The sequence below is a fragment of the Alligator mississippiensis genome, chromosome 4 (assembly GCF_030867095.1).
Source record: "Alligator mississippiensis isolate rAllMis1 chromosome 4, rAllMis1, whole genome shotgun sequence".
Classification (NCBI taxonomy): Eukaryota; Metazoa; Chordata; order Crocodylia; family Alligatoridae; genus Alligator; species Alligator mississippiensis.
Genome location: NC_081827.1, coordinates 124,224,017 through 124,472,292, shown reverse-complemented (window position 1 = coordinate 124,472,292; position 248,276 = coordinate 124,224,017). Strand labels below are relative to the sequence as shown.

Here is a 248,276-nt window from a genome sequence, read left to right as displayed (position 1 = left end):
CAGAAAATCAATCCTAGTCTTGGAAGCAGAGACTCCCTGATGATTGTTAGTAATAGATTTTTTTTTGTCTTATTTTGTCTTGTGTAAGAAGTAACTTTTCCCCCCAGCACTGAATGTAATTTCACAGTGCAGGCTATTGCTGAACATTTTGGTTATCAACTAAATGCTATTCTTCACACACAGCTTGTTCTACAGTAACTACCTGAGCGAATGACCTGACCTAAATAATGCAAGAAATTGGATAGACTTGCGTCATCAGATATAAATATATCTTCCAAGTTTTTATCAATGACATATGACAGCAAAATGAATCGAGACATTTTCTTTTCTCTTTTAGTTTGGTGCATTTGCTCATGCATATAAACTCTGTTCCATTACTGTCACCATTCATAAAACTATTTGGGCAAGGACTTTACTAAACATGTAGGGGCAAATTCAGACCTGATGAAAATAGATTCAACTCTATGGGATGGAGTTGCACATGCTTATACTACAGAAGGATCTGGCCCCTAATCAACCACTGACTTGAAAGATGAATGTATCTCTGTAAACATATTTCCATATTAATATCATTTTATTTAAATGTTTTATTCATAACTTTATTTAAGATATTTTATTGGTTCTGCCTGAGTATCAGTGACTGAATCAAAAGAAAATGAATTAATTCCTACTACCTGCTTCCTGCTTCCACCTAGGGGGTAGATGGAGCCTTATGACAGCAAATGACACCTTGCAAGAAGTTGTTGTAGAAGGGGAATTTTTCTGAGGATCATTGTGCCATTGGGCACTGAGTCTGTCAGTGTTCAAGTAAGGCTTTGGTTTATTGGCATGATCTGACTTTAGAAGTGTCAGGTAATCAGTAGCATAATAAGGAGTGGGTGACTGGGGCACCAGCCCCTGGTATCTACTTGGAGGGAATGCAAGAATAGCAGCTACTGCCTCAGCTGGGCCAGCCACTGCTGCTGCTGCACTTGACCCAGCCCCTGCCACCACTGCTTCCCAGAGTGCAGACCCTACTAGTTTTGCCTGTGCCTGTAATAGCCCTATTTGGTGAAGGGCATATCCTGGCTCGAACACATACATTATCCAGGTGGTGAACTGGGGAGATCCATAAAGACAAACAGTGATAAAATTCACTTCAACATAGCACAAAATGGCTGCAAAGCCCTGATGATTTTTGTTTCTCAGGAAAGAATTGTTGGCAGATAATTCCTTTAGCCCTCCTGAAATCCTGTATCATATGCTAAAATGGATTAAACTCAGAGACGCCCTTGAACCAAGCATAATACAATTCTTTAATGCTACAATCTTTAATGCTACAATGCTACAGGGACTGGGATATCCCACCTACCAGAGGCAGAGACAGTCTTGGGGATAACTCTGTCAGGCCTTCAGTCAGCGCGGATGTAGTTAGGGATCTTCTGGAAGGGCTACACATTTTTAAATCTGCAGATCCAGATGCCCTCCACCCAAAGCTGTTGAGGGAGCTGGCAAGGGTCATTGTGGAGCCCTTGGCCTGGCTGTATGAGCATTCACGGTCATCTGGCCAGGTGCCAGGGGATTGGAAAAGAGATAATGTGGTCCCAATTTTCAAGAAGGGGAGGAAGGAGGACCCAAGTAACTATAGGCCTGTAAGCCTCACTTCGGTGCTTGGGAAGATCTCGGAGAGAATCATCAAGGAGCATATCTGTGGGGGGCCTGCAGGGGAGATCATGCTCAGGGGCAATCATTATGGGTTCATCAAAAGCAGGTCCTGCCTGACCAACCTGATTGCCTTTTATGACCAAGTAACTAAATCCTTGGATGATGGTGTCGCCGTGGATGTAGTCTATCTAGACTTTAAGAAGGCCTTTGACACTGTCTCTCACCCCATCCTCATCAATAAATTAAGCGACTGTGGCATTGATGCCTGCACAGTTGGATGGGTAAAAAATTGTCTGTTGGGGCGCACCCAGAGAGTACTGGTGGATGGGTTGTACTCAACCTGGCGAGATGTGAGCAGTGGGGTACCCCAGGGCTTGGTCCTCGGGCTTGCACTGTTTAACATCTTCATCAGCGAGTTGGACGAGGGGGTGGAAAGCACGCTGTCCAAGTTTGCTGATGACAATAAGATGTGGGGCGAGGTGGACACACTTGAAGGGAGAGAGAGGCTGCAACTAGATTTAGACAGACTACAAAAGTGGGCAGATGAGAATAGGATGGGGTTCAATGTAGACAAATGCAGGTGCTGCACCTTGAGAGAAGGAATCCACAGCATACATACAGGCGGGGGAGTTTCCTTCTTGAAAGCACAGAGGTGGAAAGGGATCTCGGAGTCATTACTGACTCCAAGATGAACATGAGCTGCCAATGCCAGACTGCAGCCAGCAAGGCCAGCCATACCTTGTCATGCATCCAAAGGTGCATCTCAAGCCGGTTCAGAGAGGTGATACTCCCCCTCTATTCAACTTTGGTCAGGCCACAGTTGGAGTACTGCGTCCAGTACTGGGTGCTGCACTTCAAAAGGGATGTGGCCAGCCTGGAGAGGGTTCAGAGGAGGGCCACCCCCTTGGTGAGAGGGCAGCAGGACAGGCCTTATGAGAAGAGACTGACGGACCTGAATCTTCAGCCTCAGCAAGAGGAGGCTGAGGGGGGACCTGGTGGCTGCCTACAAGCTCATCAGGGGAGATCAACAGCACATAGGTAGAGCCCTTTTCTCCCCAGCACCACCTGGGGTGACAAGGAACAATGGTCATAAGCTGATGGAGAATAGGTTTAGATTAGAGATCAGAAGGCAATATTTTACAGTTAGGGTGGCCAAAATCTGGAACCAACTTCCCAGGGAAGTGGTCCTCACCCCTACCTTGGGCAAATTCAAGAGGAGGTTGGATGATCACCTGTCTGGGGTCTTGTGAACCCAGCATTCATTCCTGCCTGTGGCAGGGGGTCAGTCTAGATGATCTGTTCATGTCCCTCCTGGCCCTAGCTACTATGAAACTATGAATCCCTGAATACAGTTGTGAAATCTTTTTATTGCAGGATCAAAACATTTCAATTGGTTTAGATTCTCTATGGTTGTGAAGGAGTTCGCAAGATTCGTCCCTCCAAAAAGAAGCAATATGCCACTCATAAATAACAAATAGCAATAACATAAATAACAAATCCACATCCTGCTTACAATAATAAAATCATAACACCATATAATCATAGCATCATGTACTTTCTCTCTTGCTCACTCCACCTTTCTTTCTTTAGGCAAATAGGGAACCTATTCAGCTACTGAAAGCAATAGGAAAAGCAAGATCTGCTCTCCATTTTGGAGTGCTAAGAAAAGGACCTGAAACGTAGCTAATATTTGAGTAGCTTATGTAAAGTAACCCAACAAGTAATAAAGACATACAAACAATATACAGTTTCCCATAAACTGAGTAACATTAAAGCTTCCAAGAAGAAATTCCTTGTCAGGTAGTCCTTGGATCACATAAAAGATAGTGGATGTAATTTTATCAGGATGGCTAATGTGGGCAAAATATATGAAGTTGTTCTTGGCTATTTATTAGTCTGCCTAGAGTTGCTCTTATTAGCCTTCCTGGAATTGCTGATTTTCTGTACTGCATTTTCAATGCTCTATTAAACATTTATATGTTTGAGTTTGTTTTGATGTGTTTTGCAACAAGATAACTGCTGGCCAGTGTGTTTTTCTTTTTACTTCTGGAAGAATTACTGTTATGGTTTCTGTTCAGGAAATATCTATGTGATGGATATCGTAATTTTGCTCAACACATTTTGTCTTGAAATTAACAGATAAATAATTAAATACCAATCAAATGAAGGTTGTCTGTTGTCATAATAATTACATTAGTCGAAAATATGGCAGTTAACAAACAAGATGCAAGGGTCCATGGGTGAAAATAGCCAGTCAGATTCTGATGTCATTTATGTAGGTGTAAATACAGATTAGTGTTAGTGGAGTTAGCAGAATTCCTCTGGATTTATGCAAGTGAAGTGGTAATTGGTCTGTTTACCTCTATTTTTTCCTTTAAGGGAGAGCATGGAATCATGTAGGCCTTATCCACACTGAACAGTACTTTATTTCATGATTATGGGTGCTAACATGTCTTTCACGCAGGCAGGAATTAATTGTGCCATTTAAACTCAACTCTGTCTTGGGGGTGATAGTAGCCTGCACTACCCCAGTGGGTGCCATTTGCTTCAGGGAGGTGTTATTCTTATTGAAGCTTTCCTGTTGGACATGATCATCACAGCCCAAACACCAAAGACTGAAACAGTACTCTCCAGAGTGAAAAGCATGAGCTGCTTCAATTTGAACTAAATCAAAATCACTCTTTGAACTGAAGGAAAGTTCTATTGGTGTGGCTGTAATAGACTCATATCCTCTGCAGACTGGGTGTAGAAAGGAACCTGTATGACACAGTAACCTGCCTTACTGGGGTGCAGCATTCTCCCCTGAACAGCTGGCTTCCTCTATTGACTTGCATCTAAAGGTGAAGACATGACTTTCTACTCAGTTTCCCATTCCATCTCTGAAGAAACGTAAGGGAATAGTCCCCTTCCAGAGACAGAGGAACCAGGCTGTTACACTTACAGTTGCAGAATGGTGGTAGAGTACATGTTTGCATGACTGAAGGCAAGATGGAGCTGTTTCCAAACCTGTTTGGATGCAAACACTGCAAACACCACATGTGTGATCATTGCCTGCTGTGTCCTGCACAACATCTGTGAAGCTGAAGCTGAGGAGTTTCATACAGAGTGGACCCTGAACATTTGGAAATGTCAGCCAATTCACGCAAGCAGAAAAAGCCCCCATAAGCAACACTAACCTAGGGTCAAGGCAGACAAGAGAAATCAGGGTTGCTATATGTGCTCACACCCATTTTGATGAGTAATTGATTACTAATGCACGTGCTATTCTACAGAGTGATATATCAGGAGAGATGTTGTACTGTTATGTTATAGTTTTCAAACGTGTGGCATGTTTATTTTTTTTAACTCCTAGGATGAGAGGACTGATCATCTGTAGGGGGTATATTGTGCCTCATTCATTTTGTATATTGTGTTGGGCAAGGTTTGATTTATTTGCCAAATAAAATATCAATTTCAATGTAACTCTCTGTGCTTGTTAGTTTGGGGACATGGGGTGCCATTTTATTGGCTTGTGTAAATTACTTTTATATTTTAATAAAACTTTTTGGCATAGTTGTGGCTTCCCATTTAATTTCAGTTAAGCGGACTACAAGTGCTTAGCCAAACACAAGAATGTATATGCAAGGAAAAGCATAAGAATGACGCTGTCAGAGCAGTGGACTGCTGCGAAGAAATAAATATGTTTTCTCAGCTATAAAACAAGGTACAATCTAGAATACCAAAGCACAAACTAAAACTAAAATTCAACCTGTTAAAGGGGGAAAAACCTGCAAGCAACTTCAATGGTAATGATATCTAGGGGCAGTTCAATGATATCAGTAGTGCCCCTAGCCCCTGCTATTTTGTATGTGTGGTAAGGTGCTGTAGAGGTCTGAGAGAAGATTGTTCATCACCCACAGTTCCTTAAGGTGTCCAAGTCCCAGGGAACCACTAACCATCCCACATCCCAAAAGGTCTACAAGTTATGTTAGGGCACTAGAGTGTAGGAGCAGGGCTTTCTGGTGTTTCCTGTGCTTGATTAAGCACTTGCAGGACATGTGTTGCAAAAGGCATGTGCACTTTTGCCTGTGTTGCTAACTGCACATCCCTAGACAGTACAGGGATCCCCAACAGTGCTAGCCCTGGACCAGACACTGCAGTGCACATGGGCCTGCATGGGCACTTTTGGATGCTTGGACCTGTTGAGTACCAGGTCCTGTTCCTAAAAAAGCAGTCTCCAAGATTTTTGCTCTCATTCCCCTTCTGCCTGCTTTAGTCCCTAAGATTAGCATCTTGCATCTCTTAAGATGTCAGCCACAGATAGCTTTCTTTTCACCTTCTGGAGCAGCATTGCTCTTGAAGTACCTGCAAGGGAAGAAAAAGAGCCTTCCTTACTTTCTTTAGAACAATAAGAAATCAATTCACCCCACAAAATTGCTTCATAACAAGGCCACATTTTAATATTTTGGCATGTCATACTTCCTTGTTCATAAATTTGGGTCTCAGGCTGATGCAGATGAAAAAAATATAGCAGATAGCAGGTAGTAACTGATCCTATCACGTCAAGTTCTTGTTCTGCCTTCTCACTTAGATGTACATTTTAAATATTCAGTCATATAACGTGGACAACAAATCACCAGTCCATGGCTCAAGTGCTGGGTGTAATTTATAAAAGAGCTTCTTTTACCAAGCCCAGGTTCCTAGATATTTTTTCAGAGAGGTAGCATTCCACAGGCCAGGGAAAGGGGTCACTCACTGTATGTAAAGGAGTTTTTAAAGAGATTTTTGTGACAGCACATCGTATCCACAAATAAGGGTATCTAACCAGTTACAGAGGCAGACAAACAAAGTTTGAACCATCCACTGACCAAACTGATTGACTAGAATTAGAATTCCTGTTGCATGAAAATTAGCAGGCATCGCTTCTGAGGAATGAAGAAAGTTCTGGAAGGACACTCACAAGCTGCTGAATTAAGCACCGTTTGATATAAGCACCGATTGCTTTAGCCCACCCTTGTGCACCATACCCTGTCTTCTAGAAATCACAGGAGCAGGAATAAAAACATGAAAGTGAACAGGGTGTACTTTGCCGCTGAGGGATCTAGCGATTTACCTCTGCAAAACTATGAGCTATTATAACAAAACTATTTTGTGATCATAATTTCATGCTGGGATTCCTCTGTGAGAGCTTCCTTTCCCTCGTCCTCTCTGTAGAAAGGTCCCCATAGAATAATGGGGATTTATGCAGTTATGCTAGAATAATGGCATTTATGCAAGCCTATGTGTTCAATGCTCAGAGCACCAGCAAGTAACTCATTTAAGCCTCATATATCAGGGGTACAAAGAATGGGCATTCCCAGAGCCTGGTTTGCATCCTTTGCCTTTCAGTCAAGCTGCCTGAGGTGAAGTCTTGGTGCTATGACCTGGTCCTGTGAACGCCCAGCTGACAAAGATGCTCCAGGCAGCATGATGGTGACTGATCTTGTATCTGCAGCCAGATTTTCTTGGAGATTGACTGTAGCATGTTCTACTCTGGCCCACTTGCTGAACGCTGGGAGTCCAGCAGGGCACAGTGGCATGAGAGTTAGTTCACAGTGGACGTGTCTACACAAGACATTTACTGTGGAGTAGATTAATTAGCTGTGCAGTAACCATCTCACTGGCTATACGTGTGGAGCTATTAGGTTGGAGTAAACTAATAAAATGCAGCAGGGTAGTACTTGTAAATACAAGTACTATTCTGCTGCAGAGTTTTTTATTCTGCAGCACAGCATGTGTAGACACTGACGCATCTGGTTGGGGCATGTGGGTGCTTCAGTGCAGGGGCTGCCTACTGGCTAGCTCTGCACTGAAGCACGCTTGTACCCCTGCCAGCTCCTCCAGACCATGTTGAGCCTGGCAGGAGCAGCCCTGAGCTGGCAGGCTGACCCCTGGGGCTCCTTGCCAGCCACAGCTGCTCTGACCCAGCTCAATGTGCTGCAGTCCTGGGTGCACATTCAAACAGCATACCTGGGAGCAATAAACTCCATAGCAATACACTCCAGAGCTTATTGCTTTGTATTAATTGCATGTGTAGACGTGCCTGGTGTGGAGCTGATATGGTTTGTACTCACAGGCTGGATAATTATGTGAGGAAAATGAGGAGTTAAATGTCAGCCAAGGTAATATAACACGCCATCCAGATTCTGGATGTGCAGAAATGGCGAGTGGAGACTGCCTGCAGATGCCTTTGGTGATATTGGCAGTGACAGGGTGAGGGTGGCAAGCAGCGACTGCCCGCAGAAGCCAGCGGTGGCTTTGACTGCAGTCAGTCTCAGAGGGGGCACGTGCCCCCCTGTGCCCTTTCTATGCGTTGTCTATGGCTAGAAGTCAGAGCAACAAAGAATTGTGGGAATGTCAACCAACTATCAAATATGTTTGAGCCCTTTCTCAAATATAGTAGCATAGTTCTTGAGCTATGCTGCAATCATACTACAAACTGGATACATAAACAAGCAAATAGAAGCTGAAGTGATACCTAGAAACAGGGCCAGAGCACATAGACTGAGGCAGCATTCACCCTCCAAAAAGCATTGAGGATGATAGGGTGGTGTTGGTAAGAACTTGACTTCAAATGCAAGGATATCTTGTAGTATGGGCCACCTAGGCTATTTTCCACTTTTGGACACAATACTTTCCTGTCATTCTCACTCCGTGATTTGTGTGGTTAAGCTTTCCTTTCATCTATACCATCGTGAAGTAGAGATGACATCATTTATCACTGCATGGGGAAGCGCTCTGACAGTTCTATTTTGTTATCTCATTATCAGACCACAGTTGTGTCACTTCACATTAATTGTACCTGTCCACGGCAGTCTAAATTAGTTCTGCTGAGGAAATTTACAGTGTGGGGGTTCTGGCATTGTTCTGTTTGCCATCCATTGACTTCTATTTGTCACCCTTGCTATCCATAGATAGAATGTGATTGCTGAGTTGCAGCTGGGCCTCAGCTATGTCAAGCAAGGGGCCATTTGAGGAAATTGTCTTGGCTTGTAATTCAGCCTTGGGAAGTGATTTGCTTTCAGGAAACAGCATTTTTATTTCTTTTCATTTTATAGCCTTAGTGTACTCCCCCTCTGTTGTCATTTAAATGGTAAGCAGTATCCCTCCTGATGACTTCCTATCAAACTTAGCCCTTAGAAGTCTCACTCTCAGAACAAATATTTTTTCTGAACAAGTTTCCTACAATGCTGTTTTCCTTAAAGCATATACAAATACTTTATTTTGAACATAGGTTAAATGTGAACTACTGACAAACCCTTACAGTGGATCCATTCTTGCTTGGTGGAAGCAGAGAGCAAGAGGAACTTGAGAGCCTTACGCCCTTTCAGAAGAATTGGTTTGCAAAGGCAACACTACTAAATTATAGAAGAAAGTTAGTATTAATTTATTGCTAGATTGACTGTCACAGACACTAAATATAGTCATTCAAAAAGCAGATATGGCAGGGGAAGCAGTAGCACAGGCTTCATGACACTAAACAGACAGTATGCTTAGACCTGCCCTGAGCTGACCACTTCTTCAGTCTAGATGGCCACTTAATGAGCAAAACAAAAATTATAATTTCTTCCCATGGGATCGGAAGTTTATTATTTCAGCATATTATTTTGTCCAAAATTGGATTGAAAAGTTGAAATATTTCCTTTTCTCATTGAATGAAAAACTCCAAGAAGTCCTGATTTGAAATGTATAGACATTTTATTTCAATGTTTTTAGGAAAATGAAACATTTCAATATTTTTTAAATCACAATTATTTAATTTCAGTGTGTTAAACCAGACCGAAAGCTTTAATTTCTAGCTTGTTTGATGTTAAGTCTTATCTTTCTATGTGGCACTGGTATTCTTATTCTTCTCTACCGCCAGGCTCCCTGATTAAGCAATGTGTCTAATATAGCATCACACACATTAGTACTCTCTCTCTCGTGCCCCTTCACCTCCTGCCCCCTATTTGCCACATGGTTTGGTAAGAAAGGGAGAACATAGTGGGCATGTCCACACATGTCTGGATGTTTGGTTTCCTGGGGACAACTAACAGTGGTGCACCTTGCGCCACTGCTAGTTGTTCCTGGGGAATGCTCGTACCATGCATGCTCTGGCAAGTTACCCCGGGGGTGATAGGGGAGGTTAGGGCCAGCACTAGGTTGGCCCCAGGAGCCTTATCTGGGGTTCTGGGGGCCTCCCAGGGCTGTAGCAATAGTGATTCTGCCACGGGGAGCCTGGCTGGCAGCTGCCGAACAGCTCTGGGTGGCCCGGCTTCACTTTTGAGCGGCATGCACTGCCCATGTGTGTGCTGCTCTACTTTTTTTCTCCTTGGGTTTTTTTGACCTCTGGAAATCCAGGAGTCAAAAAACCCCTCTGCACTGCTCCTTTGCAGTGCAGAGAACAACTGAATGTGCAGTATGAGGTGCTGCAGACATGTCTGCTGTGCCACATGCCACATGGCCCGCTTGTCTGCATGTGGCCAATGATGCATCATAAAAGATGCAATCTACTAAGGTGCTTGTAGCCCCACAAACTAGCTACAATACATGTGTGGCATTGTGAAAACTTAGTAAGATGCATTTCAATGTCAAACTGATTCAAAATCAAAAGTTTTGTTCAGTTAAATATGTTTGACTTTAAGTTAAACATATCCCAAATGAAATATTTTGTTCACTTTTCTAGATAGAGCATTAAAACATTTCAGAAAAACATTTTTTTTTAAATAATAAAAAGTCAGTTTGATGGAAACTGCATTTTCTACAGAAAAATCATGTCATTGGAAAATTCCCAGCTTGCTCCCTCATTTAATTCTTAGCTTCTCTGCTGAGATCCCCAACAAAGATGCCAATTCCTTGCTTATTGCCGTAGAAGATCCTTAATTAATTTTATATTGACTGTTTTCCCTGTGATGTGGAGGGACAAATAAATAACATGTTAATTAATTTTATGGATTATGCTAAATTTGGAGAATTTGAAATACCAGAACTGCAGACACCAGCATGATCTAACTTGGTTAATGACACTCCATGGTCCCAAGTGGATATACCCAACTTGTTTAGGCCATACCCATAACTGGGTGAGAGCTAAGGTATTCAAAAGAGATTTGAATCTACATTGATGATTGTTTCCAGAACACCAGATAGAAAAAAAGGAGCAATCATATAGATCTGTATCTGTGAATGAAGGTACAATGCATCTATCTGTTTTTCTAGAAGTAGCTTGTTAAGACTGAAAATGCTTCCTTTTACTTGCGTACCTAACAGCATTTTTAAAAACTAGCTATAGTTAAAATAGTAACCAAACTTTCGATTCTCTTTCCAAGCCTACGGCTGCACTAGTGACTCTTAACAATAACAAGTTTTGATAGCTTAAACAAATAACATTTGGTCACATCTATGGCTTAATAGTTTTCTTAACGTTACCTTGTCATGGAGCTAAACTTGCCTGTTGACAAATGAAACCATCAGAACAGAAACAACATTTGCTTCTATGAAGTTTTTCATTTTACTCTCATTTTCCTCAATGGCTCATGATGAACAATCGTAGTGAACATTACAGGTAGTAATGTCTGTCAGTGTGATTTTTTTTTCCTTTTTGTTTTGTTTTGCTTTTACAGATTGCTTGCTATTGCCATTTTCATTTCATACATACTTAAATCAGTTGTTAACAAATTTGTAAAAATTTATATTTTTAAATGTGTTATAGAATCATTACATACACTAGTGCTATGTAATGTATCTATATATAATTAGATATAGATATATAGATATTCAATTGTTTTTTTTATACAGCTTAACTAGGGTTTTTTATTCAATGTAATAGAAAGATATTCAATGATTAGATAAAAATAATCTCTCTTACATTTGTATACTACATCCACTTCCACTTGTATATTACAACCTCAACCACTTGTTTATTGCAACCACTTCTGAAGATCTCAAAATGTTTTGCAAATGTTTGAGGGTTTAGCTGCACAGTATCCTGTGGGGAAGAGAAGTGCTTTGGTGCTGGGACAGAGGTGGACACTGGAGGGTGTGGTTGGTCTTCCTGATTGGAGGCGGAAGTGTCTTGCTATTGATTAGCATGCTACTGGGGGGACAGCATAAGGGACCAGGGTGTAGGTGGTCTGGCCTAATTGTTAGGCTGTCGAGGGTGTGGTGGGAGAAACCTCCCTAAGGTCCGTTGTCTAGCTGTAATTTCATTGACAAACAACGCGGGTAAAGAAAGACAGCTGTTTATTTGCTCGAGCAAAGACCATAAAGCCAGCAAAAGGCAAAATGGCCCCCCCTCAAGGGTGAGGCGATCTTTTATACTTCTTACAACAAAGCAAGACTATATGGTTAACAAAAAGCAACACTTGGGGCGGTGCTTTATAAATCTTCGTAACAGCATATTTCTATTAAGCTGAACTAGCACTTCTAAAAGCTAAAAGTTAAGTAACAGTAACATTATAATATGTTAGCAAAACCTTACACAGTAGAAGATACTTCTCAAGGACGCAACCAGTATGACCAGAACAATGGTTTCTCTGTCTTATCTTACTTCTTACTGTAGCTGATTTTTTTTAGCACACAGACACAGATTCACTTTTTAACTCAGAAAATGCTTGGTACAGTTAAAATAATTACATGATACAAGCAAAGGCCTAGCTATCATCCTGCCTTGTGGTCAGCTGCATTGCTAGGCCACAGGTCATGCCTTATATTCAGCTGTAAAGCTAATACTTCTTAATAATCCAAATTATTGTAAACCTAACAGTATGTTATCAGAAAACTATTCTATTTCAGGATAATAACAAACCTGCGCACTACAAGGGGAAGCAGGGCCTGGGGGTGAGGTAAAGGGCACAAACCATATACCAAAGGCAAAGGAAGATCCAGAATAAGCCAGAAGGATATCCAGTCCAGGGTCAGGGGGTCAGATACCAAGTACCAATCCAGAGGGTAAGCCACAGGGTGAAGCCTAAAACCAGAGCCAAACAGGAGCAAGGAAACAGAACTGCAGGGAAATCTATAGCCAAAGTCCAGAAATAAACTGAAAACTAGGGTCAGGAACCAGGCTTGCTACAGCAGAACTGTTGACTGAACTGCAGATCCAGGGCCCCAGCTGGTGCTAAATGGATAGGGGATACTCCCAGCAGTGAATCAGAATGCTTGCTGCCCCTAAATCAGGGCAGAGTTCTTTAGCTGGGGCTTGCTGCAGGTGTGGCTGCTGCAGTACGGGGCCCAGGCTGGTCTGCCTGATCAGCATCCCTGGCAGATAGGGGAACTGGTCCCTACCAAATTTTTTCCTCTAAATTCATTGTGGGCATCATTCCAGAATCCTAGATTGGGGGGGTAGGGGGGGCAGGGATAGTGCTCCATTTTAACTGGCCTTGGATGCTACCAGTCTGGCTCTTGGCTGTGTGGTGATGAGGCAGGACCATTTCAGATGGGAGGGGGTGGAGATTTGTTCTCAGCAACCCTGTAAGATGAGGTGCTTCCCTCAAAGCTACCCTCATGATTGCCTTGGAAATTCTAGGGGAGCACCCAGCATTTATTGCCAATGTCAGTGCTCCCAGACCACTCGGGCTCTGGGGTGTGGTCAGACCCTGGAGCATGGAGGGACACTGCCCTGACTAGGGCTGAAGTGGGACTGCTAGGCAGTACTTTGGTTCCAGAGGACGGTTCTGCACTCCTGCTGAGCTTGGGTTGATACGGGGAGAAAACTAGCATCCAGGACCCCAAAGCAAACCTTGGTCAAACCCTGCATCTTGAAAGGGCTGCCCTTGGCTAGGGCTACAGTGGGACCACTAAAGTGGCCTCCTATAAGGGCATGACTGGGTGAAGGGTGATCAATCTGAGCAGTGCATGCTAGATCAGGGGGTTACCAAAATGTAAACCAGGTATCAGTCTAAGTCCAGAAAGTTGAGACAAGACAGTGGTCAAGACAAGCAGTTGATCCAGGCTGGGAGAACCAAGACAGGCAGAATCAATCAGAAATAAGCAGGAAGGCCCAAACCAGTGGTTCAGAGCACAGAAGCAGGTTTAGGAGTTCCAAGGCAGCTAGAGGTATGGCAGGGTGATCTACTGCCCAGACAGCTCTCTGCTGTCTGTTCTCTGTTCATACAGTCAGTGTGGACAGGGTCCTGATGGGGTAGCTCAGCCTGATGGTCGACCTGGGGCCTGGGATCAGATCAACCCCAGATGGACTTTCCCTCCAGCCCTGGGAAAGGGTGAGGAATTGTTGGGGAAGGGGAATGGCTGGCTTGGGCTTGTGGGTGGCCCCACGAGCCTTGAACAACATGATCCCATCTGTTCTTCTGTCTCCCGTCATGAGAAGAGGGTATGGCCACATGTTCCCAGTACATTTCACATTTCTGCCTTCATTCAATCTGCTCCAGGATCCTCTGGCCCCACTCCTGATACTACCCCATCTGCCCAGAATATGTCTTTTCCCTCCTTATGCCCCCAGTAATGGCCCTGCAGGTATTATTCTTTCTGCTTCTGCCTTCAGTAGCACTGATAGGGCAACCCTGGTCTTCTCTGTGAGTTTACACCCCCACTCCATTTCTTGTTTTGGTTTATCGCCAGGTGCATACCCCGATTTGGGATGACCCCCTGGGAGAAGGGGACAAGGGGTACCCAGGGAAGGCATGGAGGGGGACCACGTGGCCATGGCATTGTGGGAATCATTACCCCTACTGTTGCCTCCAGTGGTATTGATTAGAGTAGCCCTAGTCCTCTCTGGGGGAGGCTAAGTATTTGGGTGGGTAACTATCCTGGTGCTCAGGGTGGGACTGATGCCCCTAATGCCTCAAGCTCCATTTCTGTGTTTAGGTCATTGCAAGGGTGTGCATGCCCCATCTGGCAGACAAGGATAGGGAAACCCATGGAAGAAGGTGCTGATGATGCTTTAGAAGGATTGTGGGTTAGGCTACATGGGGGGCAAGGAGAAAGGGATTTGGTGGTAGGGGTCTGCTACAGACCCCCACATCAAGGGGAAAAAATAGATGCGGGGCTCCTGAGGCAACTCTCGGAGACCATAAAAGCTAAAGAGGCGGTAGTCATGGGGGACCTAAACTACCCGGACATCTGCTGGGAGACGCAGACAGCAAGGTCCCATCGCTCACGCAGGTTTCTAACCTGTGTACAGGACCTCCACCTGACACAGGAGGTGCATGGACCCACTAGGGGGAATGCCATACTGGATCTGGTATTGGCAACAGGGGATGACATGATAGGTGATCACTGTCTCCCAAATGGCTACCGATCTGGAGGTCCCCTAATAATAGAATTCAACATAAGACGTCGAGTGGGTAAGGTAACTAGTAGGGTGAAAGTGCTAGACTTTAGGAAAGCTGATCTCAATGCACTCAGGCGATTAGTCAAGGACACACTGCAGAGTAGGAGTTTTGAAGGGATGGGAGCCCAAGAAGGGTGGCTGTGCCTTAAGGAAACGATCCTTCGGGCACAAAGCAAGACGATCCCCAAGTGAGGCAAAAGAGGGAAAGGGGCCAGGAGGCTTCCCTGGCTGACCAGAGAAATCCAGAGCAGCCTGAGGGCCAAAAGGGGAGCACATAAAAAGTGGAAACAGGGAGAGATCACTAAAGATGAATATACCTCCTCTGCTCGTGCTTGTAGGGAGGCAGTTAGGTGGGCCAAAGCTACCATGGAGCTGAGGATGGCAACCCAAGTAAAAGACAACAAGAAATTGTTTTTTAGATATATTGGGAGTAAAAGGAAGGCCCAGGGAGGAATAGGACCCCTGCTAAATGGGCAGAAACAATTGGTGACGGACAGGGGGGACAAGGCTGAACTCCTCAACGAGTTCTTTGCCTCAGTGTTCCTAAGTGAGGGACACGACAAGTCTCTCACTGGGGTTGTAGAGAGGCAGCAGCAAGGCGCCAGACTTCCATACGTAAATCCTGAGGTGGTGCAGAGTCACTTGGAAGAACTGGATGCCTTTAAGTCGGCAGGCCCGGATGAGCTCCATCCGAGGGTGCTGAAGGCACTGGCCGACATCATTGCAGAGCCACTGGCGGGAATATTTGAATGCTCGTGGCGCACGGGCCAAGTCCCGGAGGACTGAAAAAGGGCTAACGTGGTCCCCATTTTCAAGAAGGGGAGGAAGGAGGACCCGGGCAACTATAGGCCAGTCAGTCTCACCTCCATCCTTGGTAAAGTCTTTGAAAAAATTATCAAGGCTCACATTTGTGAGAGCCCGGCAGGACAAATTATGCTGAGGGGAAACCAGCACGGGTTTGTGGCGGGCAGATCGTGCCTGACCAATCTAGTCTCTTTCTATGACCAGGTTACGAAACGCCTGGACATAGGAGGAGGGGTGGATGTCGTATACTTAGACTTCAGGAAGGCCTTCGATACGGTATCCCACCCCATACTGGTGAACAAGTTAAGAGGCTGTGATGTGGATGACTACACAGTCCGGTGGGTGGCGAATTGGCTAGAGGGTCACACCCAAAGAGTCGTGGTAGATGGGTCGGTCTCGACCTGGAAGGGTGTGGGCAGTGGGGTCCTGCAGGGCTCGGTCCTTGGACCGATACTCTTTAATGTCTTCATCAGTGACTTGGACAAGGGAGTGAAATGTACTCTGTCCAAGTTTGCAGATGACACAAAGCTATGGGGAGAAGTGGACACGCCGGAGGGCAGGGAACAGCTGCAGGCAGACCTGGACAGGTTGGACAAGTGGGCAGAAAACAACAGAATGCAGTTCAACAAGGAGAAATGCAAAGTGCTGCACCTAGGGAGGAAAAATGTCCAGCACACCTACAGCCTAGGGAATGACCTGCTGGGTGGCACAGAGGTGGAAAGGGATCTTGGAGTCCTAGTGGACTCCAAGATGAACATGAGCCGGCAGTGTGATGAAGCCATCAGAAAAGCCAATGGCACTTTATCGTGCATCAGCAGATGCATGACGAATAGGTCCAGGGAGGTGATACTTCCTCTCTATCGGGCACTGGTCAGACCGCAGTTGGAGTACTGCGTGCAATTCTGGGCGCCACACTTCAAGAAGGATGCGGATAACCTTGAGAGGGTCCAGAGAAGGGCAACTCGTATGGTCAAGGGCCTGCAGACCAAGCCTTATGAGGAGAGACTAGAGAAACTGGACCTTTTCAGCCTCCACAAGAGAAGGTTGAGAGGTGACCTTGTGGCTGCCTTTAAGTTCATCACGGGGGCACAGAAGGGAATTGGCGAGTATTTATTCACCAAGGCGCCCCTGGGGGTTACAAGAAACAATGGCCACAAGCTAGCAGAGAGCAGATTTAGATTGGACATTAGGAAGAACTTCTTCACAGTTCGAGTGGCCAAGGTCTGGAACGGGCTCCCAAGGGAGGTGGTGCTCTCCCCTACCCTGGGGGTCTTCAAGAGGAGGTTAGATGAGTATCTAGCTGGGGTCATCTAGACCCAGCACTCTTTCCTGCTTATGCAGGGGGTCGGACTCGATGATCTATTGAGGTCCCTTCCGACCCTAACATCTATGAAACTATGCTCACAGCCCTCAGTCTGGCCCCAGAAGAGCTCCAGGGCATCTTCCTGGAGCTCCATCTCTTGCCTCAGAATCTGGTCTTGTCCTTGGTGTGAGTGGATTAAGGCAGAGGCAGTCCTGAGGATCACAGGGTTAAACAAGTACCTGAGCTTGCAAGAAATCTAGATTGAGGGCTGATCTGCACCAAAGCTGTAGATCACAAAGGAGTCGTCATAACCAAGATGCCCAAGTCACATCCTAGGTGGTAGAGATACTGTATCCATGTCCATAATCTAGGCCAGGCTGGAGGTCTAGAGCTGGGAGTTCACAACACAGAGTTAGGGAGTTCAGAACAGCAGAGTTAGCAGGAATGAGATAGTGAAGTCCAAGGCAAAGACAAGGCAGGAGGGCTCAAGATTGGAGTAAGGCTGGGAGCTGCTTCAGTTTGTGAAGCATGAAGCTGTCAGAACCCAAATAAAGGTCCTGGGTTTATATATTCAGCCCAGTCAGCCCTGCAGCCAGTCAGTTCAATGCTTACACCTGGTGCCACTCTGAAGCCAGGTGTTCTGCTGAGAGGGCAGATTGACTTCTAACAGGTGGTCCATAACCTGAATTTCTCTACATTTGAGTCCCTCACAGTCAGGCTGGGGCTTGGAGCTCCCAGGTAGGAACTTAGACTGGTTACAAGAAACAGGAGAAACCCCTCAACTTATGCCCTCACATTTTAGGACTGCTACTTTCATCCTGATGTCCCCCTGGCCAGAGTCACTGCACTCTAAACCTGGATGAGGAGCAGTACCTCCCTCTATGTTCTTCCGCTGCTGCAGAACATAATCCTGCTAGACAAGTTTAACCCTTGGAAAGGAATTGCTACCTATGAAGCGTCTGAGGAGAGACCTGACAGCCTTTCATATGCTATGTGCAAACTTGGAAGCTACCTCAGTATAGGGTTGGACTACCTCACTCCCCAAACCCACAGCCGATCAAAGTGATCATCAACGTGCCTCTGTATAGCAGGGCACTGGACAGTTCTTGAGGCTGGCTGTGTTGCCCTCCTAGTGGCCATCTTGATCCTACCCTACTCTGGCCTCTCAGGGCTGCACCCTGCTGTTTCACCTGCCACACCTTGATGTACTAACACAGTAGGGAGGCTGCCCTCAGAGGCTAGCAAGTTTGGGGCGTGCTTCCTACCCTGGCCACACAGTCTCGCTGTCACTGGGGCTGCAGCCTCACTGCCCTAGATGCCTCAAGGGCTAGAATTGTGGCCTCCATTCTCCCCTATAGCCACAGCCATGCCTGGCAGGTGTCAGTATAGATTGGAGGGGGCCCCCTGGCCCCCAATGCAGGACTTGGCCCCGCAGACCTTAAACCTTTGTCTGAGGTTTGGTCCTTCAGTCAAGGTCCTCCAACTCTGGTGGGACCCCTTAGCCCAGGTCCACTGTCCTTCATCTCGGCTCCTGGGCCCCTGCCCTGGTCTTGCCTTCTCAGGCTCCAGGCTCTTCAGCCCTCTGATATCCCCCGCTTGGGCTCCAGGCCTGCTTACTCAGTCATTTTTGGTGTAGGCTCTGATCCCAAGTTTAAAGTCTTTTTCTTGCTAGAAACAGTGGCAGCACCACTCCAGGCACTCCCTGTGGCTCCCAAGCCTTCCCTCACAGCCCTTTCAGTCCTTCAGTTTAAGCTTTAAACATAAGTATAAACATAGCAAAAGGAACATCAATTCAATGTCTGGTGCTGTTGAACTTCTTTTGGCCCCCTGTGATCTGGATCTCCTTTGCCATGGACCCCAGCACTGTTTCCTGCCCAGGCAGGGGGTCGGACTTGATGATCTGTTGCCCTTCCAACCCTAGCATCTTTGAATCTATGGCAGGTCAGAGATGGTCTGATCCTCCACTTCCCCACCAGACCTGTCAGTCACCACTCTCATTATGCTTTCTGCACCTGGGGCAAGCAGCCATTTTTCTTAAAGGTCTCTCCACTCCTAACAGTCCCTTCAGGGACTTCAAGCCAGTCGGTTGCTCTCTGGCTCTCATCTTCAGTACTGGGGTGTGGGCCCACATTACAATCTTGCCTTAGGATCAGGATGTCTGACTGCCCCTAACCAGGGCACAGATCTTCTGCAACCCTTCACCACCACACGTGCTTTGCTATGTTTGCTAGGGAACCAGTGACTGCTGCAACTGGCCCATCCTGCATGTACTGCGATCTTCTGTCCAGCTGGGGGGAGCAGAACAATGCTTTGCACCCCTGCCATGCTCAGTGTGGATGTTCCTATGGTATCTGTGATGTTTCCTGCAGAGGAAAGCTGTGATCACAGAATGGGTGGAGGTGCAGGACCAGAGAGTGAGGGGAGGGTGATGTGTGTTTGCCAAGAGCTCTGAGATGCCCAGACTGTGGGAAGCTTGAGAAATGCCAGTTTTTGGCATTTACAACCTAAACTACTTGCCAGCCACAGACTTGCCATTACAATTATGTGCCTGGAGTACAGAGCACAACTGAAAACCCTGAGTGGGCTCCCATGAACAGCCCTGGAAGCCCCTGCCACCAGACCTGTCCATTAGGGCTGTGCGAAATAGCACTGTTTTGTTTCAACTTCCGTTTTGATTTTTCAACAGAACAGCGTTTCGTTTTGAAACCGCTGTTCCATTTTGTTTCATTGAAACTGTTTTGCCGTCTCGACATTTTCACATTTTGCCCATTGTCTATGTAATGGGGGCTTTCTTGGGGCCGGTCTGTCATTGGCCCACCTACCTGTTTCTGGGCCAACTGCCCGCCTCCTCATCTGCCAGGTCTTGATGATACATAATTATGGTGTTGAGGTAGGAGGCTGCCCATTCATGCCCTGATGCCAGGGGCGCTCTCTCTGGTTCCATTCCTCTACACTGCAGCCCAAGCCTTGCAGATGGCATCCAGGTTAATATTACTTCTGGCCTAAGACCAGAACAAACTGAATCCAAAGTTGGGCTCCACGCGCACACACATTCAAACCACCTCCCCTCACAGGAGGCCTCTTCCACTCCACCCCTCTCTCACTGGGGCCTCTGGCATACTGCCCATTACTGGGTCACACTCCACTGCCCTGCTCCTCCTTGAGTGACCCCTCTCGGCCATCAGGCTTCGCTATTCACATACTGGCCTCACCATGCAATCCCTTCAGTTCCCGCGAGTTCCCTTACTCTGTGTGGTCCGGGCTTGTGCTGAACCCTGGGCTAATTCCACCTCACGCACCTTACTGGGCAACTCTGTACACTCACACACACATATATACTGGGGTCCCAGCCCTCTGCTTTCCCCCTCACTGGGGCTCCACACCCACCTCCTCACTGGGACTCATCTCTGCCCCCTTAATGGGGCCACGGGGCTTCCCTCCCTGGTGGGGGATCAGGTGGCCATAGCCATGCATGGCCCCCTTGTACCCACAGTGTTGTGGGGACTTGGGGTTAAGGCACCCTGACCCACCTTTCACCTGGGTGGTAACTGGCCTGGCATATCCTCAGGGCTCTCACACCACTAGGAGCCCCACCAGGCCACCCATCCCTGGCAGGCTGCAGTTTTAGGTCATGCCCAGGACCAGGAGCCTCCAAACCATCCCCTTAAGTTCCTGCCCTTACCTCCAGGATGTAGCATTCAGCCTACAATCAAGTGATGTTTCTGTCTGACCTGCCAGTAGCAAACTGCTCTATTTATGTAAGCAGCCAGAGATCTAAAATGGCCACTGCAATCAAGCACCTGCTGGCTGCTTGTCTTAGCCCTCAAAGTGGCAGGCACCAACAGTACCCTGCCACAGTCTATAATGGAGGAGCACAAAACTGCCTATAACGTTGTGATATGAGGCCAATGAGGCCTCCTCTTCCCCTTAACCTCAGCTGCCAGAGAACTCTCCCTGCCAGCCCCAGCCCTGGGGCTTAGATGTGCCCAGGGCCATGTGTTCTTCTGGTCAGGTGCTAGGGGTGTTGGTCTAAGGACATGGCTCTGGAAGACAACGTCTTTTCCTTTGGCTCAATCTAATCCCCGTATGTTTTAGTATACTAACTGAATAGTTAGTTACAGAAATATATCTTAGCAAGCTTTCAGGTTGAAAAACCCTTTGTCAGGCTGAGGAAGCACCTGCAGCTGGTCTCTCTGTGTGCTGTTCCTGGATGGAAGGAATAGTAAAGAAGCCAGAGGCTTGCATGCAATACAGGCAAGAAAGTCAGTCAGTGACAATGGAAATGGAGGCACCAGGGGGTGAGGGACAGGCTGGGGTGGGGTGGGGAAAGGGGATGCAGCAGTGCAGGTAAAAGTGGAGAGGTACCTGGGGAATCAGATGTCTGGCAGGTTGTAGTGTGTCAGAATTCCAATGTCTATATTGAGTCCATGACTTTCTGTACATAAGAGGCTGATGAAGTGAAGTTCATAAGCCTGGCTCTGAAAAGTGGTATCCCACTGAGCTCTTTTAAGGGGGCCACTGATCCCAATCTCCCTGAGCAAGGCCATCTCACGGATGGCCTTCTGTTGCTCCACCAGCCTCTCAAGCATCAGTCTCCACATCCTGCATGACTTTGTGCTGTGGGATGTTCAACTCTGCCTGTTTGTCCCACAGCATCTTGCCCCCCTTGATACTCTGGTGGAAGTAGCCTGACACCTTCCTGCATTTGGAAATGAGTTTGCTGTTGGTGCTGGCACCCTTACGGGCAGCCCTGTCCCCCTCCAAGGCATCCCTGACAATGAGGTAGAACTTGTGTGCCATGAAGCGGATGCCAACAAAGTTGGCATCACGGACTGCCTTTACCATATTGGCCCTATTGTTGGTGACCATGAACCTGTGGGTGAGCTCACCCTGCCCAATCAGCCACCCCTGCACCAACCGGTTCATGGCCCCCATGATCTTGGTTGCTGTGTGGGACTCATTCATCACCTCGGCTTAAAGGAGAGCCCACCGATGGCCTGACTGGGCACACCAGTGCACTATGAGGGAGAGGTAGGTGTGATCTCCACCCTGGCTGCTCCAGATGTCTGAGGTGAAGTGTAAGGCCACCTGCGGACCTGTCTTGTGCAGCTCCTCCCTCAAGTACTCCCTGCATGCCTCACATAGGGAGGGCACCACCATCCTGCTGAAGGTGGTGTGTGTGGGCACTTCATAGGATGAGGCCACGAGTGCCATGAGCTGCTCAACTAAGGAGAAGGGCTGGCCATCGACAGCAAGCATCTCCCCAATGCTCACGTGCACTTGCAACATGCCCCCCCTTTCTGTCTGCCTTTCCCCCACTGTTCCAGGGTGACCTGCCTCTACTTTGGGAGGATGGGGTCTTTGGAGTAAGAGGGGGACTTCCCTTTGGGCATGCTCCTGCTGGTGCCAGGCTGAGGAGGAGAAAGGGCAAGGGGATGGTGCCTGCGGAGATTCATCAGCATCCCCGTGGTGCTCATGTGTTTTGTTCTCTTGCCCCGCTGGTTTTGGCTTGGCAGTGCAGGCAAATATTGTACATTGGATCATCTGCCAGCTCAAAACAATCCCAGACCTCACTACCTGCTTGCTTCTGGGTTGCGGGTGCATGTGTAGATGCTGCACTTTCCTCCTCCTCAGCAGGCAGAGGCACAGCAACAGGAGGAGTGGATTCAGCTGAGCTGCTTGCCTCCACAACCTCAGCCTCCTCTGAAGTGCCTTCTCAGGAAGGAGACCAGGCTCTAGGGGAAACTTGAGGGGCATGGAGCACAAACTCAGATGATTCTCCCTCCTTCCCCAGAATTTTCCTTGCTTTGGAACTCAGATCCAGCTCCAGCTCTTCCTCTGGCACTGGAAGGCTCAGCATGGGAAGTGAAATGGGGGTGGAGGAGAGTGACATGCTGGTGCTGCTGCTTGTTGTCATGGTGGTGATGGGGGGGGGGGGTTATGGCTGGTGCTCTTGGAGGGGATGCACTCTCAGCCACAGGCAGTGGCACTGGCACTGCTGCCTTCTCCTTGCTGCTTGTGGAAGTCTCATCCCTGCTATTTGGAGGAATGAGGCTGCATCTCACTTGAGGGGAGGCACTTACACAGGTCCCTTTGCCCCATCTTCCACCCCTTCCTGAAGGCTTGCCACCTGCCTTTCCAACATGCTTCATGGTGTGTTTCATAGTGTCTTGCTTTTATACAAATATGTAAATGTATCCATGTTCCTATATAGATTCTCTAAGGTGTGTGGTGTATGCCACAAGGTAAATGTATCTGTGTTCCTATATAAATTCTCTAAGGTGTGTAGTCTTCTATGTCACAACATAGATAGATGGCTATACCCTGTACAGGAGGGATCGTGTAGAGAAAAGGGGCGGGGGTGTAGCTCTCTATGTTAAGGAAAGCTACGCGTCCCTGCAAGCCGATATTGGCGACCAGGGTGGACGGCTGGAGACCCTCTGGGTTAAAATCCGTGGGGAACACGGCACAGGGGACACAATGGTGGGAGTCTATTACAGACCTCCCACCCAAAGTCCTGAGCTAGACCAGGAGTTTGCCCAGGAACTGGCTGAGGCAGCTTGCTCCAGGACCATGGTTGTCATGGGTGACTTCAATTACCCAGACATCTCGTGGGAGGATCGCTCAGCAAAATCTGAGTGATCGCAGAGCTTCCTCTCATGTGTGGATGACCTCTACCTGACTCAAGAAGTCTATGGGCCAATGAGAGGCAAAGTGCTGCTCGACCTGGTGCTGGCTACTGGGGAGGACCTAGTCAGCGACCTAGTGATCGATGGGAAGCTGGGTGACAGCGACCACGAGCTGATCACCTTCACCATCCGCCGAAAAGCTGGCAAGTCAGTCAGCAACACGCAAGTCCTTGACTTCAGGAAAGCCGACTTTGACAAGCTCAGGAGGCTTGTCAGTGAGGCCCTAAGGGACTGTGACCACAGGGAGAGGGGAGTTCAAGAAGAGTGGTTGCTCCTCAAGGGAGCGATCCTCAATGCACAAACTAAGTCTATTCCATCTCGGAGGAAAGGCAGCAAGAGGGCACAGCAGCCCCCCTGGCTCTCCAGGGACCTAGCAGACCTCCTGAGGCTAAAAAGAAAGGCCTACAAAGGATGGAGGATGGGAGTCACCTCCAAGGAGGATTATTCTGCACTGGTCCAGTCCTGTAGGGAGCAGACCAGGAAAGCCAAGGCTGCAACTGAACTCCAGCTAGCTTTGAGCATCAAGGACAATAAAAAGTCCTTTTTCAGATATGTGGGGAGCCGGAGGAAAAGCAGGGGCAACGTTGGGCCCCTGCTGAACCAGATGGGGCAACTGACAACTGACGCCCAGGAAAAAGCCAACCTATTAAATAGGTACTTTGCGTCGGTCTTTCATCAGCCCCATGGGACGCCCGTGCCCGCTACAGGGCCGGGAAGTCTGGGTGAGGGTGATCCCCTGCCCTCCATTAATGCTGACTTTGTGAAGGAACATCTTGAGAAGCTGGATACCTTCAAGTCAGCCGGCCCTGACAATCTTCACCCCAGGGTACTCAAGGAGCTGGCGAGCATCATAGCCCAGCCTCTAGCGCGGATCTTTGAAAACTCTTGGCGCTCTGGTGTAGTGCCCGAAGACTGGAAGAAGGCCAACGTGGTGCCTATCTTCAAGAAAGGGAGGAAAGTGGATCCGGCTAACTATAGGCCCATCAGCCTGACTTCTATCCCTGGGAAGATCTTAGAAAAGTTTATTAAGGAGGCCATCCTTAATGGACTGGCCGACGCCAACATCTTAAGGGATAGCCAGCACGGGTTTGTTGCGGGTAGGTCTTGCTTGACCAATCTCATTTCCTTCTATGACCAGGTGACCTATCACCTGGACAAGGGAGATGAGATTGATGTCATATATCTTGACTTCAAAAAAGCCTTCGATCTGGTGTCTCATGATCGTCTCTTGGAGAAACTGGCCAATTGTCGCCTTGGGTCCCCCTCGATCCACTGGCTGGAAAATTGGCTCCGGGGTCGGACCCAGAGGGTAGTAATTGATGGAAGTCACTCATCGTGGTGTCCTGTGACCAGTGGGGTCCCCCAGGGCTCTGTCCTTGGACCCATACTGTTCAACATCTTCATTAACGATGTGGACACTGGAGTCAGAAGCGGACTGGCCAAGTTCGCTGATGACACCAAACTTTGGGGCAAAGCATCCACACCAGAAGACAGGCGGATGATCCAGGCTGACCTGGACAGGCTCAGCAAGTGGGCGGATGAGAATCTGATGGTGTTCAACACCGATAAATGCAAGGTTCTCCACCTTGGGGAAAAAAACCCCGCAGCATCCTTATAGGCTCGGCAGTGCTATGTTGGTTAGCACTATGGAAGAAAGAGACTTGGGGGTCATCATTGACCACAAGATGAACATGAGCCTGCAATGCGATGCTGTGGCTAGTAAAGCGACCAAAACGCTGGCTTGCATCCATAGATGCTTCTCAAGCAAATCCCGGGACGTCATTCTCCCCCTGTACTCGGCCTTAGTGAGGCCGCAGCTGGAGTACTGCGTCCAGTTTTGGGCTCCACAATTCAAAAAGGATGTGGAGAAGCTTGAGAGAGTCCAGAGAAGAGCCACGCGCATGATCAGAGGTCAGGGAAGCAGACCCTACGATGACAGGCTGAGAGCCCTGGGGCTCTTTAGCCTGGAAAAGCGCAGGCTCAGGGGTGATCTGATGGCCACCTACAAGTTTATCAGGGATGACCACCAGTATCTAGGGGAACGTTTGTTCACCAGGGCGCCCCAAGGGATGACGAGGACGAATGGTCACAAACTACTACAAGATCGTTTCAGGCTGGACATAAGGAAGAATTTCTTTACTGTCCGAGCCCCCAAGGTCTGGAACAGCCTGCCACCGGAGGTTGTTCAAGCGCCTTCATTGAACACCTTCAAGATGAAACTGGATGCTTATCTTGCTGGGATCCTATGACCCCAGCTGACGTCCTGCCCTTTGGGCGGGGGGCTGGACTCGATGATCTTCCGAGGTCCCTTCCAGCCCTAATGCCTATGAAACCTATGAAACCTATATAAATGTATAGAAATAAAATATAAATGCATCTCCCTTCCTATATAAATTAAATTCTGTAGTCTAATATCCTATCCAATATAATTATAAAATTGAAAAGAATAAATCAATTAATATAATAATAAAAGTGTCTAGAAGAAAGAAAAAGGTATTCTGGAATACCGCTTGCTAGGCTAGGCTAGCAAGTAGGAAATCATTCAGATCAATTCTAGTAGAAGGCTTCATTGCCTAATGCTCCTGAGCTGCTGGAAGACACAGTTTAGTAACTGTCAGACCCCAAGGCAGAAAGCAGGGCAGTTCAAACAGTGCTGCCTTTTATGTTGTTTTTCCATCCCTTCCCCAGAGCACTGGAACTGGAAGGGACCTCATGGAAGGATCACAGTCACTGGCCAGCTAAACAGTCAATATGAAAGCAGTTCTTCCATCCCCTTCCCCACTCTTCTCCCTTTCTCTCCTTATTTTCTGTTTCCTTGCAGGCAAGCCCAGCTTGAGCTTTGAAACTTGAAAAATTTCAAAACTTTTGAAATGTTTTGACTGCCCTCATTTTGTTTTGAGACTGTTTCGAAGCCCTCTGTTTCATTTCGATTTTTCTGTTTTGAGCTTGAAATAAGTTGAAACAGTGTCGAAACAAAACAGCTGGTGAAATTTTGCACAGCCCTACTGTTCAGACTGTTTTTCTGACCTTAACTGTCCTTTACGGTGTTGAGGAGAGGGGATGGGTCTCTCTGCAGGGGTAGGAGAGTGTGTCCTCCTGGAAAGTTACCATGTCACAGTTGACTGTGCTGGAGCTTTAACCCTCCCAACCCTAACCCAGCCTCTCATGTCTCTGCCCTCTCTTCCCACCCTCTCCACATGAGTCACTACATGCTTTCTGCTACCTTGCTAATACACTGCAATATAAGCCTTTTCTTGTTGATAACTATTTGTTAGGTGTGCAAAGACAGATATATTGGGGGCTGCCTAGTGGGTCTTTGGCACAGAGAAAACTTCTTAAAAGCAGCTGCTCTGAGCCTCTGTGAGAGAGGTGGGGGTTGGGTGTGCTTCAGTGCCAGGAGAGGCAGGTTAGGCAGTAAGGTTCTTTGGGTAGATGTGATATGTTTTATTAGACCAACTAAATAATTGGAAAAATCATTCTTTGCAAGCTTTTGGGCACAAACACCCTTCTTCAGGCATAGAGAGACTCTGTTGGTGTTTTATGTGCTTTCCTGTGTAGAATAGAAGCCAATATGCAAAATGCAGGTCTGTGAAATTCAAATGCATGGCAATGAGGAGAGGGAAGTTGGCACTGGAGAGTGTGGCTGGCCTTCATAGCATGGGTGGGCAGTGTATTGGTATTGACCAGGGTGCCTGTGATGGAACAGGATAATCAGCCCCTGCTAATTTTTCCTCTGAATTAATCATGTTTTCCAGGTATCTGGCCAAGACCTAGGTGGGGAGAGGCAAAGCTTGGTTTCACTTGGCTTTGGATGCTACCACCCTGGCTCCTGGCAGTGTGGTGAGGAGGGAGGAGTGTTGCAGATGGTTGGGGATGGAAGTTTGTTCTCAGAAACCCTGTAAGATGAAATGCTTCCCTCAAATCTACCCTGCCACACATTAACCCATCAGCATCCCCTGGTGAGGAGCACTGAAGTGTCTATTCAGAAGGTACCTCTCGATTGTCTTTTGATCCTCTCAGAACACCTCATTCTGGTGGATTTGGCAGAATGACACCAGGTTCAGCTCCTTACCTCAGATGGCAAGAAGGTCCTTCATCTCCGTCTCCATCCAGTTTGTGGGTTTGGTCAACCCAGAACTAACTGTACAAGTGTTCATGGTGGTACTAGTAATCTTTGTGTTGGTAAGATTTTTCTTGTTGGAAACTCTACCAGTTTCTCATGGATTTGCCAGGTTTTCTCTATGATTGGTTCTAGCTACTGAAGGATCACTTCTGCAATGGTGACTTCCCCTGAACAACTGATGAAACATCTGAACTGTGACTTATCATGTTGAGCTTGGATTCACATGAATCTCTGATTTAGTTAGTCTATAAGGTGCACCTCTACCCTTCCTTCTCCCTAGAACAGACACTGGAAACATGATTGGGAGGTTATAAGCGTGGAAGGTTTGACTCTACAATGGGACTGCAATGGTCCCCCCCAGTAAACAACATTTCAGTTGAGAGAACAGGATGTGGTTGTTTTCTTTGCAGCCTTATTCAGTGCTATTCCCTGAAAAGTCAAAAGAGGTACTCAAAGAACAAGGCTTCTCTGCTCCCCGATCCCCAGCCATTAAATTGTACCATTCTTAACCACACAGTTGGGAGGGTGATATATTTTATTAAACCAAAATATCCATCTCTCTCACATATTTTTGGGACAATCACAGGTATAGCATCATTCCAACAACTGCCACAACTGATATATATTATTAGTCCCTTTTGATGACTAGAAAATAATATTTAGAAGTTTGCTTTTAGAAATTGGTTAGTAGGTAAAATAGATATGCATTAAAATAATGGTGCAGGGGAATGGCAAGGGTTAATTGGTTTCTAAAAGCCTGTTTGTGACTTTAAACAGGGCGACATCGTCCCTGTTACGGGAACGTCTAGGCAAAGCACCCTTTTTATTGAGAACTTGCTGTTCGACCCGTGGAACTGGGAGACATATTGTGTTCAATCGGATTGAGATAACCAAAGGCTTAATTGCCAATTAAGCCTTCCCTGCTGGGGGTGGACAACTAGAGATTGATAGCAGCCAGATAAACATCTTGTATAAAGAACTGTCAGTGCAATCAGAGCTTCCCCGGAAGGGAAAGAGGAGCCCAGGCTTTAGACGCCAGAGATGGCAAGCAGCTCTCTGTAGAGGCACAGAAGATGAGAGAGAGATTCACCAAGAATTTCTTGTTAAAGTGGTGAGTGTCGGGGTGTTGTTCGAAGACAGATTGCTGATTCAGCTGGATGATTGCAGCTCCATCCAGATCTGTGGCAAGGACTTTGTTGCTGTGAGCTGATAAATGGGATGGGCTTGCAAACGCCCACCTGGTGAGTATTCATTGCGGGACTGATAAGTGAACTGGGAACTTGTAGGGAGAGCCGGCTGAGGGACTGACAGCTGGCAGCTAGCCGAGTTACACTTATTGTTAGCGGGCATTGCTGATGCTCATTATTAAAACTAAGTGAGCACTCCTCTTGTGTGGCGTCTCCTTTTAATTACTCCCATCAAAGTCGTGGCAGGCGAGATTGACACCAAAATGAGGGAAGACAAAGCTATAACATTTTATTTTGTGCCCTAGAAGAAGAACACGCTCACAGTGACAAAGGTTCCTTCAAGGTCCACTGTGTCTGAAGCCAGCAGACACACAAGCTGGGTTAAATAATAATATGTACCACACTATTCCATAACATGAGATAAGCTTGCTGCATTGGAGCCAAGTCTCAGTGACCAGCAGCAGAGCCCCTGACATTTTCAGTTTTGGTGGATGGACCAAATTAGTAGGCCAGGGCATGACCAGTTTAAGATGTGTGCATATGATGGGTTTGTAAAAACAAAGAAATATGCTGACAGGACAGAATGTAGACAGTATGATGAGCACAGGGAATCTGATCAATGACACCGAAGAAAAAAGTCATCAGAGAAGAGAAAGAATACAAAAGATGGGATTTCAGAGCAGTAAAGGATCCCTGAAAGGGAAACCTGAGGTCACCATGAACAGAGGGCATACCACCAGCCCGTCTCACCCTCTCACCCACCCCATGGGGCAGAGGTGGGCCTCGGCCCTTGACCTCCAGGCTGCTGACATCTGACATTCAAGAAAGAACCACAGGGTGAAGCTCACATACTGGCCAGATGTACCTTCCTTCTGTGACAGCCCTAGGACTGGTAGATATAGAATCCTACAGGGTTAATTTTTTTGCGTTGCTTGCATTATGGAAGTAATTGTTTTACCTGTTATTCAGCAAGGGATTAATCTGCTGCTTTCCCTGACCCAAGGAAGCTTATTTCTGAAAGCTTATTTAACATCTCTCCCAACTTTGTAGTTGGTCCAATAAAAGTTGTTACCAAAGAAACATAAACATTGTCATTTAAATCTACTATTGAACCATGGTCTGTATTTGATCTCAAGCTTTTGAGGCATTTATGGAGGCCTTTTCAATAGCAGCAAACTATCAGAAGTGCTTTTTCCCCAGTTGTGTAATTTCTCTGAAAAGGTCAGTAATCTCTTACCTTCTGGGCAGAATTTATGAAATTCTACCAGTATGTTGATCAAAGTTTAAAATCCAGACTTGCTTTAGCAGGATGACAAGAACCTTAAAAATACCCTCTTTTTACAGTCTGAAAATGCAACTTTATGAAGAGCAGCAAGGTCATCATCTTTCAAATTCCATGGTCTACAAATACCTTGCAAATAGCAACAGTTCTGCTTTGTTGTTTTTTTGGTTTTGTTTTTTTGGAGAACATTTCAAAATATATCAAATCAATCTGACTTGACTGTGGGGAATGGAGGGATTTACACTGTAAATGTAATCACTTTATTACATTTCACAGTTATATTAATGCTACAAGCTTCTGAAAGGGAGTCCATAGCAGGGCCCAAGTGCAGGTGGACCTGCAGAAGTAAATATGGCTAGTGAACAAGAGAGGTTGTGCTGTAAGCAATTGATCTAATTTAAAAGCTGGGATAATTATGGGATTTCAGTCTGAGAAAAGCAGAAGTGTAGGTTTGGCACTGGGAAAGGGGTCCCATAGGGAAAAGGAGAGAGAAGTCAAACTGATGAGGACAGGAGGCAGAAGAAACTCCTATCCAACAAAGTATTTACACATATGCTTAATTTTAAGTGGGTAAATGATCCTATTCTAACTCAGCAAATAATTTGAGCATGCCTCTGACTTCAGTGAGATTTAAGACCATGCAACAAAGATAAACTAGTGCTTAAATACTTTGCTGAAGGCATTGGATTTGTTTATGTACTCAAATAATCTCTGGGCCATCAGGACCCACTAAGTGGCTAGATTGTGAGAGGGCATACACAACTAGTGATGATTTCAGTCCCTGTAGGAACCCACATCTTCAGAGGTACCCAAACTTTTCCAGATCAGTTTGTCTTTCTCGTCGGAAATAATATCAGTTAGGATTTGTCACTGTTCTTTACCTCTCATTGTATGCCCTAGTAAAATGCTGTGAAGACTAAATTTTTAAGGTCATGTAATTAATACTAGTGGCGGGTAATTTAAAGTACAGTCTATATTTCAAGGGGAAAGGGAGGGGGGAGAAATTGTATGTCTGATTATCGGTCACAGTGACCGTGGTCCATTATTTTGTTTTGGGACAAGACTTAGTACACTGTCCATTTAAAAGGAATCAGCCCCTATGGCTGAATGGAATGAAAGACCAACATGTACTAGGGATGTGTGAAGTATATACACAACTGAGGAATCTAAGATGCATTAAGCCTTGAAATAGCTTTGAAAAGGTTTGTTACTAAGTAGTGGTTTAAATTATTTCAAAAGTTGACGTACAAAATATGTCAGTGGTACAATTAGTTGCATGTTGCAAGAGTCCTTTGCTTTTTTAAAGGGCTAGATGTCAACATTTTATGAAATGCTAATTGTTCAAAGTAAAAGGAAAACAATGTACCTTGAAGGTTTATGTAGCCTGTTGCTTTAACACACTTCTGTATTTGTTTTTACAATTTATTTCAACTTATGGTTGATAATGGCCAGTTACTAATTATGGATGCCTTATATTGACCATTAGAGTATAGGATGAATAAAATATGATAGCTGCCTTTGTAATGATGGAAAATTAAAGAGATCCAAGCCCCTTCTTCTATATTCTAGATTCATATTTAAATTAAGATGATCTTTTATTTTGGAAGAAATTTGACTTTTTATCAGATGTTACAGAAATAGTTAAAAGTTGTGTGTCAAATTCATCACTGATGTATGTTTTCTCTACTAAAATCAATATAACTTGTCGTGCAAGATCTTTCTTAGCCTACTGAAGACCTCAGGAGAATTAATTTTATTCAAACCAAATTATATGAGTGCACAGTCAGGAAAAGCTTCCAAACTTCAAGTCATTTGGAAAAAGGTTTTTGGTGGGTTTTTTTTTTTTTTTAATGCCAGCATTCTTACTGGTAAACAATAACAACAAGAAAACAATTGGAACAGAGGGACATGGTACTGACTTTGCACTTCCTTCTAAAGGAAAACATGGCTTGACAATTCATTTAACTGAAATGCCTCAATCTGGAAAAAACAAAACAAAATACCCCCACAAATAGTAATGGGAGCATCTTCTATCAAACTGAACTATATATATTAAGAAAGCGTGACCTTTTACAAATATCATTCCACTAGGAAAAAAGAAGTGGAATCATACAAGCTTGAGGCCATTTGCATTCAATAATAACAAAGTAGACTGACTCCTTTGTACATGGAAAAATAGGGAGACTGGCAAAAGAACAATAATTTTTTAATAATCCTTCAAGAAGGATGTTTTCTTCTCCTTTTTTTGGCAACCACCCTATTGTGATTTTTTTTTTTCTTATTTCTAGTTTATTTATTCATTGAGACCTCAATTCAAGAAAGCTTCTGTATTCAGGAAAACATCTATTTGTTTGAATTAAACATTGTTTAATTAAAAGCGTATATTTACACCCCAGATGTAAATATTACTTTTAGTTTCATTAAACTCCTTGGCTAGGTACAAACAACCAAAAAGCCTAAGGCTAAATCAATTCAGTCTTTGGAGATTAGTCTAAAATGCACAGATTTAATTGAAACAGAAGTGAACAGACATTTACCTTTGATTTAGGAAATGCAGCCACATACATGCCTGCAATGGCTCAGGCCAGAAGCCAAGGGGGGCACTAGAGCACGCCTCTCAGGCTGTGTGTTCACTTCCTCTTCCTGCTGCCCCCAAAGTCTCTGGGATTTGCAGTTCACAATTACAGCAGCAGGACTCTGCAAGGTTGCTCATCACTTCCTCTTCCTGCTTCTGGGATTTGTAGCCCACAGTTGCAGCCAGCAGTACATTTGAGCAGGGGAAGGAGTGTTTAACCCACTTCCGTGGCCCCACATCCCAGCCGTGGTTTGCCTGGAGGGACAGATCCCCGCTATAGACTGGGTTGCATCCCAAGCTAGGCTTACCTTCCCCCCCCCCCGCTTCCCTTTTCAGCCAGCCCTCACTGCTCTAGCCAGGGAGCAGAGGGATGGGGCCAGCCATACTCTCTGGAGCAGACAGCCCAGGGCTGGAAAGCCTGCTGGGATGTTGGGGGACGGTGATTGAACTTGAACCAGGAAGGGGTCTGGGACAGAAATTTCATAATGATTTGACCCAAATCAGTTAAATCTGATACTGCATTCAACCAGGTTTATCTTAAACTAGTTTCAGCCATTTTGAAACTGGTTTATATGCGCTAAGCTTCTGTTCTATTACTGGTGCAAACCAGTTTCTGATCACTTTAACTGATTTATGTGTAACTTCTGTCCCTAGCCCTTGGGATTCAGGGGAAGGTTTAAGCATGTGCTATGTGATTGCTTCAGTAAGAATGCTATTAGACATGTAACTTAAGTGCAAACTGGGGCTTTGCAGGCTTATGTATGCTATGTTCTGTAGCAGGCCTGAAAGGGCTGCTAGATCATTTACTTTCCCCACTATGACTTACAGGTCAGTTAGTGACAGCTAGCTTAACACGGTGTCATCAAAACAGATCTGGGCAGCTGCAGAGTTTGGGAGTTGCCCTGAAGAAGGTCCATAGCTACAAGCTGGAGGATGCTGCCTGAGGAGACAAAGCTCAGAGGGGAAAAGTGGAGGAACATTTCTGTGAAAAATACAGATAAAGAAAGTATTTTGGGCACCTCAGGAAAGCAGTAAGGGACCATGAGGAACAAACCTTAGGTGTCTGATACAGGGTCCCTTGGCTGCATGCAGAGGGAAGAACATGCCTACATTTCCCTTTGCCTTTCATTCCTAAGGGAAGGGTTTGCAGCCTGCAACTAAAAAAACAAGGACTTGTGAGCCCTTGTCATTAGGATAGGGTGGGAGGTGAGGTTATAAGGCCTGGGATTTTGTTGGATCTTTCATTATTCTGATAAGGCTGAGACCTGAGCAGCTTAGTATCAGGAGGTGTGTGTGCATGACATTTTAAAGTGAGCTAAATGCTTTTGTACCACTTTAATGGTGTCAGTGTTTGCATGCTTTGGCAGGGTATTGTGCATTAATTCCAGCTGCTGTAGGAAATTCAGTGGCGTAATGTGCCTTAAATGACTTGGGGTGCAGCAAACTAAAAGTCCTTTGAGAAGTTTTACTTTGTTGCCCCTATAGCTGCGGAGCAAAGCACCGGGCTCCATGCAGCTCCACGGCTCTGTAGGAAGCCCTGCAGGCAGCCTGGCAGCAACCTGGGAAAGCAGGCTCTGCCCAAGTAAAGCAGCGAGCCTGATTTTTTTTTTTTTTCTTCACCCTGGAGCCTGCCTGCCTGAGCTGCGCGGGGGCCTGGTGCTTCTCTCCACAGCTGTGGTGCCCACTGGGACCACCCTGGCCGGGTGCCAGTGGGCAGGTGCCACCTGGGGCTGGGCCGCCACTGCTGCGGAGGAAAGCACCAGTCCACCCTGCAGCCCAGGGACTGCTCTGCTTGCTGGTAGCTTGCCCTCCCCTCCCTGCCGGAGAGGCAGGTAAGTCAGTGGGGTGTCTGCATGACACGGGGGTTTAATCAGCCCTAAATTGAAGTGGTGTTTTTTAAAACACACTACTTCAATTTAGGGCCCCCGTTTCGTTTACACATGCCAAGGAATACTGCTCTATGCCAGGCCAGGCCACAAGGAGGCACTTCGACAACTGACTGAGCCATCCATAGGGTGTCACTAATTTTTATGAGCCAGTTCATGTGGGTTTTTTTAAGACCCTAGAGAAACTGAATGTGTCATTTTACTATATGATAAACCAATTTTTCTTCACAGAAAAGCAAAACTGAAACTCATTTTCCCCTGCTTATCCCAGGCTTCAGCAAAACACTTAGGCATGTGAGCCCAGATTTTAAAACAATATTGAGAGGCCTAAACAGACTGTTAAAGCCACTTCGACTGCCACTCCCACTTCGACAGAATCTCTACTGCGGCATACTCTCCAGAGACCTGCTTTCTTGTTCCTCCGTGCCTAGGCAGCTGCATCCTTAATAAGTGCACCCCAATGGCAAATAATTATTGGTCTTGAATGAAAAAGCAGAGTCATCTAGCAGTATATCTGCATAGCTCTATCTGGCCTCTACCTGACATGGACTTTCTTGAGTGTCTTGGTTGTAATTTGGAACTAGGATATGCCAATCTCACTGGTCTGCCAATCTACAAGCAGCTTGTAGGTGTACTTGGGTCAAACTTAGTACCTGGCACCTGTCATGGATTGAATCTAATAGGTTGAATGGCAGCACTGGCCAGGGGCAGAATGTGGTAGTTTGGAAGGGAAGTAAAAGCAATTGTAAGACAGCTCTTTCTGAGTCAGACACTGGGAGACAGTTTTATTGTATGAGTATACAATACAACACTATATAATACAATGAGATTATACAGTTTTATTGCATAAGATTATAGAATACCTGCTTAGTGCTAGGGACTGGGTTAGAGAAGCAGTTAGGTATTTATAAGGAGTATAAGGAAAGTTTATGTAGTTAGATAGGGTGGGGAAATGGGATGAAAGTAAATGGAGTGGGAAAGGAGAAAAAAGCTTGTGTCATGGCTACAGAGTGGGGAGAGTCATTGGTAGGTAGAAGGAAACGAGCTGGGCTTCTGGGTGGAGAGAACAGAACATCATGTCGCCTCTGGAGTCGGAGGCAGAGCCTAAGGTGTGAAATGGCCCCCAGCTTTGGACTGATTCTGATGCCCGAGCCTATACACATACTGTAGTCATGGCAGTTTGGTGCCAAGTGCTTGTTTATGGTTACAGTAGCTGAAGAGTTAATGTTACACATGTGCAAAAGTCACCCAGAAAAATCTGAACAGCTTGAACTTCTGACCTGCTGCCATAGGTAAGAGTTATATAGTCATGCATGGCTGTGGACATGTACGATTGTGTCAGAGTATTTGGCAGGAACGTGTGACTGCAATTCTGAGATAAAGGTGAGGCAGGTAAATGTACCAAGTGAGATTGAAGGTGATTGGTGAGCAGGTGATTGACAGTGAATGATAGCCCTTTACCCAAGATTGATTGGCTGAGCAGAGTGGTATGATTTGAGAATATAAAACCTGTTGCCTGACACGTGTGTTTTTTAGTGCAGGGCGTAGAGTGAGTTGTGTACGAGTGTTTGGTGTCTGTGCTGTTTGGTCCTGTTTAGTCTGTTAGAGCATCACCTGGTTGTGCTTGGAGCTGTGCTCTGTGGCATGAGTGCCAGTGCTGTTACTCCCTGTGGACAGAGGGTGAGAGGAGTACTGCCACTGAGAAGCCCAGTTCCCTTGGATTCATTGGATTGTCCTTCTGAGATTCACCAATTCTGCTTGATTGACCGGGTCTGACCCTTTGCCACTCTTTTCAATGGGTTTCTGATTGCTGTTTACCACTGCTGTTGTTCACCATTGTTATTCTTCAGATTTCTGCGGTAGTTAATTGGTAACGTATTAATAAATGTTGTTCTGTTCTGCATCTTGTTTGTGTGTGTATTCCAAATTACCTCCCATACCTTGCTATTTTTATTACCATTTTATTTTTCTTTATTCCTTGTTGCTCTTAATAAATCCCTTTATATATTTGCACCATTAACCTTGTCCTGGTATATCAGTATATCAACGGAAGTCAGGCTGGGCATCCCAACTGGCAGTGTATGAGGGACGCCAACACTGCTGGTCAACCTGATTTAACCAGAGACAAATTTATCCTTAGCAGGTTAAAGTCTCAGAATTTGTCCCGCTATAGTACCGTTACACAAAATGGCTTCACAGGAGACATCTAGGGAGTATCCTAGTGGATCTGCATACAGTGTCATCAGGACTATCCAAAGCCTCTACAATCTGCTTGATAAAGTCTATCAAACAATGGAGCTGTATTCTCTGGGTCTTGTCAAGAAAACCACTGACCTGAATATTTGACTATAAAATCATTTCCAAGCATCATGGACCAGACCACAAAAGTAACTCAGGCCACTGAAAGGGTCATACTTTGTATATTCTACATTGACTACCAAACGGGAAGCACACATGGCAGAGGAACATGCAGGAGTTGTACAGGTTAGTGTGAAGTGTCAGTAGGAGTATGTTATATATCGCTCATTACTCTTTTTTTTTTGTTGTTGGCTGGCTGCTCTGTGGCCTGCAGTACCCATCCCACTACATTCTGGGCTCTCCATTGTATTCTGGACCTGCTGATCAAATGTGGTAGCAGTCCTGTAGCAAGGTCAGTGACAGTGGAGCACTTCAGGAGTACCTATAAAAAGCAGCTGCTGTGAGCAGCTCCACAACTGGAATTGCAATTGTAGCGGGAACCAGAAGTCATCACTGTTCCTGTGTACCAAACACCTGGCCATGTCCCTAGGCTGCTGTATAGTGGAATTGGCGTTATCCCTCACTACCTTCACCTTTGCTTTACATGTGGAGTATCCTTGGGGAAGAGGGACTTGAATGGTGGGGCATTGTATGTAGCCCAGGCAAACTGTTGTCATCTGTTTGTAAATTGACCTGGCTATTGCCTCTTCAGAGGTGGCTTAAGTTGGTCCTAGTTGCTGAATTCCACTATTGGCAGTTCTGATGGATGCTTCCAGAGTTGGATGCTCGTCAGAAAGGGTATCCAGGTCAGACAGGAAGGAGTATATACAGAAAAGGATAGACTCACAGAGGTAGTGGGATGAGTGGACATGATAGAGGTGAATGGGTGGTGGGGAAGGAATTGATATGTCTCGGTAAAATGGCATTTAGGAAAAACATGAGTAGCAGCAGCAGGGTGGGTTTATTGGAGTCATTGAGAGATGAGTCACGCTTCCCCAGGAGAAGGGGGAACATTGAGTGGAGAGACACAAATCACATTGGCTACTGATATGCATATTGTTTCACAGATGGCAGTGGAGGCAGGATCACACTCTTGGGTCTGAATTTATGACAGGTGGGTGGTGAGCCCTGGCAAAGAATGCTAGATGAGTGGTCCAGGGTAGCCATGAGCATGATTGTTTCTACCATCTTATTCAGAGCTGCAGTGTGGCTGGTCCTGCCTATGAGACAGTGCAGAAGTGACCTCTTTTGCTTCATGCAGCTTATCAAAACTTTTACAGCTTGCATCATAGAATTTGTCTGGATAACCCAGCATGAGCCGAGTACTTCTGTCGTCTTAATACCAAAATTGTCTGCACCAGTTCTTAGTTGACTCTTACACATCTGTTGCCTGTGACAGAGTAAATTAGGGTTGATATGATGGGGACTTTTGAAAGTTTGTCCCCATTATGACCACAGGAGTGAGGCAGCTACTCACAGGAGGAAACCCTGCAAGCCATCAGGTGCTGGTGCAGTTCAAGTGGTGCTTGTTGTACCTGTGGTTTAAGTGGTTCTGGCTGTGGGCATGGTGCAGGATCAGGTAACTCATGTTGAATGCATACTACAGTTTAACAGTTGGGTATAGTTATATATTGTTTATGCAGTTGTACTAGCCATTTGGTGGTTAGTATTTGAAGTACTCAGAACTCCAGACAGTCAGGCTCAATAAATTAGTTTATTAGTAAAGGACAGAAGTGCTTATACAGAGAAGGCATTCTTACCCCTTAGAAGAGCAATGTCACAGCTGTTACTTCATGTAAAAAATCTACCCACAAATGGCAATGCAAGGGTACATATCACACCTGCTCACAACAGACTGGTGAAAGTTTCACTTCTAAATTGGTTTGGATTCTGGAGAACCAAACTTAGTGAACAAATAGTTTACTCGTTCTAATTACTCCTGGATAAAAAATCTGCCTTGCCCATGGGCAAAGTTACCTCTTGAGTATTACACTGAAGCCTAGGACATATTGCAATCTAAAATTAATCTTAATGTAAGTAAATGTATTATGAGATTATGTTTACATTTATACACTTAGGTTAAATGCAAACATTCAAAGCATAGAAGGCACCAACACCATAGTAGAGACTTACGTGGTTGTGGAATGTCCCTTGGTCCTGCTGTGAGTGTTTTATGCTCTCAAAGGGGAGCCCATATGGTGGTGGGTTATGGCAGGTGATTTTACTGACTTCATTAGGAGTCCCCAGTAGTGGTGTCTGGCCTTCTGAGGGGTGCGTTTCATAATGGTGTTAGCAGCTTCCCTTCTGGGTGATCTGATTCCCTTAGAGGTTTTCTTGCTTACCAGATTTGTTGGGGCTAGAGTGTCAAGCTTGGACAAGTTACTCCTGTGGAGAAGGAAGAAGTTAACGAGTATGTCTCTATGGCAAAATGACAGTGTAACTGGAGCAAAAGCTGCCATATTTACAGTAGTCTGGGTAACAATAGCAGTGTTACTCTGGGCAGGCCCCTGCTACCTGCCATGAGCCTGGGCTGTCACAGCAGGCAGCTGGGAGGCTGCAAACAGCTGCACCAGGGTTTGCAGAGCCCAGGCCTGGCTCGTTGCCAGCGGTGGGTGCACATGTGCCTCAGGGTAGATGGCAGGGAAGGGGCCGGGGCTGTACTGCCATAAAAAGAATCGGGCCCCTCATGGGTCCCCCATCATCTGCCCCAAGGGCTGACATACCAAGAAAAATGTCTTCATGCGCCACGCTGTCACATAGGATAGAGGCAACCAAGCATACCGCTTCCATTTTAAAGAATGCTGTGACAGGAAGTAAGCTGACCAGGCATTCACCCACCTCCCCCCATCTCCATATAGTCCCTCTTCCCTGCAGTAATAGTGTCATTGCCTGCTCCTGCAAGCAGCCATCCTCAATTGCTCTAGAGTTCTCTTCAACAGATTCCCACAAGACTTAGTCTATCCCTTGCCACTTTCTGTGGCTTTCCTCAGTCAGCCAGATTGTTTCTGTAAAACTTGCATGCTTCCATCTCCTTCTGACACCCGGTGGCTGGCCTGCTGCTATCAGACTGTGCCTATGCCTAACAAACTCCACACTCTTTGGGACTTTTACACTATATGCTAGTGAGTTTATGACACCAGGTTGCACATATCTGTCATCTGCCTGGGCACAGGTTATGGAAGTCTGTGTTAAAATATTTGGCAGTTCAGGTCCTATAGGCTCAACAAAATTGCTCAACCCCTCCTCAACAGCCATGTGCTATCCCTTCTCTTCAAGGATAAATAAACTTGACTGTGTGCCCAGACTTGCAGCTGCTTCTCTCTATTTTTCAAAGAAAACTTGCAGGAGGGAAAAGCAGCTTGAACACTGAACTTCAACACTACTCTATTGGAGGGTGCAGACATGGGCGGGGGAAGGGGAAGTTCTCGCTACCCTGTTTGGGGGTGCCTCTTGGTAATCAGTGAGCTGGGAGAACAATGCAGGTGTTCAACTCTTGGATGGGCAGCTCTAGCTTGTAAAACGGGAGCAGTGGTCTGGAGCCAGGGTGAGTTTGGAGGACAATGAGTTCTATGTTGCTTGCCATTGCAGAACTGTCTGCCCTGGATGTGTGAAGAAGGGGAGAGGGAGGACAACTGTTTAAAAAAATGGTAATACGGGAGGGTGGGATCTCTCTGGCTCACTGGTTATGGTGAAGGGTTTCTCCTGTACTTTTGGGTGGGTTTCTCCTGTACATTTCCTTCCAGTGGCTGAAGGGCTTCTCCTGTATTTTTGCATCAGAAGATCTTATAATTCTAAAAGCAAACCAGTTAGAGAGTGCTCCTATTTCATCCATCACCATAAGGAGACTGATACTTTCTGTACTTTTTAGTACTTCTGGTTCCAACAGGTGTCTGCGTAGATTCAGGACATAAGACCTCTTTCTCCCGCTAGATGGTGCAAGCTCTCTCTTGTGTATTCAGGGAGATCTTTTGAAGTGGATTTCATGCTTGTGCAAAAAGACGTGTGGGAGATCTGTCAGTTTCTAAAAGACGCAGCATCTCAAGGCTCAATGGCAACCTATCTTAGAGTGGAGATGAGACAAAAAGTACAGCAAGCCATAAGTATATGGCTGCATCAGGAGCTCTTGAATGACTTGAAATTTAAAGGGAGAATGAAAAAAGGAGGAAATAATGACATAGGTTAAGGATGAGTATAAAGAAGGGGCACAAGCAGGCAGAGCCCATTATTCAGACTTAAGGTACATATGGAGTTAAAATTAGTGAGCAATATACAGGACCCTAAAAAAAGGATCTATAAATACATTAGAAATATGATGTTCAGTTTATTAGACTCTGTTGGTCTAATAAAAGATATTACATCTACTCAAAGAAGTTTGCCTTAGAAATATTAGGAAGCTGAAGGAAATTATGGGCATGTAATATAACAGGGAAGGTTTTCTAGGCAGCAAAAAAGGGTCAGAGGATTATAGTGGACCATAAACTGAATATGGAGCTGTTGCAAAAGTAAGATCTCCTTCTTGGTTATATTAACAAAAAACAATGAGTGGAATACATGGGACGTATTCTGCTTAACTTAGCTCTGGTGAGGCCCCAACTAATGTATTGTGTTCTGTTTTGGACACCACATTTTAAGACAGAGGAAGTACACGCTAAAGAGAGTCCAGAAGAAAGCAACCAGAAAAAGGAGTTTAGAAAATATGACTCATAAAAAAAGGTTGAAAGAATTAGGTGCTAAGTGTAGCACAGAAGAGGACTGAAGGGAGGTTTAAGTCCCACAAACTGTACAAAGTTGTTATAAATTACAACAGTGATCAATTGGGAAAACAGTGTTTTTTGGGGAGTGTGGGTAAGACAAGAATGAATTGTCTTAATTTGCAGCAAGGGAGCTTTAAGTTAGTCATTAGGAAATGCTAACTCTACAGGTGGTGCTACCTAGAGACAGGATGTAGAATGGTTGTTGTTGGAATTTATTGAGAACAGGTTAGACAAATATCTAGTTTGAAGATATTTAATCACGCAGTGTACTAGATAACATCTTGTGGTCCCTTTCAACAATGCATTTCTGTGAATTATTGCTCTTGGGGAAGTCTCTGAGCCTAACAATGGAGGAACTGGAATTAGTATGTGCTTGTCCTGAATGGAGAGCCCCCCCTTCCCTCCATTTGCTCCTCCTGGACTGATGATAGGCAGGCACCATGAGATGGTTTGGAATTTTGGCTTACCTGCATAGTGACTATATTATTGGTTGTGTTCATGAGCAGGAGAGTAAAATGTGTTGAATCCAATAGTTCCCTCTCCTTAACCCATGCTGAAAATCTCCTTATGAAAAGTAGATGCAACAGTCAGAGATTGTTCTACACAAACACCCCTATATATGAATCTCATCACTTCTCCAGTGATTCAACGTTGCCTTGCTTGGTTAGGTGGAGCAGCACCTAAATGCAGCTTTCTGGAAATCTCATATACCTCCGTACAGTGCACGGGGAAATAACTGGCAAGCAGGGATCTGTTCCAGTTCTGAAAATCCTCCTAGATGGCAAGCCACTTTGGGATTTTAGCCATGGAGGTATGAATAGAAAAGGACCTGAATCTATCTTTAAAAATCTGGTTCACACTTCACTTTAAGCAGATGCTTAAATCTAGTAATTGTTTTTAACCTGTCCTTAAAATTCAGCTGTTATGTAAGGGGCCCTAAACCATGACTCTTAAATATACTTTGAAAAGAGGCTCTGGACAAATGGGACAACAAGATGTCTTTTTTATCAGCTCTGAGTGACTTTTTACCCTGTTTTCAAAGTTAGAAGCTTTCTCATTTAGACTATTAACCCTATGGACTCCTCAGGGGACATGACAAAACAAACTTTTTTGTGGCTCATAGCATCAGTAGTTAACTTGAGCAAATGAGGTATATTATGGGTAACAGCCACATCAGGATTAAAAATATGTGGTAATAGTCATAGAGTTATAGAAGAGTGGGAATGGAAGGAACCTCAGGAGATTCTCTAATCAAATCCCCTGCTCAAACCAGGTTTATCCCTAAATTGGGCAATCTTCCATATTCTACTGGCAATCAAAACTTCTTTCACTTGTGATAGCCAACTGTGATGCGAAATCAAATGCCATTTTACAGCAGATTGTGCATCTCTTAGTATGTTATGCCTTATTCTTTATTACTTGCTTTTATCAACAGTTAAATAGTTAACATTGTTCACTTTTGGGCTGCACTCATAAAGTTTCAGAATCAATACATCATACTTTTTTTACACCCATGCCTTCAGAAAAGCTGTAGATGTTCCTCCTTCAGTTTACCTTAGGGTTTTTCACAATCTTATAGGTTAGCGACTTATTAAAAAAAAAAAAGATTCTGAATTATAAGATAACACATACTCTTTAAAAATAACCTGGTCTGAGTTGTTTGATTTCAGGTGTGGCAACTGTGCAAACCTCAAGATAAAGATCCCCCCCACCCCCAATGGTTTGTAAACCAGAATTAATGTCAGATTGCTTTCTTTGACCTGTGTTAACTTTGAAGGGTCAACAACAGTATGGGTGCATGTGGATTTTTTTTTTAATTTATTTTTGTTGATGAATGTCTACAGGATGTGGGCCTGTACAGTGAGAAGGATGCAGGTCATTTGTTTGATTAGAAGTGCACTTCAGAGAATGATGGATGTGTTGGGTTGAGAAAGGGGAAGTTCACAGTCAAGTTTTAATTTCTACTGAGAGCATTATTACAATCTTAGCATTAGATATACCCAATTTCCTGTCCTTCTGGTGCTATATAAATTAATGTAATGTAATATGAAAGAAATAAAATTTATGTTCATTCTTTGAACTCACTGGGGTCTCCTGCTTACATTTATGAATGTGCGGCACAGAAAATGTTTCCTTTCAAAATATGTAATTCTCATTCTTCCCTCTAAATATACTGTATAAGTGGACCAAATCCTGCTGTCTTGGTTTTTGCAGCCTTGTATAATTTGGTTCCCTGTATAGAAGATCCACGCAAGCTCTATTTACGACTGGTGATGAATAGGGCTTAATAGCCCAAGGGTGGCATATGAATTCATAGTGGTGAATTTCAACCTGAGATATGAACAAGTTTCTCTGTCAGTAATGCTGCTCTCTCTGTTTCCTTCTGTTGGTCTAGATCAGGGCTAACTGGTGACTCGTGGGCCACATCTACCCTATGAGGATTTAACTCAAAGGCTCTAGGCTTCTGGTCTAGGCACCACACTCCTGCATTGCTCCTGCTGCCGCCGCTGGGATCTGCAGGATTCCCCTTCTTTCTCCAGCTTCTGCTGCCTCCCCTGCCCCTGAAGGCAGGATGAGGTAGCACAGTTCACAGGGTCCAGGCATCCCCCTGATTTGGGGGGGGGTGGAGGCTTGGAAGTGCTTATGCAGCACAATGTGAGGAGGCCTCCAAGGCACCGTGGATTGGGGAGAGGGAAGAGGGCGGCACATGGCAGCCCCTCAGTTGTTCAGAAGTTAGACAGCCCTAGACTAAATGATCCTTGTGGTCTTTTATAATCCTTGTGGTCCTATGATTCTCCCACTCTTGTCTGTGTGTCTTCTTCTATGCTGCCCTTAATGCATTAATACAATCTCACCACATTATCCTCCTTTTCATTTTAATCCCTCTCACTTTATGCACAGGGCCCACGAAAAGAGATATTATTAACTCCTTCCTTCTAGTCCCCCAATACTTTTATTTTGCATGTATGTCTCTGATTCCACTCTCTCTGATAGTCATGCTTCTTTATCACTTATCAAATAAACTCTTAATAAATTACTTGGATTGAAATACAGTGGAAGCTGGTAATTCAAAGGCTGTTAATACATATCACTCAAGATTTGGAGAGACAAGGTCTTCCTAACATGAGCTGCCGAATTTTTCTAGCTGCATTAAAAAGATTGAAGGAGTGATTCAGCCATCAAGGAAAATAGGGGAAAAAGTGAAAATTCACTGAGAAGAAGTTGGTGGAAGTCAAGTTAGTCCAGCATCACAGGGGGACTGTCCCCTTGAGCCATGACAACTGCAAGCTCCTGTTGGCAGACCATCACCTCAGTTTAAAGCTGTTTTACTCTTCAGCTCTGCAAAACATTTGGTTATTAGTTACAGGTTGTTGGGGAAAACAGGTCACTGTCTTCATCTTTACTGGGCATTGAGTGGGAAAAGTAAGAATGGACTAGGCTGGGTTTCTACTTTCTATTTTATCTCTAGAGCAATTATCACCAATTTGAAATATTCAAACTAAACTCATGCTTCTGAGCATGGGGCATTTCACACCTGATGTTGACCCCAGTACCACTGTCATTTTACCAGGTATATAATCAGTATGGGAGTAGGATGGACCATGATCCCAGGCAGATGAAATACGTGGAACATCATTTCAGGGCAAACAAACTAAAAAAGGAGAAAAAGTAAATAGGCACTGTGTCTATAAGGTCACTGAACTTGATACTGCCAGTGCTTTCCACAGTTTCAGTCTAGCAACATCTCAGTCTAGCACTGCTCAGTCTAGCAACATAACTTAACTGACCTTAGCATAGTCTTTTCAGAATAGATGAAAAATGTGATTGCAAACACTCTAAGATCTTGAAACTAGGCAGAGAATATGGGAAGAAGCTATCCCTGAATGTGTTTCCTTTTCTCCGTGTGGAGGGCAAGTGCTTCAGATGCTTTGTCATTTCAGCTTCCAGGGGACAGATTCCTAGCCATTACAAAAGGCAATGCCAGACATTTGTGTTGCTATAAAAGTGCAGTTTGCATTGCTTCAAAGGTGATCACTGGCATACAGACGAGTGAGGAGAGAACTGACTGCATGTATGTTATGGCCCACTGGGTCAGCAGCAGAAAGACTCCCAGCAGACCAGTGAGCTTTTATGAGGGGATTTGAAATAAGTTTACCCTCTGTAACTTGTTGGACAAACTGTGTGATATCCTGTGTGGGAGCTCAGCTCTTTACTGTGTTTGTGGCAACAAACCATGGAGCAAATATTACAAATGCTGTGCATAAAGGTCACTTCAAGCACATGGTTTGCCTCATTCCAGTGCCTCAGTCTGGTTGCTAGGGAATCTCTGTTTTGTGACACTTAGGTGTGGGCACCTCTGATGATGACTAGAAAGATCTGCAACCACTTCAGCATATTGCACATATGAAGAGCTGTGGGGCTTCAGTATCCTGCCATGCAACCAGATGGAGCAGGAGATTGTGACCAGATGGTATCTTTTATGTGCTGAGAGCTGTAGAAGAGATGCAGTTTCATCCCCTTTATGTCCAGGACCATCCTCCATGTTGTATCTACCTAATGGTTGCTCATGAAGCAGCTAGTCAACATCCTTCAGTACTGTAAAGGCAAATATCTGATCTGGAGGGTTGATACAACTATCTGCTAAATAATTCCCTGGCTGTGTCTGATGGAGAGAAAACTGAGGTGGAGTTAGATCCTCTTGCAGGAGCTGGGTGACATCTTTGTGGAAGTCCTTGATGCAAGTCATGCTACTTGGTTTTATTTTTTCATTTTTTTCCTGAGAAGCCACCATCTCCACAGGGAGCTATGGGGTGGCAACGTACAAAGAACTATGATTCAAATGTACCAGGGGTACCTTCCTTTTGGCAGAGAACAGCAAGGCAAGAATAATTCAGCTGAAAGGGACTGACAGGCACATAGGGACTGAAAGCATTGTCCGTGCAAAATGACATCACTGGAAAGCAGCACTGCAGCAGGAAGTTAGGACCCCTCTGGGAGCTATTAAGGGAGAGACCAGTTGTTCTTCCTTTGGCACAGGATGGAGGACTGTGTATTGGTTTGCATTATCTTTTGTCATCTTATCAGACCTCATACAGCTGGTGTGCAGGAGGGAAAGATATACTTTGGAGGAGGCCCACCTCTTCCTCTTTTTAAGTTCAATACTGTGGAATATGGAGCGGCTTAACTCTCAGTAAAACAGTGTACTGTACAAATTCACAGAACTCCTGCTGTCTGTTCTGAGTCTCATTTGCTGGGATTTGGTAGTGTTGTATCTTGTATGTGTGTTTGATTGGTGTTCACTTGTCTCTGACTCCAATGTATGAAAGATCACACCATACACAAAGAAAGACTGCAGGTGTGCTCAGCAGTGAAGTCTCAGAGAGGTTTATTGTCTGCAGGATATGATGCTTTCCCTCCCACTAGCCCATGCTTGCCTGCAACAAGATATTACTTCCTCCATGCCAATAGAAAGTCCCAAGCTTCCCACTGCCTCTTTTATACAGATCAACCCAGATTACTAAGTAAAACATGTTGGGTACTAGGGTTCTGATGCAAGCAAGTGTATACTACGTATATTTGGGAGCCAGAAGTATGCTCTAGCGAGGGCAGTAGTGAGCTTCCAAGCAGTGGTGGTCTGCCAAGCAGTGGGAAATATTTGAAATGAAATTCTTTTTATTAAGTGGTTTGTTAAAACAGCTACTTTGCTTTTCTGTATTTCTTTCTTTGAGGAGAGGTGGTTGATTTTTATTGCTCAATTCCCACCTGGAAGGCTAGCACATTTTGTCCAGTACCTATCCTTTGACCTACCTTACTTAGTTGGCTATACAGGCAGTCCTCAATTTACAACGTCTCGAGTTACAATGTTTCGTACTTACAACATTTATCAATTATCACCCTGTTTCAATTTTATGATGCCAGTTTCAATTTTACGACGTTTGATCCCATGTGACGCCTTGCCAGTGAACAAGTTCGCTGCGTCACTCATCTCCCTGGAGAACATCTGTCCAAGCTTCCTTGGACACTTTCTTTAAGAAAGCAGACAAGCCTCCAGAAAAACCTGCAGCCAAGACTCTTGAGAAGACTCCAGCTAAGAACCCTTCAAAAAGTCCAACCAAGAGCCTTTCAAAAAGTCCAGCAAAATCACCTCAAAGAAGTCCTTCCAAATCAATATGATTGCTATTTAAAATATAAATATATTAATGTAGCTATATTACTCATCTATAATTGATCGAGTACAAAATTCTGGGTTATTTTGGGTGAAAATGGGGTATCGGGCCTTGGTTCAGGAACCAATCCCCCATTTATAACATTGTTTCTTATGAGAAAATTGGTTCCGAGTTACAACGTTTCAACTTAAGATGTGACGTTCAGGAACCGATTGTGTCGTAAGTCCGAGGACTGCCTGTACATGGGAATTACATTCCTTTCTGGCATAGCTTTCAGGCTCCCTGGAAAAGGTAAGTGGCAAGAGGCAAGGACCAGTTCCCAGGAAAGGAACACAGAAACAGGACAGGCTTAACTAACCAACAAGACAGTAATGAATGGACAGGCAGAATAAAAAGAAAACAGGATATGTTTCCAAATCATATCATTATATTAATTCTCCTGTCCTTCCTCCTCCATGTGAGAGACCAGGAACAGCTTTGTCCCTGGGAGTATAGGCTGTCACAGAACAGAGCTGTAGTCTTGGACTGCCATTGGAAGTCTACCCCTTTGTACTCCTTAGTGGGCCTAGAGGTTTTTTTGAACCTCTTCAGCCCTTTCCAGGACCACAAAAGACAAGGCAGAAAACTCCTTTGTGGAGAATCCTGAGGCATGAATGCACAAGGCATGGATACACCCATGGATATACAAGATCGGGGGCTCCTCTGTTTCCTCTCCTGCACATGAGAGCAACCTGGTTGCCTGCTCTGTTGCAGTTTGTAGGTACCACCAAGCCTGAAGAATGGGATCTGGGGAGGCATTGGGAAGGGTTGCTGCTGGGCACGTAAAGGAGCAGATGCTGGGGAGGCATTCTGATGTTGGGGTGGGTGATGGGGCTGGTTGGTCCAGGAGATAGCAGTACTTGCAGACCCCCTCCCCTTCTAGTACCATATTAATGGTCTCTCTTCTACCCCTGCCACCCGAGCCATCTTGTTACAATTCACAGTAGTGACAGGTAGCTCCATATAGCTCAACTGCCACCAGTGTAAAGTATTCCCAGATTGTGAGGTGGGTCCTGCAGTGGTGAGGAGGCTCATTTTCTTCCTCACTGTTCTTTCCCGCTTAAACCTCTTTCATTCTCATGGTATTTTGACTTTGCATTTTACATTTATGGAAAAGAGTGTACTCTCTTTCATAGTTCCAAGTTCCCTTCCTTGAAATGATGCAGGGAAATTGGAGTCAAAATGGCCACCGGTTGATTTCCTATTCTGAGGTTGGAAAAGGTTGCGACATATTATGCTTTGATAAGGTCACAACATTGGGTTATTTCAGAATGAATATTTGTTGCCAGTTTTTGCAGTTTGTCAAAACATTTTAGAACTTGGATTTTTCAATGATCATAAACCATCTTTCCCCAGGTTTTTCAGTATGGTAATGAAATAATAAAACTGTTGTTGCCTAACTCTGTACACAATACAAATAAATAATAGTGATATTTAAAGAAAATAGTTTGTGAATAACTCATAATCTGAAAATTATTTGGTTTAGTTGTTCAAGGCCAAATTTGCTATTCTTTTATTCTAACTGAATAATTTTTTTTATGTCAGTTTGGCCCTCAGTGAATCATTTTGAGACAATGAGTGGATTCTGATACCCTTAGTTATTTGAGTATTTATTGCTTAGGCTAAGAATTACCATATTCCAGAATGTTCCAGTTGATTTTACAGTATTCATGTATTAAGGTACTATTCAGTATGATTTCAGGCATTTGCGGACAAGAGAAAAGTAATGATTCACTAGGCAAAAAATGGAGCTATGTGCCTAGATTTTGATACGCTTACACTGAAGAGTCTATCAGGCTGCTGGAGTCTATCAGGTTTCACTGGAGTCAATGGGACTGAGTGCAGGATAATGGCCTAATTGTTAAGAAAGAATGTTAAAATATTGTCTATAAAAATAATCCCACCACTTCTGTAATGTAAAAAGGCCATAGGAGCAAAAATGTAAAAAGAACAGATACAGAATTGAGATCCTGAATTTGAATAATTAATCTGAATCTGCATTTTCTAGGAAGTAAATGTGACTTTATAACATGATTATTACACAAATCAGTCCCATTGTTAGGATCAAAATGCATTTAAATATATTCTTTTTATAAAAAATCTTTAGTGAAGAGAAGTATTGTTGCACAATGAATAGATTTTATAACCATTGTCTCAGCCTCACCATTGTCTCAGCCTTTTTTGGTTTTCCAAGGTAACTTGATGTAATGGCTTTCAGGAAGAAGATAACTATTGTCAGGTTTTAAGAACATAAGAAGTGCCATACTGGATCAGAACAATTAGGCACGTCTACACGTGCGCCTTAATGTGCATTAGCCTATTTAAAGCATCGCTTAAAAATTGTGCTTTTTAATGAGCATTAAAATAAGCTAATGTGCTTTAAGCCTCACTTTAAAAGATGCTTTTTAGTTAATGAACATTAAGACAGGCTAATGCTAATTTTCCTAGTACCCTACAATGGAGGTACTAGATTAAATGCACAATAACTAAAGTGAGTTAATGCACATGTAGCTGTGCCCAATGGTACATCTCTCTCAATAGCCTGTGTCCAACAGTGGCAAGTAGATGTTTTAGAGGGAAGTATATGAATGTCTCTAGTGATTTATCTTATGTCATACCCTCCCTGCTAAAAACCATCGTTGGTTTAGGAGTGTCAAAAGATACATCCCTGATTGTTCAATAGCCCATAATTAACCTGCCCTCCAGGAAATTGTCTAAACCCTTTTTTAAATCCAGTTATACTACCTGCCTCTACAACCTCCTGTGATGATGAGTTCCACCAGTTAACTATGAATTGTGTTTTGATAGCATGTTCAGTATCATGTGCATTCCCAATCTTATGAGACTAGAACATTTATCATTTTGATTAAAAAAAATACTTTAAGAAGCATATTCTGCTTGGGGGATTCTAGCTCAGGATGTACCTTTAATAGCAGCTATGGAAGTAGGGATCAAGCTACGTAAGATCTTCAGACTGGCTGTACAGAGTCAAAAAGGCTCCTAAACCTTTGGTTTCCTTTAACAGTTTCCTTTAAACCAGAGGTTGACCTAATCTTGGGGGTTCAGGCATCATAATGTGTCTTGATCAAAATTAATACACATATGTTTTAACTTATTTATTGGCAAGCTTCATTTTTTAAGCATGCAAGAAAGTTAAGAACATATAATAAGATGACAGAAACAGAAGTTGTCATTACCCCCCAGAAAGATTCTATTTTATGGTACTTCAACCATTATTTTTAGCTTCTGTACACAGCAATGAGATGTCGTATCTAACCATTGCTTTCTGCTAGTAGCATTCAACAAAAGCAATATCAAGCAGTCCTTTTTGACATGATAACGAAGTTAGACAACAAAATTACTTAACCCTGTTACTGTGAACAAAAGGAGTCTACCATAAATGTCAAGTTGCATTTATGTATGAATAGGCTCAAAACCAGCATCACTCCAAAAAATGAAGACTGCAGCTGCACAAGACACAATTTTTTTTTAAATTGTTTTTACTTGCAGGTTCATTATGTTAAATGTCAAATGCTTTTACAAAGCCATTCAAAAAAATTCAGGCTCCTTACTAAACTCTGTCCTGCTAGAAGTCAGGGGAAGTCTTGGCAAACAATGTAAGTGGTTAAGGTACTAACACAGACTCTTATTTGGCAGGAGAAATACTTGAATTTTCTTGATGGAAACTGAAAATTCACTTAAACTTTTAAAATATATTATATGTTTCATGAATATGAAATGTACTTTTTAAGTTTAGATTACATTATTTTAAAATGAAATCAATTTTTTAACTCTCTCCATTATGAGAAAATGTAGGTTCTACCTTTTATGAAAATGTTGCAGTCTCTGGGAAATATTGGACCCTTGGGCCTACAACTGTGTTAAAGTGTTCATATTCTTTCCTTCCTTTTTGCTTCTTTGACTTTGTTAGAGTTGTATTTTTTTCATTAGGAGTTCCTCTCCAGTTTTTATTAACCTTTTAGTTATTTACTACCTGTACATTTTAGTCTGTATTTTACCCCATGCAGTTTGCAAAATCTGGTTGTGTCCATACTGTGCCCTGTTTTAATATCAGTTCATAACAGAACAGAGTATAGGTGATGCGTAGTGGGTGCATGGGGGTGTATGTACACCCCCTGAGAGCGCTGGTGCCCTGCTCTGAGAGTGAGCACTCTCAGCTTAGGCGACGGGCAGGGGGGCAGGTAGAGTGCTGGTGCCTCCCCCCCGAGAAGTCCTGCTGGCACTTCTAAGCACACCGTTGGCACTTGCAGGCTCAGTGTCTGGCACGGGGTGGGGGGGAAACTCCACCCCCCCTCGGCCACTGACACCACTGCAGCTACCTGCAGACAGTTCCTGCTCAGCCTGCCTTCACCGCTGATGCCTGCGGTACCACCTGCAGGCGGTCGCCATGCCCCCCCAGCCTCAGGAGGCATGCATTGGCTATGGAACAGAGACATCTCATTTTTGTTTTATAAAGAAAAAACATTTTCTCTTTTTATTACATTTTTATTATTTGAAGTATTTCCTATCTCTTCTCTTTCTTCTTCCTTAAATATTTCTCCTGGGAAGTATGAAACATTTTAACTCCACCCAAATCCCAAGGGAATTGTGAGCATTTAGGGGCTAACTTTTAAAGGTATTTAAACATCTAAGGGCATGCAGATGCTAGCTCCACACCTGCTGTTTATACCAGTTGCTCATTTTGAAAGGTCAATTTTTAACTGTTTTCTCTCTCAACAAAAAATGAGAGGTTGCTGGCATGTGATCCTACTTCCTGCCTTTTCTAACTTTAAGGGCCCTGCTGATACTGGCATGTGATCCTACTTCCTGCCCTTTCTAACTTTAAGGGCCCTGCTGATACCCTTCACAAGGGTAAGTAGTACCTCATCCTGCTGCAAATAAACTCTTTTGAGTCAGTGAAACAACTCACAAAGTAAGGAACTCAGTATGAATATAGGGACTAGAATTAGTCTCTAAATAGGGTGTGTGTATACTAGCACAACTCTTGGCTTAGACAGTTTTGCCAAGATAAATATGTTTGAGCTGACGGATTTACCTACTCATTTTGAAGCACTTTACGGATCTTTACTTAACTGCAAGATTGTGGACTAATCATTTTGATGCTTCAATAGCCTGGCCAGGTACTGTTTTCAGGCTGACAATTCACACCTGTAACAGAGCCTAGAAGCTACAGATGGAATTCTAATACCTTGTCCAATCTAGTTTCAAGTGCCTCAGGTGATGGGAAGGCAATCTTTTTCCTGGGAGCTGATGTGGACAGGCAGCATTTGCATTGCTAACACAAAGCCAAAACACTTTTACTGAAGATTCTAATCTGAACTCCTTGCTTTAGGAATTTAGCCTGAGTAGAGGAATACTGGCTAACCAGCCTAGAAATATTTTCTTGGTTTCTGGTATTCTATGTATATTATAGGAAATATCAATATACTGAGATGTTTACTTGCCTGCAAGCAGTTGCAGTTAATGGAAATGGAGGATGCTCAGCACCTTAAAGAAACAAGCCTAAAGTGGCAAAACTTTAGTAAAAGGCATCAACGTTCCTTTGAGTTATATGCTTAGTACTCACTTAGCTGTTTGCTGAATGGAAAGCCAAATGTGTAATGCTAAAATTCTTTTGGGTTGATGTGGCTGATGGGTGATTTTTCTCAGAATCTTCCCAATAAAATAAATGACAGCGAGTCTGTTGTTACTGTGAGTGTGCAAAGGACAATAGAAAAAAAAAACTTGTACTGAGTACCACTGAAGATCTCTTCCTAGGCTAATTCTCCCCATTGAACAGAATAACAGACACCTCTAATATAGAAAACAGTTTTACTTATATTATATAAGCATAGAACCTCCCTTAGCCATTTGGCATGATGATAAACCTTGAAGCAACCACTGACTTGCAACTATCACCAAGGTGCTTTGTAAATTAGTGTTCCACACCAGTACACTGTGCTCCTGACAGCTCACAGAAATGCTAACATTACTTTACTATTTTCTTTTTGGAGGGTGGTTATTTCACTTGAGTAAAAAAAAAAAAAAAAAAAAGTTGAATCCAACATGGATACATAAGAGCTGTGAAATAACTAAAGCAAGAATGAAGAGAAATAAAATGTTTTTCAGCTGCTTGACATAGTCATTCAGAAGATTTTAAACTTGAGTTTCTCAAATATTTTGTGAATAAATATCTGTTGGCGTACCTTTTCTGAACAAGTGAGAATGATTGGAAATAGGTTAACAGCGCAAACATTTTCACACTGCTTTAGTTTTTATTTAATGCACTTCAATATAGTTCATAAAAAGAAGGCAATACACAATTTAAAAGTAAAAGTTAAAACTGAAAAAGAGTTTGTGATCTAAGGCACACTTTTTAAAGGAAATTTAAGGACTCAAATCAGCCAAATGCAAATGTAAAGGTTTAATTCCATTTTTCAGTAATGGCTCTTTTCAGTGAAAGAGATGAATGTTCAACACAAGTTCCGCTAAACAGTTTTCATAATCAGAAAGAATTAAAAAGATAGTAATGATTTTAGTTGAGCTTTCATCTGATGTTATTGAGGTTTTAACTGAGAATATGATGGAAAGTTCAAACTGGCTTGCATTCTGGTTGAGGTGATCTTCTGCAGTAGTTAAGTTACGATGGCATGGAGCTCAATATGGGAGAACTGACCCTACAGGTTTTCCAGCCCAGACTGAACTGAACCCTGAAGTTGTGACTAGATTGCAACTGGTTCTTAAGCTAGCCAGTTGAGCCACCTGTGAATACAGTTTTGACATATTGTTAGATTTTAAAGATTTGTTTTATGCTCATGTATATTAAGAAAAAAAATTAACTGCATCATAAACAGGTTTCAAAGGTATCAGACTTTTAATCATCTTATTCTTCCACTTCAGAGAAGGGAGCAGGCAAGGACCTTTGCAGGACCTGTTTTCGAGAAAAGGAAGAAGTTACTGTCATTTGATTAGCTGTATTTGCTTCTGTTGAGATTTATTATTTATAGAATTTATCTTGGTGTTTAGTCACATGCGTTAAACTTTTAAAATAAGAATGCTGAAGTCTTAAAAATAACATGCTGCAACATTTAGCAAAACCTGAAAGAGAGACCATCCTTAGATTAATTCTTAAGGTAAGAAGCGGCTATTAAAATCAAGTAGTTTAATTTCCTCCATAATGTAGGCCATAGGCCTACATTAGCTGACATTAGCTACATTGCTGACATTTAGGTCAGCAATTCCTGCATTGAGCCAAAGTGATTATAAACTCATCTAGAGTACAATTCTGTTTCACTTACAATGGCCTTCCATTTGATAGCTGATATTTCTCAGTTTCTTGAGTGGACTAACGTGGCTGCTTTACACAGATTTCATTTTCCCCCTTGCCCACTTGGGACTATAGATATATACACATAATAGTTGTCTTTTAAATCTTTTTTTAATTAAATAAACCTGTAGCAATTACAGTTCAGTTTATTTTTTTGATTTATTTTCTTTTTACAAAGGAACTTCACAAGCAGATTTCACAAATTCTTTGTGAAATCAAAACCATAGATTATGCATGTCAGCATACATGCATAGTAAAATGATAAACGTGAGTCATGTACATACAAACACACACACACACAAAGAAAACAAGGCACTGTTAAGAATGTACAGGTAGTAAATGACTAAAAGGTTACATAAAAACTGGGGAGGAATTCCTAATGAAATTTACAGCAGTAGTTCATATTAAGTGCACTAAAGCTGTAGATAGCTTAGGGGTTCTCTGTTTAAAAGCCCAACTCTATCCCTCTTGCCATATGTATTGGATCCCACGTTGGTAGGTGAATAAATTGCTCCGATGTGGTTGCTAGAACGAACTAAAAAGTCAGCCAAGCGTTGCGTCACACATGTAGCAGTGTTGCATTTCCGTTTCTCTAAGCGGTGACTGTAACATAAAACAAAACGAGTCAGGGTGAAGTCTAAGGATGAGCAATCAAATGTGCCACTTCTGAAAGGCATTTGAACAGTGATAATGTAGGAGTTTTTAATGTGAGCACAAATACGTTAACATTACAATCTTCCTGCCACCTACTTTGTGCTTGAAAAAAATATTGCACCGTATGCTATTATCAGTTTTAATAATAGGAGTAAGTTAAATGCAAGACCTCAAGACTCATGTGTCATTTGCATTGATATTCAGCACAGTAGTTTATGGCATCTACAGAACCTGTAATGCTAGTATAGTTAAGACAGTCAGTGAAAACAATGACTAAATGTTTCTCTTTAAGCTGAACTTTTGAGGCTATTTACAGAACTTGCTGATACCATGAGAGCGATTGACACTATTGTAATCACTTACATTTATTTAGGTCTCTTAGTCTTTCAGGGGTAACATCATGCTCCCATTGGAGTCAATGATAAACCTCTAATTAAGTACAAAGGAAGTGGGGCTCAAGACACTTTCTTCAAAATACTGGCTAAAACCAAATAGCAACTGAGCATCTTTCTTTTCTTTTATGTTCTGCACCTCTGAAGATTTTGCTCTGTGCAAACAAAATCTTTACTATTAGAAGCAGTCACTTCTTGACCAGAGCACAGCAGTGTGGCATTACAGGCCTTGTAGGAGGGAAACATTTTTTAAAAGAACCTTATTTTCTTACAGAGTTCCACTTAAATATCATATCCCAAAAGAAGCTTAGCTTTGAAGTTTTATGCAACACAACTTACTCTGCTGAGTTTATAGAATATACTTCAGATGGAATCTAGCATTTAAATGAGTTATCATAATAAAATTTTGGCTCTAGAGAAATCAGAAATTTCAATCTTTCTGTTCAGACTTCTAAGCCAACCTTAAAAATGGACACTCTCTACTCTATTTTTGACAGTGTTTCCTGAGCTAAGGACAATTTGTTTGGAAGCTTTTGCTGTTATTATTTCAAAATAGTCCATATGTTGACATGACATGGCAAAAGTAAATAATAATTTGAGATAAGAATCGTTGGCCTGTTCTTGTATATAGTAAGAAACTCAGCAATGTTGCTTATTAACTAATTCCTCATAAATGTACAATTCTATTAATTAACTATCCATGCCATCTAAAATATCACATTATCATTTTGCAACGTGATGAAATTAGACACTGTAGTAAATGTCTGAGTAATAACAGCTGGCTGGAAAATGGGTGCTAGTTTATAAGATTTAAAAAAATATGCCATTATATTCCAGTTATAGTGATTTTTTGGGGAGTGGGAATGTGGGCGTTCTCCTAGTATGTCTTTCTGTTGACTTCAAGTGGAGCTGGAGCTGGTCCCTAAAGCTGGAGGAGAGATAAAGTACTTGTTCTAGACATCCAGGCAATAATATATTGTGTTTAATGAATGGGAAACTTGCTACCCTGTTTTACTTTTAAAAAATTAACTAATATCCGATTTTAAAGAAATATTTAAGCTGTTCATTATGACAAAGCTCTCATTGTTTTTAAATGGAGCAGAATCAGGCTTCAAACTATAAACTGGAATTTTTTTACACTAGTAGGCCCTGTAAAACTGATGCAACAAACCATGTCTTGGTTGTAACAGAACACAGTTGAACCAAATGACCTCAGGGTTGTTGGGTCACTAGGCACCTGATCCATCAATTGTTATTCAACTGTGTAGTGTCACTGGGGCTATCACCTGGGAGAAGACAACCAGACTGGGTCACTGATGAGCAGGATATCAAGTGCCAGAGTCATAAAGACACTGTTTTGCAAAAAAATATATTTTAAATTATGAGAACTCTTTTAATGCATGTATCTAGGGCTCTGTGTTTATTACCCACATTTATTTTGGAAGGTAATCAGTTTGGCATGTAACAATGATTCTTCAGTGTGGGATACACAAATCTGATCAGAAGCTACCATACAAAAGATCTGCTTAATGAAACTATTCACCCAAAGACCCAATAAGACAGACTAAATGACATAACTATTTTTTCTTAGGATTAATCAAGGTCATTTATCATTTAGCATAAACTCCAAATTCTTTTAAAAGCACATTAAAAAGTTCATGGACAATACATTTATAAACCTATAGAGGTAAATGTAGTCCAAACTAAATTGTAGCAAGGTAAATTGTTTGTGATTCACTCGATCATGAAATTAGTGTTCAGTTCAGAAATTAGTGTTGAATTCTCTCTACAAGTTAGTTCCCTCTCCCCTACTCCTCTCTTAATTCAGGCTTCAAAAATTAATATTGACATAAAAAAACCTTAAAATAAACATTGTTTTTGCAATGTAACCTAAAAATGTTGTGCTTTTATTACCTGAAAGTTCAGGAACATAAATTATAGCTTTTTTAAAAAAGCTTATAAAATGTCTGGTTTACCTATTTGCTTTTCTAACTTTATTATTTTGGTCATAGTTCATTTTTTCTTAAGTTGAGATAGTTTGCAGTAATTCAAAAAACACTTGCAGAATGGCAAGAAGGATATTTTAAGGTCTGCCTAAGAATCGAATCCCTAAAATTGAGTAAATACGAGAACAGAAAACTCTCTAGCACAAACTGCACTACTAAATGTAATTACAGCTGAATTGTCTAAAAGAATGTAGAAGAGATGGATACCTTTTTAGCTTTCCTGCCTGTTTTGGCATTCCCTCACTAAATCCCAAGAGTGCGTTCCTTGACATGACCGGCAATATCCATCCTTGTCTGTTGGAAGTCCCATCAGATAGGTCATCAGCCACAGACAATAGTCTTTACAAACAACAAAATACAAAGTTAAGCTGAATAGCCCTATTTTTCTCAAAGTATCTGAAACACAATGGCAAGAAGTTTAGTATATTAGTTTGAAATATTGCATTTTTCATTAAAAATAAATAACCATGTTCACTACTAACCTTTCTATAGGTGTAGCTTCCAGGTAACTTAAAGTAACTGAGAGTATAATGAAGACAACTGGCAGTTTTAGGTTGCACATCTTTCCTTCCTAAGGTTTCTGGAAAAAATAATTGTTCAAAACTAAAAGAAATCCCAAGTACAATTAGGCATATACTAGTTCTCATCCTTGGGCTGTTCTAAACAAGTAAGAACAAGGCTCTTTCACAAACTAGAGTAAAAGCTTCTTCAAACTTGAGTGACAACAAAGCAGGGAAATTTAGATGGCTTTCTATAATAAATGTCTTTTCCCATCTGAGATTAAATCCTCCAAATATCCCTGCTTTTCATTCTCCTACATTTTCTAAACTTGAATATAAACTGTAGCTGAAATCAGAATTTGAACCCTTTCTTTGAATAATACTGTTAATTGATAATGAAGCAGATTGTGCTCTTTCTAAAGCATTTGTGTAGCACTGTACTTTAAATAGCAGAAAAAGGGAAATCACTTACCTTTAGTGGTCAAAGAATGAACTGATGAAGTTCAGTACACGTCTGTATTAGCAGCAACAATTCCACGCTTGCATCTGGCTCTGGAGTATCCCTTTCCCCCCCCCCTCCTGCCTGGCAAGTAATACAGCTCTTATATACCCTTCACACCTTTCTCAGCTCTGACATCAGGCAGCACAGAGAGACTGTCATTAATTTCCATCCCTATAGATAGAAAGTGCCCCAGAGAGGAGCAGAGGCAGATGGGTCATTATTACATTAACACATCAGTAAATATTAACCTAGCATATGCAGGATGCCCTTATGAAGGAAGTGTAATAGCCTATTGCACATCAGGACAGAAGCCACAATTTTACAGTTCTAATAAGATGCTGAGGTAATATTTCCTGTGGGTGTTTTCAAGGGCTAAATAGGGTAACAAACATTATAAAGAAACCAAGAATAAATGAAACACCAGATCACAAGTAACTGAAACAAATAAACAGAGGTAGTGGAAATAATGAAAAAGAGAAAATAAAATTAGAGGTTCGTAATAGGCATTCATATAGAAAACTGAATGGCAGAAAAAAATGACATGGAGGGATGTAACCATGTAACCAATAGGAATGGGGGGAAAGCAGGGTGGTGGGGGAGGAAGGATATAATTTAAGATGACCAGCAGGAAAACATTCAAATAAATAAAATAGAAATTGTATGATGATTTCAGTAGAGTAAAAGTAAGTATAAGGTTTTCACTACTAGGTTCTTACTTTAGTACAGAAAAACAACATTAAATGAAGGTTATTAAGGTTGCAAAGCTAATCAGTTAAAAATTAGGATGTGACAGAATTAAAGCTGCTTGTGCCAATGTATTTGCCCCCGCCCCCGTGCATATGCAGTAACATACAGGCTAACTGTTTAAGACCCACTCATGTGACATCAGAGACAAAATCCCATTTTTCCAAAATGACACCAAGCCAGATTTTCAAACACATTCTGATTCACAAAGATGCAGATAGGTACTTCCCATATTATCAAAATTGCCTAAACAGGTTTGTCTCTTGCTCTGTTGATTGCAGTGGGAACAAGACCATTCATTTGCATAGCCACTTCTATAGGGCCAACTAGGTGCTTCTCTGTCTCTTAAGGTACTTAAATCACTTCATAAAACTGGCCCCTTAGGCATTTACAAACTTATGTCTTTGTTCAAAGTCAATGGGAGTTTAACTCCTAAGTGCCTATATCTGTTTTGAAATTGGGAATTGCTTCTGACCATTTTAATTACTGTCTTAATTATGCTAGCACACTATACTTTTTATTTTTCCCTGGATGTGTCTACATGAGATGCTTTATTGCACAGTGGAATAAATTACTGCACAGTAAGCGTCACCATCTACACATGCAGACCCTTGCTATGCAGTAAATTGCTCCTCTTGGTAGTTAATTTACTACCTGTAAATGCAAGTAGCAAATTAGCTGCCGAGTAATTACTGTGCAGTAAGGCATGTGTAGATGGCTGGCACCCAGGCAGCTACAGTTGGATCCTGGAGCTCCCCCTGGCTGCTTCAGGGTGGGCAGAGCAGGGCAGGAGCAGCCCTGGACTCAACTGCCTCTGTCAGGATTAACTTGCTCCCAACCTGGGTTCACTTGTAGCACCTGAGAGCAGTTTAATGCTCCTGAATTTACTGTGCAGTAAATTCAAGCACATTAATTGCACATGTAGATACTCCCACTTACTACATACTTCTTGGCTTCTAGAGCACTCATTCTCAATGAGAGTGCTGGGGAGATCTTTTAAAGGGTGCCACAAGAAATGTGAAGAAATAAGGGAGGTGTGAGGAAATAAGCAGATGGGGGCAGGCTCAGGTTCTCCTTGTTTAGCTGCTCCTCTGCCCCCACTGCCTAGCCCAGTGTTTCCCAGACTTTTGATACCCAGGGCACACTTTTTTTTTTCTGGATTAAAATTGGTGGCACACTTGAGTCTTGCATGTGAAAAAGGGAGTCGGGGAAAGCAGTGGTGGCGGCACAAATTCAGTTAGCAGATGTCTGGTTCTAGTGCAGCAACTCACCAGCCAGAAGCTGCATGCACACCATAGCTGGAGAGTGGGACAGTGAGAGAAATGCATATGGTTTGGGTGTAAGAAAAGTTCTTCTCAGGGGAGGTAGTGTCAGGCTACAGTGGGGCAGCAGCCTTTCCGACAGGGTACACAGAACTGCTCCACTGTGCACCATGGAACCAAGGGGGGTGGTCAAAAACAAACTCTTCCACTGTCCATCACTGTGTGATGCAAGATACTGGGCAAGACGGACTGGTGGTCTGACCCAGTAAATAACAGTTCTTATGTCATTATGTCTGCCTTGAGTACATGGAAGAAGCAAAACTGAAACTCATGATGTCCTAGGACTACTATATTTTCTCTTAGGCCAAGAACACTTTGATGGAGATAGGGGAAAAACCTGTCTGGTTAGGGTAGCTTCCTGAGGATTACAGAATATTTGTAATACAGATGAAATTTTCAGAAAATTAAAGAATGCAGGGGCAACATGTAGGGGGTGCACGCGGGTGCACATGCAATCCCTGAGCGTGGCTGTGCACCCCCTAGAAAAAGGCACTGCTGACACTGTAGGTGGTACCTGTGGGTGGCCGCCTGTCGCCCCCTGCCCCCAGTGCCGATACCGCCAGCGGCGTCTGCGGGTGGTCACCAACCCCTGCCTCCTCCCCTGCCGCTGACAGCACCAGTGGTGTCTGCAGGAGTTCCCGCTTACCACCGCTGCACTTCTGGCACTGCCGTGCCTCGCCAGGGGCACACATCATTCATGAAAGAATGAGTGATTATAAAACAAATTCTAGTGAGAAAACTTCTGCCACTGGTGATTTTTCTTTAGTAAACAAAGGTAAATTTACTACTCCTCTGTAAAGAAACACCAAAACTATTGCTATTGCAAGTTTCAAGATTTTGCAGGAAACCCAAGCAGTGCTAACATTGTTCAAATAAATTGCAGACAAATATTTTTATTGTTGACAAAACAGCCACTTTAGCCTAATGCCAGTCTCAGAAATTGATGAACTGTCCATTGAAATGTTCTATAAAGGAAACTCCATCAGAGATCACGTATGGAAAATTTCATCCCAAATTGTTATAATGTGATAAATTTACAGTCAATCAAAGTGTGAAACTTGTTGGTACTTAACCAATATTTTTTTAACTTGATTGTCTACAATAATATACCTAAATTCACACTGGGAGATGGCTGAGCTGGAGTCTTCAGAGTCATAAGATTGCTAGGTGCCTTTCTCCCATTGAATTTTTTTGAAAAACCCCAGCCTTAAATATATGTCTTGATTTACAGAGGTAATAAACAAGCATCATCTGCTGGCAACAGAGTTAAAGAGAGTCAGTTTGGCCTCAGATACATTGCTACCCTTAGACTGCAGGTGCTTACAGAAGTTACATTTTTTATGTGATGAGTGCTCTACAGCCGTAATATAACAGACGTCAAATGTTCATGGTTGCAGAGCACTTTTCAAATTGTCAGTTGCACAAAAATGTAACCCTTATCTGATGAAGTATCATTCAGGGGCATTCTAGGGCAAAGTGCCTTAGGGAACCTGCACACAGGTTTCCTGCAAGTGTTAATTTTGGGTGATTCTGCCCACATCCCATATGGTTTTACAGAACTGGGCTGGTATTCATGCAGGCAAGCACAAGCCCAGCCCTGCCCCTGGGGCTGTCATAGACAGGAAACAGAGTCTCTTTCCTGCACAGCGGGGAAGGGAGTCTTGCTTGCTGCACTTCCCCCCACCCCCCAGCTACCCCTGCTGGGGTTTTGGGGGGAGCCAGGCTAGGCCTGCAAGGCAGGGGGTGAGGGGGGGGCTCCCTTCCCTCTCCCCCATGCAAGTGTCTTGACAGTAGTAGAAGTTGCCCCAACCAGAGTTGGGGTGGGGGAAGGATACAGAGCTCCCTTACCTCATAGGCCTGGCCTGGTTCCCCTAGGACGCCAGCAGGGATAGCCAGATCTAGCCTGTACGGTGGGGGCAGCTTCTGCCACTGTCAAGACACTTGTGTGGGGTGTGGGGCGGGGGGAGTCCTCCTCCACGTGTGGCTCCCCAGCTACCCCGGCTGGCATCTTGGGGGTTGCTGGGCTGGGCCTACGCAGTGGGGGCTCTCTTCCCTTGCATGAGTGACCCTTGCATGAGTGTTTTGACAGCGGCAGAAGCTGCTGTGCCTGGAGCTGGGGGGCAATAGAGCCCCCCCTACTGTGTGACCCCTGTTGGGGTCCTGGGGGAAGCTAGACCAGGCCCGTAAAGCAGGGAGCCTCCATTCTGCCCTGCCCAACCCCAGCTCTGGGCACAGCACCTTCTACCACTGTCAAGATACTTGTGCGGAGGGGTGGGGAAAGGGAGCTGCCCCCAGCATGTGGGCCCAATCCAGATTCCCACAAGACCCCAGCAGGGATATGTGGGGGGAAGGGGGATGGCACACACACTCTTTGTGTAAAGCTCCATGAGTTACAGTGCCTCCCTGACAGGCTGCCTGCACTTGTGTACATGCCCAGAGACTTGATTTTCCTCTTCCAGAAGCTTATAGTTTAAGATTGGTTTCCTCCCTTTGTCAGAGCAGGAGTTTTCTTTTCCCATTTTCAACATGTGACTGGCAGCTTTTCCCCATTCTTAATAATGAGTGAGAAATTGACATGTTTGTGATTCCAAGAGCTTTTGGAAATGGACATCTGTCTTCCATTGGCAGGGAACACACAAACTAGCTGTACTACCTTTTGCTGTTCTTAAGCATAATGCATCTACTTCCAGCAAATTACACATTAGCCCCTTTACTAAGTACCTGAGTGGTATGAATAAGTGATTCTTTGGCTTGGTTGTAATATTTTAAAAACAAAATGTTGTTTCAGTTCAATGTGAAATTAAAGGTATTAACTTTTGAACTAAAGGAACCAAAGTGTAAGAACAAAAATTCTTGTTCAGATAAAACATTTCATTCAACCTAAAATGCAATGTTTCCCTTTGTTTTTGGAAATTTTATTAGGTTTTTAGTTTAAAAAAAAATTAAAACTGGTAAATTTTTTAACAAAATGTCATTTGAATCAAAATATAAAAAAATTGATTTTAAATAACATTCCAAATGAACCAGTTTTGGAATAAAAAAATCAAAACATTTAATTTTGAAAATTGATTAAATGTGTCACTTGCTTTTCCTTACCAAAACAATTTGGCAAATTTGACACAAATTCTTAAAGTATTTCACACAAGCCCTAACAACATTTTGCTGACATAAGGTTTGGGCCAAAAAACTTCACCTAGCTTTACTAAGGACAGTCTTTTGTGGCATTGTCACTTGCAAAAAGATTTATCAGACCTTTTAACACAAACCCTGTATCTGTTACTGCAACCTGTTTTCTGCATCATCAACTGATTCTCACAATTTATGCATTCACTGTCTTAAAAGGGCATCTTCATTTGTGCACTCATTACTTGTGGCACTGCCTGTGTCTGTATTTTCTTTGCTCCTGTCAGACAAATGATGCATGTACTGGGCCACCTGTTCTAGTCTCTTCATTTTCACTGTAGAGGGATATACACTTACTGCCAAGTTATAGAGAGGTTAATTTATAAAAGACACCTACTGCATATATAACGTCAATGATTTTATGAGTAACTTCCTTAGATATGCTTTTTCTAGCAGAACCTTGTCTGCCGTCTTCACTCAGAGCATAGTGGTTCAACAGTGATAAAAACTCAACTATTCCTTCTATTGAATCCCAAACTAAAACCAATTAATTAAAGAAACCCACTGTAGAAGTAGGAGAGAGAACAGGGAAGGAAGGCAGTAATTTCTCCTTTATGAAAAAGGAAAAATCTATGGAAGTGACTGAGAAATGTAAAGAAAAAAGCAATTGGTGTAGTTAGGAAAACTTTAGTCCCATTTGCTATTCCATGTTAAGCTATTCTGTTTTTGTTGGAAAAGGAGAAATGTTGATGTCACTAATGGATAGTCTAGGAATGAGGAATTTGATGATCATAGAATAAGAGGTGATAATGTGGATGAGTCTTCTGAGGATGATATCAGCGGCATTGGAGCTGACTCAGTTTCTGAATCTGGGAAAGCCCAAAAAAGAGAAATAAAACTTTGAGTTGCACCTATAATTGATGAGTTCACTTGTGATTGATGAGTTCTAGCTCCTCCTCCTCCTCCTCCTTTCAGTTAATGGAGTTGTAATTTCCTGGCTTCGTCTTCAAAACATTAGCACCCAACAAAACAGTCTCCTTTCAATATTATAGAACATTTGGATTTAGGGGCTGCAAGTGAAATAAGTTGTGCCTGAATGATCTTTTTGCCTCTAATACCTTTTATTGTATAGACCTGTTCCTAATGGGGGTCTCAGTAGCATATGTTGTTCCTACCTGTCTAATGTTTTTCATCAGTTGACATTTCCTATTCGTTCTGCCACACATCTCAGAGAAGAATAGAGGTAGAAATGACTTGTGACCATAATACCTTCAATGACATTTAAGTGTTCATTTACAATATCATATTTTAAGTGAGAAAAGTTCTCATGATGCTGAAGATGAAGATTGTTACATCTGAAATATTATGATGCCAGTTACTAGGGCTGTGTGAAGCTTCAGTCCCTGATTTGATTTGGTGGAGATACGGCTTGATTTGGTGACCAAATCTCCGAATCCAAATCAAATCAGGAGACCCTTCAATCTCTCTGAATCAGGAGCAACGCATAGGAGGTGCATGTGCACCCCCTGAGCGTGGTGGTGCACTCCCTACAAAAAGGCGCCACCGACACTGTCTGATAAATCTTTAAATGTAGAAAAAACATTTAAAGCTGTGTCCATGGCCAAATCGCTGATTCTCCAACTCAGCATCAAATCTTCAGATTCAGATTCGGCTGAATTGAATTGGGGACAGTGATCCGAATCAACAAATCAAATCACTGTCCCCAATTCAGGCGGAATCCAAATCCAAATTGAATACGGCCCATTTCGCATACCCCTACCAGTTGCTAGCTGTGCTTACATAAATGATGCTGTGTTTACTAGTATGCTTGCCACCAGCACTACCTATAGGAGTTCACCTATGAAAATATAAAAATACAAAGCAAATGGAGTTCCCCAGCATCCCCAACAACAAAAAGGGGATGATTTATTAAAAACATGAATCTCCATAGATGCATATCGACTCTTCTTACTTCATACAACACCTTAGTTTTAACTAAGTTTTCTTTTAACTTGTCTCACTTTAAATAATTAGACTTTTTTCCCCCTCTGCAAGTTGCAGAGAGAATGACAATCTGGCTTTGTCTTAAAACACTCTTAGTCTTTCAAATGATACTGTCTTGACAGTTCTGCTATTAATAATGGCATTTTCCCTGCATTTTAAAAAGGAGAGTTGTGCTGAACTGAGAATCAGTCATGTTAGTAATAGTTTTCCACTAGGAGCAAATGCAGTAGCTTACGTAGGTGGATTTACGTTGGCAAATTGCCATGAAACATAAATGAACTTATTTATGGTGTGTCGGCATGTGCATGGCATGCTAACATGCTGTGTTTCAAGTGGAAGTGAAACAGGATTACGTTAAAAGTGGGTCTACTTAAATTATTGCGTGTGAAAATGAAGAACCTGACCTTTTCATTTTACCTAAGGAAGAGAAAGCAGTTTAATAAGTACTAGTTACATGAATTAATACATGACATGGTTACCTCTGGTCTAACAATCCATTAAAAAATCATTAGAAGATCTGCATATATGACTGGAAATTTTCAGCAGGTCTCTTCTCTCAGCTGGCAATGCAATGTATACCAAATAGCTCAATTTCCCATCTGATAACCTGCCCTGCTACCTCAGGCTGTGTTCCTGAACGGTGTGGAGTAGTCAGTTGTCAAAGATGTTCATTGAAGCTGAACTCTTCATTGAAACCAGGTGCTGGAGGAAACGATGGTGTTGATTCACTAGATGCTGTTTTTCCCAGGGAACTGGGGTTGAATCAAAGGCCTCAGCATGGTGGTTTTTTGACACTGCACTATTGAGTGAGATGTAAAACTGATGTCCTAGTACTCAAATCTCATATCATTTCACAAGAACATTGTTATGGCCAAATTTCAATCTGGGAGGTTATATTCTGCTAATAAACATTCCCCAGCAATTTTATTTAGACACAGTTCAGTGTTCTTCCTATCTCAGCCTCTGATTTAGTAAGTGCGTCCCTGTTCAGGGCAACATTGAAACATGTTCTTAACTTAAAGAACATGTTTATGTCCCACTAAAGTCAATGGGTTTTAAGTACATGCTTAAAATTAAACATGTGCTTGCATGCCATCTTCAGTATGGATAAATTAAAAAGCGCTTTCCTGAATCAAGGCTTTAAAGTGTTGTCTAGAACTGCTGAGAAATGTTTTATGACCACCATACTCAGAGTTCTTGGTAAGTCACATTTCAATGGGACTTATTGGAAAAAGTGCACAAATAGATCACATTTATATTAATTTTCCATTTGTAAAAAGTTTTATGAAGGTTAATAAATTATTAATACATGTTTATAAGCCTTTTTATAGGTACACTATTTTTATAGATGGCCATAAACATTTCAGTAGGTCACTGGTACAAGCAATTTATTGTCCTATTGATTTTATAGCAATCTATAAAAGTCACTTAAATAGTTACTCAAACATCTAAAAATATTTCCCAGTGGAATTTTGATGTGAAATATGACCAGTAAAGGCAAGATATTATTATGATTCCTTTTAAATACAAATTTAAACTTTAGATCAGTCAGTCTTACCTCTATTTCTGGGAAAATGCTAGAGAAAATAATCAAAGAACACATTTGTGCAGGCCCAGCAGGGGAAACAATGCTGAGGGGAAACCAGCATGGGTTTGTCACAGGTAGATTCTGCCTGACAAACCTTGTAGCCTTCTATGAACAGGTCACACACTGCCTGGACGTGGGAGCCAAGGCTGATGTCATCTTTCTTGGACTTTAGGAAGGCCTTTCACAATTTCGCACCCTATTCTCATTGGGAAGCTAGCAGACTCTGGAGTGGATGCCTACACGGTCAGGTGGGTGGCCAACTGACTTAGGGACTGCACCCAGAGAGTGGTGGTGGATGGTTCCTTCTCGGCCTGGAATGGGAGGTGGGCAGTGGGGTCCTGCAGGGTTCGGTCCTCAGACCAATATTATTTAATATCTTCATCAGTGATTTGGACGAGGGTGTGGAGAGCACCCTCTCCAAGTTTGCTGATGATACCAAGTTATGGGGCAAAGTTAGTACACCAGAGGGCAGGGAGCAGATTCAGGCTGACCTGGACAGGTTGGATCAATGGGCAGAGAGAAATAGGATGCAATTTAATAAAGATAAATGTAAGGTACTCCACCTGGGAAGGAGGAATCCCCAGCACACCTATAGGTTAGGGAGTGTCCTTCTCAGCAGCTCGGAGGCAGAGAGGGATCTTGGAGTCATAATTGACTCCAAGATGAACATGAGCCAGCAATGTAACGAGTCCATCAACAAGGCCAATCGCCAATCAACAAGGCCAACCTTGTCATGCATTAGCAGGTGATGCCAAGATCAAAGGAGGTGATGCTCCCCCTCTATGTAGCACTGGTGAGGCCACAGTTGGAGTACTGTGTCCAGTTTTGGGTGCCACACTTCAAGAGGGATGCAGGGAATCTTGAGAGGGTCCAGAGGAGGGCCACTTGCATGATTAGAGGCCTTTGTGATAGACCCTATGAGGGGAGGTTGAGAGCTGAATCTCTTCAGCTTTCACAAGAGACGGCTGAGGGGAGATCTTGTGGCCACCTATAAATTTATTAGGGGGACGCACTGTTTACTAAGGTGCCCCAGGGAGTGACTAGGAATAACAGGTGTAAACTAGTTGAGAGTGGATTTAGGTTAGATATTAGGAAGAAATTTTTCACAGTAAGGGTGGCCAGGATCTGGAATGGGCTTCCAAGAGAGGTGGTGCTATCACCTAGCTTGGAGGTCTTCAAGAGGAGGCTAGATAGTCACCTGGCTGGGGTCATCTGACCTCAGTCCTCTTTCCTGCCAGGGGCAGGGGGTTGGATACGATCATCCATTGTAGTCCCTTCCAACTCTATAATCTATGAATCTATGAAATGCTGTCTGAATTGCATTTTTACATTTCTATTTTTTAAAAGAGAAAATGTGAGACAGGAAGTTGAATTTTTTATGGGCAAAAATTGCCTGTTTTGGGAGATTATATGAATGTTGCCTCAGATTTTCAAAACCAGGGGCCCAAACTTCAAATTTTCATATTAAATAAGTTATTGGATTTTCAAAAGTGCCATTTGCAGCCATTTTCAAAGGGAAAAAAAGCTGTTTCCCACCTTTCAGGAGACAACCCTAGGGGAAACAATGGAAATGCTTAGAAATTTTGGAAATAGTGCCCTTAAGCAATTTCTATTAGCCAGGAAACTAACCAGCTATGTAATGATATCTGCACATGCAAGGTATGTTCTAGCAAACCCCCAAAATAAGGACTGACAGATAACGAAAGTGAAATGTCATCAGGTTATATAAACCATTGATTGATGAATCATAGTTAATGGCATTTTTTAGAGAAAGAGACTCTGGAGAGACTTGGAAGCCTTTGAACTGCCAGTCAACCGACAGCACATTTGTTCCTCTAACTTTTCTTAAAGTATGTTCACTGTACAATATGCCTCGTTAGCAGAAAACTGACAACCTGAACATGCAACAGATTTCTTTGAACCTTAAACACAATGTCTTACTGCCCAAAACCGCATCCTTGGGATTCAACATTTTTTTCTATAGGTCAATTAATTTGAAAAGCTGCTTTGACAGCCAGAACATTTAATGTTTCCTAACATTTAAAAATAGAAGTTTGTGTAATAGAATGTCTTAGTAAATTTACCACAAGCCTGGAAGACATCAACCTATTTTATTAAAAAAAAAAAATCTGTACATGTTGGAAATTAATATGCCAAACCTTTCTTTAAAGAGAAAAATAGGGTGTTATGACAGCCCTTGGCTTCAGTCTAAGTAAACTGGGATAACAACAATAAAAAATGACTAATAATATTTTGTCCGTACCTAATAGTATTTTTTGTGAAGGTTTAAATGTGGTGGGTGAATTGCTATTCCTACTTTTGAGAGGGAGAAACTGAGGTTCAAGTCAAGGGTAGAGTGCAAACCCAGGGGTGCCTTTACATGAGCAAGGCGGCTGCTCCAATGTGCTAATATTGCAACATGTTGGAGCACTCAGTTAACTGAGTCTGTCAGAGCATGGCAATTACCGTGCTCCAGCAGCCTCCTGCGTTTCATGTATCAGTATCCCTGCACTTGAAAATGGTAGCAGGGGCACTTTATCTAAAGCTCACTTGATGAGTTTTAGATAAAGTGTCCCAGCCACCATTTTGAGGTGTGGGGATGCTGATTCACGAGACACTCCTGGCCCTTTAATCAGAGCAGCTCTGAGCTGCTCTAATTAAAGTGTCCCCCACTCCTGGAGCATGTGTATAAATGCCCCAGGTCTCTTGACTGCTGATCTACCTGCCAGGCAATGCATTCATTCTGATAAAATAAGAGCTTCCCCTCCATCAAGATAAATCTATTTTTGAGGGATTAAAGTCTGAGGGGGGTTCTGTGTGTGTTGGGACCACTTATTATCCCCTAAATACAGAGCAGATCCCTTACTTCTCCATGGCTGAGGTAAACAGAATGATTGTATTTTTTCTATTCTGCCAGTAGTGTAGTGAAATTCCCCCTACACTTGCTTCACTTCCTGAACCAGTAAAACATTTTCATAACTTTCTACCCTCCCATTATGTTTCATCCTTTGTATTTTCAGGCTCTAACAGATTTGAAGGGGAAGTCCCAAAATACCTTAAGACACCCTGTTTGCTCTGGGTGTATTGTGTAATAGCTCACTTAGCGATGGGAGGTAAAGAAAATCTTATGGGAGAGACTATTCCTATGAAATTCCCAGCCTGGTTTTGCAGAGTCCTCAGAGATCCAGATGTGCATCCAGAGTGCTGGGTACTGAAGCAGAAGTTGTTGGTGATCGTTCAGATTCTGTATTGTCCCTTAATGGAAGCCCAGGGCCAGGAGAGGAAAGCAGCAAGTAGAAAAGGCAGCTTTTAATTTACTTGCTCATTACTTGGATTCTGTATTGGCAGAGGACTAACATACACATGTTATGGAAGCTATTGTAACTTAACAGTAGCCTTAGTCAGGCTGCCTGTGTTCTGTGCCACAGACTGGGACAGCCTATAGTCTCTGTAATGCACATGGAGAAATCCCATAGTCCCACTGGCCCCACCCTTGTAAATTTTGTTGGTGTGTGATGGCTCTATGTCCCTTCCAGCCTTGAAGAAAGGCTTTTGATCCTCTGGGCTTCCAGAATTGTATGTGATATGGGGTAGGTTGTGCAAAGCTTCGGCAGCTGATTCAATTTGGAGAAGGTTCAGCCCATTTCAACGGCTGAACCTCTGAATCTGAATTGAATCAGGAGACCCATTAATCTCTCCAAGTCAAATTGGAAGCCTCCAAATTGATTCAGAAAGATTTGGAAAGATTCAGAGATTTGGCCATAGACCATACAGGCAGGCACTAGGCAGTGCTGGCGGCAGCAGCCGGAGGAGCAGCTGGATGAGTCCCAGCTTGAGCTGGTAGCCTTGAGAGAAGCCATGGCTCATCTGGCTGCTCCCCTGGCTGCCCCCCCCCCACACCAGGGCAAGGCAGGCAGTGCTGGTAGCCCTGGGAGAAGCTATAGGGGATGGGGGTAATGATCAGGAAGCTGGGGGAATGATTGGGAGCTGGGGGATTGAACCAGGAGCTGGGGAATCAAGCCAAAAGCTGGGGGAGTGATTGAGGGCTGGGGCAATGAACAGGGGCTTCCTACCCAGCTCCTGGTTTGAGTTCCCAGTTCAATCCCCCAGCTCCCTAATCATTCCCCCAGCTCCCTAATCATCCCTGTTCACAGCCCCCATGGCTTCTCTCGGGGCTACCAGCACTTCCTGCCTCACTTTGGGGGAGGGGAGCAGCTGGGGGAGCAGCCAGCCAAGCCGCAGCTTGAGCCGGCAACCCTGGGAGAAGCCACGGGGGCTGGGAGGAATGAGTGGGGTGCTGGGGGGAATGATCAAGGGTTGGAGGAATGAACAGGGGCTTCTCCCCAGTACCCAGTTTGATTCCCCTAGCTCCCCGATCCTTCCTCACAGGAAGGCTGCTTTGTGCGGTGCATAGTGGGAGTGGCACACACCAAAATATAGTCTCTTATGTGGATCTGTGCTCCTCACTTGTTGTCTGTGACACGTGTTTCTTTAGTTGCCATTTGCATTGTGATAATGCCCTGTGCTTGTGTGTACTGTTGGTGAGCACCAAAATTGTCTTGTAAAATGGGTCTGGGGGTCAGTGCGGTTGAGATCTTGGAACATATCCCTAATTGTTACATTGTAAAGTGGGTTCCCTTTAGGCAAATTTGAGTTATGCGCCATTTTCCAGGAACACATGTACAGCATAAAGCAAGGGAAACCTGTAGTACATAAACACACTTTTAAACAATGCTTTTGAACCTAGCACAAACTAAAGGCTCATGATTTACCATACAGTTCACTAAGCTAGGCCCCAGAAGAGTCCACAGCATTTCAAGCCATGGTGACCCCATAACTCAGCATGGCTTAGTGTGTATGTGAACTGTAGATATGCCCCCACAAAGGATCCATGTGCTAATAAGCCCTTCACTCATGACTGGAACCAGGTGTTCTTGTCATGAGACCTGAGATCCTCCAAAAATTTATATGCAGTTGAGATGTAGGGCAACCTGGTCCTGCTCCACCTCATGGAGAGCAGGGCCACTCAATCATATGTAATAGGCTGAGAGAAGATGTGAAAGAGGGATTGTGGGTAAATTGTTTGAGGCCCCATTTGGTCATGTTTGCCAAACATTTAAGGCTGGTAAAGAAACATAAATAATTGGAAATAGGAAAGAAAGGCAAGGTCAGCTGAGGGAGTGAAGAGAAAGTCAAAATGGCTCAGGTCGTGTTCTTCTCAATCTTTCTGGTCAAGAGGAAGGGCCCAGGACGCACCCTGCAGATCAATGTATGGCTGTGAAGATGGTGCCGCCAGTAGGACTTCGGCTTTTTTGACCACGGGATGTTGTTCCAAGAAGAAAGATTGCTATGTAGAGATGGGATTCATCTAATGAAGAGAGGGAAGGGCATCTAGCTTGCCAGTAGGCTCGCTATGCTAGTAAGGAGGGCTTTAAACTAGGTTCATTGGGGGATGGAGACCAAAGCCCTGAGGTAAATGGGGAAGTGGGTGACCTGGAGGAAGCACAAGCAGGAGGGCACAACAGGGAGCAACAGGGGTGGCCTTCTCATTCTTTCTGAGAAAGTAGGTCAATCAACTAGTTACCTCAGGTATCTGTACATGAATGCATGGAGCCTGGGAAACAAGCAAGAAAAACTGGAAGTCCTTTCACAGTCACAGAACTATGATGTGATGGGAATAATAGAGATTTGGTGGGATAGTTCGCATGACTGGAGCTCTGTCATGGATGGGTATAAACTGTTCAGGAAAGGACAGGCAGGGGAGAAGAGGAGGAGGAGGAGTTGTGGTTTATGCAGGAGAGCTGTACGATTGCTCTGAGCTCCAGTATGAAACTGGAGACAGAACTGTTGAAAGTTTCTGAGTTAGGGGGAGAGCAATGAGAGTGATGTTGTAGTGGTTGTATGCTAGAGACTACCTGACTAGGACAATAAGATGGATGAGGCTTTCTTCAAGCAACTAGCAGAAGGTTCCCAATTACAGTCCCTGGTTCTCATGGGGGACTTCAATCACCCTGACATCTGCTGGGAGGGCAATACAGCAGTGTGCAGGCAATCAATTAAGTTTTTGGGGAGTGTTAGGAACAACTTCCTAGTGCAAGTGTTGGAGAGCTGAAATAGAAGCTGCACTCTTCTTAATGTGCTGCTCACAAACAGGGAAGAATTGGTGTGGAATGTAGTAATGGGTGGCAAATTGGGTAGCAGTGACCACAAGATAACTGAGTTCAGGATCCTGAGGAAAGAAAGTAAGGATAGCAGCAGAGTAAGGACCCTGGACTACAGCAAAAACTTTGATTCACTCAGGGAACTGATGGGCAGGATCCCACAGGAGGCCAATCTGAGGGGGAAAGGAGTTCAAGAGAGCTGGCAGTACTTTAAATAAATCTTACTGAAGTTGTAGGAATGAACTATCCCAAAGCACAGGAAGACTAGCACGTATGGCAGGAAACTCTTCAGTGAGCTGAAACACAAAAAGGAAGCTTACAAGAAGTGGAAACTTGCACAAACAACAAGGGAGGAGTATAAAAGTATTGCTCAAGCATGCAGGGATGAAATTAGGAAGGCCAAAGTGCAATTGGAGTTGCAGCTAACAAGGGATATGAAGGGTAGCAAGAAGGGTTTCTTCCAATATGTCAGCAACAAAAGGAAAGTCAGGGAATGTGTGGGTCCCTTACTAAATGGAGGAAGCAACCTAGTGATAGACGATGAAGAAAAGGCTAAAGTACTCAATGCTTTTTTCACCTGTTTTCACAGGCAAGGTCAGCTCCTAGACTACAGCACCTGACAGCACAGTTTGGGGAGGAGGTGAGCAGCTGATAGTGGCAAAAGAACAGGTTAGGGCAGGGGTGGGCAAAATATGGCCCCCAGGCCACATCCAGCCTGCCAGGCAATTTCATCTGGCCCACAGGTGCCCATCAGTTAATCATACTGTGCCCAGCCTGTGTGCTTCACTACCATCATCATGCTTAGGAGGGCCCTGGCCAGCATGCACAATTTCCAGGCAGGGCTACTGCTGCTACAACTGCAGCTGCTGGAGGAACTGCTCCAGTTCCCTGGCCTCCAGTGGCTCCTCCTCATGTCCCTGCTGCAGCGCTCACTCCAGGCAACAGGTAGGGAAGCAGTGGCGGGCATGGGGAAAGCTGCAGCTGGGTAGGAGCATTGACCATGGGGCAGGGGCTGGCTGGGGCCTGGGGCCTATGCCCAGCGGGATGGGGGGAGCATGGAGCCCAGGTCAATCCAGTGTGGGACAGCTCCTGGGACTGATGCATCACCGGGAGGAAACTCCACATGATAGAGTTGGCTGCCTTCCCCGCTCCCTGCCACCACATGCAGCTCCCAGGACTCTGTCAGAAGTGGTGGGGAGAGCTGCTTCCCAGTGGAGTCCTAGGAACTGTATGTGGCGAAAGGGAGTGGGGCCAGGCCACTGGCTCCATCATGTGGGGCTTCCCCAATGGTGGCATGTGAGTCCTGGGAGCGCTATGTGAGCTGTGGGGAGCTTCACATGATAGAGGCGGGCTGGCTTGGCTCTGCTCCTTGCCACCATGTGCAGCTCCCAGAACTGGTTGGTGCCATGCATCGTCAGGTGGCTGTGCCTGTGCAGGCCATAAGCACCCTGAGGACCCGCCACCCGCTGCTGGTGCTAATGGTGGGGGCTATGCACAATGCGGGGAGGTTTGAGGGGGTCCCCATAGCCATGCATCCTCCCCCATACCCCACAAACCCCACACACCCACAGCCACAACCACACCCAAACCCTGCCCATAGATCCCCCCACAACTCCCCCACACATATACACATGAATACACTGATACTCCCCAACATACCCTACACCCCCACTCACAGTCACATCCCTTCACAAATCACATACACACACGAACCCCCACACACACATCTTCACCCCCTCAACCCCCAGCCTACACACACCCTCCACACAATATACAAGAGGAAGACTTTATTTTGAGCTATTATGTAATCATCTCTATATACACTGTGCAAACACACATAAATCAGGACAAAAATATTTTTGGAACAAAATTAAAATATGTTATTGTAGATGTTTGACTTTTAGTATGTGATTTGGTTTTCTTCTGGTTCCAAGATGGCAATCCCCACCCCTCCCAAAAGAAGCACTTCTGGGGGCAAGGGGAGAGATGTCTGGTGGCAAAGGTCAGGGGTTAGGGGCAGGATTCCCAGTCCAAAGATAGCACCCAGGGGATGGGGCACCTGTCAAGGAGAAGGGCTACCCTTGCAGCCCTTGACAGTTCACCAAAACTCATTAATTTGCCCAGCAAAATAATTGCCCACCCCTGGGCTAGGGACTATATAGAAAAGTTGGATGTGGATAAATCCATGGGGCTGGACGTGATGCACCCAAGGGTGCTGAGGGAGTTGGCTGATGTGATTGCCATTATCTTTGAAAACTCATGGTGATCAGGAGAGGTCCCATATGATTGGAAAAGGGCAAATATAGTGCCAGTCTTAAAGAAAGTAGGAACATTGCCAGCAGATTGAGGGAAGTGATTATTTTCCTCTATTCAGTACTGGTGAGGCCACATCTGGAGTACTGTGTCCAGTTCTGGGCCACCACTACAGAAAGGCTGTGGATAAATTGGGGAAAGACCAGTGGAGGGCAACAAAAATGATTAGAGGACTGGGGCACATGACTTCTGAGAAGAGGCTGAGGGAACTGGGCTTATTTAATCTAAAGAAGAGAAGACTGAGAGGGGATTTTATAGCATCTTCAATTACCTGAAGGGAGGTTCCAAAGAGGATGGAGCTAGACTGTTCTCAGTGGTTGCAGGTGACAGAAGAAGGAGCAATGGTCTCAAGTTACAGGAAGATAAATTTAGGTTAGATATTAGGAAAAACGTTCTCACACAGAGGGTAGTAAAACACTGGAACAGGTTATCCAGAGTGGAAACTCCATCCATAGAGGCTTTTAAGACCTGGGTAGACAAAGTCTTGGCTATGTTGATATAGTTGGGGTTGGTCCTGTTTTGAACAGGGGATTGGTCTAGATGACCTCCTGAGGTCTCTTCCAACCCTAATTTTCTATGATTCTATGTATTCGATATAGTGACCCACCATGACTTGAAAAAGGGTCGGTGCTGAGAGGTACTGCATACAATGTGTCCTAAGATATAGCTTATTCAGGTAGGTTCCTATCACTATGTTTGCACATTATGGGTCTTGTGCTTTATAGTTATGCTCATTGTTGGCTGCATTTAGTCAATTTCAGAGCTGCTTTCCAGTACTGTGCATATGCTGCTGTTGGCAGTAGTTTAATGATAGTGTATTTAATGAGGTTTCCTTGTATGCAGGTGTAAGATTTGAGGTTTTTTTTCCCACATGCTGACTGGGGAATAAAACCCTGTCTTGTATTTCAGTAAATGCTGTAGTAGTAGTAGTAGGCATCTGTTTGTCTTGCAAGACAATATAATTGTGCTGAGTGAGGCATCAGCTTGCTGAACATTTTTGATTGTGGTTGGACAGTTTCTTCCTCATTTATCCCTTTTGAAGTAATAATAACCCTGAATGTGATGGGATTCTTCCTGAGGTTTCTTCTTTCCTTTTCATGTTCATTTATTTGAAAGTCTGCTCTTGTCTTATGATCCAGAAGAGTTCAGACCAGTGGCCAGCAACCTTGTCAAGCTGTTGTTCGGAACTACCTGGCTTCAGTCCAGCACAAAACAGAGTGGCACATCAGCAGTATGGAGGGTTTGCCTGCTCCCATGCTGGGGCCAAGCAGCTGGGAGCTGCACTGGCATTGCTGCTACTTTTTGCAGCTCCCTGCTCCCTAGCTGTGGTATGAGTGCAGCTTCCAGGGAGAGGAGAGCTGCACTGTGGTTGGGCAGCTGGGAACCTCACCCAGGTTGTTGCTCTGTTGGTGCTGCCACCTTTGCTGCTTCTCCCTACTGTTTGACTCCCACCCCCCACCCACCAGCTGCCCAACCCCAGCTCAGTTTCTCACCAGCTGGAGGGCACATCTGTACTGTGGCCAGGGAACAGCAGTTGAGAAGATGCAGACATAGCTTGCAGCTGCCCAGCTCCAGTGCAGTTCTTATTATCCAGCTTCAGCATGGGCACAGGATAGAGGCAACATTTTCCAGCTCCATGGGACAGATCCAGTGGCTCTGCAGGTCAGATCCAGCCTGAAAGCTATATGTTTCCAATCTCTGGTAGAGACAAACCAGTTTCTAAGGCCAAAGCATGCAAAGGAGAGAATTTGAAAACGGGGAGCTTTCACACTCAGGAAGAAAACTGAGACCAGAATCTAGCTTAGCAATGGATGATTTCAAAGGGTGGTTATCCAGCAGTGATTCGTCTTCAAAGACTGCCACCTTGACAGGGTGGATAGTCTTGTGTATACTGATAACCCTAAGAGCAACACCATTGTGTATCTTGTATTCCTGGTAGTCATCCACGGTGGTCACCATGGTAAGGTCAAAGGTGAGGTATCAGATGAAGAGCAGTCCAGCACAATATAACAAAGTTCTCAACAGTGGAGCAGGCAAATGAAGAAGGCATACTTTTCAACAGCTGCAAAGGCAGATGAAGGCCCTGTTGTTTTGGATCTCCTTGCCACTGGACACAGGTTTGTGCAATGTCCTTCTAAAACAAGTCACATGCAGGCTTCTCCCACTAGATCCAACATCTACCACAGTAACCAATCACCAATACGCATAAGGTCTATGAAGCTCTGTGGTGATGGATGGGTGTCAACAGGGACAGACAAAGTAATTGCTGGGAGTTCCTAGTCACAGATCTATTATCAAGCTCCAGTTACATGTTGGTCACTTCACCCTTGGAATGGGACGGAAGGATGATTTGGTAGCTGTGATCATGATTGAGCAGTCCTTTTTAGGATCATCTCTGCTCACCCCACATGGGGAGGAGGCTAGAAAAAAATGCCCCAAACAGGCTGTCCCACCTTATCTTGACTGACTGAATAGCTGCTTCTAAGGGGATCACTCAAATTGCTGTTGAAACACAAAAATGTCCTTTGTTTCCTGGAATGTATGAACCCTACTAGGCAATCCAAGTAGTGACAGACCTGAACATAGAACATCTATTGTTGCCTGAGAACTCTTGCAAAACAATATCGATATAGCTGCTTTCAGCAAGACCAGGCGTGCAGATGCAAGCCATCTGAGGGAGGAATGTTGTGCCTATACGTTCTCCTGAAAAAATTATCAAGGCTCACATATGCGAGAGCCTGGCAGGACAAATTATGCTGAGGGGAAACCAGCACGGGTTCATGGCAGGCAGATCGTGCCTGACCAATCTAGTCTCTTTTTATGACCAAGTTACGAAACGCCTGGACACAGGAGGAGGGTTGGATGTTGTATACTTAGACTTCAGGAAGGCCTTCGATACGGTATCCCACCCCATACTGGTGAACAAGTTAAGAGGCTGTGACTTGGATGACTGCACAGTCCGGTGGGTGGTGAATTGGCTGGAGGGTCGCACCCAGAGAGTCGTGGTGGATGGGTCAGCTTCGACCTGGAAGGGTGTGGGCAGTGGGGTCCCACAGGGCTCGGTCCTTGGACCAATACTCTTTAATGTCTTCATCAGTGACTTGGACGAGGGAGTGAAGAGTACTCTGTCCAAGTTTGCAGATGACACAAAGCTATGGGGAGAAGTGGACACGCCGGAGGGCAGGGAACAGCTGCAAGCAGACCTGGACAGGTTGGACAAGTGGGTAGAAAACAACAGGATGCAGTTCAACAAGGAGAAATGCAAAGTGCTGCACCTAGGGAGGAAAAATGTCCAGCACACCTACAGCCTAGGGAATGACCTGCTGGGTGGCACAGAAGTGGAAAGGGATCTTGGAGTCCTAGTGGACTCTAAGATGAACATGAGTCGGCAGTGTGACGAAGCCATCAGAAAAGCCAATGGCACTTTATCGTGCATCAGCAGATGCATGACGAATAGGTCCAAGGAGGTGATACTTCCCCTCTATCGGGCGCTAGTCAGACTGCAGTTGGAGTACTGCGTGCAATTCTGGGCGCCGCAATTCAAGAGGGATGCGGATAACCTGGAGAGGGTCCAGAGAAGGGCCACTCGTATGGTTAAGGGCCTGCAGACCAAGCCCTACGAGGAGAGACTAGAGAAACTGGACCTTTTCAGCCTCTGCAAGAGAAGGTTGAGAGGTGACCTTGTGGCTGCCTATAAGTTCATCACGGGGGCACAGAAGGGAATTGGTGAGTATTTATTCACCAAGGTGCCCCCGGGGGTTACAAGAAATAATGGCCACAAGCTAGCAGAGAGCAGATTTAGATTGGACATTAGGAAGAACTTCTTCACAGTTCGAGTGGTCAAGGTCTGGAACGGGCTCCCAAGGGAGGTGGTGCTCTCCCCTACCCTGGGGGTCTTCAAGAGGAGGTTAGATGAGTATCTAGCTGGGGTCATCTAGACCCAGCACTCTTTCCTGCTTATGCAGGGGGTCGGACTCGATGATCTATTGAGGTCCCTTCCGACCCTAACATCTATGAATCTATGAATTTGTGAAAAGTAAAACCTGCAAAAGACAGGTGAGTACATGGCATTGGTTTTGCGATTAAGAAACATATTGTAGGCCAAATGACCAAATTTCCTGTTGGCATTAATGAGCACCTCATGACTCTCCACCTCCAACTGACGAACAATTTGTTTGCTACTGTCATCAGTGCATATGCCCCAACACTTGGTGCTAAGGAAGAACAGAAAGAACAGTTTTATGCTAGCCTTAATGAACTCCTGACTTTTGATTACCCCAAAAGAGAATAAGATCATCCTCCTTGGAGACTTCATTGTGAGAGTTGGCCAGGACTTTAACATGTGGAGGGGCACTATTGGGAAGAAAGGAGTGGGCAAAGCCAATTTCAATGCTTAGTGAGCTCAATCATGTCCATTAGGGTCCATTAGGGTGCATTAAAATATTGAAAGCAACCCAAATCAGTTCAAAGACAGTACAACATCAAATGCCTTCAGACCTCTAGACACTGTGAAACTCTCCAAACATATCTCTAGTGGCAAAACATAGGCGGTGCACAGGGGTGCATGTGCACAGGGTTGCATGTGCACCCCCTGAGAGCACTGCTGCACCCCCTCACAGCAGTGTTCCCAGGCGGGGAGGGGGGGGCAGGCGAGAGCACTGGTGCCTCCTCTGAGAGCACCAGCTGGGAAATGCACCAGGAGAAGCGGTCCCCCACGGCCAATCCCGCTGACCTGGAAGTGCCAGCAGTGCCCAAGGATCAGCCATGGAGGACTCCCCTCCAGTCAGCAGGATCAGCTGCAGGTTGACCCCCCCCAGCCTGCGGGATCGGCTGTGGCCCCCACGGTTGCTGACTGTCCCCCCCGACTCAGGAGGCACCAGTCGCCCACGCATATCTCAGCAAGGAACCCTCCAATCTTAGAATTAAAAATAATAACACATGTTGAGGAAGATTGGCGAAATCTAAAGGAGACCATCCACAAGGCTTGCATGGAATCAACTGGCTTTATCACCCAACACCATCAGGACTAGTTTGACAAAAACAACACTGAGAACAAAGCCCTTCTCACTCAGAAGAGAAAAGATTTCTGTGGCTGGCAATATCATCCTACATCCAGTCAGGAGGGAACTTGTCAGCAGCTTAAAGCTGAAGCCCAGAGGAAGAGAAATCAAAAACAAATGGCGGGAAGAGAAGGTGAAAGAAATCCAACAGTACATTGACAATCGTGACATGCAGAGCTTCTTCAGTGCAATCAAGGCTGGATATGAATCAAGCTCTTGTGGACTCACCCCGTTTAGAACTCTCCCTAAAGACAATGAAGCCATCAAAAACTACTGGAAGGAACACTACCAAAAGCTCCTGAACCAAGAATTGACAGTGCATGATGAAACTATCAAATTCACCCTGTAGCATCCGTTAAGGGAAGCACTTGCCAGTCCACCAACACCAGGTGATAAGACAGATGAAGAACAACAAACCATCTGGCCATGAGGACATACCAGCAGAGGTCTTCAAAGTTAGTGGAGAAATTATGACCAAAAAGCTCCACATACTATTTCTCAAAATCTGGAACACTGAGTAAATTCAGTTAATCTTTAAAATTGAAAATATGTTCTTTTTTTAGAAAAGTGGAAAATTGTTTGTCTAAATCTTCTGAAATGCTGCTTATTTATGATGTACTCCATGTAAGAGTTTAAAAGCAGAGTTCTTTACACTGAAATCATAACTATTGTGGGCACATGCCATCAACTCCTTAAATTGCTGCCGAAATTGTTTTTCTTTTATATGGAGATAAGTATTTAAAAGGAATTGTCAAGTATATTTATCAATTGTTATATAGTGTTTTTCCCTCTTTTTGCTGCTTATAATTCCCTTTTAGAATCTGAGTTTATAGTCCTTCCTTACCCTGACCAGAAAGTAATCATTTAAATAATATTTCTTTGTATGTCATATTTTCTAGGCCTCTAATAATTTTTATTGTTCTCTGTATTCTTAACAATTTGTCTGAATTTTTCTTGAAGTGCAGTGGCCCAAACTAGACTCAGCAAATCCAGGTAAAGGTTCACAAGGACTGAGCAGAGTGGAGGAATCTCTTCTGATAATTTGCATGTAACATTCCTGTTAATACATCCAGTAGTTTACTGGCTTGTTTTGCAACAATGGCACATAACTGTTTTGTCATAGTCAGCTTGTAGTCCACAATAACTACCACATTTTTTTTCTGGAATACTGCAGCCATTCCCCAGTTTGTATTGGTGCTTTTGATTTTTTTAAGTACCTTAAGCGCAGTATTTTGTACTAGTCCTCACTGAATTAATTTGACTAATTTCAGACCATTTCTCTAATTTATCACAGACATTTTGAATCCTAATCCCATCCTTCAAAGTGTCTGCTAATTTATCCAGCTTGGTGTCTTGATACATCCTCCCAGTTAAATGTTGAGCCATTGCTTACTTTTTTAGTACAATTATTCAACCAGTTAGGTATTCATTTTACAGTATTTCATATAGACTGCATTTCCTTAGCTTACTTATGTGAATGTCTTGAAAGATAATGTTGAAATACATGCTGAAGTCCAGGTATAGCACATCCGCTGCTCTCAGCCACCATTCTACAAAGCCTTGTCATTGAAGGAAATCAAATTAGTTAACTATGACTTGCTCATAACAAATCCATACTGGGAATTCCTTATCACCTTATTATTCTCTAGGTACTTAGAAATAGATCCTTTGATGATATGCTCCAGTGTTTTTCCATGTGTACAGGCTAGGCTAACTGGTCTGTAATTCCCTGGTTCTTCATTTTTCTTCATGTCCCCTTTTTTAAAAAAAGAAAAAAAAATGGGCACCATATTTGCTCTTTTCCACTTATGTGGGACCTTGCCAAACCTCTTATGAATTCTCAAAGTTAATAAGCAATAGTTCTACAATTATCTCAGCCAATTCCTTGAGTACTTCGGATGAAGCTCATCAGCCCCACTGATTTGAAAATATCCTGTTGTTTAAGTAATGTCTAACTCGGGGCGGACAAAATACAGCCCGTGAGCTGGATCTGGCCTGCCAGGCCATTCTATCCAGCCCTTGGGGCACCTAAAAAGTTTAGAAAATTAATATTTATCTGCTCCTGGCTGCCTGTCAAAGATTACAGAAACCAGGGGCAGTAGGACCCAGGGGAATCCAGTATGGCCCTGTCCCCACTTTCACTGCTTCCCTGCATGCCTGCTCCAGCACAACGTGGCCCCAGGCTGCATCACCAGACTGTGGGAGCACGGGGCTGTGCCGGTACCCCAGGGCCAGGAGAAGGAGGGTGTTTGTGTGTGTGTGTGTGTGTGTGTGTGTGTGTGTGTGTGTACAATGAGGGAGGGGGAGAGAAAGCAATGAGGGAAGGAGAGAGAGAGAGTGTGTGTGTGTGTAGTGAGGGAGACACAGATTGTTGTGTGTGTATGTGTGTGTGTGTGTAGTGAGGGAGGGAGGCACAGACTGTGTGTGTGTGTGTGTGTGTGTGTGTGTGTGTGTGTGTGTGTTCATAGGGTGAGTCCCACAAGCACACCCCACTCTACACATGTACCTGCACCCCTCTTGCACTGCCATACACACAGATCCCCACCCCCACATCCCCTCACACACCCTGGCCATCCTCCCCCCCACACATACCCCCCACAATACCCATACCCACCCACACCCCACATAAACACACACACACACACACACACACACATGCTCCCTTACCCCCCCACCTATCCATTCCCCCACAATCCCCCCGACACACCCACACCTTCCCCACACCCCACATACTCACCCACCTACAGCCCTCCACAAACCTATACCCACCCCTCCATGGCCCCCCACTCCCCATAGTGTACAAGAGTAAGATTTCATTTTAAGCTATTGTGTGATCACCTCTGTGTACACTACACAAACACATGTAAATCAGGACAAAATATTTTAAAAAATAAAATTAATGTATGTTGTAGATGTTTGATTTTTAAAATATAATTTGGAATTTTTCTGGTTCTGAGATGGCAACACCCTTTGCTGAAAGGAGTATTTCCAGGAGCAAGGGGAGGGACTTCTGGTGGCAAAGGTTGGGGGTTAGGGCGTGGGACTTCTGGTACCTAGATGGCAACCAGGGGGCAGGACACATGTCAAGGGGCAGAGCTACCCATGCCGCCCTTGGCAGATTGCCAAAACTCGGTAAACGGCCCTCTGCACGAAATAATTGCCTGCCCCTGCTCTAATGTGTTCTTACCCTACTCTAGGCTGATTATTTTCTCCCTTTTCCTTGCTGCTAACTCTATCATTTGAGACCTGAATTTTTTTTTGAAACCTGAAGTGAAAAAAAATGCAATAAACACTTCAGCCTTCTGGCCATCATTCTTTATTAGTTTCCCTTCCCCAATCAGTAAGGCTAGGAGCAGACATTACACACAAACCAGTTTAGGTGATCAGAAACTGGTTTAAACCTGTAACAGAACAGATGTTCAGTGCATATAAACCAGTTTGAAAATGGCTGAAACTGGTTTGAGATAAACCCAGTTGAATGTAGTATCAGACTTAACTGATTTGTGTCAAACCTGTTTATGCAGTGTCTGTCCCAGACCCCTTTCTGGTTTAAGTTAAATCAGAATCTCCCAGCATCCCAGCATGCTCTCTGGGCTGGGCAGGGCTCTCTGTTCCACAGCAGAGCTAGCCCCTCCCCTCTGCTCCCTGGCTGCAGCTTGGCAGAGACTGCAGGCATCTGCCTGCTCCCTGCCTCCCCTCCCTGTCCCTTCTGCCTTACAGGCACCTCTCAGCATTAGCTAGCAGACCTCATCTGGCTATGGTCTGCTCTGTGGCAGATGGGGCAAAGGCCGAATGAACAGGTAGCTGGTAATGTCCCTCTGTTGTTTTCTTGATGGGGTGATAAACACTGAGTTAGGGGTGATCAATTCCCTGCTGGGCTGGTCAGAAGTGGGGGAGCCCCTCCCTAGTCAGAACGTCCTGCCAGGGCTTGGCAATGTCCCCCTCAGCTCAGCACTATGCAAGGGTAGGCAGGGCTGCTTTAGTGCCCCCCAGCTTCTAGTCTGAGCCACTGCAGACATGTGCCTGCATATCTGGGATGTCTTTTTGGTTACAAAATGATTTAGCCTAGCCAGGTTTGACTAACCTGCAAAGATTGAATCAATTCAGGCTCAGGCTTTTTGAATGTCTATCACTAGCCCAAGGGACCCATATTATCCTTCATCTTTCTCTTACTTCTCCTGTATTTATAGGATGATTTTTGCTGCCTTTGATGTCCCTTGCTAGGCTAGCAATGCTAGCTATATCTCAATTTGTCCCTTGGCTTTCCTGATTTTTTTCCCGCTACTATACATTTAAATTCATCCTTAGTAAGTTGGCCAAATTTCCTCTTTTTGTGAGATTCCTTTTGAAGTTTCAGTTCATTGAAGGATTCACTGTTTCACCAAGTGGGCCTTTTGATTCATTTATGATCCTTTCTTTACATCAGGATTGCCTCCATTTGCATCCTTAATATTGTCTTTTGATGGTATAACCTGCTCTCCAGGATAGCTTTTTCCCTTAGGCTTGCCTCCTACAATGAAACACAGCCTTTCCCCCCCACCAGGATCCTGCCCATCAGTTTTTGGAGTTTGAACATTTGAAAACTGCTTTTCTGAATTCCAGTGGGGTTTTTTGTTTTGTTTTGTTTTTTGAAAATTCTGATCGTTTTCCCAAGGCGTCATTCTGGGTTTTACAAGCAGTCTCTCTTTCAGTTATTCTTTTATTCCAGTCACAATCTGGTCCCTTCACAAGAACTCACTTAGCCCTTCATCCCAAAATGTACTCTTTAGCCTTAGGCTGGTCATAAGCTCATCTACATTTTCACCTTCATGTGATACCCTCTGATAAAAATATCTGATAAAAACATGTAGTTTTCGTCATTAAAACTAGCATCTGAACTAAGGCTGTCTTCTGAGTATTGTCTTTTCTTTTGTCCCCCTTTGCTTGAAGACACAGACTGAAGCACTTTTTAAACCTTCTCTGTTTGACCCCTCCCTATTGCCAGAGAGTTTTGAGGTTGGTGGAGCTTCTACATTCATCCTCTGCAGATATTTCCTTAGTCCTTTTTCAAGTTCCTTAGTTCTGGTACCATGTCTGCCAAGTAGTCACTCATAGGCATAGCCCAGGAGTCTGAGCTCTAATTTATCTAGACTGCATAATATTACTTCCTGCATAACAACTACTTTCAACTGGCTAGAACATCTTAAGGGTATAGTTCCACATACGTTAGATGCCCATAGGACTAGATGGCAGCTGAATATGAGCTTTGAGGATTGCAATTTTGGACTTAGACATCCAAATCCATTTAAGACACACTTTAGGTGAGAAGCTGGGTAAATTGCTCTGCATGCACATCCATGCCATAGCTAGACTGAGGCAATTTGTTTAAAAGTAGCTTAGGTATCTCTATACTACACAGCAGTCTGCAATGTAGATGTAGTCTTAGACTGTCAGTTTTGGGGGGAAATCCTGTGTTTCATTATGTGTTTATATAGTACTTAGTGCAAAAGGATTCTGATTTTTATTGTGGCCTCCTGACATTACTGTAATGCAAGTAATAGAATAATAAAAGAATAAGAGGAAGTCTGCATTTCACAGAACTGTAACTTTTATTTAAAATGTATGACTGGGTACATCTTCCCAGCACATCAGTTAGTTCACTATCCAATTTTTGCTGAGGCTCAGAGAACAAATGAGAGGCACAATGTCTTTTTGAAATCAAAACTCAGTAGAATCTGAAACTGCAAATGTCTGGCAAAAAAAACCCTCTATAACAAATATACGTGGGTTAATTTTCAACATAAGAGATTCCATGTTAAGATAAAGCTCAAAGTCTGTTTTTAAAGTGAAATTATGGAACACATTTTCAGACTACTCGGCAAATCCAGTAAGTATATAATTTTTTCCATTATAATGGGCCTAATATTAATTCCCTCCCCATATAATTACGTATGATTAGCAATGCTTAAATTGCCTTTAGTAAAACAGAAAATTATTTTTTCTTTCACTTAAATGAAAAAATTAACTCTAAGTTTTCACCAACGGTACAACTGCCTACATATATGATTGACAGATTTTTTTAAAACCAGGAAATAACTTTTGGAAACAAAAATGTGGATTAAGTCTTCAAATTGTTCATACAAACTGGGTGAGCGGATAGGTAGAGAATAGTATTCTTGCTGGCCTATGGAGAAGCAACAAAAATATCTTTTAGTCCTCACTTTAATGTTGTTTCTGAAGTAGAAATATATGTTGCCAAATGAACTGGATCAGCTAGCTGTGCTAGGATATGTCCTAGCACAGCTGATTCACTTCATTGAGCAAAATACCCATCTCCTGTTGTCCTGCCCCGTGATACTGCAGGACAATGGGTGGCATGTTCTTCTAGCCCTTGAGGAGCCCAGTTCTGAACACCCTGGGAATTCCTTCTCAGTGTTGGGCCTATCAAGCCCTGGGAATGCCTGCCCAGCTTCCCTGCTTACTGAGATGTGTCCCTGGGATTTCTGTGTACACATGTGTTTCAGTGAAGTTAATTACTCTGCCATAAGATAGTAATTAATTTACTGCACCTTAATACTGGCACATGTGGATATGATGATGCTTTTATGTAGAGCTAATTAGTCTACTCCATAGTAAATCACATGTGTAGATGTGTCCTTTGTAGTACAAAAAGGGGTATGAATGTCTGTGTGCTTGGCTTTTGTGCTACCATAAAAATGTGTATGGCAGCACAAACATGACAAAAAAAATGTCTATTTTCATCCTGAGAGTTGTAACTCTAGGTCTTTTTAATGCTAGGTCCTGTCTGATTGGAGACATCTCAGTGAAACAACAGTCTGTTGGAATATGCAGGTCTGTTGAAATTAAAGCATCTCACAAAAATAGGTTGATTATACCAGGTTTGATTTTGAAGGAAAACTGAAAAGTCTGGCAATTTTGAAACATGAATTTAAAAAAAAAAGTACTTCCTAAAAAACTTTGAATTGTATTTTATTTCTGATTTGGGGAATTATATCACTTTTCGTCAGCTCAAAATTAGGGCTGTGCGAAACAGCACTGTTCTGTTTCAACTTGGGTTTTGAGGTTTGGATGGAACAACGTTTTGTTTCGAATTTCATTTCGAGTCAAAACAGCTGTTCCATTTAATCAAAACGTCTATTTTGTTTAGCTTCATTGAAACAGAGAGACTGTTTTGATGCTGTTTCGACATCATGCTGGGGAAAGGAACTCAGGCCAGCTGGGCTGACTTCCCATCCCCTGTGCCGGCTAGGGATAGGAAGTCAGCCCAGCTGGCCTGAGTTCCCATCCCCCACATTAGATCGGGCTGATCCTCGCACTGGGGATGGGCTGACTTCCCATCCCCTGCTCGATCTAGTGCCCGATTGTAGGGCTGGGGAGGGAAACTGAAAGCCTGATCACAGTGCTTGGGAGGGGAACTGAGCCCAGGCTCAGTTCCCTTCCCCTGAACTATGATCGGCTTCCCACACCCCGGCAGCAGGAGATGGGGAGATCCAGGGCGGTGTTCCTGGCTACTGCTGGGTGCATAGCCCTGGTTCTCCCCTGTCTCCCACCACCTTGCTGCTGGCTGCTTCAAAACTTGAAATGTTTTGAAACTTTTGAAACATTTTGACTAGCCTCGCTTTGTTTTGAGGCTGTTTTGAAGCCCTTCGTTTTGATTCGATTTCACTGTTTCAAGCTCGAAATGAGTCAAAGCAGTGTTGAATTGAAACAGCCAGCAAAATTTTGCATAGCCCTGCTCAAAATACTTCTAAAAGGAAAATTCCATCCTCCAGGCAGCACTACCTTAGCAGCATCCTGGAAACAAAGCAACCTGCCCCAACAAAAACAAACAAAGAAACAAAAAACAAACAAACACGGAGCTAGTTTTGACAAGAAGACCTTAACAGTTCTTCTATTCTGCTATTATTATTTTTATAAATTAAAATTCAAAAACACTTTAGGATGATTTGACAACCAGTGGAATGTTGTGATCCTAAAAGTCAGGGGAACAATAATCAAGTACTCAAAACAAAAAAGGATTTCTAGGCATGCTACCTAAAACATATATGTTTATTTGTCATTGTGGTGCCCGACTGGCTGCCGGGCTCTGGCCAGTAGCCCAGAACGTCAGGTGGGTACTTTTGACTGATGGAGCGGAATTAGGCACGGATGCGTATTGGTAACAAATAGATTGTTTACTTACGCCACTGATGTATGGGCGCAGACAGAGTTGACTGGCAGTTACAAACGAGTTACAAAGACTCTCTTAAAAGCGCAAGAGAAATGACGAAGTTTTCGTAATTGGCTTACTGCGGTACCGGGGTCGGGGTACGTCGGGAGGTCGGTGACGGGGAGTCACTAGTGGGTGATCAGTCTGCCAGGTTTACTCCGAGAAATGCACGGAGTTCTCTAACGTGGGCTCTGAGGTGTATACGAAGTTCTCCAACGTGGGCAGAAACTGCTTTAACTTTTATATGACTAACAAGCAAATCGCTAGTCGCCAAATATGAATAATTTGGAACCGGCCAACGGTGGTGTGCATGATTGCATAAAGTTGGCGGGAACTTTTTCTAAGCTGTAATTTCCCATTACTGTGGCATATAGTTATTGGGTTCTGACATAGTGGAATTTTCCACCGTGACCTAGTTACTGCCACCAGCGGAATTTTCCACTGTGCCATAACATTCAGAATGATTGACAGCAGAATGATTGACAGTGGGATGTTCCACTGTGGCGGGAGATTCCACTGTGGCGGGAGATTCCGCTGTGCCATAGGCATCCAGCTACTAATGGGTTCTGACATGCCCCCTTGCCAATGGCACAGTTGGAATCATAACGCTTACAAGCCGGTTACGTCGTCATCATCTTGTTCAGGAACTCGTTACCATTACAGGTTTAGCATAACACGTGGATATACATATATATATATATATATATATATATATACAAAAGTGGACAGTTTAACAAGTTACTTTTTTAACAAACTATAAAATACAACAATTTATATACACAACAATGATTACCGCGATTAACGGTAAACACAAGGTAACTAAAGACGTTGACAATTGAATTAACCTAGACGCAGCAAATTGTTACCCTTAATTTTAAATAATTTTCCTCTAATTCGATTTTCCAAGGTAACTGAGATTTTCCATGCCGTCATTACCAATTTAACCATAATTATTATTAAGCGGCCTTTCCTCATTTCTTTGCTTAAGACTATTGAAACGCATCAACCTTGTCATGCATCACTACCTGCTTCTCCTCTCAACGATTTGACACCAAACACTTCCTGCCCTCCATCCACCTATGACATACAATAATAAGCCTTCACATTTGCCTCTTGTGCTCTCTCGTGTTCCAGTTAAGAACGAGACTTAATTCTGAAACCAGGATAAAAAAAAGGCAAAATTCCCCTCTTCTCTCTCTCTCATTTACCCTAAATCAATGCTTCTGTCTACACCCGACCTTTCTGCGACATCCCCCAAACCTTCAGATCATCTGTTCTCTTTCAGTAATTCAGAGCTTGCACAAGCTGGTTACAGTCAGCATGTCAAACAACTTGGACTGTTCCGTTAAGTGAGTTATCCTTCCCACTCAAAACATTATGGCTTGGCTTCACTGAGTAAAGTTTTAAACAGGCTTTAAAACAAAACAAAACAAAACAAAAACAAGTATGTACAAGATAGGTCTCGAAGTCAGCTCCTGTTTGCCGAGGAACCTGTCGGTAACAGCAGGAATAGAGTGATGACCCTGCTCGCAACATATAAGTAGGCGGCCATTGCTGTGCTGACTTGGATGTGCCGTGGTCTAGTGCTCGGTGGTTCTCGTGATCGGGCAGTCACAGATTACCGCTTTGTCACCATCGAGCCTGCAAGGGAACAAACAAACAAACAAACAAAAGGAAAGAGGAAACTGGGAGAACAATAAGGTGGCGAGCTAGCCGGTTGCGATGAGCCAGGTTTGGTAATCGGTCATCGTTTCTTCTTGTAGGGGTCGGAATAGTTTATAGATGCCCCCTTCGAGTAGTTGCTCATTGGGGCAGTTTACGGTGTTATCTGGAGTGCGTCGTTAGGCGTAGGTGCCTCTGGGGCCCGGACTGGTTGGCAAGATCGGTCAAGGTTTCTTATTATATTGGAAGCCTAGTTTATGTGCCAGTTGCCGTTGTCCTACATCTCCTAGGACGCGTAGCTGTTGCTTGGTAAGTGTATAGTGGTTTAGGCGGAAACCGAACATAGCTCTATCCTCCGGCGTCCTCTGGGGTGGCAGTCTCGATTCCTTCCATAGGTCGAATTGGGGATGTCTTGGCCCTTGGTGCTCGACCGGGTATGCAGTAAGGTGGCTTGATATGCTGGCTGGGTTTGCAGCTACTGACTTCATTAGGGCTTGCAGCCGTGGAAGTTGACTTAAGATATTCCCTGCTGGCTGAGTAGCGAGCGGGTTGAGGAGGAGGCGAAGGGTGATGGCGTTTTCTCCTCCGTAAACCTCCACGCATGCTTCAATGGCGTCAAGGGTGGCTGGGACTGTCCCGGGTTTTCATAGGAACCGGTGAGGCCAGTTGCTTCTTTGCTGGGCTTGTGTCAACCCCAACTGATGTAACTCCGGGTCCCAAGAACAATAGGATACCCCTATTATGGCTAGTAGGAGTTGTTCTGCTGTGGCTTTTCCTGACCTGCTGCCGTACCACGCGTGAGATTTATTCTTGATCTGTCCCACAACCAAGACGGGAGTGGAATGTTCCATTTGTTGTTGTTCACTACCAGTTCTAAGTCAGTAGCATGTCCTCCACTCCACGAGGCTTGACGAGTTAGGAAGCTGGCCTCCTCCAAATCCAATAGTTCTGATCCATACTCCACTATGAGATGACCCAGCCAAATGACTGGTGTCTCAGTGGGTTTTACTTCTGATTCTTTACATAATTCTTGTAGCTCAGCCCTGTTGTGAGTGCGATAGGTGATGGTGGTGGTGGTTGCACCCTGCAGGTTGGTTACTTGCTTGGTTATTGCTACAGGGTGAGCGGCTGCCGAAATAGTTACTATATCTGGTGGGAGGGTTGGATACAATCTCCCGCTCATTGCCCCCTCCCCGTGGTACGGAGGTGGGGCCGTTGGGAGCGACGTCACCTCAGGGGGTGGGCTTGCTGGGTGGAGTCCCGCCTGTTCTTCTGTGGCTCCGCCCTTCTTTTCTGGGTCCTCTGGGCGGCTCATTTTTTTCTCGGCGCCATTTTCTGGTGGCGACTCGGGGCTGTGCCGCACCGCCATTTCCACGGCAGCTTTGCTGACCTTGGCCAGCTGGGGTTTTAAGTTTGCCTTTTCGCGTAGTAGGAGCGAAACTGTGCGGAATAGTACACCGATCATTTTCCCTTCATTCCATTCAGAGCCTATCCTCTCAGTTATGGTGTGGCCCTCTGCTTCTAAGCTTTTACAAAGCTTCGCGAGCAGTTCTTGGCTGCGTGACTGGGGTGTCAGGGCCGGACAGTTGAACTTGTCGGGGGGTATCCCTTCCCCGCCCTCTCGTACGTGTCGAATGCAGCGGGCAAACTCTTGGGCAGGGGTCGGGTTCTCCATGCCCTCCACTTTTACCTGCGCCAGGGACAGTGTTTCTAGCTCGTCCTGTGGTCTGTACACGACCCCTTTTCTGCTCATAACACACCCAAAAGAGCTTGGGCCCAGTTGGGCGGCCCACTCCTTTCCGACTCTCTCTTCTCCTCTGAGGGAGAAGTAACCGGCGACCACATTTGAACTGCTCCCGCCTGCCTGATGATAGGCAATGTGAGCCCATAGCTCATCCGAGTCGGACGTCAGGCGCTCCCCACTGTGCCATGGGCAGTGTTTAACTAGTTCCATCTCCATCGTGTCTTCCCCGAATCCTGTTCATGACGTCATGTGGTGGCCGACTGGCTGCTGGGCCCTGGCCAGTAGCCCGGAACGTCAGGTGGGTACTTTTGACCGATGGAGCGGAATTAGGCATGGATGCATATTGGTAACAAATAGATTGTTTACTTACGCCACTGATGTATGGGCACAGGCAGAGTTGACTGGCTTAGTTGCAGTTACAAACGAGTTACAAAGACTCTCTTAAAAGCGCAAGAGAAACAACGAAGTTTTCGTAATCGGCTTACTGCGGTACCAGAGTCGGGGTACGTTGGGAGGTCGGTGATGGGGAGTCACTGGTGGGTGATCAGTCCGCCAGGTTTACTCCGAGAAATGCACAGAGTTCTCTAACGTGGGCTCCGAGGTGTATGCGGAGTTCTCCAATGTGGGTGGAAACTGCTTTAACTTTTATATGACTAACAAGCCAATCGCTAGTCGCCAAATATGAATAATTTGGAACCGGCCAACGGTGGTGTGCATGTTTGTATAAAGTTGGCGGAAACTTTTTCTAAGCTGTAATTTCCCATTACTGTGGCATATAGTTATTGGGTTCTGACATAGCGGAATTTTTCACCGTGACCTAGTTACTGCCACCAGCGGAATTTTCCACTGTGCCATAACATTCAGAATGAGTGACAGCAGAATGATTGACAGCAGGATGTTCCACTATGGTGGGAGATTCCACTGTGGCGGGAGATTCCGCTGTGCCATAGGCATCCAGCTACTAATGGGTTCTGACAGTCATCACCTATTTAATTGGGGTCCTTGTGATAACCCAGACTGTAGCTGTGGCAAAACACACACCATGTCACATATGGTCGATGACTGCCCACTGGCTAAGTTCAGTGGTGGACTACAGGAACCGCACAGGGCCACTGAGGATGCTATCACATGGCTTGGCGATTACAGCTGATGGTCTGACTGACTGAGCTATTTAATTTAAATGACCAATACTTATTTCTTATAAAGACATCTTCCTTATAAATACAACAACCTCAGGCCTTCAAGTTCAGGCTTTGATCATTTAACAAACATGTTTTGATGTATCAAGGAGTAAAATCAGAAAGAATCATAGCTGACACAGCTGCTATTTCTAAAGTAACCAAATGGACTACCTTCCCAATCACTGCCCACCCTTCTTGAAGATTAAAACATCCCATTTTATTACTTGCTGGGGACAGAGTGTAGTTGTGATGCTCCAAGACTAACAAGTTAATAGCAAGTTAATAATTTGTCTTCTGATTTCCTCCAGTTCCAGAGGCAACAACTTAATAGTTATGCCAGTGCAACCGTCCCTTTGCGCTTACTCTCCACCATGCATTTGGGGAAGAGGGACATAGCAGCTGAATGGAAGCTGTTTTCCTCTGCCCACTGCTATTGATGCTTTTGTATGTTAGGAGTGCCAGAGTCTGCATAAATTGGAGAATTAAGATGCACAAAGATCTGAGATTTACATTTTTAGTCAAACTAGAAATAATATTTGGCAGAATAAACACAGTTTTCCTTTGGTAGTGAAATCGTTTTTTAAGTAGATAGGTCTTCCTTACCAAACAAAGAACAGTACTGATACCACAAAAATGTTGGGTATATTTTAAGCCAAAATGGTCGATCACCTACATTTCATTGGTGTAAGGGCCTTGTTTGAGCTGCTCAAATGCTGATCTGTGTTAATGCTAAAAACCTTCTCTGTCTTCTACCTGCACAGCTGTGGCTTGTCACTAGAGGGTTGGTGAGCAAGGACCTGATATCTGTGAGTTGCCACTACAGGGCTGGTGAGTTAAGACAGGCTTCTATCCCTGCTCTAGCTGAAAGATGGATTGCGGGGAGGAGAGGGATAGGAACATGAAGCTGGGACTCAAAGGGTTAATGGGATGGGGATGCGTAATGAGGTGGGAGGTAAAAAGGAAATGGTGGTGGGGAAAGGGTAGTGAAATGAAGAAAGTCAGCCACTGAAGGATAAAATAAAAAGAAGTTAAAGAGTTTAAAAGAAATAAAGAGGACATAAATTAAAGAAGGTCTCATGTTTTAATAAACTGGGATTTGGGATTGGGGTGTGTGGACTGCTGGTCATGCTTCCCGGGGTGACTTGGAGGTGGGAATGGTGAGGGAAGGCACTTTTGAGGGAGATACTGCCCCTTCCTCTGGGAAGGAAGCCTCAGGTCATGGGGACGTGATCCAGCCTCCTTCCTTGTCCCCCACCCTCCCCACCACTCCCCCTAGACTCTAACTCCTGGATCTGTCCCTGCCCTTCAGCCTGGCTAGTTAGCATGTGTTCTGCAGCCTGTTTGCATGCAGTTGCAGTCCTGGGGGTGGGAAGGTCACATCCCTGGAGGCAGGAAGGGGATTTGGCCTGGTCCCAGAACAGCCCCCTGGGCAGTAGAGGTCAGAGGATATAAAGTGTGTCCACATAGAACAAGAAGGTGGGGAAGGGGACATTGCATGCTGGGATGTTGGAGGACTGAAAGTTGGACAACTCATTGATGGGGAGTGGCCATGAATTAATGGAACATGAACTGGGTAATACAGAGATCACAGACAAACATTCCCTGGAGTGATGTAACTTCAAGCTGTCTAAAGTGTACTTAATCCAGGGGTTAAAAGCTCCAGGAGCCACCTAAAATTAATGTGTAACAAGGACCTAAGTATTTTAATTTTATAATGGTAAACTGAATTTTTAAAGATTGAAAGTGAAGGGATGAAAGTTGGACTGTAGAAGGGGTTAATACTTTTGAATTTGCTAGGATTCAAGTTAATGAAGAAATGCACTTAAAAGGATTAACATTGCTTTGGAAATTACACTCCTAAGAGATCAGCCCCTGTGGGGTTAGGAAGGAAGAATGTGAAAGAGCAATTCTGAGCCACTTGAGGGGCTATTGAGGTTCAGTTTTTATTTGTGAACCTGTAAAGGGTGATAAGCTGAGAGAAGCAGGTATTTGCAGGGCAGGTTATCCACAATTCAGCATGAAACACCAGATCGGAGGCCAAAAAGAGGACAATTAAGCATTACTGCTGTAAGGTAGGGCCTGGCTGCACTTTGGTTTGCCCTTGTTTTCTCCATATTCCTTCCCCTTCAAAGAACAGGTAACTGTATTGTATATCTTGATTTACTGAAGCCTTTTCAACATTTTTATAGCAATCCTTAATGAATAAATCCCTTTGGGTCCAGAATTCTGTTTGGCAGGTTACTCTACTTGACTCAAAAATCTGAAGGGCTTGGGGGTTTTCCCCAGGTTATTGGTGTCCCAGAATGAATGACCCCTTTTCTGATTACACATTGGGAGCATTTGTCTTAACAAAACCAGATTTTTTAACTTTCCAAACTTTCCAAACAAGCAAGGTCAGGAAGGACACACATGTGCTTCTGTAGAAATTGGGCAAATCTTGCAGCATCTCCCCTCTTAGTTCCCCAGTGTCCCTGAGACCCTGGCTGGGGGAAATCCTAGTAACAAGACATGCCTTGCCGGGGGCATTCAGTGTCAGGTGCCTGGATGCCAGTGAAAGTGAGAGTTTTGGCAAGAAGAGTTGAGCAAATTTGTTTGAACCTTGGAGGGAAAAATTCTGGTTTCAGTTTTTTAGCATTTTAGGTAGGCCCTTTGTTTTTTGTTTTAAGCAACTTGAAACCTTGAAATCAAAAGATCAGGCCCTGTTTCAGTTTGACTAGAATTAATGGAAAGCCTTTCATTTACTTCAGTGGAAGCTGAAATACTCTTTGCAGAATTCAAAACATTAGATAACAGTTATATGACTACAAGGAACACAGAGAGTTACACTGGACAGGACAAAAAAAGTCATCAGGAATAAAAAGCTTTTATGCTGTACTGAATAATCTAAACAATACATGAATACACAAACAACTTACCATGGGGTAAAAAGAAGCAGGGCTTTACTACATGTCAGCTGCTGTGTGATAGCTGCCTGTGTGTGCACACTTATCCCACAATAGCTGAAAGCTAAATGGCAGTTATTTATCCCTCTTCCTTTCTATTCCTTTTTAGTATCAACAGTTTTTTTTTTTCTTTCCTTGCATAGGGTAGTGGAATCATTAGAAATATTCAAAAGGAAATACTGGGCTACTTCAAAAAGCAACATGAAAGACTCTAAGAAGCCATCTGCAAGTGAGAAATGCTTCTGTATATCCAAGCTTAAGGTACTGATGAATTTTAATTACTTTTGTTACAGCTTTACTTAAAATTATTTAGAAGAAGTTGCAGTTTCTCCCCCAAGCATTGATTTCTTTTGTATTTAAACTAATGTCTACCTTAACCATGGGATGCAAAGAAAGTTTATAAGAAAATATTTTTTTAATGTCTGTGGGTACGTCTACATGTTCCTTAATGTGCAGTAGTTACTGTGCATTTAGTTTAGTACTTGCTTAATGAAGTACTAACTAAATGCAAAGTAACTACTGGGTCCATCTACATGATACATTATGTCACCATAGTGATGAGCTATGGTGATGTAGCTTGTCACTATGGTGACATAGTTTCGGCAGGCACTAACTGCGCTGTTACTGTGCAATAGAGTTGAAAATAATTGGTGTACCACCAGGACTGTGCAATACCGGGGGGTATTGCACAGCCATTTAGTACTCGCTAAAGCAATTCTTTTTTCAGGGAACATATTTTTCAGAAAATGTTTAGTGCTCTTTGTAAAGGTGACAAGCTCATAAAAATACAATGAGAACTGCTTTTGGAATATGTCTGATTGTGCCAGGTGTACAGCATTTAAAATTACTTTTGTTTGATAATTAATATTAACTAAGAACAGGTACAGACATTACACATGAGCCCACGTAACTGACTGAAAATCATTCTACACCCATAACTGTACAGAAGTTTGGTGCACATAGACCAATTTAAAAATGGCAGAACCCGGTGTAAGATAGACGTGATTCAATGTGCACTCAAATTTAATCAATTTAGGTTAGAACAGTGAATCAAATTTCTGTACTAGATCCCCTATTTAAGTTAGATAACTGTCCTCTGGCATCTCAGGCTCCTTTGCAACTCCTCCTCACAGGGAGGCAGGCTAGCACTTGGCCAAAGCAACTGAGTGCTGGCCAAGAGTCCCACGGGCCTCGTCCTTGAGCTCCAGAGCCGAGCCAGTGCAGACCTGCTCCCTAGCCCAGCTTTCTGCTACAGGCAGGTAGTGGGAGGGGAGGAGACTCTGTGTCCCCTGCATGAGCCCCAGGACCTGGGCACCCATGTCCCTGGGCCATGCCCCTATACCCTGTCATGAAGCACCCCATGATATCCACGTGCACCTGACACTGAGCCCAGGAGAACCCCTTCACTTGGGCACAGCCCCTGCACACCCAGCCAGGGAACCCCATGCTACTGTGCTTGGTCACAGCCCCACAGAGCCCGACCCTGGCTCCCACACAACACACATCTCAGTGGGCAGAGCCAGGCACCCTGCCACCTGGGCTCCAGCATAGACCCATTCCTTCCCCCCCAGACAGCTCACCTCTGGTAGGTTGGGATGGCAGGGGACAGAATATTGGGACTGTACCTGCACAAAGGCAACCCTGGGACTTCTGTGGCTTGGCCACTGCCCACAGATACCCGGGCCATTGGCACCTGGGATGCAGCAAGACTTTTTTGCTTCACAGCTACCGGGTTCCAGAGTACTGGGAAGTGGGGTGTGGGTAAGGTCAGGGAGTTGGGGGTGTGCTTGCCTGTGCCCAGCAGTCAATCAGGGGTGGCAGTGGCATCATATAGGGAGTGCACGGTGTTCATGTGCACCCCCTGAGAGTGCTGGTGCACCCCCTGACAGCCAGTGTTCCCCACTTAGGTGATGGGCAGGGGGGGCAGACAAGAGCACTGGTGTCCCCCTCAGAGCACTGGCCAGCAAGTGGGGATACCAGGAGAAGCGATCCCCGCTGTTCTCCCATGGCTGATTGTGCTGACCAGGGGAGTGGCACACTGCTGGCACTCTCCAGGTTGGCACAATCAGCCGCAGGGGACCACTGCCCCCCGGTTACTGACTCAGGAGGCAGCAGCCATCCATGAGGGATGGCCTAGGTGCTTCCAGCAGCCTGAGGAGCCCATGGGGCCCACTGGGAGGTGTGCAAGAGTGCCCCCAACCTGGCCCTGGCCAGTGCAGGCAGCCTGCATGCTGTCCCCAACCAAAGGGTGAACGTGAATTCTGTTCACTACTAATCTAACCTAGGCCAATTACAGAAACCTGCATATGTTAGATCTATTCCTCCTCGGGCTTTTTGAATGTCTGTACCTGGCCTAAATATCACCCACCCATGCATCACTCAGCAAATAAACGCATCAGTATTGAATTTATTACTATCAATTACTACACATGATTTACTATCTACACCTATTTTAAAAGATGAATTTTGGGCCATAATAGGCATATCTATACATACATTAATGTGCTTTTCCTAATGCATTAAATTTAGTGTCTCCAAAGTGAGGTACTAAATTAATGCACATTTATAGTTTCATAGTTGGTAGGGTTGGAGGGGACCTGAGCAGATCATCAAGTCCAACCCCCTGCCATGGGCAGGAAAGAATGCTGGGGTCAAATGACCCCGGGTAGGTGGTCATCTAGCCTCCTTTTGAAGACCCCCAGGGTAGAAGTGAGCACCACTTCCCTTGGAAGTTGGTTCCAGATCCTAGCTGCCCTGACTGTGAAGTAGTGCCTCCTGATGTCTAGCCTGAATCTGCTCTCAGTCAACTTGTGGCCATTATTCCTTGTTACTCCTGGTAGTGCTTGGGGAAACAGAGACTCTGCCATTGCCTGCTGGTCCCCCTTGGCAAGTTTATAGATGGCCACCAGGTCCCCTCTCAGCCATCTCTTGTGGAGGCTGAACAGGTTCAGGTCCCATAGCCTCTCCTCATAGGGCCTGCCCTGCTGCCCCCTGATCATGTGAGTGGCCCTCCTTTGGACCCTCTCAATGCTGTCCACATCCCTCCTGAAGTGCGGCGCCCAGAACTGGACACAATACTCCAACTGTGGCCTGACCAATATTGCATACAGGGGGAGGATCACCTCCTTGGATCTACTTGTGATGCGTCTGTGGATGCATGACAAGGTGTGGTTTGCCTTCCTGACCGTGTCCTCACATTGGCAGCCCACGTTCGTCTTGGAGTCAATAGTGACTCCAAGATCCTTTTCTGCCTCTGTGCTGATGAGAAGGGAGTTCCCCAGCTTGTAGGTATGCTGCTGGTTCTTCCTCCCCAGGTGCAATACCTTGCACTTTTCAATATTGAAACCAATCCTATTCTCATCCACCCACCCCTGTAACCTGTCCAGATTAAGTTGTAGCTTGTCTCTTTCTTCTAGCGTGCCCACATTTCCCCACATCTTAGTGTCATCCACGAATTTGAACAAGGTGTTTTTCACCCCCTCATCCAAGTCACTGATGAAGATGTTGAACAGTGTGGGCCCGAGGACTGAGCCCTGGGGAACCCCACTGCCCATATCCCTCTAGGTCGAAAATGACCCAACCACCACCACTCTCTGGATGCGGCCCTCCAGCCAATTTGCAACCCATCTGACTGTGTAGGCATCAACACTACAGTCGCCTAATTTTTTAATGAGAATGGGGTGAGAGACAGCATTGAAGACCTTCCTAAAGTCCAGAAAGACTATGTCCACCATGACACCTGTATCCAAGGATTTTGTGACCTGGTTGTAGAAGGCAACCAGGTCGGTCTGACAGGACCTGCCTCTAGTGAACCCATGTTGATTGCCCCTAAGCATAATCTCCCCTGCTGGTCCCTTGCAGATGTACTCCTGGATAATTTTCTCAAAGAGCTTCCCCAGGACTGAGGTAAGCCTTACAGGCCTATAGTTTCCTGGGTCCTCTTTCCTCCCTTTTTTGAAAATGGGGACCACATTGGCCCTTTTCCAGTCATCAGGCACCTCACCAGAGCACCACAAGTGCTCATAAAACTGTGCCAGGGGTCCAGCAATGACCTCTGCCAATTCCCTCAGAACTCTGGGGTGGAGATTGTCAGGACCTGCTGATTTGAACACGTCTAGCCCCACCAGAAGTTCCCTGACTAGGTCCTTACTGACCCTGGGCCTTGCTGTGCCTCCCCTGGGTCCATCTGGGATCCCGGGGGTGGGGATGTCCCAGTCCCTGCTCAGAAAAATGAAGGCAAAGAAATTGTTAAAGATGTTAGCTTTGTCTTCTGGTGCAACCACCAGATTTCTTAGCATGTCCTGCAGAGGCCACATGTTACCCGGTACCTTCTTTTTGCCCACTATGCATTTAAAAAAGGACTTCTTGTTATCTTTGATCTGGGTCGCTAGTCCCAGTTCTGTTTCCGCTTTAGCCTTCCTAACAGCTCCCCTACAACCTTGAGCAATGGAGGTATAATCCTCCTTGGTGATGGCCCCTCTCTTCCATTAGGTGAACACCTCCTTTTTAGCTTTGAGACATTCCTGGATGCTTTTGGTGAGCCATGGGGGCTTTTGAGCACTCTTTCCTCCTTTGATCTGCATTGGGATTGTCACCCTTTGGGCTTGGAGGATCGTCTTCTTAAGGAACAACCACTCTTCTTGGACTCCCAACTCCCCCACATTAGGCTGCGCTAATGCACAGTGGCGCAAGGGCATATGTTTTAGGTGATGCTTAATGCACAGTAGCCTATTTTACTGTGCATTGAAGTTCATGTGTAGACATACTCACTGTGACCTCTCCTGATAGGGATGAACAGTTACTTACACAAGTAGTCCAAAATTAATGAGGCTACTTGCTTACCTTACTTACTTAACTATGAATACCTGCAAATCCATATGAGTAAAGGGCACACCATCTGGTCTTTATGCATTTAATTTATTTGAGTTTTCTCCTTTGGATGCACCTGTTATTCAGTCCTGCAGATGGCAGTTTTGCAGTAGACATCCACTCAGTGGAAAAATTCCTGAGCACCTAGATTTTAAATCTGAAACACATCCTGATTGTGAGTTCTCAATCTAAGGAGTTCTAGAAAATGGGGGCCTGAAAATGCCAAGGGTAGCATAAATGAAAACTGAAAGGAAAAAGACAAAATCTTGTTCCTCTTACTCTTGTAAAGAGAAGTCAGAACACTGTGTACAAATTAAACTGATAGGATTTGGACTCAATATTGTCTTTAGTTCATTATGCTAGGACTGTGTATGTAGTTTTACTGGCAGAACAGCTTTGGTAGAAAAAATAGGTAAGAGATATTGCTAAATATTGATGTGCCTGTTAATTTTGTATGAATTCCTGTCTTCCTTTCCCAGGTATTTCTGTTGGCATTATCATTTGCCTACGTTGCCAAAACCATGTCTGGTGCCTATATGAACAGCATGAATACGCAGATAGAGAAACAATTTAATATTCCAGCCTCTCTGGTGGGGATCATTAGTGGCAGCTTTGAAGTTGGTAATCTTTCCTTTTAATGGTTTTTTTTGGTGTTTTTTTGACAAAACAGTGTGTTTCCAGAGCATGTCCGAGTGGCTGTTTCGCCCTTTTCCTGTTCAAAATATTTTGAATGCAGCAATTATTATGTGTGAGAGAGTAGTGGCCTAGAATGAGCCTTTGTCCAATGCTGAAAATTATATTAATGTATTTAGGTATCATTGGGTCTGTCTACATGAGATGCTAACTGTGCAGTAGCCAAATAATACTGTGCAGTAGCGTGTCACAACACCAACAGTACTGATACGCTGCATAGTTTTATTAGGTTACTGCTCAGTAGCATCACTTAAAAGGTCTTCACTGGCACTACTGCACAATAACTCTGGTTACTGGGCATTTATTTAAGTACTTGAATAATCAAGTACTAAATAAGTGTGCAAAAAACACTGTTCAGTAGCATCTCATGTAGACATGCCCATTGGGACCTCCTGTATGAGTAGCAGAATATAGGATCAGATCCTGGTTTGGCTAGTTCCTGGTTCTGCTTAGGATGAACAAAAAAACATGTGACACTTAAATTAGAAGTGTAAGCTGTAGGGTATCTGTGCATAAGACAATACTAAATATTTATACATGGGGCTTTAATCAGCAAGTTTTGTATGTGAGGGAGCAATATCCTTATCCAAAATATGGACACATCTTAAAGGAGTAAATAGAAGTAAAACACACACTTCTGTAATTAGAGTTAGAAGATGAGGCTCTGGATAGGTGAGGTGTATTTATTAAGAAAGAAGATGCAATTTTGAAGTCACGTTTTTGAGCAGAAGAACAATGCCCATATCTGAATCATTGAAGGCAAGATTGTCACTTGCGATTATAGCACCCACTTTCCTCCCGTTTCTGATTAACTTTGTCAGTGATCATAGTGCCAGTAGGAGAGCAGCTCCTGTGAAAGCCACTGCTCTACCTACTGCACAAGATAGAAGGGAGTGGGCAGCCAATGGCAAGGCATGGGTGAAGTCAGACTATAAGGAAGGGTATCAAGAGTATCAAAAAATTATCCCCTATCTGGATCAAGTGGGACCTACCTTGATTTTTGATGGTGTCCCTTTAACAAAGTGAAATTGGTGGAGGGCGGGGGTGAGGAAATGGAAAGTAACTGTGCACATGTTGAAAGGACACCCTTCACATCTTTCACACATGCATGCTGCAGACATGGCTGCTAAGCGAAGAACTGTCTACAGCCAGCCAGCAGGTAGGGTGTTAATAGAGCAGTTACAGGTTGTTGCTCCCTCCTATGGCATGCAGCTTGCCCATGTTTATGCTGCTGGCAAGAAAAATATTTTTTCGTTTACTCGTCCCTCTGAAAACAGGTTGTGTGTTTATCTGAGGTGTGTGGTGTACAAGTCAATATATTAATATGCAGCACAGGGATCTGCCTTTCCCCTCCCATTAAACTACTTAAAGATTATCAATGCCATTTCTTCTCTTTGCATGTCACATGTTATCTTGTGTTTACTTATTGTCAGTGGAGAAATGTGAATCTAATATTTATATTTGTAATATAAATACTTAGATATCTTTCTTCAATTTCCACATCACTGGCATAAACTGTGCAAAATGTTTGTTTCAATAAAAAAAAAATCCAGAGAGAATAATGGCTTGCTAATACATCTATTGTTCTGCAGCCACAAGGCCTTGTTTTGAAGTACATTTACACTTCTTATGATATATTGTAAAGCTTTTTCTTTCCTGAAGAGGGAAATGGTTTAATGAATGACTTTATCTATGTGTTTCTCAGAAAGCATGAAAGAAAAAAAAAGGGGGGGGGGAAGGTCTTAAGCTTCCTGCTTTCAGCATTATCCCATAACACTCTGGATTCTCTTTATCACAGTGTTCTCTTTCAACTTGTAATTCACATTTCTATTAAACGACATTGACAGCACTAGTTTGGTACACTGGTGTTGGCTTCTTTCTCATGATAGCCTCAGTTCAACCTCTGTTCTTTAGTCATGATTTCTGTTCTATTAAACATTCTATTATCAGAGTATTTCATAGCCAGTCCCCTTTTTGCATAATGCTTGTAGAGGTAGAGAAGGTAAGTGATTATTAAATGGATAAGAAGTCATGCTTAGGCTTGGTCAGGTTTGCAATATCTTTAAAAATACATACAGTGACTTAGCATTTAAAAACAAAAATGAGCCATGCTCTTTTTTCCTGCAGGAAACTTGTTGCTGATAGCTTTTGTGAGTTATTTCGGAGCAAAACTTCACAGACCGAGAATAATTGCTTTGGGATGCACAGTCATGGCCTTTGGATGCCTTTTGATATCACTGCCTCATTTCCTAATGGGACGGTGAGTATTTAGCTAATGATGGGCCAGATTCTTGTAACCCTAATCACATCACTGGGCCCACTGAAATTGAATCACTTATGAGCAAAATCTGAGTTCTAAGAACCTGGTTCTGGGGCAGTGTGGGTCTTCTAAGGGGGCTTCAAAAGTTAATTACGGCTTTCTAAACAAAAATGTGTACAGGATTTGCCTCTCTATGGGACAACATATGTCCTTCTGTTTTGTTTCCTCTTGTTCTGTGGTATGTTACCTTTCATCTCCATGATGTTTATACATATGTACCACATTTTATTACAAGTTCAGATATGCTTTGTAGTGCAGTATTATCTTCCTGATTATTCAGATATATTTTGCTTGCAGGTTGTGCAGGAAAATCATTCTTTGGATAATAATACATTTGGATCCCATAATGATTCCCCTACCCTGTCCACTGGTTTTGAACAGAAATCATAGAAACTAAGGGCTGGAAGGGATCTTGAAAGATCATCAAGTCCAACCCTCCTGCTCTGGGCAGGAATACCACTGAGATTAAATGATCCCAGCAAGGTGTCTGTCAGTCTCTTTTTGAAGACTTCCAAGGTTGGAGACTACACCACCTCCTTGGGAAGTCTATTCCAGATTCTGGTCACCCTTACTGTAAAGAAGTTCTTCCTTACATCCAACTTGAAACCATCCTCTAACAGTTTACAGCTGTAGCTCATTGTCCTTCTGGGATGCCCTAGTGAACAGTTTTTCTCTCAGCTTCCAATATTCACCCCTTATATACTTATAGATGATCACCAAATCCCCCCTCTGTCTTCTCTTCCCCATGCTGAACAGTCCCAGATCCCTTAGTCTTTCCTCATAAGCAGGGATCCTGGTTTTCTCTGACAAAAAAACCCAAACAAACCCAATTTTCGGATATAAAAAAGTAACCCAAAATCCATATTTTTCTGTGATTGAAATGAAACACCACTAGTTTTCATTTCACAACATTAGTGTTTCATTTTAATCACAGAAAAATGTGGATTTTGGGTTATTTTTTTAAATCTGAAAATTAGGGATTTTTATCAGAGAAAACGGTCAGTCTTTTGCAAGAGAAGCATCCACAGGACTAAGTCTTTCTTTACCTAGCTTCTCACTTATGTGCCTCCACAACCTATTATCTTCATAAAACCTTGACACATTCCACCCATCCTTCACTTTAAAGTCTTTTCCTCCTGTTTCCCCTCCCTAAGTCTACTCAGAACCACGTGCAATATTGCACATGCACATATATATATGACTTCCTTATATTCAGAGCTACAAAAGTCCTTTTCCATGTCTTTATTTCTACATGCACTGATTATTTCAATTCTTTCAAAGTTTCAGCTCCCCAGACTACAGGCTGTATAGAATACTGTTGCCCCCCAGTCCTATATTAACCAAGAAGCACTGGCACATTAATTTAATCCCCAGACACCTTCCTATATTTTTTCAGGCTCCAGTTAAATATTTCCTGCCCTGCTTCTTCATACCATTGTGCCAGTTTTACATTGGTATAACTCTGCTTTTCCACAAAGGAGTACTGTACTTCTTTTCTTATGGATTCAAACTCCATCCACTGCCATTTGCCACAAATTTAAACCTGTTTCTTAATGCCATGAAAGAGAGAGAGAGAGAGAACAATTTTAAGTAGTGTATTAGATGAGGATATACTAGACTGATGAGTATTATATAGGTACATGGATGGGCAGGGTTCTAAATTAAATTAACAACCCCCCCAACAAAAATTTAGGATTGTGGACAGTTCAGTGAGATTGCTTAATGTGCAACTGCAATACGTATGTTATGATGTATGAAGAATGGGAAGGAAGATATGACAAGGGTTTTTTTAGGTTGCTTCTTTTATCTTGTGCAGCATCTCCTACTAGAGTCTGTCAGAGACAGGATACTAGACCACATAAACTATGTGTCTGATTCAGCCTGATAAATCCTTGATTCCTAAATTAAATTGTGATTAATAAAAGACTCCATTCACTTTTGTACCAGGTTTGGTTCTCCTGTCTGCTCACCCCTTTTCTGAGAAGCTTCAGTTCAGGAAAACAGCTTTTATGAAGTGGCTTAATATATTCTTTCTGTATTTGTAAGCTTTTTACTTTGGCTCTAACAGTTATCAGGTTGAAACCAGCATTTCATCAGCTGAGAATTCTTCTTCACCCATGCCTCTCTGCCTTGCAAGTAATGGCCAGTCTTCTATGCCTATGGAGAAAGCATCAGCAGGTGCAGGTCTTTCTGTTTTGTTTTGTTTGTGGCTTTTATTTCTTTTGTCAAATATTTTTGAAATTTTTAAATAAACTGTATGTTAATGCTTTATTCAGGGTCATATGTTAGGGATAAAAATGATACAGGATAGGTAGTTCCAAGGCCTTGGGATATTCTCCAATTGGAGATTCTAGAGATAAAGTTGGCCTGTATGCAGTTTTTACAGTATTTGCTAGCATGGTTAAACATCTCTTCACTCTACCAGCTTATGGACATATCTAATAGAGCTCTGATTTTGGAAATATTCTCCTTGCTACCGTACATACACAAGGTAGTTTGAGGAGTTGAGAAAATGAAGAAAAGATGGCAAAATCCCACTTTGCTCATTCAGTTTGTCAAAAAAGGTAGTCTCTCAATTCAAGAGAACAAGGGAAACTATGTGGTAATAATTAGAAACCGTGGCTTATTCAATATCTCAAAACATGTATGCACATTGTCGGTGGGTGCATCAATGTGAGATACTATGGCACAGTAGCAACAAGTGGCAATAGTACTGCATAGTAATAATGATCTTTTGTACAGTAGCATTGGGCAAAAACCATGCATCGACAGTACTGTGCAGTCATTTGGTATTAACGTAAGCAACTACTCAAAGATTGCAGTAATGACTGCACAGTGGGTGGCTTACGTAGATGTGCCCAGTGATATATAAATTAATTATAATGGTATTAAATGGAGTAGCATAAACAACTAAATAAGTACTGTACAACACCCTGACACTGATTTGTTATATTTTTGCCATAATATTTCAGCGACACATGATAAGGTTGAGTCACTGATGCAATATCGTTATGCAAACTTTGCAACCTGAAGGCAGTTTTCTTTATGGTTCCATTTCATTATGAACATTGCCTTCAAGATATTTAAGTGTCCAAGTAAAAAATTGAAACCAGGAATTCTGACTCCCAATCATTTGCTTTGGGCAAGTTACTTTGGCTTTGCTATGAAACCAGGTAAAAGTTCTCAGGATTGCATTGCTCTGATGTACTTCATTTTCAGTCTAAAATACAGTATAAATAATGGGATTTGTGTACATTTAAACTAAATATTCTGATCTGGTAGTGGTTGAATCTTGGATAGAAAAGTTTCAAATGAAGCATTTTCTTACTGGAAAATTAAACTTTATTAAAATCAACATTTTCTACTGAGAAAAGCTCAGCCAGGGCAAAATACCCACAGAGTAATGATATAAGGACAAATTACTGTGAGGTAAGTCGAGCTGTAAACTTATAGTGTATCAGCTACTACATATAACTGCATATACGCATGCTCTTACCCTGTTGTAAATTGAAGGTATCTGTATTGATGGGAAGCTGCTTCACATATATCACAAGGGTAGGTGTGTCTGCACACACACACTGCAAGTTCACAGCTTACCTTAGTTTCTGTTAATTTGCTCATGTGCCTGTATCTGTAGGGGTGCATTGTTCCAGGAAAACTTTGAATACTTCTTCTGATCAGAGATGAAATCACATGGTATAGCATATTGGAATGGGGTGGCACATTTTTGATCAGTTCCTTATGTTAGTTGTACAGATGGTTTTTAAGGATGCATATGTGTTCTATTAATTATGTAGGGGTTAGATTCTGCCTTGGAGCCAAGCAGAACTTCTTCCTTTGTGCCCACAGGAGTTCAGGAACTGCTGTAGACCTGTTGCTTTGAAGAGTACTGTAGTGGAGAAGAAATGGGGGAAAGGCTAAGGCCTAGTCTATGGAATACCCAACACTGCTGGCTGGTTGTGTGGTTGGAGTGTGGGGACTCTAATCCATAAAGTGATGTAGCAGTAGGCTTGATGCCTTTTGAGCAGTCTTCTTCCCAGGCTTCCGATGGATTACTGTGATTCTCTTATTTTGTTTGCTGGAGCTAAAAGGCACATCAAGTCTTAAGCAATTATTTGTTTTTTCCAGGAAAACATTTTATTTCCAGTCAATGTCAAAATCTCTTATTTTATTTGCAGAGTGTGAAAAGGAGCCTGGGTCCTTGATGTGGGTGTTTGTGCTGGTAGGAAACATTATACGAGGAATGGGTGAAACTCCCATCATGCCATTGGGCATTTCATATGTGGAAGATTTCGCCAAAGCTGAAAATTCACCTTTATACATTGGTAAATCTGCAAGCATTTGGTCTTATGTTAAACATAAGAAGTGTTCTTAACTCATTTAGACTTTGCAAGGTAATTAAGGACTTTGCCAACCTATCTGAACACAGGTGGGTGGATAGGGCAATAAATGTCAGATTGGTTTAAATGTGCCTTGATTGTATCCTCATAGCTATGATACTTCCCTGAAGATCAGGTGGGGGGATCACTGATCATGTATCTATCAAGCACCACTTAAATAAGCAGAGCTCTGCCCGGGGTCAGAGGTCAATATACATGGCTTCCAGTGCAGGATTATGACCTTTAGCCTTCACTTTCTTTAAATATGCTAGTGACTGAGTTTTCTGGATAAAATGTTTGACAAATAAAAAAATAGAGTTCTTTGATGCAAAGCCTACGAAATCAGTGGGAAGAATTGTACACATGAAGGGCTATGAACATACTGGAGAACAAGGACAGAAAGTGATTTGTAATCATGGAAACCATATTCTCAGAACTTTATGGGGTCAATCTATCCAGTCACTATAGATAGTTGGGAAATGTTCATAGAATCATACAAAAGTAGGGCAGTCAATTTTTAAAGAAAATAACTGTAGAGGGTCTGATTCTGTATGTTTTTCACTTTTCTTTGCTTCAGGCTGCCTGCATACAGCCACAGTGATAGGCCCTCTGCTTGGTTTCATGTTGGGATCATTCTGTGCACAGCTGTACGTTGATCTGGGATTAACAGATCTAGGTAATGAACTAGTATGTTTATAATCTAGTATGAGTAGTGTATCTCACGGCATTGGCTGCGCTTGTTTTATGCCAGCTTGCTGGTAATACTTTTATGAAGCAAAATCAGCATATGATGTTCAGTTTGATAAAATCCCCTGCATTCAAACAAGATTAAAATAATCTGCAAATAAATTATTTGTTAAATAATATCATATGAGTTCATTCAATGATGAAAAATATAAGTAATTAATGAATTAATGTCCATATTTGGCAGATAAATCTAGTTGCTTAAGAAAAGGCCACCTCCACTTTTGAAGAGGTACCTTGAATCTTCCCAAGAGTTTTCTTCTGTCTCAGATTTTAGAAGTGCCTACTACAAGTGAGTGTGGGGGAAGATATCTAAGAGCTAATATGATGTATGTTTCTTTACTTTTAGAGGAGGTGACTTTAACCCTAACTGACGCACGTTGGGTTGGGGCATGGTGGCTGGGCGTTTTGATTTGTGGATCAGTGAATCTCCTGGCTGGCATGCCTTTTTGGTTTCTGCCTAAGACTCTTTTTAAGGAAGGAGAAGAAAGTGATACTGAGGTACCACATAGAATAAACGAAACACTGGTGCAGGGAAATGGTAAAAACCAAGTCAAACAGAACATGTATGAAATCGCTAAAGGCAAGTTAAATAATTTTATTTTATTACTCCTAAATTTATCTTTGTCACTATATGGTAGAACAGGTTTAAATACAGCAGGACTATAGGAAAGGCTTTCTTTTTTCCTTTATGACATGGACTGTGTGTGCTTATCACTAGAGATGGGCCTGAGCTGCAAAGTTCATACCTCAAGGAACAAGAGTATTGGTTTCGTCCCTTATAGAGTCACAAACCTACCGTGAAATGTATCTGAAACCTCTTTCTTCCCACACTTTGGTGTATTTGGATGTGGAAATTTGCTTCTAGTGAGTCACTAGTTATAACTAAAGTTGAATGAGACTACAGTAGGCTGAGCCGCATGGAGCCTGGTGCTTCCCTCCATGGCTGTAGGGTAGGAAACTAAAATCTCCTCAGAGGTGTTTAACTTTGTAGCGCCCCAAAAGTCACTTAATGCTGTAATGTGCTACAGTGGCTGGAATGAATGTGCTATACACCACCAAATGTGCAAACTGCAGTGCCATTAAAGTGGTGCAAAAGGCATTTAATCCACTTTAAACCCGCTTTAAAGTGTTGTCTACAAATGCCCTTTTTTTACTTGAATCCAAGATGAGATTTCCCCCACATTTAACACAGGTAAAAATCCCCTTATCTTGGATTTGAGTACAAGCAGGGAGGCAGGCAGTTGTTCTGACTCCAACTCTGGACCTTACCCAGGGTTGAGTCAGAGATGGAGACACACCTGGTCTTCCCACCTGCACTGCCCTTGTCCCCAGCTGTCTCTCTTCTGCCCTCCCTATCTGCTCCCCTACCACATCTGTCCCATTGCTGTCTGCTCCCCACAGCCTGTGCCTCCTGCTGCTGCTTACCCTCCAGATTTGGCTCTGGCCCTGCTCCACCCCAGGGCAGAGAACACATAGTTGTTATGGCCCCAGCCTGGCCATGTAGTGATAGCAGCAGCCCCAGCCCAGTCAGAGCTGGAACCAGAGCTGCTACCACTGCTGCTGCTGTTGTGTGGCCAGGCTGGGTTGGCTAGAACAACAATGTGCTCTGTTCCCTAAGCTGGAGTGGGGCCAGAGCAAGAGCTGGAGGGTAAGTGGTGGTAGGGACAGCAGCTGTGGGGAGCAGATGTGTTTGGGCTGGGACTGGAGAGTAAGCAGTGTGTGTGGGGTGGGAGGGGGGAGGTCAGGCAAGAGACACAGAGGCAGTGGCAGGGGGAGAGACATGGGAGCAGAGGCAGTGGGGGCCATGTAGCATGGGAATGGGAGGGAAGGGCAGGCATCAAGGTGGGCAAGTAGCAGGGGAGGCAAGTGCTAGTGTGGGCAGGCACTGTGTAGGACAGGTGGTAGAGGCTGAGGTGCGTGTGTGGGGTGGGGGGGAGATTCTTCATCTGCTTGGCCCACTACTAACTGCCACTGCTTGCTCTGCTGTAGCAGTGGGGGGCCAACTTTAAGACAACCCTGCAATAATTAGATTCTGTACATGGAAAATGATAACTATTTTTCCACATATAAAATCTAATTGTTCAGGCTTATTTTAAATTTAGATTTGGGTAAATATGGCAGTTCTGAGGTCCTAATATTCAGAATGAGGGTGCATTTGCCAGTGCGCATTCTCTGCCCTTACTTAGTGCAGCCTCTTTTAGGTGGCTCAAACTGGGTATTCCACATTCAGTGCACCCCAAGTCACTAATTACTGCTGAAAGTCCTTGCTTATATTACAACCTTTGGTAAGAAACAGATGGCTCTCCAAGAGCTCAGCTTGTGGCATTCCTAATTCTCCAGTGTGACTTCAGAATGCATCTTTCTTTGGGTGCCTGTAGACAAACTGGGAGGCTGCTCCGATGCATTGTGATAACAACGCTTCAGAGTAGAGTCGATTAATTGAGTCTGTTGGAGCGTGGTAATTACTGTGCTCCAGCAGATCTCCTGTGTCTCGTATCAGCATCTCTGCACTTGGAAATGGTGATGGGGGTGCTTGAACTGAAGCTTGTCAAACAAGCTTTAGTTCAAGCATCCCTGCCAAGCGCAGGGATGCTAATACATGAGACTCTGTGGTGCTTTCGTTAGAGTGGCTCTCGGAGCCACTCTAATTAAAGTGCACTGCTCATTCCTGGAGCACATGTAAAAGTGCCCTTTGTTTATCACTCACAGGAACAACACATTGTATTGTGTTCAGGTGGAAATCCATTGTCCCTGAATATCCCAAATAAAAAGTGTCTTGGTTTCAAGTTAAAACTTCAGTTGTCCTATTTTATCTTAATACTCCTTTGCATTTTCTAGAAAATCTGGATGCTAGACTACATAGCATATGGTTTTATTATAAATTAGACTACATTGTGAGACTGATATACTAACCTTCCTCTACTGAGATACTAACCAGACTCTGAAGGGTATACCAGCTTCTGAAGGGTATACTAGTGCCTGTTTTTAATAAATCAAGGACATTGTTATATAAGCCTTTTTTGTTTGCTTTGTAAAATTTCTTAAAAACTGATCAGCACATATGCTGGCACAGAAAGTAGAACAGAAAGAAATTTATTTTTTGTGTTTTGTGTCCTGATTCTATAGCTTTTCTCAGACAATACTGAAAAAAAAATGCACCTCATTTGGAAATTTGCCTGTGATTGTTTGGTAGGGGAGCCCATAGTTGGATCCTAGGCACCCAATAGAAACACAAAATCAGATAGAATAAGGAAGTCTAATAGTTAGGGGAAGAGGAAAGAAGCATTGAAATCCTTGTCTATATTTAATACCTGGGCAGTATAAGTGAAAAAGCCATAATTAAAATGCAGCATATTAGAAATTAATTGAAAAATAAGCAGGGCGGCATGGAAGGCCTGGGGACAACAGAAAGCATCTGTGTTGGATATGGAAGAGACGGGAAAAGATTCAGACAAGAAAAAAGTCAGTTAAATTTTTCATTAAAAAGAAATAAGAGCTGGAAAACAAATCCAGAATGAGTTAATACTATCCAAGGAGCTTATTAGGAATCAGAAAAGCTTGTAGGGTCTTTAATAAATGAGACATAAGATTAATGAGCGTATACAGTGTCTGGGCCACTGAACTCCTTTTTCAAATCAGAAATTCCAACTGATGAGCAATCCCTCTTTAAAGAAAACCTTCTACCTCATAAGCTTCAGTAAAAATGTAATCAAAAGCAACATAGAATTGAAGAGAAGAGAAATGATAAGACATAGGAATTATTGGAGCATGAAAAAAAAAGCTAGGCATTCATTGTGTACAATGCCATATGTTGCAGATGGAGTTACTGCATTGTGGAAGAGACATTTTGGAGCACACAAGGAATATTTTGGGTTCAAATATAAAGTCTTTAGGGGATCATGATAGCTGATTTTAGTTAAAGCAGATCCAGTTCAGTCCAAGATCTAATTTAGGGCCTCTTCTGCTTCCTTTCCTGCTTCTTTAGTCGCACTCAATAGAGACTTAATCATTTTGTGGACCTTCACGATAACTCCGTTTTTTCTATCATTCCAGATTTCCTGCCATTCCTTCGGGCTTTGTTTCACAACCCTGTGTATATGCTGTTTGTATGCATTACTGTTTTACAGTTCAATGCCTTTGATGGCATGATATCCTTTATGCCAAAATATTTGGAACAGCAGTTTGGGAAATCTGCATCAGATGCCATCTTTTTAATAGGTACACTTGCATTATGTTTGTTTTTTCCCTTGATCAGCTAATGATTATACTGAGGGCTTTATACAGCAAATATGTCTATATACTGAGAAAGGTGCTTATACAAGAGCTAGATTCAACACAAGACTGTCATCTGATGTTATGAATTTATGAATTTACTCCAAATGAATCTCTTAACTCAGTTTAGTTATTTTTTTCTAACCATAACCTCACACACATTTTAAAAATTAATCTTGATGTAATATCATGTTTATGTTTTCATGTTTATGAACATGACACCTTGATAGCACTCCCTCCAGAGAAAGCAGTTGTTTGAATGTGTGCTCAGCCAACGTTGTCTGTGCACATCAGTGTTTTCCATCACACCCTTCTCTGAACTGTTGCAGATTTGGGCTTTTCCTAAAGCCATATTCTCTCATTTATCTATAACACTACATGGCAAAGGAGCAATGCTCCCAATATTTGCCTACCTTTTTTGAGTCTGTCTTGTGTTGTTTTGTCTTCTCTGAGGATTAGTATTAGAGGACACCATAGTGATGGCCCACACAAGCGGGAACCAGAGCAACCCAGGAACAAAAGGGAAGGCTTCTATGGATCTTTTCCTCTTCAATGACCTCTACTTCCAGTGTCCATTCATGCACTTTAATTCACCTGAAGTGACTTTGTTTGATCAAAGTAACAACATACATAACCAAAAATGTATGGGAGTGGTGGTGGATGGTTCCTTCTCGGCCTGGAAGGAGGTGGGCAGTGGGGTCCCACAGGGTTCGGTCCTCGGACCGATATTATTCAATATCCTCATCAGCGATTTGGACAAGGGCATGGAGAGCACCCTCTCCAAGTTCGCTGATTATACCAAGTTATGGGGCAAAGTTAGTACACTGGAGGGCAGGGAGCAGATTCAGGCTGACCTGGGCAGGTTGGATCAATGGGCAGAGAGAAATAGGATACAATTTAATAAAGATAAACGTAAGGTACTCCACCTAGGAAGGAGAAACTTCCAGCACACCTATAGGTTGGGGAGTGTCCTTCTCAGCAGCTCGGAGGCAGAGAGGGATCTTGGAGTCCCTATTGACTTCAAGATGAACATGAGCCGGCAGTGTAACGAGTCCATCAACAAGGCCAATTGCACCTTGTCGTGCATTAGCAGGTGCATGATTAATAGATCAAAGGAGGTGATGCTCCCCCTCTATGTGGCACTGGTGAGGCCACAGTTGGAGTACTGTGTCCAGTTTTGGGCGCCGCATTTCAAGAGGGACGCAGAGAATCTGGAGAGGGTCCAGAGGAGGGCCACTCGCATGATTAGAGGCCTTCATGATAGACCCTACGGGGGGAGGTTGAGAGAGCTGAATCTCTTCAGCCTTCACAAGAGACAGCTGAGGGGAGATCTTGTGGCTGCCTATAAATTTATTAGGGGAGGTCAACAGGGAATAGGGGAAGCGCTGTTTACTACGGCACCCCAGGGAGTGACTAGGAATAATGGGTATAAACTAGTTGAGAGTGGATTTAGGTTAGATATTAGGAAGAAATTTTTCACAGTAAGGGTGGCCAGGATCTGGAATGGGCTTCCAAGAGAGGTGGTGCTATCACCTAGCTTGGAGGTCTTCAAGAGGAGGCTAGATAGTCACCTGGCTGGGGTCATCTGACCTCGGTCCTCTTTCCTGCCAGGGGCAGGGGTTTGGACATGATGATCCATTGTGGTCCCTTCCGACTCTACAATCTATGAATCTATTAAAAACAGGAAAAGAACTCTTTAAGGGGCTTGTTGCATAGGATACTTAGCAAATGTTTTATCTGAGACATAGTAAGTGTTACCATCCCATATTAAAAGTTAGAATGTGTTCTAAGTAGTTGCATGAGAATGCTTACTAATACTAGGGCTGGAACTGGCTGTTTCCTCCCTTTTCCCCCTCACTCCAGACATTGAATTGACCCTGGCACAGCTTGCATGTCTGCCTGTGAGGACATGCAACTCCCACCCTCAGATCCTGTGGCCTCCCTGCTGTGTGCTTAGCACTGTCCAGCCGGGGAGTGCCTGCTGCTGGCATGCAAGGGTGAGCCAAGTCTCTTCTGTTAGAAGTGGGTGGAGGGAGGTACTAGGATGCACAGGGAGCCAAATCTCATGAACATTGCATGCCCCCGGAAGCTGGGGGGACACGGCAACCTTCCACAGATGGCAGCGGTGGTGTCGGCAGCGTGGCGGCAGTGAGCAGGGAGCTCCTGCAGGCAGCCACAGCAGTGTCAGTGGCTGGGGGGTAGCGAGCACTGACCAGTGGTCAGTGACCACCTGCAGACGCTGCCACAGCAGCAGTGGCAGCTAGGAACTGCCCACCAATGCCGCCAGCAGTGTCAGCAGTGTGGGGGGGGAACTAGTGGCAAGTGGTGACTGCTCGCAGGCACTGCCAGCAGTATTGGTGGTGCTTTTTGCAGGGTGGGCACTGCCAATCTCAGGGGGTGCATGTGCACCTGCGTGCACCCCCTACATGTCGCTAATGCTGCCACTGGATCTTGAGGTTGAGCCATGTCTGTGCCACTGGCAGAGAGATGCTGTGGCCACTTCAAAGCTCTGATTTGACATGGAGGTTGGGACCAACAATTGGCTGATTGTCAGTTCTAGTTTCAGCATCACACTGGAGGCAGTTTCAAACTCGGGTGCATTGTTAGGGATGGGGCCAACAGCCAGTTAGCTGTGTTTGTATTATCTCCATAGACCAGCCTGTATTATTACTTAATACAATCTGGAGAAAATCCTGCAAAAAGTCATAACTTTGCTATAAAACAATTGCACTTAACATGTGTTTTTCTGTTTAAGTGCACAGATGCTCATGCTTTAAGTGCAGTTAACATGTCCTAAATATAACATGCAATATGGCTATAAGTTAAATCCAGTCATGGCTCATACCTAAATTTAGTGTCTAACTAACTCCACCTGCATCAGTCTCTTTAAACTGCCATGGTCTTTAAGGTATAATAAAGGATCTTTAAGGTATAATAAACACATCTGATAACCACAGTTTTTGAAGTTGCCTACATCACACCTCACAGCTCTCATGTCTCATGCCACTTTGCTGTTCTGCTGTTGACTGAAATACTGCCAAAAGATCAGTCTTACTAGCTTTGTAGATGAGGAATTATTTTTTGCATTTTCATAGATTCATAGATTCATAGACACTAGGGCTGGAAGGGACCTCGGAAGATCATCGAGTCCAGCCCCCCAACCCCAGGGGCAGGAAGTCAGCAGGGATCATAGGATCCCAGCAAGATAAACATCCAAATGTCTCTTGCAGGCGTTCAAAGTAGGTGCTTGAACCACCTCTGGCGGCAGTCTATTCCAAACCTTGGGGGCTCAGACAGTAAAGAAGTTCTTCCTTATGTTTCCAGCCTGAAAAGTTAACGGAGGAGTTTGTGGCCATTTGACCTTGTCATCCCTTGGGGCGCTCTGGTGAACAGACGTTCCCCCAGATCTTGGTAAGCACCCCTGATAAACTTATAGGCTGCTACCAGATCACCCCTGAGCCTGCGCTTTTCCAGGCTGAAGAGTCCCATGGCTCTCAGCCTCTCATCATAAGGTCTGCTTTCCTGACCTCTGATCATGTATGTGGCTGTTCTCTGCATCGCCACATCCTTTTTGAACTGTGGAGCCAAAAACTGGATGCAGTACTCCAGCTGCAGCTTCACCAAGGCCGAGTACAATGGGAGAATGATGTCCTGGGATTCACTTGAGAAGCATCTACGGATGCAAGCCAGCATTTTGCTCGCTTTACTAGCAGTAGCATCACATTGAAGGCTCATGTTCATCTTGTGATCAATCATGACCCCCAAGTCCCTTTTGTCCGTAGTGCTAGGTAGCGTAGGACTGTCGTGCCTATAAGGATCCTGCAGGTTTTTCCTCCCAAGGTGGATAACCTTGCATTTTTCAGTGTTAAACACCATCAGGTTCTCATCTGCCCATTTCCTGAGCCTGTCAAGGTCTGCCTGGATCACCCTCCTGTCCTCAGGTGTGGATGCTTTACCCCAGAGTTTGGTGTCATCGGTGAACTTGACCAGTCCACTTCTGACACCAATGTCTACATCATTAATGAAGACGTTAAATAGTATAGGCCCTAGGACAGAGCCTTGAGGGACCCCACTGGTCACAGCGCACCACGATGACTGACTTCCATCAACCACCACCTTCTGGGTCCTACCACAGAACCAATTCCCCAGCCAGTGGATCGTGGTGAGGCTGAGGCCACAGCCAGTTTTGCCAAGAGAGGATCATGGGATACCAGATAAAAGACTTTTTTAAAGTCAAGATATATGACATCAATCTCTTCTCCCTTGTCCAGGTGATAGGTCACCTGGTCATAAAAGGAAATGAGATTGGTCAAGGAAGACCTACCCGCAACAAACCTGTGCTGGCTATCCCTCAGGATGTTACCATCGGCCAATCTGTTAAGAATGGCCTCTTTGATAATCTTTTCCAAGACCTTCCCCAGGATAGAGGTCAGGCTGATGGGCCTGTAGTTTGCCAGATCTACTTTCCTCCCTTTCTTGAAGATAGGCACCACATTGGCCTTCTTCCAATCTTCAGGCACTTTACCAGAGCACCAGGAGTTCTCGAAGATCCGTGCCAGGGGCTAGGCTATGATGCTTGCCAGCTCCTTGAGTACCCAAGGGTGTAAACTGTCAGGGCTGGCTGACTTGAAGGCATTTAGCCTCTCAAGGTGTTCCTTCATGAGGTCAGCATTGATGGAGGGTAAGGAATCTCCCTTACCCGGGTCTCCGTGTCCCCTACTGGGCAGGGGGTTGTCCCATGGGACTGGTGAAAAACTGACACAAAGTACCTATTTAGCAAGTTGGCTTTTTCCTGGGCATCATTTTATCTTCTGCCTGGAGAGTGGCACAGGTTGTATTTACTTCATCTCTATTTCTTCTATTTATTCCATGGCTCAGTAGAAGTAAGCCTATGCTCCTGGGCAGAGACAGTCAAAACTATGTGGTACTTGTATGATTCAGGAAAATGTTCATCGAATAAATGAAACAACAAGATTTAATCATCATCTAGGGTTGTTCTTCCCTTGTGTTCCTGAATATGCTGAGAGACATCCATCCCACCTGCTCCCACACCACATGTGCCCAACCCACAGATGAGACACTGAAGTTTCCTTGATAGTACTGATCACTTTGAAACACTCTAGTGAAAGAGAGCTTGACAGCGGGGCAGGGAAGGGGAGGGAGGAAAGAGAACAGCTCTTCATGGCAACTTTGCCACCTCATTTCTAGGTTTGGTGCGTGCAATGGGAGTGGTGGATGGGGATGTGCTTCTTGGTGGTGCTTTCAGGAGCACTGCAGAAACAGTATATTTCAGGAGTGTACAGCTAGTTCTCTAGCTCTTTGTGGATGTGTCTACATGTGAAATTAATTAGATGCAACAAACTATGGCACAGTTTGGGCTGGAGTTTATTGCGCCCAGGTGCAGCATTTACACGTGCGCCCAGGACCACAGCACATTGAACCAGGGCAGAGTAGCCCTGGCTGGCAGGGGGCTCTAGGGGTCAGCCTGCTAGCCCTGTGCTGCTCTGACCTGGCTCAATGTGCTGCAGCGGGGCTGGCTGGGGCATGAAGCTGCTCCAGTGCAGGGCTCTCCAGTAGACAGCCTGGCACTGGAGTACTCTCCTGCCCCAGCTGGCCCCAGTCAGTGTCTACACATGCATTGTGGGGAGTAAATAACTCCCCTGTAGGATAGTATTTGTGTCAGGTAGTACTATCCTATGGCAGAGTTAATTAATTTACTCTGGCCTAATAGCACTGCACATATAGATGCTGATGCTTCACTGAAGAACTAATTAGTCAGCTCCACAGTAGACATGCCCAGTGACTATCTGCTTTGCTCATCTAAAAAAACAAAAAAAGAACAGGCTAGTGATTAGCACCATCAGTAAATATATGGAACATCTATTGAGCTAGCACATTGTGCTCCCTATTGTTCTATGTGTTTGGTCATGCTCGTGCACTGGCTGATGGACAAAAATCACAAGAGGGCCATTCTTAGTGAGGGGATTACAGCAGGTAGCACCACCAACAGGAGTTGCTGTGCCCTTATCTCAGTGTTATATTATTGTCTTTTCTCTGAATATTTCTACACTTTTCTTTGTGAGTAGCTAGATCTCCTCCTGACTCTGGTTGGTTTGGGCATGCAAATAACTGGAACAAGTACCATATTTGACAGTGTACAGATCAACACGGTGTATAAGTCAACCCCATTTTTCTGCTCCCAAAAGTTAGGAGTTTCATAGATCCGATGTACAAGTTGACCTAACTTTTGGGATCAGAAGTATGAGGTCAACGTATACTGGCCCCTGCTCATCCTCACTGTGGGCTGGGCATGGTGAGTGGTGCAAAAACATACCGCAGTACCACTCACAGGGGCTGGGGCTGGGCTTGGCACTCAGCTGGTGTGGCCCCATCCCCTGTGAGTGGTGCTGCCTGGGCCACTCCATGTGGGCGCCAAGCGTGGTGCCACTCACAGTGGACAGGGCCAGGCTCAGGACCCAGTTGGCATGGCCCAGGCAGCGCTGCTTGCAGGCGACAGGCCAGGCTCAGTGCCTGGCTGAGGGGTATCTCCATAGTGACGGCAAGGCCCACAGGCCATGCTAAAGCTGGGCCCAGCCTCCAGTGACAGGGATGCTGTCGGTAGGTGAAGAAGATTGGGCCAGGCTGGGGCCGGACTGGGGTGGCACTGGGGTGAGGGTCAAAAGTATTGATACAGTGTATAAGTTGAGGTGGAAATTTAAAGGTACCATATTTCATGGTGTATAAGTAAACATGGTGTATATGTCACCCCCATTTTTCTGATCCAAAAAGTTAGGAATTTGTTGATCTAACTTTTTGGATCAGAAATATAGGGTAGACCTATACTGGCCCCTGTGCACCCTCACTGCGGGCCAGGCATCTCAGGGTGGACATGTGCTGCAGTGCTGCTTGCAGGGGACAGGGCTAGGCTCAGCCTTGGCTGGCGCACCCTCATCCCCTGTGAGAAGTGCTCCTTGGGCCATGCCAGCACAGCACCAAGCCCGGCTGTGCCAGCCAAGCACTGAGTCTGGCACCAGTTGCAGGGGACAGGGCTGGGCTCGGCACTCAGCAGTGCCATTTGCAGCAGACAGGGCCAGACTTGGCGCTTGGCTGGCATGCCCCCATCCCCTGTGAGCCTGGTGGTGCCTGGGCTGTATCAGCTGAACACCAAGCCTGGCACCGCTCGCAGGGGACAGTGTTACAGTGTATAAACCGAGGTTGAATTTTAAGAGTTAAAAATTGGGCTTCAAACCTCAACTTATACACCATGAAATGTGGTATCTTATTATTGCTAAATTAAAGCATTTGTGAACATAACATGAATATTATGCATAGTCACAGGAATGATGGAATGATTAATACAGGCCATATTGTTTTATGAGCAGTTTTTTGCTTTCCTTTGTTATTTTAATGTTGAAATTCTACTTATTTGTACAGGTATTTACAATTTACCAATTATATGCATTGGATATTTTCTTGGAGGCTTGCTGATGAAGAAATTTAAGACAAATACTATTCAAGCTGCCAAAATAGCCTTTTGGATCTCTTTACTTGAATACCTTATCTACTTTGCTGCTTACTTCATGGTCTGTGAAACTTCTCCAGTTGCTGGTCTAACAGTCTCCTATGAAGGGTATATTCTTTATGTCACAGTGCTGAAATGACCTGTTGTTCCCTTGTACTAAAATATATTCTAATAAGAACCTTGCCAAGGAGGTTGGTTTTGGAAGAACAAAATGTTCTTCCAGAAAAAGAACAAAAAAACAGGTTCTAAATTCATAGGTTACAGGGGTTGTCAACCTATGGCATAAGAGCCATTTCTGGCCTGAAGATGTGGGTCTTTGGCAACATTTGGCAGTGTGTGGCTTTGGCAGTAGTTGCTTTTCCATCCTGCCTTATGGAGATGTGCTGTAGGGAAAGTGGTGGTGGTAGCTTGGTTCTACCACCTGCATTTCTCTGATCTGAACTAGATCACTCCAGCCTGCAGCCTGAAAAGGTTGCTAACCCCTGTATAATTCACCAAGGTAGAAAGTCTAGACTTTGTTTCCTGCCCTCCTACCTCAACCCATTAAAAGAAGTAGTACTGAGGAGGTGGTCAGCATAGCCCTGCATGCCTTCTTTGGGAGATGATGTACCCTGGGTCTCAGCAAAGGAAGTGTTTTAAACTATGTCCTTTAATGTTCTAAGGACTTAAAATAGACCACTGGCTCCATTTTTCTAAAAGGTGCATGCAAAAATGAACACAAAAAGTAGAGGTACCATTTCCATGTCAGACTAATGCAGTTACATGTTTAAGTTATGTAGCTGCCAGTGTTAGTAAACAGTTATTCATCTAATTGATCATTCATAGAGGAAAATAAAAACAATGGAGAGAATGTCACTTTCACATATAGTAGTCTATTATCCTAAAATCATAGAAAATTAGGGTTGGAAGGGATCTCAGGAAGTCATCTAGTCCAACCTCCTGCTCAAAGCAGGACCATCCCCAACTGGATCATTCAAGCCAAAGCTTTGTCTAGCCAGGTATTAAAAACCTCCAAGGATGGAGATTCCAAAACCTCTCTGGGTAACCTGTTCCAATGCTTTACTACCCTCCTTGGGAGAAAATTCTTCCTAATATCTAACCTAAGCTTCCCTTGCTGCAACTTGAGACCATTTCTCCTTGTTCTGTCATCTGCCACCACTGAGAACTGTCTAACTTCATCCTTTTTAGAACCCCCCTTCAGGTAGCTGAAGGCTGCTATTAAATCCCGCTTCAGTCTTCTCTTCTCCAGATTAAATAAGCCCAGTTCCCTTAGCTTCTTCTCAGAAGTCATGTGCCTCAGCTTCCTAACTATTTTCAATGCCCTCCACTGGATTCTTTCCAATTTATCCATATCTTTTCTGTAGTGAGGGGCCCAGAATTGGACACAGTACTCCAGATGTGACTTCACCTGTGCTGCATAAAGGGGAATAATCACTTCCCTCAATCTTCTGGCAACTCTCCTACTAATGCAAGCTAGTATGCTTTTAGCCTTCTTTATAACAAGGGCACACAGTTGGATCATATTCAGCTTATTGTCCACTGCAACCCCAAGGTCCTTTTCTGCAAAGCTGCTGCTCATTTTTTAAGTTCTTGATAAAGTGTTTTAATTTTCAGCATTAAAAATGATGTAAAGAGATTAGTTTTGAGGTATTTTAATCTTCAGTTGTTTGTTTATCTTTTGAATGTCTTTCAGACTAGAACAAGTTTCATATGTGGAAACAACTCTACTTGCTGACTGCAATAGTGATTGTGATTGTACACTAAAAGTGTGGGATCCTGTTTGTGGGGACAATGGAATAACTTATGTTTCGCCTTGTCTTGCTGGATGTAAAGGATCAAATGGAACTGGAAAACACATGGTAGGGCACACATTTTGTCATGTTATGCCTTGAAATATAGCAAACGTGATGCAATGGCAGAAATACACACACCTATGGACTTGACTAGAATTCATAAAGTGTCAGTAAGATGTGGGCAAAGTGGTCTAGATAAAATAAAAACTAGCCTGATGCTTTGCCCAGAAATTAATATCAACATAGATTTAATTAAACTTTTTCAAACTAAATAGAAGTCCAAATAAGGGCCTTGTTATATGCTAATTTTGAGTGGCTCCTGGAACTCTTAACACCTGTAGCCTGTATATTAGCACCTAAAATGTCTTTTAAGCAATCGTTAGGCATCTCCAAGTTATGCCACACAAGCACAGGATTAGCTCTGAACCATGTTACCCAGTTTGTGTTGCACTAAGGTGTAGCCACTCCTTAGGGTAAACACTCCCCTATTGGCTTGGATTGGGCCCACCCAGATCCCTGCTTACTGTTCGTCCCCTGTTTTCCCCTCTCCAGTTTATGTGTGGCTGCCCACACTGTCTGTCCCAGGGGAGCAGGCATGGAAGGGTTAATCTGCTTGTCTGGCCACTGCTGCTCTCTGGGTGGGTTCGGTCTAGAGAAGAGCAGCAGCCCAACAGGGGCCAGGAATAGTAGGCATGCAGAGGCAGTGGGGGCGGGGGGCAGGTGGCAGCTGCAACTCCAGCTATAGCTCCAGCCCCAACTCTGGGTTGGGATTGGAGCGGTAGCAATTGCCTGACCCCTTCCTTCCCCACCTTAAACTGCATCTTCTAATTTAGAAAATATAGTAATACTTTGACCTCAATATGTCACATGGAATAATATACTGTTTTGTGGGTGTGACGGTAATCACAGTTTGAGCCTCAGTGATGAAATCTGTCTTTTGACAGGTATTTGAAAACTGTGCCTGTGTTGCAGCATCAGCATTTTCATCTAGAAATATCTCTGCAGTTCTGGGCCAATGTGATAGAGAAGAAAACTGTGACAAGATGCTTCAGTATTTTTTAATATTATCATTAGTCTGCTGTTTCATTTATTCCTTAGGAGCCACACCAGGATACATGGTCTTAATAAGGTAGAATAAAATAGTATTATTGTAAGAACTTAAGAGCTCAGCTGAAAAATTCATATCAAGACATGAATCCCTTAGTCATTAGGGAAGTTCTAGATGCCTTCTACACCGAGCATTAGGATTTATGATAAATGTTGTCAGCTTTATAACCTGATGTGGCTTCTGCCCATCTGCTGTGTCCCAGATTAATACAAAGTCAATGTACTAAGACAGCTCAGTACAGTGCATAATTGTTAGTCTGTTAGATCTGTTGGCCTCCATGCAAATCTGGATGATATTGTGAGAGGATCCTTCTCTTTTGTGCCTTGAAAGTCCTAGACAAGTACCTCCACTTTAATGAGAGCCATTTAATCAGAATAACAGTCTCATTAAAAGGATTTTTGTTGAAAAACTAGCAGTAAGTTTATCTATAATGTTTATGTATTTTGCCATTTTTTCAATATCCAATGCAATTGTTGCTTAGGTCTCTAAAGCCTGAAGAAAAGTCATTTGGTGTGGGCATCCATGCATTAGCTGCAAGAGTATTAGGTAAGACATACTTTAAGTACATCATGAGTACTTCTATGGTCAGGATCAGAGATGATATTCACAATATGAACCCTCTCTTATGTGACAAAAACCTTCTTAGTTGCTGTGGGATAGATTAAAACAAATAGATTTGTTTTTTGGAGGCCTGGGGATCTGAGTAGAAAATAGAGCAATTTTTACATTGTTCTTATTTATGCCAGGGACTAGACAAGATCCAGATCTAAAACCACTTTATGCCCCTTCCTTCTTGCAGAATATACACCAGGAAAAATTTAGCTGAAAGATAATTTTTTTCCTTAGATCTCTCTAGTGAGAATGTGCAAATGCTGAGTTTTGAGTAGCAACCACAACATGCATATTTTAAACTGCTGTGTGTATTAAATGTTAAAGAGGGATCAAGAAAGAAAGTACCTACTCAGGCAGAGAACACTAATGAAGGACTGAGGATTATATGAAACAGAGGTAATGTGGATGGTATAAGAAAAGAGAAGGATAAATACGAACAGGCGTGGCTCTATAATTCTAGTAATTACCATAACAGGTGAGGTATTTATGTAGCATCATAGATGTCTTATAGGTCTTTACCATCATACCTTTTTCTTTTTAGCTGGGATACCATCTCCTGTTTATTTTGGAGCTTTGATAGATACTACATGTTTGAAATGGGGAACCAAAACATGTGGTGGAGAAGGAGCTTGTAGGATGTATGACATTGTCACATACAGGTACAATTTTTTTGGAATATTTATCTATCCTTTTTTACTGTATTTATCACTGTATCATTTATGTTCTTGGTCTTTCTGTAGTTGAGAAACAACACATTGAGACTGGAGATTCCAAATTTCTTTCAGTACTTATTTCCTCTTAAGGCATACTTTGCCCAGTATTGTCTTCCACAATAGATTGTGACTAGAAGTTTCCTTTTTGGAACTTGCATGCATCTAGTCCCTTCATCACAAAGGATCTTAAAATACTTTATTATAGTAAAGGCATTGTTTCATTCACCTCAGACATGCAGCTCTTTGGTGGGAGGTGGCTACTGTTTAATAGCTGACAGCACTAAACAACAACGTTAAAGAAGAAGTGAATGACACTGTATCCAAATGAAATTACTGAAGGAATTTAGCTAGACAGAGTGTAGTTACCCAAGTTGGAACGAATCCAACATACCATTGTGAAAGCCTTTGTTCCTACAAGGAATACTGCAGATCTTGAAAAATATTAGGTATTTAGGCCCCCATCAGCCTTACGTAGGCATGTTGGTTCCATGTGGGATCACAAGGAACAATATCAGTTCCTGAATAATCAGTGTTCCCTCATCCATGCATTTATCCAACCTAGACTGATAACAAAAGGATTATGGCACAACCTATGAACAAGAACATATTCTAGACTAGCTGGGTGTTGTCCTGAAGGGAATTGCATTGCAACAAAATAAAAAGCCCTGTTGTACTTCATGTGTACGCACGTTTAATAAAGCATACTTTTATTCCAGATGGTTCTACCTGGGTCTGCCAGCAATATTGCGTGGAGTGTCCTATATCCCATGTGTGTTAATTCTCCTTATTTTAAAGAAGCAACTTAAATCTTCTGAAAACATCCTTTTATCGGACACACCAATGGAAATGCAGGTCAAAGAAGAGGAAATGAGTGAACAGAGGCATTCTTAAGCCTAAATATTTGCAGGACACATCATGGGACAACTTTGTAGCGTAAACTTGGACATATCTTTATTAATGATAGGTTGCTGAAAGTAGCCAATGCTTAGCCTGAGACTAATATAATTCTAGATAGCTAGTTCCCCATTCTTTTATTAACAACATAAGATACAACTCCAGAACAGACAGTAAAAAAGGAGCATGAATAGTACAAAGCAATCAAGTCTCCAGTATAATAATTTAGGGAATATCAGAGGCTAGTAATCTGAGTAAAAAACTACGAACCCCAAAATACCTGCGGTGAAATTCTGGACTTCCTTCAAAGAGGTCCAAGTTTCATCCCTGAAGTCTATATCAGGTTCTGCCACAGGTTCACTCTTTGTAAACTAGTCACATAACCACTTTGTGCCTCAGTTTCCTACAGTGGAGGAGGAAACTTTTCTATCTACGTAGATTGTAAGCTCTTTATGGCAGGGACCATATTTTGGTTCTGTGTTTGTACAATACGAGTAGAGCTTTTGGTGCTGTGGTAATACAAGTAATAAAAAGAATACTACCTTGATATGAAGGGTATTTAATGTTTGTACCCAGCATTTAAGATAGAAATCTCTCAGTATTTGTGATATGATATGACAGAAAATAGTTCACTAAAGAAGGAAATAAATCATGATGCATGTGAGTTGTAAGTGACAGAATAATAAATGAGGGCTATTTTGCACATTGTATTGATGGCTACTGAAGATTGTATTTTCCCAGCTTGTTCCTTGAAGGGTAAATGATAGTCACTAATTTAGCACTAATTTGTTTAGCATCAGCTTTACTCATCTCCCTTAGTCCTTTAATCTCTTCTTCATGGAAAAATCATTTGGGATGCTATAATGAAGGCCTGAACTAAGAATTGCAGCTAATGATCCATCTCAGGTTGATGGTGAGTAAGCTCGCCTAAGTAACCTTAAACATTGTGGGAAAAGAAAGACGGAGACAGTGACTTATTCTGCATCTCCCTTTAGCAAATCTGTTGGAAAAATGGATTGTTGTCCTCTGCTGTATGTGGGGTCTGGAAAAGATCTCTGGGACTATGCTCTCCAGCATACAGCAACACTACATCCTGTACAATTATTTCTAACATATTCAATTGTGTACAACAAAAAGCTGTTCTCCACCTAGAACTGGAACCCTCAAGAGCTAGAGAAAAGTTGTATATTTACCCGTAAAGGTAAATATACATCCATTTAAATTTTGTTTTGCTTTGGGAGTGGCATGCATGATGAAGAGCACTATAAAGGGTTTCACAGCTCATTATTTTGAAGAACTAGGTCATGGTCATTGCTTCCTCCTATAGCAGCCAACACTGCTGGACTGCTGCACTGTAGGGAGGGGGAAATATATCACATAATGCATTCCATAACAGGCTGTAGCAACAAGTACTGCTTTGTAGCCTCCCTTAGGTCACCTAAAGGCATTGTGTGCTTACTTGATGCCCAATTTTTGGTAGTTTCTTTACTGGTCTTGCAACAGTATATTGCAAGATATTTTTTTAAAAATGACAATCCTGCCCCATGGAAATTACGTTCTTCCAAAGCTAGAGTTAATATCTCACAAACATTTCTCGCTAGTCACAGTTTGCCAAGGTAACCTGGGAAACATGGAAAAGATACACTGCACTGAAGTCTCACAGTGGTGACAAACAAAGAAGCTTTGTTAGTTAAGCAATTCTGTGGAGTTAATGGCAAATACTGCCAAGGATTTCAGGACTATATATAACTCACGATAGAATGAGTTGCAGTTCATATAGGAACAGTCTCCAGGTTTTAAAAGTAGCACTCTAGCACTTAAGTTCACTTTCTTTCTAATTTGCAAAACATGCTTCTCTCTCCATATGGTTCAGACAGCATTACAGAGAATATCAAATTTTTAGGATTGGTTTTGGAGGTTATAAAAATTCATGGAACTATATCCTGTATCTCTCCAGGTGGCTTTGGACTTGATCTTGCCAAGTGTTGAAAGTACTTTGATTCGATTTAGCAAGGCACTTCAGCTTCTGCTTAACTTTAAACACATTAATAGTCCCACTGACTGCTTCTCTTTAAACATGTGTGTAGTGCTTCTGATTTAGCACCTTTCCAAGTTGCAGGCTGGATAAGTGGTATGGTGTCACTTACTCTGCAGGATGGATCCAATGCATGGGATCAGTGGGCCCAGTTCATCATGGGATTGGCGCACAGGCAGAATTCGGCATGTGGCCCCAGGCCTGTGTATGCTGGATCAGGCCTGCTGCCCCAGCCCTGGCTCCATGTGTACCAGATTGGGCCCACCACTCCAGCGCTGATCCTTCATAGGGCAGTTTGGGTCTGTTACCCCAGCCCCAGCCCCAACCCCATATGTTCCGCACATGATGGATTGAGCCAGATCCACCCCAGGCCTGGTCCCGCACACCTTGAATTGGGCCACTGCACTGCCCCTAGCCCTTCATGTGTCAGACTAGGCCCTGGTCCTGGTCCCACAGGCTGATCTGATCCAGCACACAGGGCTTGGAAATTAGTCAGTGGAAGAATGGTGATAGTGTTAAGTGGTGGCTTCCCTGCTGTAGGGAGCCCCCATAGGCTGGATGAAAGCCATTTTGGTCCAGGGTCCAGATGTGGCAGCTTCCCTGCTGTAGGGAGCCCCATAGGTTAGCTAAGCCGTTTTGGTCTGTAGTCCAGAAGTTGAGCACTGCTAATTTTGCACATCACAGGTTTCTACCAACAGCTGCCATGCACCTGATTTAACCATTTGACTTCATTTTGACAAAATAAAGAAGCAAATAAAAATTATACTGGTTTTAAAGCCACATTAAACCATCAGAATGACGAGAAGGGGTTTAAGTGTAAGTGAACATCAGGTGTCTCCAGTCCAGCTGTGCAAGGCGCTGAGAGCTATAAAATGACCTGAAATATCTTCTGTGTACTTTAATGGTCATGTTTTTAAGTAGTGATATTTCTGGGACTTCCTGGGTTTAAAGCTCGTGCTTGCACTCTGCCAGTGGAAAGAAAAGTCCATTTCTAACTCTTCAAGTCTATGAGATGGTGGGTTTTGAAACCTGAATCTGGTACAGTACTGAATATTTACCGCCATGCACTTTGGGCAAGATGCAGTCCTGTGAAGTGGAATTCTTTACTTGGAAGTATTAATTTAAAACAATTGTCTGGCAAGTTGATACTTTATTAGTAGGCAGCAGATAGGTTACTTGATCAAAAATGCATGATGATATTTTTTTTTTTATCATGGCATGACTGCATGGTTATCACTTCCTAATTTTGTGGTGGATATATACTGCACCAGTCTATAAAATTTTTGAATGTCTAAATGTTGAATCTTGGGGGGAAAACTTATTGGCATCCTCTTCTGCCTTAGTCTCTCTCTCTGTCTCTCACTACTCATATCATTTGTGGGTGGTAGACATTTCCATCTCTTAGCAAACAAAATGTGGTGGTGGTAGCCTTACAAGCCTTGAGACTAGAACACTCAGCTGGGTTGTGGAAGGCTCAGGTACAAAGCCCTCCTCTGCCTGTATGGAGCAGAGCTTACTTGGATTTGAATTTAAATCCCTGATGAGAATTCCCTGACCAGTAGACTAATGAATAATCACAAGTGGATGTTTCTCTGTCTCACCCACTGAAGCTGTTCCACTTGTATGCATAATTACATATTTTTGAAACCTGTGAGTCTTCCACTTGACTCTCCTAGACATCAGGCTGTAGGCATGCTCTCTCTCTCTCTCTCTGGCCTGAAGAGTGTTTAGTTATTTATACAAGATAGAGCACCTTCAACAGGAGAAATGGAGAGACCTCCCTCAGCTCATAGTTTAATACCTGTAGCCTAGGAGTTACGTCATTCACCTTTTGTGCATCTAGTCACACTGCTGATTCATGTCGACTCTGTGACCCACCAAGATTTCTAGATCATTCTCCATACTACTGCCATCCACCCAGTTGTCACCCATTTTGTACGTGTTTTGATTATTCTTCCTGAGGTGCAGCATCCTCCATCTGTCAGCAGTGAATGTCATCCTGTTAGCTTCAGCCCAGCTTTCCAAACTGTCAAGATCCTTCTGAATGTGCTCTTATTCACCAATATGTTTGCAGTCTTTCCCAGTTTTGTCATCTGCAGATTTTCTCCAAAAGCTCTCTATACTGGTTTCCAAATAATTAATAAACACATCGAACAGCACTGGGCTGAGGACAGACCCCTATGGGACTCTACTCAAAACCTCCTGCCATTCCAACATGGATCTATTTATAATTACACTTTGCTTGCAGGTATTGAGCCAGTTGTTCATCCACCTTATATGAGTTTGTCTAGCCCTAGTCCAAACTAGAAGTCAGCTAGAGATATCCTAGTCAGTGCTCCCAAAAAGAAGCTTTGGGAAATGCAAAGGATCCATGTCAGCCATATTCAGCAGAAGTTCATGCATTTATTGTGAATACCAGGTTATATAATTCTTTTTTGCCTGGCCAGTGTGATAGAAAAGTCCTTATATGGAGAACTGTGGGTAAAAGCCCAGCAGGGGTGGGAATTAATGGGTAAACAAGGGAAGTAGGAACAGGTTGAGTACAAAGGCTGTGTTTTCTTTCAGATGCCTTGACCCCAACTGCATGTTTGTTTACTGGCTGTACTGTTTAACTGGTTCCATGCAGACTTTGAAAACTGGACAAATTGAGGTAAACGAGGAAACAAAGTAGCACTGCTCACACTGTGACTTTTGTTGTTACTATTGCTTCAGCACAGTTCAAGGAAGCCTTCTCGATGGCTGGACAAGCAGGCATGTGAGTGCTGTTTGCTAAATGATGATTCCTATTTTTTTTTTTTGGATGGCAGATCAGCCCAGGGAATCTTATGTAATAAGTTCAATAAAAATCTCAGTCTTTACAAGAAAACTTGAAAACTGCAAAGAGCTCTTAATAAATCATGACCTGTGTTTTATTATTTTCCTTTGCTATTGTTGTCCTGTGTCATCTTGTATCGTAACTTTCAAAATGCTTTCTAAATAATCTGACTAGAAGGAAAATCAGCAATGAAGAACAATCTTGTTTCTATTTTGAGGCCTACTCCCATTCAAGAGCAGTTACTTTCATGAATAGTCCTGTCTGTAAAATGATACACAGATTTTTATTATATATGCATTCATTTGTTGTTGCTATCGATTGATTACAGGGCCTACAAAGAGTTAGTTACAGTTAAGGACAAAATCACATTGATTTTAATGAGAACTTTAGCCTGAAATGACTCTCTCTCTCATGCTCTCTCTCCTGTTGGAGAGAGAGATTTTATAACACCAAAAGTATTATTTATTTAAAGTAGGCAAATAATATATGAGAGAAATGTCTCAGAGCTAGACTCAAAGCCATCCACCTTTTTTTTTAATCTCATTGTGTGTGATGCTCAGAGATGGTCTGAACAGTGATGTTTAGATGATATGAAATTTTTTTCACATTAAGAGATATTTGGGTCTATCCTGGGTTCTGCACTGCTAATTAGCACATATTTAGAGAAAGATTTACACATTCCAGATCATCTTCTCTTCTTATTTCATAGTTTCCAGGGTCAGAAGAGACCTGAACAGATCATCAAGTCCGGCCCCAATTCTGTCATGAAGTTACATCATATTGCTGAATTTATGACATATCAGACATATCTACAGCAATCTTTGAAATCTTTTAAAAAGAATTATGACTGTGCTAAAAGATTAGAGACGGATAATTTAGTAAATGAGAGAGAATTTTTAGATTTAGATATGGAAAATTGAAGTTATCAATAACTATCAGTAGCAACATGAAGAGCACAGCACATTTGGTATTCTGTCGGCCTGTGAGTTGTAGGTGTATTCCAATAATGCGGCTGTATTATCCAAAGTCATTCAGAATCACATAGAGCCTCCTCCATATTTCAGGCATGTCTCATGTCTTTCAATCTTTAACTATTCTATCTTTTTATATTTCCTTCTTTCACTTTGTGCTCTGACTTTTCTCTATTTTTGATTTACACATCCAAAGTACTGAGAACATTTTGATTTTTAACCCAACACTCAAAGATATTCTAATAAATAAGTACCAGTGCTGTAAAATACTGAAAGGAACTTTATTTGCTTTATTTGCATTGCTTTTAAAAGAAGATCTCTCTGGTCTATTCCATTTGGATTTCTGTTTTCCTTCCCACTACACAGAAGGAATAAACCAGAGGGAAAGCTGCAGTTAATTTACAAGGAGTGAAAAGGCACCTACCTGAGCTGATGATTGTTGCCGTATAGCTTAATGTTTCTTTTCTGGCATGAACTCTGTTTCAAGAATTACCTCTTTATATGTTTTCACAGAGCAGGGTAATCTGTGTGATTCGATTCATCTTGATTGTTTTACTTCTTACTATTCTGCTACTAGATAGAGAAAGGGGTTTCAAGATGTTGCGCTCTACAAACTTATGGAGGACTAATTAGCACTGCTGAGTGACAGAACTAATGAACTTTTGCCCAAGTAAATAACCCCATCTGAAATGCCACAGGTACATTACTATGCTGCTTCCAGTTTAGGAGGCACCCTGCAAATAATGGCATGCTTGAAGCTACTGCTTCATAGGATGGTAAACTAACTGTGTAGACATGTAAGGATGAGTCTTTCTCTTGGCATAATGTCCCTCTAAGGACAGCTTTTAACAGAATTTATGTTTCCGAGAGCAAGCCAGTTTCTGATGGGAGTACTGTTTCAAACAATTTGAAATCACTTCATCTACAGTTTAAAAACTATGTATATTGTGTATTTTAGGTAATTAAGGCAGTTTGTAAGTGTGCAATTGTATTTCCTTTTAAGATTAGGTGAGTCCTGTTTGATATAGTATGAGTGATTTCAACAGTTTATAAATGAATGATCTTAATTATGGCTTATAAATGCCTCCCCCCCCCCCCCCCCCGGTCAAAAATGAGATTTTAATTCATTTATTTATGAACAGCTATTCCATGATCTCTGTTCCAAGTAAAGAATCTTAAAATATTCCATACAAGAATAATCTGCTCTTTCTCTTAGTTTACCAAGGGTAGTTTGTCTCCTCTCTAAGAAAGTTCACCATGCTGGTCTTTTAGAAGAAGGTCTTTTTATCTTACATTAGAATAATAAGTCAGTAGCCCATTAAAATCATTACCAGACAGATTTTAATCTAACTCCATGGCAGTGCTTTGAGCAAACTTCCTCTTACCTAGAAGGTTAGGAAATGCTGGTGGTATTATGCTGCTGAAGGAGTGGTATGCTGGATGGTTGCTTCTACTTTATGTTATATAGTGGTTTCCTCCTCCATTGTTTACTTGCTAATGTTTGTTTGCTTGAAAGAGAAGAGATGAGAAGAGAGTTTGGGGACTAGGGTGCAGCATGTCTGCTGCTTGCTTAATTCCCATAAATTTATGTTCTTCTCCTTCCATGTTTATACAAGATCTGCACATCATACTATTTTCAGTGCTTCTCTAGCTGCTACTTCTTTTTCCTTGGCTTAGTGTTTTCATGTTGTCACTTGCAAATGCATATCCAGCAATGATTGAATTGTCCTGGTCTTTCTTGAGGGAACTCTAAAATCCAGTGTTGAGCTAGAGATACTCCTCACCCAAAGTATGGTCTCAGGGTAATGTGTAACAACACACTTGGTCTGTTTTCTGAGAGACTCCTTCAGCTTCATTAGGATTTAATAAGAGTTGAAATTCTGTTTCAAATAAGTCCAACTGGCATTAAGTATAATATAACAGTCTTTTAGTTCTTAAAATAGCCATTTGAAAAGTGAAAAATTGTGTAAGTGAGCTTTTAAAACCTTAATAATCTATCTGATTAACAATCTTTGAAGAGGGAAATTCATATTTTTCTGATTCTGGTAGCTAAGTTGCTAAACTATTGCTAGAAAATAATTAAGAATAATTTTATACTCAAATAACTTTTTATACTAACAAGTGGTGATAATACCAAATAACATTTCAATGGTCTACAACCATTGAAAAATGATAAATGATTGATAAAATATCTCTGTACATGTGCATAAGAAGTCTCACTATCAGTGGGTATCAAGACATTATTTGGTGCTTGCATTTCCATACAAAACACTTGCAAATAAATATCTCAGAGTGCCATTCAAACAACTTAAAAATAAACAAGGGAATAGAAACTGTTTCTGAATTGTGCACATTTTCCTGAAAGGTACACGAAGACTTCAAGATGTTTGTTAAAGCAGTCATTTTAAAGAAGAATATTTATGTGAGCTTAAAACTGAATTTCTTCATGTTTCTCCATGATGAAAGTGAAGTGAGTGAAAAGAGGCTCTCAGCTCAGATTTTTGTGGTTTTGAAAATTCTCTTTTGGATCCTACAGAAAGAATATACTCACATTCCTTCACAAGGGGAGGTGTCTGTTTTGAAAAGATGCTTACCTTTACCCAGGAAGTTCCCAAGAGTATAATTTACAAAACTATAATATGGTTTTACGTGCAATTCATGATTTAAAATGTCTTCTAAGCACTCCACATATAGAAAAAAAATACAGTAAATACTAGTTGAATGATCTCTTTCTACCAGTAGATGACATAGCTCAAATAAAGTATTATGACATAAAAAGAAGTTATAGAGCTGCAATCAGACCTGAAAGAGAAAAGTACATATTTTATTGGGAAAGGAGGAGATATTTTCTTAGAAGGCCTTCATGCCTATCAGCTATTAGGGGAAAGCAAAAATCTCTTACGAATTTCTGTAAGTGGCCTTGTTTATTTAAAACATGCTGAAAATGAATATATAACTTATTATTCTCTAAGCCTTCCAAAATCTACCCCAACTTTCTGGGTAACAGTTGAGTAGTAGATCAAACGTTGAGGTGTTGCATATTAATATTCTTGGAGCAACTGCATCACAATAACAGAGAAACCCAACAGAGACCCTGAATAAACCAGCTGATGGGACTCTGGTGAACCTCCAAGAGGCCTAGATAGCTAGCAGGGGTTTGGAATCACTCATAGGAAACCTGGAGTGGACGTTTGATTAACTAAAGGACATATGTTCTGGGATTCTAAATGTATTGTCTTTGATTGGAAAATGTGAGGAACTGGTTGATAGAAAAAAATCTAAACATGTCTGCGTTGAGTAAAGCCAAAATGGAAATGTTCTTGAGTGGTGAAGGTAAATTATGTTGGTTAGGTGATAGAAATACTGAAAGAAATTGCCTGGCTGTGATGGCAAATACAACAGTGAAGGTGTGGGTGACAGAAAGGAAGTGTAGTTAGGAAAGGATGAAGACAATCATGTCAAAGGCTAGGAAATTAATGCTTAAGATGATACAAATATATGGCATGCAAACAGACCATAGCATGGAAGAGAAAATAGTTGGAAAAATACTTGCAGAATAAGGATATCAGAGTGGGAGTTGTTATAGGACAGTTGGTTGTGTAAGATAGCATAGAGAGATTGGGATAGTAAGAAGGAGAACTGCACAGAGATGGAAGTTGAAATGAAGAATGAGTGATTATTGGACTACTGGCAAAGGAACATATTTAGAATTAGAAATGGCTGGCTTCTAGACAGAAAGAGACATTTAATAACACAGAACGTTTGGGATGGGAAAAGTGTGTCCATAACAGATAATAATATAATGACAGAAACTTTTTGAGAAGTAGTAAATCCATCCCCAGCATTGGATTGAATAGAGATCACAGATTGGTAGTAGGTGACTGTCCCAGGGGAGCGGGGGCACCGGGAGACCCCCGCGGCGGCCAAGGGGTCTGCTTACCTCCTGCAGGGCCGGAAGACCCGAAGAGACTCCACGCGCCGGCACTGCCGGCGCGGGCCATCAGCCGGGCATTTATCCGGCTGCGGCTGAGCAGCGGGGGCGGGGCACGCCGGCCGGGAGGAACAAAAGGCGGCCCTGCCGACGCAGCGGGGCGGCTGGAGGGAGAGAGCAGGAGCGCGGATCTCCAGCGAGCAGGGGATCAGCCGCCACCTGCGGAGTGCGGGACGCCGCCGGATAGAGGCGGAGCAGGCTGCGAGCAGCGCAGCGGAGAGCCCAGAGGGGCAGAGACAGGGGGAGAAGTCAGCCCCAGAGGCGGGGCAGCAGCCGGCGGGGAACTCGCCACCCGAGGCAGCGGGAGGCGTAGCAGCTACCCCGGGAGCGGGGCCAGCTGTAGCTGGTGTGGCGGAGCAGGCTGCGAGCAGCGCAGCGGAGAACCCAGAAGGGAAGAGACAGAGGGAGAAGTCACCCCCAGAGGCGGGGCAGCAGCCAGCGGGGAACCCAACACCTAAGGCAGCGTGAGGCGTAGCAGCTACCCTGAGAGCGGGGCCAGCTGTAGCCGGTATTGCGGAGCCGCCGGAGTGGGTAACGGCGGCCGAGACTATTGGGGGAGGCAGAGAGGACGGCTGCCTCCCAAGGAAGGAGGGATCAGGGCAGCACCCTCCAACTGGGTGAGGCATACCCGGCCCGAAGACAGCCTGTAGGGGCTAGGGTGCCTGAGCCGAGAGAAAGGACGAGACGAGGATGGGTGAGAGGCCAGGACAGGAAGACCTGAGGTGGCGTATGGCCGGGGTGTAGGGGAGGACGGAGCCCCGAGAGTACCTGCGAAGAGGCGTGCCGGCACCAGGGGATACCCCGAGGGAAGACCCCCCACTGAGAGAGTCATCAAAGTCGTGGCAGGCGAGTTCTGGGGTCCCCCTTAATACCAGCCGGGGTAAACCCCGGGGCGTACCAACGAAGCTCAGGGGCACAAGATCCCGAGCCCGGGCTAAGGCGGCGCGCGAGCTCCTAATCGAACGGAGGCGGGTACAGTGACTTTAAACTCAGCAATAAGATTTAACTGCATAGGAAATGGGAAATGTGGAAATGACTGAGTATAATATTATGGAACAACTTCCAAAAATTAGTATCAAGTAAGTTTCTCAAGGACAGTAGATGTAAAATAGAATGAGCTCAAAGAGGTATTTGTGAAGCAGACAGAAGAGTTGTGTAAGTAAAGAGAAGAAGCAGACAGAAGTACATATAAAAGGAAGTATTTGTGAAGCAGACAGAACAACATGTAAGGGGAAGAAAAAGAAGTCACCACATCACCATTCCAAGATTGAGCAAACAGCATAGATTCCAAAGGAAAAGGACAATGGCAGTGCAGTAACGAAAAAATATGGGAAGAATTGGAAAGACTTACGGTGATGATGATGAAACGAGTGTCGCTACACTCATATGTTGGAAGCATTAGGGCCAAAAAGCCAAAAACAGGTAGAATGGTCAATGTCAATAAGACCTTGGGTGCCTGAAGGAGGGGCATTTGTAGGTGCTGGGTTTGGCAGTCTGAGTTTGAGCACCACAGCTTCAGGCAGCGTTGTTGGAGAGACCGCAAGAGTACATGCTTGCCTTAAACCATCCAATGCCCATTCTGAGACAGTTATGAGCAATCCAGGCCCTGTAAGGCAGCTGCCATCCTGAGATGTGGAAGCTGGTGTTGGGGATGAAATTCTTTAGCCTCAGTTCTTGTGCAGCATCTCTCTTGCTCCACTGATGGAAGGTCCATGCTGTAGGTGACATGCCATCTGCAGATTTGATGAGTTTATTGGCCTTAGTGGAGAACGGGTTCCGAGACTTCAGGTGGTAGTTGGTTTTCTGACTTGTGGCTACTAGGCTGGAGGGCAAAGAATGGTCTGAATCTTGGGATTTGAGGCCTAGGGCCAAGGTAGCAGCTTGTCTCCAGATGTTGGGCAGGGGGAATGCCTGAGAGGACTGGTAAGCAGTCAACTGGGATTGGCATAAAGCATCCACTAATGGTCCTCATGACACTGTTAGGGCTGGAATCCATTAACTAACAAAGCTTATGTGAATTGGGTTAAAAGAATGTACAGTCAGTGATGCGGAACATGGAATAGTTTCATGTAACACATGATTTGAGGCAGGGTAACATGAAGCAGGGACCCATACTTTCTAATTCAGTTAAAATAATTCTTGATTCTTTACTTGAAGGCAGGAATCCTTTAAATGGAAGGAAGAGAAGTGAGGATAGTACAGAAATGCGACATCTTGATTTTTGGGGCCTAAGTACACATGATTTTGGGACAGATGAATTAGAAAAAATAAAGACTAAACAGTGATTATACCAAGTAAAAACTATCCCATAGGTTGGAAGAGTTATATTAAGAGAAGTGTTAAAAGTAGTCAGTGGATTTAAATATCTTGGCTCAGTGATCACAAGTGGCATAAGGTTTGGAGAAGAACTGATGGGAAGGTTGCAGTTTGCTTGCAACTTCTAAAGAGATGTTAAAGTATTGGTGTGGGACAGCAGTGTCTCAAGGGAAGACAAATATGATATAAAGGGCTTAATGCATGTTGTTTGCTCTGTGAGACTCAGAGATTTGGGCTCTGACAATGAGAAATTTCAGCCACTTGCAGGCTGAAGAAATGAATTTTATAACAGATACTGGGAACTTGAAAAGAGACCGAGGTGAGAAAGGCTTGCCTAAAAAACACAATAAATAGGTTGAGTAACACAAATCAATAGGCACAGGTTTACCTCATTAGGGCATATCAGAGCACCATGTGGAAGGAAGAATTATGTATTCAGGGCAAGAAGCCAAGGGGAAAATCACAAAGAAACCATGAGGTTGCAAAATGATGTGATTACAAAAGCTGGTTTCGGACAGGGAAACACAGCAAAAAGTAAGAATAGACAGGTAGAATCAATATATTGTAAGACCCGACTTGATGATTATGATAATAATATTCTCTGAGCAACTTGTATATAGCAAAACTCAATCAAAGGTGTGAATACCTTATGAACATTTATTCAAATTTAACTCAGGTGAGTGTATAACAATTTAATAAAACAGGGGCAGCAAACATACGGCCTATAGGCCAGATCCAGTTTGTGGAGCCAGATTATCTGGCCCATGAGTTTCTGTACCCTGGCTTCGCACTGCACATTGCATGAGGTGCCCTGCACACATAGCATAGGGTATCGGTCTGAGGCATGTCCTGCATGGACTGGCTGTGTATACTGGCTCTGGGGTCAGTCCAGATTGGGCTGTGCCAGAGCTAGCATGAAGAACCAATCTAGTGGGGTGCTGGATGCAGTGTGTAGTTCATGCTGGCTGCCTCTGCAATGTACAACATGCAGGGCCAGTCTAGACTGCCATACTGTATGCAGGGCCAGCATGGGACATATACTGCGTATGGTGGGAGGGCTGGACCCGGCACTGCATGTGGCACAGGGACCCAGGGCATGGGCTGCACATGGGTCCAGCCCCTATGCCATGGGCAGTGTGTACCCTGTGCTGGGTGCTGTCTGCACATTGAGCCCTGGGGCTGGTACATGTTGTGTGCCAGGGTGGCAGTTGAATTCAACACCCCTGTTGCACCCATGGACAATAGCAGAGAATTTATTCCTGTGATTTTAAGATACCACTTGCATTAATATGAGATTATGAATATGACCCTCTCTCATTCTTGTATGTTCTCTCTGAAGCAAGCACAAGCCTCCAGAAGTGCAGAGGAAGTGTAAAACTGATTATATCCAAGTATAGCCTTTTCACCTGGTGATACCTTTACTTTTTCTGTGCCAGTTCATCACTGTCAAAGAGTAGGTCTCATCCCCAGATCATCAGTAGGTTTTTGTAGTAATGGAGAAATGCATTTCAGAATGGAATGCATATTTAAAATTGGCAGTTCTAAAGCGATTAAAAAGCTATTTATTTGATAACAGGCTTGCCCTTACTACAACTGCTAAGCAAGCTTCTAGAACTGGAGTTAACTATTAAGGGTGCATGTAGCTGCCAGCTGTCCCTGGTCTATGTTAAGTTTTAAGCAAGCCACATGAATGTAGAGTGGGAATGTAGGGTTCCCAACTCTTTTTATTCTGGGAGGTTTCATCACATGATGTAATGACATTTATGATTGATCTACTGTACTGTACTCAGGAAGGCAAATGTACATTACTATTGCATTTAAAACCCCACAGGACTATTGTATATATTGGATTCAACATTTAATATTTATTTTAATGAATGCTCTATCATTTATCTCCCAGGTAACTCTCAGCAGTCTCCTGGAGATTATATCTAATTCCTGGAGACTCCAGGGCAATCCTAGAGGGTTGGCAACCCTAAGTGAATGGCGTGTACAAGTGTTCACCATGCCTAGGACCTGCATGGGGAAATCTATGAAAGTAACTTAGAGTTGGGGGATGGGCAAGTAGGATCAGGAGTGGGTGCCAGTGGGTCTTCAGAAGGGGTTGGCGGGTCTGGGCATGATCTGGGGGGGGGGGGTGTTTGTCTCAGGGGGTGGTCAGGGGACTAAAAATAGGCCAGTCAGGGTAGCAGAGGGGAATAGGAAGAGCACAGCCCTGGGGCTGGGGTGGGGCGAGCAGCTGGGCTTTCCTAAACCAAATGCCTACAGGCATTCAATAGATTGGACTAACCCATTCCTAATCTAAGTTAGTTTACCTCTTTGGTAGGCCCAACATTTTGGGACATTTTAGACCCCCCTGATGCCTGTATGGATGGGCATTTAGCTTGACATAACCCTAGTTAGTAGGGCTGTGAGAAATTTTGGTAGTTGTTTCACTTTGGAGGTGTTTCAGCCTGTTTTGGTGCCTGATACACTGAATCCAAAATGAAATGGAAGGCTTTGAAACATCTCCAAAATGAAACAAAACCATCTGAAACATTTCAGAAATGTTTCAGATGTTTCAGAGGTGCCCCCTGGGAATAGTCTTACGCAGCCCCTCAGCCCTCCTTTTAAAGTGCCAGGAGGCTGAGGCTGGGCGGGGGCTGGGGCTGGGCAGGGCAGCCATGGGAGCTTCTCCCATGGCTCCCCCAACTGGAGCAGAGGCAGGCACAGCCAAAGGAGCTACGGGAGAAGCCCCCCATGGCTGCCCTGCCCAGCCCTATCCCTCACCCGGCCTCAGCCTTGCAGCACTTTAAAAAAAACAAACAAAAACCCCACACTCTCTGACTGTAGCAGTGGTGATTGGGGCCTTGGGGGGATCATGGCAGAGGCCCCTGGGCAGTGGGGGGCAGCGGGGATCACCTTCCCACCTGGCACCCACATGGCAGCTGCCCCATGGCATGGGTGCAATGCAGTTTGGCAGGGCATTGCACGCTGTTTGGGAGCTGGGGAAGCTGGGGCTGAGTGGTGCCAGTCTCTGGGTGACTGCTGGAGCCACTCCAGCTTCCAGACAGTGCGCAGTGCCCTACCAAGCCACACTGGACCTGCACGATGCCAAGCTGCAGTGCGGGTGCCAAGCGGGGGGGGGGGGGGGGCAGGCTGTGACACAAGTCCACAGAGGCCCCAATTGCCATTGCTGCAGCCGGTGAGTGTGGGGCGCTTTTTTTTTTATTTATTTTTTTTTAAGTGCTGGGAGGCTGGGGCCAGGTGGGGGATGGGGTCAGGCAGGGCAGCCATGGGGGCTTTTCCCCCGGCTCCCCCCACCAGGGCAGAGACAGCTACAGCCGGAGGAGCCATGGGAGAACCTGCAGCTGCCTGGCAGTGCTTGCTTCTCCCCGGCTGATCTGAATCAGTGCTGAAACTGTGAAATAGGTTCAGCTGAAATGAAACAAGACAGTGATCCGAAACATCTAAATGAATCACTGTCCTCCAAAACGGCCAAATCAGAAACGGAAACAAAACATGGTAGTTTCGCAGGGCCCTGCTAGTTAGGTCAATTTAAATGTTATGGCTGTACATATTCTACAATGCAGTGAGTGCATTTACTTTATTATTATTGTGAAACCTTCTAACACTGTATTCATGCAGAAAAACCCAAAACAACTATTTCGGATCGCTTACTAACCCTACAATCTGATCCATGCTACCCAGCCTTTTCCTTGGAACACTGCTGTGAATTTAGCTGTAGGATGAGGATTATGACTAAAACAGGCCTACTGCATATGCTCATTTCATTTTTCCCCAAGTACTTTGTAATATCCTTATACTTAAAATAAGTCTTAAACACAAGTGAAGGTCACACCATGTGTAACTTTGTTCGGAAGGACAGCATATAAATCTAATAAATAAAAATGTAGTGAATTAAAGCACGATCTGATTTAATTTATTTAATCTTTTTCTCTGGAGAGATTCCTAATATTTTAAATAATATTTTAGTGGGGTTTTGCTTTGCATGTTTTAGTCAGAACATTAAGAACCAGGAAAAGCTAGCTTTACTTTAGCTAAACAAGTTTATGAGCTGAACAGACAATAGATGAATTTATTTGGAAGCCACACTCAATTTTATAACCCTTAATCTGAACTTTTGGGAGTGAAAAATTTCGATGTTCACATTCTTGACTCAGTTAAAAATAAATTTATCAGAAAGATATGAAAGATAATGTTAAAAGAATGCCAGTTAGAGAAACTCAATGAACAATTGCAAATACAATTTACAGTTGCCGTATATATGGTTATGCATAGAAGAAATAAGTTGCAGTTTGATGTGCTTACACAAAACAAATACTGGATCACAGAACACACAAACTAAATCACCCCCATGAAGATAAATTCAAGAAAAAATATCAAGCAAAGCAAATAATCAAATATTATAAATAAATAGAACTATAATCATCATACTATAATCTGTAATGTATTTTAAAAACAAAACTCAATCAAAGCTGTGAACATAATAAATAAATAGATTATTTGCAGTTAACTATTAAGCTTCTGATAAAAGCTCCCACTCAAATCTTATAAACTCTTATAGGTTACAACTTAATTTAGTTTTCAGGATTAGATAGTAAACTGTCTAGTACTCCTCTGAGTCAAATGAACCACTAGCATGCCTCTCATCTGATGATATAAAATCTGTAGTTTTGATTATACTTATAAGCAAGAGCATTTTAGAGTTTTCCTAGTTTCAGAAATCCAGCTCCTGTTGCAAAGAACTGATAGCTGATATGAAGATATTCAACAGGTGGAACAGTATTTTTTTCTTTACTAGATATAGAAGTTATGGGAAAGGGAAACAGTTTTTACTATCTTTAAAACTAATTTAAGAATAATGGTTTCTTAATTAGAAATGAAATCATTTTTTTCTCCAGACTCGGGCAACAGTTAGCAGACTATTTTTCTTCTTTTAGTTGCATTTTTTTGATTGCCTTTCCATAAGGGCTGGACTGACTTTCAGATCACAATGCTTTATTGCACAGGCTGCTTCTTCAAAGACAGCGGTGACAGGTGGATAAAACAATGTATGAGCTCTCCTAGATTGGGCAGCTGACATTTTAAACTGGTTAGATTTGCAGGGTATTCATGCATACGAGAGCCATGCAACCGGCATTCCTTTTGCTTGGCCACACTGCTACCAGTGCGCTGTCTCCACGGAGATGAATGGAGCTGTATACCATTTTTATGCTTCCTACATCTCTAGTTTGGCTCCTGGCTTCTCTTAACTGCTCTAATTTACATGCACTTGTAACAACCTCCCAACACCTAGTGCATTTTTCCTAAATGTATTAGCATTCCTGTGTATTCCATTCTAACTAAGGCAGCTTTACTGGGTCTTTGCATCATGGTTGTGACTCAGAGGATCTGTATACCGAGCTCTCTAGATACAACTCCTTATAGTGAATTCAGCCCTCAGCTTCTCTGCCGAGATGTCCCTCCAGAATATCCATTAACACAAGCTGCAATGTTTGTGATACAGACACTGGGAAACTGAGACAATGTCATCAAACTACTTTCACGCAGGCCACCAAACAGCTATCGCATAGTAGAACTTTCACTTTGAAAGGGCCCTTAATCCAGCTTTAGCTTTTAATCTAAAAAGAGAATGAAGAAAACAGGTTTGTTTGTTTGTTTTTTCCGGGGAGAGGCTGGTACCACTTGTGTTCTTGCGGGCACAACGCCAGATTTATGACACACAGATATCTCCTTTCTTCTGAAAAGCTTTTGCTTCACTGGCTTGAGGAAAGTCCTGTAAAAAGGTTTGACAATGTTGTAGTGTATTTGCTAATTTTTTTTAGAAGTCAGCCTCCTGGCTGTAACATTACTTTGGCTCCTTGCCGGAAGCCTTTGGTCACTGAAAAGAACAGACCGATGCAGAAGTAGCAGAGGTAAGTTCTCTTTCTTCTTCCTCTGTTTCACCTCATTTGCATTTATTATATTTCACACCCCTCTTTTTATGTGCTTTTCACCTGCTCCAGGAGAAAAAATGATTTAACACTGCAGGTCATGGTCCTGTGTATTAGTTGTTACTTGACCTTATGAAAGAGCATTTAAATTCACAAAAAGTACAATAGAACTGTGATAAATTAGATTTTTTTTTTAAAAGGACAAATATTGTTTGCAGTGGGGTATTTTACCTCACTGTACCATAATAAGTTATTGCTAGTGACTGATTTGAGCATGAGCTAGTGGCATTTTCATTGTTTTATTCTTAAAACAGGGGTTTATTATTTTGTCAGTAGTAATATTACACACCAGTCACTAAATATTTTACTGATTTCCAGGAAAAGCAGGAAAATGCCTACATAGTGTTTAATATTAGAATTTAAAGGTGAATTCTTAAGCATAGGGAGAAGAAAAATCACATAATAAGTTAAACATTATGTGCCTAACAAGGTCCTGGTATTTTGCAAGCCTAAGTTAATAATCAGCAGAAGATAAGTAAATATGGAACGTATTTACTTTGGAAGACTATTTCAGCCATTGTCTTATCAATTCTGGGCCATGTTTGACCACACAATATGTTAACGATCAAGTGAATACCTATTAGATTTGAGATACAATTCTAACTTGTTTGATATACTCAGTAGCGCTTAAGACAACATTTTCAGAAGGTTGGACATCTAAACTTGGGAGTCTGTATAGCTAAAATGTGACTCTGGGCTTTTCTGAGTATTTATGGAACATTCAGAAAAGGAATGGAAGTCACCTTAGACAGCTATCAGACTCTGGTTGGAAAAGCAGACCAAGAGGGTGAAACAGGAATAGGTTAAAGAGTTGGGTAGTCATCCTCAATTTTCAGGACCTCTAAAACACTAGCCACTAAAGCATGTGCCTATCTTTTCATCTCTTGTACAACTCATCCTAAAGCCCAGGTCTGAAATGCCCACCTGGCTAAAACTAAATATCTCATTTCTCTGCTCTTCATGCAAGGAAAGTCATGCCCTCATACAGAATTTGGCCTTCATACTTTCTTATTTGCTAAGGTTTCAGTGTTTTCTTTTGGATCCATTGGTTTCTCTAGAGTTGGTTTGTCCACATAAGCCTGTTTAGATAGGGTCACCTCTTCTTTCTGAGGCCCTGTGTAAGCGTTACATTTCTATTGGGAGAATTATCATTCTCCTGGTACAAATGAGAAGTCTACAAGCATTCACTGAATTTCTCCTGAGGAAAAAACACCTCCAGGTCTCAACCAAGAAGATGTCTCCTGGTCTGGTCTGAAAGGGAAGGGGATCAGCAACAGCTACTCCCTGACTCTTCCCTAAATTGGGGATTGCCTGGTTTAGGGAAGGACTGGGGACTTTGCCCCACTGCTCCGTCCCCCTGCCCTCCCAGACCTGTCACTACTCCTTGCCTCTTCCCCAGGACATTCTCTGGTTTGGGGAAGAGATTGCGGGGGGGGGGGGGGGGGGGGGGGGCTGTTGCCAGGCCTCGCATTGCCACTCCTGGACCCAGATGAGCAGTGGGGGTAGGATAGGGGATTGCAAACCCTCCAGGGGCCAAGAATTGGGCTCAGGGAGACTGTCCCCAAGCCCAGTTCCCTGGCCACAGGCTTAAATGCTGCCCCTGCTACCCACCTGGGTGGTGGAGGCAGGGATAACAGAGCTCCAGGAGCCAGGACTGGGGAAGCTGTCTGTGCCTCAGTTTGAGGCCCCACAGGCTTTAAATGTCACATGTACCATTCAGTTGGGTGACACAAAAGGCAGTTTATTAAAAGCTGGGGAACCAGGACTCAAGGTCAGGGAAACTCCATTTCTGGCTTTAAATTGTGCCATGTGCAGCTCATCTGGGCTACATACAAGAGGATTTAAAACCCTGGTGCTGCCTATTGACAGCCTTTCCCCTTCCCCAGCAGGAGAGAGGGCAGGCTGTCAATTAATGAGCTTCCCTAAAGGCTGGGGTGGCCCAGGGCACAGCCCTGTAGTACACCCTGACTAGAGAGCTCACCTGTGTAGCTCTCCAGGCAGGGTACTGGAACGAATGTACAGCTTCCAGGCTATTTTTCTATAAGAAATTCTTACTGGTAGAAATGAATGTCTTTATGCAGCCTAGAGCATTCTAGTTAAGAAAGTCTTTTGCACCATCATTAAAACAGTGCTACAAATATTACCCTCACATGATGTAGTTTCATGAGAAGTACTTATTGAAGAGAAGCATTCTCCTTCTAGCTTATATTTTTTCCTAAGGCACCTTTCTTTGTGCTGTCATATTCCTTCTATTGTGTTGTCTCCCTCCTCTTTTGTCAGTAATAATTATCTGTCTTTATTAGGCTCTGATCTTGCAGACATTTAGCCCACAAGTCACTTATCTCATTTTGTTCCCCATACAGATATTTACTGACTGGTTGCAAGTTATCTTGTGTTTGATAAGCTATATAGATTAAAATGTGAGATTCTGCATCTATTAGGCATGTTTTTCCATCTTTAAATTAATTTGGTGACTCTCCTCTGAACTTTCTCCAGTTCATCAATAACATCCTTGAATTGTGAATAAGAATAGGGCCTCTCATTTGTAAATCTCAAGGCAGGGTCTTTCCATTTCACCAGTTTGTAAAATACCATGCATACCTTTAGGGCTACATACAGAATAACAACTCACATTGATGTTTTTTCCAAACAGGGAGGCATATATGTTTCCACTCTAGAAGAGCAACACCATGGAAAAAAGAATCATTCCTGACCAAATCAAAGACAAATCACTTTCCCAAGACAAAAGTGTTGGGCCACTTCCTGCCAAAAGAATACATCCTACTTTTTCAAAGTTAAAGGTATAAAAGATATCGCTCATCACATACTAACTTTAAAATATTGAAAATGATGATTTGATGTTTTATAAAGATCCAGTGAATTTATATGATAGTACTTTACACTATACATGAGAGATAAGAAAACATTACTGCTTTGGGTTTTGAGCCCAAGCCTTATGAAATCAATGAGAATATTCAATGTGTTTCAGATCAGGATGTACTGTGGTAATGGTGTAGCAGCAACAATGATGAAAAAAACAGCTACATCATTGTTGTCATTGTCATCATCATAAGTTTTATGCATGAAAGTTCTCAGGGAAGAAAATACCTGAAACTCAAATAAAGCTGGTAGACAGTGCCCTGTCCAACAGCCCTTCTCAGATTGGACATGAAAATATAGAACATACTCAAAATTAAATTCAAATATTTTTATTGCAAAGCAGGAGTCTTTGTAAGTCAACTGAATAATAAAATACAATCTCTGCTTTAATGGAAACTATTGAAAAAGGCTTTTTACACAACAACTATAGAAGAACAAAGTATCCAATCTGTGAATTGCCTCTCCAGATTGGATGAATAAACCATTCAGGTGTTGAGAAAAAAAAAAGTTGTTCTTCATAAACTCTTTTCCCCCTTTTTCTTCAGCTATTTCTTGGGGCACTAGCATTTTCCTTTTTTGCAAAAGGACTTTCTGGAAGCTATGTAAAAAGCATATCAACTCAAATTGAAAGGAGATTTGAAATCCCATCATCACTTCTTGGTATTATTGATGGTAGCTTTGAGATAGGTATGTACATTTCTCTTTCTCAAAGTAAAAGTATGTGCCTTGGTAATGGAGGCATTAGAAATATATGGACTACTAGCAATGATTATGTTTTGAATCTGTTATTCCTTTAGTAGTTTTGCTTACATATCTTCTAATGGTACAGGTAACTTAATGGTGATGATACTGGTGAGTTATCTTGGACCAAAAGTTCACCGACCAAAAGTAATTGCTGTTGGATGTCTCATCATGTCACTTGGAACATTTTTATCAGTGATGCCTCATTTCCTAATGGGACGGTAAATATGGCTGATTGGTACACTATGCACCATTTGGACGTGAACGTTTAAAGTGGATTCCTTTTAATATATTTGCAGTAAGCTGAACTGCAAATTTCAGTTTCCTCTGAATACTGGATCAGTAGCATTATAGGGCAGATATTTTGCTATTCATTGACTCTGATTTATTCACTGAGAGCCTGTCCTGAGCTTCTCAGCACTCTAGCTGTTGTAGTATCCAATTCAGTTCAGGCCAACTGCTTTTCAGACAGATTTCTCAATCTATGCTGAGCTCTTGAGCGGCTGTGGCTAGCCTATGATTCATACCAAAGTTAGTCATGGCTGTCACTACTATGTAGGTATACCTACAGATGCTGTAAAGGACAACCATGCTTTTCATGTGTGAACCATTGACCCTCTTGCACACCACCATGAACAGCAGAGCATTTCTTCCTTACTCTTCTGAACAAAGACTAGTTCAAATCATCCAGCTATTTGAATGTGCATCTAGTAAAATACTGGAATTTTGTAGTCAGAATTACCTTTAAAAATTAATGTGGCCAGGGCTGGCTTAAGGAGTAGGCAGCCCCTAGCTGTGAAGGCAGCACTATAGTCCCCTTTGGAGGTCTTTCAAAAGCTATCAGTTAGTCTTCTTGGGGTGAACTCTAAATTGTGGTTCAAGTACCTATAGGACGGGAGAGTTGATGTACAGAGACATTTCCTGAATGCTAAGGTCATATACAGTATTTGTAGAGGACAAGTCTTTTATATTTCAACTACAATCTACACAGTTGTTTTCCAGTTATAATTATGAAAGAATATCAGTTTCTATCAACAACTCCTCAACAAGTTTATCAGCATGCTCCCCAACATTATCTTTGCATCCTTCAGCTTCAGATGATATGGAAGCAGCTGAAGAGCTGAAAGATTCTGGTAAGCAAAGGCTCTATAATTCAAATTTCTCTTAGTTATCTTCATTTTCTTTTTTTATTGATCACTAAAAGGAGACTCAATACATGCACACATGGAGATAATGGAAACACTAATATGTATGTGTATGTTGCTTGAAGAGACAATATGGAGTTAGAGGCCAAATCCAAAAAAAAGATTTAGGTGTCTAAACTGGGCTATAGATGGACTTTAGGTGTGTGCATGCATTAAAAATCCAAATCCCCAAAGCCTCTGCTTAGTGGCCACCTAACTCTGGGGGCAACTAAATGCACTAGGCACTTCCCTTGTGGATCCAAAGTTCCATACGTACCTGTAATGCCTTCTGCAAATGCCTAGAAGTGCCTCAATCTGAGTACCTAGCAGGTGCTTACCTACTGTCTAATTCCATTTCCATTCAGAAACAATGTGAGAAGATGCCCAAGATCCTTGAAAGGCCCAATCATGGTTCATGCTTCACAGTTATGGAATTCAACTGGGAGAGTGGTGTTTTAGGGCATTTATATGGAGCGGGGGGGGACACCTTAACTAGCAATGCTCTGAGAACCGTGATAATGAAAAGCTCCAAGAGCATCACGTGTATCAGCATCCCTGCACTGAAAAATGACGGCAGGGTGCTTTGAACTAAAGTTCATCAAATAAGCTTTAGTTTAAACTGCCCCACTGCCATTTTTCAGCACAGGGATGCTGATACATGTGATGCTGGAGGATGCTGGAGCACGTTAAATTTCCATGCTCCAGCAGACTCAATTAATCAAGTGCTCTGATGTGCTGGAATTACAGTGCATCAGAGAAGGCTCCCTGCATGTGTATAGGAGCCCTTAGGTTCTAATTCCTCTTCCTAAGGTTGACTATTTTACATTAGGTTATAAACAGACATTGTCTTTGGAGCAGGATCAGCTGTGCTGGGGTGTGTGTCACTGATGCCATTGTCCCACAAGCTCAGGCCTAAGTACCATGACCATAGGAGTTCCCTCACTTGCACATGTGCACCCCAAGTTGTTGTGTGGCAGCCTGCAGGCACATATCCTGAGTTGGGGTGCAGCAGTGAGATATACCCCATGAGGGGCAGGGGGCATGGTTCCTGCACTTGCAGACATGTGCCCTGAATTGGGGCATGGCAGCCTGATATGTGCTGCAGGAAAACTCTGCAAGGGGATTCCCCAAGTGTGCCTCTGCAAACATACCCTAGAAATGCCCATGCAGGAGAATTCCTATCATACACAATAAGCAGATGTGCTCCCATTTAGGCTAGGGACAGACATTCAAAAAGCCCAAGCCTGAATTGATTCAATCTTTGCAGTTTAGTTTAACCTGCAGACATTGAACTGATTTGCAAATGGATAGAAGTTCACTTCTGATTCGGGAAATGCAGGCACATGTCTGCAGTGGCTCAGGCTAGAAGCTGGGGGACACTACTGTGAACTCTCCCTTCCCTTCTACAGTGCTGAGCTGGGGAGGGGGGCATGGCCCCACCCTGCCTGCAAAGTCCCCAGATGGGGTGTGCCTGGAGGGGGAAAGGGAAGCAGCCTTCACCAGGATTTCTCCCCCCACCCCCAATGCGTTGCTCAAGGGGCAGGAGTGTTGCCAGACCCCAGCCCCTGGCTAGCACTCTGAGGCAAAGGTGGCAGGGGGAGGGGAGTGGAGGGAGGACTGCTTGTGTGGAGTGCATGCATTTGTTGATGATACTGAGCTTTTCAATATCTGTCTCCCTGCTTCTTCATACTGTCTGCAGCAAACTGAGGGCACTCACAGGTCCCATGCATTGCAAACCAGGTCATTTCTCACATCTCTCTCTGTCCCTTCTTGAACATTGACAAAGTGCAGCCTTTGAAGCAAGCCAGCATCTAGCAGGGAGCTTATCAGAACACAAAGCTTATCAGATAATCAAGAAAACCAACTTCTCTCTCATTAGTTCAAGCTCTTCTTAATCATCTTTTTCTAAGGCATTTGTAAGGAAGAACGGAGGGACATTACTAGCTGGCCTGCTGATTAATTCCAAAAAGCCCTAAGTGGACACTGTTCTGTCTGCCTTTGTTCCAGTGAAATTGGAGACACACACACATAGATACCTCTCAGCATTAGCTAGCATGGGGATAGCATGACCATGACCAGATGCCATCTGGGGTCCATGCTGCTGAGGTCCATGCTGTGGGAGAGGGGAAGGAGGGAGGGAGGGATCCCCCTGCTCCTGCTTGAGAAATGAGCAGCAAGGACGGGGTGGGGCAGGGGAAAACCAAGCAGATACTGCTGTGCCTGCTGTCTCCACCTCCTTCTAAGTCAGCTGGAGCTCTGGTCAGGGAGGAGAGTGGCGGGGCCAGCCCTGCTCTCTGGAGCAGACAGCCCAGCCCAGCCCAGGGCTGAAAAGCATGCTGTGATGCTGGGGGACTCTGATTTAACATAAACCAGGGGTCTGGGACACAAGGTCCATAAACTGGTTTGACCCAAATTAGTTAAGTCTGATACTACATTCAACCAGGTTTATCTTAAATCAGTTTTGGCCATTTTGAAACTGGTTTATGTGCACTGAATTTATGTTCTGTTACAGGTTTAAACTGGTTTCTGATCGCTTTAAAGGGTTTGTGTATAATTTCTGTCCCTAGCCTTAAGGAATCACAAATTGTGACTACTTTTGGTTACAGCAACATTTTTGGGCACTAGGATGTCTGTTTGCATGCATTTGTGCCATTGTAAATATTTTTATGGCAGCACTAGGGCAGTAACATAACTACAGGTGGGCAAGAGTGCACCTATTGAGTCTGCACCCATGCCATGCCAGGGACTTTGAAGCAGTTCTCAGCTACTGTTGTTTTAAGATGGTGGGCAGAGCACATGACAGCAATTCGGTTGGGACTGTTTACAAGTTACCAGCTGGGTAAGGCTGGTGCCCCTGCCCCTGCTCTCAGACCTGTGCCTCCTTCACCCCTGCTTTCTGCAGCCTGATCCCTGCTTCCTCTCAGAACCCATGCCTCCATAATCCTCAGAATCTGTGTGATCCCCCCTACCTTGCTCTCTCACATGTTTTGCCCTGGGCACCAGCTCAGCTTGTTACACTACTGCACAAGCATGACATCTGTTTTGTGCCCTTAGACTGTCAGTCATACAATCAGACTGGGCCCTGGCTGGGAAGGGGTGGATGCACTAGGCCTGTGCGAAGTGGCAAGTATTCAATTCAGATTCAGCCAATTTGGAGGAACAGTGATTCGATTCAGTGATCTGAATCACTGTCCCGATTCGATTTGGCCTAATCAGATTTGGCCATAGACTAAACAGGCAGCAGTCCTTGAGGATGCTGGACACAGCTACCTTCAGCTGGTACATCTGTTGTAGTGGATGGAGGGGGGAGGGAAGGTGTGTGGGTGGGGGCAGATCAATGCCCCCACAGTGAAGGAGGGATTGGAGCTGGGACAAGCTGCCCAGCCAGGGCTTGGTAGTGCAGGACTTGGGGAGGGGGGCTCCCGCCACTGCGTGCCGCCATGTGCTGCTGGTCCAGGAGGTCATAGGAGCAGGTATGTGCCCCCAGATCTGCGCAGGGTGGGCTGGGCTGCTCTCTGGATAAGCAGTGAAAGGTACTGGGAGTGGGGGCTCTGCCCTGCCACCACCTGTCCAGCTGGGCCGGCGGGTGGGGGTGTGTGATGCAGGCACAGTTCACTCTGGGTGGAAGGCACTGGGAGTGGGGGCTATGCCCTCCCGCCACTCACCCATCCGGGGTGGGGAGGTGCGGTACAATGCCACCGCGCTGCCTCAGACAAGTGGCGCGCAGCGGTGGAAGCTGCTTCAGCCTCCCCGCACCTCCTGGACAAACCACGGCTTTGCCCTGGTTGGGTGAGAAGCAGCAGGGCAGGGCTGGCAGCAGGGGCTATGGGTAATTTTAGGGTGGCTGCAGCCCCCCCATAGACCCTGCTCCACTGTGCTGTGCAGGGCAGGCAGAGCCAGTGCTGCGCTCTGGGCTGCGGCTGGGGCTAGCTGCTTAGAGCACAGTCTTGGCTCCACCTGCTCTGTGGAGTGCAGCCTGGTGGTGGGCAGCTGGGCTAGCCTCCCAGAGTGCAGCCCAGCTAACGCAAATCTGGGGGCACATGCCCGCTCCCATGCCCTCCTGATCTGGCAGCACACAGCAGCACACAGTAGCGGGAGCCCCCCTCCCTGAGTTCTGTGTTGCCATGGCTGGGCAGCTTGTCCCAGTCCTAGCCCCAATCCCACCCTTGCTGTGGGGGCATTGATCTGCCCCCAGCATGCCCCTTCCTTCCCCGCTCTGCCTACTACAACAGACTTACCAGCTAGAGGCAGCTGTGTCCAGTGTCCTTGAGGACTGCTGCCTGTTTAGTCTATGGCTGAATCTCTGAATCAGCGCCCAATCTTTTCTGAATTGATTTGGAGTCTTCCAACTCAATTTAGACTTTTTAATGGGTCTCCCGATTTGATTCAGATTTGGAGATTCAGCCGCCAAACTGGGCTGAATCTCCTCCAAATTGAATTGGCTACTGAAGCTTCACACAGCCCTAGGATGCACCTCCCTTGCAACCCTGACACAGACCTCTGTGCTCTGCATCTCCTATTGATTAATTCTAGGCACTTCTCTCTTTTAGGTGACTAACTATACCCATATACTGCACTAGGAGCATAAGTGTCTGACTCTGCATTTGGGATTCTATTCTTGGGTCCAGATGCCCACAGCTAGCTATTGCAGCACTGAATTTGTAGGTGTCTAAGTTCTTTATTAGATCTGGCTGTATGTGTAAAAGTTAGCCAGATTAGTGTTTCCCATTATTTACCTGCATGTGCAACTTTCTGTGTTTCTACTACTGACTTGGGAAGAACATGTATCAATGGCCGCAATTAAGTAAAGAATTGAAGTCCATGCTTAACATTAATTACATGTTCAAGTCCCCTTGATTCCTGTGTGGCTACTTTCATGAATAATCACAATCAGGCCCCTTACTAGGTCATCCTGCTTGCAAGATTGCTCCCCTTTCCCAAAAATTATTGTGGGAATTTCACTGAGGCATAAAGACACTTGTCATGGTATTACAATGGGTGATATTGCAGCAGAACACTAATGATTTTTGTCCAGAAAAACAATCTTCAGGAGATAGTTTTTTACATTCAATCTAAGGTGATACTTCCAGAAGGAGTAGAAGAGGCAGAAGGAAAAAAAAAAATGGGAATAAAATCCATAATGGGTGTTCAAAGGGCACTATTTCAATTTGCATTGCAAAGTGGTGTTTCTGAAAGCTCTGTTTTAAAAAATGTATGTTGATTTCTTGTAGAATGTGAGAAAACAGCAAATTCCTATCTGTGGATGTTTGTACTCATGGGAAATCTATTACGTGGAATTGGGGAAGCACCAGTTATACCACTAGGGATTTCATATATTGATGATTTTGCCAAAGAAGAAAACTCAGCATTTTACATAGGTAATCACTCAAATTCTTTTCATTAGCACTTCTGTACCAAAATTTAAGCATAAAACATATTCCACCAGCTGTAATCTGTATTCTTCTTGACACTATGAAGATAAGCAAGGAATGCTAAAGGTGTTCCATGCATTCCTTATTCCCAATGGCTCTTTCAGCATAGATAAGTTTGCTGCTTGTAAGGACAGAAACTGTAAGTGGTCCAAGTGGGCCATGAAAAGCTACAGGTGGCTTTAGAACTACAAGATGAGTATCCCACTCTACAAAATGAATGGTGAGAGATCATAGGTGTATACAACAGAAACAGGAAGCACACACATCCTTTTTTTCCCCCCATCCCACTCTTTTCCTTCAAGATAGTGAAGGAATTATTATAAATTGTAACAAAAAGCAGTCAGAGGCACAGACACATTGTTTGGTTTTTGTAGGCATCATGGAATAGATACATTTGCCTGTTAGATAAATGTTATGTTTTATTACAGTCTTTCTTCTATGCAGTAACAGATTGGCCTGGTGCTGATACCCTCATTTTTTATGAGCAGTACCTTATTCCATAAAAGTCACATTACCATCAATGGGTACTCTTGAGGAACAAGACACTGTTCAATGCAACTCAGGGTATATGGATCAGTGTGGCAGGGTGCCATTTTGGCTTTTTTTTTTTTTTTTTTATGCATAGGTCAGTGTGTGCGCCCCCATCAAGTCTTGCTGAATTTTCCTTCTCTGGGGATTAGCTCCACCCCACTCCCCTCCTTTTACTTTCCTGCCATGACTTGATGTTACTTGGTTCTAAAAAAAAAGAGGGAGGCTGACATACAGGTTCCCAGACAGGCTCCAGGCTTACCACCTGTAGGATAATGAGCTGTTGCCTTAACAGCAAAATGCACGCCCCTACCTCCCCTTGACTTGCCCCGTGCCTCACAGATGTTTTATAAAGTTCTCTTTATGTTGGGGTCTCAGCTGCTGTGGTCTTACCCCCTCTCTCTCTAGCTAGGCCTGTCAGTCAAAACCCACTAAGCAGGGCTTGACTCCGAGGCTCTAGCTGTCTAACTCGCTCAGGCTCAAGGCCCTCCATTCCATGCTGTCCACAACTCCAGGTCTACCGGTCCTTCTGCACTGTGCCCCTGTGGTGCCAGGCTGTTTGGGCTTCAGCCCCCTTTGGCTTTGCCCCTTTCACCTAAGTCCACCCACTAGGACCTGGCTTCAAGGCTCCTTTTTTCCCTTCAAGTGCCTTTGGGCTCGTGACCCTAGTGTAGCAGGGCTTCTTGAGCCCTCTACCATGACGCCCCTTGGCACTAATGAGGCCTCCTCTTCCCCTACAGCCTTAGCCACAAACCACCAGCGTTTCAACATTAAACGTAAACCATAGGCCCCTATGCCCATATAATGAAAAAAAAAAAGAGAGAGACAAAGTGCCCACTTACATGTGATTGTGCTTTGGTCTCACAGCATGGCATATTCTTCCCAAGGAGGCTGCTGCAGCTGCTCCATAATCATCAGAAGTCTCTCTTTCTGCTGCCTCCCTGTTACAAGACCACTCTGCTTCCTGGCGACAGGGATAGGGTTCCCTGTTACAATTAGGTTTATTATTTTCCAGTTGTTTTACCATACTTACTCAAATCCAAGACAAGGTTTTTATCCCCATTCAACATGGGGAGAAAAATGCCCCTTACCTTGGATTTGTGTACAAGGTGGAAGGGCAGGAGACCAGGGGGAGCAGCTGCTCTGGCTCTGATTCCAGCCTCATGCCTGGGTTAGGGCCTGAGTCAAAGCTGTAGCAGCTGCCTGTCCCCCCACATCGCCTGCCCCCAACAGCTTCTGCCCCCTCCCCCCCAGGTACTTACTGTCAGGCATGGCTCCAGTTCCATTCCCTCCCAGGCATGGAGCACATGGAAGCTCCAGCCATGCCGCAGCGGTGGCGGTAGCTCTGGCCCTGGGACACTGCTGTGTAAATGGGAAGGGACTGGAGCTTCCATGTGAACCATTCCCCAAAGAAAGTGGAGCCAAAGCCATGTCTGACTGTAAGCAGCTGGGGGGTAGGGGGGAAAAGGAGAGGGGGCAGAGGCAGGGGGGCAATGGCTGCAGGGGGCAGAGAGTCCAGAGGCAGGTGGTAGGCAGAGGCTGCAGGGGGGGACACATGGCAGGGGGGCAGTCACCACAGGGGGACTAGCTGCAGGGAGGACAAGTGGGGGGCAGGGGGAAAGGAGGATGCTTGCCTCCCCACCACATGCCCTCTTGATGCTGCTTTCCCTGAAAGCTGTCTCATATTTGAGTAAATATGGTACATACAATGAGGTAGAGGCATTGACATGTGAATGCTCTGTTTTATTTAGTGAGTTGCATTTACTTACTCGATTGGACTGAACATTTAATGGTCTGGTTGTTGTAGTTTACTGTTAACTTTACAGCAACACAGAGGACCAAGCCTGCAATGGAATCTCAGTAAACATCATGCTTATGAATAGCCAAATTGAATTATAGTTGGGTGCATCTACGTGTTCAATTAGTGCAGCACATTAAACTCTGGCGCAGTTTACAGCGGAGTTAATGATTTCCAGGCACAGCATCTACATGTGTGCCTGGGACCGCAGCAGTTTGAATCACTGAAAGGCAGACCTAGGCTGGCAGCAGGTTTGGTATGTCAGCCCTGGGCTCCGGGTCACAGCATCAAGTGTTGGAGGGGCTGGCTGGGGCATGAGAATGCCCAAAGAGTGGAGCTGTGTGGCTAAGTGGCAGGCAGGGGTCTGGCCCCCTGGTGACTGAGCTGACCAGGTGCAATTTACACCTGAGTCAGCATTTACACACGTATTTAGGTGCAGCTGTTTTCATTGCTGTAAGATAAGACTGCCCCTGACAGCACTATCTTACAATGGCAAAAATTAATTTGCTGTAGTCTAATAGTGTTGCACAAGGAGACTGTGATGCTTTACACTACAGCAAATTAGTCTACTGTGCAGTTAAGCACACATATAGATGTAATCACTGATTACACAGGTTTTCCACACTTTAGTAGTGTTGCTAGCCATTAAGTTTATCACTCTACAAAAAGAATAATTGGCAATGAAAATGATTTAATTAGTGCACTCCACTTCCATGTGTTTCCTTCAGAGAGGTTGAGTTCTGCATGAATGAAAATTTAGCAGCAAGCATGACACTTAAAGGTCTAATCATGTTTCTGTTCAGTCTGATGGTTTCAATACGGACAGGACTGAGGCCAAGATTTGCCATCATTTTTAAAACTGATTACATGTGGTAACAACTCAGCAGGATATAAGCCAGATGAAATAATGTTGATTTACAACAGCTGAGAAACTGCTACTTTACCTGTATGTTTTCACTCTTTATTGTTAATGGTCAGAGCTATTCAATAATGACAAAGACTGTGATTTAAACATTAGGGCTGTCAAAGCTTTGATTACTGATTCAATTTGGCAGAGATTCGTCCCAATCAGTGGCTGAATCTGAATTGAATCAGGAGACCCTTTAATCTTTCCGAATCGAATCGGAACCCTCTGAATTGATTCAGAGAGATTCGGAAAGTGTTTGGAGGACTGTAAAAAAGTCACCAGAGGCTCTTGTGGTGTAGTCTGTTTGCATTGGTGGGTTGCTGGGAGGAGGGAGTGGAGAGCAAGGGTGCAGCCACTTCTGAAGCACAGGTGGCTGCTCCTGCACCTTCCCTTTGCCAAATATTGGATCCACCCCTGTGAGAGCATATTGTTTCATGATGGAAACTTTTGATCATTAGCTGAACAATCACTGTATTAAAATGCATAAAACAGTACACTTGTCAATTTAAACAGACACCTTGAAACAATATCTCCACATTTTCTGATGTAAAGCAAAGGGATGATAATGCCAAGTGTGCCTGGTCAGACAGGCTCTTATATTCATTTGGTCAGGGATTCTTTGTCCCATTGAAAACAATAAAATAAAGAAATTACTTCAGGGTATAAGTTTTAGTGCAGCTGAACGTGAACAGCGTGTGCCCCCAGCAGCTGGGGGGGGGGGGGGGGCACAGTGGCGGTGGGAGTGGCAGGAGCATGGTGGCAGTAAGCAAGGGAGCTCGTGTAGCCACCGCTGGTGCTGTCGGCGGTGGGGAGGGGCGTGGTGGCAAGTGCCAACCAAGGGTTGCTGACTACCTGCAGACGCTGCCGGCAGCATTGGTGGCGGCCTGTGTTAACCGCGGACCACCCACAGATGCCACTGGTGATGTCAACAGCACCTTTTTACAGGGGGTGAACCACCACACTTGGGGGTGCACGTGCACCCGTGTGCACCCCCTACGTATTGCCCCTGCAGCTGAATGATCTGGGCTGGTAGTCTCACAATGGGTTTTTGAAACCCAAATCACTCAGAAACTTTAGAGTGTTATCCCATTTGATTCCTTGCAACTAAAGATCAGCGTAAAGTGAAGGGGAAACCTTACAGTCTCTGTAGGAATTGCCTTTGAAATATTTTTAACTAATCAGTAAAACCAAATTGCATCATATTTCACTTAAAAATATTTCAGCAAGATGCTGTGTGGGCCTTTCAGGCTTGTACTAAACCTTGCTGCTCAGCCATCTGCTGCTTCTTGCATCTCATCCTCCTTTGTCCCTCTTCCACCCATGGACTAATGTTAGGGTTACTGTATTTCCAATTTCAAAAAAGGAGACACCTGTGGGAGGAAGGGGGTATATGATTGTGGGGGGTGGGTGGCAGTGATATGCCTGTGCCCTGCCCCTGCCCCTCACTCCCAAGCCATAGTACCCCACCCCCCAGACCATGCTGGTGCTCTTCACTCCCAACCCGCAGCTCCCTGCTGATACCCCGACCCACAACCCCATGCCCTTCCCCCCACTAACCCTGCTGATGCATCTCATTCCTGACCTGCAGCTCTCTGCCCCCTCCAGCCTTGCAGCCTATGCAGCTCCCTGCTGCCCCCAAAGAACCTCCCCAGCCTGCTGCAGCCCCAGTGCTGGCAGGCGCGCACACACACACACACACACACACACACACAGTTCTTTGCTAGGGCAAGCCAGGAACTGCTCAGAAAGCAGAGGCAGAGCAAAATCCCAGATATTTGCTGATATTTTAAAAAAAACGCCCGGACATAGATGGGAGGACCCAAAAAGAGGACATGTCTGGGAAAACCTGGATGCATGGTAATCCTAACTAATATTATTTTTATAGCCCTGCAAGTGCTGCAGCACTTTGAAGAACTAAAAAATGTAGCACTACATGCAGAGTCCCTCAGTTGGAGCATTAAGAAATCACTATGAAGGCATACAGCATCAATTCATCAGCCAGGAGCCATAGGTAGGGGCAGATCTAGGAGGGTGGGGTGGTGTGGACACATCCCTTTTTGACTGTGCACCATATTTGCAGTGAGCTCTTGGAGCTCATCAACATATCAGGGAGAAAAAGAGCATCCAGGATGACAACAAGCAACCACAACCTTTTCAGCACTCTAGCAAATGCTCACTGAGCTCTCTTCAGCACCACATTGCAGAAAAGGCTGTCATTACACCCTTGTCACTCCGATCATAGGCATGGTATGGGACTGTTCAGTTCTGTGGCTCTGCCTTCCCATTATCTCTCCTGAGTTGGTTACAGGGAGTGTATGTCAGGTCCCAGGGCTGCCCCAATCACTGACAGCTTGCCTATCCACTTTCTTTTCTCACAGGGGCGGGGAATCAGGCAGTAAATTGGTGGCAGCATCACCTCCAACACTCTATCCTTCTTCCTTTGGAGGGTGGAGTGAGGAGAGCATTGGGGGACTGAAAGACACCCTGTGGTGAGCAGTGCATTGCATAAATATTGCATATAGTGTTATAAAATGTAGCCCTACAGAGAAGTTCCTGTTTCATTCAGGTACTTTTTTGTGGTGCTTCTGCTATTTTTGTATCAATACAGGGGCAAACACATCTGTCTGCTTGAACTGTATAGCACTTTGAAGGCATTTGGAGAACTACAAATGTAACATTTGTCCATGGCCTCTGTTGGCTGTTTAGTTTGTGAGCAGAGACCTGGGGTGAAATTTGACTTCAGTGAAGTCAATAGCACAATTCCTACTGACTTCAGAGTCATAACTTAATCCCTTGCCTTCCTGTTTCTCTACTAGCTGACTTTTGCAACAGCTGCATTAGCTGCTGGTTTTTCTTTTTCTCATATTCCCTTACATTTATGATGGCCTACACTCAAATACAGGTATCTTAATTCTGCCTATTATAGGTAGTCACTGAGACGTATTCTCCTTTACCTAAATCTGTATCTCTTTACTTATATAACACCTATATCCATGGTGTGCTCTGAACTGTGAAAGGACATAAGCACAAACAAGGTACTCTTATTTAAATTTATGGCATGAATATATAGTATAGGGAAAGTTATGTATCCAATGGTTACATTAACTTCATGCTACCTCTTGTAAATGTAATCATGATCCCTACAATGTGTAGAAAACTATACACTTATTAGTTATATTGTTAGCTCAACAATATAACTGTGTACAGCTGAAAGAAGCAAACATGTTTTATTTTAAAATCACTGTCACACACACTTCTCTTTTCCTGTATTATATCATAGCCCCTGATCCTGCCAGGTATAATATGTGTACGTTCATACGAAGCCATATCAACTTCAGTGGGGCTCCACATGAGTGGAAAAGTCTGCTATTACATTGCAGAAAGCAGGATCTGGCTTTAAATTTTTAAGCAGAATTTCTAAAACTTATACTTCTGATATGGATATGAGCATGTTATAGGCACACGTGTTATTTGCAGAGTAATTGTTATGCTTTTCCACATGCAGTGTAAAAGTTACTACATTGTCATATTTTTCTCCTGTTACAGGCATGGTAAGAACAACTGGAATGGTTGGACCTACCCTTGGCTATCTGCTTGGAGCTTTCTGTGCCAGCCTGTGGGTTGACATTGGAAGTGTGGATCTGGGTAAGAAACAGGAATGAGTCACTAATTGATACCACTGGAATATAAGTGACTCAGCTATTCAATATATATTCAGAAACTGTTTTCACACAGCCATTTCAAAATGGGTGCTTTTCAAAAGCCGTTGCTGTTTCAGTAACAAATATTATTATAGGTGGGAGCAGGGAGGGGTGCATTCCCCCCTTCTCTAGGAGGCTGAGGGGAGGGTGGGCCTGAGTCGATCCCAGCTCAGCTCACTGGTCTGCAATGGGGGGAGCAAAAAGCTCCCACCAGAAGGGTTTTCCTTCCTTTCCTGTACAGAGCGGGGCTAGGGTTGCTGGGGGTCCCTTCCTCTGCCCCGCCCCTACCTCCCGCTGGGCTGACAAGCTCAGGCACAAAGCAGGCTAGGAAGCAGAGGCTTTAGTGCCTCAGCTCTGTGACAGTTTGAGGTGGGAGCATCCCTGTTCCATGGGAGCGGACAGCACAGCCCAGGGCTGCAAAGCATTCTGGCATTCAGGGGGATGATGAGTTAACTTAAGTCAAGAGGGGATCTGGAACAAAAGTCCCTTCAACTGGTTTAACCTAAATCAGTTAGGTCTGATACTACATCCAATCAGGTTTATGTTAAACTGGTTTCAGCCATTTTGAAAGCAGGTCATGTGCACTGAACTTCTGTTGTGTTCTGTTACAGGTTTAAACTAGTTTCCAGTCACTTAAACCAGTTTATGTGTAACTTTTGTCCCTAGCCTTAAGAGAAATTGGTTTTTTTTCCCCTTTTTTCCTTTTTGCTGTGCCCCCATAGGAAAATGTTGCAATGGCAGACAACAGAAAGGAAAGGATGTAAAAAATGCAGAGGGGTATATTGGTCCTTGAACAGAAAGACAGGTATTTCCAATTCTTGGATGCACAGTGTAATCCTCCAGTGACTTAAGTCTCCCATGGAATATGGTTCTATTCATTGTAAATGTTTAAATGTTGGCTATAAAATGAATTTTAATTGTTTTGTTTACTAAAGTATATAATATGTTTCAGTGAATTAAGAAAATGAAACCCATTGTGTGATCTTTCTCTCTTTCTACCTCTCTCTCTCTTTTTTTAAAAGATAACATAACCATAAATCCTAAGGATACTCGTTGGGTTGGTGCCTGGTGGATTGGATTCTTAATATGTGGAATAGTCAACTTTCTATCTTCATTGCCTATCTGGTTCTTTCCTCATTCCTTACCAAAAGAAGAAGAAAAAAGAAATACAGAAGAGCTGAATATATCATCTGTAACTGCTCAAGTCGATCACTCTGCAGTAGAGCCCCAAAGTCAACCAAAGTTAAAGTTCTCAAAGGCAGTAAAAGGTGACAGTATATTTCTTGTGGTATACATTCAAGTATTGATTCTGTTTCTACAGCCCCTGCAATTTCCACTGGGCTGCAGTGGAAACGGTAAATAATAGTCTTCCTATGAAGGACAGTGATATCCACTAGAGAAATTGTACTTCATGTTCTCTTTCCTGGTGATCCACAAAGAAGTTATGACTTCTAATACCTGGTTGCATATGTATGAGATGTTGACTGTTCAGTCACTATTGTGCGGTCATTTAGGACTTGTATAAACAAGTATTAAATGACTGCTCTGTAACCTGTTATTGCACAGTAGTGCCAACGAATCGCTTTTTTGTGCTGCTGATTGCACAGTAGCCTGAGATTACTGCCCAGTAGCATGGTTTCTGCCATGCAATGCTACTGCGCAGTAGTCTTGGATTACTGTGCAATCAGCATCTCATGTAAATGTGGCCCCTGAGGATTATTAGCTCAGGGTGTTACTTTTAGCTCTGAAAGTGTCCATCCTAGTTCTCAGTTGATAGCACCTTATTATGTCAAGTTGCATTGACTTTGGTGGAGTTACTGATGATTTAAACAAAGTCAGAATCAGTCCCATGACATGCTTCCTCAAAAATGTTTTTCCTTTGCTCAAACTCTACCTTTTTTTAATCTGGTCACCTGTAAGAGGGTGACCAGACACTAGAGGTCTTAGATTTACAGGTTTTACAGTCCCTAATGCTTTACCTTACTTGTGCCCATACCTTGTTTCCATTTGCAATGGGGATGATGGACTTGTTCACCATGCAAGCACCTGCAGATTAAACAACATAGTTAAAAAGCTGTTGAGTTCATTATGGCCACCTTGTCTTCAAGGCAGCCAACAGGAATAGAACAAATGGATATGTTTTATTGACAGACCCTTTATAAAATTAGCTAAAAAGGAAAATTCTTCTGCTACAATAGTAATAAAGTCTGTATTGTTAGAGACACAATAAGTTAACTCTTCCTTGCACAAGCCTGGCATTCCAACCAGCTGGAAATAGTAGAACTCACACAATCTAGGCAGGGAATTCTGCCAGTTATAGTTAAGAATACAATTTTTTTTAACTCCTGGGATTCACAGGCATTTGAAATAAGGAATTAGCTATCATCTGTAACTGATTTGTGTTTGAATAGTTGTTGTGTTGATACCAACTGTAGCAATTCACAGCTGACTAGACAGGAACATCATTTTGCCAGGCGTACTATCTGCATTCAGCCTGAAGAATGTATAAGCCAAAATCTTTGGCTCATGAAAGCTAGCCTCTACCACATGAGGACAAAGAAACTCTCCATTAGCTGAGGGAGTATTAGTGTTTGTATTCTCTCTATTCAGCTCCTATATATAAAAGCAATTAAAAAAACTTTTCCAAATTAGCTTTTTCCAATGGAAATGTATTCATTTATTGGTGGGAAATTTTCTATTTTATTTTAAATTGGGGGGGAATAATAATTTTAAAAATTGTTTTCAGTAAAGTTGAAATGTTTATTTCCAACCCTTTAATCTCAGGTTTTATGTTATGTTTTGTTGTCATGTATAATAGTCAAAATGATAAATAACCAGGATTTTCAATAGCAGGATTTTCCTGTTTTAATAATGAAACCCTTCAGAATTTTCCACTTATGATAAACTTCACAATTTAATTTTCATTCTGAAGAAAATAAATTTTGGAATGTTTTAATTTCCCCAGAAGTAGACATTTTATTTCCTGAGCACCTCTAATTACAGTGATATAGTTTCACACAGATTTGAGCAGATTTAACAATTTACCCCTGTCTGAAGGCAAAAATTTGCAAATATGTGCATGCGCGTGCACATACACACACAGAGTATGTCACAGTTAAAATGCTTGGATTTGCATTCTAGCCTTGCCTGCTTTTAAGCTAGCAGTTAAACTGTAAATCTGATTTAGGCCTTTTATAGAATTCACAGAATCAAACTTTTAAAAGGAGGGCAGAAAGTTTGGAGTTATAAAGGTTTCATAGCTCTGATTCACCGGATAGTACCTTCAATACATGTCTGGGGTAAGCATGTTTCAGACTGGTGATACTTAATTCCTTTGCTGATTAGGTGGTTAGTAGCCATTTACAGGTGGTGATTTGGTGACTTCAGGGTCCGTTTACAATAGATTCACAGATTGGAATAAGTAGAAATGTGAGAGGAACATGGCAACACTTGTAAAAATCTAATAAAGAAAGGCAAAATATTACAGCATGTGCCCATTCTCCATACTATCTGTATGCAGTTTCTTACTTCTTCAAAATGGTTCTTGTCTCTTGAGGATGATATTGTAAATATTAGGGCTGTGCAAAATTTCACCAGGTGTTTCGTTTTGAAGCTGTTTTGATGTGGTTTGAGCTCAAAACAGCAGAATCTAAATGAAACAAAACGCTTTGAAACAGCTTCAAAATGAAACAAGGGCACCCAAACCATTTAGAAAATTTTGAAATGTTTTGCGTTTTGAAGCCAGGCTTACTTGGGTTCAGTGCCAGTCCCAGGTGGCAGAGACAGCCTCCTCTCATCCAACATGCAGATCCGGGGGCTCGCACCCTCAGGAAGGCTGCTGGGCTGTGCTGGACTCCTCCTGGGGGTGCAAGCCCCTGGATCTGTGTACCAGATGACAGGAGTCTGCCGCTGCCACCTGGGATTGGCGGTAGCATCAGTCTTCCTGCCAGTGCTGGTCCCAGGCAGCAGTGGCAACCTCCTGAAATCTGGCATGCAGATCAGGGGGCCCAGACCCCCCAGGAGGAGTCTGGCATGACCCTGCCGCCCTCCCAGGGGTTCAGGCCCCCAGATCTGTGCACCAGATGAGAGGAGGCTGACACTGCCAGCAAGTGTCAGGAGTTTTGCTTTGAACAAGTTTGAGGTGCAGTTTCCCAGAAACCTCTGCACCTATCTCCTTGAAACTTCGTGGTGAAATGGAAGTCGAAATGAAACGGTGCTGGTTTGCACAGCCCTAGTAAATATATTTGATATCTGTCTTTCTTATGTTTTGTGGGTGAGGGGAACTTGGGAAGGGGTAGGTCAGAACACTTGGTATTTTTATCCCAAGGTGAAAAAAACCAATAAAACAAAGGTCAACTTTTCTGTTGCCTGAATTCAACTGAAGTCAATAAAATTATGCTCCACTAATTTAACGGGAATCACAAACATTAAGGAGGAAATTTTCAAGAGCACAAAAGTATCATTAAGTATACAGGTTGAAACTGTTCGGGTCCCAGTACTTTCAATTGTGTTTTTAAATCATTCAGATATTTTTTAAATGTCCACATGATAGCAATAACCTACATCAAGGTGCATACTCCCTAAATAGTAATGAGGCTAACTGAGGTTAGATATACAAATAAAGAAATGGAAAAAGTAGAATAAAACATTTCCTTTCCAATTTCTTTCAGTTATAATAGTTTTAATGCTCTTATCCTTTTATCAATGGGATATAGTATTGGCACATTGATATATAATTTTTAAACACTTACCCTAAATCAAGCACGGAAAAGTAAAAGTGGGAAGTTCTTTATTAAAGATGCCTTCTGATAGTCTTCAGTGTAAAGGTGAGAAAAAAGTGACCTTGCAATATGATCATTAGTTTAATCTGGTTCATATATTCGATATAGACACAGTGGGAACATCTATACGAGACACTTACTGTGCAGTAGCCTAATACCACTGTGAATTAGTGTACCATTCAAAAACCATGCTAATATGTTACTGCTTAGTGTTATTAGGCTACTGCACAGTAAGCATCAACATCCCCCCCCCCCCCCCCACCGGCAATACTACACAGTAGTGCAAGTTACTGCACATTGAATTAGTACTTGGTTAACCAAGTACTAAATTTAATGCGCAATAACTAGGGCACATTAATGAACATGTAGACATACCCAGTTTTCCTTATGTGCTCATCATGTTTAGCAAGAGATATGACATAAACCTTTTTTCCCCTCCAGATTTCCTACCAACTTTAAAGAAACTGCTGGGAAACCCAACCTTCCTGGTGTTCTTGCTCCTCACTATTTTTCAGTACAATTCTCTAGTTGCTTTGGGAACTTATGAGCCAAAGTTTATGGAACAGCAATTCAATGTATCCTTGTCAAATGCCATCTTTCTAATTGGTATGTTTTACTTCTTTTCAGTCTAAAAGTAAAAATGAAAACATTTTTTGTTACTTTCCCTTCTGGTTCTGAATTTAAAGAAGGTTTTTTATAAAGGATTTCTTAATTTATTTTAACCTTAAGTAGAGAATAATTATTTGCCCACAATACTATCAAAACTTCTCTAGAGTCCTTCATTTAGTAAATTAGCTGATAATTGGTATGGGGGGAAATTTTCAGCTAATTTTTTCAATGAAAAATGCAGTTTGGGTTTGATCAAATAATTTTGGTAAATTCTATAAATCTTACTGTTACAATAAGAAATGAAAAACAAAAAGAAAGTTTTTCACGGAGACATTGTCTTAATCAAATGCTTCAATTTGTCAATTTGACATGCCATTTTTATTTAAAAATTTACTTGAATTTTGAGTGATTACATTTAATCCAGAATTTTAAAGAATTTTTTCTTAACTGTTAATGTTCTAAAAACTTAGTTTCTTGGGTGTGTCTGCATGTGCAATTAATGCTTATTGCACCAGAGTTTATTGCTTCTGTGCATGCATCTGAACATGTGCCCAGGACCCCAGAACATTGAGCCGGGTTGGAGCAGTCCCAGATGGCAGGAGGTCTGGGGGGGTCAACCTGCCAGACCAGGGTTGCTCCAGCCCAGCTCAGCATGCTGCAGAGGGGCCAGCTGGGGCATGAGAGTGCTCCAGTGAGGGACTAGCCAGCAGGTAGCCACTGCACTGAAGCACCCTTGTGCCTTAGGCAGCCATGTCAGCATCTACACATGTAGTGTTGCAGAGTAAAAAACACTGCAGCAGGGTAGTGCTTGTATTTATATGGGCTAGCCTGGTAGTAGGGGAGTAGTAGATATGCAGGAGGGTAGGGCTAGGATTCAGAGTGACTTAGACAAATTGGAGGATTGGGTCAAAAGAAATGTCATGAGATTCAGAAAGGATAAGTGCAAAGTCCTGCACTTAGGATGGAAGAATCCTATGCACTGCTACAGCCTGGGGACTAGCTGCCTAAGTCACAGCTCTGCAGAAAAGGACTTGGGGGTTACAGTGGACAATAAGCTGGATACAAGTCTGCAGTGTGCCCTTGTTGCTAAGAAGACTAAGAACATACTGGGCTGCAATAGTAGGATCATTGCCAGGAGATCAAGGGAAGTAATTATTCCCCACTATTTTGCACTGGTGAGGTCACATCTGGAGTACCATGTCCACTACAGAAAGGATGTGGACAAGTTGGAGAGAATCCAGTGGTGGGCAATGAAAATGGTGAGGGGGCTTGGGCACATGACTCCTGAGGAGCGGCTGAGGAAACTGGGTTTATTTGGTATAAAGAAGAGAAGACTGAGGGGGATTTAATAGCAGCTTTTAACTACCTGAAGGCTGGTTTCAAAGAGGTCAGGCTCACTGTTTCTGAATATGGGTTTTCCCTGGGCTCTACAAATGTTGGAAGCAGGTGCAGACCTATCAGTAGGAATAGCTCCCTCCCTCTGCCCCTCCTCACCTCAAATGCTATCAGAAAACTGGAAAAAACTGGAAGATCGTGGGCTCAACTGCTTGACAGTTCAGTGGGTGGGAAACTGGCTACAGTGTAGGACCCAGAGAGTTCTCATGAACGGATCCATGTTGTCCTGGAGTGAAGTGGCCAGTGGTGTCCCTCAGGGGTCCATGCTTGGACTGGTGCTTTTCAACATCTTTATCAATGGTTTGGATAGGGGAGTGAAAAGCTCACTGGCCAAGTTCATGGGCGACACCAAATTATGGGGTAGGGTGGCCATGCCAGAAGATAGGCTGCTGATACAGGCAGACGTGGACAGGCTAGAGAGTTGGCCAGAATGGAACCAGATGAAGTTTAACACTTCCAAATGTAAGGTGCTGCATTTGGGGGCAAATAACCCTCAACATGAGTGACTAGTGCCTCCTGAATCTGGAGGGGCATCTGCAGAAGCCACCAGCGGCAGCGGCCCTGTCAGGCGGGGCACCAGCCCTGCTGACAGCATCAGTGTCGGCCATCGGGGGGACACCAGCCCTGTCAGGGGGGCACGTGCACTCCCTACCAGTTGCCTATGACCCTCAACATACATACAGGCTTGGAGGTGACAGCCTGACCTGCACCATGGCTGAAAGGGACCTAGGGGTAATGATTGACCACCGCATGAACATGAGCCGTCAGTGCAAGGTGGTGGTCAGCAGGACAAACAACATGCTGCCATGCATCAACCGATGCATCTCATGTAAAATTAATGAAGTGCTACTCCTGCTGTACCCAGCACTGGTGAGACTGCAGTTGGAGTACTGCGTCCAGTTCAGGGTGCCACACTTCAATAAGGATGTGGAAAAACTTGAGAAGGTCCAGAGAAGAGCCACCTGTATGTTCAGGGACTTGCAAGGCAAGCCATATGAGGAAAGTCTGAGGGACCTGGGCCTCTTTAGCCTAAAGAAGAGAAGGTTGAGATGGGACTTGATAGTGGTTTACCGCTATATCAGAAGAGTGCATCAGGAGCTCTGGGCACCCTTGGGGAAGACCAGGACCAATGGATACAAGCTCCTGGAAGGCTGCTTCAGCCTTTCTACCAGGAAAAACTCCTTCACAGTCAGGGTGTCCAGACTGTGGAATAAACTCCTTCCAGAGGTGGTGCAGTCACCTACCCTGGAGGTTTTCAAGAGGAGACTGGACAGTCACCTCGCTGGTGTCCCTTGACCCCAGTTGTCTTTCTCCTAGAGCAGGGGGGCTGTAAGTTCCCTTCCACCCCCTTACAATCTATGAGTCTATGAATCTATGAGGATTCATAGGGACTGTTCTCAATCATGGCAGATGACAGAACAAGGAACAATGATCTTAAGTTGCAGCAAGGGAAGTTTAGGATGGATATTGGGAAAAACTCTCTCTCTAGGAGGGTGGTGAAGCACTGACATGGGTTACCCAGAGAGGTGGTGGAATCTCCATCCTTGGAGGTTTTTAAGGCCCAGCTTGACAAAGCCCTGGATGGAGTGTTCTAGTGGGGGACAATCCTGCTTTAAGCAGGGGATGGACTAGATGACCTCCTGAGGTCCCTGCCAACCCTAATTTTCTATGATTCTATGACTACCCTGCTGTGGAGTTTATTAGTTTACTGCAGCATAATAGCCCTGTACGTGTAGATGCTGATCCATTTACTGTGGATCTAATTAGTCAACTCCATAGTAAACGTTTCATGTAGCTGTGCCCCATGTCAGTTGAATGTCCTTCTAAAGTCAGATGTTTATCTGAATTGCCCAAGCTTCCAACATTGACTCACGTTAGATGAAATATAGATATTAAACAACAAGGAATTTTATGAAAACAGTATTTTAAAGGAATGTGAGGCACTATGATAAAATGAAAAGCTAAGCACAACTGAAATACATGGAACAAAAATTTACTGAACTTGAAAAGCTCAGCCTGCAGAGCAGATCAGTGTCTACTTTTGTTAAGAAGAAATGGCAGACTAGCATTGGATGTTTATTGTGGAAATGTTGCTGTTCAAGTAAGTGGCAGTGATAAGAAGTAAACAACTGTTCCCTTCTGTTTGCAGGTGTGATACTTTTCCCCACTGCAATTCTGGGGATGTTTCTGGGAGGCTTTATCACTAAGAAGTTCAAGTTGCTCGTAACAGGAATGGCAAAGTTTTCATGCATCACTTTTATAATATCATATCTATTAAGCCTCCTGTACTTTATGAGTGATTGTGAGGTACTCCAGGTGGCTGGTTTAACAGTTTCCTACTCTGGGTTTGTATGCTTTTTGAGTCAGTTCTGTCAGATATTGGTCATTTGTCTTCATAGCTCAAAAACACTCTCATGATGGTTACATTTCAAGATAGCCCCAGCCTAGAACACCGGGGTTCAAGCTTGTTAAAAATAGGAAGCATTTCAAATTAGAATTTCGATCTAAATTCTGTGACTTGAGTCCTTCTTTATATGCTGCAAAATTTACTGGTAACATTTTTTGTCTGCAAATACACTGTTGATGTTTTGTAAATTGAAAAAAAATGGGCCGTATCTGGCTGGTGGACCTAATCTGGCTGGATCTGGCTAGTTGTCCCAATCTGGCACTGGGTGTGGCATGGCAGGGTCCCATCTGGCAGCATGGAGTGGGGCAGAGGGCAGCCCAGCCCCAATCTGACCTCATGGGGGAAGGAGACTTGATTCAGCCCCACAGAGAGGAGTGGAGGGGGGGAGTTCATGTGACTGCAACACAGCCCCCTGGCAGAGGGGGCATGGCCCAGCACCACTCTACCTGTGGGGGAGGGGTTATGGCTTGGCCCTGACTCAGCCACAGCCCTGCCCCAATCCAGCTGTTCAGAGGGAAGGGGGCATGGCTTAGTCCCAACTCAGCCACAGGGAGGGAAGGGAGCATGCTTTGGCTCCAGTTCAGTCACAGGGAAGGAAGGGGACATAGCCGGGCCTGGATCCAGTCCTGTGGTGTGGCAGGGGGGACAGAGCCATGTGTAGGGAAGCCTCAACCCCGCCATGTGGAGGGAAGGGGGACAGTCTCAGCCCCAACCTATGACACAGGGCTTGGGATTTGCAGTTGGGGAATTTGACAGTGGGGAACAGTGTCTATATTAATCGCCACTGCTGCCCCGCTGCCAAATTTCCTGACCTATGCGGAGCCCCATGGGCTGGATACCATGGCTCCATGGGACACATTTGGCAGATGGGCCAGAGGTTGAGCACCCCTGCATCAGAGGGCACTAATGGTTAGAGGAGACATTTCAGGATAAGATGATGCTCTATGCTCTATGTCAATGAGCAATATATGTCAACCCTCATCAAGACGGAATCCAAGGATGAGGAAGTAGAAGGATTGTGGGTTAGGCTACATGGGGGGCAAGGAGAAAAGGATTTGGTCATAGGGGTCTGCTACAGACCCCCACATCAAGGGGAAGAAATAGATGCGGGGCTCCTGAGGCAGCTCTCAGAGGCCATAAAGGCTAAAGAGGCAGAAGTCATGGGGGACCTAAACTACCCAGACATCTGCTGGGAGACAGAGACGGCAAAGTCCCACCGCTCACGCAGGTTTCTAACCTGTGTACAGGACCTCCACCTGACACAGGAGGTACATGGTCCCACTAGGGGGAATGCCATACTGGATCTGGTATTGGCAACAGGGGATGACATGTTAGGGGACCTACAGATTGGTAGCCATCTGGGGGACAGTGATCACCTAATAATAGAATACACCATAAGACGTCGAGGGGGTAAGGTAACTAGTAGGGTGAAAGTACTAGACTTTAGGAAAACTGATTTAAATGAACTCACGCGATTAGTCAAGGACGCACTGCAGAGTAGGAGTTTTGAAATGATGGGAGCCCAAGAAGGGTGGCTGTGCCTTAAGGAAACGATCCTTCGGGCACAAAGTGAGACAATCCCCGTGCGGGGTAAAAGAGGGAAAGGGTCCAGGAGGCTTCCCTGGCTGACCGCAGAAATCCAGGGCAGCCTAAGGGCCAAAAGGGGAGCACACAAAAAGTGGAAACAAGGAGAGATCACCAAAGACGAATATACCTCCTCTGCTCGTGCTTGTAGGGAGGCAGTTAGACAGGCCAAAGCTACCATGGAGCTGAGGATGGCATCCCAAGTAAAGGACAACAAGAAATTGTTTTTTAGATATCTAGGGAGTAAAAGGAAGGCCCAGGGAGGAATAGGACCCCTGCTAAATGGGCAGAAACAATTGGTGACAGACAGGGGGGACAAGGCTGAACTCCTCAACAAGTTCTTTGCCTCAGTGTTCCTAAGAGAGGGGCAAGACAAGTCTCTCACTGGGATTGTAGAGAGGCAGCAGCAAGGCACCAGACTTCCATGGTGCAGAATCACTTGGAAGAACTGGATGCCTTTAAGTCGGCAGGCCCGGATGAGCTCCATCCGAGGGTGCTGAAGGCACTGGCCGACATCATTGCAGAGCCACTGGCGGGAATATTTGAACGCTCGTGGTGCATGGGCCAAGTCCCGGAGGACTGGAAAAGGGCCAATGTGGTCCCCATTTTCAAAAAGGGGAGGAAGGAGGACCCGGGCAACTATAGGCCAGTCAGTCTCACCTCCATCCTTGGCAGTCTTTGAAAAAATTATCAAGGCTCACATATGCGAGAGCCCGGCAGGACAAATTATGCTGAGGGGAAACCAGCATGGGTTCGTGGCAGGCAGATCATGCCTGACCAATCTAGTCTCTTTTTATGACCAGGTTACAAGACGCCTGGACACAGGAGGAGGGGTGGATGTCGTATACTTAGACTTCAGGAAGGCCTTCGATACGGTATCCCACCCCATACTAGTGAACAAGTTAAGAGGCTGTGACTTGGATGACTACACAGTCCGGTGGGTGGCGAATTGGCTGGAGGGTCACACCCAGAGAGTCGTGGTGGATGGGTCGGCTTCGACCTGGAAAGGTGTGGGCAGTGGGGTGCCGCAGGGCTCGGTCCTTGGACCGATACTCTTTAATGTCTTCATCAGCGACTTGGACGAGGGAGTGAAATGTACTCTGTCCAAGTTTGCAGATGACACAAAGCTATGGGGAGAAGTGGACATGCTGGAGGGCAGGGAACAGCTGCAAGCAGACCTGGACAGGTTGGACAAGTGGGCAGAAAACAACAGAATGCAGTTCAACAAGGAGAAATGCAAAGTGCTGCACCTAGGGAGGAAAAATGTCCAGTACACCTACAGCCTAGGGAATGACCTGCTGGGTGGCACGGAAGTGGAAAGGGATCTTGGAGTCCTAGTGGACTCCAAGATGAACATGAGTCGGCAGTGTGACGAAGCCATCAGAAAAGCCAATGGCACTTTATCGTGCATCAGCAGATGCATGACGAATAGGTCCAAGGAGGTGATACTTCCCCTCTATCGGGCGCTGGTCAGACCGCAGTTTGAGTACTGCATGCAATTTTGGGCGTCACAATTCAAGAGGGATGCGGATAACCTGGAGAGGGTCCAGAGAAGGGCCACTCATATGGTTAAGGGCTTGCTGGCCAAGCCCTATGAGGAAAGACTGGGGCACCTGGACCTTTTCAGCCTCCGCAAGAGAAGGTTGAGAGGCGACCTTGTGGCTGCCTATAAGTTCATCACGGGGGCACAGAAGGTAATTGGTGAGTATTTATTCACCAAGGTGCCCCCGGGGGTTACAAGAAACAATGGCCACAATCTAGCGGAGAGCAGATTTAGATTGGACATTAAGAAGAACTTCTTCACAGTTCGAGTGGCCAAGGTCTGGAACGGGCTCCCAAGGGAGGTGGTGCTCTCCCCTACCCTGGGGGTCTTCAAGAGGAGGTTAGATAACCATCTAGCTGGGGTCATCTAGACCCAGCACTTTTTCCTGCCTATGCAGGGGGTCGGACTCGATGATCTATTGAGGTCCCTTCCGACCCTAACATCTATGAATCTATGAATCTATGATACCCAATAACAGTCATTGAGAACTTAGTGGTGCTGGTTTTTAGATGACTCTACAATAAGGTAGACAGTTATTTATTTGTTTTTCATTATTAGTTTTCAAAGTTTGGCAAAATTGTTTAGGTTTTGAAATGGAATTTTTTAAAAAGTTTTGTTGAATTAAAAACTCAAATTCTTCCATTAAAAATGATACTGGTCATTTCAATTTTTAAGGTTTTTTTTTTACATAAAAGAAATCAGAAAAAAATCAACACATTTTTTAAATGTTTTAATGTTTTTGAATCTGTATTTTTCACCAGAAGGTTGTTGTGAAAAATATTGCCTATGTCACTGTGTAGATCTTATTTTAATTTAAGCTCATGTGAATTTAAACATATGAAATCTCAGACCTTGTATAAATATTCATGCTAGTGAAAAAATATAAAGTCAAGCCTTTTGATGGGTACATATGGATGGGGAAAATTAGTAGCATTTTATATCCACTTTGCATTAGTGTAAATATTTATCCCTAGTGAAAGTAATGGAGAGGCAAATTCCCTGGTTTTGTTTTGAATATCCGGTTTGACTTAGATTTAAAAAGTATGGGAAAATTCAACTTAAACCGTTATGGCTTTGCATAGTTTTTCACCCAAGGCTCAGCCAAAAAAACTCAGTCCATGTTTCTTGAAATTTAGCTCATATTCACTTAAATGTTCCCCAAACTTTTTTGTCAAATCAGACACCAGTATTATTCAGGAAATAGGTAGGCCAGCCTGGATTTTTTTGAGTTTAGGTACCAAATGATTTCAGCCTTTTGTCTGATGGAGATTACTGTAGTTCTGCAAAAACATGGTACTCAGTGAGCTGGAGATTAGTCAAAGAAAGATTAAAAATACTAGTTTTTCACAAGACAGCAGACACTATAAAGGCTTCTAGTGAAGTCAAGTGAAGTCTCTAGTCACCAGTAGTTAGTGGTGCATGGAGAGTGGCAATTCACTTTCTGCTATACTTATTCTTCACAGATCTCTGTAGCCACGTTGATAGCCTTAATTATGAGATGAGCAATGTCATATCAGAGGTGGTAGCAGCAGGGTTCCTCAGGGCCACACCTGGCTCTGTGACAGCTTGCTGTGGTGAGCAGAGTTAGAGTTACAGATCTTGGCAGGGATACAGCTATGCTTCCCATGATCTGTCCGGGAGCCAACCTTTGGAAAGGGAAGGTAGAGCAGAGCATGCAGGATATTGTTCATGCTACAAAACAGAGCTAGAGAAGTTCCTGTTTGAAAAATGAACATTTTTGTGGTGGATCTTCCATTTTCTTGGAAGATCCACCATTTTTTGGTACCATAGCTGACTCTTTTTCACACTCCATTGAATGCTAGTGTATAACTGCCTGTGTAAGTACTGCTTTGCTTCCACTCATTTTTTTTCTGTTTTCTTTCTCATAAGGAATTATTTTGTATTCTCAGTTTGGACTCTTTCTCCTTCCTCTCCAGAATAAAACAATCTGCCTCTCCAAAAGCAAGCTTAATTGCCAGTTGCAATTCTGACTGCAACTGTATGTTGAATCAATGGGACCCTGTGTGTGGGGATAATGGAATCACATATATGACTGCCTGTTTTGCTGGGTGTAAATCATCAACTGGGTCTGGAAAGAATATGGTAAATATATAAGTAGATCGTTGTTTATTTAGATGGATTTTTGGCTTACTCGATCACTTTATTATATGTTTAAGAAACCATATATAAAGAGGTATCCATTCTCCACCAGTTTGCCTCTGAAATAGCGAATGGACAAAACACAGTTCCAAGGTGGAATTTTTATCTGAGGCTGAGGAAATTACATGCCCAGTTCCCCTGGGAGATGAAAATCCCAGATTCTTATATTTGGTTTTTAGTTTGATTTATATTAAAATGTTTGTCTTACTGTAAATGTGTCCCTCCATTTCTCAGAAGATTTATGTATGTGTAACCTCTTAGTACTCTCATGATAAAAATAAATTTTTATTGGTTTTACTCCTACTAGTTCATTTAGGCCATCTACATATTCATTAATGTGCTTTAGGTAATGTGCATTAAATCTTCTACCTCTATTGTGAGGGTGAGGTACTAGCAAAATGCACATTGGCCTATTTTAATGTGCATTAGCTAAAGACCACATTTTTGTGACACTTAATGCACATTATAAAATAGGCTAATATGCATTAAAGCATACGTAGATGCACCTTGACAGCTGTTCATTTAACGGTGTGAGGGGATCTAATCCCCAATCCCAACAATCACACCTCCTGCCCTGCCCATGCGCATGACAAGACACATGATTTGAGGTCAGGGATCAGATCCCAATCACACTATGCTCCCCCCAGGATCATGATCCTGGGCTCCCCCTTTACTGGGCAAGTTGAATGCTAGGTATCTGACAATCAGCTGATTGTCAGTTCAGTTGGGGGACTGCACCGGGAACTTTAAATCCCACACTGAACAGTGCTGGTCAGGTAGCCTGGCATGGGGAAACCTTTGCTCTCCAACACCTGGAGCCTCTGTTCTTCTGCACCAGGCTGCCTGGGCAGTCCTGGCAGGGGAAGCCAAAGACTCCCTGCAGCCAACCCTGCAGACAACTCCACCGTAGCCAGGGCAACCCAGTTCAGGGTTTAAAGACCCAGCAGGGGAAGCCTTTTGGTTTCCCCAAGCCCAGCCTCCAGCCTGGGTGACAACCAACCAGCTGATCATTAGCCACCAGCTACATGTTGCATTCAAAGCACCATACAAATAAAAGTTGTACATTATATCTGGAAATTTTTTTTTGTCTTATTCCCCACTTTATGGCACCTTAAATTGAGTGCATATGTACAAACTTGCCTATCTGTGCTGCAATTAACACTTTAATTGCAGCATAAATATATCATATAGAAGAGGCTATGGGCAACACAGCTGAGAACTTGTCTACCCTAGGAAAGGATAGCCAATATAATTAGACTTCCTATATAGACTTGTATAGCTATACCAGCAAAATCTTCTGATGTGTACCTCGTTATAGCCATATAAAAGTGTTTATACCAGTATTGTTTATACTAATTTCATGATCTAGCATAAACCTTGTTGAACTATGAGGAAAAGCTGAATGAACTAAGATTATTATAATGTGAATGTAATGGGTGTAAAAGTAGGTGGAACCTTGGGGCAGTCTGCAGATCTGTGCTATTACTTTGCACTACAACTCCCAGAAACCCCTAGGGTCTAAGGGATAAGGGAAAAAGAGGAACCTTGAGGCTGGAGTAACTGGAAGAGGGAGGAGCATGTATGTGGACTCTGGTCACCCCTATACAAAGGAGTGCACAAGGGAGCTGGAGATCTCACTGGCTTGGTCAGCCAGGACTGTGGACTGAAGGACCTGGACTCATACTGGGGGAAGCTGCAGGCTTCTGTTTGAGCCCTCTAAGGACTAAACACTTGTTGGGGGACACCTCTGGAGGTGTGTGTGGGGAAAATTAAGGTTCTGTGTGAACATTAGCACAGTGTTGATGTTTCTTTACCTTTTACCTGTTTCTTCTCTTTGTCTGGTTGGCTTTGACCCTAACCCCTTTGATTTTCTATATAGAAGTAGGAACTCTCCCTTGCCTCTTGGGACAGTTTCTGGGGCTGCAGGGCTGACTTTAGTCTACAGAAGAGAAGACCGTGGTGTGGAGGGAGGTTGATTACAGTCTTCAAATACATGAAGGGAGATTATAAAGAGAGTGGAGATAGATGTTACTCTGTGGCTGTAGAGGATAGGACTAGGAGCATGGGATTCCAGTTGCAGTAGAGGAAATTTAGATTAGAGACTAGGAAGAACTTTCTGAATATTTGGGTGATCAAGTACTAGAACAGGCTACCTGTTGAAGCTCCATCCATGGAAATTTTTAAGATCAGGTTAGACAGACACTGGTTGGGATGACTTTTAGTCAGAGATTATAATATCTTGAGCAGGGGCCTGAACTAGATGACTTCATGAGGTCCCTTTCAGCTCTATTTTCCTTTGATCCTATGGTAGTAACATCGGTTACAACAGTGTAACTACATGTAAGGGTTTTACTGGCATAGCCAACCAGACTGGTAAGTGTAAACCGGGTCTAAAATTCAACAAGATGATATGAAATACTGTATTTACTCAAATCCAAGATGAGGTTTTTCTCCCCATTCAACATGGGGAAGGCAGCTGCTTCGGCTCTGGCTCCAGCCTCAGCCAGGACTAAGAGTTGGAGTCAGAGCCAGAGTCACAGCTGCTGCCTCCCTGTCACCTCTGCCCCCTTGCCTGTCCCCCACTGCCTCTGCCCTGTTCTGCTTTTACCCTCCCCACCATTCCCCTGCTGCCTCTGCTCCTCCCCACTGCCCCCACTGCTGCTTACCCTCAGGCATGACTCTGACCCCACTACAGCCTGAGGCATGGAGCATGTAGTAACTCTGGACCCGACTTGGACAGGCAGTAGCAGGAGCAGCAGAGGTGGCAGCTCTGGCTCTGGGGCTGGGACCAGAGTTGCCACTGCCTCAACCACTGTTGTCTGTCCATAGCAGGACTGGAGCCAGAGCCATGGCTGAGGGTAAGTTGTGGTGGAAGAAGGGTGGAGATGGGTGGCCAAGTGTGTGTGTGTGTGCGGGGGGGGGAGCAAGTGCCCCTGGGGGGAGCAGGCAGTGAGGGGGGGGGGCAAGAGAGGGAATGTCCAGGTAGCAAAGCGGGGCTAGTGGCAGAAGGAAAGGCAGGTACCAGGGGGTGTAAATACTATGTGGAGAGGGACAAGTGGCAGGGGAGAAAGGTGGGGGGTCAGGCAGCTTGACTCCCCCTCCCCTTGCCCCCCGCCACTGTCTGGCTCTCAACCGATACAAAAATTGGATTCTATATGTGGAAAATTATAATCTATTTATATCATTTCTATGTGTAGAACTTAATTACTCGGTAGGGGGGATGGGGTTGTCTTACCGTTGAAATTGTCTTGAATTTGGGTAGATTTGTTCCAGTTGGTCATACGTTCCACTTAGTCATAACTCTACAAACATTAAAGGTGATCAATTTGCACAACTGTCAAAGAGGGCCTAGTTTGTTTTGAGAAAAATATTTCTAAAAATATTTCATGTGGTGTCAAGAATCTAGGTCCAGCAACTGGATCGTATGTGTTAATCTTGATAACAGTCTGCAAAGTATTTAGGATTCTTCTGTTACTTTATGCAAATTTTTAACTACAGTTTTCTAGTTCCTTAGAAAATTCTGAGTTCCTGTGAAATTATTTATTCCGTCTTCTTCTTTCAGATATTTCACAACTGCAGCTGTATGGATATTCAAAGCTCTGGGCTTAGCAATTTCTCTGCAGTTTTGGGACAATGCCAAAGGGAAAGCTGTACCAACAAATTTCCCTACTTTTTAGTATTACTGACTGCATATGCATTTATTTTGTCTGCAGTAAGCACGCCTACATACGTCATTATATTTAGGTGAAGTATTTTACCTTACCTTCACAAAATGTAATATAATATGAATGCATGTTACTTAATTTCTGCTCTGAAGAATGACATTTAATCTGAAATGGCAGTGATTTTCCTGACATTCTTGTTTCATCCCACTCTGTTCGAAAGGCCAGCAAAGCACATATCCATAATTGAATTCCTACTTAGTTCCTGGCTAGGATTTACATGATGGGTTGGATAGTCATTATTGTGAATCTCAGGAAGATACGGTATTTGGTAATTAGACAAAAGGACTTGACATTAGGTCTGGTGCTAAGCTGTTTGTAAAAGGCACGTATCATTTGTTACGTAGGGGGTCATAACAAAGGACTCTCCTTTATAAAGTGGATTACACAAGGTGGAGTGCTGCATGTCTGAAATCAGACTTTTTGGTATTTCTAAGACTATGTTTCAATTACCTCCCCACATGCTGTGGAATATAAAAAAAATCAATTTTATCTTAAATTGGAACATGATAAATAAAGTCAGCAGCAAAAACAATGGACTATCACAAAACAAAACAGTAAACAATTATGGGGGAACGTGGTCATGCTTGAAGATAGGCTACAGTTATAGATGGACCTAGACAGGCTATTAAGTTGGGCGAATCGGAATCTGATGATAGTGTCGTTAAATGTAAAGTGCTCCACCTCAGGACAAGCAACCCCCAACACACCTACTGGCTTGGCGGCACCAAACTGACTAGCATCATGAATGAAAGGGACCTGGGTGTAATAATAGACCACAGTATGAATATGAGCCAACAGTGCGATGCTGTAGCCAGTAGGCCAAATAATACTCTGGCATGTATCAACTGATGCATCACCAGCAAAACCAAGAAGGTGATTCTTCCACTCTGTTCAGTACTGGTGAGACCTCAGCTGGAGTACTGCATCCAGTTCTGGGTACCACACTTTAACAAGGACGTGGACAAGCTTGAGAGAGTCCAGAGAAGGGCCACCCATATGGTCAGAGACTTGCATGGCAAGCCATACAAAGAAAGGCTAAGGGATCTGGGATTCTTCAGCCTGAGGAAAAGAAGGCTGAGAGGGGACCTGGTAGCAGCTTACCGCTACATTAGGGGAGTACATCAAAGGCTCGGTGACCAACTGTTCATCAGGGCACCTGAGGGGAAAACCAGGAGTAATGGCCACAAACTCCTGGAAGATCAACTTAGGCTCAACATTAGGAAAAACTTCTTCACAGTCATGGTGTCCAGACTGTGGAATAAGCTCCATCCAGAAGTGGTGTAATCACTTACCCTGGAAATCTTTAAGAGGAGACTAGACAGTCACCTTGCTGGGGTCACCTGATCCCCCAGTTATCTTTCCTGCTTGGTGCGGGGGGCTGGACCCGATGATTTTCGAGGTCCCTTCCGGCCTTACAATCTATGAATCTATGAACAACACTGCCTTTTTAAATATGAAGGTAAAAACAAACCATTGTGCCTTACTTACCAAAGCCTGTTTCTGTTTGTGTCTAAAAATGGACTATATTTTAAGTGTTCAGTTTGCATTATCCTTCCCTTCTAAATGGTTTCTTTTCACTGCCTGAGAGGATTAGGATATGTTATGGGTATGCATTAAATACAGTAATGATAATGGGTTCCTCTGGTTCCCCTGGCATTCAGGTGTTCTTCTCTGGTGATTTGTTTTTAATTTACCTGATGGATGTAGGCTAACTCTTCACAGTGTGTCAGTTGAGATACCTTGTTATATAAGCTAGTGAGAGTCAGACATAGATTTTGCATTAATGTAATCAGTTAAGATCTATCTTGTGTTCACCACACACTGAGTTAGTTAGCTACAACTAGTTAAATATGCCTTCTGGAGAATTGACAACAGCCTTAAATTCAATCATCTGGGCTAGGAACAGACATTACACGTGAACCAGTTTAAGTAAGTGATCAGAAACTGGTTTAAACCTGTAATAGAACACATGTTCAGTGCACATAAACCAGTTTGAAAATGGCTGAAACTGGTTTGAGATAAACCTGGTTGAATGTAATAAATATCAGACTTAACTGATTTGGGTCAAACCAGTTTATGCAATGTCTGTCCCAGACCCCTTGCTGGTTTAAGATAAATCAGACATCCCCAGCATCCTGGCATTCTCTCTGGGCTGGGCGGCAGAGACTGAGGGCTGCTCACGCCTCTCCCCTTACGACTCCCTGCTAAGCAAGAATTCCCCTCCCCTCTGCCTTGCGGAGAGGTGTCTGTGTATTAGTTAGCAGACCACATGCTGGCTACAGTCGGGGCTGAATCAACAGGTAGAATCAACAGATAACTGGTAATGTCCCTCTGTTGTATTTTTAATGGGGTGATAAACAGAGTTACGGGTGATAAACACTGTTACCAATTCCCTGCTGGGCTAATCATAGTGTCCTGCTGGAGCCTGTCCATGCCTCCCTCAGCTCAGTATTGTGCAAGGGAAGGGAGGGTTGTTCTAGCACCCCCCAGCTTCTAGCTTGAGCCACTGGAGGCATGTGCCTGCATTTCTGGGATGTCTGTTTGGTTATAAAATTGATTTAGCCTAGCCAGGTTAGACTAACCTGCAAAGATTGAATCAATTCAGGCTCAGACTTTTTGAATGTCTGTCCCTAGACATGCAGACTATAGCATGTATAAGAAAAGAAGTGATTAGCAGGAGAGGGAATACATTGAAATAATTCTGTTGTAGGATCCATTCCTTAAACTACTCCAGTCTAGTAGTAAGAACATGCCTGAGGAAGAGAGTATATAGTCGAGTGCTTCATTTGCATGTTGAAGATCACACTTGAGTTCCTCACTCTTCAGACCTACACCGTCCTCCCCAACACTCTTGAGATTAAGAGACCTGGCCCCAATTTAATAATTTCTGAATGCCAAAAGACTATTCCTGTACCTTTACTTGAGCCTAATTCCCATGTACAAGAGTCTGCTCTTGAACCTGCACTTGAACCTCTTTATTCAATAGGAATTTTGTCATTTATTCCAATGAGGAAGCCATTTTAAATTTAGTAGAGTGTTTTAGATTAAAAGATTGCAATTGTGGTGTTCTGGTTACAACCGAACAGATACAGATATATACAATGTAGCTCTAAGCTCATTATATTACTGTAAGTGCTATTCTTGTGAATGTTCAATTTACACTTATTTTACTACTCCTTTTAGAATTGTTTCTCCAGACTTAAAATCCTTTGCTGTCGGGACTGAAACTTTAATCGGAAGGCTACTTGGTAAAATCTTTTTTTCTTTTTCTTATCTCTTTATTCCTGTTGACATTTAAATAGACTATGATGGAGACAGATCAAACTAGACAGTGTAGTGCCCTTGTTCTTCATTAGAAGAAACCAAAGCTTCCAAATACACGGTTTAGTGAAATGCACCTATCTGGGCAGGGAATGTTTCTCAGCTCTCATTGCTTCCCAATGCTAAGCACTTGAGAATGCAATAGAACTATCAAGCCTCTGCATGATGTAGGACTGAGGAAAAGAAAGGTGATTGAAATGTAGAGACTGTTTTAAAGTCCCATAGAGAGGCACTCGAGGATTATGATTTAACACTTTGGTTGTTGGAATCTTGTCTGACTTACTCCTTTAGGTTCACGTCTCCAGTCACTCCCTTTCCCACAACAGCCATTGGGCCCTCTCCCTAAGCATCCTCTCTGAGCATATCATGGACTCTATCTACTTCCATCTCTTAGCAATGGCTTATTTAGGTGAAAAACCTAGGACACATTTCCTAACAGCCCCCATAAGGGCACTCTTACTGTAACCTATGAGTAGCCTTTGGGCTGTACTTTCACAATTGCTTTACTATACTGTCACTCAGACCTGTCCCCATATCCCCCACCCTTTCCCCATCCACTTGCTGAAGAGGGCAATTCCTAAATGAGATTAGATGTGGCTCATCTTATTTTATGTAAAGAAACTTTTCCTAACACTTCTGAACTTCAATCACTAATTATTTTTTCATTGATTTTGATTTTGAAAACAATGTTTAGGAAAAAATATCTGCCAGTGGGTGAAGAAATGTTTTTGACCCCAATTAAATAAAAGCATTTTGGCTGAATAGTAGTCTTAGCACTGATCTAAGTAGTTACTTAGTTTTAAAATATTTTAGTGGATGTACTTCTGGAATGATAAAAAGCAGCAGACAAATCAAACCCAGAAATAGATCAAAGAAGAAGGAAAGTGAAAAAAGACAAAGTTTTAATGAAGTAAGCTGCAGCATTTAAGGTGCCTCAACAATTGCAGTGGCCTTAGGACTGAACTGACCTTTAATGAAGTGTCGTTTTCCTGAAAGAGAGGCCAAATTGATATGGTGCACTTATTACAATGAAACTATTACCCTCTTTTTCCTTATTTGGAAGTAACAATAATGCTCAGCAATCCCATAGATTCTTCAATTTAAAGAATTAAATTCACTTTACATACTTTTACCAGCAAGTAACAAGGTGGGGGAGTAGGAAATCAACCTCGTTTAGCAAGTGGGAAAACACAGGCAAATTGATTTCTCCAAGATTCTCTAACTGATCACTAATAGGAGTAGAAAATAGGAATCCTGAGTCCACTTACCTGTCTCCTGCCCTAGAAAATAAGAGTCCTATAAATGCCATGTAATCTGTTTTTTTTCTAGGTGGACTTCCAGCTCCTATTTATTTTGGTGCACTGATAGATCAGACATGCTTGAAATGGGGAACCAAGAGCTGTGGAGGATCGGGGTCTTGCAGAGTATATGATACAAAAGCATTCAGGTAAGATTAAATGATGGAAAGGGAACAGAAATTCAGCTTGGCTTTTCAAGCACCATTAACCATCAGGTATGTATCCCATGTGGCTCTTATCTCCTTTTCATCAGCCAGCTGCATCCATTGAGTTGATCAGACTGGTTCAAAAACTTCCATGAAAAATCTGTGTTTGATGAAACACTTTTTCGTAGAAAACATTTGTTTTCTTCAAAAATGTTCTAATTCGTCAGACAATAAAAACTCCAAACCTGAATAGTTTCATTGAAAAATTGAAATTGGGGGGTTTATTTTATTTTGTTTAAGGTTTAACTCCCTTTTGTTTTTAAATGAAAATTTTCAGAGTCCAGTTCCTGGAATCGAAAACAATCATTAAAAAAAAATAATTTCTTCACTGAAAAAAAAATTGTAGGGGAGTTTCCCACGCATTTCCAACCACTTCTAATTAACGTATTGCCTTCCCCATCAACATACTTATACATGTACAAATATACATACATCGATTGGACAATCTTAAAACCTCCAAACCTCATATTTTGTTGATTAGTCCTTCAGAGATCATAAGAAACATATCCTTTTGGTTCTTCTGATTGAAATTTCAGGAGATCTTTTTTTTTTTTGCTCCGAGTACATGGATTACCAAGATTTGTAACTGTCTAATGAACCCTTAGAATACTGGACAAGGCTCAGCTATTATGGTTATGAGTGGAACAGAAAACTAGAATAAATCCTCCTCTTTGGCTCCCTACCACACATAGCTTTTCACTGAACTCCATTACCAGCCAATATTTTGTTTATCTCAATCCAGTTAAACTATTCACATTTTTCTAAGATAGATGCTTTTTATACAGAGAGAGATATTATTCCAAGGGTCAACTGACCTTTTTACTTTGACTTTCTTGTGTGGCTGTGAAGTGTTTGGGATCAGATATGAAAGACAGGACTGAAGGACAAAGCAAATCTTTTTAAGCTGATCCTCTTCTGTGTGTCAAAAATCTACTCAGTCCAGAAAGCAGAGGTAGAGATAGCATGGGGCTTCCTGAAGGCCTGATTCTATTAACTGTTGCTCCCAAGTAACTCCAGTTTGTCATTGGTAGATGCTGTCTTCGGAGGACTCATAAAGCAAACAGAATACTGTTCTATCACATCTTTTTGTACTGTACACAGGTCATAGGGTGTCAAGTGTAGCACATGCATTTCTTTATAATTGTGCATTTTACATCTTTGGCCATGGACAGTGGTGAATTTGTGGTGCTACTAGTGCTAACACTTAGAAGCACTACACAGCCATACCAGGCCTAAGCAGGTGTGCAGAGCCCCCTGGCTGGAGCGCACATAGTTGCTAAGAAGGCATTAGTGAAGTGCACTCCAGCCAGGTGGCTGTCCCCCAGGGCTACACTCAATAACTGTCCATCCTGATTTCTGTCCTTTCCCCCTTGGAGGTGGTGGGAATAGCAGAGTACTGTTGGATGTTAGGGGAGTGAAATACCTTTGGTGCACTGGAAACGCATTACATGTGGTGTTACGAAACATAGCACTACAAAGCCCTTCCTGTTTCATCCAGAACCATTTCTATAGCACTATAGAGGACATGCATGCCTGAATACTTTACTTTTGTAGTGCTACAAAGGTGTTTGTAGCCCTGTACGTGTAATATCTATCCATGGCCCAAGTCTCCAATTACATGTAAGCCTGTCAAGTAACAGTAGAAATAGAAGTTCATTATAGAAATTTTGTTATTTCTTTTTTAGAAATGTCTATCTTGGATTCATTTCTGGACTAAGGACAGTATGCTGTTTTCTATATATAGTGCTCTTCATTTTAATAAAGAAACAATTTGGACCAGATAGCAAGGATGTGAAAAATACAGATGTACCATGTGAGAAGGAGTCAGCTAGTGTTTGTACAAAGGAAACTTTTCCTTCTGCAAAAACTGTAGCGGATCATGAAGTAACATGCATGTGAAAGGGACAAAGGCAGTTCCTAACTGTATGTTCATGTTCAGGTTTTATAAGCACAATGTGGGGGTAAATACTGAAATCAAAGATGGTTAAAAATTTTAGAATTTTGACAATAAATGACACCAGCATTTTAAGTTTGTATATCTTTTCCTCCACCATTCCCACAAAATAATAATACTACAAAAGACAGCACAACCCAACTCACAAAAGACACCACTACATAATATGCCACCAAGCACACACAACAAAAATAAAGAAAAAAATTAAATATATTCAGGACATTTGTTTCCTAGTTTCTGAACAATTTTAGAGGCAGCTAATTTTTTTTTAATTTTTTAAAATTTTGAATAAAAGCAGATAGGAAAGTAAAACAAAGGGGGGAGAGAGGAAATTTTATAATATTTTATAATAAACCTTCTTCCCTGATTTCGGCGGACTCTGAGTCCTTGTCCTGGCACTGATTTTGGAATCCTTAACTACTTCATCCTTATTTATTCAGTTGTTCTGATAGATTTCCATGGGAACACTCATGAATAGAGAAAGTTAATCTGAATAATAGCAGCAGCATTGGTCCCTCAAACAACTTTCAGGCAAAATTGCCATTGACATCCATGGTAGTTTTGGCTGAATAAGAACTGGGGATTGTGGGACATAGTTAAAAAACATTAACCAATCAAAATAGCATACAGAAGAGACAATCTGTTATGTTAAAGTATATTGCACTATTGCACTATCCCTGTTTCTAGGGATTAATATATATATATTTTTTATCCTGTGCAATGAAGAGGAAAACACTGGAATTATGTATCATTGTTTTTTTTTTAATGTTATCATTATAACCACTGAAAGACTGCAAGGGAAATTATAATATCCTTCATTTTCCAATCAAGTTCTAAAAAGGCATAAAAAAGTGCTAAAAGCTTTCAAATATGTCTTTATAGTAATAGTCTAGTCAAGAGATTATCCTTAACAACAGGTGCTTGTATCATTTAATTAGAAGACCCTCTCTTTTAAAAATGTGCTGATTCATGGAGTGTGATGTTCCACCGACAAACAGATCACTCTGTGACTTTTTCAAGAGTGTGAATATTACTAATAAGAATGCTTCAGGTTATTTGTCACAGGCTCTTTCTTCATATGCTTACCCTTTCCTAAGAGCTAATCCTCCTTCTCTCAGGCACATCTAGCCCAAAGAGCTATTAGAAACAAGCTTCTTACAGGCTAGGTGTGGATTGGAAACTTCTTCCCTGCCATCTTAAATTATAGTCTCTAGAAAATATTAGAAAATAGGACACCTGTCTCTGTGACACCTCTCTGTGACATCTCATAGTACCAGTTTAGATTCCCATCTATGTTAGAGAAGCCACACAGTTGCTCTGGCTTTTGAGACCAGCAGTTCATGATTCTAATGTGCCTTTGTGGCAGCTGAGATTAGACAAAGTAGAGAGCTGTTCCAGAAATGTCCCTTCCTACCAGACCATGATTTTATACTTGGGGCCAATAGCTAAGTGGGTGGATCTAGGTCATGTAGGCCTCTCTCATATCAAGAAATTCCAGTTATTAGGATAGTTTTCTGTTTGCTTTGTGTTGTTAGACTGGAACAAAGTAGTCGCAGTGTTACTTCATAGTATGATCTTTAAATTCTGTTACCGAGGCCCTTCTTGGAAAACAACCATGGAAGTACAAGACTTATTTGGAAGATCATGAAGCCTTTACTTTGGCATTCCCTAATTTTTAAGTGTGAAATCAAGCAGGGATAATGACAAAGACTGTTAACATAGGGTTTTATTAGATTTCTTAAGTGTTTATTAAAATAAGAAGAAATCCTATGTACCTATATGTATTGAAATTATATATCCTACAAGCTCCTTGCTTCCCACAGCTTTTTTTTCCACATTTCAAGCCTCTTTTGTCTATCATAGCACCAAAATAAACAGGGGCTAGAATTGCAGCTGTTGTAGAACATTCAGAGACTATGTCAGGATGCCAAATTAAATTGGAAAAGCAGTCTAATATCTGAATAAAAATACCAGAAGGAGAACATTAGTACAGGCTCAGTCTATTTGTGTCTTTGATATATAAAATTCTATAAAGCATTGCATTTACTTTCTTATAGTTTGGAGCGAGCTCAAAGTTCTCTCAAATCTAAATGGTTCCTAACAGGTTTGTTTCACTCATCTTAATTTCATTTTACAATATTATCCTGTGCTTTAATTATAATTTTAATTTAAGTTCATATTTTTGTCCTCACTTATGAAATAATCATAGGTCAAAATCACTCTTCTGATATTCACATAACAATGGATTGTATTGTGCATTCAGACCTGAATTTTGAGGCAAAGGAGAAACTTCTTTACATGGGATCTCAACTCGGGCTGAAGTTATACATCATACTTAGACCACACCAGATCTGTGGAATGTTAAATGGTGTTAAAGTTAGAAGATGTTGGGCGCATCCACACATGCAAGCATGTGCGCTTGCAGCAGCTCAAATAAAAGCGGTGCAAATTTGAGCCAGGGCTTTTTGCCTTAGCACACATGCCCGGACATGCACTTTGTTGTGGAGCAAATTGTGCCACTTGGGGCAAAATAACCCTGCCTGGCACCTCCTGGATCTGCAGCCAAGGGGAGCTAGAGTCTGGGGCCAGCAACTGTGCTGGCTCCAGTAGTATAAAAACCTGCCCTGTGCTGGTCCCAGCAATATAAAAACCTGCCCTGGCCAGCAGTTCAGGGCTACTTGCCCTCAAGAGCTTCTGAGGCCCAGCCACTTGGTATCTGGAGACACTAGCCCTTTGTGTCAGCTAGACTGCTGAAGCAGCATCACAAATTCTCTTTTTAAAATATCCTAAAATCCACATTCTTCCACAATTAGAACAAGAGAGAGAGAGAGGGATTGATCACATAGGCAATGTTTCATTGTTATATTTACAGTGTTAAAGTAATTTGGAAGCCTACCAATATCTCTAGCATCATAATAAAAAAAATTTTTAAATAGTTATATGTTTTAATATTTGCTTTTGGTTTCCTTATCACATGGTGGGTGTGTGAAGGGGGGTGTGGGGTTTTCAGGAGGGGGTGGGAAGGGGGGTGGGGGGATGTGGGTGGATGTGTGGGTGCATAGACTACTGGTGCTTCCTGAGTCTGGGGGGGCACCAGATTGTTGACCGGGGCAGGGGTCCCCCAGCACCTGCCAAGCTCCTGCCATTCCCTCCACCAGCGTGTCCCCACCAGGCACCCAGGGCAGCAAATCCCAGTCCCCTCACACATGGGCTTCCAAGGCTGGAGACAAGCAGGAGACCAAGCAGGGGGCTGAAGACAAGGAGGAGGCTGGAGACAAGCCTCTGAAGATGAGCCAGAGACTTCCCCTGCTCTCTCCAACCTCCTACCCATTCTCTGCTACTGCTGGTGAGTGTCGGGGGTGGGGGAATGCATGGGGAGTTGGGGAAACCAACAGGGGCTGGGGCCGGGCAGGGCCTCCCCCATGGTCCCCTCCCCCCTCCTACAGCCCCCCAACTCCCTACTTACTGGGCATGAAGCCGGGTCCAGGTCCCTGCAGCTTGTACCACTGCCTGCCCCACACAGGCAGGCAGTGTGCTTCAGCACCAGGGAAAGGGCCAACCACGGAGAGCTCTGGCAGGCTACCAAAGTGTCTCTGTAGAGGACCAAGCCCCTCTTTGAGTACCACTGGGCATGTCTACACAAGACACTACTGAGCATTGGTTACTGCACATTTATTTAGTACAATTATTTTGTATAATAAAATATTAAGTAAATGAACAGTAACTGGAGTTACTGCGCAGTAGTACCAGCAAATGTCTTTTTAATGATGCTTACTGCACAGTAACCTAATCATTTCATAGCTTTCAGAGACATTAAGGCTAGGAGGGAGGTAGAGGTAGAGTACCTTGCATTTTTCCGTATTGAAGATCATCAGGTTTATATCCACCCTCTTTCTAAGTCTATCCAGGTCAGCCTGGATCACTGCACAGTAGTGTATTAGCACTGTTGGTGCTGTGATACGCTACTGGTCAGTATTATTCGGCTACTGTGCAGTTAGTCTCGTGTAGATGTGCCCAGTAGTATAAAGTGGAGAGCCTCTATGAAATGCCTAGGGAAGGGGCTTGGAGTCCTTAGGTACACTTAGCATTGAATAGGGGTGAGAAATTACTGCTACACAAAGAACAGTTTTTTATGTTCATCCGCATAAATGTCACACTGGCTAATAATTCCTTAAGTATTTTGCTTGTACTTGTTCTGTACTAACCACTCCATAGACATGAAAGTACAAAGATGCATTATATCTCTGTACCAAAGTCCTTTTTCTATGTGTTTGTGACAGCTTGTGTAAAAAAATGTAAACAACCAAACATCCAACCCTTTCTTCCTGAGAGAAAACATGGAGCTTCATTTTTAGACAACCAAAGAGATGATGGAGGCTGAATGTTCTACAGGACACTTCTGCTTCAACAATGGGTTTTAAGTTAGGCATTGCAACTGTCACAAACAGGTTTGATTAATGTGGTGGTGGAGAGTGCCCAAATTCTCCTACTATCCTCAACGAAAGTAGCTGTGGTCATTCAGCTTGTTTGAGTGAATGGATTTAGTGTGTTTCTTCAAGGGTCTAAGACAGCAGTAGAAGTGGACCAGCAGATTTGAATTTTAGCATCAACATGAAAAATTTACTTGGCAAGTAATAATCAAAGTTAATGGTGCAGCTATTCTCCCTTTGCACATGTTACACAGCAGAAAAAGAACTAATATCACCCAGAAATCTCTGCAGCAGTGTCTTGAAGTGGGCAAGTCCCTAGAATAGGTGTAAAGCTCTCTTGTGGCTTATAAGGGTATTGGGAATGGTTAGAGCACAGTAAGCTCTAGCAGAGAACAGTTACCAACTGGTATTATATCAAAGAAGCTTCAGCTGCTTGTACATGCCACAAGGGTTTAATTCAGTTTAGTTCTCCCTAAACTGAAATGGTAGGTTTTTAAAAACACCACTTCAATTTAGGGAGAATTAAACTGAACTAAATCCCCGTGGTGTGTGCACAAGGGTGGGGGCCTGATCCTCACCTGCCTCTTTGGTGGCAGGAGGAAAGGGGGCAAGCTGCTAAGCGGTCCCTGAGCTGTGTGGGGGCCCCCCAGGTGGGACCCGCCCACTGGCACCTGGCCCGATTGGTCCTGGGGGGCGCCATAGCAGCAGAGGGCAACACCAGGCCCCCGCACAGCTCAGGCAGGCAGGCTCTGGGGAGAAAAAAAAAAGATCAGACGCCGCTTTTTTTTTTTTTCCTTCAGTGGACCCTGCCTTCATGGGCCGCTGCCAGATCCCACCACCCCTAAACTGCACAGGGCCTGCCAAGCCCTGAGCATGTTGTCTTCCAGCGCCCTGTGCACTGTTGCACTTTTTTAGGTAGCAAGCTAAAACACCTCAGAGGTCTTTTATCTTGCTATGTACCAAAGTTATTTAAAGCAGAATACGCCGTTGAATGTGCAAAGAGCAACACCATTAAAGCAGTGCAAAAGGGCATTTAAGCCACTTTTAAGCTCAATTTTGTAGCATGTACAAAGGTCCTAAATTGCTCTAATCCAGTTGTGGCCAACCTGTATATATTTGTGTGGGGTGGGGTGGGGGGGAAGAGACAGGCAGCACATGGCAGATAGGGCAGGAAGCAAAAAAATAAATCAAGCAGAGGAAGGGGACTAATGTAGAACTCAGGGAGGGTGTGGGGCTAGATTGTGGCATACCTGTGGAAAAGTTTGCCTCCCCCTCCAGTGCTCTAATCTATGCTAAGACTGAAGCTGAGGTGGAGAAAAGCAGAGAATTAGGGTGTCCCATCCAGTTCCTTGCTAGCATGTTTGTTATATAGAAGCTCATTTTCTAAGATAATCTAGTCTTTGCATACTTGATAACATCTTGATTTCCCTGGTTAAAAAGTGTATAATAAGAGGACATCTCTATTCTTGTTGCCAGAGATGAGCACTCTGTTAATGTTCCAACTGAAAAAGCAGCTCTATTATTGCAGACAAGGTTCCTTGGGTGAATTTGATATCTTTTATTAGACCAACCCAAATAAAAGATATCAAATTCACCCAAGGAACCTTGTCTGCCTATATCCTTAGACCAACACGGCTACAACCTAAACCCCTGCTCTATTATTGCTACATTCAGAACATAATGCAAGTTCTCATTTATTGATAAGCCTTTCCCTCAATAAACAGGGATGGATAACTTGAATGATAGCTCCATCTTTGTACCCAACATCCAGTACAGGCCTTGAGACAGAATGCAAGATATGGAAGTTGAAGTTGCATTTCTTATTAAACCATCTTTTAGTAGGAGTAGCTTTGGGGTTTTCCAGTGACTTTCTTCCAGTCTAGGAAAGATGCAGTTTCAGTCCACACTACATACAGAAACCAGAAAGCATTATTTATACCAGGGATGGACAATGCATGGCATGAGCAGCCTGTGCATATGGCATGTGACAGATGAGGGAAGGAATTGGTAGCACAGCGGCAGATAGGGCAAGAAGCAGAAGGCAGATCAGGACATCAGGCAGACAGCACAGGGCAGGAAGCAGAAAGCAGAGGAGGAAATGGGCAAAAGGAAAGGGATTGGAATGGCTCTCAGGGGGCACATCTACAGATACAAATGCTCCGGGGTTTACTCCAGAGTAATTACAGTAAATTTGTTATTATTGTAAGCTAATTTTCTATTAATATCAGCTATTTTGCTATTATAGTTTCTTATGATTTTGAGATTCTAAGTTACAGGATAGTGGGAAAAATTCAAAGCCCATGGCAAAGCTGTTTAGGTAGGAAAACCATAATCTGATGCAAAATAGGTATCAATAAAGCTATTATTTATTTGTATAATAGGAAATCATTACAAACTGGCACACAATTGTTTTTGTAGCCATGATGCTTGCAGAATAGGTCAACAGATGCTTATGGGTTAAGTTTATGGATTAAGTTACCTAAAATAATATGTTTAAGCTAAATACATTCTAGGAAGTTTATGCTTGTCCTTGGACAACAGAAAGTCAGAAGTATCAGAGGAGATAAACACCCTGGGCCATAAATCTATGCCTGTAGACTATACAGTGTAGCTTTGTAAAACTATGTAACTTGCTTTTAGTTACCAAAATGTTTTTATGTTACATTTTGAAAATGTCCATTTTCAAGGGAAGAATTGGTTGCTTGGATTCAGGCTTTGTAAAAAAATATCCAGTTTATATAATCTTTGTTTACAAACTGTAAGCAGACTTCAGAATGACAAATTAGAGAGCTAGGAACCAGTTTCGTTTAAAACCAAATCAAGGGTCTTCTCAAAGACAGAAGCCCCTGGGTTCAGAAATTTATTCAAAAGGTGCTAAGGATTTCCTTAGTGAAGCCACCCCACACTCTTCTTCCTCCCCCTGTTTCCTCTTCCTTCTTGTTGTATATATACCCTGAAGCATCCAACCATTCAAAGCATCTTGACTGGAAAATTTTCTTCAGAAGATGTTGGTGGCTTTTGTCCAATGTCGGCATGTCTACACATGCACTTTAAGGTGCAGTAGCCTATTCTACTGTATATTAAAGCATTGTATCAAAAACTGGTAATAAGCCAATGCACAGTAAAAATAGGTTACTCTGCACTGTCACTAAGAAGGCATGCACTTTTGCTACTGCACATTAGGGCAGCCTAATGCTCGTTTATGTAGTACCTCATGTTTAATACTCAGTAGCAAAAGCACATTCATGTATGTGTAGACACGCCCTGTATGTTGCCTCAGCATTGTTAACCCGGGGCCATTCCTTCAAAGCTTGAAATGACAGGACTCTTCTGAGAGATCTGTTTGGTTAATATTGTGTATTTTTATACAGACCATAACATTTTCTGAAACTCTTGCTGTGACCAGTGAGATGATGTATAAGCAATACAGCATGGTCATTTGATGTAGGACTGGTCACTAATATAAGGAGCTGTTTTAGTGTAGAATATTTACAGTAATTGGAAAGTGAATGAGTTGCTTGGCAATGCTTAAATATTGCAATGTCTGGCAAAAATAGAAAAATAATAACCACCTCTCAAAAGACTGTTAAGAAGAACAGTATTCTCTTAACTATTTAAAATTGCAATATGCTAAATATTATCTATATTTAAAAAACCCAAACAAACCGATTTTGTGGGATGAAAAGCTTCTATTAAAATAAGATTGAAATTCTAAATTGCATAACACTTCTCAATTGTATGATTCCTAAGTGCAGAAATTCTGAAGTGCATGATTCTATGATTGAAAATCTAAAGCAGTCAAAGCAACACCTATTATGCTGTTATTAAACTAATGGTATTTTTCAGAAAAATGGTCTGAATAAGTTAGAATTCTAACAATAAAAAATATTCTAAGAACTAGTCACTGCAAAGGCATTATAACTATCAACCTGAAGTAATATCAAAACCTTCCTGTATATATAGGAGGTCATAAACTGCTCAGAAGAAAAACTCATAAAGGTTGTGGGTCTAATAAAGCATGTCAACAGCTAATTTTATATCTGGCCAAGCTGGAAAGACAGGGATTTCAGCCTTTGTTTTTGCCCCAAATCAGAACAACCATATGTGTGGGCCGGGAGTGATCCGGGCCCTTTGTCGCGCTGCGCGGGCTGTGGCCAGCAGCCCGGGCATGCTGGGTCGGAGAAAACAGGCGGCACGCTAGAATTAGTCATGGACGCGTAATGGTTGATTCAAGATTGTTTACTTACACCGAAGATGGTCCCGGTGTAGGCTGGACAGTTTCCCAGGCACAGCTCCGGTTAAATCCTCGTTTGAGGACTCAGACAATATTCGATCACTCCCACGGAGTTGTCGAGGCTCTGTGGATCCTTTTGCGCGCAGGGAGAGGGATACGTCGAGGATTGCGAATGGCGATGGGGAGAGGCTAGAGGCTGATCAGACCTCTGTTGCCTCCTTGAAATGCACTGGGTCCGATAGGCTCTGCAGCACTTAGAGATCTTCGCACAGTGTGAAGTCTCCTCCTCCTGGTGTTCATAGAGTCCTCCAACTTGGGCGGAAACCACTCAGGCTTTTTATACGGCTAGCAATTCAATCACTAGCTGCCACGTGTGAATAATTTCACGCAAGCCAATAATGGGGCTCAAATTATAATACAAATGGTGGGAACTCTTTGCACCGTGCATCTCTGTGCTGCAAAGAAGAAATGCACACTGCAAAGAAAGCTACAAATTGGCGGGAAAATAATTCAGTGGTGCCAAAGCACACACAAAACAAAAATCACACCCTTGGGTTGTGACACCATATTTGTAATAATCAGTTGTTTAATGATGGTTATCTACTCAAAACTGCCAGGAAAAAAATGGGTTTCAATAGCTTTGCGACAGATAAAACAGGAAAAAGAGCTGTTATTACCATAGGAGTATATTAGTGTTGCCCTGAGGGGTCAGGCCAGCTTTCAGGATCTCAATATTGTGCTGTTAGACAGGAGGGTGTGACACAATTGCACATATACAAAACACACAAATCAATTAGGTGCATACACACACACACACACACACACACACACACACACACACACACACACACTACCAGCTCAGGCACAGGCATACTTATCACCAATTCAAGCACATACACTATATACCCCAAAAGTCAGACACAGATCACTAATTCGTATATTATGCACACAATGCCATATATATACATTCCATTTTCATTCCATCCAGGAAGAGCACACACCAACTGCTGAAGCTTCCTTAGCCTGACGAAGGGTTTTTGAACCCGACAGCTTGCTTAATAACTATTCACCAACCATTTGGGTTGGTCTAATAAAAGATATCAAATCCACCCAAGGAACCTTGTCTGCATATACATACATACATACATACATACATACATACACACACACTCACACTAGCAACTCAGATACACACATGTTCCAAATAACTAGTTTAGGTTTATGCACACTTATCACCAGTTTAAGCCTATACACGCTACACACACCACATTTAGACAGAATCAGTTATCAGTTACCAACACCTGCACATCCAATACACATACATGGATTACTAATTCATATACCACACACACACACACACAATGATATCTATATATGTATATATATGTGTATTCACTAACCACCCACCTACACATACACATACATACAGGTGAGTTCCTAAATTGGGTGTTGTGATGTGTATGTATGTATGTATGTGTTTGGTGTACTTGGGATAACTGGGGAAAGGTTAAGGTAAGAAAGTAGAAGTGTAGGGAGTGAAAGTTACTAGAAATGAAAGTCACTGAGACTGGGATTAGAACCGGTAGACTAGAGTGGCCTGGTCTGAAGAACTGAGGCTCGGGGGTAAATTTAGTTTAATTGATCTTAATTGATTAAAAGACAACACCCAAAGCCTGCAGAACAGGGAAGCATGCCGGCACAGAGTCTTGAACTGGAGCCAGAGCTACAGGGGAGCTGAAAAGGTAGGTAGGGAGAGGGAAAAATGGGACCAAGGGAAAGTGTGGGCATTAAAAGAGGGGCTCTGGGTGTGGGGAGCCAGAGGATGGCTCCGGGGCAGCTAGAGAAGTTGCAGGGAGCAGCAGTAGGTGCTGGAAGTCAGAGCAAGGCTCCAGCTGCTGGAGCAAACTACAGGACAGCTAATAGGAGCTGGGAAGTTGCAGGGGGAGGATTACAGAAGGTGTGGGGGAAGCCTGAAAACAGAGATGGACAGCAGAAAATCACAGGAAAAGCAGCAGGCAGCAGGGCAGCAGGAAAGCAGAGAAACTCAGCAGAAAGTCACAGGGAAAAGGCAGTAGGAGCAGGGGAGGCTGAAAGGGCAGAAAAGGGGAGATGGAATTGTGAGGAGATTGGGAAACTAGCAGAGAGGATGGTGACTGGAGCTGAGACAGAGAGAGAGAATAAGGCTGGAATTTAAGATAGGCAAGGGACTGGGGTTCAGTAAAACATGATGCAACTCGGGGTTGCAAATGACAGTGGGTTTATTGAACAGGGGAGATGGTGACACAATGTCAAATTGGTTCCCTTGTGCCCCCCCCCACACACACAGAATGGCAGCAGGGGTTAGAGAGGCTTGGTGCAGGGGCTGAAGTCCACTGAAGTGCAGGAGGAGAGAGAGAGAGTCCAAATTGGAGGAGGTGGTGTGCAGGTAATATCTACCTATCCAGGCTGGAAAGGGGTCCTTGTCCGGCTGGAAAGGGGTCCTTGTCCAGTAGGTGTTGTCCAGAGGGGGGTCGCCGGCAGGGCCTCTGGGTGGATAGGTAGTGTGGTATGGTGCTGGTCCAGATGGAGAGGGTGTCCCACTGGGTCCGTCATCACTGCCCCTTTTTATAGGGGCAGACCTTGTGTAACCCTAGTAACAGGAGGCATGCCCAGGCAAGGGTCAGCTCCTGGTGTACTGAGCATGTGCGCTCCATGCAGGGATGTGCAGTTTTGGGTGTCTGTAATGGTGAAAGTTGCTAGTTTTGCAGGGTCTTTTGTCTTTCAAATGCTGGTCTTGTCTCTGTTCCTGGATAAGGTCCATGGTTCCTGGGTGAATCAATGCGAGGTGATGGCCCAGTCATTACAGGCCATTCAGTAGAGGCCTGCTATCATTGTATTTCAATCATTTTCAATCACACTCATCCATCAGGAAACCAATTTACATGGGAGGGGGTATGTGACTCATACAGTTGCAATATGGGATGCCCAGGCAGAGGACAGAAGATGGAGGTTTGAAATAAAAAAGAAAAAAAGGAAACTTGACATGACTTTGGTTCACTTACAAACACAGGCCTAAACCATACAATATCCATATAAACAAACAATAAAAACCGATACAAAAATGATAATAAAATAATACAATATACAACAGTAAAAAATCAATACAAACCTAATAATAATACAATATAAAACAGTGGATATCCAAACCAAAAACTTGCTACCAAAATAAAAATGTTTAAAGCTTATCCTACATCTTAGCTTACTTTTATTTATCTATAGGGAAAAGAGAGGGAGAGAAAAGGTCAGAAATGGTTGGGGAAGGGGAGGGAATGCATTTAAAATAAATACAAAAAACAAACAAACAAACAAAAAAAAACTGGGGGTTTTGCTACGCTAGGAGCCAAGAGCGGCTTGTTGTTTATCGGAATTCTGTCCTATAGATTTTACCTGAATTCAGCTGCCGTTTAATTTGGGAAACACTATGCAACAAGGGAACCCTATGCCTACTTCCTTCTCCATCTCACCTGCTACATGTTGCTGTTTCCTTTTCACAGATGGTTTCTAGTTCCACTCAGCAGAGCAATTTATAGGGTGCTTGGGCTTGCCACAACCAATCTAATCTAGTTGTGCAGGTTGAGTTTAGCACTACCACTCACTATGGTTCTTAATACATTCACCTTTCCCTGGGCAAGTTCATGCGGTTTCCATGGTGCTGAAAGGTGACAATGAGTTGGGATTTATGTTCTTATAAAAATTACAGTTTCTGGAAGCAAGAATATCTTGTCTCTTTACCATCTTCAAGTACTGCTTATTGCCGTTCTGTTTTCATCTTATTTTACAGCCTTCCTTTTGTTTTTACAACTTATTTAAGAAATTGAACAAAGCTGTATTTAACTATATAGCACAAAGCAAGTAATGGCATATATAACATTGGTAGAGAAGCAGGTGAATGACCCTCAGCTATTGTAATCTGTGTTGTTTGGTTCAGTGATGATGTGGTCTGTGTTGATGAGGGGGCACAGCTGGCATCTGGTGGCTTAGTGGGAACTGGAGTTAGGTAGTCTGTTGCTGGAGAGAGGTGTCTTGAAGTTGCAGGGTTGCCTATAATCCAGGGCAATGTGACGGGCCAGCTGGTAGTGATTTGGCCCAGGCGTTTTGAAAGGGTAAAAAATGATTGGAGGGCTTGGGATTCCCTTTCCTCACCAATCAGGCCCTGGAGACTCACCCTCCATGTCCCCTGATTGTCCCCTTGGGTTACCCAGAGGGGGATAAAATGGGCAGCACAGCTGACTCAGACAGATCAGGGAGGGACAACGAGGAAGGAGTTTCAAAGAGCTGGCAAGATCTGGCCCATCAGGGCAGGAGCAGTTGCCCCAGAAAAGCCAGAAGGAGCAGGATCCACATGCAGTAGTTGAACTCTCAACAGTACAGCATGTAGCCAGCAGGAGAGGCTCCCTACTGGGCTCCAGGATCCCCAGCAAGAGGCCGTGACTCTTTCCGAGGCAGGAGAGGTTCCCCATCTGGCTCCAACAAGAGGCTGTGCAGGGACCCAAGAGGCTCCCAGCTCTATTTCTGGTTCTCCAGCAAGAGGCAGGGCAGCTCAACATGAGGCAGGGGCTCCCAGAAGTTCAAAAGCCCTTACAGCCTAGCGCAATCCCACAGTGGTGGCTGTGTGTAGAGTTTCTGCCTTCCATGTGGGAGATCTGAGTTCAGTTCCTGGCTAGGTCAAGTAGGCTAAGTAAAGTGACTGGGAGAAGAAATTCTTATCAGTGTTTTCCCTCTTCCCCCAATCAGATACCTGTCTCTCATATCTCTTGTTGTTTGGCATTTTGTATTTTACGCACTTTATATTTTGTCAACCACTATTGTTTGTTGCATTGTTAGCATTTTATACTTTGTTAAACCTGTCTTTTGTTAACTGTCTATGAATGTGAATGCCTAACTTTATTGAATCTTGTCCCCTTGGAGTATTGTAGTGTCCCCTATACCCCCTGCTTTATATATGTTATGTTCCCACCACTGTTTCTCTCATTAAAAGGTGTATGCTTAAGTCCCCATTGGCGATCTGGCTCTGCTCTATAGGGGAAGGAGGGTCCCTACACCTCCCACAGTGCCCATGCACCTGCTCTGATTTCTTCAATTGGAAAGGGGGTACATCTTGGAGTACCACTCAGGTTACAGCAATAAGATGGTCATCATTTCTAGGTGGGGATGGAAGTCATTAATGATGTTGCCAGGGTACTCAAGGTGGCTCCTGTAGGTGACAAGACGGTTTCTGTTGTCCTTGTCACAGTGTTGGTATTGTAGCAAGGCAAAATGAGATCTGCTTTTGTTACCTGTATTTTGTACCCAGGCTTTTTGCTTTTCTGAATGAGTCAGTCTTTATGATTAGCGTAAGCTAAGATGGTGCAGTCAGAAAAAATATGCATTCTCTCCCCTATCACCGATTCCTCTGCTAGTCTAAGGAAATATTCTGAGAACTGGTAATATCCATGAGTCACTTTGGGTTGTTGAATAGCCACAGGTACACTTACTCAATGGCAGCTTAACTCTACCCACAAGCAGATTGACAGAAGAAAGGGGAAACAGCAAAGGCATAACTAAGGCTCTGCTCACCCACCCCCAGTTTTGCTACAAGGAAACAGCTGGGGAAAGAAGGATGGGGAAATGTATTGTTAATGCTCTCTCTGCAAAGGAAACTGCTTTTTCTGTTGATTCTTGAGAGCTCATGACATGAGTGTCAAGAGTTACTGAAATAAAATTTTAATTAAAAAAATCAAAATCTTGAAAACCTTAACAATTCAGGGCATGGTTAAGACAACAAAATTAATATTTGCTTTGGTAAAACAAGCCTTATCAATCTGGTTTAAAAAGTCCGCAGTGTTGTAGAAAGGCAAATACATAAATTTTTGAAGCCATGATAAAAGTGCCAGGTTTAAAAGTGTGCACAGTTAATTAAGGCAAAAACTTTATGGCTCCTTTTAGCAAAAGTTACAGTAAAAAAAAAAAAAAAATAGCACTTCAAATTCTGCAACACTCCAGATCCCTTTCATTTAGTTTTCATTCTCTCTTCCTTCTCCACATTTGTTTCTAATGCAGAGTTTTGGTTTTTACTTGAGACCAATGAATTTTAAGTTTTGCATGAAATAAATGTTTTCATGGATTGAAAGATTTGAGCTTATAGTGTCTCAGTAAAATCTTGGCTTAGTCATTACTGAGAATAGTATGTTCCTTAAATCAAGATACAATACTGATATCTTCAATGAAAGTTCAAGGATTACACTTAGAAGAAAACTTATTTTGAAGTTTAATAGCAAAGGAAGATGGCTCATCATTTCAGGTTCTAGAAGGCATTCTTACTAGGGCAGCGTGAAATTTCTCTAGCTGTTTCATTTCAACGCTGTTTCAACTTGTTTTGAGCTCAAAACAGTGAAATCAAAATTAAACGAAAGGTTTTGAAACAGCTTCGAAGCAAAACGAGGGCAGTCAAAATGTTTTGAAAGTTTTGAAATGTTTCAAGTTTTGAAGCTGGGCTTGCCTGCAGGGAAACAGAAAGTAAGGAGAGGGAGGGGAAAAAGAGGGAATGAACTGCTTTGACATTGATTGTATAGCTGGCCAGTGACTGTGATCTTTCCCTGAGGTCCCTTCCAATCCTGGTGCTCTGGGGGAGGGATGGAAAAACAGCATAAAAGGCAGCATTGTTTGAACTGGCTTGCTTTCTGACTTCGGGTCAGTTACTGAGTTATCTTCCAGAAGCTCGGCAGCGTTAGACAACAAAGGCTACTACTACTGATTTCCTACTTGCTAGCCTAGCAAGTGGGATTCCACAATACCTTTTGCTTTCTTTGTATACCCTTTTATTTTATTATTATATTCATTGATTGAGTCCTTTTAATTTATTCCTCCCCCCAAATCCTCTTTTTGTTTAGTCTATTTTGATTCTTGTCAAATCTGTGCTTTCTCTCACAATGTGCATTCCATTCACTGTGTAGGGAAGCACAGCATAGTTATATTGCATATTGTAATATAGAATGTATATAGGAAGATACATACATACATTTATATATTTTTATTGTATTTATTACATAAATACATACATACATTACATAAATACACATACATGCAATTGTCTTAATATCTACATATATTGCATAAATCAGATAGATAATATTACAGAAGAAGAGACAGATTTTCCAGCACAACAAGGCAAAGACAGGACACTATGAAATGCACCATGAAGTGTGCTGGAGAGGCAGCTGGCAAGCCTTCAGGGAAGGGCAGATGAGCGGGTAGAGGGAGAGGTGTAAGTTCCTCCCACCCCCCAAACTGATACGCAGCCTCCTTGCTACAACAAGCAGATATGAGGCTTCTACTAGTACAGGCAGCAAGGAGAGTGGAGCAGTGCCAGTACCACTACCTGTGCCTGAGTCTGCATCTCCTCCAAGAGCACCAGCCATAACCCCCACCACAACGACCATGACAACAAGCAGCAGAACCAGCATGACAGTCTCCTCCACCCCCATTTCACTTCCCATGCTGAGCCTTCCAGTGCCAGAGGAAGAGCTGGAGCTGGATCTCAGTGCCCTAGCGAGGGAAATTCTGGGGAAGGAGGGGGAATCATCTGAGTTTGTGCTCCACACTTCTCAGGTTTCCCCTAAAGCCAGGTCTCCTTCCTGAGAAGGCACTTCAGAGGAGGTTGAGGTAGAGGTTGCACAGGCAAGCAGCTCAGCTGAGTCTGCTCCTCCTGTTGCTGTGCCTCTGCCTGCTGAGGAGGGGGAAATTGCAGCATCCACACATGTAAATTCCCTTTGAGGATTAGGCCTGAGAGATCGGAGACAGGTGGTGTTCCATTGTTGTTTTTGATAGATTTTCAGTGTGTGCTTATTATGGTGTGCAGTTGTTGCTTGGTGTCTCCATGTATTTTCCGTGCCCTGATGGAGATATGCATTGTATTGTGAAGACATCTCTATACTGGAGATATTGTTGGCAGGTTTTGCATGTCTTGTCACGGCATGACCTTGATCCATTCAGTGTGTTTTGGGCTGTAGGAAGTTGGTTTCTGGTAATGAGGTTAGCGAGGTTCAGTGCTTGTTTGAATTTATTAACTTCTTTTCACAGATAAGCCTATGAACTGCACTTCACCTACCTCCTAGGTAGTAGGTACAGAAATGCATGGACTCAGTATAGACATTGGAATTCTGACACTGCAGCCTGCCTGACATCTGACTCCCTAGGGAACTCTGCACTTTTACCTGCACTGCTTCCCCCCATATTCTAGCATGTCCCTCACTCCCTGATGCCTCCATTTCCATTGTCACTGACTGGCTTTCTTGCCTGCATTGCATGCCAGCCTCTGGCTTCTTTACTATTCCTTCCATCCAGGAAGAGCACACACACCAACCGCATGTGCTTCCTCAGCCTGACCAAGGGTTTTTCAACTTGAAACCTTGCTAAGATATATTTCTCTAACTATTCAGTTGGTCTACTAAAAGATACCAGATTGACCCAAAGAACCTTCTCTGCCAGTGGCATGTCCTCAGACCAACACCCCTAGCACTTGTCCCTGGTCAGCTGACCGGAAGGATGACGGGCCCTGGGCACATCTAAGGGCTGGGGCTGGCAGGGACAGTTCTCTGGCAGCTGCTGGAGAAGAAACTCCTGCAGGAGAGGAAAGAAGGGCTTTCCTCTCCTGTAGTCTCACAGTTCAGCTGCCTGAGATGCTGCTGGTGCTACTGTGCTTTTTACTAAGTTGCTACCAGTTGTTATTTAAAGTAGTGGACTGGGATGAGGCTGTAGGGGAGGAGGAGGCCTCATTGGGGTACACTACCATATTGTGTAGAGGCCCCAGCACCAGTGAAGGCGTGTCTTAACACACACACAAAGACACACATCATGAGTTTTGCTTGTCATAGTTTCATAGTTAGTAGGGTCGGAAGGAACCTGAGCAGATCATCAAGTACGACCCCCTGCCACAGGCAGGAAAGAATGCTGGGGTCAGACAACCCCGGCAAGGTGTCTATCTAGCCTCCTCTGAAACACCCCCAGGGTAGGAGTGAGGACCACTTCCCTTGGAAGTTTGTTCCAGATCCTAGTCGCCCTGACTTTGAAGTAGTGCCTTCTGATATCCAGCCTGAATCTGCTGTGCAATTTCCCAGAACCCCCTGCACTTATCTCCTTGAAACCTGGCAGCCTTCATGGCTTCAGCAGGGGCTACCATGCCTGCTGTTTTCACCCCACTGTGCCTTCACACTTACAAGTGACATGAGTTGTGCTTTCAAGACTTTGAGGTGCAGTTTCCCAGAAGCCCCTACACTGATCTCCTTGAAGCAAGGCAGGCATCATGCTCTCAGAAGGATCTACTATCCCTGCTGTTTTCATCCAAATCTGCCAAACTGTGACAAAGTTACAGACAGTTTCATGCTTCCCCATTATAGCCTATGGGCGAAACATCGAAACAGCAAAACAGTTTTTTGAAACATAACAGTGCTTTCAAAACTAAACAAAACTCTAAATGAAACACTGTCCCATCAAAACAGAAGTTGAAATGAAATGGTGCTGTTTTGCACAGCCCTATTGTCAAAAGATCTGCAAAAGCGATCTGGAGAAGGAACGTGTACATAGATGTAGTAATTGAGTTGAATGGAATGGCCCACACCCACTGCCATACATCTACAAGCTAGTCATGTTTCCCTTGGAAAATACTCCCTTTGCCTCCCTCAGTTCTTCTTATTAATACTTTAATGAGTTATTACAGATCAACAGATCTTGCACAACACTTGTAATTCTTGATTCAGCTCCTATCCAGTTCTGCCCATCTGGTTCTACACGTGAGGAATTTGCCACAGATTTCACGCACTGCTACAAATGTGTACAAAAGCGGGGTCCAGCTTCTAATTTAAAACAACAAGACTTTTGTAGCCCTTATGGATACAAAAAAAAGGCAACAAAAACCAAAACACAGTCTAGCCAAACCAAACCTTGAAAATGTGAATTTGGGATCAGATTTATTTGGTTATTTAAACACCTAAAAGGAAATGCAAGCATCTAGTGGAATTTTCAGAAGTACTTCATGGTGCCTTTGAAATCACTGATATTAGAAACTGAGGCACCTTTGAAAATCCCAGGAGGCATCTATCTGCATCTTGTAGGCATATAAACACCTTATAAAAACCAACCCTAAATGCAGGCAGCATTACGTTCCTGAGCCATGTATACAGTGTGAAACAGAAGCTATGAGGGGGACACAACTAACTAACACTCAAACCTAAGGATGACATTATAAATTACAACATTTCCAACACTTTAAATCATTTTGGGAAAATTGTTTAGCAAATAGCCTCATTGGTAATAAAACATCCAAATATTGAATTGCGTGTGGTACATTATATGTGTGGCACACTACATTAGTAATTTATTTACATCTTTGTTTCATTCTATTGTATGAAATCATCCAAATAAAAATGCTGATGGAAATTAGAGCAGAGGGAAAAAGGTCTGTCAGTGCCTGGTCTTGGGATCCAGTTCTGTGAGTTCTAAAGGTGGGGAAGTTTCAGGGCTTTGAGGTTGGGTTAGAAGTGAATGCTCGCTGAACCTTCCTGGTTTTAAGAGGATTGAATCCTATGGTCATATATAAAAGCTAATTTGACAGTCTGCTAAATAATACACAGATCCAAACAAAGATCTGAGCTTATGGTAGCTCCTGATTTTTGCCAGGTTTCAAAAAAAGCATTGTGCATTCAGTCCAAGTGATCTGGCAGTCAGCTTCTCTTAAAACTTGACAGATAGGATTTGTTACATGACAAATAGACTAGGCTTGGCCTGCTATCATCAGGTAGTTAACATTTTCTCTTTGGGTGCCCTCTACTGGTTTTTGAACAGTATAACAACAATGGTCATTTCAAAATGCTGTCAAACTTACATAGTTAACTACAGTTCTTTGCTCATGGATAGCACTATGCTCAGCTGAATGAAGTGGACTGCAATCAGTCTACACAAGGACTTCCTACACATCCTTTCATAGGAACTGAGGAAGTGAGCCTTCACTTACAAAAGCTATACACACACGCACTTTGATTAGTCTATAAGGGACAAATCTACTCTGCCTTCTCTCTCTGTCTCTCTCTCTCACACACACACACACTTTTTTATTAGTTTATAAGGGGCAAATCTACTCTGCCATCACAATAAAATAGTTCAAATTTTATGGAAAACAAAGCCAATGTAAAATTGAAAATATTGTTTTTATTTAACAGACCACTTTAATGGATTATTTACATACGATTTTTATAAAAGGCTACCATTGAGACTCATTTGACAATGTTCATGTTATCCATCTTCAAAAGAAAAAAAAAAGGTTAATAAAACAGCTGAACTTCAGAGATGTGAAGATGAAACCAAGCAGGATTTCCAAAACATCAAACAAATAGGTCCTCAAGTCCATAATCAGACTCCTGACTATGAGGCCTTATGTTCAAAAGTACTGAGCTCTCAGAAGCTTGCAGTTACTTTTATTCATGCTAAATTATAATTTTTTTCATATGCAGTCCCACTGAACTCAAACAGGAATAAATTTGCACTGCGCTGCTATAGAACTGAATTAAGAATATCATGGGAGAATAGCATTGGAATACATCTACCTAGGTCATTAAATCCAATCCCCTGCCATACCACATAGAGCTTGCTAAATTTATTAAAAGGACTGTCTTTAAGCCAGTTAGGTGACATGCTTCTACCACTTGTATTTGAAGGCTATTCCAGAATGTCTGTACTATGATGTTTAGAAACGTTCTAACTTTATCAAAAAGGTATTTGGGGCCAGGTTACATCACTTTTTTCTTGTGCTAACATTGTCCTTTTGCTTTACTAACTCCTCTTTTTCTTTGAGATCAAACCTATCCCCTCTCACCCTTCCAAAACTAACCAAACTCTCTTAGCTATGTCTCATAAGATAGGGTCTCTGTTCCCCTGATCATCCTAGGTGCCATTCCTCTTCACCTTTTCTAGCTTGAATATTTGGAATATGATCTCTTTTTTTTTTGCTTGTAACATTAGTAAATTGTGGTAAGTTTTCAACAGGATTTTTTTTTGAAGTGGGATGGGATTTAGAAAACCTCTAAATGAATTAGAACACAAGTCTCATTAACTTTTACTTCGGTGTTTTCAGAATTGCATCCACAGATCAATGTCTTATTTTAATAACAGCTTCTGAAAATGAAGATTTAAAATATTTGTAAGAGGAGGAAGTATGGCTTCTGTCCTTCTCTCTCTCCTGTTATAATTTCATTTTTCTTTTTTTCTGGAGGGGTCTCAAGTCAGTTGTGCAATTCCTGGGTACAGCTGGTCTGCCACTCTGTAATATGTCACTGAGGGTTGAGCTGGGCACTTATATTCACTGTACACCTCACAGTATTTACCTCTTCCCGGACAAGTTAACACAGACCTCTGTTCCCCTACTAGCCAGGCCAAACCTGGCAGGTTTTATCACTTCAAACTCACTGTGGCCTTTCTTGGAATTACAGGTTTGTAGGATAGACCCAATGTTCTCAGCATCTCTCTCAATGGCTTGGGTAGGATGTCGTATACACGCAATGCAAACAGCCTTGTATAGTGGGCCTAACTTGTATTCATAGCCTAGCTGAAAAATTCCCCACTACAGCACAGACCAGAAGAATTCTCTAGGCATTCAGAAAACAGGCTGGTATGAGGGAACCAGGACCACTTAGCTCCTCTAAACTCAGGACTGCTGCATTATTATACCTCATGGACTAGAGAAGCCTAGTTAATAAAGAAAAAAAGTGAGTTACAGCAGAAGCAATGAAACCGTATATACAAAGTCCTGCCAAATATAGCAACCACAAAGTGTGAATAGCAAAAACAAAACATAATTTTAGTTATAGCAAAATCAGATACTACTTAAAGCTGATGAAAATGTTTCCTCCAGTAGAACTGTTTACCATTGGAAACTACTTATTCAACTAAACAAGCACAATGGGAACATATGGGAACTGTTATTGAAATTATCAGTGGGATACAATTGAAGCAATTCATTCTGATGTTAAGGTGGAATCATTTCCTTTGGATAAAATAGGCAACCTTCAATCAGTTAGGAATGCACATGTTGATAAAGTCAAAACATTCCAGTTTGACTTTATCATTTTGACACTTAAAGCATGTCTGATCATATCCTAACAAAATCAATGTGATATTGCAATGAAACATTCCAGTAATGTTGTTGCAAGGTGTCAAAAATATTTCAGAGCAGCAGTACAGTGACATAGCTTGGTACCCAGACCACAGGGACAGCAGCAACTTCCAGTTACCACAACGCCACCAGCAGCCATTTTCTTTCACCCTCCTGCCTGCCAATTCTGCACCTGGTTGCCTCAGTCACCTTCCCCTAGTTACACCACTGTTTAGAAATTTTGGTTTATAGTAAATCTTGCCATTCTTTTTCTTATGATTTGGGATGAAAAGAAATGTTGAAATTCCTTGCAGAATGGAAATTCCCTTCCCAAGCAACTCTACTTATACCTAGCATAGATATGGAATTTTTGTTGGAAACACAATGGCTAGGGACAGAAGTTACATATAAAACAGTTTAAATGATCAGAAACAGGTTTAAACCTGTAACAGAACATAAACCAGTTATATGGTACATATAAATCAGTTTCAAAATGGCTGAAACTGGTTTAAGATAAACCTGGTTGAATGTAGTATCAGATTTAACTGATTTGGGTCAAAATGATTTATGAAACTTCTGTCCCAGACCCCTTCCTCGTTCAAGTTAAATCACAATCCCCCGGCATCCCATCATGCTTTCCAGGCCTGGGCTGGGCTGTGCTGTCTGCTCCAGAGAGCATGGCTGGCCCCGCCCCTCTGCTCCCTAGCTGGAGCAGTGAGGGCTGGTTGACAGGGGAGTCGGGGAGTGAGGGGGAGACAAGCTTAGCTGGGGATGCAGCCCAGTCTACAGTGGGGGTGGGGACTGCCCCCCCAGGCAAACCCCAGCTGGGGTGTGGGGCCAGGGTGGGGGTCTAAACACCCCTTCCCCCACTCAAACTTACTGCTGGCTGTAAGTGTGGACTACAAGTTCCAGAGTCACTTGGAAGCAGAAAGAGGAAGTGATGAACAACCCTGCAGAGTCCTGTTGCTATACTTCTGGACTGCAAATCCCAGATACTTCAGGGGCAGCAGGAAGAGGAAGTGAACACACAGCCAGAGAGCCATGCTATAGTGCTCCAGGCCTCTAGCCTGAGCCACTGCAGGCACATGGCTGCATTTCCTAAATGAAAGGTAAATAAATGTCTGTTCACTTCTGTTTCAATTTAATCTGTGCAGTTTAGACTAATCTGCAAAAACTGAATTGATTCAGCTTTGGGCTTTTTGACTGTCTGTACCTAGCTCTTATTGTATTTTAAGGTTTCTCTCAACATAGAATCGTAAAAAAGTTACAATTCTTCTTGTAGAAGACCAACTGATTCTAGAACATGGGTGGGGGAGAGCAGGCAGGTATGTGTGTGGTGGGGGAATGCTTATGATTTGAATGGTATTTATAATGCAGTTTTCTGTGAAACAGAAAACTGCATTATCCTGCTGCCCCTGCTGCCCCTGTCCCAAAGAGTTGTCAACAACTCTTGCAATTAATCATGCCAAATTGGGGTTTCCTTCATTATTTATTAATAGCTTGAGTCTGTTCATAAAATTTGTAGTGTATGTTATTAGGCAAAATGCTCATAAACACAGCTAAATATAAATCACATTTGTACCTAGCTTCTCTTGTCATTAGTAATGGCTTAATTACTGGTTTAACATTCTGAACATCATTATTGTTTTGTTCATGACATTCTATAACCTGTTTTTACAAGAAGCTGTCCTGATTCATGCTATATAGATTCAAACTTTTTTTTTTTAAATATAGGATTCTTTTTCTGCATCAGAAGAACCTGACAAATATTCACAGCTTTTTGAGTTAGTTTCTCCACTCATAGGAATATCTTCTTTTCCTCCATTTTCAGTGGGCTTGGAGTCCTTGGCTTGATAATGTTTCTTCACCATCAAAAAAAACAATAAAGCTATCAAGTAGGATGGTGCTCTCAGGCCTGTTATTAGGCCCAGGTATGCCTTCCTATGAAAAGAGACCACAAAAGTCAACATTATTTTTTTCAAAGGACTGGCAAGAATGGCTTCTGGAGCCAGGTCTCTTGCAGCGCAGATAAGTTTCCTGAAGTCTCTAGCCTGGCTGCTCTGTAAAGATGCCTAGCAATTTTGTAGCCAATGGGAGTGAGGAAAAATACAAATAACGTGGAGTATTTTTCAGGCCAATGGTTTTGGTTATTCTTAACACACTTTACTCTACAATCCCCTCTCAGTGCAAAACTTCACGAGGAAGTGGCTTCCTGCACTTGTCAACATATGCAAATAGGTAAAGTGCTCTCAGTTGCCCAATAGGACTATTTCCTATGAGATCATATCTTAAAGGTGGCTAATGAAACAAAATTAGCAGTCCTGCTAATAGACACTAGTTTTTGATAAGTCACATGAGTTTGGAAGTTTGCTTGTGATCCATATGATTACTATGCTTTTTTAATGGTCACAAAATTTATGAAATTTACACATTATCCAAGAAGGACTCTCACTGACATTAATGAGAGTTTTGCCTTAATAAACATTATAAAAATAAGCAGGGGCATTGCAACTTTGTCCCAAGATTTATTTGTTTGAAATTCTGTCCTGACCTAAAATCAAGTTGAGGCCAACATTAGGTTACCATGGCCACAGTATTCAAGCAATAAATTATCTACTGTAGAAAGAAAGTTAGTAAGGCCCCTCGTGTTTTGATCTGACGTACCTGTATGCATTAGAATCATATATCCTACAAGCGCCCCGTTGTCCACAGCTTCCTCTTCCCCATTTCAAGCAAGTCCTATCTATCAATGCACCAAAATAAACTGGGGCTGGAATTCCAGCTGTAATATTAAAAAAGCAAAATAACTTCAGGATGTCACATGGAGAAGCACACTTTCTCATCAAATACTTGTCCTATGATTCACTACTGCTGTAGGTGGGTGATAGGGTACAGGGAACTGTTTACTCCCTTTATAGATACTGGATTGGGAGTTTCAGGGTGAGTGAGCTGGGGGCCCTTATTGGTTCTGTTTGAAATACCACAGTTCTCCTAGTCCAATAATTAGAGTTTGGCCAGGCTCCCAGCCTGCAAACACTGCCCCCCGCCGCCTCCCCTCCAGCACTTAGTAGCCCAATGACTCCCAAACTGCTTTCTCAAAACCATTGACAGTTTGCAGAAGAACTGCTGTTCTCAGCAGTGAACTGGATTCTCATTGTATTTTGAGAACTATACTTGGGACCATGCCATCTGGTGCTGTGATTCAGCCACTTAAGAGCCTGAATTTCACTGAAAATCAATGCAATAATTTTATACAAAATAGAACAAAGCATTAAGGACAGCTAAAAATACACAACCATTTCTTTAATATAACTGCCCACATATGGTGTATTTGCATTGAGAATCTTGTATGTCACTCAAATGGAATGAGAATAAGGGCCAGGTATGCATAGAACCATCTTTGTGTGAAGTGGTTCACATTATAAAGATGCTTAGGAAGAGTCAGGATTAATCACTAGTGCAGGTTTTACCTTTTCAAAGGGCACACTTGGCATTTGAATCCCATGTTTTGGCTGGCTCTGCCCCACACTGTTCTGTACCTTCTAAAAAGATGACGCGCCTAGAGTGGAATCTTGGGCTCGTTGAATCCTATGCAAGTTTTGACAAGATCTTCAACAGGATCAAGATTTCAAACTTGTGTCAAACAACAATTGTGGGAGCTCTATTATCTTGCACTCTTTTGCAGATAAACATCTCTTACAAACAAGTTTATATTCTAACTATAGACTATTGTCCTGTAAGAGCACAGGCTTGATGACCTCCTTATGAACGTCCAAACCTAACTGATCTGACCCTTAGCAAACTATGAAAACAGACTTTCCTAATTTGATGTAGCTTTTGATATGAAATATAGAACATCATGACAACAGTTATTTACCACATTTTATTAATTTACTGTTTTAGACTTCTACAGTTTTCCAAGAGGCACCATTTAAAGCCATAGAGGTAGTCAGAGTTAATTTCTCTTACCTAGGGCCCTCATGGTGAGTACATACAGACCAACTGCAAGAGATTTTAGCTCTGGCTGAACACACCTAGAATAGATGTATATAAATGAATACAGTGTCTATGTAATCAAGTGCCCATTAAAATGTGCCATTTCCAACTAGAATTATGGGCATTTTTACATGTGCTCTGGGACATGGTGCCAGATGCTTTAATTAGCAAGCCACACTAATTAAAAGCGCCTGTGCATCCCTGCACTGAAAAAATGGTGGCAGGATGTTTTTAACTAAAGGTCATCGAATGTCTTTTATTTCCAAGCACTCCGTCACCATTTTTTCAATGCAGGGATGCACAGGGACGCTGATACATGTGACATTGAAGGCTGCTGGACCGTGTCAATTTCTATGCTCCAGCATATTCGATTAATGGTTTTCCAGCACATCAGAGCAGGCTCCCCACACATCTGTAGGAGCCCTATGATTCTTCATAATAAATACAATGCAAAGCTGCAGGACTGAGTTGTTTCCTACACCTGCCAAAACATACTATGTGACAGAAAGAGTGAATTAATCGATAGCTCTCCATTGTGTATCCCCTGGGAAGACAATGTGTTGCAGATAATTACTGAGGAGAATTTTTAAGGAAATACCAATACTTCCACCCAGGATTTGCAGAAATGGATACCAGCAAGGACCTGCTAGATTGCCGCCTCTGTCAGGGCTTATTAGTTAACAGGAATGGTCATATTGCTCTGGTGCAAAAACATCTGGAAATGGCAACACCAGAGCAGCATCTTGAAACCTTCTAATGATATTCTCAAAAGTACCATCTAAGGAATGCTGGAATACTTAAAACAATACGCCCGCCAAGTTGATTTATAATTATGGCCCAAGACATCACACCAAATTGGTGTTGCCTAAGGGTTTCTGTATTTGATTTTGAGTTAACTGTCTCTGTATCTGCTGTTTTCCTTTACAATTATTGACGAGGCAGGCCACCTTATTAAATAATAATTACATCTGCAAAAAGGAAAAGGGAATTAAATTCTCTTTTTTCATATCCATACTCAACAAAGTACTAATCTGAAGTTTCATCAGGATTCCCACTGACTTTGCATCCAAGTAAATTTGGGGAATTTACAGACATGGGGCTTTCTTTTATTCTTCACTCAGATGAAGAATGTACACTAATTTTGTATGTTTAGCTCCTAACCACAGAAACATGCCTAGTAATAATAATTTCTATCATAATAACTTGTATTTGTTTTGTGTTACGGTCATGTTCATGATACTAATATATGGAGTAGATATATAATATTGTACAATTTTAGGGGAGAATTACATACCCACTTAGCTTCATGAAAGATACAGGTACACATGAATTATTATAGATTCAGTGGCAATTACAAGGAAGCATAATCATTAAGGAAATAGAGAATTCAAACAAAGAAGCAGTCATCATGGGCCACCTTGGTGGCAACTGGTAGATTTTTTTTTAAACATTAGACAGACGGAGGTAGTTAGCCATGTTAGCCTGAAGTCAGACAGAAGGCAGTATAGAGATGCTCCTTACAGACTGATTTAGTTTAGTGTTTTAAGGCACTAAACATTAACTCATAGTTAAGTTTGGCAACACAATACAAAACAAACATTCAGGGTTAAGAAGATACAGGAGTAAAAGGCTGTAGTTACTACAATTTTTGGAAAATAAGAAATCTAGATCCAATTTTGTTCCCACTGTGGGGAAAAAAACCTTAAGTATATTAAATAGTGATTTTTAATTATACTTACCTAAGTGTAATCATATATGTTGGGGTGCCTCCTAAAGCATAGAAAAAAGCACTTATGACTTGTATGACTGTATAATAAATAAACTTCTTGGAACAATCATCACTTTTTGGACAGTGTCCCAAAGTTACCGAAGTATTTCCTGATAGCAAACCTGCAACTTCAGTGCAGCTACAATTATGAAACACCTGAAAGATACAATTTTGATTTGGTAGTAAATCACTTCCTGGGTTATCAGTATTACCAGGCAAGACAATGGCCATCAGAAATGCACTATCATTGTTCCTCCTCTCCAGTCTGTTTGGTCATTCAGGGCCCTGCTAGAATTTCAAATTAAAGCTAGATAGAACCTAGCTATAGAGTTGTTATACACAATGTCAATGTGTAGGGGGTGCTTGGGGGTGCACGTGCACCCCCTGAGAGTACCGTTGCACTCCCTGACTGGCCACACTTGCCACTTAGGCAATGGGCGGGGAGGGGCAGGCGGGAGCACCGGTGTCCCCCCCCCCTTCCCCCCCCTGCAATCGCCAGCCAATCACTGCAGCTGCTTCCAGAAGTGGTCGCAGCCACTCCCAGAAGTGGCTGCAGCAATCAGTTGCAGTGATCGGCCATCGTGGGACTGGCTGTGGGGGTCCCCCCGGGCAGCAAGATTGGCCTCGGGGTGACCCCTCCCTGTTGGCAGGACTGGTCACAGGGCACGTGCCCCCTCTGACTAAGGCGGCACCAGTTACCCATGGTTATACATTTTCAAGCAATAACTTGAAGCTGGTTGGCTCTTTTTATAGCTGGATAGTCATTTTTATTGTGTGAGAATAACTTTGCACATGTAGTTGGTCTAAGTTCATTGCATGATTAATCAGTTAATTGTGTGATAATTTCTTTGCACATGCGGTCCATCTTACTTTGCACATGCATCCAGTCTAAATCTATTACACAATTAACCAGTTAATTGCATAATATATTCAATGTATAGCAGGGGGCCGATATGTATACGCTATTAATAACTGCCCATTCTTGTACAGAAAAATAGGAAAAATGTGGGGAAGTTCTTACTGTGTTCTTTCCATGGCCTGTTGAAACCTTGCAGCCAGCAAGACAAGCTGTTATGTATGTGATTCCATTGTCTCCACAGACCGGATCCCATTGGTTTGAGGCACATTTGCAATCAGAGTTGCAGGAAGAAAATACAGTGTTTTCACCATATGCAACTGGTGTCCTGTAAAGTAAATATGGAAAGGCATAGCACTATATGAGTACAAATCCAGCTTCCATTTAAATATCTGATACAATAGAGCAAATACTGTCAACAAAGACAATTTAGTAAATTAACCTTTGTATATCTCGTATCTGTGATAGGTAACTTTGCCATAAAAATATGCTCCTCACATTCAATTGTATTCTGCATGCATCAGACACCCCTCCAAAATGTGATGTTGCTATTGCCCTAATGAGCATGTCCATGCCCAGGCACACCCCGGGCCTTTGCTAAAAATGGTTATGTCAATTTTTTTTGGTATCTGGTATACACAGAACAGGAGAGAGTGCGCAGATACTGTTTTCATGGAGGCATCCTCTAAACTGTTTGGACAAAATCTAGACATGCCTACTTGATATCATCGACCCTATATAACTAATCCTTTATTGTAGGTTACTAGGTTCTTGATCCTCTAACATTGATCTGTTGTTTCAGATTCCATCCCATCTTCATTGAAATGAAGATGGCCATGAGGCTATGAAAAATTCTGTGATAAAGAAAAGGACTTCTGCCAGTCATGGACTAGAAACATCAGACTTTGGGCTCTAATAGACATTGAAATCTTTGGCAGTACTGCATTCTGGCTTCAAATAACCTTTTTATTATTCATTTAATAAATGAATCACATTGACATGTTTATTTAGCTAAGACACATCCTCTGAACAAATGTGATTCAAATGTTATCTTTTTCGAATCATTATCTTATTCCAAGTAAGTAGCAGCATGTTAATTTCAAAGCCTTACAAAACACTGAAAAAAAGCAATGGATAGTATTTTCAAATGGTGTAAATCAGCATATTTCCATTATGATTGAAACCAGACTCTAAGTACCATGTCTCTTTGATTAGAAGATGAGGCCCCTTCCCCCTCCTCCCATTGAACATAGGGGAAAAGCTCAATTTATAATCGAGCATAAAGCAGCGGGCGGGGCAGAAGACAAGCAGCTGTTGCAGCTCCAGCTCCAACTGCATCTCAGGGTTGGGGTAGAGCTGGAGCCGAAGCTGCAGCTGCTGCCAGTCCCCCTACTCCCCCACCCCTTCACATGCTGTTATTCCTCTAGCCCCCAGTCCCCCACCCCCATGACACTTCTCCCTCTCTCTCCCCCTCTGCTGCACTCCTCCTTACCTTTGCTCCACACTGGCATGCTCCACACCTGCTATGGGGCCAGGCTAGAAGAGAAGTGCCAGCTCTACGCTATTCCTATGGGGCTGGGCTGAAACCATGCTCTGTGCCCTGGGTTGCAGTAGGGATGAAGCCTGTCTTTGTGGATCAAAGGTAGGGAGGCAAGTGCGGGGGAAGACTTAAGGTGGGAGATGGGAGAAAGGGTAGGTGGGGACCTGAGGCTGTGGGTGGCAGAAATGGTGTGGAAGGTTGGGGGAGGCATAATGGGAGGCAGGCAGCGGGGGCAAGTTGCTTCCCTCTGTCACTGTCTGCCCCCTACCAAATGTCCCTCTACTATCTGTACCTCACCACCCCCCACTGCCTGCCCCATTACTGCCCCCCCAGTTGCCCTACCACATGCCACCTTACTGCCTCCCCAACTGTCTGTACTTTAACACCTGCCCCATTACCCCCCTCATCACCTCTCCCCACACCACTTGCAGTAGTGGGGGCAGAGGGGAAATTTACGATGATCCTCCAATAATTAGATTCCATACATAGAAAATGATAATAAATATATATATTTTCTGTCGCTAGAACTTAATTACTAGGGGTCGGTCATCTTACATTCAGGGTCATCTTGTATTTGAGTAAATACATGATCTGGCTTTTCTTGGGATATAATCATTCAGCCTTTGTGTAAAGTAGCATAAGACTATGTCTACCCTAACAATGTTTTAGCATTGTATGAACATTGGTATGTTATGCTGTCAAAGTAATCCAAATGCAGACATGGTTATACAGGCAAAGCTGTACTTTTAACTGGAACAATAAAACCAGGGTTTGAATTACGGGGCAGCTTGGGTGGGGGAATGGGGGCTGATCCCCCCAGTAAGAGATGAGAGCCCCCCCGTAAGATTTGAAAATCATAACGGGGGGGGGGGGGTGGCTTTGATTGTATTAGGGCATTGTGATGGGCAGCCCCCTTTTTTTTTTTTAAACAGACTCATCCACCCCCAGGAGTCAAAGTATAATTTGAACCCTGAGTAAAACTACTCTCTAAAGCAGTGGTTCCCACCTTTTTACACTCAAGGCACCCCTTACTAGATTTGATGCATCCTGTATTAGGCTCAAGACACTCCTCAGTAAATGCCAGCTGTTAATTATTATTTGTTTCTTGACTAAAGAAACATAATATAGCAATTTTATTCTTTTGCAAAGAGTAAAGAAAGACCTACAACAGATCTGAATACTTCTGACACTGTGGATTCCTATTTGAAATCTGTGGGTTTATCTTGTGAATCATGTTTACATACCTAATAGTGCTAACATTGTGTGACATCCCATGGTGCCCTCGAAAGGAAGTCAATGCATCCCAGGTGGGGCATGGCACCCTGGTTGAGAATCAATGCTCTTCAGCTTGTTTTGTTTTGATTTTTAAATAAACACAGATTTACTGGTATGACTGCACCTATACTATAATCACATGGCTTCTCAACCTTGATCAATGTAACAATGCTGGAAAAAGTGAATAATGTAGACCTGGCTAAGTGATGCAGTGCATTTTCTTTAATCACTAATAACTCCTTGTGCTATTTATTATTGTGTACTGTTGTCAAAAAAGTTAGGGTAACATATGCTTTAGAATATGTATGCATACCCATCATAGGACACTGTCAGTCCAGCCACTACATGGTTCTCGCAGCCCACAAAAAAATGTAGCAGGCTTATAAGGAAAGCAAAAAATGAAACACCAAATCCAAATTTGGTAGCTCCAATCAAGCCCCATTTGTACTTTTTCATTAGAAGTCCTCCTAAGAAAATCCCAATGGCCACAGCAGGTAAGGACGTTAATCCTGAAAAAGAAAACAAGGAGGAGGACTATTTAATTAATGTGATTGCATCCTGATAGATGCAACTAATTTAATCAGCAAAGTCAAATTGAGATGGTTGAAAGTTGTAATGCAAAATATGTGCACATGTTCATGAATCTCACAAGACCAGGAAAGCTGGTCCCCTAAATTGCCCTTCCCTCCTAAATTTAACATTTGTGGTTTAAAAAATTGTATACTGCTGAAAAATGTGTAATTAGGACCATGCTGTGTCTAAGCCTGTGCAGTGGCTCTGAGTTGTGGGTTTCAGGGCTTGTTTACACTGGCTCTGTGTAGAGACCAGGAGTGCCTCTGAGAAGCATGCCCTTTCCACTCATTTCTACTCCAGATGTACCAAATCTCAACAGCACAATAGCCATTTTTGTGCAGTGCTGGGCATGCTCCAGTAAGTCCATATGAGATGATAACCTGAAAGCAGTTTTGGTGTAGGCTCCAGGTCACTTCAAAGTGATTAAGCCAGTGGACAGTGTGCATTTCTCAGAAATGATTATGGACTCGGCATAGAGGCAATGTGGACAAGCCCACAGTTTGGTCTGCTTCAGTGCTGCTCCTGACAAAGCTACAAAAGAATGCTTTGTAACTGTATGTATTCAAAATGTCAGGCAGATTTATTTTGGCAGCAACCATTTGCAATTTGGGGTTGCAGATAAAAAAACGGAGCAATACATTAAAGTTGCACTAAGGACCAGATCCAATAAGGAAATTAGGCGCATAATAACTCTGTTGCAAAAGGGTCTCTTCTATAAGACCTTAAGATACAATTAAATGTACATCAGAGCACTTGAAAAGTAATCATTGCACAAAGCTACTCACCTGTTATGAAGTTAGACTTTGATGCTGACTGACCATACTGCTGTTCCATGTATTTTGGTTTGTAAGTCAAGAAACCAACAAAGCTACTGAACTGTAACAGTACAGAACACAAAAATACGAAGTATATTCGGTTACCCAATACTGCTTTCACAGAAATAAAGAAATCTGAAAGAAAGCATATAAAGATTGTATTTTAAAAGATGCTTGGCATAATTATTAGTGAATAATGGGATTTAAGGCCAAATTCTGCAATCTATGGGAAAGTCCCATTGGTCTTAATGGGGTTTCCATGTGCGTATCAAAAGGCAGAATTTGGCCCTCAGTAAGAAGAGGCTGACCGGAAGTGATAAAACTCAGTGTACACAAATATGCCAAAGTAAGCCCTGGTTCTCTAGTAAAATAGACTGTTCAGGAAGACCACTTGGACATTAAAGTCAATGGGACATAATGCAGTCAAAAGGGAGTCACCTATAAACATCATTTCAGGAACTATGTGAACTTCCTAGGTTACCCTGTAGTTGATGGCACGCATGGGCGACTGTTGCCTCCTGAGTCTACAGGGGCACCAGATTGCTGATGGGGGAGCCCCCCAACAACTGATCGCTGAGCCTGGAACCACCAGCGGTGAACTAGTGAAACTGGAAGTGTACTTCCAGTTTCGCAGCTGGCGCTTCCAGGGGGTGCACGGCCAATCTCAGGGGGTGCATGTGCACCTGCGTGCACCCCCTACGCATCACCAATGCATGGCCATCAAACAATGATGGCCATCATACAAACTAAACCAGAGTCAAAGTACAATGACTATGTAATGATATATATTTCCTTGCCTTCACCTTCCGATATTTCTGCCCTGAGTATTGCTGTGTGATGAGCAGAAGATACTATAAGCTTGCTTGTGAGGAAAATAATCTTCTGATATTTTTTATAGGTTTTCCCTATAAGCACATTTAAATAAATATAACAAATTTAGTTAATTTGGGTAATTATTTTTCCCCAGCTGCAATTTGTTCCCATTGCAAACCTTTAAGTGCTAGTTCTGACCATGTAAATAATCAGTCAGAGAGCAAAAGGAAGCCCTGCACTCCCTTGTTGGTATGTGTACAACAGGCTGCAGAAAAATTAAAGGGAGCAGACTTCCAACATTAAACTTACATTGCTGCCATACATTGTATTGGGAGTTATTCAACCTGACAAAAGATGTGGAAGGACTTACCTTTCAAAGTTGCTGAGGACTTCACTGGCTTTTGTTTTATAGGGCTGTGCTTCCCACTGTTGTCTTCCTTAATGTTGGAGAGATCAGATGAAGTTTTATCATTACTTTCCTCCTCTGGCTTTTTCAGACTCTTTGGCAGGAAACAGAATGGTATGGCAGATATGAGGGCAGTTACTCCAGCTATGATAAAACCAAGCCACCATGCACCCACCCAACGGGAATCTCTTGGGGTTATGGTGATGCTGCCTAGAATAAAGTGGGACAAAAGCAAATTGTAGTAATGAAAACATTTTACCCCTTAATTGCAGTAATATCTACATCATGTGTTGGTTAATATTGAGATTTGCCTTGATATTGCAAATGCTAAACACATTTTGCATCATTCAAGGTTCATGTGTCTTGGAACTTGAAAAAGGTGGTGAACAGACAAGATCCATAAATATTTGGGTCTTTTAGACCTTCCTGATTTCTATGAATCTTTTTGCTATAGAACATTGCAACAAGACATCTGGGCTAGGGACAGACATTCAAAAAGTCAGAGCCTGAATTGATTAAATCTTTGTAGGTTACTCTAACCTGCCTAGGTTGAACTGGTTTGTAACAGCACAGGCACCCCCTCTGGACTGAGAAAATGCAGTTGCTCAGGCTAGGTGCCAGGGGGTGCTAAAGCATGCCTTCAGCTGCAGGGAAGCTAAGCTGGGAGGGGAGAGGGAGAGGCATTTCCAGCCCAGACTGCAGTGGCAGTAGCGGCAGCAGTTTGGAGGGCTCTGGCCCACTCTGGGTTCCAGCACTGCTGCACTCAGTCCACCACAGCTCTGCCAGCCCTGCTTTGCCCCCCTTTCCCCCCCCTCACTGGGAAGAGACTTGTGCTCCCTAACACCATGACAGGGGCTGCTGCCCCCATCAAGGATCCTGCCCCTTCACTGCTACAGTGGTAGGGCAAGGGCATGGCCAAATGCCAACCAGCAGGGCCCCTTAGGTGGGGGCAGGGACAGGGGTTATTCCTCCTCCTTCTGGCATCTGGTGGAGGGGGCTTATTCTGCCGTTTGCCCCAAGCAGCGGTGGCAGCATTCAGGGCAGGCAGACCCAGCTGCAGTCCCCCCTGGAGTACCAGGGGAATAACCCCCCTCCCTGCCCCACCTGCCTCAGGGGCCATGGCAGCCCCCCTCTGCGGCAGTGATGGGGGAGACCAGGCTCAGGTCCCTGCCAATGGGACAGGACAGGGGGGAAATTAAACCCCACTCTGGCCAGACCCCTACCCCTGCCTGTCCATGCTCTGGCTGGGAGGCAGAGGGGCGGGGCCAGCCCTGCTGGGCTAAAGCAGAGAGCCCAGCCCAGAGAGCATGCCGGGATGCTGGGGGACAGGTTTAAGTTAAATCAGGAAAGGGGTCTGGGACAGCCTTTGCGGTTTGAGCCAAATCAGTTAAGTCTGATACAACATTCAATCAGGTTTATCTTAAACTGGTTTTGGCCATTTTGAAACTGGTTTTTGTACACTGAATGTCTGCTCAGTTACAGGTTTAAACCAGTTTCTCATCACTTAAACTGGTTTATGTGTAATATCTGTCCCTAGCCCTGATCATGTGGGTAAACTTCTAGTAAGTGAGGATTCCTATCCATTATCTTCAGTGAATATTGTTCAGTGACTAAGGTTATTCAATTATGAACATCCTATATTCATCTCATTTTTGGATCAGCAGTGCATTGTATTATTTATTATATAATGACCATAGAATTCAAGCCCGAATATAGTAGTCTGGAAAGTGGAAATGGTTTCAAATACATGCTATTGTAGGCCCTCAACTCATAATAAGGATATCCAGTCCTTTGAACTTTTAAATTTACTTCAGAGGACACCTGATTAGCGATTCAAAGGAAGTTAGGAAATCTAAACTATGAACTTTGGAATTGTTAAAAAAACAGTCTCCAATTAGAGAGAGAGAGACACAGAAAGGCTTGCATGGAAGGTTTTTGCATTTTAGACTCCAGAGGCTGTGGGGTAAGGGGTACTCTGGGGACAGACTGAGCTAGGGATGGAGTAAAACTTTTTATTAAATGCTTTTCTAAAGCAAGGCCTAAAATATTTCCAAAGTCTACAACTTTTGTAACAGTATTTTTCAGTTCTTTATTCTCACCTTATTTTGAAACAAACTTACCAGATATATTTAATAACATGCATAAATAAAACTGCTGGCCAAATAAATCACTGTATAACAGGTTTGGTTTTTTTTTAAGTTGCTCATCACTTTTCCTTACCTAGATCCACAAATCCAATATCCACGTACAGTCTGGCACACAGTGATCCCAACAGGAAACCAAGCATTGGACCAATCATTGCTATTGTGTGCAAAAGTGCTGAAAAGATAATGAAGCAGTTGACTGGTACATTTCACAGGTTTACAGCCCTACGTGTCTTCCATTTGTTCTTCCTATGCTCATTTAGAACTGTGCTATTCAAGGAAATGCAAAGACAAACTTCTTGCTATGTCATGCAACTGTTTGTTTTTTTTCCCTTCTACTTAGGTTTAAAAGGAGCCTTGAGGGTTTAGGCAGACAAATGAGTTACTGCAAGGTAAACTAAAGTGCAAGCATACAGTGTGTCTACTACTTCAGGGTAACTGCCCTTGCGTGCACTCTTACCACAAGGTGACTGCTAAGTAGCTTGTTCGCCACAAAAGTGGGGAGAAACTGCTTTGCATTTTTAGCTTTGTAAGTTCACACTTATCTCACAGTAACGTGCTCATTTGCTTATACCCTTAGCCAGTACTACGGTTGCTTTATTTACTATTTTGTTGATTCATTTATATTTCTTTAGTTCCCATTCCAGAATTCCAGATAAAATTAAACTACTCACATAAATCTAAAGCTGTACTCTTTAAGCAGGTAGAATGCACCAAAATTCTGGTGATTTAAAAAGAAAAGAAAAAAAGGTACGTGGAAATTAATACAACCAGGAGATTTTTTTCTGGTGAACAGCAACTGGCTAGGAATTTAGGCTACATTTTTTTAAAGAATCCATAAGATGTGTATAGTCAGTCACTGGATTTGGTTCATAAGTTCATAAGTCCATTTGATTCCCTGGTAATCACAGCCTAAAATGGTTGTAGTTTTATTATAATATTGTATTCTTCAAAGACTGCAGCAGGAAAGGATCTAAGCTCTAAGGTAGAACAAATTTGATCATGTCACTATTTCTTTCTAATCCAACCTTTTAAATCTATCTCAAACTTTTAAATCTATTTTAAGATTACCAATATATAAAGGAGCATCGTCGTCTTTAGCAAAATCGTCAAGGTAAGAAATTCCCAATGGTGCTATTGGTGTTTCCCCAATTCCACGTAACATGTTTCCCAGTAAGACATAAATCCACATGTATGATGATGCTTCTTTTTTACAACCTGTGAATAATGAGATCTCTATAATAGACAGCAAACCACAATCCTTGTTATAACTTATTTTAACAGACATGCTCTTACATGGCTTAGCTACATAAGATGAGGACTATATATTCATTACTGAACTCATAAACCCTATGGTAATCTTCTTCCTTTAAGAATACTCCTATATGGAACCAAATCTTTGGCATCTTTATATGGATCATTAAGGAAACATATCTAGAGAAAAAATAACAGATTGATATTGTCATAGGCATACTCTCTAACCATGATTCTTGACCAGGATGCCATGGCCATGTCATGCAACTCTTAGGTATGCAAACACCTACATGTGATTCACAAGAGAAACCCAAAGATTTTAGACAGGAATAATGCTAAAACCATTCTGACAGTTGTGGCCTTTCTAAGTTTTTTACAACAGAAAAATTACTCTGTTATTTTTCTAGTCAATAAAAGAGTGATATCTAGGAGGTGATATTGTCTGAGGGGTGCCTTGAGTCTAATGAGCAGTGCGCCTGGAGTTTCAAAAGATTGAGGACCACTGCTCTAATATTTATTTTACACCTTCAACCACATGTCTCCCAACCAAAGGTAACAGATAGCTGGTGGAGCTTATGTGAGCATCTCGGTTTCCATGCAACAATATACAGCACATTGTATGATAGATACATTCTAGACCAGGGGTTGGCAACCCCAGAGCTGGGGTAGCTGCTGGCAGTCACAGAGCCCGGGCCGCGGGGCACAAGCAGGGCGTCCTGCCATGTACCCCTTGCCACATTTTGTTTTTCTGCCATGCCGGCACTCCGGCACCTTCCGACGTAGGCATTGTGGTGTTTTTCGGCACGCCGGCCAAAAAACATTGCCTACCCCCGATCTAGACTGATAGTGAGATGTTGGAAGATTAAATATATCCTAGTTAATTTTCATTTCACTTTAATCACAGCTTCAGTGTTTTTGTCTTTCAGAATTTCCTTTTTAACTACTGGGCTTCAAAATTGCCTTGAGAAATAATTCTCACTGCAGGTGATCTGAGTAATTCATTGAATGCAGTGTGAACTACAGATATTGTGGAAGTGGGGGAAGAAAGGACAGGCAACTGAGCTCCAGTAGTTCAAATACTTTTGGATCAGTAGGTGTTCCTATTCTAGGAGCAATTCATAGGATTTATGCATCCCTGGAGTCCTCAAAATAAAAAAGGCCTAAATAGGGGCTTTTTTTTAGCAGTGCTTGGAATTTTGCTGATTTCTAAAATGAAGTAAATTTCATTGTTCCTAAAATCCAATCTATAAGAAAGAAGTAATTATTACATGTACAACTCCTTGCAGTTACAATTTCTTACCCGGATCAGGTTCTATCAAGGTTTCACTGACTCCAATATCTTTCTGATCCACTGAGCAGGGATTGATGCTTGAAGTTGAGTTGACTGATGACATTGCATTCAGTGTTGTCTCATACTTGTAACTGAGAACATTCAATGTTATATTTAGTAGTGATGCTTCTGCACCAGTCAGAGGGATGTGGGAATATACTTTAGCAGAGCACATGAAAAATTATGTGACTAGTTATCATACTGGTCTGTTTGATATAATAAATAGGTATTGGGCATGTCTACATGCTCATTGATGCACTTTTGCTAATGCACATTAAATTTAGTACCTCCATTCTGAGGGCATGTGTAGATGAAATGGGGGCCCTAAATTGAAGCGGTGGGTTTTTAAACCCACCGCTTCAATTCAGGGCGAAGTAAACCCCCGTGTCATGCACACACCCCGCACTTACCTGCCTCTCTGACAGCCGAGGGGAGGGTGAGCTGCCGGTGGACAAAGCGGCCCCTGGACTATGGGAGGGACTGGTGCTTCCCTCCATGGCAGCTCAGATGGTCCTGGGGGGCACAGTAGCCACAGAGGGAAGCACTGGGCCCCTATGCAGCTCAGGCAGGCAGGCTCCAGGGGCAGGGAGGGGGACAGGAATCAGGCTTGCCACTTTTTTTGGGTGGAGCCTGACTTCCCAGGTTGCTGCCAGGCTGCCTACAGGGCTTTCTGCATAGCTGCAGAGCTCCTTGGAGGAGTTTTAATTTGCTGTGCCCCAAGTCATTTAAGGCGCATTACTCAGCTGAATTTCCGACAGCGGCTGGAATTAATGTGCAATATGCTGCTGAGGTGTATAAACACTGACACCATTAGAGCAGTGCAAAAGCATTTATCCCTTGTTTCATCTACACATGGGCTAAGGTAGTAGAAAAAGGCACATTATAGACTATTTTAATGTGCATTAGCAAAAGCGCATGTTTTTTTGTGCCACTTCAAAGTGCCTTAAGATAGGCTAATGCATATTAAAGTGCAGGTGTAGACATGTCCATTTGTGGTATATAATCATCCTTGCATCACATAAATTAATACTTTGAGGAAAATTTTCAATAGTAAAAAGAGGGTTAGCTTAGAAGTTTGAAAGCAATCAAGCAAGCGAGAAAACCAGAGAGTGAATGAAAGTAAAACCAAATATGACACACACAATTCAGACACAATGGGCATGTCTACAATTCCACCATGGCAAGCCCAAGAGCAATGCCCAATCATTCTAGTTTAGTGCATGGCAAAGGCCAGGACTGCAGCAGTGCAGCTGGTTTGGAAGTAATAAGAAGTGTGCCCAAGACAAAAAGCATGAGAAATGCCCTGAGCTCATGCCCAGAGCCAATACTAAATCAGAATGGCAGCCTAAATTATGGACTTCGGCACATGCTAAGTGGGACTGAATGGGAAGAGTATGCCTCCAAGAGTGTGCCCCCGGGGCTGGGGGAGCAAGTGGAGGTGGGGCACATGGGCCCTGCAGGGGGGAGTAGCCCCTGCGGGGGCCATTTGGCTCTGGTTGGGAGGAGCTGTGGCTCCTGTAGGGGGGTGGTAGCCCCCGTGGGGGAGCTGTAACCTCGTGTGGGGGGCTGTTGCCCCTGTTGGGGGGGGGCAGCAAAACATATAGGTATTTAGAATTCATTTTATTATAATGATAGAGACGCTGGTAGGCTTCCAAATTTCTTTAACACTGTAAATATACCAGTAAAACATTGCCCAAACGATTGCTGTCTCTCTGTCTCTCACTATCTCTCTCTCTATATATAGTGGTCTTTTTGTTTTAAATGTAAAGGAACATGGATTTTGGGGTATTTTGCAGAGTGCCTTTGGGATTTTTTTTAAATCAGGGATTCTTCAGTTTTCCAATAGGGAACACCAGCATTCCTGCTAGGGAGGTCAGTGGCAGGACTCTGCCTGCTCAGAGCTGGCACCTTGAACCCAGCTGGAGGTGGCTGACCTCCTGGCCAACTGGGGTCAGGAGGACAAGCTTTGAGAGTTCAAAGCAGGCCACCGCACCCAGAACATCTTCCAGGTAATAGCTGCCCTGATGGCCAGGCAGGCGCACACTTGGCAGTAGTGCTGAACAAAGCCAACCCTGCAGCCATAGCTCACTAGCAGCTGGCCCAGAGGGGCAGATGCCTCTACTGGCTGTGCAGTCCCCATCCAAGTCTGGCAGGTGCACAGCAGGTCTCAGCCAGGCAGCAGCCCCCACTGCCAGACTGCTGCAGTGGGTAGAGGGTGCAGGGAACTCTCAGGGCTGCTTCAGCTGGCACAAGGGGTATTGTCCCCAGGTACCAATTAGCTGGGCCCTAGAAGCTCCTGAGAGTAAGTAGCCCTGAGCTACTTGTTATGGCAGCTTTTTGTACTGATTGGGCCAGGACAGGGCAGCTTTTTATACTACTGGGGACAGCACAGGTGCTGGCCCTGGGCTCTAGTTCCCCCTGGCTGCAGATCCAGGAGGAGCCAGGCAAGGTTATTTTTCCCCAAGTGGCACAATTTGCCCCACACCATTGTGCATGTCTGGGCATGTGTGCTGAGGAAAAAAGCCCCGGCTCAAATTTGCACCATTTGTATTTGAGTTGCTGCAAGAACACATGCCTGCATGTGTGGATGTACCCTTAGAGTATAAATAGATGGCACCAAATGAAGCAGATCAACTGTGCCAGGAAGTGTCTCAGCACAGCTGATTGGCTTCATTGGATGAAACACAAATTACTCGTAGTCTCACCCATTGATCCTGCAGGACAATGGGCAATATGTTCTCTGCTTGCAGAAACACACCCCAGAGAATTTCCAGGGCATGTATCTGAACATGGGGAAAATTGGCCCTAGTGCCAGTCAGTCAATCAGCCATGGGACTGTAGTGGAATGTCAATGCACACCTGGGGAGTCCCAAACAGAGGAATCCCAGCAGGTGGTCCTGGGGCTATAGAAGCCTGATCCTGCATGCCTTGGGAGTGCCTGGGAATTCCTGAGACATGCAAGATCAGGCCCTGAAGCCCTAAGAATTCAGCCCCCCCAGCAGGCAGAGTGTGGGCAGCTCTGGGCTGCCTATGGTCTCCCACCTTAAATAGAATGGATGTTGGCCACAAAATAGCAGCCCAAATCATACCACCTATGTTGTCTCCACAAATTTGTTATGTGACAAGAGGCATGGACATCTGTTTTCTTGGTCGTTCTTTCTGTTTTTAATACCATTGTTTACATCCTTATCAAAGAGATAAGGGATTCTTTATGTGACTGGTGACTCTGCCTGGATAGAGGTGGGCTGACAAGTAGCCATATTTGATAATTACCTCCTCCTTCAGGGCACTGAAATTTCTTAGATTCCATTTCTTATGGCCATGTGCACAGATCCTGTTTGGTATGTTGAATGTCTGACCCATAATTTTCCATTTTACCAGCATTTGCTATTACTACCAGCAGTCATTCAAAATAATGCATGTGGTGTCTCAGAGAGCCCAGTCAAAAGACAATGGCTTTAGTTCAACCAAGTGGAATAAGAAGTATAGAGTTACAACTTTATGGTAGTTTAATTAGTCATAGTTAAGACTTACTATCCCATGAAGAAATGAGGCATTGCTGTTAAGATACTTCCAGCAGACATAATGAAACATCCAAGAGCAATTGCTTTTGGTCTGTGAATTTTGGCTCCATAGTAACTTACAAATGCAATCACCAACAAATTACCTAAAAAAGAAAAAAAAATCACTACTAGATGCTTTGCACTGTGTTTGCTCTGAATAATTTCCTATATGTTACAGAATGCCAATTACCCATCTCAAAACTTCCATCAATTAAGCCAGCTATAGAGGAGGGAATGTCAAATCTTCTTTCTATCTGTGTGATGGAACTTTTCATAATGGTTCCAGATAAGGTTTTACTCAAGTAGGTGAATGACAAAGCAGCCAAAAACACCTGAGGAAAAAATAAGATAGAAAGTGGGAGGTAGAGGAGGAGAAATTAATAATACACAAATCAAGTAAGTCTGAATCCATGCACAGCAATTTGCATAAATTAAATCTTAATTTATTTACATTTATTAATTAAACACCAACAAAGAAATCTGTATATGCACATTCAGTAAAGACATGAATCCAGCAAAGAGCTCTTCTTAGCTTTCAGAAGTGCTTTTCCCCTACTCGAGTCCCAATGCTGGAGAGGTATATAAGGTCAGCCTTTGAATTATAGAGCCACTTTCCTTGTTTGTGCTTAAGGCTGCTATTATTTGCTTACTATTCAGAAAGCTTGGCTTGCTTTGTTTTGTTGAACAAAGACTTCCCATGATAGTAGCCCCCTACTAATAGAGAATTTAAAAAATTTTTAAAAAGCTACCAAAACTATTGGGGGCTACCTACCGTACTTAAATCCCAAAATCAATTGTTAGGCTACAACGAGTGCTGAGGCCTAGCTGTGGGGAGAAGACACCATAAGTCTTTTAAGTGCAGCTGGAATACAAATAAAACTTCTGGTCAGAGGAGACTTATTGAAACTAGCCCACAGTCTATATAATCAGAATTGTGTTTTATTAGGGTTACTTCTTACTCGTCAAGTCTTTTTGTTCCTCTTCAATTTATAAGATGTTTGGTACCAAAACATGAGAATGAAATGTAGGTTTCATAGCACTCCTGTGCTGGCAAACCTTCTGCCACTTATCAGTCTGGATATACTTTAAAGTATCTGAATTATATTTACTATACATGCCCCTCTTTGTAAAGGGCACTTAAGAATTTGACTTTTTATAGTCTTAAAAAATAACATTTGAATACTGTAATTCAGGACTGGCCGTATATCTCTCTACACCAATGGGCCAGGAGTAGGTAAAAACCATTTCTGAAAGCCTGAGAGGAGCTCTTTTCAGGATTGAGGTCTTTATTGTAGGTGCATACACATAGACATATATGTGTGTATACACACACACACACACACACACACACACACACTATCTATCTATACACACCTGCCCCCTCCCCCCACCACCCATATAGAGTACGTACCAATATTTGGGGAGGTTAGATCAAATTGAAAATGTTCACTCGATCTAAGGTAAGTTGAGATGGGGAGGCTAGGAAGGGAGAGGCTTGGGTGGGAATCGAGGAAGGCAAACAGGGTCTGCAGTGGAGATCAGGGGGCAATTGGGTTCGAGAGGGTGGGGTTCAGGGGGGCAAGCAGGGTCTGGAGTGGGGACCATGGGCTCAGTGGTGTTAATGGGGTCTGCAGAGGACCTGGACTGGTCTGTAGTGGGAAGGACTGGGTGCCAAGTAGGGTCTGAAGGAGGGATCAAGGGGGCAAGCAGGGTCCATGGAGGGTTGCTGGGGTTTGTGAGGGTTTGGCAAGATCAAAGGGCTAGTGGCATTTTCAGAGGGCTTTAGGGAATAGGGAGGTCCTGACTCCCTGGGACCAGGGGCTATTTTCTGTCCTCTAACCCTCCCCAGCCAGTGAGCCAACACTCCTCATCCTGTGTTGGTGGGGTTGGTGAGCTGGGGGGCAGCTGGCTGGTCTTTGGTGGGGTATGTCTGTTTGTAAGTGGGGTGAGAGGCCAGGGGGCTAAAATAGTCAGATGCTGAGGAGGAGGTAGGGAAACCTGAGTCCCAGACCTGGGGCTTGTGGCTGGGCTTTCTCAACTGCACAGGGAAACTGTACAGAAGTTGAGTTACAGCAGCATCGCTGGACCTGATCTAAGTCAGACTGCCTCAGAGGTAGGGTTAACTTAGATCAGGCCAGCCATTTTTAGACCAATCTAACTGTCCTGAACTGTGCAGTTCAAGTGTAAGGTCTGCACCTGGACAAACTAAGTTAGATTGGGTAGCGATTTTTAACATGATCTAACCTCCCCAAATGTCTGTGTCTCGGACGGCCGGAGACGACTCGAGGTGATTTTAGAAATTACTCATTCACTGGGCGGGCTGGTGAATGGAGAGGCAGACAAAGCTTAGTGGTTGCAAAAACTTTACTTACGCCGCTTGTAGCCACGACGCAGGTGGTCCGGTCATCTGAACAACTATGTGAGTTGCTCCAGCTGGCAAGGCTCAGGCCAGCCAATCCGTCCACAAATTAAGCCGGCGGGGAAAGGGTACGTCGAGGATTGCACTCGGCGACGGGGAGAAGAATCGATAGGTGATCAGTCTATCGATCAGCTCAGCCGCAAGTCAGATCTCTTTAGAGGCACTCTGCAGTGTGCTCAAAGTTCTTCGACTTGGGCGGAAGTCGCACGAAATTTTAAACGGCTAGCAAGCCAATTACTAGCCGCCATGTAGGAATAATTTAGAACTGGCCAATAGCGGGACACAAATTTGCATTCAAATGGCGGGAACTCTCTTGCACCGGGGTTTTTCTGTTGCAACAAAAACCCTTTGCTGTGCAAGAGGCTCTCATGTGGCGGGAAAATTCCATCGTGCCGAGGCACCAAAATCACTGGGTTGTGACATGCCCCCTTGCCAACGGCACAACTGGAATTTTAGACACATGAGCACATCATAAGGCATCTTTGTTTCAGGATTTACTGACCTGGCAAAGCTTCAACAACCAATATATATAAACAATTTTATAGACCGGTCTTCTTAACAAACTATAACATATAATAACTTGAACATATAACAACAACTATTGATCATCGTCTGATTGGAGAACATCTGCTTGGGACTCCCCTCGTTTATTAGTCAGTCCATCTTCTCCTATAACAGACAATGTCAATTAAAATACTTAATAAAATGAGAGAAAACAGTGTCATAGCAAGTCCTGAGCAGATGGACATTCACTGCCTCAGTGTTTCCTTCACAACCGTCACTTTTGACTCGAATGAACTGTAGTTTGGTGCTCGACGGATCACACAATCGAACGGCTGTAGATTACCGCTGTGCTGAGGTTAGACCTATAAAGAAAAGAAAACAACAAAACAAAACAGAACAAAGCCAAAAAGACCCATAATTGGATTCACTGTAAGGTTACTGGGTGAATGTCGGAACCACGAGTCATCCAGTTGTGATGAACGATAATAGGAGGATGATCGGGCTTTTCCTCTAAGTGGAAGAATAGGTATTAGGATATTGTCCCGACCGTTGAACTGTTCCTTTGTGAACTTGCGGATGAGACTGATGGGGGTGCGGTATTGAGATCCACACTAACTCATCTGGCTGGAACTTGGGTTCCCAAGGTGGGGGTTTCTGGATATTAGCTTCATCCCATAATGGTTTAGCAGTGTTCAGTGAGATGAGAACATCATGACTGAATTTAGTCCAGTTTTTAAACGTCCCTTCTCCTCTGAGGCGAAGTTGTTCTTTGTACAGGCCTATATGTCTTTCTACAATGCCATTGGACTGTGGGTGGTACGGCAGATGGAGATGCCAAGCTACATTGTGAAGACGAGCAAATTTGTCTATGGCGTTAGAGTTAAAAGGGGGTCCCCCATCAGACTGAATTTCATGAGGAGGTTGCCAGGTGGCAAATACAGCAGTTAAGGCAGAAATAACAGCAGTGGCATTGCTTTTTCGTAAGGGAATAACTTGTAACTTTCTTGTTCCCAGGTCAACAACAACTAATCCTTTATTTGGCGGTTTAGACCCTGGGAGGGGTCCTAGCAGATCTACCTGCCAAACTTTTCCTGCCTGAAACTGTGAAGAATCGAAAGCTCCGAGCTGATGCTTGGTTCTCTGGCACTTTTCTTTAGCACATATCTCACAGGCCTGAGCTACCTTTTCCCAATCTCGCCGAGCTCCGTATGAGGCTGGCTCCGTAAGGGTTCGGCACCAACGTTGATGGCAAGCCCGTGGTCCTGGGTGACCCCAATTTTCGTGAAGCCACGCGAGGAATGGATTTACTTCAGGACCGGAGGTAGATGTGATAGGCAAGACTATATCAGTCCGGAGTGGGTCTTCTAAGAGCTTATCAATGACCTCATGTACTGGATCAGTATCCGGACAGTGGGACTTAGTGTGCCTAACCAACGGGAGGCGTGCAAGTTTAGTTAACGTCTTCCAGATGTCTTGCCAATCATTCAAATTTTTGGTGGGAAAGGCTGTACCAGTAAGAATTTTATAAATGTATTGCGAATCAATTGCGATGATTGGAACGGGGAGCGAGTCGTTATGATGGGTCAGACAATGTTCCAGTACCTTGAGGAATCCTAACAATTCACATTTTTGGGACGAATTATCATCTGGGTCGGCTTGGAATATTTTCTTGTCATGACAAGCCTTGCAATAGTACCCATAGCCTCCGCCATGTCGGGAGGTTCCATCTGAGGCCATCCATGCCGGGGCAGAAGTTCCATACAGTGTAGGGACCTTCTCCTCATCTTCTGGGCTTGGATCAGGTACCGTGTCTTCCAACCTCCAGCAATGCCAGTTGTAATGGTGGGTAAGCACTAGCGTATTCCAGGTCTTAGGCTCCCCCTGAAAATGTGGGTCGACTTTTTCCGCATCCAGCAAGGGTAACAATGTGGCACCGGGAGCACGTAACGTCCCATGCCCCCTTGCTAATGGTTCCACCAGTTGTTCGGCTAGGAGGATTTTTCCTACAGCTCCAAATCGATGTTGTGCCGCTTGAAGCGTCTTATGGGCCGTGTATACTAGCTCATTGCGAGGGTTATGTACGACAGCCCACACGTGGTTTGTGGTAAACCCAAGGGTTACTGTTAGTGACTCACCCAGATCGATGGCATGGAGTTGTGTATCTTTAACCATGGCTAGCAGGCGAAGCAGGTTCCGCTGATCTCCTTTCGTCCAGGGCGTGGACTTTTGGGATTTGTTACAGATCTGTCGCTGCAACTTGGTGAGGAGTGCCAAATCACTGGGTCCAACATAATGCCGATACCAATTCAAATGACCCCAAAACTGTTGAAAGCATCTCTTAGTAACAGGGAGGAATGTTTTTAATGGATCGATGTTAGGACCATCATGCGAGATTCCGTGGCAGATGGAACCGATGTATCGAGTGCCAAGGAATGTGATGTCATCTACAGGATGTAGGCATGACTTTTCCTCGTTGATCGTCCATCCCTCACTTTAAAGGTGAGCGACTAGTTGGTTGAGTATACTAGTAACTACGGAACTATCACGACCCATGATGGCAATATCATCGACATAACTCTAAATTCTCAATTCCTCCTCTGGGGGAAGAGAGTGTGAGGCTTGAAAATTCTTTAAGGTATTATTCATGGCACCAGTGGCTAGTGATGGAGCGTTGCGATATCCTTGCGGACAAACCGCCCACCTGTACATAGTGCCATCAATACACATATTTAGTATTCCTTCCGGGTCAGTTATCGGGATGGAAAAGAACATGTTTTTTAGATCCAGTGCGACTCCGACCCACTTACTTTGCTGGAATTGTGCCATCTCGAACATACACTGTGGCAGAGTAGAAGGATAAGGTTGTTGAAGTACTTGACATCTTTTGTTAACCTCTCTATAGTCTACGACTAGCCGGGCTTCGTTAGGCTTTCCAGGTTTCGCAACTCCCCATCCTGATGACAGGTAGGTGCTGGCAGTTACGGTCTTAATACAGCCTCATTGCTCGAGTCGCCGCAGGAGGTCAGTAAGGGACTTTTTTAAAGGACCCTTGGTTGGGATTGGTCGATATTGCCAGGTGGAGGTGTTACGAAGCGTTGGTCGACGCCAATCCTGTTCTGGGATAATAATGGGTAATGCTTGTAGCACTTGTTCTTTAAGGTCAAGCGCTTTTATCCCCGGGATTCCTAAAATATTGATGCCCCCTAGGACAGCCTCTAGGGGGTATCGGTGGCCTTGGACTGAGAATTTGACCTTTGTGGTGACTGCAATAGCGTTAAGCCCTTGTACCTTAATCGTTTTGGTGGTCTTTTGGTGAGGTATCATTGAGGTAATCACATTGATTTGAGCTCCAGTATCGAGAAGGAAGAATACTTGTTGTTGGTCATCTGGATCGGTAGGGTTGTAAACAGTGAGTTCGGCGTATGGACGAGGATCAGTGGGGCCAGGTTTGAGTTGGAGAAGGCCGCCGGCAGAGCCGACGGCCATTATTCGTTTTTTGGTGGGTCTTCGAATTTGAATCCTAATACTTCGGCCAGACGACACTGGGCCCTTTCTCCCAAAACTTGCAACTGAGTCTTTGTAAGTCCGGAGCGGGCGAGAAGAAAACCAAGCATATTCCTTTCCTTTGTAGTTCTTTCCTTTGGGGTCCTTGGAGGTGACCACCATGGCTTTCGCCGGGGGGTAAACTCTTGACGTCTGGGTCTCAGTGTCTGGGTATGCTGAAGGTCGGTCTCTTATGTCATCAGAAGTTTCTCCACTCTGTTTCATGAGTGCCTGCAGTCGTGGGAGATGGCCTAAGAGATTTCCCACCCGCCATCGGGTTCAAAAAGAGTCGGAGTGTAACGGCATTTTCTCCTCTGTATACCTCCACGCAGGCATCTATAGCTTCCAGGGGCATTGGAATTGCCCCGGGGTTCGATAGGTGGCGATGAGCCCATCTCTCCTTGCATTGGACTGCTGTTAGTCCCATTGGATTCGCTCTCGGACTCCATGAAAGATATGACACCCAGACTATGGCCAGGAGGAGTTGCTCTGCAGTGGCCTTCTGCGGGCGACCCTCGTGCCAGGTGTGAAATTTGTGGGTTACCTGTCCCACTACAAGCGCCGGGAGTGGGATGGGCCAGTGGGCACTGTCCGTCACCACATTCAAGTCGGTAGCACGCCCACCACTCCATGCCACTTGTCGGGTCAGGGCACTCGCTTCTTCCTTGTCTAAAGTGTCAGATCCAAATTCCACTATTAATCGTCCTAACCACATGGCCAAGGTTTCTTCTGGTTTTATTTTAGATTCTCTACAAAGTTTCTGAATTTCTGGTCGGGTGCGTGTGCGAGAGATAACAGTGGTACGCGTAGTACCATCTTCATCCGCAATATGCTTCATCACAGCTATCTGGTGAGCTGCGGCAGAGAGAGAATTAAATTCCTCATGTGGGAGTATTGGATACATCCCTCCTTCCATTGCCCCCTCCCCGTGGCAAGGAGGCAGGGCCATTGGGAACGACGTCACCTCAGGGGGCGGAGTCGCTAGGCGGATCCCCGCCGGGTCTTCTGAAACTCCGCCCCTCTTATCCGGGTTCCCCGGATGGCTCGCGCTTCTTTCGGCGCCATTTTCTGCTAGCGGCATCATACGGCTGGCGCTATTGATAAGCGTCGCTCCAGAGCCTTTTGCTGTCCGCTCCAGTGACTCCTTACCCGCCGTATGCATCTGAGCCTCCAAATTTGCATACTCCCCTAGTAGACCCGTTACTGTATGGAACAGCACATTCATCATCTTTCCCTTCTTCCATTTAGTTAGACCCCACTTCGGCACATGATGGCCCTTAGTTTCCAGATCCTCTCAGAGCTGAACGAGGAGCTCATGGCCCCGTGACCCAAGCACCAAATCCGGACAATTGAACCAGTCCGTGGGGGTGGGTTCCCCTCCTTCCCTTAAGTATTGAGTGCATTGAGCGAACTCCTGAGCGGGGGTCAGCTTTTCTGCCTTCCGCGCCTTCACCCCGGCTAGGGATATGGCTGATGTTTCCTGCGGGGGTCGATAATAGACCCGGTCGGTCCCCATTATGCATTCGAACTCCCCAAGGGATAACTTAGTTCTCCATTCTTTTACGACTGCTTCTGCTCTCTTTACCGAGAAGTAGCCATCAATATTTCTTTCATCCCCTTCTACTGCCTGGTGGTAAGCGATATGCGCCCACAGGTCGTTTGCATTCTCCACGCGGTGGGTCCCGGTGCGCCAGGGGCAGCACCCGATCAGGTTCATCTCCATCACCGTGCCCTTAGATCCCATCCTTGTCGCCATGTCTCGGACGGCTGGAGCCGACTCGAGGTGATTTTAGAAATTACTCGTTTGCTGGGCGGGCTGGTGAATGGAGAGGCAGACAAAGCTTAGTGGTTGCAAAAACTTTACTTACGCCACTTGTAGCCGCGACGCAGGTGGTCCGGTTGTCTGAACAACTATGTGAGTTGCTCCAGCTGGCAAGGCTCAGGCCAGCCAATCCGTCCACAAATTAAGCCGGCAGGGAAAGGGTACGTCGAGGATTGCGCTCGGTGACAGGGAGAAGAATTGATAGGTGATCAGTCTATCGATCAGCTCAGCCGCAAGTCACATCTCTTTAGAGGCACTCTGCAGCGTGCTCAAAGTTCTTCGACTTGGGCGGAAGTCACACGAAATTTTAAACGGCTAGCAAGCCAATTACTAGCCGCCACGTAGGAATAATTTAGAACTGGCCAATAGCAGGACACAAATTTGCATTCAAATGGCGGGAACTCTCTTGCACCGGGGTTTTTCTGTTGCAACAAAAACCCTTTGCTGTGCAAGAGGCTCTCATGTGGCGGGAAAATTCCATCGTGCCGAGGCACCAAAATCACTGGGTTGTGACAGTCTGTATGTACTTATACTCTGCTTTGGCAGCATATACTTGCACATTGCAATTCTTGCAAGCAAAGCTTTTTTTGGAAGACGTGGCAATACAGGGGTGCTTAAATATTACCCAGACATTTCAACACAACAGTTTTCTATGTAATCCCAAAACAAACAAACTTGTTGTCCACAGGGTAAAAGTTAAAATATTTTGTATAACTGATCATTAGGTGAGCAAATAAAAGGAACTGGGTTTTAACCTTTTTGATATAACTGACCGCAACATTTGAGAAATAAGAAAATCCTAGGAGAAAATGTGTAAAAGGAGTTGTCTGCTATTTGTATTCAAGTTTGGTTTGGTTTAGAAAATGAATGGGAAAAGTAAACAAGAACAGATAGATGGTTTATATTCACTGGGTATATTAATGCCAACAATTCTAGGAGAACATTTTTCTTCATTTTCTGCAGTATTTTGATAGTTGTACATCTGGCCTGATGTGTGAATCTGAACTGTGGCTTGGCATATCTGGAGTCTCTCACTCATACTTTACTGCATCATTTTCAATTTCCCCCTTTGGGTAGGCAATCAGAAATTAGGTGTTGCCATACCATAGCTTAAGTACATACTGAGATTACTTGAGTTCTGTCTATTGTTTATTTTAATTTTAATTGCTATAGCATTCACACTTTGAAATAAGTTAATAGAAAACATCATCTATGCAACTGTGAACTTGGTCCCATGCGTTTCACTGGAATCTAAGAATCTATTACAGTAGGTGTACAAAGAGAAAAATTGATTCAGATAAATGTTAATCTCTACCCAATATACTTAAGGTAAACTATTTTAGACATTTGAGAGAATTGAATTAACTTGTTTATTTTACAGTTATAAACTGCATTTTTATAGACCCCCAAAATCTCTCTCTCTATATTCCTTTTGTATTTTGAAGAACACATACTATAAATGTTTAACAAATAACAGCAATAGTCATTTTGCTCTTCTGGGTGAGACCCAGGGAAGTGGAAGTGGACAGAGTGGCATGGAATTTTAAGGTTGTGAAATATTATTTGAGTCTTTTTTTTCATACCTTGTGGATTCACTAAAAGCTGCCCAGAGCCTTCTTTGGATATTGAGGCATATAAACCTAATCAATCAATCAATAAATAATAACCTTTAAACCAGTACAACAGGAAGTTTTCTTTTTGACTGGTGGTTGGCTGATTGCTCCATCATCCAGAGGTTGGGTAGGTTCTGCTTCCTGGATTGAGTCATCAACATTATCTGATCCAATTTCCACTTTCATGATTTCTGTTTTTATACTTGATTACCTGTTTCAAATAAGAACCATGAAAAATTATAATGCATGTTAAAACAAGAGGAATCAAAAGGAGCTGGTTGAATTTTTCCTCAGAACATTTTTTTTTTTTGGTTATTTTTATTGTCAAAGCTAAATCTTTTCACTGGAAAGGTTCATTTTCAATAACTCTTCAAATACATTTTCTTTTTTTTTCCTCTAAATTTGAAATGCTCTGTCTTGTCATTTCAGAAAAAAAAGTTCATTTTTGGGCTTATAATAACTTTTCATTTCAAATTTTAGTTAATTTGCAAAAAAAAAAAAGACTTAAAAATACATTTGAAATTGAAATATGACACTTCACTTGACATGACCATTTTTTAATTACTCATTTGTAAAATATTGTTCATCTTTTGACTTTTCATGCCAGCAGATTCACACACTAGTTCCAGCATGGATGGAGCACTTTGCAGACATGAAGGAGAGGGCCCCACTTCCCACTTCGCAAACAGAATAGTTTATTATTAATTAAAAACTTGTCATGTGCATGAGGTTTAATCCATAGTATGGGCCAAACATTTCATATTGTACTTTCCTTGTTTTCTTTGCTACGTGGTATGTGTTAGAACTGGCAAGTAACAAATAAACTATTCTAATATAATAGAGTCTGTGTATGTGTGTGTCTGTCTATATGTCTGTCTGTCTGTAATGCTTTTGGACAACTGCACATGTGCCACTGAGAGGGCTGGCGGCAATTGGCTGTGGGGGCTCCCACCACCTCAGGCAGGGAGGCAGGAGCCCCACTGCTCAGCGGGAAGAGGTGGAGGTGGAGGGCAGGTGGGGGGGAGGGAGGAGCTGCCACCATGACCACCGCCTCAGGCAGAGGGAAGCCTCAATGCTCCACAGAAGGAGGTGGAAGTGGGCAGAGGGGAAGGGAGCTGAGGCCACCAATGCCTCAGGCGGAGGGTTGCCCTGTTGCTTCACAGGAAGAGGCGGAGGTGGGTGGGGAGGTGGGGGGGAGGGAGCTACCACTGCCTTGGGCAGAGGGAAGCCCCGCTGCTCCACAGGAGGAGGCAGAGGCAGCTGGGCGGGGGGCAGGGAGCCACTGGCACTTCCCTGTGCCAGCTCAGGCAGAGGGATGCCCCGCTGCTCTGTGGGAGGAGGCAGAGGTGGGCAGGTAGGCAGAGGGAAGGGAGCTGCCACCATCACCGTCTCAGGCAGAGGGAAGGCCCTCTGCTCCATGGGAGGAGGCAGAGGTGGGTGGGCTGGGGGGAAGGAGTTATCACTACTGCTGCTGCTTCCTGAGGTGGAGGGAAGCCCTGCTGCTCTGCAGGAGGTGGTGGCGACGGGCAGAGGGGTGGGAGCCGCCATGCCAGAGTCTGGAGGAGGAGGCAGAGGTGGTGGAGGGACTGCTTACATGCCCAGCCCAGATGGGTCTGCGGGTGGGGGAGGGACATGTAAGCACTCCCTTAAACACTCCAGCCTTCATGACAGGCAATTGGCTAGTATGCAAACATTTTTCTCCCTCCAAGTATTTTAAAATGTACATATATTTATAAACCATAAAATTAGAAAATATTTACAGAAAGAAAACACTTGCTGGCACATATCATTTCAGTTAGAAAGTAGAGAAGGACCCTAACTGCAATCAGAAACCTGAAGAAAAGCCATTTTAGAGCCCCAGTCAGATAGTGAATCTATTAAAAGATACACAAGCTCAGAAATGACCCAAGCATTAAACCTCATAGTCCAAAATAAGAGCACAAAAATCCTTCAACACCAGAGTCATCTCATTTCTCCCTTCTCACTATATCTATAATTTGAGTACGAGGACAAAAATAAGTCTGGATAAAAAGATTTCCCCATATAAAAGCTGGAACATTTAGAAAGGTGGATGGACTTTCTCCCAGCTGGAAAAAAATCTACTCACACTGGCAAATATCATTATCACAGGTCATACCACAGAGCAGTGAGGGCAACCTTTTCAAAAGGGTTTGATATAGCACCGGTTCAAGACGCATGTGCTTTATGACTCAAGACCCTGTGGTAAGTAGAAGTCAACTGGCATTAGCTTAGACTTTAATGAAAAAGTGGTATGGTGTCAGGGTTAGCCTCCCCTTGCCAGCACAGGCAAAGAGCAAGTACAACACAGTTACTGGGTGCATCTACACGAGATGCTTACTGCACAGTAGCCTAACAGCACTGCGCAGTAGTGTGCAGGTCAAAAACCATGCTAATATGCTACAGTGTTATTAGACTATTGTACAGTAAATGTCACAAAAAAACCATGTACCAGTGTTACTGCACAGTAAATCTAGTTACTGTGCATAAAGTTAATACTTTATTAAGCAAGTACTAAACTAAATTCACAGTAACTACTGTGCATTAATGAACATGTAGATGCACCCACTGAGGAGCAGATGATATGAAGTAAAGCCCTATTCCTTTTGCCTTCTGGTACATTACACATTCACCCTTTAAGGAACATCTACATGTGCATTAATGTGGGAGGTAACAGCTATAAGAGCCACTCTAATTGAAGCACTGCAGCATCTCCTGCATCAGCATCCCCACACTTAAAAATGGCATTTGATGAGCTTTAGTTCAAGTGCCCCCACTGCCATTTTTAAGCATGGGGACGCTGATACACAAGACACAGGAGGCTGCTGGAGTGCAGCATTTGCCATGCTCCAGCAGACTCAATTAATCAAGTCTGCTCTGATACACTGGAATTGCAGAGTGTTGGAGCAGCCTCAACACTCATGTATAGGTGCCCTCCATTGCGAGGTACTAATAAAATGTGCGCTAGCCTGTCTTAATGCTCATTAACTAAAGAGCATGGTTTTTATTAGTGACGCTTTAGTGCACATTAAAATAGGCTAATGTGCATTAAAGTGCACGTGTAGATGTACCCTTTGTTTCTCTGGCTAAGGGACTTAAGCAGTTAAATGCTTATGGAAACCCAGGCTCCAATTGTACATCTGTGAATTGTAAGTATGCTAAAAACGGTGAGATGCATGAATGATAGCAATTAATGCTAAGGACTATGTAAGTGGGTTTTTTACAAGATGATGGAGTCATTGTTGGCAATCCCTCAATTTATGGATGGTCTCTATCACAGCTCATTGATGGATCTTGAAGTGACTTAAAAGTCCCATCCTTGAGCCACAGATGTATCCACAGAAATTGCAGGTCTTTCTGCAGGGGCCAGTAGGTTATGGATTGGGATTCCTCTCCTTTTCTTTCCTCTGTTCTCTCTCATCTGTTTTGAGGGCAAAGCATTTTATCTTGAAATGAGCTGTTGCTTAGTTGAGGCACAGTAATGTAACAAGACTTTCTAAGTGTCTGGAATGTAGGGCAACAAGGAGAAAAAGTTTAAATAAAATGGGTATAGACATGGGAGACTGAGCAAAGGTATTAGGATGAAAATTATAAAGCTAAATTTTGGAGTGAAGTGGTGTGGGTGCATGCCATAGACACAACAAGCTATGAAAAAAAATGAAATGCAAATTTTTGCAGGGATTAATCTAAATTAAAACATTTGTCTTCCTAAAATATAGCATCCAGCAAAGTCAGCCTCAGGGGTGGGCAGTATGGCCAACTGCCAAGGGCTCTGTGGTCAGGGGGCACCACAGGCACGCGTACGCACGCGCACACACACACACACGCCCAGCCCCACAAGCCAGTGACACTGCTGCACGCAGAGGCAGGCAGGCAGGCAGGCAGGGGCACAGGGCTCTGCCTGGCCAGACTCCTCCTGAGCAGCAGCTGGAGGCAATGGGGTAGGCTGGGCAGTATGGGTGGCTCTGCCTCTGCACTGGACTGTGCCTTATACCCCTGCCTGCAGCAGTTCCACTGACTTGGGCAGTTTCGGGGGGGGGAGGGGCACCAAAATACAAGTTCACCCAGGACATCATTTTCCCTGAGGCTGGCTCTGGCATCCAGTTTGCTATTTGCAGCACATCTATTACCTTAGCCCCTTCCCTTTAAACTTGATTCTTATTTAGAGTTAAATAGGCCTACTCTTTATCCAATATTGTCAGGTTTTTTTCTTCTGCAAAAACATCAGGATAAGATTTTCCAAGGTGATTCATAATTCTCAAGGCTTAAACTGAGATCCTATGCAGGGGCTTCATTTTCAGAGAGTACATGTATTCCACCTGTGCCCAAAGCCACCAATCAGTTTGATAAATTTTGGCCTTCGTATATATATGCACAGGCCTTTTCCATTCAAGAGAGTAGAGACATACATAAATGGAATAAACAGGTTTCATTAGTAGTTATAACATGTCAGATGTAGAAAGACACATGCCCATAAAGTATTTTATCATCGGTCATTATTTAGAACCGTTTTGTCCTAGATTACCCTTCTTACTAGAATCATAGAATCATAGAAGTAGGGTCAGAAGGGACCTTGTAGATCTTCAAGTCCAACCCCCTGCCTGGGCAGGAAGAAAACTGGGCTCAAATGACCCCAGCCAGGTAGGCATCAAGCCGCTTCTCATAGAAATTCAAACCAAAATTCAAATCAGAAGTGAATGCATGCCATCTATTTCAATATAATGGGCCAGATCATCAAAGAATGAATGTTGTTTCACTGTTGCCAATTAATTGAATTATAGCAGCTCAGAGTCCAGATCAGTGTAATATATTTTTGTTATCCATACCCATGCTTCAGTACATTTATGGTTCTCTCCTCCCCACCTTCAATAACATTCACAGTGTTAGGTGTACTTAAAGGCAAAGCATAGAAGTATCTTCAATGGATTTGCGCAATAATGTTTTAATTTGTTGGATCTTCACAAATACTGTTCTTTAGTGGCCCATAGTTGTTGCATTTCCAGTAACAGTAACAGAAGAGGAGGAGAACAAACATAGTTAAGTTTGGCATAAACATATAGCCAGGTGAATGAATGACAAGCTTACTAAAACAACAATTCATAACTGGCAGCAGATATGACTGAGAAAAGGATGCCAGCATGATTCCAGTGGTATTCTAATTGGCTTTTACGGATCTCTGTCTATAGTCTTCTTTCCCATCATATCTATGTTGTGACTTGATTAATAGGGGTGTCCAAAATGGGCCCTATTCAATTTGGATTCGGCCCGAATCGGGGACAGTGATTCAATTTGTTGATTCAGATCACTGTCCCCAATTCGATTCGGCTGAATCCAAATCTGAAGATTTGGTGCTGATTCAGAGAACCAGTGATTTGGCCATAGACACAGCTTTAAATGTTTTTCTACATACCTCGAGGTACCAGGTGCAGCTCATGAACACCGCAATGCTGGGGTGGATGGAGCATCCCACAGAAGTGTGGGGGCTCCCCAGCATGCTCGGCAGCTGACTCAGAAGTGGACCAGAAGCACTTCTGGTCCACTGCTGGGTCCGCTGGAGAGCACGAAGGGGAGCCCCCCTGCGCCCCTCAAGCTTCATGACTGGTGCCTCCTCGGCCTGGGGGGGGGGCACCTGGGGTCCCCCTGTTGCTGATCACCAAGCCGGGGAGTGCAGGGGGGCTCTCCCATGTGCTTGGCAGCGAACCCGGAAGCGGACCGGAACTACTTCTGGTCCACTTCTGGGTCTGCTACTGAGCATGGTGGGGAGACCCCCATGCTTTTGTGGGACACTCCATGCACCCCAGCATCACAGCATTCATGAGCCACCTGCTACCTACAGGTATGTAGAAAAAACATTTAAAGCTGTGTCTATGTCCGAATCACCGAATCTTTCTGAATCTCCGTATTGATTCGAAGGGTTCCGATTTGATTCGGAGAGATTAAAGGGTCCTCTGATTTGATTTGGGTTCAGAGATTCGGCTGCCAAATCAGGCTAAATCTCTGCCGAATTGGATCAGGGACAGAAGCTTCTAACACCCCTATTGAATAACTGCATGTATCATTTAAGACAGTAGGGCATACCTTTTTGGCAGGTGTGCCACAAGTTAGTCCTGCCACTCTGATTCTCTTCCCCTGCTTGATCTGCTGCTCTACTTTCTGCTCCCTGTCCTGTGTCCCCTTCCTGATGTGCTGCCCTGCTTTCTGCTTTCAGATTTCTGTCCCATCTGCTGCTGTGCTGCCTGTCCCCTCCCACACACATAGGGTGCCTGTGCCACAGAGGTTGGCCACCCCTGGTTTAAGAAATGAAAAAGTGTAAGCTCATTATTGTGTTCAGTATTTGGGTCTAGGGAGGATAAGCTTTCAGAGTGCAGTGCAAGATTCAGGGTGACAATGATTAGTGAATAACATAGAGCAGAAGACAGCAATGTTATTCTGGCAGCAAGCTGAAATGACCCAGCTCAGGTTTGAGCCAGGTCACTGCCACTAGGACTGGACCAGCACTACTATGTCTCCTCATTGCCTAGCCACAGTACAGCATGGGTGAAACTCCCTGCTTCTTGGTCATGGTATTGTACAAGCAATCTCTAGCTGCCTGAGCCCGGCTTACCCCTCCCCGCCCCAATCCAGCTGCAGTACAGAGTGAGTGAAGCCCCGCATTGCTAAAGCCCCCTGGCTCTGAGATGAAAATAATGGATCCATGGGCCATAGGTTGCCTGCACATAATACAGACCATCCATTTGTGAGAGCTAAGAGCTTCTACACCACATTAAACATTCAGCGCAAGGCTAGCCAAAACCAAAGGATGACAGGAACCCCTGAACAAAGTGCCAGTTATAGATGTCCACATCACTTAAAATCACTTTTGAGAACTGATAAGGTATCATAAGATTTGCATAAGCTCTGTACTTCCAGCTTCTTGGGCTGGAATCCATCTCCTAATGAGTAGTGCAAGAACATTCAGGAATTCAGTTTGGTTTCCCACTCACTTGTTACTAACTAATTACAACAGATAAGAAATGCATGACTACTAATTTAGATTGGATAACATTTATTGTTTTACAAAGATTGAGGTAGTACAACTTGTTACAAATTAGCAGGAAGAAGAAATACTGCTACCTCTATATCAATACTTATATTTTCACACTTTTAATGTTAACCACTTTTAAGGTTTTGACTCATGTTTTCTGGATTAGTCATCTTTGAAAGGCAGGATATCATCATATTAAATATAATGCATCGTAATCATATCCCATTCAGAATTCATTGGACCTATGTTGATTTATACCAGTGGAGGTCTACAGCAACATTTTTATTTGATTTTTGAATATATTAAAAATAAAGAATATCTTTTAATTTTTCAGCTCGCATAATATGAAAAATAATTCATACATTTTCATGACTTCAAAGTACTATGTAGGGCTATAGTGCTGTATATTTCATACTTGTATTACCATTGTACTTATATTATTACTGTACTAGTGCTTGTATTGCTTATGCAGTATATACTGCAGCATACTGAACTATCTTGTATTATACTTTGCATATATATGGCTTTTCAATTGTCACCACTGTTTTCACATGCCTATATTATTTGACAATATCCATGTGCACATATGTATACCCAAAATGTTTATTGTTAAGCTTTCACAGGTAGTATTTATCATAAAGGATATTCCTAATGCCATCCTAAGTTTCTTAACTTCAAAAAATAAAAAATGATAACAGTTATCATTATAGTGAAGTGGGGATTTTATATACAGATTTATCATAAATCTTAAAAAGAAAGCAAAAATCACATTTAAAATGTGCCTACCTAGATTATGCATGCAGCAGAAAAGCAGCTATCCCATCACACAAACTGTTGAAAAACTGAGCAATCTCTCCTGTGTTCGGATATTTATCAGCAGAATCATTAACTTTCCAATATGGCCAGTTTCCTAGGCAAACAGAAATTAGAGGTTAAGTACACTGCTTTAATCCTTTTATATTCTCTCAGGGCTGCCCTCTCTTAAGTGCCCCAAATTATGTGTGTGTGTACAGGATTAGTTTGGTAGAAAAATGTTCAGAATTAAATTGGTAGAATGAGTTTTGGGCAAAACAAATGAGAGTCTGTTGGTTTTAATGCACGCAAGATATGTCTACAATACAACTACTCATGACACCAGAATCAAATGTCATCACTCCTTTTAGATTGTGTAGCCCTTAATATTGTTATGCCTGTTTTTTGGGATTTTTTTAACCTGCTTCAGTCAACTATTCCATAATTAATAACGCTGACATTTAGGTCATTACAATTAGGCTTTGTATTTGATATCGCATTTAGTGAGCAGAGACAACTCATAGTTCTTAGGGCTATTGTTTCAGGGTCTAAAGGAGACCTCATCAATTTAGACACCCTTCCCAATCAGTTCTAGTTGCATCATTTTAAAACAGAACTCCAGGTTCTTTCAGAAGAGATTCACCTTCTAGCAAAAGACAACATCTTGCCCCCTCAGCAATGCAGTTAGAAATATGCAGTTAGAAATATGGTGTTAATGATAGGATGAAACAAATAACCAGACTTGAATAACCTATTCTCATCAAGTGTGTTCCCC

General features: G+C 43.5%; 4 protein-coding genes across 11 annotated transcripts; 2 read left to right on the top strand and 2 right to left on the bottom strand.

Moving 5' to 3' along the window:
• Positions 1–40,396: 40,396 nt before the first annotated feature.
• On the top strand, positions 40,397–128,042 carry LOC106736949 (solute carrier organic anion transporter family member 1A2). Of its 2 annotated transcripts, XM_019489604.2 has the most exons (16): positions 40,397–40,560; positions 95,230–95,296; positions 97,554–97,671; positions 102,759–102,900; positions 105,100–105,232; positions 107,361–107,470; positions 109,471–109,617; positions 110,249–110,347; positions 110,765–110,998; positions 114,472–114,636; positions 122,125–122,320; positions 123,906–124,071; positions 124,950–125,134; positions 125,595–125,659; positions 126,267–126,384; positions 127,155–128,042. In XM_019489604.2, exons 3-16 carry the CDS (start codon positions 97,612–97,614, stop codon positions 127,327–127,329), a joined length of 1,995 nt encoding a protein of 664 aa, XP_019345149.1. In that variant the 5' UTR covers positions 40,397–40,560; positions 95,230–95,296; positions 97,554–97,611; the 3' UTR covers positions 127,330–128,042. The 2 variants fall into 2 exon arrangements, with proteins under 2 accessions (XP_019345149.1, XP_059582542.1); XM_059726559.1 differs by lacking the exon at positions 95,230–95,296.
• Positions 54,230–59,631, bottom strand: IAPP (islet amyloid polypeptide). The gene is made up of 4 exons (XM_019489606.2): positions 59,328–59,631; positions 58,838–58,935; positions 58,563–58,694; positions 54,230–55,906 (listed from the first exon to the last, which is right to left on the bottom strand). The coding sequence occupies exons 2-4, from the start codon at positions 58,915–58,917 to the stop codon at positions 55,717–55,719; spliced, it is 402 nt and encodes a 133-aa protein (XP_019345151.1). The 5' UTR covers positions 58,918–58,935; positions 59,328–59,631; the 3' UTR covers positions 54,230–55,716.
• A 1,690-nt stretch (positions 128,043–129,732) lies between the features above and the next one.
• Positions 129,733–221,410, top strand: LOC102564832 (solute carrier organic anion transporter family member 1C1). 4 transcript variants are annotated; one of them, XM_019489601.2, is made up of 16 exons: positions 145,176–145,378; positions 148,110–148,257; positions 148,882–149,023; positions 149,166–149,298; positions 150,080–150,210; positions 155,493–155,639; positions 162,473–162,571; positions 163,650–163,895; positions 167,850–168,014; positions 171,562–171,757; positions 176,884–177,049; positions 180,669–180,850; positions 184,015–184,079; positions 185,482–185,599; positions 190,769–190,956; positions 216,856–221,410. In XM_019489601.2, the coding sequence occupies exons 2-16, from the start codon at positions 148,147–148,149 to the stop codon at positions 216,879–216,881; spliced, it is 2,115 nt and encodes a 704-aa protein (XP_019345146.1). In that variant the 5' UTR covers positions 145,176–145,378; positions 148,110–148,146; the 3' UTR covers positions 216,882–221,410. The 4 variants fall into 4 exon arrangements, with proteins under 4 accessions (XP_019345144.1, XP_019345146.1, XP_019345147.1 ...); XM_019489599.2 differs by lacking the exons at positions 145,176–145,378; positions 190,769–190,956; positions 216,856–221,410 and adding exons at positions 129,733–132,122; positions 187,342–190,549; XM_019489602.2 differs by lacking the exon at positions 190,769–190,956 and having other exon boundaries at positions 145,178–145,378.
• LOC102561018 (solute carrier organic anion transporter family member 1C1) lies at positions 207,475–247,561 on the bottom strand. 4 transcript variants are annotated; one of them, XM_059726556.1, is made up of 15 exons: positions 247,496–247,561; positions 239,722–239,878; positions 229,957–230,098; positions 229,738–229,870; positions 226,174–226,295; positions 224,691–224,837; positions 223,696–223,794; positions 221,440–221,685; positions 220,227–220,391; positions 219,182–219,377; positions 216,219–216,381; positions 215,169–215,353; positions 213,403–213,467; positions 212,098–212,215; positions 207,475–211,374 (listed from the first exon to the last, which is right to left on the bottom strand). In XM_059726556.1, the coding sequence occupies exons 2-15, from the start codon at positions 239,851–239,853 to the stop codon at positions 211,158–211,160; spliced, it is 2,130 nt and encodes a 709-aa protein (XP_059582539.1). In that variant the 5' UTR covers positions 239,854–239,878; positions 247,496–247,561; the 3' UTR covers positions 207,475–211,157. The 4 variants fall into 4 exon arrangements, 3 of the variants coding, with proteins under 3 accessions (XP_059582539.1, XP_059582540.1, XP_059582541.1); XM_059726557.1 differs by lacking the exons at positions 239,722–239,878; positions 247,496–247,561 and adding an exon at positions 232,139–233,879; XR_009461825.1 differs by lacking the exons at positions 207,475–211,374; positions 239,722–239,878; positions 247,496–247,561 and adding an exon at positions 212,904–213,021 and having other exon boundaries at positions 212,129–212,215; positions 229,957–231,129.
• Positions 247,562–248,276: the final 715 nt, after the last annotated feature.

Coding starts and splice junctions, on each gene's coding strand:
- LOC102564832 (XM_019489601.2), top strand. CDS start 148,147: ATGGAAAAAAGAATCATTCCTGACCAAATCAAAGACAAATCACTTTCC. Junction 150,211..155,492: donor TGAAGAGCTGAAAGATTCTG/GTAAGCAAAGGC, acceptor GATTTCTTGTAG/AATGTGAGAAAACAGCAAAT. Junction 177,050..180,668: donor CTGGGTCTGGAAAGAATATG/GTAAATATATAA, acceptor TTCTTCTTTCAG/ATATTTCACAACTGCAGCTG.
- IAPP (XM_019489606.2), bottom strand. CDS start 58,917: ATGTGCAACCTAAAACTGCCAGTTGTCTTCATTATACTCTCAGTTACT. Junction 58,695..58,837: donor GAAGCTACACCTATAGAAAG/GTTAGTAGTGAA, acceptor TTGTTTGTAAAG/ACTATTGTCTGTGGCTGATG. Junction 55,907..58,562: donor CAGGCAGGAAAGCTAAAAAG/GTATCCATCTCT, acceptor TTTATGTTACAG/TCACCGCTTAGAGAAACGGA.
- LOC102561018 (XM_059726556.1), bottom strand. CDS start 239,853: ATGAAAGTGGAAATTGGATCAGATAATGTTGATGACTCAATCCAGGAA. Junction 229,871..229,956: donor TGATGGAAGTTTTGAGATGG/GTAATTGGCATT, acceptor TTTCTTTTTTAG/GTAATTTGTTGGTGATTGCA. Junction 213,468..215,168: donor ACATATATGATTACACTTAG/GTAAGTATAATT, acceptor CATCTATTCTAG/GTGTGTTCAGCCAGAGCTAA.
- LOC106736949 (XM_059726559.1), top strand. CDS start 97,612: ATGAAAGACTCTAAGAAGCCATCTGCAAGTGAGAAATGCTTCTGTATA. Junction 122,321..123,905: donor CTAACAGTCTCCTATGAAGG/GTATATTCTTTA, acceptor AATGTCTTTCAG/ACTAGAACAAGTTTCATATG. Junction 125,135..125,594: donor GGATACATGGTCTTAATAAG/GTAGAATAAAAT, acceptor ATTGTTGCTTAG/GTCTCTAAAGCCTGAAGAAA.